This window comes from Muntiacus reevesi, chromosome 9 (assembly GCF_963930625.1).
Source record: "Muntiacus reevesi chromosome 9, mMunRee1.1, whole genome shotgun sequence".
Lineage (NCBI taxonomy): Eukaryota > Metazoa > Chordata > Mammalia > Artiodactyla > Cervidae > Muntiacus > Muntiacus reevesi.
The window spans coordinates 25,816,075-26,104,432 of record NC_089257.1 but is presented as its reverse complement, the minus strand read 5'-3'; the positions used below and the strand labels follow the sequence as shown (position 1 = coordinate 26,104,432).

Here is a 288,358-nt window from a genome sequence, read left to right as displayed (position 1 = left end):
AGAGACTGGGTCTGGTTCATTTTGAGTTTTTCCTCCATGTTTAGTCTATCTAATGCCTCCAGTAGAAATCTCTTAAATTTCTGATTGATTGAGAGTTAGAAGGCTTGTATTTCCCTCCATATCCTGGCGGATTCATATTTGTGCCTTTTTTCCCCTTCCACCTCACACACACACACTTAAGATTCCTGCTCTTTTCTCCCTCCTAGCCCCTCCCTCACTACATCCTCTCCCAATGAAATTTAGTTCTAGTCTTTTTCTCGCCCATGCAATGCCTTCCAAAGCAGCAGTCTACTGCGGCAGAGCAGCAGCAGCAGGCAGTAAGATGGGTTTGGGCCTGACCTCATGTTTTCAAGCTACTTGTTGTTGTTGTTTAGTTGCTAAGTCTTGTCTGACTCTTTTTGCAACCCCATGGACTGTAACCCACCAGGCTCCTCAGTTGTGGGGTTTCCCAGGCAAGAATAGTGGAGTGGATTGCCATTCTCCAGGGGATCTTCCTGACCCAGGGATCTAACCCACATCTCCTGCATTGGCAGATGGATTCTTTACCACTGAGCCACCAGGGAAGCCCCTATTCTCTTTTCTGTAGGAGCGTGGCTGGAGACTTGGCTGGAGCCTCACTCCTGTGCACTGTAGCCCAGAAGTTTTACCCTTTGGGTGTTTTGAAGAGAAACAGCTGTTACCATCTGCCAGCTGAAATGTTTTGCCTTTGAAATAGACTGTGAGGCATGTTCAGGCAGAGAGGGGCTTTTTGGAGAAGGTCTGGGAAAACAGGACTCAGAAGACCTGCCACTCATTTGGAGTTCTGTGCAACTGTGGGCAACTCATCAGAGATGTCTAGAGTCTCTAACAGTGAGAAGAATTGTACTCTCTCAGGATAATTGGATGATGGGAGTTGGGGGAGTTGTAGGTGAGGCCAGGTTATGAAAAGGGCATGGAACTTAGAAACAGAGACCCTGAGATTTAGAGTCATAAATCCTGAATTGAAGGCCCAATAGGAGGCACATCTCAGCCATTTAAGCCCCTGTTTTGTTATTGTTGTTGTTCAGTTGCTAAGTTGTGTTCAACACTTTGCAACCCCACGGACTGCAGCACGCCAGGTTTCCTTGTCCCTCACTATCTCCCGGAATTTGCTCAAACTCATGCCCGTTGAGATGGTGATGCCACCCAAACATCTCATCCTCTGTTGTCCCCTTTCTTCTCTTGCCCTCAGTCTTTCCCAGCATCAGGGTCTTTTCCAATGAATCAGTTCTTCCCTTCATGTGGCCAAAGTATTGGAGCTTGAACTTTAGCATCAGTCCTCCCAATGAACATTCAGGGTTGATTTCCTTCAGGATTGACCAGTTTGATCAAAAACCCCTGTTCAGTCTTTTGTGAAACAGACAGCCACCCTCCTACATTCACCAAGTCTTCTTGGTTGCAAGAGAAACCAGCTAGCACTAGCACAAACAGAACAAAGGGGATTTCTGAAAGGATATCAGGACACATCACATAAGTCATGGCTAAGAGTGCAGTCAGATGTCAAGAATGGACTAGGACAAGGAAAAACAAGGGTCAGAACTGAAGTTTTTCTGCCTTTCTCTCAGCTTTTGCCTGCTTCTCCTTTCTTTTGTTTCTCCATCCACATGGAGGTGCGTGGCTACCCCACAGCTTCCAAGTATGTGTTTGCAGGTTCAGCCCTACTCCAATCCCAAGTTTCTAGAAGACAGACTGACTGGCCACCTTGCATCAGGTGTCTGGCACCTGGTCCAGTCAGTCATGGACATGGCAGGTAGGGGTCACATAGTAAGATTATGGCTGCCATGGGAGGCTGCCTTTAAGGGTCTAGATATAACATTGAGAGAAAGAATTATAACTTGTCAGTTTGGGCCAGCAAACCAAAAAGTGTCTTATGAGGAGTATGATCACTGAATAAACCTTCAGGTACTATAAACAGAGAATGGTGTTTATTTCTAGGAAGGACATACAGCTATCTCATAATGATATTCTAATGAATGAAGGCATTTGTTGTTCAGTTGCTAAGTTGTTATCTGACTCATTGTGACCCCATGGACTGCAGCACACAGGCTTTTCTCTCCTCCACTATCTCCTGGAGTTTGCTCAAATTCATATCCATCGAGTCGGTGATGCTATCTAACCATCTCATCCTCTGCCACCCCTTCTCCTTTTGACTTCAATCTTTCCCAGCCTCAAGGTCTTTTCCAATGAGTCAGCTCTTTGATTCAGATGGCCAAAGTATTGGAGCTTCAGTTTCAGCAACAGCCCTTCCAATGAATATTCAGGACTGATTTCCTTTAGGATTGACTGGTATAATCTTGCAGTCCAAGGGATTCTCAAGAGACTGCTCCAGCACCACAATTCAAAAGCATCAATTCTTCAGCATTCAGTCTTCTTTATGATTCAACTCTCACATCCATACATGACCACTGGATAAACCACAACTTTGACTATATGGACCTTTGCTGGCAAAGTGATATCTCTAATTTTTAATATGCTGTCTAGCTTTATCATAGCTTTCCTTCCAAGGAACATGAAAGGGAATTTTAATTTCATGGCAGCAGTCACTGTCCACCGTGATTTTGAAGCCCAAGAAAGTGAAATCTGTCACTGTTTTCACTTTTTCCCATTCTATTTGCCATTAAGTGATGGGGCCAGTTGCCATGATCTTAGTTTTTTGAATGTTGAGTTTTAAGCCAGCTTTTTTACTCTCCTCTTTCACCCTCATCAAGCTCTTTAGTTCCCCTTCACTTCCTGCATAACTGAGGTTGTTGACATTTCTGCTGGCAATCTTGGTTCCAGCTTGTGCTTCATCCAGCCTGGCATTTTGCCTGATGTACTCTGCATATAAGCTAAATAGGCAGGGTGACAATGTACAGCCTTGATGTACTCTTTTCCCAGTTTTGAACCAGTCCCTTGTTCCATGTCTGGTTCTAAATGTTGCTTCTTGACCCACTTACTGGTTTCTCAGGAGAGAGATAAGATGGTCTGGTACCTTATCTCTTTAAGAATTTCCCACAGTTTGTTGTGATCCACACAGTCAAAGGCTTTAGTGCAATCAATGAAGCAGTGCATGGGTGCTCAGTTGATTCAGTTGTGCCCGACCCTTTGCAACCCCATGGACTCTAGCCCACCAGGCTCCCCTGTCCATGGGATTTTCCCAGCAAGAATACTACAGTGGGCTGCCATGCCTTCCTCCAGTATAACTTCCTGACCCAGGGATCGAACCCGAGACTCCTGTGTCTCCTCCATTATAGGCAGTAGATGGTTTTTCTGGAACTCCCTTGCTTTCTCCATGATCCAGTGGATGGTGGCAGTTTGATCTCTGGTTCCTCTGCCCCTTTGAAACCTAGTTTGTACATCTGGAAATCCTATGCAAATCTAGAATTTTCTAGTAAGTAAGCAAAACTTTAGTTTATGTACTTAAAGTTGTCTCATTCTTAAACAATAAGGTTCTACTGTATGCCACAAGGAAATATATTCATTCTCCTGTGATATATTATAATGCAAAGGAAAATGAAAAATGTGTATATGAATAACTGAGTCATTTTGCTATACAGCAGTAATTAACCACAATATTGTAAATCACCTATACTTCAATAAAGTTTAAAATTAATAAAATTGCCTCATTCTAAGAGCCTAATTTTTCAGTGAGCTGTGAGAATCAATACTCTCTGTATTTTACTTTAGTAAACTCCTCTCCAACTCAATGGACATGAGTTTGGGTAAACTCTGAGAGATGGTGATGGACAGGGAGGCTGGCGTGCTGCGGTTCATGGGATCGCAAAGAGTCGAACACGACTGAGCGACTGAACTGAACTGAACTGAAACTCCTCTCTACCTCCTCAACTCTCCCAGAAGTTTCTGAAGGAATCCTTCCTTCCTAAAAGAAACTGGCTGGAATAAAATTTAGTGAAAATTAATTAAGACTCCACTAGTTTAGTCTTGGTGTTTTTGCTATTAATAGATCAATAAGCAGAATGAGATAAAATTTTTCTATCTCTGTATCTCTTAATGACAAAAGAGACTTCTTTTAAGTAAGATGAAGATTTGACCTTGGATTAGCCACCTAACATTCCTGAACCTCGGCTTCCTTCTCTGTAAAATAGGAACGGACTATTCATAGGGTTGTCAGGATAACTAAATGGCCTACAGTTTAGGATATCCTAAGCACTGGTGGTTAGCTACGAGGTTTACGGTAATGAGGCTGTGGGGGCAGTGGCATTGATGACGTATGGGTATGGTAGTGATAGTGGTGATGTGGCGGTGGTCACATAATAGTGGGGGTGGTAGTGACAATGGTGGTGATTGGTGGTGGTGATTAACTATGATAGAATCAAAAATGTTTGAATTTTGCTCTGCACCTAATAGTCACATGGTCACATAGCAAATGGATGAAAAGAACAATTTTCAGACTACCCCAAGGATATCAGCCACCATTATATTCCGATTATGGGTATGACCAACATACATCATGCTTAAATGTCCATTAATGAAGACCCATCAAAGACTTTGCAGAGATGTTTAACTAATAATCCGCATGATGTGGAAAGAAGATGAATAGATAAGAATTTTAGTTACTCCATACTTAAAAGGAATATAATTATATTTCTTTTAAATAATTGTGCATACAATATACACTCTCACTTGTCTTCCTCCTAATTAGGCTACTACATGAGGTCACATACCATTCATTCAAATCTCACCTTTGACAATTCACATTTCTAAATTAGTTTCTATCCAGCTGAGGGATTTTGTCCAATGGCACACCATGTTAACTTCCAAAGCCTGTGTAAACCTCATTTTGCAACTGACATGGACCTACCTAGACTCCAGAGGCAGCCTGTCCCCTTCGTTTTCAAGATGCACTGGCTACTTCGGTTGCCATACTTTGAAAGCCTTAGTAATCCTAAAGGCTTACCTCCATAGTCACACTTGGTTAACTCAAGACCAATTAGTCATGCAACTTCATCTATTTATCTTGAAGACTGCATCCCAAATGACCAGTATACTTGGACTTCACTAGTAGTTATTGCACAAGAGCTTTTTCATTGCTGCTCATGGGAATGTGTGGAATTCACACTGGGAGGGTGATCTAAGAATGGATTTATTTTTTGAGTGAAAGCTGAACCAGAGTGACACTTTTTCTTTACTGTGCCAAACTGCTCCATCTCTGGGAGAAAAGAACTGGATGTTATCCCTTTAAAAGAGCCCAGTGGACTGCTATGTTCATAATCCTCAAATCCCATGATTCGGTTTCCATCTCGCAGCCTTACTCCACACAGGCCTGCTAAACATTTGGTTTAGACCTGACTTTTCTTTGCTCAAGAACACCACGATTTATTATTAGTCAGTAATAATAGCCAGCAGGCCCCAATATTTTAGGAAGAAACATAAACAAAGTCTAGTCTGCCAGAGGGAGCTATGCTCTGGCTGTCCTCGGTCCGCTCAAAGTGGTCACCCGGAGTGACACTGCTGCCTGCCTGTGTCTCAAAAGTGTCAGGTTGTTTAAAAGCTTCTACATATTGGATCATGCGATTCCTGAAGTCACCCTACAAAGTGTGTTGGGAGGAAAAAGAACGATAGTATTCTCGCGTTGATGTCGTGTTTACTTACTGAGCGCAGTACCAACACTAGAGACAGCAATTACCAGGCATCCGGAACTGAGTTAGTCCTGGGGCCCAAGGCAGACATGGTCCTCTCCCGAGATAGCTTAGAGGCTGGTGAGTCATAGTTTCCCACCATGAGGCAGGGATCCCAGGAAAGACTCCTGATGCCTTATGTCACCTACTACTCATAACTGTGATAACATTCTTATTATGGTCGATGGGATGAGAATTTGTGTTATTTGTGGACGGGATAACCAAAACTCCCAGAGGTTAAGAGACCCGAATAAAGTCACTGAGAGATAAGCGGGAGAGCCAGGCCTCAGACTGGGGTTTCCTCATCCAAGGCTGCTGATTGCATCCTGGATTCTTCCCAAATAGTGTAATCTCACGTCAACACAGGTCAATTCAAGCTCTCTTTTTCACTTTCCCACGTCTCATTGTTCGGCTTAGAAAAGTATCCCCTGCAATAGACATTGACCACCTAAAAACAGCGATTTTGAGGATTTAAGCTTTACAGAGGCTCAGAGAAGAGCAGGAAAGTCCTGGTGAGGCCAGCAGTGTGGGCAGACCAGGGGAGGGGTGTCGGGGGTGAAAAGGGGGGGAGGTTCGCTCTGAGAGGTGATCCAGGAATTCCCAAGGGGTGGCCCTGACTCACCAAGTCATCAGGTCAGTTTGAAATGAGTCATTTGTGACATGGGGGCAAACAACCTCAGCCCTGCACTGAATTATCGGGAAGCAGGCTGGCAAAGATCTCTCCTGGGAGGAGAATCCTAATTACGGTGCCTGAGAATTTGCATGCCCCTCTACAGTTTGCAAAACACTTTCATACCCGTTTCTTCCTTCGCTGACTGTTTACTGCACAAGTGCAGAGGGGACCAGGGTTCAAGATGAACCAGTCTAGTGGTTTTTAATATTTGCCTGAAGTAAAAATCTTTGTCAAGATGAAATCTCACTCAGCAGTCTAGTGTATCACATTGATGCCAGGGGGAGCTCTGCGGCTGGGATGGGGACTCTAGTGGGGGAGGCATGCTGCTGCTGCTGCTAAGCCGCTTCAGTCGTGTCCGACTCTGTGCGACCCCATAGACGGCAGCCCACCAGGCTCCGCTGTCCCTGGGATTCTCCAGGCAAGAACACTGGAGTGGGTTGCCATTTCCTTCTCCAATGCATGCATGCATGCTAAGTCGTGTCCGACTGTGAAACCCTTTGGACAGCAGCCCTCCAGGCTCCTCTGTCCACAGGATTCTCCGGGCAAGAATACTGGAGTGGGTTGCCATTTCCTTCTCCCGTGGGGGAGGCATAACCCATACTTAAGCCTCTGCTTTGACCCCTGTGTATGTTTCTGAGGAGTCTCCAAGGAAATACCTAGTCCCATGGAGCAGAAAGACAAACATTGTTGCCAGTGTTTCTAGTGACTACAAATACCCATTCCACTTTTCCCCTCTCCTCCAAAACAAAACAAAACAAAAAAACCTGAAAACCCTGGAGGTGATACAAGACAGCCAAGGTCATTCCTTGTCCAGTGTTCTTTTCATGAAACTCACCAGTGCTGGTTTCTCACGTGGTTAGAGCCTGAAGATTTGCCTGGAAGCCAGTTTGCCCCCAGTTGCTGAAGGAAAGTGTCCTCTTGGTCACAGATGGCTGGGCCAACTCAGCTACTACTGTAGCGTTTATCAGCGTACCTGTTGATCAAGTGGGGCTCTTTGTTTCAGACGGGTCACCCCTAGAGACGTGGAATGTCAGCCTCTGAGCAGCTGGAGAACAGTAAGTCCAGTGATCCTTCAGCCCCAAATACTCTCCCTGAACATGCAAGAGGAGCAGCCCCTAGTCAAGCAGGCTCTTCCCAGCTCAAAACTCACGCTGAACCACATAGCATTTGTTCTAAATATTTGTCTTCCTTGCAAGTTCATATGTTGAAATCTTAATTCCCAGCATGAGGGCATTAGGAGGTGGGGTTTTTGAGAGGTACTTTAGGCCATGTGAGTAGAGCTCCCGTGAGTGGGATTAGTGCCTTTATAAGCAGAGGCACACAAGAGAGCTTGTCCTCTCTCTCCCCCTCCATCCCCTTCTCGCCCTCTTGTGAGGATAGGACAGGACAGAGAAGATGACTCTCTGCAAACCAGAAGAGTGTTCTCACCAGAACCGGACCATACTGGCACCCTGATCGTGGACTTCTCAGCCTCCAGAACTGTGAGAAATAAATCGGTTGTTTAAGCCACCCAGTCTATAGTACTTTGTTATGGTAGGCTGAAGGAAAGCAGTGGGGATGGCTGCACAATTTGGTGATTGCATGAAATGCTACCTAATGGCTAAAATGTTAAAATTTCTATTAGGTGTATTTTAGTACAACAGCAACAGCAAAGTAAACTTTCATTGACTTCCTGTTTCTTAGGGACCAAGCTCAAACTTCCTAGTATAATTTACAAACTGGCCCCTGCTTACCCCCTAGCCTCATCTTACTGTCCTTCTTCAACCTTTTTATCTGATCAAATGTTTCAATTGCTCTCCAAAATAAAAAAGTGATTACTTTGCCTTAAAAATGCTGGCAAGGCTCTTTCAGGGTCTTGTCACAGTTTCTGGTAACCTCTATCATATTCTGTGTGTCTCACCAAGCAAGAATTCCATTCAAGTTTACTTTCAGTACTCCAAGTTAGCAATAAATGCTGCATTTGCTTTTCAAGTACTGCATCACAATGTTACAGATAGATATGGAATTATGATGCAAAGTATGATTTTTCAAGCTCAAAATGCTTCCACTGAGGAATATGACAATCCCCTCCCTTTTCTGAGATTTGCTAAGTAGAATAGATGGGGGAAAGTGGATTAACATTCACATTGATAGGAATATAAATGGGAGCAAGAAAGAAAGGATCGATGTGTGGGTGGGTGAGAGGAGGGATACAATGATGAATGGATATGTAGATGATGGATGGATGGATGAATAGATGATGTGTAAGAACATGTATGAACAGATATGTGGGTATGGACGGATAGAGGGGAGAATAGTATACAGGTGGATTTACAGAGAGATGTGAGAAGATTGAGAATAGATGGATGACAAGTTGTATGGGAGGGTGGTTGGAAGAAAATGTGGTTGGTGAATGGGTAGACAAAAGGATAGGTAGTTGGATAAATGACTGGACAGGAGGCTGGGTGCATGTGAGTGAATACTGGATGGACAGGAGGGTAGATATATGTGTGAGCCCTGGAGAGATGTAAGATAAAATGGGTAGATAGAGGAATCTGTGGGTGTTTGGGAGGATGAGTGAGAGTGAGTAAGCCAAGGAGGAATGGATGGATGGAGCCAGGTGCTAGCCTGGGACCGGAAAATGATGCACAGGTCAGTAGAGCCAAATACCAGCCCCATGGCTGGCTACCATTAGCTTTCCCCGAGGAGTCCTGGTAAGAATCAAAAGTCCACCCGAAGCGTGTTAATGAACTCCCTTCTCTTTCAAGGGAAGGTCGATGAGCTCTTCCTCCCTCCCCTGGAAGAATCGCAAGCTCCCGACCATGGGCAGGGAAAAACCACAGTTCCACTGTCCCAGCCCCTCTCCCAGAATATCCAGCTGCCTGTGAAACCCACAAAGAGTTCCCCAGCCTGAGTCAAAAGAGAAACTTTCTTGCGGAGGGGAGAGGCCAGAGGCTGAACCCAAAGGGGCGAGGTTTCAGGACTCAGTCATTCCCTCCTGCGTCCAGAGGCTGCGCTCCCAGCCGCCAGGCGAGGAAAGTCGGTGCGTCCTGGGTGCACGGGGACCCCTCGACTCTCCGGGGTGCGCGCACAGGCACCCCGCTTTATTATCTCGGGAGGGAACAGGGCGGGGGCGGAGGGGCCAGGGCTAAGGAGAGCTGGTACGTCTTTAAACTTCTGCCGGCTGCTTAGTCACAGCCCCCTCGCTTGGGTGTGTCCTCCCTCGCTCCCTCCCTCTTAGGTCACTCTCTCAACCCTCGAATAAAAACTGCACCCAACTTCCGAGGCGCCCTCATTGCCAGCCGGACCCCAGCCTCCGACAGGTTCGGGCGCCCTGCTTGCCCCGTGCTCCGCCGGCCCCCGCCCAGCGCCCGGCCCCTCCGGCTCCACTCCGCTCGCTCTGTCGGTCGCTCCGACGCCATGGACACGTTTTGGTGGCGCGCAGCGTGGGGACTCTGCCTCGTGCAGCTGAGCCTGGCGCAGATCGGTGAGTGCCCGCCCGGACGGGAGGGAGTGGTCCGGACCCAGCCGGCAGGCGGCCGCGCGGGCTCCGTTGGCCCTAGGGGGTCGGGGTCAAGCGGGCGGCGAGCGGCTGGGATTTGGCGAAGGACGACCGGGCGAGGATTTGCGCTAAGCTCTTGGAGAGCCTGTCGGTGGGAAGCACCGTTTTGTGGACCGGCAAAGAGAAAGAGCGCAGAAAAGTTTGCTGGGCAGCAGGCTGCTGGCGCGCGGTTTGGGGTGGGGTGGTTGGAGCCGCTGGAGCTCAAGGCAGAAAGGAACTGTGCTCCTGGGTGCGCGCAGCCTGTGTCTGGATTAACAGGCTCCTGTGCCCAAGGGCGCTTGAAGCCAGGCTGCGCAGGGCAGGGCCCGGGGCCGGGGTAGGGACTGGGAGTTGGCGAGGTGGCCATAGAGATGGGCACTGTTGCCATGTGTGAGATTTGGTGGCAGCGAGCTTCCCAGAAAGGGATCCTGAGTTCCTGTGGCTCCCCCATTTCACCTAGGGTCCAAAGCTCTTACAGTTGGCTCAAGTCACTAACAATCTTAACGCTTGTGGGAACTTGAACCTTCTCTGCGTCAAGGTTCTGGGTCGCCACGAGGTGCCAGCCTGGGGCAGGGAGTGTGAGTAGGGGAGGCAGTGACTCGGCCAGCTGCTCCATCCTGGCAGCCTCCCGCAGGCTGCCAATCAGTTAGGGGAAATCCAGACGGTCATGCGGCTCCCGATTGGTGCCTGGCAGCCTCGGAGCAGGACAGGGGAGCAGGCTCCTGGGTGGCATCAGGGATCCGGGAGCCGGTATCCCAGCTCCACAGGGTCTGTACCTCTCAAGGGCTGTCGAGGGGGTGGCTGCGTGTGAGGTATTCTGGCGGGGCTGAACTCCAAGCATTCCTTTTCTTTGTCTTTATATGTACAGATAATTACATGGCTGATTTGCTTATCGCTAGCAAAATTAATTTTTCTTTTAAGAAGTGCCAGCTGGGTCATTAAGACAGCTCAACCTATGGTTAATTCTACTCAGCAAGTGTTTATTAAACCCAGCTCTGGGGGTACCAGGAAAGTTAACAGACACAGTCCTACCGGGATACTTTAGACTGAGGATAAGTGAGGGTCTAGGATTTAGATTCCTGAATCTGAAAAATAGTAATTAATAACAATAATTAACAGTAATCAGAATGACAGCACCAGCCCCCATTTATTATACATTTGGGCTGGACCAGGCACTGTGCTAAATTCTTTACAAGTGTTATCTCGTTTTACCCGCAACGATGGCCCGCTGAAAAGTGTCCTGTCGTTAGCCCTGCTTTACAGGAGGGCAACAAACTGAAGCTCAGAGAGGTTAAGTGGCTTGCCTGTGTTCACACAGTCGGAAGACTGCTGGTCCTGTGAACCAGGCTTCTTTGCCTGTTGCTTAGTTAGCACTGGTTAAGCTGTATGTATGACATGGACAAACTCAGAAAGGTTTTACAGAAGGAGATGGTGGACCAGAGGCTTTAGAGGAGGCTTTCAAAGGGAACTGGAGCGCCAAGGAACTCTTGAAAGGCAGCAAGACTTGGGATGGGAGAGAGTAGGGGAAGATTTCCAGGAGAGCTGTGAGCCTGGCCTCAGGGAAGAACTTGAGCCAGGCTGGTGTCTCCCTGGCCTATAGGGAAGTCTATTTATATGTTACCTCCCCAGGGCATCTTCTGCTTTGCTTCTGAGGATTCTGACTGCTGATTCCTTCCATCCTGTAGCCCAAATTCTTCTAAAGGGCCCCATCCCCCGATATTTGGCACTGTCCTGACCCTTTAAGTTCCCCCCTTCCCTCCAGATGGGCAGCCTTGTCGTGCTCTGGGTTTCCGTGGTCCCTTTGGGCAGCGTCATTTGGAGGAAGCGCAAAAAATGCCGGTAGCAATAACTGCCTGGGCACAGGCTTTCATGTGCTTGTGAAGCTGTTTGGAAGGAACTGAGACTTGGAAAGGAGATGTGACTTAGCAGTGGGCTCGGGCTGGGCAGGCAGAGAGAGGAAGGACAAAGAGGAGGCGGGGAGACTCACCTGGTGCCCCACCAGCGAAGCGGTGGGCTCCAGAGGACAGTGTGGACATTCTGGCAAGTGGCAAGGCTTTGGGGAGGAAGAAAGGGTCTGATCTTCATACTGAAAAGCAAGAAGTAGAGACAGGGCCAAATGCAGTTACGCAGCATTGGACCCAAACTCTCTTAAGTTGGAGAACAGATACCTTGAACTAGCTTTCACCCATGGAAGGAAGAAAGTGGCCCTGGGTAAAAGGCAGTGAAGGGAGCCCTCTGTACCTGTCTGCCTCCTTTCCTCTGTGGGTGAGGGGGTCCTTGCTAAAGAATTGTGTCCCTGGTGTTTAGAAAGAGGGGTGCATCTGAGAACTCTGGGGCTTTGGGGGTGACTGGCACCCTTCTGATCCCTCTGAGCACTAGAGACCCCTCTTTCTGGGAGTTAGACTTTTGACTGTGTTTTCCCAGGGGAAGCAGCAACAAAGCAAACCTCCATTCCCACTGAGGTTGGTTAGCATCAATTAATTCAGTCGTTCCCCAAATACACAATGGACATCTTCCTTCCTGCAAAGGCATAGTGCCAAGTAGGTGTGTTTGAGTCTTGCTGCCAGTAGAAAAAGTTTCCCTTCTTTTTCCAAACTGGCCCACGCAATTTGGAGAGGCTGCTGGGCAGCGTGAAATTCTTAGTTTATGACAGATCCCTTTCCATTCATTCAAGAAATATTTCTTGACTCACTATTGTAGACTTCGAGATGGGGACTCCAAGGATCATTTAGAAAAACCCTTTTTTTTTCCCCCGAGGAGGAAACAGATCCCCAGAGAGAGAAAGGTGACTTCCCCTCTCTCAGGCTGAGTGTTAGCACAGGATGCTTTCCAAACCTCAGGTCTCTGAAATACGTTGATCCTCCAGGACTGAGCCCCACTTCCACTACTTACAGTGGGTGGAGAATGTGTGGTCTACAGAGGTAGCAACGTTTGTTTCACACCTTAAATTACTGTCTTAAATGCTCAATACAATTTTATATTTTCCTCCACAATATATCCAGTTTGGGTTTAATGTAAGAATAAAGATGATAAATTTCTCCTTATCAAGCAAAGTGGCTGCTTTGGGGTAGACGCTCTGTACTGTCCAGTGTCTCCTGGAGTGTTGCTGGATCCCTCTCACTTAGCAGCATCCTGGCTTTAAAAGCCTGACACTCGGTTCCTCTACGAAATAGGGTCCTAAATCTGCAGGAACTACCATTTACCAAGCACTGACCCTGGTGGCTCAGTGGTAAAGAATCTGCCTGCAAGGCAGGAGATGTAGGAAGATGTGGGTTCGATCCTTGGCTCAGAAAGATCCCCTGGAGGAGGAAATGACAACCCACTCCAGTATGCTTGCCTGGAAAACCCCATGGACAGAGGAGCCTGGACGGCTTCACAGTTCATGGGGTCACAAAGAGTCAGACACAACTGAACACACACGCACACAACTTCATAGGAGGCATTCAGCCATGGGCTTTGAACAGGTTATCCTATATAAGCTTCAAAACAGCCCTGTGTATGTTTAGCAATCTTTTCATTCCATTTTCTAGATAAAGAAGTTGAGAGGCTCAGGGAGATGGAATAACTTGCCTGAAGACACACAGCTACTATGAGTGATGGAGTTGGGGTCCTCTGATGTCTCACATCCTCTGTGTTAGAGTCCAGTGCCTGTGTTCCTTTGATTCATTATTTGCCTCTGGAGGACTCTGGAAATTATGTGAGGCCAGCAAACGTGAAGCCTGTGATGAGTGGCTTTCCTCTTCCCCAGCAGGCTGAGAGCTCTTAGCTGCCCTGCTCTGCCCTGGCCTGTCTCTTTTCCAGTCCTGGCCACAGCTGTCGAGAGATGCCAACCTAGCTATTTGTTACTAAAATAAGTCAATTCCCTTATCAGAGTCCAGCTGCCCTTCTAGACATGCTCTCATTTGCAGGCTTGGAAAAAAGGGAGAGGCTGTTCCTTGTCTAAGAGACAAGTCAGGGCAAGGCTTTCTGCCTGGAAATGGAAAAAAAAAGGCGGGGGGTCTTGCAGAGGCTCTGACCCTGCAAGCATTCTAGGTGCAATGACCCAGGAAGCCCCCTTGTTACATGCTCAGTGAAAACCCTCAGCGTTTAGCAGGTTGTGTGTGCCCCAGTGAGGGGGAGTGTTGAGGCCCCCGGTGATGGGCCAAAAAGGTTCTCTAGAAAAGGCAAGGATCTTGAATGGAAAGTCAGTGTGGGGTGCGAGGTGACACGTGGCCACTCAAGTGAGATTTCAGTTTGGCCTTGACTGTCAGACGGTTCCAGGTGGGGAGTCCCTGATGAAGAGGAGGTTGTGGGAGGGACCGAGCCTCCCCCTGGCCACCCATGCTGGCTGGGATGGGGCTGAGTTACAGGCTTACCCCTGTGTTTCCCCGCACCTATTTAGTTGACTCCACCCAGAGACTGAAAGGGAAGTGGGTCTTGTGAAAGAATGAACTGAAGCAGGTGGCAAATCCCGCCACCAAGTGGAGTTCTCAAAGGGGATCTTTTCTGCTTCAGAGAGCACGTCTGAGGAGTTGCAGAGCCAATGCTGATGACTCAATTTCCTCTGTGTCTTTGCTTCAGTGGGAAACACACCAGTGTTCTCTAGACTCGCCGGGGGAGGCTGATGCCTCCAACCTTAAATTGGACCGCCACTCTTAATCCCTTAGCACGTTGATATTTTTCTTAAAAAGTGTGCTCCCTCGAAGCTGCCCAGCAAGGATTTGGGAAGCCAGCCCAATCTGCCAGAGTAAAGAAGGGGTGTTTTCTTAAGTGTGTGGTTGTGGGCTCTGGCTTGGCATGGACACAGCGGTTGGGAACTCTGGATTTTCCAGGAGGGTCAGAATTTCAAACATGCATATATTCTACCAGTTGAAGTCCAGTGTATATTTTGACTTAATACAGATTTTTTTCTACAAATAAGTTGCATGACTTTGTGTGACTGGAAGTCAGAAACTGGCATGAATTTTTGCATAAGTGAAAATCACATCTCTACAGCTCATGAATCAGCCTAATTAAATTACTATCCAATTAAATTACTGTCTGGTTCAGAAAATTTATACTTTGGAGAGGAACATTTGTGCCCCTCTGCTCTCTCTTTCTTGATCATCCCAATATGTGAAGCCCCAAGAAAAATGACATACTGGGTTTTTGCTGGCTAGGTGTGGACATATACATGGTGGGTGTGCCCATAGGCATGTAAGTATCTGAACGCATGTGTCTACCCATAATGTGGTATTGCTGGTTGGTCGTTAAGCTTGTATAAAGTGTCTTCTGTGGGTCCCACACTGTACTGGGTTTCACAGGGGAATTAAATGTGAGAGATGCGGGACTCTGTCCGAGAACCTTAAGGTTCTCCATGTGGAACACCGTACCAAGGAGTGACAGCCTGGCCAACTCGGACCACAGGACTGACAGCCTTCCCGAGCTGAGGCACAGCCAGGAGGGCTGGGGGTCTCAGTGATGGGGAAGAGGAGGGGGCCGTGTGCACAAGAGAATATTTGAGCATCTCAAGAAGGGAAAATGAGCTCGGGCCGTGTGTATTTCTGTTTCCCTGCGGTTCATTTGGGCTTCCCTGGTGGCTCAGAGGTTAAAGCATCTGCCTCTAATGCGGGAGACCCGGGTTAGATCCCTGGATTGGGAAGATCCCCTGGAGAAGGAAATGGTAACCCACTCCAGTATTCTTGTCTGGAGAATCCCATGTATGAAGGAGCCTGGTAGGCTACAGTCCACGAGGTCGCAAAGAGTCAGACACAACTGAGCAGTTCATTTACCGACTCTTGAGCAAGTTCATTAACCAGACAACATATCAGCAAAAGCTCACGCACCTGCTGCCTATTTGGTGCACCAAGCAATTAGGTCTTGAGAGCTCATGGTCAACAGGGCACAGTCCTTGCTCTCGAGTAACTTGTGGTCGAGTGGAGGGTTTCCTGGATAACAGCTGACGGTGCATCTCTGGTTTATTCACACTCTAAATTCTGATAGTGCACGCCTGCCACCACCACCTCCCTTCCCCCCTCCCCCTGCTCCCTGGCCAGGTGTGACAGCCTACATTGCCTCCAGTCAGTTCAGTTCAGCTCAGTTCAGTTGCTCAGTCGTGTCCGACTCTTTGCGACCCCATGAATCGCAGCACGCCAGGCTTCCCTGTCCATCACAAACTCCCGAAGTTTACTCAAACTCATCCCCATCGAGTCGGTGATACAATCCAACCATCTCATCCTCTGTTGTCCCCTTCTCCTCCTGCCCTCAATCCCTCCCAGCATCAGGGTCTTTTCTAATGAGTCAACTCTTCGCATGAGGTGGCCAAAGTATTGGAGTTTAAGCTTCAGCATCAGTCCTTCCAATGAACACCCAGAACTGATCTCCTTTAGGATGGACTAGTTGGATCTCCTTGCAGTCCAAGGGACTCTCAAGCATCTTCTCCAATAGCACAGTTCAAAAGCATCAATTTTTTGGCGCTCAGCTTTCTTCACATCCATACATGACCACTGGAAAAACCATAGCCTTGACCAGACAGACCTTTGTTGGCAAAGTAATGTCTCTGGTTTTTAATATGCTATCTAAATTGGTCGTAACTTTCCTTCCAAGGAGTAAGCGTCTTTTAGTTTCATGGCTGCAATCACCATCCGCAGTGATTTTTGAGCCCCAAAAAATAAAGTCTGACACTGTTTCCACTGTCTCCCCATCTATTTCCCATGAGATGATGGGACCAGATGCCATGATCTTAGTTTTCTGAGTGTTAAGTTTTAAGCTAACTTTTTCACTCTCCTCTTTCACTTTCATCAAGAGGCTTTTTAGTTCCTCTTCACTCTCTGCCATAAGGGTGGTGTCATCTGCGTATCTGAGGTTATTGATATTTCTCCCAGCAATCTTGATTCCAGTTTGTGCTTCTTCCAGCCCAGCATTTCTCATGATGTACTCTGCATATAAGTTAAATAAGCAGGGTGACAATATACAGCCTTGATGTACTCCTTTTCCTATTTGGAACCAGTCTGTTGTTCCCTGTCCAGTTCTAACTGCCTCCAGACATGGCCAAATGGGGGTGGTGATAAAGTCACCCCCAGCTGAGAATCCCTGGTGTCACTCAATGGTGGCCAGCCTCGTCTCTGACAAGGAGATATCTGGTCCTCATAGGCCCCCAGTTAATTAGCCTAAAAAATGCACAGGGAAATTAAGATCAATAAGCATATTTATCTTCTGAGGCCAAGAGGTGCTCATGACTTTCACACTTCTCATTGGCAGAAAACCCCAGACCAGATAGATCTTTTCTTATCTCTCTTCTGCAGTGTTGTGGGGGGGTCCCCCTGACATCAGGGATGGAATCACATTCATTTTTGTAGTCTCAGAACCCAGTCCTGGCCCATATTTGTTATCTGTTACTGTTGAACTGAAATGAATATTTAGAATATAGAAATTACTACATCCAAGTATATGAAAACATGCTGCACAGTCTACCTAGGATGCAGAGGCCTTTATCTGTATATGATAACAGTGCTGAGGACTGCCTTCAGGACAAGGCTGAGATGAGTGCTTGGCTGGACAACTGCCCACCACAGGACTCGTTTTTGGTCTGCCCGAGTAGGGAGATCACCCATCGGTTTGTGGCTTTGGTGGCTGCTTGCCGTGACTGGGGACGTCTGTCTAAGGACAGGATGACTCACTTCTTGACCAAGAAGGGAGTGGGAGCTAGGCTGGATGATGACACCCAATCCCACATTGAAACCTCAAAATAAAACACTCCTGGGCAGTGGCCCGCTTGGAACTCTGGCTTATTTTGGAGATGCTAATCTGACGTTGGAGCTCTTGGGTGAGAGACCCACACTCTCCCTTCCAACCCCCCCCCCTCTGGAAATTTCTGGAAGGTGTTAGCAGCTGGCAGAGAAGTGGAAGTACTTCCCAGAAGATCCTTGCCTTTTCTGTGGGTCTCTTGCAGCTACTAAAGGTCTTTAGCAAAGCCTGACATCTGATATGGAGGCCAGCGGTGCTTTGTCTCCATGGAGCTTGCCACGTGTGAAGCTGACCACAAATGGGGCAGGTCCTGCCTACTCAGGGCTCATCCACCCCGTGAAACTTGGGGGCAGGATGAGGGGTGAGTGTCAGGGGGGTCCAGAACCTCACAAACCCAGATCTCCCTGAGTTTGGGGGTGCATTGGCTGCCTGGGTGTGTCCTCTTGAGGCAAGAGTCTCTCCTAAGAGCAAGTGTGGGCAGATATGTCCCAGGTGGGTGGGGAGGGGCTGAGTCACCAAGGAGGTAATTTGCAAAACCCAGGTCCCCAAAGTCTTTCCCGAGTCTTCAGCTTTTGAGAGTGAAAATTAATTGCAAAATTCTGGGGAGAGAGAGAATTCACAGAGACCAGTGATTTTCAGACTTTGCCATGGTGTCATGGTGAGTCTCCTGGAGCTGTGTGCCTGAAAGTTCATCCTTCTAACCCTCAACCTTTCTGGAGGGTTAGCGCTCTTGTACCTTTTGCGTTTATTTCTTTGCAGTCAGTTGTATATATTGGAGATACAGTCACTACTGTTAGTAATAATAGCAAACACAGAGTCCTGACCACATGCTGACATCATCCTGTTCCCTCTACTAACATGTTTAATCCATGCACTAACCTTAGGAAGGCATGCTCCTATTTCTCTTTTACATATGAGAAAACAGAGGCATAGAGAATTTGAGTAACTTGCCCAAGGCCACAGAGCTGGTAAGTAGTAGAGTTGGGTTTCAAGTCCAGGTTGTCGAGCTACAGGGTTCATGTCCTTCCTGACTGCATTGCTCTGCCTTCCTTAGTATATCAAGACATCAGGGTGCCCAGAAACCCAAACGATGATACCTGCTAGTATGCTTGCTGGTTGTCTTCATACCTGCTAGTACACTGCCGGGCAGGATCATAACATCCACAGAGCTGGATTTGCTCTCCCTTTTTGTGCATGATGTCAGAGGAGGGGGCTGGAGCTGCAAATATGAAGGGGAAAGATGTTGTCATGGAAACATCTTCCCATTCCTACTCTGTGTGGCTCATTCATTCCAATGATAGAAGTTCTGCTCACTTCCATACGGGATGCGGGGTGGGGGGAGTTAAGGAAGGAGTAGGATTCAAGGGGGTGGTGAATTTAGTCATTTATCCAGTATCACTTCAGTACTTGTCCCCTGGATGGTGGATGAAGGTTGCTGACTGGTGGCTCCATCATCCAGGACCCTGGCTCATGACAGGATAAAGTTGGGAAAGGAGCCAATCAAACAGCAGTAAAAATGTTTGCCCTAAGCTTAAGGGTCCTTAATGCCAGGACCTTCTCTCTACCAGCTAGAATTGAAGACGGAAGGATAGACTCTGAGAGTGAAGAGTGTCAGGCAGCAGGCTATGCTCACCCTGAGCACATGAAATTGGGCCAAAACTAGACATTTATTTCTGCCTGTCTTCCTGGCTCCAGTGCAAACCTGTTGCTTGGCTACTGTTTGGCCCAGGAGGTGACCTTTGCATGGGAGAGGGCAGGGAGCATTTCTTCTGGGTGCCCTCCCGGAAGGGAGGAAGCAAAGGCCCCTGGAGACTTCCGACTCAGCCTGCAGGTAGGCAGCTGGGCGTTTGTCCTGGGAGCAGCGACTCATCACAAAGCCCCATCTGTTTCAATTTCAGTACATCTTTCTGCACTTGAGTAGGTCTGCAGTGCCTTCTAGAAGAAACCACCCATCAGTAGTGGATGCAGGCAGTATCTTCTACTTGCTGTCTGAGAACCCACCAAGATATTAGAGTGGGGAGGATAAGGCCTCTTCACAGGTGTTCACCATTATGGAACCTGAGATGCCAGGGAGAAAGGAACAATTCCATGCACCTCAGACATGGTCTCTTGCCTCTGGCTTGGAAGATCATTTCTAGCCAGGCCCCTGGCTCCAAAAGTATCAAATGGTGTAAATACCTATGCCAGTTAGAAATGTTGCCCTTGTTGCATGTGTCCAGTTCATGAATCAGATTCCAACAGAGCTGAGCATCATCTTACAGTCTGTAGCAGACCAGCTGACATCAGCCCCTCAGCCACCAGTGAGTTTCAGGGCCACACTTTCCTACAAGGGGAGGACAAGGGTATAGGTACCCACAAGAAAGCTGGTCACATAGACATAAAGCAGAGTTTGGGGAGACAAGTAATACTGCCATAGAAATCTCCTGCCCAGAACTTCACCTTTGTAGTGGATTCTCTGTGATGGAACTAGTTATCTTCCCAAGGTCAGCCTTAGAGGTCAGATTCATCCCTCTAGACCAGCAGTCCCCAACCTTTTTGGCACCAGGAGCCAGTCTCATGGACGGCAAGTTTTCCATGGATAGGGCGGGGAGATGGTTTTAGTTTCACCCACTGCTCATCTCCTGCGCAGCCCAGTTCCTAACAGGCTGCAGACCGAAACTGGTCCATGGCCCAGGGGTTGGAGACCTTTGCTCTAGACTTCCTTAAGTGACTTTTGCTTTGCCCTTTTGTCTACTAGTTGTTTCTCCCTGATAATTCATGAAACCCCACAAGCGTATTTCTATCTAACAAATTCAAAGGATGCTGCTGAGCTGTCTTATGGTCTCTGTTCTCTTTCACAGGTGAGTCTATAAGCTCCTTAGTGAAAAGCTTATGTTTTATGTACATTATGTACAATTTTGTATCCTTGAGGTTCCCATCTGTCAGTTTCTCAATTATAGTAGATGTTCAATAAATGTTGGACTGAATGAATGAAAGTTCTAGATTTGGCTAGCAAAGCCATCTTTATCATTTACCTTTTGAGATTTTCATAGGTTCTGGCTAATGTTTTTTCATCTTTTTAAATCTTTCTGATCTATAGAAACCTGTTGTTTTTTTCCCTCATGCTTCCTATACTCACATCTCTTTGACATCACTCTACTCTGCATTCTTTCTAATTTGAGTGTGTCTTTCTTTGAGTTTGATGTATCAGGCAAGGCAGGAGATGTTTAGAGCTCACTGGGTTTTGTCCAGTAGACCAAGGATCTTAATTTTCTAGAGGTCTGTCTGCCTCTCAGCCCCAGCACTGCCAAATCTGACCTCATGTACACGGAACCTAAGCCTCAAAATCGTGTTCCGGTGACGCTCAGAGAAAAGAGGTGGGCTTTTTGGTCACTATGTTAAAAGGAAAAAAGGGAGGAGTTCTTTCTTTCAACGGTTTAAAGACCTTCTGTACCGAACCAGCTGTTCCATGTGGTGGGATGGGAATGAGAAGGTTGGCTTTGGAGGAGGGCTGTGTGGAAGGAAGAAGGGCTGTGAAACAAGTTGATTCTCCTCCTGGGCCCATTAGAGCAGCATGAGCCCCACTGCTTGCACACATTAAGTGTCTAGAACAGTGCTCAGCACCTAGTGTCTGGAGCTCGGGTCTAGCACTCAGAAGGTGCCTCAAGTATAGAGATGACTATAATTCTTTAGCGCCTCTCTGTAACTGATTCACACTGTGATGCAAAGCCAGTCATTTTACTCCAATTTGCCTCCAGTTTTCCGTGTGTCAGATGAGACAGCAGGATTTTAGTTGGTTTGTGCAGTCCTTTCCCAGCCTCACATTCTGTAAACCCACCATTCTGCAGGCCCATGAACACCTAAGCCTCATAAACGTTAATGCAAGGAATAACAAACTATGGTGCAGTCCCTCCCCCCTCTGACTGCCCCCCAACACACAAGAATGATGCCTGGTTTGTATTAAATATCAGAAGTGAATGATTAACCCACACCAGAAACAAGCCTATGGATCGAGTTATACTCTAAGTGCCAATTGGCCGGATGGACTCCTGGGCCAAGGTGCTCTGCTCCGAGGACTCCGCCAGATCCTTCTGACCACTTGCAGGTGAGCAGATGAAGTCTAAGCCAGAGAAGTTAGCAACAGGTGTCAGTCCCACAGCTAAAACTGCCCAAAGCCAGTCCTGGGATTAGCCACAGGATCCAGATGCAATAGGGCTTCCTTTGTGGCTCAGCTGGTAAAGAACCCACCTGCAATGCAGGAGACCTGGGTTCAGTCCCTGGGTTGGGAAGATTCCTTGGAGAAGGAAACGGTTAACTACTCTGGTGTTCTGGCCTGGAGAATTCCATGAACTGTATAGTCCATGGGGTCTCAAAGAATCGGACATGACTGAGCGACTTCCACTTCACTTCCAGATGCAATATTTTTTGAACAAACATTGCTTCAAGAGGCTAGAGAAGTCAACCCCTGAAGAACAGAAAAGATTGTGTCCTTCACTCTCAAAGCTCCATGAACATTGGATTTCTCAGCTTTCCTTAAGGGATCCCTGTAACATGTTGGTGCAAAATGAACCACAATATTCAGCCAAAACAGTGCTTAGAGGATGAGCTGTAGCATCCTAGGGAAAAGAACTAGGATGGCCACGGGAATCTGAAAACAAAACAAAGGAGTATATATATAACTAAGGTGGCACAAGTAGTCTTTTGAGATGGTGAATTGCTGCTTCTATGGAGAAACTTCCAGACTCCTACTAAGATATTTATTTCTTTTCTGTGGAACCAGAGAAACTTCCTGCTCAGTGAGGGCAGGAAGTGGGAAAGGAAGTTAGAAAGACTACAGTACTTAGGAGTTTGTCCAGGTAATAAGTTGGGTTTTCCTGGTGTCTCAGATGGTAAAGAATCTGCCTGCAATGCAGGAGACCTGGGTTCGATCCCTGGGTCGGGAAGATCCCCTAGAGAAGGAAATGGCAGCCTGCTCCAGTATTCTTGCATGGAGAATTCCATGGAGCCTGGCAAGCTTGTCTGTGGGGTCTCAAAGAGTCAGACATGACTGAGCAACTAAGCTGTCACTTCAAGGTGGTAAGTCAGAGACTAAATGCTCTTTTGGGATTCTGACCGTCTGTCGGTCACTGAAAACCCTTGTCAGATCACAGTGCATCCTGGGTGTGCCCTGTTTCATCTCCATCTAGAATCCACTGACCAGAAGTTGAAATACTTATGAATGGATTCAGTTCTGTTATTGGCATTGCTCGCGGTAATTGCTGCGTATGGTCCAGTCATCTGTATCTCCAGTCAATCCCCCAGACACTGCCTTCAAGGAGAAGTGAGAACCACATGTGGCCAGCGGAGGCTCAGCATTTTTCCATCTTAGTTACAGGATGACTGTGGGCAAGGTTCTTCCTTTATTAGTTGCCTCTGTTTCTCTGGGTGTAAAATGGGGATAAACCCACCGATTCAATAAATGCACTAAAACTATTATGTGATTGGCTTTGTGGAAAGAAGTGAGGGAAGTAGGTCTAGTGTCTGTCCTCAGAGAATTTACTGTTTGGTGAAAGAAGAACTAAACAAATGAAGAAAGTATATAAAAAAGCAGACATTTCTGTGTGTGGCAGTTGTGTAGGATGGTTTCATGAAAGCAGTAAAATTTGAGGATGAATTGAGCGTGAGGCTCAGAGGTTAAAGCATCTGCCTGCAATGTGAGAGACCTGGGTTCAATCCCTGGGTTGGGAAGATCCCTGGAGAAGGAAATGGCAACCCACTCCAGTATTCTTGCCTGGGAAATCCCATGGACAGAGGAGCCTGGGGGCCTACAGTCCACGGGGTTGCAAAGAGTCGGACACGACTGAGCGATTTCACTTCACTTCACTTCAAGAAGATGAACAGAGAAAGGAGAGCGACTTAGGGAAGCATAAAGAATGAATTGAAAATTTAAAGTTGGGCAAATAAGTATGACTTGATTGGGGTCAGTAAGAGGCTCTGTGAACTTTAAATAAGAGACACCATGTTGAAGAACAGTGAAGGATGAGGTTGGACAGACTTCAAATGATCAAGTGGCACCATATATGAGATTCCATTCCAGAGACTTAGAAGTTCTCATGACACCCTTTTTAGAGAGTGCTCGACAGAGTTCAGAAAAAGGTCAGTTCCAACCTTGGTTGAGATAAAAATTTGGCAACTTTTGGCAGTTTAAGAGAATCGCAAACAGGCTCTACGGCAGGGCAGCAATAGTAAACAGATTTCAGCTCTTCTGTTGTTTCCCATTGATTACTCGAGGCTGCTTGAGAGGCTGTGCTAAGAAGCCAGACCTTGGCTCAGCTGCAAAGATTGCATGCGTGCATGCTAAGTTGCTTCAGTCATGTCCGACTCTATTTGCAACTCTATGGACTGCAGTCCTCCAGGCTTCTCTTTCCATGGAATTTTCCAGGCAAGAATATTGGTGGTGGTGGTTCAGTCGCTAAGTCGTGCCTGACTCTTGCGACCCCACGGACTGTAGCCCGCCAGGCTCCTTCATCCATGGGATTTCCTCAGCAAGGATCCTGGAGTGGGTTGCCATTTCCTTCTCCAGGGGATTTTCCCGACCCAGGGATCGAACCTGGGTCTCCTGCATTGTAGGCAGACTCTTCACCTTCGCGGCACAGCGATCGAACCCATGTCTCTTATGTCTCCTGCATTGACAGGTGGGTTCTTTACCACTAGTGCCACTGGGGAAGCCCACAGAGAGTGCTGAGGTCAATTAAGGATGTCTGTTATGGGCACAGTATGGAGGATTTGACCTCCTGGATCACACAGACATCACCACAACAGAGCGGCAGGCTTTTCTAGTGTACCTTTCTGATAGTGTGTGTAACGCTGGGAGTTTAGCCCACTTAATCTCGTTAAATAGCCATACCATAGACTCAGTCTCCTTCCAGGGTGGTATAAATGCAGCCTCTTTCCCGGAGCAGTTTGATCCCCTGAGCCCTCTCTTCTGATTCATTCACATTCTGTTTTCCCATCAACTCTAGTGAAGTAAGGTGCTTGGAGCCAGGAATCTCCTCTGTTTGAACAAGGGCCAGACCTCATGGCCAAGGGTAGCTTCTCGCATCAACTTCTTCATCTGTAAACTGAGAAGACAAAAATGATTCCTCAGCCATGGGGATGATAGCTAACTCATGTTAGTTAAAGCCTTTGAAGATGAAAGGGTTGTATGTGCATGTTAATTACAACTTTTATCAGCCCTGGAGCCTCTGCATTCTCAGCTGCTACGGGGGGCTCTTCCTTGCCTCTTAGATACAAACAGTAGTAGCATTCCACAGGCTGGCCCCACTGGAGCATCCAAGTCAAGAAGGCTGGGTTCTGAACTCAGGCTGGTCAGCCCACTCTGAGCTGCTCCAGTTTCCCCCTGTTCATCCCCAAGGGAAAAAAGCAAGCTCACTGCCTGGGCAGGTAAGATAAGGTAGAACCAAAGGATAAACAAAGGCTCCATCAGGAGTCTACTGGAAATAGCCCCTGGGTGAGATTAGGACACTGCTCTAATTCCCAGTGTGTCAAAGCCTAATTGTGTGACCCTGGGCTGCTGGCTTTATCTGTCTAATGTTTCAGTATACTGTGTGAAATGGCATGGGGGTAATAATCCCTCTGCCTCCCCTAGACCTCTCCACCTTTACCTGCTGGTGGAAAAGTGTTTTGTGCTGGTAGGCAGAAACATGTGATGTTGAAACTACAAGGTTCTATTATTACCTGAAGTCACTTTCACCTTTATCTCTGTCTCCTGTTGCTGGTTGACCCCAGTCATTGAAATTGTAGTCTTCGGAATGCTCACCCGTCTCCTACATGCTGCCCTCCTCTCCAGGGTAGCGCTTATCTGGGGCCCTTGGTATGTGCTCAAGTTCTTGATCGTGCTGTTTCCGGAGGCGGGCAGACACAGCCAGCCTGCAGGGGATTGCGGTGCCCTGCCAAGTTCTGTCACAATACCCCTGTGCAGTGACTCAATAAAAGTGCTGGAGGCAAATGAGGGAGGGTTTTCAGATGCTTTGCTAGGGCTTAGAAGGTGCAAGGCTGAGCTGCATCCTATAGCAGCGCTGAATTATGGATCCAAAGAGGGAGAAGAGGAGAAAGGGCCCTGAGTGAGAAGTTTTCAGGATCTGGTGACACAAAGCCAATGATGATGGCATGGCAGGATGGGAAGGTGCTGGAAATTACAGAGTCCACCTCTTTCTTTTGGATGACTATGGGAAGGCCATCTTGAAGACTGCACATGACTTGCCCAAGGTCACACAACTGGTTAGAGTCAAAACTCTGGTTTCTGACGCTCCATCCAGTCCCCTTTCCATTTCATCCTTTGATGATAGGAAAGGGCACTAGACAGGAGGACACATAGCTGACCAGGGTCAGAGATTTGAAGGGACAGAGAGGAAGAGAAAATAGTCCTGGGTTTTAGGCTTTGTGTGGGCATTTGTGACACAGTGGGAAATAGTGCAGGTGTTTATACTCTGCTGGGGCCGTCACTGTTCTCGAATCTGGTTTCCTGTGTAGTTCCTTGTGCATGCATACTTGGAGTTTGTTTTGATCCTTTATGACTCAATGAACCTTTGGAAACCAAAAGGCCCAGCATCACCTGGCCTAGCTCTTACCTGTCCTCTCTGAGCAGTCAGTGGTTTTCAAACGGTGCATTTGTTTACTCAACATGCATTTACTGAATACCAATATATGCCAGGCACTAGGAATACAACCTTAAACAAGAGACACACAGTTGCTGCTGTGATGGGACTTATGCTTGAGCTGGGAATATGCCGTAAACAACTCATTACACCCTTGTTTAATTACACTTGTGGTCAGAGCTCAGAAGGAGAAGTACAGGAGCTTGTGAGAGCATGTAGCAGGGAGACTGCGCCTGATTTGGAGCATCAGAGAAGACTTCTCAATGAATAGCAGTGAGTGTGTTTGCAGGATTCCTGCAGCTCCATGTTGCGGGGGGGGGAGGGGGCAGAGTTGGGGCTACCTGTTGGACACCTCATTCCCACCAGCTTTCAAGTCCAGGGGACAGTTTGGTAAGTGGGGTCAGAGCTCCTCATCACAACTGTAGCCACAGCAGCTCCTGTTCTGGCTGCCTCACACAGGGTCCTCTGAATAAGAGGGCCAAAAAAGAAGGTTTTATTCCTCAAAATTCTGAAAGCAATAGGTTTGTCCAACCTGCCCTGCAATAGACAGTGCTGGAAAGAGAACCATGAGAACCTCCAAGTTGATTCAAACTTTTAGAAGCACATGTTGGGGAAATGAAGGAACCCAAACTCTGGGAAACAAAAAGTATCATTTTTCCATGGGAGAAAAATTCATAATTTATGTAGGTTATCTTGAGCATTAAGCCTTTGGTTAGGATCAAATTTGGTCCATTTTATTGGAAGTTTCTTGGTCTTGTTTTGAACACTTTGGTGGCAAGAGTTTGAGGCCAGGGTCTGATTGATGTATCCCTAGGGGGTGGTTTGTAGGATGACTTCCAGCAGCTATGCAGGTGCATTGACTGGGTCCAGGCAGGAGGAGCAGGCAAGAGCCCTAGGATTCAGATATCCAACTATTTGACTACAAAGGCCTCACTTTTTTTATCTCTTTGTTGGTGGTAAATACTTGAAGATGACCAGAGTGGACACTATCAGGAAGGTGAGATAGATGTGGTAAGGAAAAAACAAAAACAAAAAACCCCCCACGAAGCATCACTTAGAATGCTTTCAGGTAAAAGCACAGGCTGGGCTTCCCAGGTGACCCAGTGGTAAAGAATCCGCTTGACAATGCAGGAGACGCAGGTTTGATCCGTAGGTCAGGAAGATCCCCTGGAGTAGGAAATTGCAACCCATTCCAGTATTCTTGCCTGGAAAATTCCATGGACAGCGGAGTCTGGAGGGCTACAGTCCATGAGATCACAAAGAGTCAGATGTGTGCATACACACACATGCACAATGCTAATAGTATTTATCAATTAGCAGAGTATAGGCACCAGCCATCCAGATGGTCAGTTAGAAACAACTGTGTCTTCTAAACAAGAACAGATTCAGGTTATTCCCCTTCCCAGTGATGATGACGGCATCCTTTTCCTTTTGTTCAGTGTGCTTTCTTGGGTTGGAGAGATAAGGATGGAGTTACAGCTATCATGGTTGAACAAAAGCTACAGCCCATCTATGCATCAAACCATGATGTGTCAGTCCCATGGAAGTGCTATCTGTCATATTTCTTGGTATACCCACATCAGTGCATGTCAGCTGCTATCACTGCAAGTAACAGATTATCAACCCTCATAAATTGTTATCTAGCACAGCAAGAAGTATGGAAACAGGATGATTCCAGAAGCTCAATGATGTTATCAAAGACCCAGTTTTCTTCCAGCTTCCCACTCTGCCCCTCATAGTGTCTTCCTATAGGTTAGCCTCCTTCATAGTCCCAAATTGACTTTCACAGTTCCAGACGTCCTATGGAAAACAAAGCAAAAAGCAGTGTCTACCACCAGAAGAAGGAATACTTATTCATAAGTATCTCTTCTTAAAAAGTGGAAGGATGGCTTTTCCGGAAGTCCGTAATTGACTTCCCTTGGAGAAGGCAATGGCAACCCACTCCAGTACTCTTGCCTGGAAAATCCCATGGATGGAGGAGCCTGGTGGGCTACAGTCCATGGAGTCGCAAAGAGTCGGACATGACTGAGCGACTTCACTTTACTTCTCATTGAAAGAATGGGGTGTTATTCCCCATGAGACCCACACTAACCAGATCACTGGTAAGGAGAACTCTGACCACAGTGCTCGAGTTAGACCAGTCGTGATCCACCCAAATGAGTTAGGAGTTGGTGGCCTCGTCTTCCCTGAAGCACTTTCAATTAGAAGAATTCTATTGCATTGGTAGCAATGTCTCTTGTAATCAATAAGGCTCTAAGGGAGTCGACACAGCTGGTAGAGTTTGATCTACAATTCTATGTAGGCAAAAGAAAAAAGGCAAGTTCTTGTGTTTTCTAAGTCACACCCTCACGCTTCTCCCGGGAAGACACACCTCACTGACAAAGAGTTCACACGGGGGACACACTGCAGTTGGAGACTTGGATCGTCTGGGTTTATACTCAATCACGATAGCTATAACTTTATCTTTTTCTCTCTCCAATAAAAGCATATCAGGGAATAACCTTAAATCTGTTATAATTTACAAGAAATAGTCCATCTTTTGCGCACTTGAGCACTTCATTATTAGAAACTCATCATTCGAGCTCATCTCAGCGCTGCTGGAGCTGCACTTTGCTGAAGACCATGAGTCTGTAGTGATGCATTTAAAAAGAATTACTGCGACCTTGGAAGAGCATCTCTTCCTGTAAATTATGAGATGATGACCCCCAAGGGAGAAGGCAGTCTTCCCTTTTCAAAAACTACACTCCTGGAGTGTTTAAATGTGTGTGAAGTGTGTTCAGCTCCATTATCTAATCCAGCACTCACATCAACTTCCCACTTAGCATTATTACACTCCTGTAGAGGAAAGACATTTAATGACTTTCCCGGGATCACAGAATTGATGCAGATTCAGGATTTGAATCCTAGCTTCTCCACTCTCAGAGTTGATGTTCCTGCAACCACACTGTGTTGACTCCCCATGGATCAGACTTGCTTCAGGGAATCTAAATTAACTATTGAATTTTGTATGGATAATTGCTCTTTCATAAGAAGAAAAACTCCTTCCAGATATTAATAGTTCCTCTGAGTCCAAAGCTCAAAGGTCTAACATCTTAACATTTTGATTAGTCCAAAGATAGACAGGTGGGTTTTCTGGGCCAGTGTCCTGCCTCCATGCAGTATGCTCATGAATCTAACAGCTTGGAGGGAAACTCAGAATTTTTAAATTTGTTTTCCATTCCTTTTTATCACTTAAGTATCATGAAAGGATTTATAAGGACTGAATCCAGGGGAGAGAAACCCAGGGGATGTTTAATGTGGACCTCAAGAATGTGATGGTTTCTGACACAGGAAGGGGGCCTTGCTTCTCAAAATCTAATGATGGAAGAACGAGAGGAAATGGATTCTATCAAACTGAAATGATTTGCGCTTTATTCTGAGGGAGAATTTCCAGACTGCGAGGCCTGCTGAGCCTGGCCCGCTAGTTCCCTGTCTGTCCTTCAGTTCTCAGCTGAAACGACAGTGCCTCGGGGAGGCATCCCTTGGGGACAGCAGAGGCCTTGGGGAGGAAAGGCTTCCCTTTAAACTAAGCGTTCAGCACGTTGCACTTCTGTTACAGCATTTGTTGAGCTGTGTTGTTGCCTTGTTGAGTGTTTGTCTTCTTCCCTGGACCATCGTCTACGTTGGGGCAATGACCTTTCTGACCTTTTTCGGTGCCCTGGAATCAGTGCCTAGCACAGTGCCCATGGGGGCACTGGATAAAACCTTGTTGAATGAATAGACTTGGAATTGGTCTTCTCTTTTCTGAAGGCCTGTATCCACTTTACTATTTGGCTAGATTTGTGAGATTGTGGCTTACCCTGGTGGATTCAGTCTGTGATGACCAAATTCAGTTAAAAAAACAATTTTATGTATGTATGTATCCCTGTGTCTATTATGTATCTGTCTGTTCGTCCATCCATGTATCTATCATATATATCCATCATCTATATCTGTCTGTTGGTCTATGTACCTATCCATCCATGTATGTATCATCTGTCTATTTATTTATTGGAGTAAGAGACAAATTTGCTTAGAAAGCAAATGAGGGTCAGCAAACAGACCACATGTTTTCTCCTTCCTTTGTGACTGGGCACCACCCCAATTTCCATTCCTCTTGGCTATCATCACCTAGATATAGTCTCTTCCATGGTTTCCTGCAAAGGCTCCAAACAGAGGCTGAATATATGCAGTGTTCAGGATGGTTGTGAAAGACAAGGAGGAAACATGTTCTGCTGAGGGAGAGAAGAGATGGAGCAAGGTTTGGGGAGGCAAGCCTTGGATATTCTAGATTCTTCTTACTGGGGACAGAGGGTGGGGCTCCCCATGGCTCTCTTTTGAAACTTGTTTGGGGCAGCTCAGTTTCCTTACAGAAAAACATCATCAGATAATCTCCAGCCTTCCTTAAGAACTGTTTCTCAGGGTAGAGGAAAGGTACCCTATTATCTGTTTGAGCTTCCTGTTATTTGTATTGCCAGGAAGGCTAAAGTCAACAGCTACTTCTGTATTCTGTATTGTTTGCATTGTTAAAATCTTTGGGAAACTCATCCGGTTTCTTCTCCAGATGAGCTTCCCAGACCCTCTGGAAGACATTTAGAAACAGGCATCTCTTCAAATAGGTCATCAAGAAATAGTCTCTCAAAGTCAGGTTCTCTGTCTTCTTCTGAAGGCTACATTAGAGAATGTTTACTCATTATCCTTGTAGTTAGTAGGACTGACTGTCAGTTCAGCCTCTGGGCTAAGCACTGAGTTCAGAGATTCATGAGTGGGGTCTGATTCTGGTATCCCAGGCTCTCAGAAAGCACTGTGGGTCCTGGAGTTAAATCTGGGTTTGAGTCCTGCATGCGTGCCGAGTGGCTTTAGTCGTGTCCGACTCTTTGCAGCCCTATGGACTGTAGCCCACTAGACTCCTCTGTCTATGGGGTTCTCCAGGTGAGAATACTGGAGTGGGTTGCCATGCCCTCTTCCAAGGGATCTTCCCAACCCAGGGATCGAACCTGCATCTCCTGTGGCTCCTGCATTGCAGGCGGAATCTTGACTGCTGAGCCACCCAGAAGCCTGGATTTGAGTCCTGCCCCTCATCAATTATGTGGCAGTTGACAACACTCTGAACCTCAGTTTTCTTATCTTTAAGGCAGAGTAATAATACCTAGGCGCAGGGTTGTGTAAGTATTACCAGATCATGTGTGGAATAACTGACAGGGAGCAGTATTAGACCCTGGACCTCTCCTGTCCTCATTCAGCCCAAACTTTGTTCCAGCTGCACTTGAGAAATGCTTCCAGCTGCCTTTGGAAGATGCTCATTCCATTTCTGGGCAAAATATTAGCCAATAAGATTGCATTTAATTTGGTGGGGAGGGGACACCAAAGTGCTGACACCCACCTGCTTACTGGACCAACTGTTGCCAGGCATACACGGCAGCCGGGGATGTTCCGGGAAGCTTGGCTGCTGCAGAAGCTGGTGAAAATGAGTCGGCCGACGCGCTCCAGGCCTGTCTCTACTTGCTTGCTGACAGGCAGTCTCCAAGGCTGCTTGTCTCAGCAGGATCTGCCTCTTCCTGCCTTTGGTGCTGACAGTTGGCATGAGGCTGGAGGAGGAGATGGTATTTCCCTCCCTCTTGGGGAGAAGCACTCCTTTACAATGCTATTTCCTGGTCTCAGAGTGTAGAAAGACCCTCGGGGCAATTTAATGCAGTAGCTTCCATCTCATTCTGGAAATTTTGAAGTTCTTCAGGGTCACTGCTTCCCCCAGAAGCCCAGGCTTGGAATTTCCTGGTTGTGGAGGGACTGGGGCTGGGGGACCAGCTTTTGAATACATGAAGTGCCCACCTCTCAATCATATTGGGATGTTCATTCCTTCTGTCTCCCCCAAATACCTTTAATTACCTTTAACTGCTTAGTTCTGTTCGCCTCTAAAGAAGGGAAGATCCGGCCCCTCCTAGCCACACCTCAGATGTGACTAAAACTTCTGCATCTTTTAATAGGAGTGTTCGCTGTTGTGTCAGCTTCTCATTTTGCTTTTAGTTTCTTAAGAGTGTGGTTGCAGACTGCTGTTTGTGCTGAACCAAGACTATCAAAACACAGACAATTGTTCATAGTGTAAATACATTATAAATCAGAACCCAGGGGTCCCCTTGGTATATGGGAGAGCTGGGACTAGTCATCCAGGGTGTTTTTTTTTTTTTTTAATCTTCCTGTGGGAGAAGGAAAAAAATGAGCGTTTACTGAACACTTGTGATGAACCAAACTCAACGCCGATGCTTTCCCGGGAGTTTATTATCTAACTCCCATAAACCTCTCTTTGAGGTGTGCAGCAAATATCCGTTCAGTAAATGAATGACTGCATTTCCTCAGAGCCATTTTATAGGCTGAGAAACTGAGACTCATAAAGATGAAGTAACTTGCCCAAGAAGGCTCTGCTCTCATGTGGTGGGGCTGGAATTCAATCCACTCCCTCTAATACCACACCAGCATTCCCACTCAGTCTTATGGGGCCCATCCTATCCTCCCAATCTCCAGAACTGGAGGCCTTAAAGCTTCAAGGCGTCTCCTTTTCCTGAGAATCTGGGTTTTTCTGGCTCCTTGAAAATGAACGGTCTTGAAACGATGTAGTACTACTGAGAGTCATCCTTGGGAAAGCAGGTGGCGGGAACCTCCCTCTTTGCTCTCTGCCCTGGCAGGGGGACCTGTGAGACCGCCAGAGATCAGGGAGTCAATTGAGAGTGGGCGTCTCGACTTCCATTGGTGCAGGTGGGATCTGCTCGAACGCACCTCACTGGAGGATTGTCTCACAGCTAAAGAATGATCTGAGTTGGCCCGCGATGCTGAAATTTGCTACAGGGAGCACTGGGGCTGTTTGTAATAATTTAGGAGTAGTCTCTCTAAGGGAATCCGCGATCCTGCTGTGCTTCTCTTAATTGAAACCATTCTCTCCCTCCGACTTCGATGGGGCAGGTTCTAGTCTCTGTGGGCTGGAAGGCGTTTAGTTGGTGTAATCGGAGAGCAGGATGCTGGTAACACTCTTGTTTTGTCTATTATTTCTTTTTGTTGGCCGCTCCAGCCTGCTTGACGCAGCCATCACACCACTGCCGCCTTGATTCCAGAGGGAAATACCACAACCCTGCAGGCAAGAGCGAGCCACTCGGGTTTAGAGAACAAGTTTGAAAGAAACATAGACTTGTCCTGCTAAAGGCAGAGCCTTAGGTTGGCCAAGGGACCTAGAGACGACCAAAGCCGACTTCTTCCTGGGTCTGATAAAGAAACTGAAGCCTTACTGATGAGAACTGACGGCTTATTAGTAAGAAGTCAAACTCCAGATCCCAGGTCACTGGACTCTAATGCATTTCCACAAAACTAAAGAAACATCTATTGGGCACCATACTGTGAATCAGACATCACGGACATAAAGATGAACAAGGGTCCCAGTGGAACCCATTTTGATTCTATGGGTTAGTATCACTTGAGGCAGACTTCTTCCAAGAATAGTATTCTATAAATAGTGTCTGTCTATCCATCTATCCATTCATCTATCTGATGATTTCTTCCTTCCTTCCTTTCTGTCTTTCCCTCTTCCTTCTTTCTTTCCTTCCTATCTGTCAATTGTACATATTGTATAGAGTGGGGGCTTGTGTACCTGAATAATTAGGCTCCTGGCTCCTAACTGGGGGTCTTGAGTGGCTATTATCAGTGATACAGTGAATGGCTGGCCAGTTTATCAAGAATTGTCAGAGCAGAAGGCTCTTAGCCTTAAATACACTTTAATCTATAAGGTGATTATCTAATATTAATCAAATCCCAGTCACTTGACTAATCGTCAGGTACTTTGCTACCTGTTTCAAGTGCATGTCTTCATTTACACTTAAAAGCACCCCATGAGGGAGTTACCACCTTTTCTTTACTAAGGAAGAAATGAGGCTGAAAGGTTAAGAAATCATGGTGTGCCTAACATTCCACAGGACCCCAAACTGGGCTTTGGACCCAAGTCTCTAATGTGAAAGACTGTGAGCTTGGCTGCTGTAGCATCTTACAGTACCATGGGGGTGATTGCTCCATCACCTTAGTAGCTGTAAACTCCGAGAGGCTGAAGATGCAGGGAGATTCTTGTAAGTCTTCAGGGCTGGTCTGTGGACTTATCACAGTTGCAGTATGATGGGCTGCTCTGTCACGCTGATTTGGCTCCTTCAAGTTCAGGCAAAGACCCAGAATGGGTGTCTGCAGCCCACTTCCATCAAGTCTGTACCCAGCTTATGGCTCAAGTGGACACCGAAGCTGGCTCATTCAGTTGCCTTGGCCTTTGCCTGCCAAGTTTCCCGTGTTTATCCTAAGTCCGCATTCTAGGGACATCTTGTCATGGACCCTGGAAGGCAAAGATGAGTTCCAAACATGATTTAATCTCTCTGTTTGTGTATAGGTGTTTTCTTTCGTCAGGTATCTGATCTCACCAAGAGCCCTATAATAAATAAGGAAAATATACCCAACAGCTTCAGAAAAGAGTGAGCCTCAGACCACACAGACTGCCGGAAGAGGCAGCCTGTTTATCTTTTATTTTTGTGTAGTACTGTCACTACCCCATTGCCTTATTTATATTCTAAGCATTTCCCTGTGTGACTGTCTTGTTTCCCTACACTAAAGCATAAGCTCCTTCAGGGCAGGGACTTTGTGTATCCTCAGCTCCCAGGATCGTATCTTCCAGAAGGTGCTTTGAGTGTATGCCTTGCAGCATGCCCTAGGGAGACCAATAGTGACCTGAGAGGCACAGATTTCATAAGAAGAGTTCTTGTCATGCTCATCCTAGTGCTTCTAGAATGCCCCTCAAATGTCCGTGGTGAAAGGAGTTTAGGCCTTCACCTAGTGGGGTCTCTTTCCGTGTCCAATGACCATTTATTTGAAGGAAAATCCAGATCTAATTATTTTCTTTGACAGCTTGGCAGAAGGGTCATTTGTAACCTTCTCTATTTCCAAGCCTCCTGGCTTTTTTGTGAGCCATGTTCCTTAAGAGCGGGAAGTTATGTTTGGCCCACACTGGCTACACATGAAATGGTAAAGATTTTGGTCCAAACTCTGTGGCTTGAGTCGGATTTAAAAGCTTGTCAGGAATGAGCTCTCTGGAGCCTGGCATTTGCATCTGGCATCTGTGGTTACAGATGAGATTTCAGAGATTGAAAGCTCAGGAAGAGGTATGAATTACAAGCTCTTAGCTCACAGGGTAGTTGGAACCGTACTGATCCTAGAAATCTTCTGGCCCAGATTTTAAAAAATATCCCCATGATCCAGCGTCTCCCTTTGTAGGATTTCTGTTTTGAAACGTTTGTATTAATCTTTTTTTTTTTTTAATTGGAGTGTAATTTCTTTACAATGTTGTGTTAGTTTCTATTCTATAACTAAATGAATCAGTTACATGTATACATATATTCCGCCCCTCTTGGACCTCCCTCTATCCCCCCTGCCCCCGAGTCCCAACCATCTAGGTCATCACAGAGCACGGAGCTGATCTCCTTGTGTTATATGGCAGCTTCCCAATAGCTCTCTGTTTTACACATTGCAGTGTATATACGTCAATTCCAATCTCTCAATTCATCCTACCCTCCCCTTCTCCGCTGTGTCCACATGTCCGTTCTCTATGCCTGTGTCTCTACTCCTGCCCTGCAGATAAGTTCATCTGGACCATTTTTTTTAGATTCCATATTATGTATTAATATATGATATTTGTTTTTGTCTTTCTGACTTAACTTTGTTCTGTGTGACAGATTCTAGGTCCATCCACATCTCTATAAAGGACTCAATTTTGTTGTTTTTTATGGCTGAGTAATATTCCAAAAGCGTCTGGAGAATGAATAATGGTCAGGTTCTCGAACTGCAAAGGAGACTGATTCACATGGGTGGACACACACCGCTGTTCACTTTAGCATCTGAGAGAGAGAAACATAATCTATGAGAAGAGAGAATGACTGGGTCACAAAAACATGACCTGATGATTTCCAAGCCCTCCTAATTCAAAATCAGTGGAAATCTAGAATTCTCCTTGGTCACTTTAATACTTGTTATTAATACATGCTTTTGTAGCTGCATCAGTTCACTGCTGTTGTATTTGAAGAGGAACGGGGCAACCTAAAGGCCTGGTTCTTCTTCTATCTCAATCCACGTAAAGGTGCCAGGCTGCCTGACCCCTTAATAGTGCAAACTTGGACAAATTATTTTCTTCTTTTTGGATATCATAAGAGTCTGTATTCCAAGTACCAAAATTCGGAAATAAGAAAAACAGGTGAATTATCAACAATTAAATATTAAAATGCCAATTAATTAAATGTTTAATTTGACATAATTATCTCATAGAGGCAAGTTACATTTAATTATATAAATAAATGAATAGGAAAAGAACAAGTTTCTTAACCTCTCTAAACTGTAGTTTTCTTATCTGTAATAAGGTCTGATATAGGTAATAGTCCTTATATCATACACTTGTTGTGGGAATTAAATGAGATAATCAGTGTGACGCACTTAGCACACAGTGGGTGCTCCATTCGTGGTAATGTCACAGAGGAGCCCAGCCAGAGGTCTAGCAGTAGGACCTGTCCCAACCACACCCAACAGGGTCCTTGCATTTCCAGCCCCCAGTTTAAGAGTCTCTGTGCCCCAAGCAGAGGAGCGTGGCTTTCGTAAACATCTAAACTAACTCATGTCAGAGACCCGGTATAATTCCAGCATTTGACTTGTGACCATGCCAGTTTCATAGTCGAATGTTGAGTCAGTTGTGCACTGAACCTCACTTGTTTCATCTGCAAAATGGAGTTGATGATTTGACCTCTCAAAGCTGTTCTGGGGATCCCATGGTAGGACACTGTTACCACACCTAGATTAATGTCCGACACCAAAAAGCAGCTACATAGATTCCAGAATCTTTTCTTCATCCCTTGAAAGGATGCTGGAAGAGATAGGGTCAAGGAATTCAAATCCAAGTTGGAGATACCCCAGCCTGGGCAGTCTTGCTGGGCTCTGCGGGAACTGGTGCTGGCCTTCTGTTCCCCTCACCCTAGATGGCTCTACCTTGGAGGACAGCAGCTTCACCTCAGTTTCTGGATCTGTCAATCCTCTCGAGTCCATTGCTGATCAGCTCCCATCACTGCAGATTAGATTTGGAAAGGCAGACTTAGCTGTCTTCTCTCCACAGGGTGAAGCAGGACCAACCTTTAAGGAGAACTTTACATTGCAAGACATTTTTATTCTTGAGACTAATGAGAGCATTTTTTAAAAAATTACTAAGCTTGGATCATTTATAAAGCATTTTATACAATGCATTTCATTTGGGCTGCAGCCTTCAAGCTGCAGAGCCTTGTACTAATGACTTAGCGCTCTGACCCTCTGCTTTCACAGCTGTCATAGGGGGTGACTAACCCTCTTAGGATGCTTTGGAGCCCCTGGCACAAAGGATGCCTTGCCAAGCAGTGGTTATCATCACTATTATGGGCCCCTACTGCAGTGGTTTCCTGAGTGTTCCATGCAGCTTCTTAAAGCATTGTGGAGGGTATCAGGACCCTTGGTGGGGTGGGGTGGGGGCTGGGCAAGAATGAGCTGCTGTTGGATCTAGGGTCTTGGCCTCTTCGTCCTCCCATGGAAGCAGCTCTGCTTCCCTCCATTCTTAAATATTGTGGTTCTGCCTAAGACATTGGGAGGAGAAGGGAAGGTAAAGTATGAAAACCATCACCCTTCTGTCTGAGTGCTATCTTCCCCTTTGCTGGCTGACACCCAAGATGGAAAGGTCAGAACCACAGATAATGGGGAAAATCAGAATACCTCGAAAATCTGAGTTGAGGTCTGGGTTTTATTCAAATTCTGTAAGACTTAGGAGTCTCTGAATCTCTTGCTCCTTAGTTTCTTCATCTGTAAAATGGGGCCACAGTACCTACCTGATGGGCCTCACAGGGCTGCTTTTGGATGTGGAAATGCTTCATAATTAATTGAGCTGGAAAGACCCCACCAGAGTGATATTACTGACACCTGCTTGTGCTTTGATCCACCTGTTCTGCTGAGGTTGGAGCCTGTGTGTGTCTTAATCAATATTAGATTTTTGAAAAGTGTTCTGAGATCTTCATACCACTCCAGGTGTGCATCTGGCTCCTCCCTGCTTTATCCTACTAGCTCAAGCATTTCCTAACTCCTCCATTCATCCTGGGAGGCAGGAAGTTTAGGTGTGAACCCAGAGATGGAGAGTGATTTATTCAAGGCCACGCAGCTCACGATGAACAGGATTTAGACTAGAACCCCTTCGCCCTTCTCCCAGATGGGGGCCCTACAGGTCATCTGCGTGTCAGTGACTCACTAACCCTCCCGAGAAGCAGCTGTTCTCTGTGAGTGACAGTCTCAGCCCACCTCAGCTCTCATGAATGCTCTGTGCTGTGCTGTGTTTAGTTGCTCAGTCGTGTCTGACTCTTTGTAACCCCATGGACTGAACCCCGCCAGGCACATCTGTCCATGGCGTTCTCCAGGCAAGAATACTGGCACGGGTTGACACGCCCTCCTCCAGGAGGTCTTCCCGACCCAAGGGATTGAACCCAGGTCCCCCGTACTGCAGGCGATTCTTCACTGTGTGAGCCGTCAGAGAAGCCCAAGAATGCTGGAGTGGGGAGCCTAGCCCTTCTCCAGGGGATCCTCCCGACCCAGGAATCCAGCCGGGGTTTCCTGCATTGTAGGCGGATTCTTTACCAGCTGAGCTACCAGGGAAGCCCCTCGTGAAGTACTCCCCTCAAAATAAAACCAGCCAGTTCCTCAAAGATCGGGTTTCAGACCTGAGCCAGAGCTGTACCTGAACTAGATAGGTGATATAACTGTAACTAGCCACCCACCCCCCCCAAGTATATATAGTTATGAAACAAAGTAGGACCTCTCTTTTTTTTTTCTACTTGCAACAGGAAAAAAAAACCCCATGTGGGCTCCTGAGATACTTTTTCATTTGTTTTTAACCACATCCTGGGTTTGTGTTAGTCAGTCTGTTAAACAGATATGATCCAAAAAAGAAGAAAACAGAAGAAAACAAAGGTCTCAGGCCCAGAGCATTTTCTGGTCACCATAGCAACATGTAGGGGTTACACGCTGTGGTTTCTCTCCCTCAGCTGTCTTCCCGGAGACTCGCTCATCAAAAACCACTTAGCCTCACAGAACTGGGTACTGAGGTGACAGTTCTGGGACACACTTTCCTTGGCCAGAAAGACTGTTGGATCCAGGATCAGGAGTGGGGGCCTAAGCAGACCTTCCCACCCTCTCCTCTCCCCCAGTTCCCATCCTTCCACCAGGAGGCAGGGGTGGGGGCTCTTTCTTTAGACTCTGTACAAAACAAGCTAAGAGCTTCATGGGGTTGGTCCTTTGGAGGCCTAGACTGAAGGGTCAGGGTAGTGGCTGAGAGCCCTTGGACTCTCCTCTGGCAGAGCGGATGTGATAGGTCCTTGTGGGTTCAGTGTTGGCTGCCATGACAGGCTCCTTGGACAGGAGGCTGAGAGGCCAGGGGATAGAGTCGGGCGCCAAAAAATTGGGGTGCATTTCCCTTCTGAGTGCCAGGAGATGAATAGCTCAGTTGAAAGCCACCCAGAACACATTCTGGAGGAAATTCTCTGGGGATGATGGTGTATGAGTATTTTCTCTGCTCATTAAACCCTCACCCGCCTCCAGGGCAATTCCGGGAGAGACTGAGTCACTCAAGACTCATGGTCTGCCTGGGGCAGCCAAAGGCGATTCGGCCACTGAGCGTGATTTTGGCCTGGTTCAGAAGGGGGTGCTGAACAATAGACCCTTTCATCAGGCGCCCATCACATGGGCATCAGGGGATGGGGGTGAGAGATGTGGGGCAGCAGGAGCGCTGCCAGCCTTCTGGACTGGCAGACCTGGGTGGCAGCAGGGGCTGTAATTGCCAGGAAGACTCCTAGATGGAAACTTCTGGGCTTTGAAGGCATTAAACAATCGCAATGAAGAACAGGATGGTTTCTTCATGTCCCATTAACACTGTGGACTGTGGCCTTTATTGGAACGGCTTGCTCAGGCCTCTTATAAAAGCAAGTTCAGTAGTCAGAGCACTGGACAGGGGTCAGGAATCTAGCAATTATGGACCCTGGAGGTCCTGCTTCTCTCACAATGGCTGGGGGCATGCTTAGTCATTGTGGATTTTTGTTTCCTCTTGTGTCTCATGAGAATTTGGTTAGCTGCTCCCTGTTATCCTGCCTGGCTTTAAACACAGGTGATCCAATTAGCCATAGTGCTTTAAAAAAAATTTTGACTTTTTCTGTCCTTAATTCTGATCAGAATCAGTTCCATTAGATTTGTGAGTTGCATAACCTTTTCCAGACATGAGCTCAGCAAATCAGAAGATAGAAAAAGGATCCTGGCTAACTTGTGATGAACAGTATAAAGGTGAAAAATGTAGAGAACCTACAAATGCTTTTGGCTTGCATGTGTTTGACTCCAGGAGTTTGATGGACTGGATGGAGTGTCATGCCCCAGCTGGAATGGCCTGGTCTGTTGAAATTTGTAGGCTGGTCATCAGATATCTCAAAATGTCACAGGGACAGACTGTGGTCTGGTATCCCAGTCCTAGGCCAACCTGTCTTCATTCTGCCCTGCCTGATCTCTGCCAGAGTCCTCAGACTGTAAAGGGCAGACGAGGCCTGAAGCTGCAGCTGGGGTTGGAGTCTTTGCTCTTCAAGGGGATGACGGGAAGAGGACAGGTAGGATGAGAAAGAGGAAGCCAGCCTTCTGTTGGGGAAAGTCAGCAAACACAGGGACCTCCTTGGCATCTTTGCCTCGGGGAGAAGGGTGTAAGTTCCATTAGTGCAGATTTTCCCACTGACATCTTCCCAAACTCTTAGGAGAAGGGCCCTACCTTTTTAAGCCTTTGGTCCAGAATCAAGAGACCTGTGATCTTAAAATAATACTTGAGCTTGTTAATATTTAAGAAGCTCAAATTTCTCTCTGCAGAGCCCTCTTTTAATTCTCACCTCTCTGCACCTTACAAACCACGTGGAGAAGAAGAGGATTTCCTGTAGCTTAGCATCTGTCCCACGTATGAGGTGCCACTTAACACCGCAATGTGATCAGCCAGACTGCCCAATCGGAAATCTGGTCTGCTGGCCCCTGGCTCAGGTCACTCCTGTCTTCTCAAAGACTCAGTTACCTTCTGTGTCAAATGGGGATAATAAAAGTGCCTGCCACATAGCCACCACTACTGTGAGAATTAAATGAATTTTTAGGTGTAAAATATTAAAAACCTCATATGGGTTCAATTAGGTGCTGGATGAATGTTTGCAGTTATTATCATGGCCGTGGAAAATACACAAGTCACTCAGTTGCAGGAACTGGCCTTCTCCCGGTCTTCAAGAAGACCAACTTCCCCAGACACACAGCCTACTCTGGTGAGACCAAATCAGAAAAAAAATCTCATTCTGCCTTAATGCTGCCTCACCCTTTCTGAGATGACGGAAGGGGCCAGGCCCATCTAGGTGGCGCCTGTTGGAAAACACACTAATTGATTTGGGGCCATCTGGAGAAGCCTGGCTCGGAGACCTGCCTCTGGGCACAGCATGACTGCAGATGGCCTCCTGGGGTCTGCATGTGGGGTGACTGTGCGTGTTCTCTCTCGGGAGATCCGGCCTCAGAAGGGGCCCTATGATAGGATGCAAAAAGGCTGTGCTCATCTTGGAGAGGACGACTGTCAAGTCCAGACAGACAATACTGGTTACCGAGCTGAAAGTTGGTCTCTGCCACATTTGCTTTCAGGGAAAATGGCAAAAGTTTTCAGAAGCAAATGCTTCAAGACATTTGAAGTATCTACTGGGAAATACTCAAAAAGGCCAGCTACAGATTCTTTTAGACACGCCTTGTTTTGTTTGTACCTCACACAGTCTGTCTGTCCTGGGGGGAGTGGGGAGCATTTCCTTCCTTCATTCATTTGTTCCATGTGTGCCTCCCTCTGTGGTACTGCACAAGGTCCTGGGGAGAGACGCAGTCACTGCTCTCAGGAAGCCCGCAAAGAAGTTCCAAAATTCTAGAATCTTGGAATTTCTAATTAACGAAGAAACCTTAAAGGAAGATCCCCTGGAAGAGGGCATGGCAACCCTCTCCAGTATTCTTGCCTGGAGAATCCCATGGAAAGAGAAGCTTGGTGGGCTATAGTCCATGGAGTCGCAAAGAGTTGGACATGACTGAGTGACTAACACTTTCACTTTAAAGATAATTTCTTATAATTCAGTAGCTGTTTCTGTCATAGACATCTTTGAGAAGCTAATGGAAACCCAGGGATGCTGTCCCCAGCGAAACACCTACACACGTGTACACACTTGCATGCACATGCCTACAGATACATAGATATGTACATACACACAGAATCTTGCATATAAGTAATTTCACAGGTTTATAGACCCCTGAAGACCCGCTCATGAAAACTTTTGTCCCTCAGCCCTACTGGTCAGCTGTGTGACATCCCGTCCCCAGCGCTACTCACCTTCTAAGCTCTGGGGACCCTCAGACAATGGCGCGTTGGGTAAACATTACACAGTGTGGTACTCTCAGAAGAGGCTGTGATTTTCTTCCACTTGTGAAGCGACTGGAGTAAACCAAGAAGCTACTCATCTCAGGCCCTCGGCAAGATTTTGAAGTGTGCTAGGGTGATTTTACTAAAAAGATCTATTTTTCTTGACGTCTTAGTGAAAAATATAGGCAAGATTAATGGTGTTATGGGTCAGCTTTGGTTTGGTAAAACAGATTTACCTAGAACCCCATGGAATTGGCAGCATAGCACAGGAGATGGAACCCTGACTGCCCCACTTGGGTGACTTTGGACACACTATTTAATCTGTTTGTGCCTCAGTTTCTTTCTCTCTAAAATGGGCTTGGCGGTAGTGCCTATTCCATAGCATTTTTGTGAGAATTAATTTAGCTGAAGTAGATCACGCACCTAATGAGTATAAAACACCCATTGGCTCTAATTAAGTGCCAAACATCATATGGAGAGTTTGACATGCTTTGTCTCATTTCACAGTCCCACAAACCCTGATGACATTGTCATCCCATCAAGGAGAAGGCGGAGTGTCAGAGAGCTTAAGGAACTATCTATCTGTGTAACCCAGAGTTAGTAGCAATGTCAGGACTTGAAGCCAGGGTATATCTTGGGTATATCTCCTCTAAGTTGAACTACAAGGCTTCATTGTGAGTTGGTGCCAGAGAGTGGATTACACAGGTCTCTTGGTGAGCATGTTTTTTGTGGTCTTCCCGACAGGCCACTGGTAGAGTTCTTCCCACATGGGCAGTGAGATCCCTGAGTGCCAGGCCCATGACACCTCTGTCCTCCTGGCAACCCCATCATAACAAACACTCTCCCTCCAGAAAGACACCACCCGGAATCTGAAAGTGGCCTCCAACCATTACTTTTGCCCATCAGATCTCTCAGAGGGAGGAACATGGGATCACTCCTTTATTTCATGATTTATTGGAGACCAGAGGGCCCAGCGGAAAGCATTCTTGATTCATGTCCAGCTGGACAGTCTTGTTGGAGAGATTCATTTGGCCGTTTACTATTAGGCCCTTGAGTCACGGCAGCTCCTGGATCACAGAGATCTCTGTTTATCCAGAGCGATGCCCAGATGTCTGGGGAATCCTGCCTTTCTACAGGTGTTGGCAGCGTGGCCATTACCATGGACACGAGTGGCTGTCCTGTGATTGGTGGTTCATGGCTGCTCATGCCTCAGCCTTGCTCTAACGTAAACCTTGGGGATATTTTGGGCTCTAAATGGGGGAGGTTGGGAGTGCATAAAATGTTCTGTAAATTGGGTTTAGGAGTAGTGACCTGATGGTTAAGCCTGTGGTCTCTTGATGCCCACACTGGCTGGGTTTGAATCCTGGCTCCATCGTTACGAGTTCTGTGAACCTGGGCACGTTTCTTCCCCTCTCTGTGCCTCAGTTTCTGTATCTGGAAAGTGGGGACAATAATATCACCTACCATATGGCAGGGTTTTACGGATAAAATGAGTTAATACTTGTCAAATGCATAGAAGAGTGTCTGGCCTATACATCATAAGTGCACAATATGTGTTAACAGCTATTATTGCTGTTAGTATTACTAATACCCTTTGGGGGCAGTAATTTCCGCTTGTGTAAGTGTTAAGAAAGTGTTGGAAAATCTTCATACAGTATTAAGACTTAACGGATACACAACCCTGAAAGGCTTGGTCCTTTTTAAGGCACGAGGGACCCAGAGGGGAGGAACTGTGAATACTCTTGACCTGAATTGAAGGTGTTGGAACCGTCTTTGGAATTCCTAGATGGCTGAATGCCATCAGGGCTAGGATGGGACCATTTTTATGTGTGAGACTAAGATGAATATAAGCTGTGGAATCCTCACATTGCATAGAATTTCTTCATTCACCCAGCAGCCCCTTTTCTGAGATCTACTGCACGCCCCGTTTAATTTTTGCACTTCTAGGAAGGCTGAAGCTAGATTTTATCCGTGCTTTCCTGTCTTGGCTGACCACAAGCACACACGACACATTCACCAGTCTCACGCACACGGAGAGACACCTTCACACATGCATGTGTGTGTTATCTATCAAGGGATATTGGTTGCTCCTCGTGGAACTCAAGAGATTTTATTCACAAGTCTCAATCTGAATGGTTCCTTTCGCATTTGCATATTCTACATGCCAGGTGGCAAACCCAAATTCATGTTAATAACACAGAAACTGCCATTTAGCTCCAAGCCACTGTCCATGCCTCAGACTTTACATTAAACCTGGGAGTGACAGCAGCCACCGGCCGCGTGCTGACGGCCACGCACTGCCTCTCCCGGCATCCGCTGAGATCTCTCCTAACAGTCTCACCTCCAAGAAGCTGATTGGGAGGCTTTGTTTCTCTTTTGTAAGCTACACTGAGAGTGCCTCCGGAAGGACAGTCACTCAGCGCAACAGTTTCTCTTGGCAAAGATTGGTCAACCAAAGCCAAAGCTGAAAATGTCAGTAAAAACAAACAGTATTTCAAAAGCACCTTGTCCGTTTCCCTCCTCTGTGCTCCTCTAGCCTCATCAGCCAAGCGTTGTGTGAGTGGCTTCCGAAGGACACCATTAGACCAGAAAGGAAATCCCCCGAACACATTTGCTCCGTTTCACCTAGTTCTGACACTTCTTTAAAAGCAACTGTGTGCTGGTGAAACAAAGAAAAGAAAATCACTTGATACTGCCTTATGTCTTTTCAAAGCGCCATTTCTTCTTTTACTGTGTTCAGAATCGAGAAAGATTGTGGAGAGGTTTCACAGTTCTCTTATCATCTCGGTTTGCACTTTGTCAGACACTGTTTTCTCATGGTTGGAAGCTACTTCCTGCTCAGAAAGGAGAGAGCAGTTGTTGTCCTTACAGTTCCATTAACACTGACCCTATCTTTGTCATTAGGTCACAGTTGTTTAGGTGTATCCCTCCAGAGTGAAGACTTGCTCTAATGATATGAAAGGATTCCTGGGCACACGGGAATAAGTGGATCAGAGTGTGGGTTTTGGTGTTAAACAGACCTGAGATGGAATTCCAGCTCTGCCACTTAATTGCTGGGTGACTTCGGGAAGTCATTTCATTTTTCTCAGCTCCAGTTTCTTCACCTATGAATAATATGTATATAACTCACCTATAAGTCACCTCTCAGGGTTCTTGAAAGATGATGCCACACAGAACCCCAAAGAAGCTGGGTACCCAGGGACACGGCAGTCACAGACATTCCCACCCTGGCTATCAGCTCGGAAATATATTGCTAAAACAGAACAGCTGGGATTCAGGAAGGCAGCTACAGGCTCTGGACAGCAACCCTCGCTTCCTTGGGCAACTCACTTTTCTGAGCCTCAGTTTTCTCAATGATGTGCTCAGTCGCTCAGTCGTGTTTCTCTGTGGTCCCATGGACTGTAGCCAGCCAGGTTCCTCTGTCCATGGAATTCTCCAGGCAAGAATACTGGAGTGGGTTGCTGTTTCCTCCTAGTGATCAAACTCAGGTCTCTTATGTCTCCTGCGTTGGCAGGTAGGTTCTTTATCACTAGCGCCACCTGGACAGAATGTACAAGTGATGCTACTTTCCTGCCTCTTATCTCAGATTTAAGCATGAGGCAGTGACGCTTTGACATGCTACAGTGAAGGTGGAAGGCTCTGGCCAGTAGGGAAGATTATTTGGCTTTGCAATGAGGCTGCTCTAAAACAAACTTCTTACTCTTTCCAAATTATGGATGCAGAACAATCTAACCTTTCCTTTTCATCCCACAGATCTGAATATAACCTGCCGATATGCAGGCGTATTCCACGTGGAGAAGAATGGTCGCTACAGCATCTCCAAGACTGAGGCTGCCGACCTCTGCAAGGCCTTCAATAGCACGCTTCCCACCATGGCCCAGATGGAGGTGGCTCGGAGCATAGGGTTTGAGACCTGCAGGTAAGGGACTGGCACCTGCCTACGCCCCAAGCCCACTGCTGAAGGCTAGCTGCCTGGGTCCAGGGGGCGGGACTTAGACCCGGAAGCGTCCTCTCTGACAGCTGAGTGTCCGGTTGCCCGAAGAGTCGGCCCCACCCATGAATTTGGGCAAGTCAATCTGGAACCAGTACGACTACTCAAATTTAAGGCCAGCCAAAGACACCTTTGTGAATCACAGCAGGGTTTCCCAGGGGAGGCTTTAAAGGTCGTAGGTTGGAATCCACTTGCCTGAAGCTCCTGTCGACAGCGCGCTTTGAAGAAGCCAGCAGTATCATTGTCAGAACCACAAGAAATCGAAAAACCAAATAACAGTGTTTAAGATGAATACGTGCCTGGTGGAGCTTGACCCTGCAGACTTGGCTGAAGCAGGCTTTTCAAACTCTTTCTCTCTCGTTTGATTTTGTTTCTCTTCTGTGTTGCTCTGATTTGAGAGAAAAGGGCACGAGAATTATTAAGATGTATATTATTACAAGTGATTGCACAGCGGTGAGAGGGGCTGAGGGAGGCCTCCTGAGCGCCTCCTACCGGACCTCACAGCGCTCGGGGAGCCGTCCTCGGGTCCTTCTGTCCAGGATGTTCACAGCAGGCTCGCCCGTGTGTGCACACTCAGCTGCTTAGTCCTGTCTGACTCTTTGAGACCCCATGGACTGTAGGCTGCCAGGCTCCTCTGTCCATGGAATTTTCCAGGCAAGAACACTGGAGTGGGTAGCCATTTCCTACCCCAGGGGATTTTTCCCACATAGGGATTGAACCTGCATCTCTTGAATCTCCTGCGTTGGCAGGTGGACTCTTTACCGCTGAGCCACTTGGGCAGCCCTCACAGCAGGCATGGCCCTTATTTTCTGAATTTTTTTACAGCCCTGTGGTAAGTGGTGCACATTAAGAGCGAGCAGTGGTGACCACCGTGGTGAGGTGTTTGGGTTTGGTTTGTTTTCATGAGAAGAACCCTAGGGAATCTGGACAACTGCGGTCCGAAGTTTCCGCCCCGTCCTGCAGCCGCCCCTCTGCACTTTTGCAATGTGACATTAGGTAACATGGTTCTCTTTTCTCATTAACATGCTCACATACAAACACAGGCTGCTTTTAAAAAAGTCTAGCTGCAGAACTCTTTTTGGAAACCATTCAATGTAAGTTAAGTGCGTCTATCCCATGTCCTTGGGTAAGGCACCTGTAGTCTGGGTGGGAACTGAGACTTAGGAAGATGAAGCATCTTTTCAATTTTTCTAATACGGTGAACCCTAGCCACGCTTGGCTATTGACATCTAATTAAAATTAAATAAAATAAAAACTTTGGCTCTTGGTGGCACTAACTATGTTTCAAGTGCCTAATTAGCCACAAATGCCTGGCAGCTACTTTTATCAGACAACTGAGATTATAGAATGTTTCTATTTCACAGAAAGTTGTGTTGAGCAGCTTTGCTCTGAAGTGAAGATCAGATGTGTGCAGACATCTGCGTGTGTTCCAGCAGGGTCTGGGAGAATATAAAAAAAAGGAGCAGATAGCTCAGGTAGCTTCTGAACTTGAGGTGTAGGCTCAATGCAGAAAGTTAATTAGCAGGTCCACTTATTCTATACCTAAGGCTAATTATTTAAATATGGCCCTGACTAGGCCAGTGGCCTAAGAAAGTGGATTTTGTAAGCTGAATTTTGATTGTGAAATGCAGGCAAGGAAAACTTATGAAATACGGAAATGTTCTTATATGCTGAGAACAAGGGAAGTTCTTACTGTGCCCAGTGGCCAATTATCCAGCCCTTAGATGCTGGACAAAGGGCTTCCCAGGTGGTTCAGTGGTAAAGACTACACCTGCCAATGTAGGAGACTTGAGTTTGATCCCTGGGTTGGGAAGATCCTCTAGAGGAAGAAATGGCAACCCACTCCAGTGTTCTTGCCTGGAGAATCCTATGGACAGAGGAGCCTGCAGGCTGCAGTCCACGGGGTCGCAAAGAATCGAACATGACTCAGTGAGCACAGCACAGACCCCAGCTCATCTATGCGTATCTCTGTCTTAATCCTCAAGCTGCACCAGGGGTTGGTTGTGTGACTCCACTTTGCAGAGTAAGCAACCGAGGCTTAGTTCTGCAGCCTGTCCTGGGCCACATCACTTGCATGGGGAGGAGTCTAGACTCCAGGCCAGCTTCTGAGCCCAGGGCAAGACTTAATGACTCAGCCCTTCCGAAGAACCGAGAGCAAAAGAGAGATGAAAGTCTGCTGCTTGGATGGATTTGCCGAGTATTTCTTTTCTTCTTGGGAACAGCAACCTACTCATGTAGTATGTGTGCATGTGTGCTAAGTTGACTCATGTAGGATACAAACATAAAAATTTTAATATCCCTAACTTATGGGCAGGGTGACACGTAAAACCTACAGTCAACACAATGTAGTAAAAACTTAGGAATGATTTACAGAGGGTATTGTAAATTCTAGAATGTCAGTGTTATATGGGCTAGCAGAATGTGATGGGAGTAAAATGGGGAGTGGGTTCACCAGGAGTTTTATTATTTAAAAAAGGCAAAGAAAAACTATGCCAAAGAAATCTATCATTTCACCCATAGCTGGTTCTAAATGTTGCAAAATATATTTCCATAATTTCACTCAGGTAGCTGTGAATCAGATACCTGCCATAGGATAGATGGGAGAGTCTCAGAGGTGATGGGAAAACCTTAGCAGCTACTCTCTAAAGTCTGCCCCACCCTGATTAGTTGGGATCCTCAGATACATGGAAACGCATTAATATTTAATTGTGCCTCTCCCCCCACCAAGCTCAGGAGTCTTTGGAGAAACCAGTCTGGCCATGCAGATGAGGAATTAGTCATGTCAGCTTTTGCAATTTAGACATAATGAGTTCAAGGTGCTTAGAAATTTCAGACTCACAGCCATTTCTGTGGGTCTTGCAGGGCAATGCAGTACATACTATTGCCCCTGGCAAGAAAGATTGAAGGGATTTGGGCTGTGCATTTTAGCCAGCATTGCATTTTCAAAAACCTGTTGGATTTAGTGCTCTGCTTTTCCCTTGCCACCACCTTTTCCCTTGCAAATGGTATTTTCTCAGTCCACACCTCATTTTTTGAGGCATTTTAGATTTGAGAGAAATCGTGTGGTAAGTATTCAACCACCAGGATGCTAGTCAGAGGCTGGGTACTGTATGTTGTATCTGAAAAGGATACACATGCTTCTCCAGCACGCTCCCAGAAGCACCATGATGGGATGGAGGAGTTTAAGCACTTCTCTGACTGTTGCTTCTGGAAAATTCCTGAGCTAATGAAGCATTGCTATCTACTTAATCATTAGTGGTAAAAGTTGCTCAGTCATGTCTGACTCTTTGCAATTCTCCAGGCCAGAATACTGGAGTGGGTAGCCTTTCCCTCCTCAGGGGATCTTCCCAACCCAGGGATCGAACCCAGATCTCCCGCATTACAGGCGAATTCTTTACCAGCTGAGCCACCGGGGGAAGCCCAAGAATACTGGAGTGGATAGCCTATCCCTTCTCCAGTGGATCTTCCCAACCCAGGAATTGAACCACGGTCTCCTACATTGCAGGTGGATTCTTTACCAACTGAACTATGAGGGAAGCCCATTAATCATTAGTACTCATATTTTAATGACTGTCAATTTACTTCCACTAGCAGTGGAATCATGCCTGAGATGTTCATGGGACAAGAGGCATTGTATCTGGCATATATTAATTAATAAGGTGGCTCAGTTGGTAAAGAATCTGCCTGCAATGCAGGAGACCCAGGTTCAATCCCTGGGTTGGGAAAATCCCCTGGAGAAGAAAATGGCAACCCACTCCAGTATTCTTGCTTGGAGAATTCCATGGACAGAGGAGCCTGGTGGGCTACAGTCCATGGGGTTGCAAAGAATCAGACATGACTGAGCGACTTTCACATGTTTAGAGCAATGAAGTCCGGAATGAGGGAATCGCAGAAAAAGATGAGACCAGGAAAGAAGAGGCGGGTATGGGAAATAAGGCAGGTTTGCGATTTATGGACTGAGATGAATCTGACATTGCAATGTGACATTAGTTCCCATCTAATGGGAGCCGGTCGTTTTCTGTATTTTCTGGCAAATAGAATGGTAATGGCGGGCCAGAGTGGATCTCACATGGTAAAGGGATCATTTTATCCATGATTTTGTCTTCCCTCTGCTCATTCAAACTGATTGCTGATCACGGATTTCATTAGCAACGAATCGATGGTTTTAAAAAATGTTATAGAGCTCCAAGAAAATCACTTTGTCTCCATCAGCCTTTTTGGTCCCTTTCACTGTCCCTCGGCTGTTGTTTTTGGCTTTTGTGTAACTCGGTTGTTAAAAACTCTGACATGCCTAAGGGTGAGCTGAAGAAAGTATTGCACTGCGTGAAACGTGGTTGGATGGGATTTTATGAAGTCCCTAACTACACTGTTGCAGGTGGATGACCTCTGGTTTTCTTTTGCAGGTACGGGTTCATAGAAGGGCATGTGGTGATTCCACGGATCCACCCCAATTCCATCTGTGCTGCGAACAACACGGGGGTGTACATCCTCACCTCCAACACCTCCCAGTATGACACGTACTGCTTCAATGCCTCAGGTTGGTCCCAGGCGGGTCGCTTTAAGTCCTGGGTGACTTGTAGCCGGCCAGCCTTCGGCAGCAGGGCTGACCATCTCGGCTTCAGTGGGGATTCATGCAGCCTCCATTCACATAACAGATGCTTGCTGCGTATTTCATCAGTAGTAAGAGAGAGTCCTGTCTCCAGGGTGCTTCCCTGCTATGTTGGAGAGGCCCACAGTAAGCAAATACATATGAAATCACTTACGTGAAGTCAGAGAGTGACAAGTGTTGTAAAAAAGAAAGCAGAGCAAGTGACTACAGAATGCTAGGGGTGCTTTTTTTCTGAGAAGATAATCAGAGAACGTGGCCGTGAGGAGGTGGGTGTGTAGAGCCCTGATGGAAGCGAGGGAAGGAAGCCACGGCGTGGTGGACAGCAGCGCACAGCCGGGTCCATGGGAGCATCAGGGCATGTGCTGACAACGGCAAGGAGACATAAGAGATGCAGGCTCGATCCCTGGGTGGGGAAGATCCCCTGGAGGAGGGCACGGCAACCCACTCCAGTGTTCTTGCCTGGAGAATCCCGTGGACAGAGGAGCCTGGCAGGCTGCAGTCTATAGCGTCACAAAGAGTTGGACGCGACTAAAGCAACTTAGGAGGCACACACAGGCCAGATACCACTGAGACTTTTCTCCCTGCCTTTCTTTTTGCCCATACGGTTGGGCTTATCTTCAGAGAAGGGAGTGAACAGTACTGATGAACCTTCCTCTGCTCTGGGGAGGTTAGTTCCACTGAAAATGTTTGAGAAGTCCTGGGGAGTATTGCCTACCCAAGTGGCTGCAGTAAAGCAGTAAAGTTCAAAGTGATGGGTATCATTTTCTCGTATCCAAATTTACTCAATATGTTAGAGTGCTTTTTATCAATTTTCAATATGTTTTAAAAAAGAGTATTTAGTGGTCAATGACACACATTCAGTGTTGTGCTGGGGAGAGTAGAGTGACAAGGAATCAGAGGCCATCTTTCTTGTCTCCAGAGTTAATCTTGTCGAAGTCCTGAGATGAAAAATAAAGGAGCTAGGGAAGAATGTTTATCTAAGGAGAAATACATTCTAGATGTCCTAGATTAGAGTTGGATGATGATGGGGGTGTTAAGTGGGTGACAGATCTTGATAACCTTCTGCTCTGTGCCAGGGATCACATTGGAAAGATCCTTGAATCCATCTTAGCCTGAGACTGCTCAGCAAGTGGTCAGGGCCCAGTGATGTGATCCTCCTTGCAAACTGGCCTCAGGGACCAAAGCCAGCTCCATCTTAAAAGATACCTTGTATAAGCTTAAAATGTCAGCAGTATTTTTTGTAAAACATGGCCCGTGGTTGACCAATGAAAATACGGCAGACCCTGGAAAGACTTCATGCTGTTTATTGCCTCCTTTCTCAGTGGTCAGGCCCAGCACTGGTGACTTCTGTGTTAATACAGAAAACTGACCTGAATTAGTTCATTTTTGATGTTTGCTTCCAGTAAAATGCCTGTTTCTCTTTGGAAAGGAGAAATTTAGGGGAAGATTCTACATTCATTTGTTTATTCATTCACTCATTTATTCAACAAGTATGTACTGGGCACTGAGGAAGCTGTCTGTCCATCTGTCCCTGAGTGATTGGCTAGACTGAATTGAATAATTAACATTTCTCTTGGCTATTTTGGTGTAGTGGAGGCAAGGTTTATGAGACACTATGTATCAGGAGGCTCACCTCAGAGTCTTTCTAACAAATCCTTCAGTTCAGGGAAGCTCCACAGGCTTGATTCTCTCAGCAGTGTGATGCTCATTAAACAGAATGAAAGGCTGTCCAGTGAGGCCCTGTATCTGACATGGGAACATGAGTGTATTGCACATTTGGGTCAGCATCCGTCGTAGTATGCCTGCCAGATTTGATATTCTTTATGAAAGTTAGGGTGAATTGGAGCGTGAAGGGACTCCATTCCAACAAATACACTAATCATTTGCAAAACTGCCTTATTGGTTTTGACATCATGCTTCATCCTCTTGCAACTTTATTCCTGGAAATTTCCAGTGTACTACTGTTACCTGCAATTGTCTTTGAATTTGAGGGAGGTTATTCCATTCTTGACATTAAGAAGTCATAATTCAAGGCCTGCTTCTGGGTCTGTGCAACGTAACAGTTAAGTCAGAAACATCTCACGGGTCAGGTCAGTTTCTGGTGGTGTCCCCAGAATAGATCCTATAGATAGTTTGCAGGATCTCCCAGGTTGACTGTTTTTCCTGATTTTCAAATGAGGGAATCACTGGGAATTTTTTGAAAACAGTAGAAGTCTAAAGAAATACTATTATTGTCTCCCATGACCTGCAGATTCCTCAAAAACAGACAGAAATGTTTATCTTTTGCTCCTTGTTTATACTGTGATCCGTCATATGTGCTGAGTAAATGTTTAAAATGAATAAAAGAGCTGATAGGCCTGAAACTTCCTTTCATTAATTCTTAGGCATTGTCATTCAGGGCTGATAAGAGTGTTTCCTGACTTGTTTGTATTTGCAGACCATTTGTGGGGGGGTTAGTATCTTAGATATGTTTACTGGAAAAATGGACCGTAAGAAAATTATATTGGTTTTTTTTCCCATTCATTCAACAAATATTTGAGTAACTCTCTAACCCCATCGCACATAAATGTTCTGGTCAAGAGAGATAAAGTTACTGCTCGTCTTGTGGAGTTTCTGTATTTCTGTGGAGATGGCTAGGTGGCAGGGGGTTCGGGGACGGGAGATGTGCTGTGAATAACCAGCAAGTAGAATGAACAAGACAATTTCAGCTAGTGATGAGCCAGAAGAAGACGTGAGAGAGAACAGCTATGCAGTGGTGATGGGTGTTGGGGGCGGTGAGGGGCTAGCTTGGACTGGATTATGAGGAATGACCTTACCAAGGAGTTGACTTTCTCTTTGAAGAATCTCTCTTCTGAAATCTTTAATCAGCCCTTGCAAGAATGGTTATTTTTAAAACCTGCTATTCTCTGGTTGAGTGTATAAAGCTGCCAGGTGTTTCCATTATGATGGCAAAGGATAGTCAAGTAAAGGGCGTCATGCCCTTTGTATGTGGGAAAAGATGCTCCTAGGAACTGGGGAGCAAGCAAACCCTGCTTTGTTAGACTTGTGTATTTGTCCAAGTCATAAATATCCAGTGATTTATGGCAGGACATTTAAAATACTTGTGTTAATAGGCTTCCTTGTAATAGCAGTTTGCCTGCCTGCCTCCCTCTGTCCATCCATCCTTCCTTCCATCCATCCATTCACCCATCCATCCATTTATCCATCCATCCATCCATTTATTCATCCATCCATCTATCCATCTACCAACCATCCACCCATTTCTTTGTTCTGTCCTCTTTGCCAAGAAGCAATTCTAGAAGAAACTAACCTAAGAAGTCAGTTTTCCATTTCATCAGTTAAAGCGCGCGCACACACACACACACACACACACACACACACACACACACACACACACACACACACACACACACACACACACACACACACACACACACACACACACACACACACACACACACATACAAGTATAAAAACTGTAATACACAACTGAATCCAGCCTTCCTGTAACAGCAAAGCTAGCTTAAAGCTCTGTGAGTTTCTAGAGCTTAACCAAGGTCCAGTTACGGAATAGAGCATTTGGGCAGGAATGGAACCATTGGTTAAAGCATTCTACAGGCTTCCTAGAGTACTCAAGGGATGGCTGGCAGGGGGAAGCTTTCAGAGTTTGCTTTTCAAAGGGCATTAATTTGCTCTCATAACATCTGTGGGCGATCAGGCAGGCCCAACGTACAGTCAGAAATCGTTATTCCCGAAGAAGGGAGGAAGTAGAAGATAAATGGAAGGAAGAAGAAAAGGAAGTCCGAAGTGTCTGTGGTGATATAAGCCAAAGCAGAAGCCTCAGAAAATATTCTGGGCACCTGTACCAAAGGTGGACAACCTCAGAAGCTGTACAGTGAGAAGTATTTTATTCAGAGCAGGCACTTAGGGGATTAGTTAAATGCATTAACTAATACCTTAATAAAAAGACAAAAGATTGTTTTTTTTTAAAAACATTCCTACCAAGTAAGTTCTATGTGGATTGTTATAGTCTTTAGAGTCTGATGTTGCTCATGTTGATAAGTATTTGATTGCATTTGTCAGCCACGTGTTTCCACTGTTTCTGCAGATCATTGGGGTTACATGTGATTTCTGCATTATAGTTCATTCATTTCTTTAACATTTTTTGCAGTGCTTCCCATGTTAATTTTATAATAGCAAATTTTAAAAATAACTTCTAATGTATGCCTCAATAAAGACCGTGTCTATCTTACTACCATTGTTATCAACCAGCCTTCTATAATGCTTGGTATAGAACCTATACATTTGTTAATGAATGGATTTGTTGGCGTGGGGAGCTTCCAAAGATGTATGAGGTAAAATAAAAGTGAAAAATGTATCACCGAGGTCAGAGAAGTTCCTAGGTGACTTGGCCAAGTTTAAGAAAATGATCTGGGTTAAGTTATAGCAAAAATCATCCTAACAGAGAGAAATGGATATCAATTCTGCTTCTGTTTTTTAGAGTTCTCATGTCTTTTTTTTCTTTTCCACTTCATAGCTCCACCTGGAGAAGACTGTACATCAGTCACGGACCTGCCCAATGCCTTTGAAGGACCCATTACCATAAGTAAGTATCTCTTCTAACCTTGACTGAGTTTTCCCATTCTTGGGGAAAAGATCAGGTGCATTTCTTATGTTTCATATTTGAATGGAGTAGCACTCATTTCCCTAAGGCTAAAGATAGGGCTATAATTTACTGTCCCTTTATTGCTATATGATTTACCCCAGTCCATTCTTTGTTCCTCAGTCACCTGAGAACTGTTTTCACATTTTTTGGCATCTCTCTGGACACAGCACTGTCATTTACTTGATATTTTTCATTTATTTGACCCATTATTTTCTATTTAAAAAGCATTAATATAACTCCAAATGGAAAGCCAACACCTCTGGTCATAAGTAAAAGGTAACCTTAGAAATAAATATGAATGTAAGAAAAATTAAATAATGTTCTTAAATTCTAACTGTTGAAGACTTCGAGTCTGAGCCATGTTCCCTTTCTCAGAGGCAGGGATTAATAAGTGTTAGATGTAGGGACATTCTCTCCTTCCACATTTTCTGTTTGATTCAATTGGAGTATTTAAAAATGGTAATAAGGGTGCAAACTTCCTGATATGTGTTTCAACATTATTTACACTATGTTGACCTAAAATCTTCCTGATCTTCCCGAGAAGCTGACACTGCAGAAGACACAGTATTTCAGCCAGAACTTTCAAATAGGTCAACTTGTTAACCTTGATCCGATTGCCTCTGAGCCTCATGTTTTGAGAAGTATGACAGTGATGAGGAAGTTGGATTTCTACCTCCTAAAAGCCAGACCCCTCAATGTGCAAGGTGACAGGAGTGGTCGTGGTAGCAGGGGAACAAAAATCATTCCTGGACCACACAGTTCCAGCTCCCACAGACAGAAAATTGCCCCCGGCCTGTACCTGACAGATAGAAGAGGGGGCCGGCAACTGTGAAGTGCTCTGTCTGTGACAGGCCTGGTTTGAAATGCAAGTTCTTTACAATCTGGTTGATCTGAGCCTCAGTTTTCTCATTTGAGTAATGAATCAACATATAAGATTTGTCTTGAAACTTAAAAAAGATAATGTGATCCATGCCTGGCTAATAGTAGATGCTCAATAAATGCCTCATTTCCTTGGTCCCAACAGATCTCTCTCTCCACCTCCAGACCTGTTCAAGTGTGGTCCTATTTCTTTATCAGATCTCCGTCTGTAGGATTATTAGGGTGATTGAGACTTTGAATTTTTTTTAAATTTATAGTTGATTAATAGTTTCAGTTGGACAAGATAGACAGACAAACAGAAGGAATCTTTAGTCCTGCCCATGCCACATAGTAGAAAATCATTTCAGCTAAATGTACACTTGTGCAGTGAGTGACTCACACTTGAAAGCAACACATTTAGAAAAGAACTATGAATGAAGCCCTTCTTGCTCTTTCTCCTCATGTCATTCTAGTCATTTTCTTATTTAAATCAAAGATTTTAATCTTTATATTCACTCCTGTGTCCTCATTTCAAGTTGAATTTCACAGATGGCAGAGCCTCTGTCAATATTTCAGCATGCTGCTTTGTTAGCCAGGACTAGGGGTTCATTGAAACTGGAAACATTTTCAGCTTAGAAAGAAAATCTAATTCTTCATGGATTTGCATACTGCAGAAGTATGGTTCCCAGACCACTGCAATGAAGTGAACATTTTGATAAATTTGGGGGAGTTTCTGAGCACATATAGAAGTTATATTTACACTATACTATAGTCCAAGTATGCAATAGCATTGTTTTGGTTTTTTTTAAACAAACGCACATGCCTTAATTAATATTTTATTGCTAAAAAATGGTCACCATTATCTGACAACAAAGAGTTTCCACAAAACTTCCATGTGGAAAACACAGTATCTGTGAAGCTCGATAAACTGAAGTACTAATAAAGGATTTATGTCTTGTATTCCCTGATGAAACTGATTGCCTCCTTGTCTCCTATTTCAAATCCTTTCTCAAAATAGATGGAATTAATAGCAACAAATATTACATGTACTTGAGAAGGAAGGGTAGGGATCAGGCAGGAGAATTATTGTTTATTGAGCACCAGCTCTATTTTGAATACTAGGCTAAGTACTTTCCATACAATGTATGATATAGCGCTCATAACAGAAGGTAGTCTCATTCCCATTTTACAAATGATGAAACTGAAGCTCAGGGGGTTGCCTACATTGTCTAGAGCCACACAAAGCTGGGATTCAAACCTGGGGACATCCAAATACACCCTGTCCCCCGCCTTCCCACTTCTAGGGTGTGTGAGTGGGCAGGGAGTATTCACTGTCTTAGTGCATCAGTCACTCTGTCTTCCCCCCTAGAGATGTAGTTAGCTGCTGTTTTGCTTAATAAAAAAAAGAAAAATAGCTCTGAAGTCACTATCTTATAAGATAAGCCACCGTCTTTCCTATAGTCAGAATGTATCAGCTGTCAGGTTCTGAAAGTGGCTCCTCTGTCTTCCAGCGATTGTAAACCGTGATGGCACCCGTTACACCCAGAAAGGCGAATACAGAACTAACCCCGAGGACATCAACCCCAGCGCCGTTAGCCCCAGCAGCCCTCCAGATGATGAGATGAGCAGCGGCTCCCCCAGTGAGAGAAGCACTTCAGGGGACTACAGCATCTTCCACACGCACCTCCCGACCGCGTACCCGCCCCCAGACCAAGACAGCCCCTGGGTCTCCAGCAAGCCGGAGAACACGTCGGATACCAGTAAGGAGAATGAGTCACTGTGCTTCCCAGTGGCGGTTCGTTCACAGGGATGCCTCTGGTCTATCTGAGGGACGTGAACTTGTGTGGATGGCGTCTGTCTCTAGAAGGTGGTGACCTGATTTGGGGAAGTAGCCTCCTGCAGTTGTCACTGTGCTATATCATTGACTGCTACTGCTTACAAAAAAAAAAAAAAAATTGTTTTTTTTTTTTCCATCTCTGAGAAGTACCGTACTGGAATTTTTTCAGAAGAATGTCCCTTGTTCTCTTGTCCCAGAGAAATGGTGACAGTTGAGACCTGATAACACAAGCTAGTTTCATTTTGGCACATTCCCTTCTTGTTCTTACCCATTTATGGATAAAATTGTTTCCATGAAGTCGGGATCATAAAATATGCATACCATTTCATCTGCTACCTTTTTTTCAGGTTCATTTTGTATGTTTAGGCTTTAACTTGATTTATATTCATATTGTTAATTGGATTATAATTACTCATACTCTTCCCTCATGATTTACTAAACAATTTCTTTGTTTTTGGCCTAAGGGAGTGTATCTGAAGGAGTTATCTGATCAAATTAAATCTACTTATGAGTTTTATATCCCAGCCGGTTGGGGAAGGCTCTTCATACTTGCTTGGCTATGTGGGTAACTCACTGCGTTGGGAACTGCTGGAGTCCAGCTATGTAAGCTCTGCATTCAGTTTCTTTGGGGTTTGGCCCTGGCATTCCACTTTCATTAGAAAGTGTTTACATCTTCCTCTGGTCTTCTCTGCTTCCTTCTTTGCTTTTCCCCTACAGTTTGTTTTAAAACAGGTTTCCAGATTGGCTGCGTTCCTTCTGTGGATTATTCACACTCAAACAGGCCTTCTGCCTCTTGAGCAGTTTTCCTAGTATGGTGTGGATCTTCTTTCTCCTGGCTGTGCCTCTTGGGCGGTGGAACTCTGGTCTTCAGAGTGTGGCAGAAATGTCCTGGTTTGCCAGTGCTCAAGACGGGGCCCTTTTCTATTCTTCAGAAGCCAGGGCGGTTTGTCAGAGCACTGTGATTTAACGTAAGGTCACTTTCTTGATGGTGTTTTAAATTTCTGTTAGCAGCTTGCCGAGGGAGGGGCACAGATAAAGCTGGGATCCAGTCATTCTCCACAGATTCTTTGAAGCATTTCAAATGGCAGATATTTTCAAATTTCCCATGATTTCCTAGGTTTTTGGATCTCTGGAGACTGCGTTGCAGTATTGTCTGTAATCCTATGAACAATCCTTTTTTTAAAAATGTGTTTGTTTTAATTGGAGGATAATTACCTTACAATATTGTGATGTCTTTTGCCATACATCAACATGAATCGGCCGTAAGTATAACACATGTCCCCTCCATCCTGAATCCGCCACCTACGTCCATCCGCACCCTATCCCTCCAGGTTTGGACAACCCTTCTGGAGAGAAGCTTTCGCAAACCAAGCAGCTGGGGCTGCTAGTTACTTGCTCCTTCCCCAGTTCCCTGCCTTTTCTAAAGTAACCACTTAGAAGGTGTTCAGGGAATGCAGTTTTAGCAAAAGCAACAATTAGTGGTCTCAGCAGGAAGCAGATCAAGGCAGTCTTAAAGTACCATTTCCCTCCAAAGAAGAAAATCCAGACAACATGTATCTTGTGGGAACCAGATGAAACTAACATGTAAGCTGCTAACAGCCTATAGAAAATAGTATTTCATATGTGCTTCAGGAAAGGCAATGAGGACATTTTATAAACATTCATGGCGCATCCTTTAAGGACCATAGCTTTCCTGCCTTAGTCAGCAAGCATATTTTTGAAGACCTACTATGTATCAAGCTATTCTAATGCTTGGGACCCAGTGGTAAACACCTTTAGAAGGTAATATTGAGGAAAAGTAAGGATTAGTAACCTCGTCTTTCATTCAACCAGTATTTGAAGTCTTCTCTGAGCCAGACATTGCTCTTGTTACTGGGGACTCAAGAGGTGGACCTCCCTTCATTGAGCCTGTATCCTATACAGAAATCAAGGGAATGATTTGGTTAAGTATTGTTTACTTAACTAAAACATAATTTAGCATTTAGGTTGAGAAAAGAACTGTGCTTTTCTCTCTCCAGAACACTTAGCTAAGTTTCAGTAGTGTAGGAGGAGACTTATATGTCTAGCGGAGCAAGCCCAGAGCCAGTCTGAGAGTCACGAGAGTGTTGTAGGATCCAATATGGCAATGGCATATTGGCAATGGCATGAATCAGCTCACAACAAGAAAGGTGTCAGAGAAAACCAGCAGGTGGAAAGCTGAACATAGCCAGTTCAAGTGGCAGACTTGAGAACATTAGCACTGATAAGTTCCTGAACAGACCATATTTTCCAAGCCGAGTGAGGAGAATCCCAAAGCCTCAGAGCCATTGGACCGAGAGTTGGGACTTAGCAAGCGGGAGTGATAACAAAACCTCCCTAATGGATGCAGGAGGGCAGAGGTCAAGAGGAGGGCTGGCTGAGCACCGAGAAGTGCATCTTTGGCTTGTGTGGTTGATTGCATCCTTCAGGGTCCTTGGTGGGTGGCAATAGGGAGAGCCAGTGAGAACGACCATCTGGGAAGTGTTTGACTTCCAGCAAGCCTTTTATTATAAATGTTGTTTTTGGAAGCGCCTTCCTGGAGGTATGTCGTCAGCCTTTTTGCTATTGGTGATCTGGAATTGTTTGGAATCCAGAAACTTAAACTAATTCAAGAAGCAGACTCTTGCCTTGGAGCACTCTTATCTCCTTGTCTTCTGGGTATAATTACATATACATGTATATTTATTATATGTATAATAATATATAATATAATAATATATTTATTTTTGGTCTAGCATAGTCTGCTTGTGTGGGGAAGATTGAAAACTCTGCTGGCTAGGCGAGAGCTGTTTACAGTTTCTCCAACTCTCATACACCTCCTTTTCGGAAGACAGAAACAATGCCTATTTCTGTCCTGCTCTTGTATGTTTACTTCCTGTTGGTTTCTACCAGATGTACTAGAGGGAGAGGGTGGCCAGAGTTCTATATCTTTAATAAAGTTTCTGAGGTAAGAATGGGTTACCTGCAGGTTTTCCAGGAGGAAACCCAGGTTTAGCTGGGGCATCCGGCATGAAATTGGCTCCTATCTGTCTAGTCCCATTTATGCATATGTGTCCTTTGTTTCACAGAGCATATTGTGTAAGGAGTTGACATTGAATGTGTATAGAGTTACAGCTTTTAACCTAGAGTTCATGGGCTTCCAGTAGGCTCAATGATAAGCCGTAAGGTATTCAAGAGCCACCAGAAAAAATTATGCAAAACTTTGAAAACATGTATGTATAGTCTCCCTTTTTTAAGGAGAACAGCCGTAACTCATATTAGATTTTCAAAGAGGCATATGACTCAAAATGGTTTTTAAAAATCTCAGCTGGCTTAGAGGTTTATCCTGATGATTTTTGCCATTCTTCAGGGAAACAGTCTGGACTCAAGTCCAACTTGAGAATCAAGGGGGAGATTTCAAAATTGCAAAATGGCAATTATCCTTCCTCTAATTTGAATAGAATCCAGAATTTCTCTAACTTGGGAAGTTTTTGTTTCCTTTCTGAAAACACACTCTGTATGAGAATTAAAAGTGACAGAAAGTGATAGATGGATTCTTGAGAAGTCTTTATCTGATTTCAGCACTTGGAATATACACCTTTTGCAAAGTTCCTGCTCAAGTATAAAACTTGAGATTAATGAATGTGGGCGGAACTTGGAAATGCTAGATGTCATTACAAGCTTCCTCAGGTAAAATGACAGAAAGATCCAAAAGATACAAGCAAGCACCTCTAAAGATACTCCAAAAATAAATGAATGAAAGCAACTTTATGAAATGCTACATAGAAGACTTCTAGTTCATGGCTGGGTCACCTAATCAAGTAGGTATAAAATCTCTTTTCCATCATGGGTTATCAAGTTGCTACTTGATTTTTGTTCTGAGCCTGTATTCAGGGGGCTTAGTTTGAAGAATGAGTAACACTGTATGGATAAGCATACTGAATTTGCATTTCTGATGTTGTCCTAAGATTCTAAGAGATTTGGGGAGCCTGGAAAGATAAAATCAGGCCTCAATCTTCTCTAATCTTCATTCTATAATATATGCATACATTTTATATAGATAGGAGTTGGGAGTAAAGTTTTTCTGGAGAGACCCCCGAATAAATGATGTTTTCATAATTGATCCGGTTTCTTCAACTTTGTACTCACACCGCCATGCAGCAGCTCAGGAGCCATGTAATTGGATGTGGTCTTGGTTTGGTAATTCACAGCCTAAGACTCAGGATCAGACAACAGCAGTGACAGGTAAACTGTTATGGCTCTTGCTTCTCTGTTGTCTTGAATGCCAAGCCTTTCAGTATTAAGGGAAAGGACCCCATTATCATGTCAAAATTTCCTATTGATGCTGTGTCACCATCCTTAGGGAGAACAGAATCTGGCACCATTTCGCTTAATAGAGAGGCCAGTGAATCTGGGGACATGACTGGATTTTACTCAACATCTTGCTTGGTTTCCTTCTGGCAACATGCACCTAGAATCAGAATTATTTTTCCTTCAGATCTTTAATTAAGAGATTCATTCAGAACACGTCCTCTTAAAGTCTATTAGAAAACGCATACTCCTAGTTTCCACTGATCTAATTAACACAGCCAATAATAATAACAGAGGAAAATACTGATTTACAGATGGAAAGTGTAAGCCCTGGACAATTGTTTGGACATGTGCTACCTTAACTGTAAAGTGTAGGAAGTAACCTGTGCTTGATGTCAAAATCTAGGCATCTGACAAACTCCCTGGATGTTTGACTATTCATTCTAAGTAGCTATAAAGTGTTTTGACATAAGAGTTTTTGTGGGAAAGGATTCCAAGTCTGTAACAATGGGATATTGTTAGCATATCTTCATTTACTAACTTTCATTGATGGAGGATATGACCATATTTCAAAATAATTAGAACTTTTTTAATTCAGAAGAAGAGTTATAAAAAAAGATCTTTTATATTTGCTTAGCTTATAAGACAAAGTAGACTGTACTTTTTATTTTGACAAATATTCCTATAAGGAAAATAGTACTAATATTATATTATGATTGCATATAATAGTGATTAGATAATGTTGGAAGGGTGGGGGAGAGATTGACTGCAGAATTTTTTAAATGGTATTTTTAAAATGTTTATAAGGTTTATCTTCATCAGACAAATGTTGTGAAGGGAAAGGTCTTGTCAGTACTTCTCCTCGGGCCACTTCTGGGCTTTCTTGATAGCTAGAAAAAAGAAGTCTAATTCGCCTTACTTTTTTTATTTGGGGATTTAATGATGGTTTCAGCCTCTCTGCTTGAACTTTTCTCAGTTTTTGTATATACTATTTTCTGGCACTAGTGGTAAAGAGCATGCCTGCCATTGCTGGAGACTTATGTAAGAGATGTGGGTTCCACCTCTGGGTTGGGAAGATCCCCTGGGGAAGGAAATGGCAACCCAGTCCAATATTCTTGCCTGGGAAATCCCATGGAGAGAGGAGCTTGTTGTGTTACAGTCCACAGGGTCGCAAAGAGTTGGACACTACTGAAGTGACTTAGCACGTAGCACTGTTTTCTACTATTCTTCTGACACACATCTTGGCTACAGAAATGGCAGTCTTTGGAAGTTTCCAATCAAGACTCTGGCTTCTAGTCTTGTTAGTGAGATCATTGGGTCACTTCAGTTTGTCTTTCCTGATTGATTATTCTATTTTCAGAAACTGAGTCTCAAAATGTTCAGTTCTGCTTTGCAAAATCTGGTGTTGATGTACAAGCAACCACGGGCAACGCCGTTTGGGAATTTGGACTCTGACTGGAGAAAAGTGGAATAGCATCTCTTTCAGGCTTTCGCCTCTGCTGTCCTTCCGCCATGTGTCTGATATTGTCGGGGCCATGTCTCTGAGACTGTGGGCAGACGTATCACACCCTGAATTCTTAGAGGATGATATTGGTTGACCAAGATAGAGGGTAGAAGGTGAAGGACTGGAACTCTGAAGAGCTGGATTTCAGAATCATGGACTGTTACAGGTGGTTGTTGTTCGGTTGCCCAGTCGTGTCTGACTCTTTGCGAGCCCATGGACTGCAGCACACCAGGTCCCCCTGCCCCTCACCATCTCCCAGAGTTTGCCCCAGTTCATGTCCATCGCACTGATGCTGCCATCCAGCCATCTCATCCTCTGACGCCCTCCTCTCCTTCTGCCCCGAGTCTTTCCCAGCATCAGCGTCATATGTGGAAAGGATCAATGTCTTGTTCAGTCAACATTTCTAATCGTCTAATCTTATGCACAATTTCTCTGAAAAATGATCTTTCTGATGGTGGGGGATAGAATATTTTCTGTAAAGGCTCATTGGTGGATAGTTCCGGTTATCACCTTTTTATTTTTATTTATGTATTTATCTATTTAGCTGCACTGAGCCTTCCTTGTTTCACACAGGCTTTCTCTAGGTGCAGCAAGCGGGGGCTACTTTTGGTTGCAGAGTGAGGGCTTCTCATCAGTTTTCTGGTTGTAAGCTAAAATAATGTTGAGAATTGTAGTGTAGCTTTCATTTGCGTTCAGAGTTACAGTAATCAAATGCTAGAGAAGATCAAACGTAATAGCTGGATGAATAGCAAATTGTGAATACAACTGAGGTATTTTTAGAAATGATTGACTTGGGTTTAGAGTCCAAGGTATTACTGAAGGTGGCTTAACAAAACAAATAGGCTCGTGTGAAACTTTTATTGTATTCTTAACAGCCTAGCTTTCATGGCGTATGTTTAATAATAAATGCATCTGAAAGCATGGGGGGAGTTTATCGGCCTTTTTCTCTTTTACTTCTATGGTGAGGTTATGTCTATATTTATTCTTTTAACTTCCTTGAAAAGAGTATTCCATTGTAAAGATCATACCCCGTTGTCTTTAGATCTATACATTAGCTTGAGACCGGAATATAACAATTTGGAGTTTAGAAGTCAAATCTCTCACTTCTTTCTTATAATCTTGGGAATTTGATATACATTCTGTGCCTGTTTTTCTCCCTTTGTGAAATGGGTCACGTGACATTCAGCTCAGCTACTAACGCAAGTCACCACAACAGGTACGGATTCAAGTATCATCTCAGCAGGCTGGGAGCCAACTGAAGAAAATGAAGATGAAAGAGACAGACACCCCAGTTATTCTGGATCAGGAATTGATGATGATGAAGATTTTATCTCCAGCACCAGTAAGAATAATCAATTCCTATAAAACCATCTGTGCCAGGCTTATCGCTTAATCTGAGTGATGCCCAATAGTATCTTTCTTGGGAAGTAGTTAATATGAGAAATGAGCATAAGCCTGTGATCACAGATTAGTCAATTATGCCTTGATGAGATTATGAAGGAAGAAATTGATTTTTTTTAATGAAAGCCAAAATATCCTTGGAGAAGACATGGGGAAAATCTTTTATAAAATTCTTAATTCCTCATGTAGATTCTTCCTGTTTTGTGTATTTATGTGTTAAAGCTGAGCTATAACATAACAGTGCCAATTATTAAAGACAAATAGTGAAGCCATTGCTTCACAGTATCCAAGTTTGTGACAGTTATAAAACTTTTTTGAGAATAGAGATGGAAATTGAGCTGAAAGTTCCTTTAAAAAATCAAAAATTGGTCTAATACTCTGCCAGATAACTGAGTTTCCTATACTTACCTGTTCAAGATACTGCTGAATGAGATGAGATTCCTGAAACTGACTCCATCACAGCTCTGCCTTTTTTTTTTTTAAAGAGAAGATGTGCCTTTGGGGTGCTAAATGAGCTCTCTCAGGTCACCAAAGTCCAGTCTGTCCTATTTGAACCTGAGAGCTTCATCCCCAAAAGTATAGCATCCCAGGAGGAAGGGGTCCAAAAGCATAGCTTAGACCTGAAGGCATTTGAGTATATGACATCAGTACAACAAATACTTGAGGTGAACTATATGCTTTATGTCGAAGCTGTATTCCTTAGCTGGACACCCCTGCAGAGCTTAGAAGCTAACAAGGGAACTCTCTTTAGTAACTTCAGAAAGAAAACCAAATACCCTCAAAACCCTGGAGCTTTACCATTATACTGTCTGTTGGGTTCAGGATATAACCATATCTTCTAGGTTGGTCATCGAGAAAGATGTGGTCTTGATACTTGAGAAACTAAACCCTCTTGAATGGCAAGCCAAACAGATCAACCTGAAAATAAATTGTATGCTCAGGCTCCAGGGGGAAACGTCCCTTCATATTGTTTCATCTCTGTGGCATATTTTTCCATTTCAGCTCACTTTTCTTCTTGGCACCCATGCACTTATTTGAGCAGGACGCCCACTTCCTTCTATTGGTGTATGATAACTGCCAGTTTTTCATACTAAATGAGAATGTAGTTAATGAGTTTACCTGATTTTATTAACTTGTGAAATAGAATCCAATAGTATTATCATTCTGAAAAGAGTTTTGTATTATTTGGGTATCAAAATAAAGTTCAAAAGAGTTAGGATGGATTTGCAAATAACCTTTCCAAAAGACGTTGATTCTGCTTTTGTCATAATTCTTCGGTCATGTGCATCTCTTCTTCCAGCCCTGTCATGTTTGGGGGTGACAGTCTCAGGGCGGTGGTGGATGTCTGCTTCTTTTAATTTTAGGGGAGCTGCTGCAAAGGTGGTTGGTTACTTATGGTTTTTCCTACTGAATGTACGCATCTTGGTTTTCTTTTCATTGGCTATGAATGGCTTGCTCATGAAATGCTCTGTATTTGATGAGAATTTCTGAGGTGTTTGATAAATATTCAGAAATACATAGCTCATCACGTGGCTGTTCTGTGTAGATATTCTTCCTTTGAATCATCAGTAGGAAAGCTGTGGCTGCTCAGGGTGTTTCTTTCCCCATAATGCTACTAACGAAGTAAAGTGGTCATCGTGGCATAACCTTCAAGCGTCTACATGTAAGCACACCTGTCAGTGTTAGAGATTCCTTTCAAGTGCAGAGGGTTGTTACAGACAGCATGGATGCGCAAAGCATTGACATTTTTGGTTCTCCTCGGTGGCTGGTGTTTTCAAAGCTGTCCTTCCTCCTGCTGCAGCTTCTTTGGCTGCTTTCTCCAGAAGATCTCATGTTCTGACCTCCACGTGTTCTCTAACAGAATGAGAAGGACACTGAGATGCTTCACAGTATGGCTGAGTCAAGCTGAAGTCACTCTCTGCTGTCCCTTCATTTCTACTCAACCATCTATACAGCCTGGTATAGATAAAGAACTCTATAAACTACAGAAGGGAGAAATGTACAAAACAAATGGTGAAGGCTCAAGAAATAACGTTCTCCTAATTACTTGAATCATCATTGTCACAGTTTCAACCACACCATGGGTTTTTACCCACCCACAACAGAACCAGAATTGGATCCAAAGGAACCCAGACCATTCGAATCCAGAAGCATCACTTCAGACAGCCACAAGGATGACTGGTAATGGGTTATACATACTTAAAGATTTCTTTTTCCCCTCAAAGTCTTTGGTGCTGCAAATGTCAATCATCAGGACACAGTGGGAAAATTTAGTTAATATCTCATCACAAATTCTTCGTGAACTTTCACGAGGATACTCCATTCAACTTGAGTTGTTTGTCAATTATATCATCTGGGCATAAGATATTTTACGTTGCTTCATTATAAAATTGAACATGTTGAAATGGTTTGTGGTGTTGCCCTTGACAAAGTGGTCATAGTGGCATAACAGGTAATCATGAAGAAATTCTATGCACATTGGTTTTCTCTTGGGAGAGATTAGTGAAGTCGCGCAAAAGTATTAAGAGTTGATGCTCAGAGGTACTACTTAGGCATTGAACCATTAGATGACATGTACTTTAATGAAAAGAAAAAAGAAAAAACAGAACCGTCAAAAACCGGTTGATAAAAAGTCACAGTGTATATAACCATCATCATGACAGATGTGCACAGAAGTAGCACCAGTGCTTATGGAGAAAGCTGGACCCAGGAACCACACTCTTCTCTCAGTCACCAAGGGTATCATGATGAAGAGGAGACCCCGCATTCTACAAGCACAAGTAAGAAGGATGGCAGTCAGCAGTTCTGGTTTAGTTGAGTAGCGAAGTCACTCCAGAGGGTAGGGAAAAGACATTGGCTACGTCTTCTGTCTCCACACAGTAATTTCTTTTATTCCCAGAACATAAAAAGCTGCCAAATCTGCACATGGTTTCTTAGAAATTGGAATTAAAAACACTACCTTGTCAAGTTGCCCAAAAGGCCAAAATGTTAAAAAATATCTAAGATATGTTTTTTTGTGTTAAAGATTCCCAGAGGTTCCATTTGGGTAGTTTGCGTGTTTTTACAGAAATGTCTGAAGGAGAGTGTATTCTTTTGGTGCTTAGTCATGGCATATGGAAAGAAAATGTGACAAATGCAAGGATCTTTGGAACTCTGTTTTCTGTAAAGATCTTTGATAAACCCAGCTTCTTTTTCACATTCTGTTTCTCACCCCATTGTAGAAATACCTCCCTTGTACTCTTGGGAGGAAAGACACTTAGATGGACTATATTTGAATTCCTTGACTGTTCTTTTTCTGTTTTTAAGCTCAGGGTAATTTGGGGGAAGGCTTTGATGCTGTTATTTTTACTTATGTGCAAACATCTCAGGTTTCCTAAAGCAATTTCAAGTCTTTCTACGGGCCTATGAGGATAGGACAAAAAAAGAAGTAAGTGTGTTCTCTTCTTTTTTTGTCTCTCTCTCAGAGATGTCTATGATATTTGGTATAAAAGAAGCTTTAATTTAGGATAACAGCTCATAGCATTATAGAAATTATGGTTCAACCATGGTTCTTATAGCCTTGAGCACTCCAAAAGCAAAAAAATATAAGAAACAATCACTAAAAGCCAAAGGAGTTTGGGAATCCATGGTTTGAAAATGTCTTCAGACAACAAAATAAACTTTCACGCATCAGCTAGGACTGAATAGATCATTACATCCTGAGCATTGTGACCTTCCCAGGTAGCTCAGACAGTAAAGAATCTACCCACAATTCGGGAGACCTGGGTTCGATTCCTGAGTTGGAAAGATTCCCTGAAGAAGGAAATGGCAACCCACTCCAGTACTCCTATATTCTTGCCTGGAGAATCCCCATGGACAGAGGAGCCTGGCGGGCTACGGTCCATGGGGTCGGCAAGAGTTGGAAGCTACTAAACACAGCACAGAGCATTGTACTGAATACACCCAACAGGCCTGCATCTCATTACTGACCACAGTAGATTTTATATACGCATGAGGATTATGGGCTGAGTTAACAAAGAGTCTAATGAAATAAGAAACAGAAATAAAAGACATAAAACAGAAATAAGAAACAGAACTAAGAGACATGAAACAGAAATAAGAAACAGAAATTTCTTCAGAATGGGATTCTGTACCAGTCCCTTTGGGTCCTAATAGTTTATTTTAGAAAATTTTAAGACAGTTTGTACCTAAAAAGCAGAAAACTATATAAGAGGCTGGGAATTAATGAGCCTATTGTCAGAAAGTAGTGGGGGAGGGTCATAATTACTGGAGGGTAGCTGAAAAACAGGACATTAACAAAACCTAACAGAAAGTGGCAGCTGCTTCAGAGATTCTTTTATGGGTACTTGCGAAACATCAAGTGATTCTGGCTGTCGATTTCTAGGCTTTATCAAAAAAACATCTGCAGCTTCTAGAAGAGAGTCAATTTTTGTATTTGCAATGGAAATCCTATAGTCTGCTAACCCATATATTGAAGACAACAGAGGGTTACTGGCTATTTAAAGGATCATTGTGTTTATAAAGATAGTGGTAGAAAGAGTATAGAATAGTGTGTGCATTTTTTTCCTTTTCTTTTCTTTTTGACTTTAAGCAGTCTATATTTGGGTTAAATTTTCTTTTTTTGTTTTGTTTTGTTTTTTTTTTTTTTTTTGGTAATTACATCCAGTGTTGTTTCTAACTTCATTTTTTGTCAGGAGGTAGTGATTTAATCAGGGGAGGTAAAACTTAAGATTTTTATTTTTTTCCCCTCCCTCTGGATAACCAGTTAACTTCAGGAATGTTTTGGCCAATGCAAGGGTAAAATGAAGGCAGTAAGTTTTATTTTTTTAAATGTCTTTGGTGTTGTCAAGTCACACACGTTATTTTCTAAAATAATGAAATAAACTAGTTTTACAAGTTGCAAACTGTACTTCAGCTTGGCAAGTTTATACAGTCTCTTTTTCTTTTTTTTATTGAGGTATAGTTGATGTACAGTATTTAACTCTGATTTTCTTGATGAACAGAACTTCAGTGTTAGTCACAGTGGATGAAAATGTCAATGGCTTTCTGATTCTTCCCAAAGGCACCCTGATACAATTTTATTTCATTCATTTTGTCCTTTTTAAAACTAGACAATTACAACATTGAATGCTTGAAATTTTAAGCCTGCTATACACTCTTATAATGCCAAACACTGGTTAGAGAGGTTTTAGATAATGTCAAACATTGGCTAGAAGAGTTTTCTTCCACTGAATTAAATTTGTTAAAACATGATTTTGACAATTTTAGATGCTCCATAGATGTAACCTCGTAGTATGTCAGTGGAATAGCATCTCAACCATTCCCAACATCTTTCATGCTGGGCAAATGCACTGCTGGTACATTTCCAGTGTGTGAGATGTTGAGTCATGTGACCACTGTTTGAGAAGGCTTCCTACTAGGCTGATCTCATCATAGATTATTATATAATATACTCCTCCCCCTCAAATCACTGAAGACAAGAGGTTAATTTTTTGAATGAACAGTTCTTTCAGACAGGGTATGTGAGGCCATAAACCCTAGTAAAATAAGATTGGTACTAGGAGTTCATAGACTGTGATCTAGTTATAACTTTGTGCTGATCTGGCTATGTGATTTTGAGCAAGCCACAACTTCTTTGGGCCCCAGTTTTCTCACGTGATAGAATAAAGGATTTAGACTAAAGACTAAAGGCCCTCTGATTTCTAATATCCCTTTCAGAGTTACAGTGGTCTCTCTCTCTCTTACTGTCCCTTTCTGCCTCCTGTCCCACCTGTATGCGTGTTTAAGGTAGAGAGCTATGTGTCGGTAAGGAAGGTGTCACAGCTCACCACTGACATTCTTCTCGCAGCCCAGGCACCCACTCCTAGTGCAGCAGAAGAAACAGCTATCCAGAAAGAGCAGTGGTTTGAGGATGGAAGGCCTGGGGAATATCCCCAAACGCCAAAAGAAGACTCTCACTCAACAGCAGGGACAACTGGTAATGCACGGTTTCACAGGCAGACTTGGGTGTTAAATTCCAGGCATTGAGGACAGTGAACAAGAAGAATTGGAAAGGATTGTCACAAGATGTTACAGTCCCTTGATCAATGACCATGCAGTCAACACGGAGCCAACCCTGAAGTGCTCATAATAAATCCCCTGAACAGAAATGGATACAGGCACAGAAAGAGACCCATAGAATATGTCCTCGCATGTGTCGCTTTCGGATCTAATGTGGGCATCCCTTGGGGAGGCTGTAGAAGAGACTCTGATTGTGTAAAATACTACCTTTTCTTTTGTAAGGGAATCTTCTCCATGATGTGGGTCCAGGCTTTATAACACAGTTCTATAGAATACTGGACTTGTTAGAAGGCTTTTGGTTAGAAAAACCTCAGTAGTTGAAGAAATGGAACCAGACATTTTGACACAAACACCTGTCTGGTGTCATTTGGCCCTTTGTCATGTTTATTTGGAGATTTCTCCTTGAATATGCAATCGTTTCTTCTTAAATTAAAAAGAAAAAAAAAACTGCCTCTATACTTGAACTGTGTGGGGAGATTGGAGTCAAATCTTGTTATCTCTTGTCATTTCTAAGCGTTGCCTGATAGCTTCACTCTGCCAGCTCCTATGCATGTGTGACAGAAGCCTTGAAATGCATCCTATCTTGTAAAAGAATGTGAATTCCATATCCTTACTTGATAACCATGAGAAATATTCCTGTGTTTTCATTTGCAATATAGGATATAACGCATGATTTTCTTCCTGTGTGTGGCAGCTTCTGAATTCATAGCTGGCAGAGTGGTGGATTCAGTGACTGGCTGTATGGTGTGGTTGTTGCCAGCGGGCCACTATTGTCATCTTTTCTACCTCTGCGTCTTCACTGGCTCAGAATGAAGCCAAAGCACGTGCTGCATTCTTACGCCACTTGTGCCATAAATCTCATTGTTGGTGGTAATGCTTCTAACGGAGTCCATTCATGCTTTTGAGATGAATGGCATTGACTTTCCTGTCTCTCTGGGGGGTGGGGAAGCTGTTACCTGACTCCTTCTCTACATCACTACTGGCCTCACGTGCATTTCACCAGGATGTGGTTGTCTAGGAATGATCTCAAGTGTTCGGACTCCTGCACTTCCTCCTTCCAGGGATGGTGGCAACACGGTGTAGGTGAAGAACTGTTTCTCCTCCATCTTTACTTTATCTATAACTTCTCATCTACCCACTAGAGAAGGTATTAATTAATGCCTTTGCATCCTCTACTTCACATGCTGATTGCTAGGGGAAATGAGCATGAATGAAACTGTACCTGCTAAAACATTCTGCATTTACGCAACTTCCCGGCCCTCTAGACCCAGAAGACGGTTTCGTTGTCTTGAGTAGAGAATATAGTCTTTAAAAAAAAATCAGTGTATCCCTGGCCAGATGTCAACTAACACTTTGATAATTACTTAAACTGCATAGTCACAACAGCCTCAACGCATGTCAGCCATCCACATCAAAGAGTGACAACGCAGAGCCAAGAGGACAGTTCCTGGACTTACTTCTTCGACCCAGTCTCGCATCCAATGGGGCGAGGTCATCAAACAAAAGGAAGGATGGGTAATAATCTCTGAGCTCTTTTATATATTATGCCTTAGAAAGCCACCAAATGGCTATTTTCCTAGAAGTATCCCTTTGGCTTTAGACCAGTCTGCTTTCCTGAAAAACTTTCTTTCTTCCAAAATTAGTTTTCTTAGTAAGACTGATATGCATATACATCTGAATCTGAAGTCCTGGGCAAGAGTGGAGAATTTGGCAGGAGAGTAAAGAAGGATTAGTCCTAAAATGATGGGAATGGAAGCCATTTTCTCTGAAGAGGAGCAGTCTCAAGATTTCTTTTCCATTTACTTCCAAGTGCAGGGTTTTGAAAAGAATGAAGTGATAGATCCAGTGACTATTTCCAGTATAGTCCCACAATAAAACTTGTCTTTGGTAGAGAAATGTTAGAGGTCAAAAATTCCAAACAAGTAACTAAAAGACTCCAGAAAATTGTGTGAATCACTCTTGGAAATTTAGAAATAAAATACACTACTCAGTGACTTAGGATTTGCACCACCCTTAGCCCTCCATAAATGTTTGTGAATTTAAAGCATGGACAGCTTTTATACAGGATGGAATCATTGTTTTCTTGATTAGCATTCCTATTTACCTAATGGAGAAGGAAATGGCAACCCACTCCAGTACTCTTGCCTGGAAAATCCCTTGGGCAGAGGAACCTGGTGGGCTACAGTCCATGGGGGTCGTGGTGAGTCGGATGCGACTTAGTGAGTAAATAGCAATTTACCGATATGCAATTCAAAAACAGAATTAAACAAGAGAGAGTGAGTAAAGGCTAGCTGGAGCTCTGCAACAGTGGAAGATTATTGTATTTGATAAAATTTTAAATTTAAAAGAAATGTTTCCTTTAGCACAACCAGATGACAACTTTCCTGAGGGAATCTGTAAGAATTGATAGCAAGTGGTACCCCGGTTTTCCCAGTGTTTACGAAGGGGAAGAATCCATGTTCCGAACTAAATCCGTGAATAGAATTATGCAATTTTATTAATTTTTAAAAATTTAACAAGATGTCTTGATCACAGACATGTAACATTCCACAAAGGGAGATCAACCAACAGAACAAATATGGTGATATGAATTTTCAGTCATAGTTTCACATATCTTTTTTGGGTTCAAACTCCCAAGGGTATGCACTGCACAAGACTTACTGAGTGAGTTCTCAGAATGCCATATAGTGTCTATCAGTATTGAGTTAAGCAAAGTTAGCTCCAAAATGAATCCAATAGTTTCTGTGGTCTCATTTCTCCAGAACATCCTAACTATGTTGTACCCAGATATTAGTGATCACATATCCCTTAAAGTATAACTATATTAAATATCTGCTAATGTAATTGTACTCTATGTTCAGTGCATTATGGAGACACACCATCTGCAGGTAATTCATGGTCCATACTCTTAAGGTAGAGCTTCCGAGGTGGCACTAGTGGTTAACAACCTACTTGCCCATGCAAGAGATATAAGAGACGAGAGTTTAATCCCTGGGTCAGAAAGATCCTCTGGAGGAGGAAATGGCAACCCACTTTGTATTCTTGCCTGGAGAATCCCATGGACAGAAGAGTCTGGTGGGCTACAATCCATAGGGTCGCAAAGAATCAGATATGACTGAAGCAACTTAGCAGTCACATGCATACTCTTAAGGAACTTAAAAGTTAGCTGGGAAAACAGCTTCCAAATAGATCTAGTAGTATGAGAGAGTAAGTAATAGATGTCAAATGAACATTGCTAGCAATAAACACAAAACAAATTCTGAGGATCCCTTGGAGAACCTCAGAGAAAGGTAGGTTGGATCTGGTTTTTGAAAAATGGGAAAAAAAAAAATCTGGTTAGTCAGAGAAAGGAAGTAGGGGAATTTTTTTTTTTTTTTTAAGGAAAGAAACACATATGAGAAGAGATTTAAAGGAAGCAAAGCCAAGGAATGAATTTGGTAGAGTGAGTGGATCCATATATCACAAAGTAAGATGAGTGTGAATGGTGAGATTGGGGCTGTTATGTTGTGCGGCTGAAGTGCCGCTTGTAGACCCAAGCACACATTTTATGTACATGGCTGGAGGTGGCTGGAGGCTCTGATGGTACCCGTTGTGGAAAACCAAGCCAGTAAAAGAGCTTCAGAATCAATACTGTCTTCATATTGATGAACAGAAAGCATTTTCATCAGATTGATGATGTCAAGAACATTACAATTGGCTTCCACCATAGAATGGTGTCACAGCTCTTAAAGGATTCCACTTATGAAAGAAAAGATGAACAAGAGTGTCTAGAAACCCATCAGCAGGCTGGACTTTTTCTGGGAGAATATCCATTTGGGTTTTTGATTTGGATTAGCCAGACTCTCCTCTTTTTTAGCGATTACTACTCCTACTATTATTTTATTATTATTATTTTTTTTTTACTACTACTATTATTTTAAAACAATAGAGTCAGCCACATTTTGTTCTGTAAAGACCCTGACATGCAATGGAAAGTCTACAGTGTAGATGTGGGTCCCTAATATTCCAGTGTTCCCCTCTGGAGTCATTTGGAACAGCTTAAATCTCTCCAGAGACAGCAGTGTGGGTGGACTTTGACTCCAAGAATCAGCAATAGTGATGGTGTTTATGGCTTGTGTGGCCTCTATTTCACTCAGGACTTGTTATTTCAGTAGAATTGATTTGTGATAGTTATTAGAAACAGCTTCTATAAATATTTCAGTGAAATTTTTGTGTAGTTCAACATTATACACGTTACATTCCAAGGACATCTCCTACGTGTGTGTATGGGAAGAAGGATTCATTAATATCCAATGCTTCTTATTCTTTGCCCTAGAAATCCCCAAGGACTCCATCTAGATAGTATGGGATGATGATTTTATTTGTACTTTCAGTTCATGAAGCAAAAGAGGAGAAAATGAGGGAAGAGGACTGTAACAATATTTATTTTTTTTGCCAAGTCAAGAGGATGTGACAAAATGGTGCCTGAACCAGTGCACTTTGTCTTTTACACACATGTCAGATCACTGGCTTACCCCGTGTCTCAGCAGTAAACAATTCACCTGCCAATTCAGTAGACACAAGAGAGGCGGGTTTGATCCCTGGGTTGGGGAGTTCCCCTGGAGGAGGGCATAGCAACCCACTCCAGTATTCCTGCCTGGAGAATTCCATGGACTGAGGAGCCTGGTGGGCTACAGTCCATAGGGCTGCACAGGACTGAAGCAAATGAGCGTGCACACATGCATAGATCGTTTGTATAGAACAGGACAAGTCACACGTGGGTTATAGTTCTGTCTTTTTGCAAGGCTTAGGAGGCCCATCATGTACTCATCTAGCATCCTTCCAGACTCAGCAAAAAACAACAAAGATTGTAACTTTCATAGAACTCGGCCTTTAAATGAAAGCCAGTTACTTCTTGGGAGGCCCTTTTGGAGAAATGATCATTTATTTCACTTCTGGAAACATGGATCAGTATGTGCTTTCTTTCCTCTCAGGCAGGTTTGAATATAAGAATTATTTATCTCTAGACCAGAAATTACCTTCAGATAGCAGTTAGAAAATCAAGCAATAACCCTGATTTAATTCCTTCAGATACAGACACCAGCCCTAGTACAACGCTTCAGCCTTCTGCAGAGCCAAACACGAGTTCGGTGGGACACTTGGACAGGACAGGACCTCTCTCAATGACAACTCGTAAGGATAAAGACACTCAGCCTCTTGACCTGTATTCTTGCTTCAGCGCTTGCTCTCCTTGGCCCTGACGCAGGGCTTGGTGGTGGTGTAGGTCATCCAGTGCTGTGTGGTTCAGCTCAACTCAGAATATCAAATCTGTCCTCCTTGTCTTTATTTTCTGGGTGGTTCTTTAAATCTGATTATACCTTCATTTGTGGTGCTTTCCAAGGTCAATAACTTTATGTTAAAAAGGAAAAGGATGTGGGACTCCATTCCACTTGGTTTTCCTGCTCTGCGTAGTTATGTTAGTGAAATTGAAGACCACAGCTAGGGTAGTGGTAGCTCTCTGTTTTAACTGACCAGTTCCTTTTGAGTCCCATCTTTCAATCAAGGCAGAAGAGGGGTAGCATTTTTCAGTGGTTGTAAAAAGATGTTTTGGGGCTAGATAATCACAAAGAGTAGGGGAATCACATTAGCCCATAGAGGAGGATCAAGACAATTTTTTGACAATTCACATTGGTGGTAGGGCCTTGGGAACAAAAAATGAACATTTGCTCATATCTCTTCCTATCACTAAACATCTGGCAGAAACAATGCTAAACTTCTAGTTGCCTTAACATCCACCATAGGTGCAGGGCTAGCCCAGAGATCAACATAAAGTCATTCCTAATTTCTTGACAGAATAGTAAAGAAATCCAGAATTATGAGGGCCTCATTTCACTGCTTGCTAGACATACTGGTCAGAGTCTTTTCATGTGAGCCCTCTCGGGCAAAAGGAAAATCAGCAAGCACGTGTTCATTGTCAAGAATGTAAATAACCCAGCAGCCAGCCATCAAAGGAGATGCAGATAAGCCTAAAAGTGGTCCCTGCCAATGAAGGGTCTTATCGTCCTACTTTATGTCCCTGTTGACTTTTGTTCTGTTGTTGGGTTTGGGATTTGTTGACTGTCTTTCTCCTGGTTATATTTACTGGACATGGTTTAGTGGTACGCTTTATGGTGTGCTTGCTCCTGTAACTCAGAGGTCAGTCCCTTTCTTAGAAGAACACAAAATAAATTAACTCAAAACAATGAAAACCGTTTCAGACATGGGCAATGGTTCAACCAGAAATTGATATGTATCAGTGAGGGCCCTGTATTTGCCCAGACAAGCGTTTCCTGACCTTCCAGTGCATTGATGAGAATCCTCATCCACAAATGAGATCAAAAAGCTAATCATGGAGTACAATAGTGACTTAAGTGTTTCCTTGTGTAAATTTGATCTGAGTTACTTGAACAGGTAATTCTAGATGAACTTCTTCATCTTTTGTGGTTACAGGTATACTGCCTGCTCTGCTGGTGTTTATTTTCCCTACAGTCACACTTCTTTGACACACAGTAAAGTTGCTCTTGGTGGGTGATAGGAGCACGGGGACTCAAGCATTCCTTTCTCTTTGTTTCTGTTTTCTGGTTTTTCCTGAATGACAGGAAGCAATGCTATAATTGGGCCAGGATGATCCCGGGTGGACAGAGTGTTGGCTTAGATTTCATCTTGGCACTTCACCTTGTTTATTATACAGAAAAATAAAGCCAGCTAAGGGGCAAAGCAGAATTCTGTTGTGCATTTCTTTCAATCAGAGGAGAATGGCATGCAAACACCTTGGTATTCCTATGTACCTACCCACCTGACTGTATCAGATTCTCCCTGTCAGCAGATAACAGAGGATTTGTCTCATGGCCCCAAATTAATACTGGACTCATCCCTTATTGAAACAGAACAGAGTGATACTCACAGCCTCTCTCCATCACATGGCGGCTTAGAAGAAGACAAAGACCACTCAACGACCGCTACTCCAACATCTATCAGTAAGGACTGGAAAGCCCACGTGGCTTCAGCTATTGAAAAAAGATCAATCAGGCATGGGTGCTTTTGCAGTGTCTTTGGTGGAGGTGCATCAGTTGGCTGTTGTCATGCTGTTACTCCTGATCAGAAGGTGTGGCTGGTGACGGTTCTCTGTCTTTTCTGCTTTGTAGATCTCTTAGAAGCCATTGTATATTAAATGCAAACTTTATTTTCTTAATCTTCAAGTTTGGGTTTCTTAAATCCTAGAGTTAGTGAGTTTGTTTAAGAGTAGCAAATTGCTGGTGTGTGATTGGGTGGAAAAATCTGAATTATAGCACTCTCTATTTTCCTTGCAATAATAATATTATTTTTCCATTTATCCTCTGGACCACAAATCCATGGTGCCGGTGAGCAAGAAGCAGTGCAAGGAAAGGAAAGAATAATCAAAGCCTCACATCTTTGAAACTTTGCATTTGCTATTCCAACTGCACAGCCTAATTTTACCTTTCAATTCAGTAACACGTTTTTTCCTCTTCATCAGTGGTGGGTTCAATTGACTAAGAACTCAAGATTATGTAGTGCCCGAGTTTCAAAGTAACAATTCTAGAGGCGTAAACCGTATTTGAATAACCCAGGCAGATATTGCAATGAATGTCTCTTCTAGATATTAGGATCGCCACTCTCTTCCACTGAATGATGGAATTCCAGATGGTATTGACTGCAAAATATTGATTCTGTTCCATAGGGTGACAAACTGCACCATCTTTTGCTCCATGCTCACAAATAACAAGTGGAAAGTTTTTGCAGCAATTACACATGCTGAAGACAAGCATGTTTTGGGTGGTGGTCTTACAAATGTGGGTTTACTGTTGATTCCACCTCCACACAGATAGGAACGATGGCAGAAGAGGTGGAAATCTTCCTGAAGATGCAACTACTTCAGTGGAAGGTTACACTCATTTTCCAGACACAAATGAATATACAACCCTCACCCCGGTGCCCCCTACTAGGACTGGGTCCCCTGGAGTTACTGAAGTTACTATTGTTGGAGATTCCACCTCTAAGGCTGATCTTACTTTACCAGGTAATTCGGGCATTTGATATCTGGTTTGCTTTCTCTATAGGAAGAAACAACACATACTTTCATATAGTAAAGAACGTCTTCTCTGTGTAGACTGTAATTAGATTGATTCGTGTCATGGGAATGGCTTTCATCACAGGTCATCATTCTAATGCAGTAGATTTACTTTAGATGAATAATACTTTGATTTACCTGTGTAATTTCCATTTATTGTTGTGACTTGGTTGTTATGGTAGAATTTCTTTCTTTGTCTTACTCCTGATCTTGTGATATATTTAGTTGAACCATATGAAATCGACACTTTTGTAAGTAAAATTAGTCAAGTATCAGTTTCATTTGATTCAGCTAATATATGCTGCTTATGTAAGGTTTTACCCAACTTGTGAATAATTTCCCTATACTAATGTCTTTGCTCTGAAATTATTCTTTTATTGGTGATAGATTGGTGAATTTTATTTTTGGTGAAGGGCTTATGGATACCTCTTCTAATTATGGTGTACACTTAAACCTTTATGATTTAATCTACTTTATGACTAGCTACCCTTTCTCAGACAGGGAGGCCTGGCGTGCTGCGGTTCATGGGGTCGCAAAGAGTCGGACATGACTGAGCGACTGAACTGAACTGAACTGACTCTTTCTCGTGTGAGAGCAAAGAGTTGATTGAAGATGACTTATTCAATTAAGTTACACATGGACCTAGCCATCCTTCCCACTTCTACTTTTGTTTCTCTGTTTGCATTAAGAAACTAATACTGAAGAAAAGGGAACTGCAAAATACTTACCCTGGCTGAGAAACTAAAATTGAACTCTCTCTTCTTGGTGCCAGATATTTAAGTGTTCTTACTATTCAGCCATTAAGGAATATTAAAGATCCATTATTTTAAACATATATATATATGTAGTAGTACATGTCTTTTCCTACCCCATGCCCCCTCAGATGAAGAGTAAGTCTCATGAGAACTCAGTATATAAAACAGATGACAGGTGTGATGCTGTGACTGTTGTGGGACAGAATGCCATGTGCTTGGCCTCTATCCTAGAGCCCACATGCTTGGGCTGCCCATCTCAGGGCTTCAAGGGAACAGTTTTAAAAAATCCTGACCTCAACAGTTTTGGCACAACAAAGCCCCTTTACACCTGCTGGTTCTTTATTCGGCATGGTTCTGCCCTCAGTTATTAAAAATTCCAAGTAGCCGTGTCAGTATTCTTCTGGAGAAATGAATTTTAGAGCACTGCCTGGTTTCTTTTGGCAAAATAAGGCCCTTTATGCAACCGAGTGAATTTAAATGGCAGTTTTAATAGTCACAGTAGCCTCAGAGGATTACATAGCCTATTTGTTAGTAAATAAAATGCTTTCTACAAAATCGATAATTACATATCCTGATCCCTTCTGCATTCTGCAGTGGTACAGACAGATTTTCCATAGTTCTCCATGGATTAAATGATCTATCATCCTTGATTTTCTTCCAGAATACTCAGTTAAGGCTAATTTCTTCCCATATATTTTTTTCTCTGTCTTTTTGCTTAATGTTAAGAATGAAAACATCCTCAATTGTAGTGGTTGTGGTCTTGGGTGGTGATGGTGGTGATGGTGGTGGTGATGTTGAGTGCTTTGGTGTCAGCATTTCAGCAGATGCTGTTTTCAGCTTTTCTAACCATCAGCCAAGGAACAAAGTGATCTATCTCCTCCATACAGTTGTGTAAGCGATTACAGGTCGCCTATCTCCACTTTCTCTAAATAAGGACATTGTGAAGATCAGATTACTGTGTATTCCTTAGAGGAATCTTTCATAATGGGTGACTGTAGCCATTTTATGAACCTGTTTTGTTTTGCTTCAAGATTCCATTATAACTTTAGGAAGTGTGTGGGAAGGAGGGGGAGGAACCAGAGTTTCCATATGCTGAACCTGAGATTTGACCTGTGGATCCAGATTTTAGCAATTCATGAACTTGTTTCAATGTAAAGCCTTCTGGTGATGGATGTTTGAAAAGATGGCGTTATACTAACTCTTGGTGTTGAAAATACAGATTTAAGTTTTTGGAAAATATGATTTGAAATATATTCTAATAACCAGGTACACCTTAGCCACATATTAGTTAACTTCCCATTTCTTTTTCACTTATTTTCAGACTTAACTTTCTCTAAAGTGAATTGACTTTTCTCTTTGAATCCTTATTGATTCAACCCCAAGATACTTTATTGAACAAACAAAACATTTCTCAATTTCCTACCTCAGAGAAATCTCTTTTTTTTTTTTTTTGCATTTATTTGTATTAGTTGGAGGCTAATTACTTTACAATGTTGTAGTGGTTTTTGCCATACATTGACCCAGAAGGATCGGGTGGAGAGAAATCTCTTTAAATGTCCTATGCCCTAAGCCACAGAGTACATACATTCCCAATGATCACATCTATCATAATTCAAAGCCCATAATCGTTATGTCAAAGACACAGTATCAGATCCCAACCTCAGACTTGCCAAGACATCACAGTATTTTTGGTAGAGTTACAATTTGGGGATTTCTCCTGAAGCCACGCTTCTTATGGTCATTCTTACTGGTCTGTGCTGTCCCGGTTTTTAAAATTTTGCTTGAAGCTCTAACCCACTCATCAGTGGATGAAGCAATGAACAATAATTCATGTCATGGACCCATTCAGAACTCCTTTGTCATTATTTTTGGTTACCTTCAAAAGACTTTGCGAGGGACTGTATGAAAATGCACAGGTGAGGAAGCCCAGATAGTAATGTAAGTGAACACGTGGTTTTGAACCTCCCTCTGTTGCTCCTTGCAGGAGACTACGGCTCATCCCGCGACCCCAGTGGAAGGTCCTATACAACTCATGCATCTGAATCAGCTGGTGAGTTTGAGCTGCTTTCAGTCATTCACTGTTACCATCATGGAACCTGCTAATTATTAATGATGTATGAGTCATGTGTCCCCGAAAGTGGTTCTCACACATTGTTTGCATGCGTCACAATCGCGGGGAGAACTTATTAAACTACACTGCTGGGCCCCATCCTCAAACGTTTCTGCTTCAGTAGGAGTGGAATGAAGCCTGAGCACTTGTATTTCTAGTAATTTCTCTGGTGATGCTGATTCTGCTCAGACACAGACTCCACTTTGAGGATGACTGCTTTTGAGAAAATTCTTCCATCTGAAAAAATCAGGAAGAATTCAAGCAGTCGCTCAATTTAACACTGCATTTTACCAGAGTGATTAAGAACATAGATTTTAAAGAAAGAGTGGCCTGGGTTTGATTCCAGCTCCTTCGCATGCCAGCAAGGGACCTTGTTTAAAGGATCTGAGGTTTGATTTCCTAACCAAAAAAATTGGGACGATAATAAATTGTCACAGGGCATTGTTTTAAAGCGACATTCCCAGTGGCTCAGTGGGTAAAAAATCTGCCTGCAATGCAGGAGACACAGGATACTAAGGTTCAATCCCTGGGTCAGGAAGATCACCTGGAGGAGAAAATGGCAATCCACTCCAGTATTTTTGCCAAGAAAATCCCATGGCTACAGTCCAAGGGATCACAGAGTTAGAAGTGACTGAGCACGCACACACATGCACACGTTGTTTTAAAGACTAAATGATGTATACTTGTAAAGTCTTTAGCATAATTCCCCTGCCCACCACGCATGGCATAATAACTAGCCTTTACTGAGAATTTACTGTGTGCTGCTGGCGTCTTTCTGAATACTTTACACGTGTTAGGTTAGACTCTCTGAAACTGCCATTTCTGTAGATCAACAGTCAGTTATCGGTGATTCCCTATATTTCATCTTTTGTGTTCTCATTTAATTATGTCAGTAATTGTATTATCTCAGTATTACAAATGAGGAAACTAAGACCCAGAAAGGCTAAGCACCATGACTGAGTTGACTTGGTAGAGTTGAATGGTGGAACCAGGTTTCAAGCCCAGGGATCTTGTGTTGCCTCTCAGATGCATGATCTGGAGAGATTCCCTGTAATGACCGTCATTATTGCTTTTCATTATCGTTACATAATTACTGTAACGATCATGCCTCTAGAAATATCACTCCAGCCGGCAAAAGTCTTCCATAAGGCAGGTTGACTTGTGACCACTAATGCTGGGGCTCCTGAAAGGTTATGCCAGGGCTGTCTCACTGTGGTCTCCCTGAGTATTGCCAGCCCAGGTGACCCCATGCCAGCCAAGTAGCCCCATATGAACTATTGTCCTTCCCTTCCTTCCCAGCTGGGAGTTGGGTTGCCTCCAAGCTTGAAGGTTCACACACTTAAAGCAAATATGGAAATGGATATTTACATGGTGGCTTCAGTAATAACTTATCCTGTAAACAGAGCACAGGGATGTAGGGGCCCAGTAGAAATGCTTCTAAAATAAAGACAGAAGTCCCAGGCTCTCTGGCGGCCTTGGGTAGAACATTTAATCTTTTCCAGTTTCAATTTATTAGTGAAAAAGGAGATCAAGACACAGGCCTCTCTTACCTCCTAGAGCTCTTGTGAAGAGCATGCTGCATTAAAAATATGAAAGTGTTTTGAAAATTATATGGAACTGTTACAGTAAGGAGGTGCTCTTTAGTTTTTTATTTCATTTTGGAGTGGAGGTGCTCTTTAAAATCAAGTGATTTCAGCCACTCCAAGCATGGTCCCTGGACCAGTGGCAGGGATATCACCTAAGAGCTGGCTGGAAATGCAGACTCCCCAGACCACTGAATCAAGAACTGCATTTTATCCAGACCTACCCTGCCCTGACCCCACTATGCAGTTTGTATGTACTTTAAAGTTTGAGAAGCACTGTTTAGACTTTCTCCTCACAGTGCGAGCCACCTGTGCACGTATCTCAGATTGGATCTCACCTCCCAACTGCATTGTCAAGCATCCCTCTTTGCAGAACTTACTTCCCCAACCATCCCTACCCCGGCTGGATTCACAGAGCTCTAGGGTGCAAGACCAGGCCTGCTAGGTCTCATTCGTCTTCTCCAGCTCTTTCTTGAAGTGAGAATCAGGTGGGCGGGGGCTAGTCTCTTATGTTTGCTTCCTGAGCAGGTGTGTATTGTTCAAATGGAAGGTTTCGTCTGGTTGTGCACACACCCAGATCTTTCCTTGCTGGGAGCACTTTTTATGAAAATCAAAATAAAGAGATGATGACCCATTGATGGCCTCCCATTCAAATATCAAAGGCTTCTGTGAGTCAGAGACAGACCGACGAGAGTGGCTGTACCTCTTAGGTGGTTTTCCAGGCAAAGATCTCTAGTTTAGACAGCTAGTATCCCATGACCTGCTCAGGCTAACACCTGCCAATAATGACCAAGGCCTCTGGGAGGCAGCTAGAGGAAGCCCCTTGGATTCCTTCTGATTGATAGAAGACACTGTCAAAATGGCCTGCTGAAACAGCCAAATGTCCAGTAGAATTTGTTTTGCTCCGTTTTGAGTTTAACTAGAACATTGAATTGCATAAATAGGAGCCATTCTACTCAAAATAACCACAGCCATCAAAATTTCAGAGTTCTCCATGCACAGTCAGAAATTTGACTCTGAGAAAAGGCTATTTAAGTTCTGCCCATCTTCATGGGGTCACAAAGAGTCGTATACCATTGAGCAACTGATGGACAATGACAACATCTTCATTCATAGATTAGCCAAACAGACTTCCTGGGTTTTTTCTTCCCTGGGAACCCACTGCAGAATCCTGTGGGTATTCTGCAGTAGGGGAAAAGAGTTCATTTTAGGGGGAATTTTTCACATTTTGTTTTGAAACAGTGGAGGAAGCACAACACACACACACGCGCGCGCATGCACACGCACGCGCGCACACACACACACACCCCTTCAAAGCTTTCATTTGGGTGAGTCTTTTCACAAAATGCCTTCGAAGTTTCATTTAAAACATGATTCCTCCCTCATTGTTATGAACCTCCCGTTCTGACTTTTGAATTCTTTCTCTTGTGATTCTTCCTGCTTCTTTCCAGTTTGGATTCTTTGTCTCCTTATTTGGTTTTGTAGCAGCAGAGAATGTTGTCTTCTCAGAAGTGCGTGTTTTAGGAATATAGACATATTAGCAGGCACTCTCCTTAGGGTGATTTTTCACAAAGAGAAAGGGACATTGCCCACCCCACCCTACCTTGAATCCTTTTTGTTTCCTTAATGTTTATGACTATTGAAGATGTTGGACATAATTTTTAGACTTGCTCTGAACTATCCAAAGCATTTGAATCCCCTGGGGATCTTGTTAAAATGAAGATTCTGAGGTTTGGGATGAAACCTGAGGCTGTGTATTACCAGCCAGCTCCCACAGTGATGTTGCTGGTCTAGGGTAGCAAGGTCTTAAGTTAAAAATAGAGAATTGTAATGTTACCGAGTGCAAGATTGTACTGCTTGCTCTACAACAGGCCAGTAAATCAAGAGATGAGTTGTTGGAGCAAGGATTAGTGACTTTATTCCAAAAGCCAGCAGAAAAGATGATGGACTGGTGTCCCAAAGAACCATCCTGCTTGAGTTAGAATTCAGGCTTCTTTTATAATAACAGGGACAGAAGTGAAATTAAACTATTCCTGGTTTCCATCAGGCTTGTTAATTTCTTCCTTTTTACAGTCATTCACAGGTGGGGCTTGTCAGGATGCTTCCTATGAACTAGACCAAGATATTTTAACTTAATGCTCATTCCCCGGAAGGCAGGGTTCCCAGAGATTGGCCACTATGCATAATTTAAGCTTATAGATAGGATTTCTTTAATGATTAGCTGGTAATAGAAACAAAGGTTCTTCACTATTACAGTTAACTGCACACAATTACCATTCTTGTTCACGTCTTTAAACCTCTGTAAAATGATGATGAAGCAGATTCTATTATTACCCCCATCTTATGAGTGAGAAAACAGACCTGGCGAGGGATGACTTGTCCCAGCAGATATTACTGGTGAGAGACAGAGGTAAAACTTGAATCCAGGGCTATCCCGAACACGCATAGTACTACTGCTGAGAATTCTCATACTCTTGATGAAAAATGACATTTCTAAACCTTACCTTTCATCAAACTGAGCTTTTCTGGAGAGATGTGTCTTTCATACAACACATAATGGATGTCTGTGGCTTGGATCTATAGCTTTGCAGTGATGTAGCATGTAGAGTTTGGCCTTCTGTGTTGCTCTATGAGAAACTCCTGGTTACACGTTCCAGACTTTGTTGAGAGATGTTGTTTCTTCTCCTTAGGACACTCGAGTGGGAGTGAAGAACATGGGGCAAGCACAACCTCAGGTCCTGTGCGGAAACCTCAAATTCCAGGTGAGTTTTGAAGGAAAGAAAGGCTAAAAGCAAGCCTCTCTGAATGTCACAGAGGGAAGAAGAGACCAGTTGGGAAGCACATTCTCCTACACGTCTACCCTTGAACCTGATGGCTCCTCTTTGTGAGCTAAAGGGTGAATGGCAGTACCACAGCCTCTGGAGAAAGAATGAAACGTTTCCTTCTTCTTTGGTCCCATAGATTGGCTGAGCTCATGTTTGGACCTGTCCCTGGTCTGTCCCAAAGAAGTGCCTTGTTAGTTACTAAAGCTCCCTCCCCAAGTGAGTGATCTTCCTATCCCAGGGGATAGGAGCTTCAGGCCTTTCCCTCTATATTTCCGGGTTTGAGGGTGGATGTGTAACTTTCTCCTCACGTTGCAGACGATGGGGAAATACAAGAGTCATGTGTGTTGGGTGGAGTGAAATTTTTCTTCTGGTCTCCAAACTTCTTTTTCTCTAGGGACAATCTTTACTGATTTAGAGAGAAGAAAGTTTCAGAATTTGGTGAGAGGGCTGGACCACCTGGCTCCCTTGAGCATCAAGATTTAAGGCATTTGAGGCAAATTCTTTCTCTGACTTAGGCTCCAAACTGGACATTTGTAAAGTGGGATTACAGTGAAGGAAGGTTTCCCTAGGGAAGAGCGTGGTGTGGTCCGTGTCCCCTTGCCTCGGCTTACTGAGCAGAGAGTGTGGAGTTGGGGGAGTGGACTAAGGGGGTGGATGGGATGCAGTTGCTATAATCAGGCAGCAGGATTTTTCCCAGCTCTAGTGAGAGTGAGTGTGGAGCATCCCAGGGCTAGATCCATGGGGAAAGAACAGAAATGATACCTTCTTGTCAGCCTCCACATCTTCTGACTCAACCTCCCTCCCCAAACTCATCTAACCAGGGAAGGGTCAGGCTGAGGCAGTACCAAGCAGGATATCAGAGGAAAATGAGGATTCTCAAAGAAGAATAGCCAGTGAATGACTTCCCATCTTTCTTGTTCCTTCAGCTTCAGTTCATTGCATTGATATACAATCTACTTTGCTATTGAATTTATTCAGATTGTCAAGTTATATTTTAATCTTACTACAGCTTGGTTTTAAAAACATGTGTGAAACATTTTATTGGTTTACAAGTGATACACTAATTATTGGAGGCATTTTAAAAAATACTACTGAACAAAGGGATAAAAATATAATTCCTTTGTTATCTACCTCACCATCCAGAGTACCATGGTAACCATTTTCATGTGTATCCTTTCTGTTATTTTTCTGTCTGATTTCTATACAAACATTTGTATAGACACATTCTATACAAACATTTGTATAGACACATTTAGACACAATGTGTAATTTGACACATTGTTTAGTAAACTCATTCCCGACTGGCTGGTCACAGCTTTCCAATGTCATTACATACTCTTCCCCTGTATCTTAGTACACAATACAATGATGGACCCTAATTCATTTAACCAATCCCTTATTGTTGGATAGTAGATGGTTTCCAACTTCTACTATTATAAATAGCACAGTAAGAAACATCTTTATAGCCAAGTCTGAGGCCCTATATTCCTAAAAGTATAACAAATGGATCAAAGGCTGCACAGTTTGAAGGATTTTGACAAATTTTGCCAAATGACCCTGCTGACCTCTCCACAGGGATGTCATTTCTGCCACCCACTAGTATATGATCTCCATTTTTGTTCCTTAATAAAATGTAATGCAAATGCTCTCATATATAAAAGGAATGATACTTATAAGGAACATTCTTTTTATTTATTTAATGATATCACACCAAAGGCATCTACAGGTTTTACAGTTCATTCTATGCCTTTTGGAAATGTGTTTCTCCTGGGGGAACTTGGAAATCTTGACTGGTCATAAGGTATGATAAACAGGCCTGTTAGACAAAGACCTATAGCAAAATGGTTCTTCCACTATTAGCTGGCTATTGGCTAGACCTTTGGTTGGCCCCATGTGTAGAGCTGACTGTAGCTCTTGTTTGGACCAGGTCAATTTATAAAGTGCATTCCCCAAGCTCATGCGTGTCTTTGGCTTCCCACCAGAATGGCTGATCATCTTGGCATCTCTCCTGGCCTTGGCTTTGATTCTTGCGGTTTGCATCGCTGTCAACAGTAGGAGAAGGTAAGGCGATGCTCCTCAGGTCCTTAACTTTGAAAGGGCATCATTTAAACTTAGGCTGTAAAACTGCTAAGTATAAAATACAAGCTACAAGGGTATGGTGCACAACACAGGGAATGTAGCCAATATTTTGTATTAACTTTATATGGAGTGTAATCTGTAGAAATGTTGAATTACTATGTTGTATATGTGAGACTAATAGAATATTGTGAGTCAACTATACTTCAATTAAAAAAAAAGCCGTAGGCAATATGTCCTTGCTACTCAGAGTGTAGCCCCTGCAACCAGCAGCCTCTGCACACTGAAAGCTTGTCAGAAATGCTACATCTCAAGCCCTACCCCACCCTCCCCGTATCAGAGTCTGTGTTTTGATAAGACCCCAGGGACTCATGTGTACAGTACAGTTTAAGAACCTCTGCCCTGGATATTCTTTAGAGAAGGGAGACTGTGATTCTTTGGACATCTGCTTTTAAATGGGTCTTTTGTGGGTCTTAATTTTGGGGTATGTTTTGAAAGCTGTGCAATTACTCACCAGGAAGACATATAGTATACTCATTCATTGATTCATTGGACCTCCCTGGTGGCTGAGATGGTGAAGAGTCTGCCTGTAATGCCAGAGACCCTGGTTCAATCCCTGGGTCAGGAAGATCCCCTGGAGGAGGGCATGGCAACTCACTCCAATATTCTTGCTGGGAAAATCCCGTGGATAGAGGAGTATGGTGGGTTACAATCCACCTGCTCACAAAGAGTCAGACAGGACTCAGTGACTAACACTTTCACTTTGATTCACTGAACAAATATTTATCAAATGTCTTCTCAGTGCACAATAATACTGTATAGAGATTCAAGGACTGGCCCTTTAGTCTGTCTGAGGTCCTTAGAAACCTAGAACCCTTACCTAAAGCAGGCATTGGGTTTGTGATTTTATTTTATTTTTTTATAATGACACTATTTTCTGCTTTCTGAAAGCTGTCATCAAAAGGATTCAGGTTATGGCCTAGGAAGAGTTCCCTGAGACCGAGGTATAGGAGACAATGAAGAATTTTCCATGGAAAGTCTGAAAAAAGACAGTCACCTCTCTAGAACTGGCATGTGGGTTGTTTTCATATCGTCAGACATCTTTTCTCTCCCTCCCTCAACCAAGGCCTATTGTTTTGTAATGATATATCTGCATATACCTGATTCCGCTATGACCAGCCTCTAGAAATAATGCTACCTTTAATATGAAGCAGAGGAAAACAGTAATTCTAGCATCAGAGGAAATGAGCTTTCACAGGAGTACTCCAGAAATATAGCTCTAAGTTTCAAGATACTCTAAAGATGCACAATTTTTTTCCAAGAAAATGCAGAGGAACATCAAACTTTTTGTAAATGTCCCTGGAGGTTTCTTCTTATAAATCAAAATAATCTTATTTCCAAGTGGGGCCACACTTATTGTATCATTAGATCATCAAACAGGTCAGAAAATGCCCCTACATTTGGGAAAAGACCTGGGAAAAATTCTAGAATCTTTCTTGTTGTCTTTTGGAAAGCCAAGGAACAGCTAATTCCATTGCCATGTATGGCTCATGCAGTATCTTTCCTTTTTGGAGGAAATCAAATAACGTCATTTTACATTCATACAAGTTAATGAAAGTGCTTTTAAAATCAAATAGACGTGCTGCTATCTGTAAAACAAACAAAAAAATTTAGGCAATTTCATAAGGAACAAAAACCAGGAAAAGAAATCTGAAAGACCTCCTAAAAATCTCCCATGACTAAATGGAAAGACTTTTTTTAGTTGAATTTAAATAATATGACTTAGGGAGCCCTTACAAAGAGCCTTTATACTTTCCTTCGGCCTCTGTGTTTTTTTCGTAGATGACTTTTGCTCAATTAAATATGAATTTCCTATTGTTGGAAATCAGTCCTTTTATTCCAGGCCCTAAAATGTACCACTTCTGCTCACATATACAGCCCATAAGCTCTGTGCATGTCACCATAGAAACATTGGCCTCAGATGCTCTCAACGTGGGGGAGAACTCGGAGAAGCATCTCAGCTGTCCCCTGAGTAGTTTCACTTCCCATCATGTCAGCAGCATAAGCAGGCCCCCTTGTTTCCCCACCCCTTCCTCCCAATACCACTGGTCACCCTGGCAACTAGCAAACAGGGACACACAGGATCCCGTAGAGTGAGCGTCTCACCGGGAAAGTAGCTGCTCAGATGCTCTGAATAACCATGTCCTGATTGGATAATCGAAAACAGATTTGCCACAGGGCTAAAGACTGATTAACGGCTGCAGAGGCCCTGGGATGTACACTATGATTCTAAAGCCACCAGCCCATTTCTAATCCTCTCAAAAGGCAGAGGCCTTTCTACTTGGAGGTGGCATTCTAGAGGGATACAGAATCCTATTTTCATCAAAGAAAGTTTGTTTGAAGATAAGAGGCCTATTCCAGGTATTCACTTATTCAGCAAATGTCTTTTGAGAGGCAGCTGTGACTGTCAGCACTACAGAGGAGGAAGAGATGAAAACACAAAGGGTACCATGCCTTCTCTGCAAGAATCTTGAGGTTTTGGGGCAGTATTGGCCTGTTCACTTTGAGTCAGCTATTGTTTATTGCCAACATTCTCTGGGCCAGGCCTTGTTACGTGAATTACAATTAAAAGATAGAAGTGGAAAATCATTAACTACTGAAGTTGAGGTTGGAGAATTAAACATGGGCTTCCACGAAGTGATCTGTGAGTTCCATCATCTTAAAGATGCCGATTTAGGGGTCCTATAATTTCTCTCGCCTTCTCCATCCCTGTCATAGCCCACATTATTACCTTTCCTGCTGTTCTCTTTATAACTAGAGTCCTTGAATTGCACCTTTCTAGTGGAAATCAGAACTTTATTCACTCTCTGTAAGAGCCGACAGCTCTTTTAGGAGTCAGTTGGATTGGTAGATATTGGATGAGACTGAAGAGAAGAAGTTAGATGCCTTTCTCTTAAAGAATTTATCGTGTTTGTGTGAAGAGGAGAGAGAAAGCTGCACAGAAGAGCAATGATTAAGGAATGTTTCTGCATCGATTGTGCAGAAGAGGCCTTTGCCCGCTTGCACTGTCATGGGAATGATCATCCTGCCTCTCCACCCCAGAGGGCAGTCATGCACCCTCTGCCTGGGATGTCCCCTCCGTTAATCTCCATGACTTAGAAATGTCTTCCTTCTTTTAAGCTGCAGCCTAGTTCACTCTAATCTCAGCTCACCCAAACTCCTGCCCTCTACAACAGAGCTGTCTGGGAGAACTTTCTGTGCTGACAGAAGTGTTCCACGTTTGTGGTCATATGCAACCATTAACCAGTTGTGGCTACTGAGCACTCCTAATGTGGCTAGTTCAACTTAAGAAGTGTATTTTTGATTTTATTTCATTTTAATTAGTTTATATCCTATGGCTGGTGTCTACTGGATGGAATGGCAAAGCTCCAACACACTGGAAAATAGATCTCTAAATGTCTTTCAGGACTCAGATAGATGAGACATAAGACCAGTCTTGTTTTCTGGTCTTTTTTTTTTTTTTTTTGCTATTGATGTTGTTTTTAAGGAAGGGGAGGAGGCCAGAATGGTCCCTGTGGTAATGGATTAGAACTGATGACATCAGTATGAACTTAATATCAATACAGATGCTTACATATAGAATTATCTCTTTATTTTTATTTTTTGGCCACGGCATGTGGGACCTTGCTTCCCAGTTGGCTCAGTGGTAAAGAATCTGCCTGCCAAGCTGAAAACACAGGTTCGATTCCTGGGTTGGGAAGATCCCCTGGAGTTGGAAATGGCAACTGACTCCAGTATTATTGCTTGGGAAATCCCATGAACAGAGGGGCCTGGGGGGCTACAGTCCACAGGGTCGCAAAGAGTTGGACACGACTGAATGACTAAACAACAGCATGTAGGATCTTAGTTCCCTAACCAGGGATTGAACCTGCAACCCCTGCCTTGGAAGCTCAGAGTCCCAATCACTAGACTACCAGGGAAGCCCCAAGGCCAGCTGTTAAGTTACCTTACCGCTTAACTTTTAAGATAAACTCCTCCATGCCCTAAAGAATATGTTTCCTGACTTCTAAACCCCACACAGCCTGCCCACCCACTCCTGGCCAGGCTTCAGCCTGGCAGCTTCCTCATCGTGAGGTCACTTGCGTCCTCAGCTGATGCCTGTGGTTGAAGGGGAAAGGAGATACAGGCAAGATGTGGTTCAGTAAAGATCTCTGACCTTTAGAGTCAGAAAGTCTAAGTTGTAAATACTATGTAGTTCCTGTTATAACTAGCGGGGTAGCTTTGGGTGATACGCTTGACTTCTTGGACTCAGAAAAGAGATAGGCTGGATCACCTCTGAAGTCCCTTCAGCTCTAATGTTTCTTTTTAAATTCCTGTAGCTAATAAGAAATTAAAAAATTAGAGCTTGGTTTTTAAAAGTACTTATGAATTGCCCGGAGCGCCAAATATCGGGCTGTTATTTATGAGCATCATCCTGCCCTCCTGAAAAAACTCAGACAGAAAACAGAGACACATAAATCCAGAGGGAAATGGGGGCAGGACCAAACCCAAGCACAACATTCCTCCGCCATGCAGGTCTAATGTTACCCACTTTCAAAATCAGCTTCATTTAGGGTAATAATGTTAATCCCCACCTCGCCTCCTTGCACAAACATTTATTTTATGATTATAAATCACTTTCCTGCACTGTTTCATCCAACTTCTCAACTACCCGTTTGGTGGATGAATGGAAATTACTTTAATAAGATATTTTTTCTCCAAAGACCATCTGATGCAAACTATTGGGTTGACCAAAAAGGTCATTCAGGAAAAAACAAACTTTTTTGCCAACCCCGTATTATATATAAAATGGATAAACAACAAGATCCTACTCTATAGCATAGGCAACTGTATTTAATATCCTGTGATAAACCACAATGGAAAAGAACATGAAAAAGAATATATGTATGTGTGTATATCTGTTCAGTTCAGTTCAGTCACTCAGTCATGTCTGACTCTGCAATGCCATGGACTGTAGCACCCCAGGCCTCCCTGTCCATCACCAGCTCCCAGGGTTTACTCAAAATCATGTCCATTGAGTTGGTGATGCCATCCAAGCATCTCATCCTCTGTCGTCCCCTTCTCCTGCCTTCAGTCTTTCCCAGCATCAAGGTCTTTTCAGATGAGTCAGTTCTTTGCATCAGGTGGCCAAAGTATTGGTGTTTCAGCTTCAGCATCAGTCCTTCCAATGAATATTCAGGACTGATTTCCTTTAGGATGGACTGGTTGGATCTCCTTGCGGTCCGAGGGACTCTCAAGAGTCTTCTCCAACGCCACAGTTCAAAAGCATCAATTCTTCGGCCCTCAGCTTTGATTACAGTCCAACTCTCACATCCATACATGACCACTGGAAAAACCATAGCCTTGACTAGATGAACCTTTGTTGGCAAAGTAATGTCTCTGCTTTTTAATGTGCTGTCTAGGTTGGTCATCTTCCCTGGGTTGGGAAGATCCTCTGGAGAAGGAAATGGCAACCCACTCCAGTACTCTTGCCTGGAAAACCCCATGGACAGAGGAGCATGATAGCCTATAGTCCTTGGGGTCACAAAAAGTCAGGCACGACTGACTGAGCAACTTCACAAGGTTGGTCATAATTTTTCTTCCAAGGAGTAAGCATTTTTTAATTTCATGTCTGCAGTCACCATCTGCAGTAATTTTGAAGCCCAAAAAAATAAAGTCTGCCACTGTTCTGCATCTATTTGCCATGAAGCGATAGATCGGATGCCATGATCTTTGTTTTCTGAATGTTAAGCTTTAAGCCAACTTTTTCACTCTCCTTTTTCACTTTCATCAAGAGGCTCTTTAGTTCTTCTTCACTTTCTGCTGTAAGGGTGGTGTATGAGTATAACTGAGGGTTTTCCAGGTGGGGCTAGTGGTAAAGAATCCACCTGCCAATGCAGGTAGACGTAAGAGATGCAGGTTCAGTCTCTGGGTCGGGAAGATCTCCTGGAGGAGGGCGTGGCAACCCACTCCGGTATTCTTGCCTGGAAAATCCCATAGACCGAGGAGCTACAGTCCATGCGGTTGAAGAGTCAGATAGGACTGAAGTGACTTAGTACGTATGAACATGTATAATTGAATCACTTTGCTGGACAGCAGAAATTAACACAATGTTGTAAATCAACTGTACTACAGCAAAATTAAATTTAAACAAAAAACTGCAAAAGCAAAGACAAGTGAGATAACCCTTGGTAATTTGAAAAAAACACAAGCAGCACCCACCTTTGGCCTTTTACAACATCTTCATTATAAATATAACAAGGGGAGTGGAGGTAGCCAGAAGAAACAAACCAAACATTGTTCATGGCTTTGGTTATACTAACAAGTACAGCAAGCACTTCTTGAACATTCACTGTGTTTTGGATACCGTTCTAAGTGCTTATCCAAGGCCTCGATTTCCTTACTCTACGTTGTTCAGAAGAGCAACAGATAAAATGATGGTAAACCCATGTATCCAGTGCCAGCCTCTGTTTCAAGGGATTTCCACAGTCCTATGACACTGGTACTCTTAACAGCCTGGTGTTACAGGTAAGAAAACTGAGGCTCAGAGAAGTTAAGTGAGTTGCCCGAGGTCACACAGTGGTAAGGCCCTCAAACCAGGCCTTCCAAGCACCTGCTCTTGTCTCTGGATTGCATCCATATGCCCAGCCCTACGGACCAGCAGAGGTCAAGTGTCCTTCCTCCTCCCCTCATCAGGAGTCATGCCAGAGGATACAGGATCAATCTCCTATTCAGGAGGTATAATTTCTACTTCCCCAAACAACTGATTAAAGTTTATGGCCTTGGCAGTTCCAGAGGGAATGGCCCATGATCATGAATAATAGAAGCTTTGTCTCTACAACTGCAAATATCCAGTGGCAAAGTGAACAATTCCAACTTCGTACTTGTTCCAGATCTCCAGATGGTTAGCAGCATGAATAAAGCAAGGGCGGCAGACCCTGGACTTTGGTCATAAAAGCCTCCATTTGAATATTGACTCTGTCCCTCTTACTGGCTGTGTGATCTCAAGCTAGTTACTAAACCTCCCTGAGCCTCAGTTTCCATTGCTGTATAATGGGAATAACAACTGCTTTGTGAGATTATTGTAAAGATTACATGAAATTACATGTAAAGTGCCTGACATTCACGAAGTGTCCAATAAATGCACATTTCCCCTCACTCCCACTCCACTTGTAGTTGTGAGGATTTGCACCTTTGCTTTTGTTTAAGCAACATCTGACTTCTTGGTTTGCACTTTTGCTTCGTTTAAGCAGCATCTGACTTCTTGATGTGTGGCAGTGATCATGTTACAGGAAAGAGGAAGCGTTGCTTCAGGCTGGGGTGGGGGTAAGGCAATGTCCTGACCCAGCAACAGGATCAAGGTCATGTTCTTCTATAGAGGACCTGCATTTGAGTAATGTTATTGAGAAATCTTAAGTAGTGAACGACTTGCCTTATGTAGTTAAACTTCCCATATCTAAGGTTACATGGCAATTAACCAAGGATAAGGGAAAAATCAGTGTGGCCTTATATCTTCCCTGGTGACTCAGATAGTAAAGAATCTGACTGCAGTGCTGAGTTCGATCCCTGGGTTGGGAAGAGATCCCCTGGAGAAGGGAATGGCAACCCACTCCAGCATTCTTGCCTGGAGAATCCCATGGACAGAGGAGCCTGTTGGGTTAGAGTTCATGGAGTCGTACAGAGTCGGACACGATTGAGTAACTGACCCTAACACTATACTTCTAGAAAAGTGTTGCCTCATTCTTCTTGGTATTTGCAATAATAACCCTGACAACGCCAACATAGTGTTGACTAGGAGAGGAAGTAATGGGACTTTCTTGAATACACAAATCAGAATGATTTACAATCAGCCTGTTGATGGTTTATCTAAGCCTTCAGAAACAGCCAGAGTTTAACAGAGGCAAACATTTCCCTTACATGATATGCTGGAAGGAGAGTTAGAACTTGTGAGTCAGACACACCAGGGCTTGAATCCCAATTCTCTTAGTACTCGTTGAATAACCTGGGACAAGTGATGGAATTTTCCAAGTGCAAGATTTCTTTAGCTGTGATGGGGGATACAATGAGCCCTGACTTCCCATAGCTGTGACCACTGATTCTCAGACTCACTTCAGGTAGCCCGTGAGGGTTTGCTAAATCCGAGACCTTGGTCTCCGCCCCTCGAGTTTTCTGATTCAGGATGTCCGAGGTGGGCCTGAGAATTTGCATTTCTAACAAGTTTACAAGTGATGCTTTGGCTACTGGTTCAAGGACTTTGCTTTGAAAAGTGCCAATTGTTAAAAGTCAATAGGATGAAATATACTCAGATTATCATAAACCATAGTGATGGTGGCATTAACTGTGACAGTGATGACAGAATCATTGTACCCATTTCTCTTACAATTTTTTTTCAATTCTTAGATGTGGGCAGAAGAAAAAGCTGGTGATCAACAACGGGAATGGAACCATGGAGGAAAGAAAGCCCAGCGGACTCAATGGAGAAGCTAGCAAGTCTCAGGAGATGGTGCATTTGGTGAACAAGGGGTCGTCAGAGACCCCAGACCAGTTCATGACGGCAGACGAGACACGGAACCTGCAGAATGTGGATATGAAGATTGGGGTGTAACGCCTACTTCATGACCTTGGAAATAAACCACCATTGGAGACACAACCATTACAGGGAGCTGGGACACTTCACAGATGCAGTGTGCTACTGATTGTTTCATTGGGGATCTTTTTTTTTAGCATAAAATTTTCTATTCCTTTTTTGGGAGTTTTTTGTGTTTTATTTTTTAAAGTCAGATCCAGTTGATAAAAACAGCATTGCTTTCTGAAATAAGGGCCCAGTTAGTAATCGGCAAGAATTGAACTGTTCTAGTCCCCACCGAGAAGCGTCTCACCTCCCTGAGGTGTGTGATGGGCAGCTTCTAACAAAAGCCACACGTCCATCTTCCTGATCCTCAACCTTCCCCTTCACCCCACTTGCCAGGGAACGGCCACCTGCTAAGGACATCCTGCAGGGCTAAGAGGGATTGGCCCCTGGGAGGAAATTTGAGTGGGTCCATACTGCCCTTCCAGCAGCCCAATCCCTGGGCATTTCTTTCTAGTGGGGTTGGGGATGGGGGTGTACTGGTTACACATCCCCTTCTACAGACTCCTTGGAAAATTTTCAAATGCTTCTGGGAAATACCCAGTGAAGCTATTTATCTATAGTAAGCTATTTATCTGTGTTTTTGAAATATGAAAAAACCTTGGAGGTCCTTTGATCAATGTTTTTGTTTTTGTTTTTTGTTTTTTTTGGTTACCTACCTGGTCAGAGGCATAAAAGGGTTTATACTGGTTCATAATAAACACCTGTACTTCTTCCACCTTAACCCTTTGTGCTGTGATCTTTCAGTTTCCTAACCAGCAAAGTCTGGGTCCGAACAGCTCATCAGGAAGAGGCGAGGAGGTCCTCCTTGCAAGTCTTCATCTCAGAGCCACAAAGCCCTCACTCAGGCTCACTCACCCGAATCTCATAGAGGACCAGGGGAGACAGTATTGTTTTATTTCTGAGGTTCCAAAGGCATTCTAGCCTGTCCTACAACCAAAATTGTGAGAGGAGGAGCTTCAGCTGCTTTTATGTGTTGATGGCTGCCTCTTCTTTCCCCTGAAAGATGGTGAAAAGTCACGTTACATGTGCATGAGCGACCCTTTGTGATGTTCCATGTCCTAGACCCTGATGGTGTTGTCCAAAAACAATACGGAAGTGCCTTCCGACCTTCGGTCATAAAAGGAGAAACCAATAGACACGAGGGAGCACAGACAGTAGCCAACAGACAGGCATAAGTAGGGGAGGTGGATCCTGTCGGAGGATTTTTATGACTGTATTTGTCTATTTTTTCAAGCCAGTGGTCTCCACCCAAAGCAGTTACTACTCAGGGTTAACTTAAGTGGCTGGAGAATCCCTCTAAAGGTTATAGGGCTTCCCACCTTAGACTCATCACCAGATAAGCAGTTATATGGCCAAATAAGAGAATAATGGCTTGTCAAGTCTTTAGCAGTCTTTATATATAAGTTCAGGAGACTCCGTTGGTCCTAAAACTTCCAAAGGCTTCTTGCAATAGAAGAAATTGAATCTATAAAAATAAGGGGTTCTATAAACTGGGACCTCCTTCCTTAAGTCCCCATAAAAAGTAATTTGTTGCCTAAACTGATTACAACTGACAATGTTTCCCAGCCCAAATATGAAGAAGGAGGAGGAGAAGGAAGAGAAGAAAAAAAAAAAAAGAAGACAGTCCCATGTGAATCAGGGATGAGCTTACATCAAGAGTGGATTCTGAAGAATATATCAGTATTTAAAGGAGGGTTGCCGGCTTTTTGCTCATTCTGAAACTCAATCTTCCCCATCCACCCTCACAACCCCCTCCCATCCTGGTCTTTGAAAGTTTCCTTTCTCTTCGGTGGACATCCTCAGTCAGCTCCATAGGCAGCTGTCTGGTGTTCTTTTTATTTTCAAGCCACACTGTTGTTACTGCCGCTGCTGTCCAAGTACCCCCACTAGCCAGAGTTCTCCTGGGCTGCTGCAGACCCAGACAGGCTTATGCAGGCTCTTCAACTTAAATGCAACAAACCACGACAGGGTCAGATTCAAGAAAGCCAGGCCCAGCTCAACCTACCCTAGATTCTTTTTGGGGTCCTGGACAGTCATACAAGTCTCACAGCTAGGGAAGGTTTTCCACCCCTTCTATACATTCCCATCAAGTAGGCTGAAATTTCATTCAGTCACTCAGTCGTGTCCGACTCTTTGCAACCCCATGGACTGAAGCATGCCGGGTCTCCCTGTTCTTCACCCTCTCCCGGAGCTTGATGAGTCAGTGATGCTATCCAAGCATCTCATCCTCTGTTGTCCCCTTCTCTTCCTGCCCTCAATCTATCTCAGCATCAGGGTCTTTTCTAATGAGTCGGCTTTTTGCATCAGGTGGCCAAAGTGTTGGTGATTCAGCTTCAGCATCAGCCTTTCCAATGAATATTCAGGATTGATTTCCTTTAGGATGGACTGGTTTGATCTCCTTGCAGTCCAAGGGACTCTCATGAGTCTTCTCCAACACCACAGTTCAAAAGCATCAATTCCTCAGCACTCAAGACTTTTCTGATTCAGTTCTCACATCCATACATGACTACTAGAAAAACCATAGCTTTGACTAGATGGACCTTTGTTGGCAAATAACATCTCAGCTTAAAATATGCTGTTGATTTGTCATTGCCTTTCTTTTGAGAAGCAAGTGTCTTTTAATTTCATGGCTGCAGTCACCATCTGCAGTGATTGTTCCATCAAGTAGGCTGAAATAGGAGATGGTTTTCTATTCTCTTTTGGAATTACATATGATCTTCCCTTTCATTATTGTTGTCACCCCTCACTTGGATATAGCTCTGTGTTCTTACAAAAGGAAAAGGGGAGGTCTAAAACTTTCACCCTGGGATGCAATACCCCTGCAACACTGCCTGTGCTCAGGGAGAAGGATCTATCCCTGCCACTTGAAATAAGGACGTAACTCCATGCCATTCCTACCAGTAGCTTGCCAGGTGGCCTGGGCTGGCTGAGTATTATTTGTAAAAGAAAGGGGCCAGCATTTTATTATTTTGCAGAGCTTAGGAGAGCAAAGCTGATAGTTTTGCAAAGCTGAGGGCTTCAGGTGTAATTTTTCCTAAAAAACCACAAATCTTTTGTGTCTCCTGAGGGCTTCCTTTAAATTAGCATTAGGTGAAAAATAAAATGGGGCAAAAGATACCTTCATATCCATATTTTTCAGATTCTAGCCTGGCAGAGATTTCTCTAGCAGAACCTCTCAAGAAATTTTACATCAAGACCGTGACAACTAGAATCAATTCATAGCCTCCATTCACTCAATATACCAGTACACAGCAAAGGAGTAGGAGAAAGAAATCACTGATTTCTCTAGAAAGCAAAATGTACTTAAGAATAACATTCACCTTTATGTCATAGGAATGTCTTTTTATAAACCACTTGTGTTGAATTTTCCAAGAATAGCTCATTGTTCATGTATACATGATGGCCATGGTTGAATACTTTGATTTTTCACAGCACTCTCTCAACTCTGATTTTTGTATATTTTTTAATGGACCAATAATAATGAGGAAAGCGTGCTATGTATATTACTCAGCTGGAAGCACTTATTGGAACTTATTAAAAGGCTACTATTAAAAGAGTTAGTGGGTTAAAAGGGAAGTGGACTCAGGAACCTCTGATTTAAAGGGGTAGGAGGCCAAGGGGGGCAGAGCTGTGATTATTTGGTTGTTTGGGTAATTTAGATGCACAAAGCTAAAGATTTATGAGGTGCCTAGAGCTTCACACTCATTTTTTTCTAAAAAGAAACATTAAATTAATTTCTAACACTTAAAACTCTTCTTTTGGAGAAAGTATAATTTTCCATTAAAAGTGTGTGGTCCACACATTTCAAATTAAATGAGATGCTGTAAAGTGTTAATTCTTTAAAAGCCAAGAACTACCCTTGGCCTTCTAGTTAAAGAAAGGAGAGAGAACATACTCACCTTCCTTCCCTCATGCAAGGCTCTAAAAAGACAATGAAGAGATATTGCAAAAAGACATAAACCCATGGGGCCAAAGAGGATGGAGGAAGAGTTGATAACAGCAAAAATTTGAAGCTGGAAAGTGATGGTTCATTGATAACTGAGCAAATTTGGAAAAGCTGGATGCCAAGCCAGAGGGGGGAAAGTGCAAAGCAACGAGATTTGTGCAGCAGACGTTGCAAAGTCGTAAGATTTGGCAGCATTAGCTGTTTCTGGATGCGGTGAAGAAAGTGAAGTGAAGTCGTCCAGTTATGTCTGGCTCTTTGCGACCCCACAAACTGTAGCCTACAAGGCTCCTTTGTCCATGGAATTTTTCAGGCAAGAGTACTGGAGTGGGTTGCCGTTTCCTTCTCCAGAAGATCTTCCCAAGCCAGGGATCGAACCCGGGTCTCCCGCATTGCAGGCAGATTCTTTACCGTCTAAGCCACCAGGGAAGCCCTGGTGGAGAAGGGCTCCACCTTGGTGGAGAAGGCAGGTCTCAAATTAGGGAGATGGCTAAATGACTAAGTAGTTGAATGACTGTTCTTCCTCCATTCCAGCAAAAGACGGGAAGATTATTCGCTGAAATGGGCAAAAAAGAGTCTGACTGTGGAGCAACAAGACATACACGGTTGACATTAAAAGTATCATTCTGTAAAGTGAAGCTATATGTAAGGAATGTCAGCCTTTCTAGACATTTTTCCCCAAAGTGGCTCCCAGAATGCTGGTAGCCAAGCATATACAATATGCTCCAGACAAAACTCAGTCTTCCTGGGGAATCCGATAAACTTCAGAGCAAACCAAAAATAGCAACAGGATACCTTCTCAAGGCTATAGACCAGCAAAGCATCTACAATGAAGATCTCAAACTCTTCCAGGCACACGGGGCTCTTAGCTTGCTGTGGCTCCCTCTTACCCATGATACAACTCATGGAGAAGAAAACTTTAAAAATATATATCAGTAATAGTCTCAGTAAGAAAATAAGAGATAATTCTGTCTATGAAAGAAGAACACAATGCTATGGTATAAAAAGGAATATTTAGTGAACTTTTAAAGAAGTTTTTTAAAATTCAAATTGAAAGCACAAATTAAAAAAAACAAACTGAAAAACAAGTTTGGAAAATAAAATTGAAGAAATATCCCAGAAAACAGAGTGAGGACAAAGCAATGGAAACAAAGGAGAAAAGAAAAGTAGAGAAAATTCTAGGACGTCTAACTTACAAATAATAGGGATTACAAACAGAGAAAACGGAGAATATGAAGGAGGAATAATCTAAGAAGTAAATCAAGAAAATTCCTCAGAATTAAAGAATATGAATATCTAGACTAAAAGGACTGAGTGCTTAGCACAAAGGATGAAAACAGATACACGATAAGACATATCATTTTAAAAATTCATAATAGTCAAGGCAAAGAGATTATCTTGTAAGTTTCTGAGGAGGAGAGTGTATGTCATAAAGAGGATTGAGAGTCAGAATAGATTTAGACTTCTCAACAGCCACTTTGAAAGAGTGAGGACTATGAAACAAGTGCTGTAAAAATTCTAAGAGAAATGTGTTTGAGCTAGAATTCTAACGTAGCCAAACCACAAATTAACTGTAAGGGCAGAGTGAAAACATTTCATATCTGCATTATCTCCAAACCTAGTCATCCATTCCCAGGCTAATCCTGAAGGATATACTCCATTAAAGCAAGGGAGTTACTAAGAAAGAGGGAAACATGAGATTCAGGAAGCAAAGTAAAAGGAATTCCTAAAGACATAATAAAAGGGAGACCCTGAGCTGACAGTTGTATAGCATGTCTCAGGAACGATCAATCCAAACCAGAGTACTGATTAATAAAGGAAGTAATAAATGCCTTGGCTTTGTTGACCTCTAATTAAAAAGTTATTTTTCAGTTATGGCAGCTAACTACTGATGCATTTGAAAACCACTCCAAAGCACAGCAATTTAAAATAACAAACACTGGTTATTTCTCATGAGTCCTCTCATTGATCAGGTGCTTCTGGGATCTGGCCAGGGCTCAGCTGAGCATGACTGGACTGCTCATGGCTGTACTTAGCAAACAGGTCAGCTAGAAGTTAGCTCATCTACCATGGCTTCATCTCGGATGGGTGGGACCACTGGAGTCTCTTTCTGTGTGCCCCTCACACACGTCCAACTACCTAGTCCAGGTGTGACAGGGTTCCAGCTGAGGGCAGGTGCCCACAACACTTCTTGAGGCCAACAACTTCTCCTCTACCCTAACACTATTATGCTATTCACCAAAGCAAGGCACAAGACCAGCCCAGATTTGGAGGCTGGGAAGTAGATTCTACCTCTTCATGGGAATTGCTGCAGTCCTATCACAAAAAAAAGCATAGCTTCGAGGAGGCCAATGACAAGGGCCTTTAGTACAATCAACCTATGACAGATGTGTTGAAAGATTCTTGTGCTCGAGGGCACCTTTCCTGTTTATGCATAAGATATACACCTGCATTTTGACTGTGTTGGCAATAGAATTCTTTTAAAAAGCCATAAACAACTTCATAATTGCTATTCATTGGAAAAGGAAGGAGCCGGATCCTATGTAAATATAGTTTGGGAGATGCCTAGGAGAGTAGAAAGAACATGAGTGCTAGAATTAGATAAATCTGAGTTTTAATACTAACTCTACCACTGTACCTGGAGAAGGCAATGGCACCCCACTCCAGTACTCTTGCCTGGAAAATCCCATGGACGGAGGAGGAGCCTGGTAGGCTGCGGTCCATGGGGTCACTAAGAGTCGGACACGACTGAGCGACTTCACTTTCACTTTTCACTTTCATGCATTGGAGAAGGAAATGGCAACTCACTCCAGTGTTCCTGCCTGGAGAATCCCAGGGACGGGGGAGCCTGGTGGGCTGCCGTCTGTGGGGTCGCACAGAGTCGGACACGACTGAAGCGACTTAGCAGCAGCAGCTACCACTGCACAACCCTGCTCACAGAGCTTAAACGCTTTTAGTCTTAGCTTTCTCATCTGTAAAAAAAAAAAAAAAAAAAAAGACCACAAAACCTTCACAGGGTTGCTATGAGGGTTGAAGGAGATAATCGGTACGTGGCAGTGCGTGGCCTATATCAGGTTCCTTAAAAATATTAATTCTTATCTGAATATTAATTCATCTCCCACGGACACACTATAGGTACTTAATCTCTTTCTTCATCACTCCCTCCAGTTTTCCAAACTCTAACCAGTCTTTTTTTATTTAATTTTTAATTGGAGGATGATTACAATACATCAACATGAATCAGCCAGTTTTTAAATGTGAGTGACTATTAACTGAGGGTATCTGGACTCAGAATATTTCAGAATCCAAGGCTCTCCTTTAAAGCAAGACTGAAAAGCAAGCAGTCCAGGAAGCAGGGTAGCTTCTGTCCTTTGATGAAATCTCGGCTATTCAAGTTGTGGTTGCAAATTAACCAGAGCTGGATCCCCACCCATGGCTTTGATCCTGACCTCCAGGAAGTAGTCTCACCCACCCCCACCTGAACGGAGACCTTTCTTCCCCTCAGAGCACCTTTCTAGTTTGTCCACATGTCACTGAAGTAGGTCTTACTCTGCCATTTTCTCAAGTTGCCCGTGGGTCTCTCTTTCATGTGGAGAAGGCAATGGCACCTCACTCCAGTACTCTTGCCTGGAAAATCCCATGGAGGGAGGAGCCTGGTAGGCTGCAGCCCATGGGGTCTCAAAGAGTTGGACACGACTGAGCGACTTCACTTTCACTTTTCCTTTCATGCATTGGAGAAGGAAATGCAACCCACTCCAGTGTTCTTGCCTGGAGAATCCCAGGGACGGGGGAGCCTGGTGGGCTGCCATCTATGGGGTCGCACAGAGTCGGACACGACTGAAGCGACTTAGCAGCAGCAGCAGCTCTTTTTCATGAGACAAATGAGTCTCTTGAGGGCAGGATTTGGTTTTGTATCTCCAACACACAACAGAATGCCCAGCTTTACAACAGCCTCAAAAGTTATCATCCGCTGTTCACTTATGGATACCTGGGTTTGCACATCTGTTAGTCTTCCCTGGGTTTCCCCGGTGGTTCAGTGGTGAAGAAACCACCTGCAATGGGGTTTCCCAGGTGGTTCAGTGTTAAACAATCTGCCTGCAATGCAGGAGATGTGGGCTAGATGCCTGGGTTGGGAAGATCCCCTGGAGAAGGAAATGGCAACCCGCTCCAGTATTATTGCCTGGGAAATTCCATGGACAAAGGAGCCTACAGGAGCTTGGGAACTACAGTCCACGGGGTTGCAAAGAGTCAGACACGACTTCGAGACTGACTACACTCATGAGTCTTCCCCACTACCCATGAAAGGGAATTCTTACCCCATTTGAACAAGTGAGCCACTGGCAGGTACTGAGAAGTTAATGATGGCCCCAGCTACACAAGTAGGAAGTGATGGGGCCTGAAGTGGAGCCCAACTGCATCCAAAGTCTCCGACTTAACCTACTTTAATGCCTGTTGGCAGACTTTCGGTAAACTGAACTTGTCAAAGTTAAGAGATGGTCTCCAAGTATCACAAACCAGGTCAGCACGCCCTCTCTGCGCCTGCTGGGGCCAAAGGAGGGGTTTGGAAACCACAGGAAGGGTTTGGGGATGAGTAAGTGAAGATACATTTACCATTTTGGCCGTAGTGGTAATAGAATTAATTTAGGGAACCATAAACAACCTCACAGAAGCTGTCTTTATTGAAAAGTGAAGGAGTCAGTCACGTGTAAAGGTGATTTTTACCACGATGCCTGGGGGAAAGGGTCAGGGGAGCGGGCAGTCTGGCTGAGCCATCCTTCTTGCCCAGTTACTGGCACCTCAGCCTCCAGCCTCATCCTGTGCCTGTGTTGACATCTGCTCTTCATCACCAGTAGTTTGCCCATCACGGCTCCCCATCTCCCGCCTCCTCAATCCCGCCCCCTCAGGTTTCCAGACTGCTTGCTTCATCACATGATGACTACTGTTTTCCAGGAGTCTAGTCCAAACCACTTCCTTCTTCCTAAGTCCTTGAAGAGGAGTGGCAAAAATCTCAAGAAAAGCAGCTGAAGTTTAGTTAGAAAATGATGGTCTTTAAAATGGGGCAGGGAATTTCCTGGTGCTAACTTCCCAGGTGGCACTGGTGGTAAAGAACCCACCTGTTAACGCAAGTAGACGTAAGAGAGGTGGGTTCAATCCCTGGGCCGCGGAGATCCCCTGGAGGAGGGCATGCCAACTCACGCCAGTGTTCTTGCCTGGAGAACCCCATGGACAGAGAAGCCTGGCCGGCTACAGTCCATCGGGTCGCATAGAGTCAGACACGACTGAAGCGACTCAGCACGCACGTGGTTAGGATTCCACGGTTTCACTGCAGAGGATGTGGGTTCCATTCTCTGGTTGGGAAACTAAGATCCTGCCAGCTGTACAGTGCAGCCAAATAAAATAAAATAAAACGGAGTTCAAATCCACCCCCTGCCACTTACTCCCTTTATGACCTTCACAAGTCATTGAATGGCTCGTGCCTCATTGCCTCATCTGTCACTTGACAATAGTAATTACCACCAGAAAGACTGCTGGGGATTACATAAGATAATGCATGTAAAATGCATGGGATATTGTCTTTGAACACACATTTCCTGTCTCTTCCTTGACATCTTCCAAGTTTTTATTGTGTGAATCCACAGTAGGGACCCAGATAGAATGTGAACCAAGGTACAGGGGAAGTCGGAGGTATTCCAGAATTTTTCAGCCCCTCCCAAACCCTTCTAAGAATTGGGGTCCTAAGAACCTCCTACCCTGAGATGCTCAAATAACCATCGGAAAGGAGAAGAGGTTCCCCTCCTGTTTTCTAGAGAAGGGTGGAATTATCAAAGCATGTTATTGACAAAATCTTAACTACACAGAGGCCCTACCAGAGCCAAGCTTCAGGGTGGCTCCTACCTGGGGAGAGAGAGGAGACAGGTTGAAATTCCAGGGACGGAGCTTTACACCTTGGCAGGCCCACACCTTGGGAAGTCTTCCATGCAGGAGTGGGGAGACAGGTTTTCATCTCTAAAGGCTTAAGGGCAATTCCAACACAGGCAAGGTTACTGGAGTTCAGGAAGAACTGCGATTTTAATTTTCTACTCCCAAGTTTCTTTAAATCTCATTATGAAATGAAGAAAGAAATGTCAGGAAAAGCAGTCAGAAGGATAAAAATAGAATTAGAAGAAGACAAAGAAGAGCAAGACTTGAACAATTGTTCTGAAAGTAAAAAGTTAGTACCTATTTATTAAGGACCGTTGGCATTTAGCAGTCATAGAAATCAGAATAGGTGTGCGTGTATGTGTGTGTGTGCATGCTCAGTCATGTCCAAGTCTTTGTGACCCCATGGACTGTAGCCCGCCAGGTTCCTCTGTCCATGGGATTTCCCAGGCAAGAACACTGGAATGGGTTGCCATTTCCTGCTCCAGGGGATCTTCCTGACCCACTGATTGAACTCAAGTCTCCTGCCTTGGCAGGCAGATTCTTCACTGTCTGAGTTACTTGGAAAATCTAAGAATAGGTGTAATTGGCCCCACAAAGTCTCAAGAAGGACAGCATCTCTCCCCTCATTCTTGGTGAGATTTGCTGGCTGCACCTCCCAGGACAGATTGAATTAGCCACACTTGGCTGCTCTTATTTTGCGCCCCTGAAGCCACATTCAATGGGCTCTGGGGTCTGGCACCTTCGGAAAGTCTGGCCAGGTTGCAGAGTCATTGGTGATCGGGGGCTCTGTCTTAGGACAGCACCAGGCTGAGACTTCTCTCAGCAGGCAGACTTTCTGACCCCCGGTTTTACACCTCTTTCCTCCTTGGCAAAATTTAGAGATTCATGGAAAAGCTAAGAAAAATCCTGGGTGTTCATCTGGCAAACCAAGGATGAGATCAACGTGAATTCTCCCCCCTAGTTTCAGTCTTCTCAGAAACTGAGTATTTTCCCTGTTAAGTTCAACCTCCTTGACGGCCTTTTCTGACCTATTGATCATGCGCCCCCTAGTGGACACTTCCAAACATCCCTGTGATCCACGTGGAAATTGAGTCCAGCCACCTGGTCAGAGCAAATACCCTCTTCCAACAACACAAGAGAAGACTCTACACATGGACATCACCAGATGGTCAATACTGATATCGGATTGATTATATTCTTTGCAGCCAAAAAAGCCCTATACAGTCATCAATAACAAGACTGGGAGCTGACTGTGGCTCAAATCATGAATTCCTTATTGCCAAATTCAGACTTAAATTGAAGAAAGTAGGGAAAATCACTAGACCATTCAAGTATGACCTAAATCAAATCCCTTACAGTTATACAGTGGAAGTGAGAAATAGATTCAAGGGATTGGATCTGATAGGGTGCCTGAAGAAATATGGACAGAGGTTCCTGACATTGTACAGGAGGCAGTGATCAAGATCATCCTCAAGAAAAAGAAATGCAAAATGGCTAAATGGTTGTCTGATGAGGCCTTACAAATAGCTGAGAAAAGAAGAGAAGTGAAAGGCAAAGGAGTAAAGGAGAGATTTACCCACTTGAATGCGGAGTTCCAAAGAATATCAAGGAGAAATAAGAAAGCCTTTCTCAGCGATAAATGCAAAGAAATAGAGGAAAACAATAGAATGGGAAAGACTAGAGATGTATTCAAGAAAATTGGAGATACCAAGGGAATGTTTCATGCAAAAATGAGCACAATAAAGGACAGAAATGGTATTGACCTAACAGAAGCAGAAGATATTAAGAGGAGGTGGCAAGAATACACAGAAGAGCTATACAAAAAAGTACTCATGACCCAGATAACCACGATGGTGTGATCACTCACCTAGAGCCAGACATCCTGAAATGCGAAGTCAAGTGGACCTTAGGAAGAATCATTATGAACAAAGCTAGTGGAAGTGATGGAATTCCAGCTGAGCTATTCCAAATCCTAAAAGATGATGCTGTGAAAGTGCTGCACTCAATATGCCAGAAAATTTGGAAACCTCAGCAGTGGCCACAGGACTGGAAAAGGTCAGTTTCCATTCCAATCCCAAAGAAAGGCAATGCCAAAGAATGTTCAAACTACTGCACAATTGCACTCATTTCATACACTAGTAAAGTAATGCTCAAAATTCTCCAAGACAGGCTTCAACAGTATGTGAACCATGAACTTCCAGATGTTCAAGCTAGTTTTAGAAAAGGCAGAGGAACCAGAGATCAAATGGCCAACATCTGCTGAATCATTGAAAAAGCAAGAGAGTTCAAGAAAAACATCTACTTCTGTTTTATTGACTAGGCGAAAGCTTTTAACTGCGTGGATCACAATAAACTGGAAAATTCTTCAAGAGATGGGAATACCAGAAATCTGTATGCAGGTCAAGAAGCCACAGTTAAAACTGGACCTGGAACGACAGACTGGTTCCAAATAGGGAAAGGAGTACATCAAGGCTGTATATTGTCACCCTGCTTATTTAACTTATATGCAGATTACATCATATGAAATGCTGGGCTAGATGAAACACAAGCTGGAATCAAGATTGCGGAGAGAAATATCAGTAACCTCAGATACACAGATGACATTACCCTTATGGCAGAAAGTGAAGAAGAACTAAAGAACCTCTTGATGAAAGCACAAGAGGAGACTGAAAACGTTGGCTTAAAGCTCAACATTCAGAAAACTAAGATCAGGGCATCTGGTCCCATCACTTCACGGCAAATAGACACAGAAACAGTGGATTTTATTTTGGGGGGCTCCAAAATCACTGCAGATGGTGACTGCAGTCATGAAATTAAAAGACTCTTGCTCCTTGGAAGAAAGTTATGACCAACCTAAACAGTATACTATAAAGCAGAGACATTACTTTACCAACACAGGTCTGTCTAGTTAAAGCTATAATTTTTTCAGTAGTCATGTATGGCTGTGAGAGTTGGACTATAAAGAAAGCTGAGCGCTGAAGCATTAATGTTTTTGAATTGTGGTGTTGGAGAAGACTCTTGAGAGTCCCTTGGACTGCAAGGAGATCCAATCAGTCCATCCTAAAGGAGATCAGTCCTGGGTGTTCATTGGAAGGACTGATGTTGAAGCTGAAACTCCAGTACTTTGGCCACCTGATGTGAAGAACTGACTCATTTGAAAAGACCCTGATGCTGGGAAAGATTGAAGGTGGGAGGGGAAGGGGACAACAGAGAATGAGATGGTTGCATGGGATCACTGACTCAGTGGACGTGAGTTTGCGTGAGCTCCGGGAGTTGGTGATGGACAGGGATGCCTGGCGTGCTGTAGTCCATGGGGTCGCAAAGAGTCAGACAGAAGTGAGCGACTGAACTGAACTGAACTGAACCTGGTAAAGAACCCGCCTGCCAATGCAGGAGACCTAAGAGAGGTGGGTTCTCTCCCTGGGTTGGGAAGATCCCCTGGAAGAGGAAATGGCAACCCACTCCGGTATCTTTACCCAGAAAATACCGTGGACAGAGGAGCTTGGCAGGCTACAGTCCATGGTGTCGTAGACAGTTGAACACAACTGAAGTGACTTAGCACTAGCCCCTGATTTCCATCCTTGAATCCTCAAAGTAAAACCAGAAAGAAGAAGATGAAGGTGGGAGTCTATGTGGAGTGGAAATGAAACTGTGTCGCTTGGGTGATGGAACTAAGGGTCAGAGTACAGCTGACGGTTCACATTTTCTTTTAAAGCACTCCCTTGCATTTTGAAAAGGATTCAAAGATGCTTAAAGGAGAAGGAAATAGTAATCAATTGCCATTTAGTTGTAATACTGAATACCTCCTCCTATGTACTGGGCATGCCCTGTGAGCTGGGCTTCACATCTTTGTCTGTGGTATACAGACAACTGTAGCAGAGGACCTGCTGTGACAGAGGGCTCTGTAGGAGGGTATCTGTTTACAAAGGCTGGCACTGACTAGGTGTTTACTATCTGCCTGACTCACTATTTAAAACATGTGGTATGATGGAAGCAACCTAAGTACCCATCAACAGATGACAGGATAAAGAAGATGTGGTGTGTGTGTGTGCACGCGTGCACAAGCACATGTGTGAATATTACTCAACCATAAAAATGAATGAAATTTTACCATTTGCAACAACATGGAGGGTATTATGCTTAATGAAGTAAGTCAGGCAGAGAAAAATACTGTATACTTTCATTGGTATGTGGACTCTCAAAAATGAAAGAAATGATTGAATATAATAAAACAGAAACAGACTCACAGATACAGAAAACAAGCTAATGGTTATCAGTGGGAGGAAGTGTTGGAGGAGGGGCAAAATAGGGGAAGGATTAAGAATTACAAATTACTAGGTATAAAATAAATAAGATACAAATATATAATGTACAGCACAAGGAATATAATATTTTATAATAACTTTAAATGAGGCAAAGCCTATAAAAATATCAAATCACTTTGTTGTACACCTAAAACCAATTAACATTGTAAATCAACAATGTTTCAATTTGAAATTTTAATTGAGCTAAAAAAATTTGTGTGCTTATATATTAACTCAAGTTATTTAACCTCTCTGGGGCTAAACAGGTCTTAGAACATAGCTTACAGAGTTATCAGAACTAAACAAATTAACATCTTGAAGGTCTCAGAATAGTGCCTGGCACAGAGCACAAATGTGTGCTAAAATAAGAAAACTAAAATAAGACTCACACAATCGTGTGAGATCTAGTACTTTATTATTCTCTGTCTGCAGGTGGGGAAACGAAGGCATGGGAGAATCAGTTGCTCAATTTGTAAGTGGCAGAGCCAGGGTGCCAACATGAGCAGCCTGGAGCCAGCGCCTATTTCCCTTCAATTCAGTTCAGTTGCTCAGTTGTGTCTGACTCTTTGCGACCCCATGGACTACAGCACGCCAGGCCTCCCTGTCCATCACCAACTCCCGGAGCTCACGCAAACTCATGTCCATTGAGTTGGTGATCCCATGCAACCATATGATCCTCTGTTGTCCCCTTCTCCTCCCACCTTCAATCTTTCCCAGCATCAGGGTCTTTTCAAATGAGTCCTTCACATCAGGTGGCCAAAGTATCAGAGTTTCAGCTTCAACATCAGTCCTTCCAATGAACACCCAGGACTGATCTCCTTTAGGATGGACTGATTGGATCTCTTTGCAGTCCAAGGGACTCTCAAGAGTCTTCTCCAACACCACAGTTCAAAAGCATCAATGCTTCAGTGCTCAGCTTTCTTTATAGTCCAACTCTCATACCCATACATGACTACTGAAAAAACTATAGCTTTGATGACTAGACAGACCTGTGTTGGTAAAGTAACGTCTCTGCTTTTTAGTATACTGTTTAGGTTGGTCATAACTTTCTTCCAAGGAGCAAGCATCTTTTAATTTCATGACTGCAGTCACCATCTGCAGTGATTTTGGAGCCCAGAAAAATAAAGTCTGTCACTGTTTCCACTGTTTCTGTGTCTATTTGCCATGAAATGATGGGACCAGATGCCATGATCTTGGTTTTCTGAATGTTGAGTTTTAAGCCAACTTCTTCACTTTCCTCTTTCACTTTCATCAAGAGGCTCTTTAGTTCTTCCCTTTCTGCCATAAGCTTGTGCTGGTCCTTTAATGGACTGGAACTTGGTGGTCCGGAGTCGACGATAAGAAAGTAAGAGAGAGAAAGAGGCTGACATCCCCTGGTTTACACGGAAAGCCAACGAAGCCCTGTTCTTAGAGCTCGCGCTGCTGCACGTAGGCACCAGGCACCCCCTCGAGTGGGTGAAGGCACAGGGCGCCTTCTCGAGAGGGTCTCAGAAGCCTGGGCAAGAATGTGAGCTCAGCGGGCCTCCGCGCTCCAAGGAATTAGCCTGACAGAGAGAGAGAAGGAAAGAAAGACAGACACGGGGACCCAAGCTCTGATGGAGCAAAGGCGTTTTCATCAACATGGTGTGGGCATATATACAGTCTTACAAGAGAGTTATTCTCAGCAGAGATAAAGACTAACATTGCAAACTTACAAAACATAAGTCAATCCTTATCAAAGAGAGAGAGTCGTAAACAATCACTTTTTACCGAACGGTTCATAAGAAGGAAGAGGGTACTTATCACCATATTGAAAAGCTAACAAAGGACATGCCTGGAGTCCTCAGGGAAAGGCGTGCCTCTCTTCTTAATACCTGAATATTCAGGAATTAATAAGGGCCAGAAGGTTCCTGACAGATCCAAAACAGCACACAGGAAGCCTCTTGTTAAATGCTTCCTGACAAGGGTGGTGTCATCTGCATATCTGAGGTTATTGGTATTTCTCTCGGCAATCTTGATTCCAGCTTGTGCTTCCTCCAGCCCAGCGTTTCTCATGATGTACTCTGCATATAAGTTAAATAAGCAGGGTGACAATATACAGCCTTGACGTACTCCTTTTCCAATTTGGTACCAGTCTGTCGTGCCATGTCCAGTTCTAACTGTTGCTTCCTGACCTGCACACAGATGTTCTCCTCAGGAGGCAGGTCCGGTGGTCTGGAATTCCCGTCTTTTGAAGAATTTTCCACACTTTGTTGTGATCCACACAGTCAAAGGCTATGGCATAGTCAGTAAAGCCGAAGTAGATGTTTTTTCTGGAACTCTGTTACTTTTTTGATGATCCAACGGATGTTGGCAATTTCCTTTAACTCCCTATTTCCATTGACTCCTACATATACTGCCTGAACCATCTTTTTAAAAAACTTGATTTCATATTGGAGTATAGCTGGTGAGCAATGCTGTGACGGTTTCAGGTGGACAGTAAAGGGACTCGGTCATACATACACATGTGTCCGTTCTCCCTAAACTCCGCTCCCATCCAGGCTGCCACACGACATTGAGCGGAATTCCTTGTGTTACTCAGTAGGACCTTATTGGTTATCTATTTTAAATATAGCAGAGTGAACCTACCCATCTTTTTAGCAGGAATGATTCTCATTACAGCTCTTAAAGATGCTGGCATTTGCGTTGACCAGCTAGTAAATGAATTTCAGAATCATCTGGGACTCAAATAGTCTATGCTTATTAGTCGATTCTACATGCAGCACATATTACTTATCAGTTTTGTGTTTGAGGAAGAAGTCAATCCCATACCAAACTGTGGCTCCTGATTTTGGTTTGGAATTAATCTTTCAACTAAATGAATTTGCTAAAAGAATCTAGAGCTCTTCAAAGAAGGGACTGGCTTATTCGGTGTTTTGTCTTGTTTCTTAGAGTTAATATTAAAAACACAAAATTTGGAACACCCTCCGTGGTCCAGTGGTTAAGAACCCAGCTTCCAATACAGGAGATGAAGGTTTGGTCTCCAGTTGGGGAAAAAGATTCCATGTGCCATGGGGATGCAGTCCTCCAAAAAAGTTTTTTAAAAATGTAAAATTAATGGTCTACTCCATTATTATGGAAAGTTAAGAGACAACCAAGTATCTGTTTTCTGGAAAACTCTTTATTCCTAGAAGTCTTTCTTTTGCTGAAAATATTTTTGTCCCCCAAAGTATCCTCCAGTTTATTACACAAATGAATTAAATATCAAATAACATCAATGGGACTGGATGAACTGACATTTCCTCATGCTTTCAGAATTTAGGGAAACATGATTTGGATAAGATATTCCCTATTGTCCAATAAGAGTAAGGTGTCTGAAAAATGACCTCAGAGGCCAGATGGGTGTGAATGCTCTAGAAGCATATTTAGTCAAGCTATTAATTCTGCTAGGGGGAGTGCCAAAATGAATGGAAGAAAATATGTTATTTAGGTCAGAACAGGGGGTTTCTGAAAGAAATTAATCCTAGAGGTGATGAAATATGCTTAATTGGTGGTGCTACTGGTAAAGAACTCACCTGCCAGTGCAGGAAAGGCATGTTTGATCCCTGGGTTGGGAAGATGCTCTGGAGAAGGAAATGGCAACCCACTCCAGTATTCTTGCTTGGAAAATACCATGGACAGAGGAGCCTGGCGGGCTATGATCCACAGAGTCGCACAGAGTTGGACGTGACTGAAGTGACTTAGCCCAGCACAATCCAGGGGACGCCCAGCCACCACCCAGGGTGGCAAGACAGACGGGAACTAAGAGCAAATGAAGAGCACATCTCACATTGCCCTCTCCAGGAGGAAACACCACCCTGCCCCACAACACACATACACATTCCAGCTTGAAATTAAAGTTAAATCAGTCCACAGTGCCTGGGCATCCTCCCCCCACTGTATTGCTGCAAATGCAGAAGTTTTTTGAATCCAGTAGCTGGATTACAGCCTTCACAATAAGCTTCCTGTTCCCTGCGGTGTCCTCTGAACTTGGAGGAATGCCCGGCACACAGTAGGTACTAGTCATGTGTGTTGATCAAATGCACCAGGGAAGCATAGCAAGAGACACGTCCTATGTGGCAAAAAAGGAGGGACCTAATTCACTGGCTGCTATTGGGGGTTAATTCCAGGGTATTTGAATGGGGATATGGAGTCTGGTTATTTTCAATCCAAGTCATAATTTAGAATTAAGCTGTGAATATATTCCTCAGGCCAGCTTCTGAAGAGTTAGCAGAATGCCACCCAGATATCAAAGTGGACCTAACTAGCGAGAGCACTGGTGGTGTATAGAAGAGTTTCTTTTATACAGTGATGTATATAAACAAGGGATGTGGGCATGGGCGGGGGGCGACTAAGTCCTAGCCAGGCACTTCCAGTTGGGAAGGGACATGACACACACTACTGTTCCCATTTGAGAACAGATAGTCCTACTCAGACTTTCTGTTAAAGCCAGCAGATTGAATATAGTCATTTATGTGTTTTTCTTAATGCTTACACAAGGACTTTCCCTGGTAGCCCTGTGGTTAAGAATCCATCTGACGATGAAGTGACATGGGTTCGAGCCCCGGTCTGGGAAGATCCTATATGCTTTTGAGCAATTAAACCCTTGCACCACAGCTACTGAGCCCAGGTGCTATAACTACTGAAGCCCGTGCTCCCTAGAGCCTTTGCTCTGCAACAAGAGAAGCCACTGCAGTGAGAAGCCCTGGCAACTGGGGAGTAGCCCCCTCTTGCTGCAACTAGAAAAAGCCCCAGCAGAGCAACACAGACCAAGTTCTACAAAAAAAAAAAAGAAAAAAACTTACTAAAATGATGGCAAATGCATCAAAAGTTTAGACCAATCCACACAAAAGAAATGAAAGAAGACACTTAAGCAGAAAAAGAGATTTCAACAGATTTTGGAAGACTCAAAGTAAATGGTAAGGGATGCCTGATTCAGGCCGTGTAGGAAGCTCTAACCCAAGGTGCGTGCAGAGCAAGTGTCTCTGAGAAGAGGTCCAGCAGAACCCAGGAGAGCCCTGGGTCTTGAGGCATCACGTGGACAGAGTGTGGGTGAGAAATGCAAAAGTGTGACTTAAACTTGCACTAGGCAAGCTTGGCTAAGAGGACACACCTGTCTTGGGTTTTGAATCTTGAGCGAATGATACACAGACAAGAGAGACGCAAAGAGAGAATGATGGCTGTAGGAATGTGGTAGCCACAGCCAGTGGCAGAGCTGGTGATGGAGGTTATGGTGGCAGCATTCTTCCAGCCTCCAACTATCCAAGACAAGAATAGAAAAAGGGATATCCTTTCCTCCTAATGGACATTATGTGTGAGTGTGTTCAGTCATGTCTGACTCTGTGATCCCTTGGATTGTAACCCGCCAGGCTCCTTTGCCCATGGAGTTTTCTAGGTAAGAATACTGGAGCAGGTTGCCATTTCCTTCTCTAGGGATCTTCCTGACCCAGGGATTGAACCCATGTGTCTTGCGTCTCCTGCGTTGGCAGGCAGATTCTTTACCACTGTGCCACCTGGGAAGCCCAGTGGACATTATGCCTGATGGCACCTTTTTAAAACATATTTGGGCCTCAGTTTCTTCATCTGTTAAATGGGGTTATTGAAGGCACCTATGCCGTAGAGTTGTTGTGAGGATATAGATAAAGATATCCATTCCATAGATCAGTGCCTGCCACCTAATACCGGTTCAATACACGTTAAACAAGAAACTGTCCCTGTGCCCCACTAGGCAGCAAAAGCATTCCCCAAAGCAAGAATCCAGCTGGAGAAAGGACAGACTTTCCTTCTGACTTCCATCTATCAGAGGATAGTGAGATGCCCATTCCACTGGGTCAGAAATAAAGGTGTAACAGTATTATGGTTAATTAACAATATTTTTAATTAGTCAATTCATAATTTTTTTCCCAATAACATAGCTGGTTTTTAAAAAATCTCATTTCTAATTTGAAGTTGGTGCATATAAAATATAATTTTTTGTGATTGTGAAACTCTGGCCTCAATCTTCAAAAAACAACTTATTTTAATGCAGCCAAGACTGCCTTTATCTCTGCTGTCTCTCTCCATCGTGCCTTTGGAAGCCTTTTTTGGCTTCCACAGGGAACAACTGAGTTCCCTTTTCTTCAGGACAGTTAAACATACATCATCTTCAGATCGTTACCAAATCATAAATGATTTTGTTTCCAAATGAGGCTGCTGCAGAGAGGAAACATTTAAGCTGAAACCCAGAGCAGGAAATAAATTTGCCTAATATATCAGGCAGCCGTTAGCAGCACAAACAACTGCAAATTCTCCATGGCCCCAGATAACAAAACCGTATTGCCCACTGTATGCTGTATGCCCATTCCAGGTCCCAGACAGACTCTGCCATCAGAGCCACTGGGAGACCCTGACAAATGGCGCAGTGACTAAGTCAAATACTTTTATTACCTCCCCAGAGGGAAGAGGAGACTCTAGAAATGTGAAAACCTGTAGAGCTGGAAGAAGTTAGCACTTTTCAACCCCAAACAAAATAGAGAGATGCTTTGTGCCCTAAAGGTCAGCTCAGCCTCAGAAACAAAGTCAATTCAAGTACATGGTCGTCACATCTATTGTGAACCTCTGTAGGAACTAATGTGGCATCCAGCATAGTCTTTCTATGAACAAAAGGTAGAGAATGTTGCTACAGCAGAAATTATTTCTGAGTATCCTCTTCATGTGCATCAATAAAGTATAATGGAAAAAGAAGGACTTACTAGGAGGTGGAATTAAGGGTCATTGGTGGGGGTTGGGGGATGGACTGTCTTCCAGGGAGCCAGATCAAAACCTAATCAAGAAATTTATCTTATCTGTAGTATGGGGCGCCTCTAATGTCTTCCCACCAGGATTTCTGAAATGCTGTGGCTCTAGGTCTTCTGTTTGTCTCCTGTCCAGATGGGAATATTTAAAGTGGCTATGGGGCTTCCCTGCTTGTTTAGAAGGTAAAGAATCTGCCTGCAATGCAGAAGACCCAGATTTGATCCCTGGGTCAGGAAGATCCCCTGGAGAAGGGAATGGAGACCCACTTCAGTATTCTTGCCTGGAGAATTCCAAGGACAGAGGAGTCTGGTGGGCTACAGTCTAGGGAGTCACAGAGAGACAGACATTAGTTGTTAGAGCAACTAACACTTTGACTTTCATTTTTCAAGGTGACTAAATTAACCCTATTTCACTATGGGACTATGTTGGTAGGAGGGGTATGCAGGAGAGATTAGGAGCTGCAGAAAACTTGGGTTTTTGTTTATTTGTTTGTTTATTGGTTTCTAGGCCAACAGGAGTCACATCCAAACCATATGCAGAAAGCCCACGCATCACCCCAAGATCCTGGGCTTTGAGCTCGGTGCCATAATTGGGTGAGACTTTGATATGGTCTCCACAGGCCAAATGGTAAACACATTTTGCATTTGGAAAACAAATTGCAACTGATATTAGGTGACAAGAGAAATGGGCCATAATAATTTGTTAGTGCTGGTCAACAAATGTTTCTCCATCTCCCCCATCCTGAGAATGCAGTGAGACTGCATTGCCTTCTCCCTCGGGGCCGGGTGGGACCCTGTGTTCCTTCCGGCCAATAAGTTGGAAGCCAAGTGACATTTCAACTGTTCGTGTTGAGGACCTTCCTGGAATTCTTTCCTCTCTGTTATGAGATAGTAGCTGGTTGATCATCAAGGGGTCGTGAGTAACTGCAGTGAATAGAGGGACCCCTGCAGACCTCTGCAACCTCAGCAATGGTTGACCCAGTAACAAACTTATCATGCTGAGGCCACCAAGACCTGGGGCTGTTTGTCATTGCTGTGCAACTCATCCAGACTGCTACAATGAAAGGTGGCAGATATAAGACAAGCATAAATCACAACCTGTTCACTTGCAGTCATTGATAATTAAACAGGATTCTGCCCTGGTGAGCACAGATGGCAGCTGGGAATCCTCCTCACTCTCAGTTGATCAGAGTTGACACTCTGGATGACACTCACTGGCCTGTTGACTTAGCAAACATTTTAAGAAAGAGAAAATGTTCTAACAACCTGGGCCAGCTAAGGACAGGTGTACCTTAGGGCTACAGGTATCTTTTGAGATCTGCTCTTTACCAAACATGGGTTTCATGATTCCTTGAAGCAGTTAAGTAGATGATGCAGGAACTTATGGGATGATAAGCATGACCAATCCTCTTTGAATGAATGCCCTAAAGTCTCATGAATAATTGGACTTCCAAATGAGACATGGAGGACTGTTGCATTCAGCCCAGAGGTTTAAGTGCCATTAAAACAATCAATAATGTGGCAATGTACTCTGCTGGGTTATTTGGGGAAATGGAGCCAGTATCGTGGGAGATATTGAAACCAAAAAGACCTCCAGACCAGCTTTTTAATTTTTATTTACTTTTGGCTGTGCTGGGTCTTTGTTGCTGCATGGGCTTTTCTCTAGTTGTGGCAAGCAGGGGCTGCTCTCTAGTTGCAGTTCACAGGCTTCTCACTGCAGAGGCTTTTCTTGATGTAGAGCATGGGCTCTGGGGCTTGCAGGCCTCAATATTAATAGTTGAGGCTCCTGGGCTCTAGAGCACAGGCTTGGTAGTTGTGGTACATGGGCCGGGATTCCCTGGATCAGGGATTGAACCCGTCTCTCCTGCATTAGCAGGTGATTCTTCATCACTCAGCCACCAGGAAAGCCCCGAGCCAGCTTCTTCTTAGGTCTGTAAGTTTCTGAATCTCAGTTTACATCACCCGTGAAACAGGGAGGGTGATAGCCCCTGCCTCACAGAATTGTTGTGAGAAGACAAACACCCAAGGTGTACAAGGGCCTGCCACGTGTGGAAGGGCACTGTAGAAGATACCACAGGTGCTCTGCCCAGATGCCCTTCTCAGGTTCGTCCACCCATCTCATAACTGCTGTGTTGACAGCTAACAGCTGAGGACTGCCCCTTCTCTAGTGAACGGCTCTCTGCAGATGAGAGCTGTCTACGCCGCAGGTTCTGCCCGCACCTCCCCTACGTGGCCCACAGTCAGCGACTGACTGATACGGGTGCCAAAGACAAGTTTCCTTTCCTCAAGTGGGGACAACACAAAGTTAGCCTTTCCCTGAAGCTATCTTCTTGCTCAGTTCTTTCCCTTTCCTCCTCCACTACTCTCCCATTCTCATAGGGTTTCCCGAGAAGTATGTCCTCAGACACACCCTGTGAACTTGAATCCTGTCTCAGGTTCTGCTTCTAGGGATACCACCTATGATAATAGCTACTATTAACCATAACTATCAGGCTCCTCACTGATTCCTTGGTGGCTCAGAAGATAAAGAGTCTGCCTGCAATGCAGGAGACCCGGGTTTGATCCCTGGGCTGGGAAGATCCCCTGGAGAAGGAAATGGCAACCCACTCCAGAATTCTTGCCTGAAAAATCTCGTGGATAGAGGAGCCTGGCAGGCTATAGTCCATGGGGTCGCAAAGAGTCAGACACGACTGAACCACTTCACTTTCATCAGAGTGCGGCCATGCCCTGAAGCAGCTGCAGACTGAAGAGGGGCGCCATTTTGAGATGATTCTAACACCGCAACGGATGAGCTCCCCAAACCAAAAGGCTCCACAAAGTTTCTCCCAAGTTCTGTTCTTGACACTGTTGGGGGAGAACGTGAACCTCATTCTTGAAAGAAGACAAGGCAATGGGGAAAAGGATGATGGGAAGGGAAACTGCCAGGAACAGACTGGGCCAAGGGGCTCTGAGGGGCCTGCTGGGTTGGCCACATTCCACAGCAACAGCTTTTCTCACGACATTTGTCTCTCCTACTACACGCAACACTGCAAGCTTGGGGCTCCCTGAGGGACTTCTATGTGAAGAAAAGGATTGCTTCATTTCTGGGTGTCATGTTCCCCTTCTCGTTGGAAGAGCAAGCTCAGGCTTCCATCCCAGTCAGAGGCCACTTGGGTAGGGCTGAGATTCAACTCCTGTCCCTGAAGAAGTCCAGTACCCTCCCTCACTGTCAAGAATCAGAGCTTTGGTGAGCAGGAGAAGAAAGTGTAGAAGGGCACCAGGAACAAGAGACTGGAAGGCTCACGATGTTCATAAAGCTCCTCGAGGAGTAGAGATTACCCCAGGCCAGGTCAGGAGAGGTCATGGTCCAACAATTAAGCCCAGATTTTTGGAAGACCAGCTGATCTCTGTTTTATAGGCTAGTGTCCATGTGGTACGGCTGAAAACGAGGCCAAATTGGGAAAGAGAAAGCCAGACTTCCTCCAGTTTAGTCACTAACAGCTTGTGATAGTTCTAGGATGGTAACAGTGATGCCGATGATAACTATCATTGATTGAACCCTTAATATGTATGTGCCAAGTACTGTGTTAACTGCTTTATGTAGCATAGGCATGATTAGCCCCATTTCACAGACGAGGAAAGCAAAGCTACATGAACACTCCAATGGCCCACAGTTAGAAAAGTTACAGAATCAGGATTGAACCTTGGTTTGCCACTGTATTACCTCTAATTCATTTTAATTATGGTACTGATTTCCTCATCTGCAAAAGAAAGTGAAAGTGTTAGTCACTCAGTCATGTCTGACTCTTTGCGACCCCATGGACTGTATGATAGGTTCTTCTATCATAGAATCCTCCAGGCAAGAATACTGGAGTGAGCAGCCATTCCCTTCTCCAGGGGATCTTCCTGATGCAGGGATAGAACCCAGGTCTCCCTCATTGCAGACAGATTCTTTACCATCTGAGACACCAGGGAACCCCCCCATCTGCAAAAAGATGTGGCTAAACTTCAAATATTTGCCCAAGGTCCTTTCTAAACTTACAGTTTGAAATGAGCTCTGTCCTCCTCACTAAGAGGTGAGGAAAGTTTGGGATCAGGAGAGTAAGAAACTGGAAAAGAGAAGCTGGGTCCCAGTTGAACTTTTCACTCAGATGAAGGCAGTTTGGAAATTCCTTGGCCCTTCCTTCTGTGAGCAATACATTATCCAGGCCTGGAAAACATCTGAGAAGTGACAGAAGCCGTTGGAGAATTCCAGGAAAGTCAGCTCATGCAACAAAAGGAGTATACCCGTAGATGACAGCAGTTCTATATTTGTCTTTTTTCCTTCACTAGTGGCCTCTAGATTTTTCCAGACAGTATTTGGAAGGCTGAAATCTGATCACCCCAAATCACAGACAAAAATAGACGTTGGGATTTTGAAGGCTCATTCTGACCCAATCAAGAGCAACAGGGGAAATGCAATAATGTTTTACTTGTCTGCTTATGGAATTCAGAAGAATTTAAAGTCACTGCTTTTATTTTTTAAATTTTATCTACTTATTTATTTTGGCTGCACTGGCCTTCGCTGCTGTGCGCGGGCTTTCTCTGGTTGTGGCCTGAGTGCTTCTCACTGCAGTGGCCTCTCTTGCAGAGCACGGGCTCCAGGGTGCATGCGCTTCAGTAGTTGCGCTGCACAGGCTTAGTGACCCCCGGACATGTGCAATCTTCCCGGACCAGGGATTGAACCCGTGTCCCCTGCAGTTAACCACTGGACCACCAGGGAAGTCCTAAAATCACTGCTTTTAAATACTTGAGGGTAAGAACAGTATTTATATTGGATGGTTTTTGTTCTCTTTAGACTGTTTTTGAACAGGCTGTGGCGGTCAGCTAACACTCCTGAATTTCAGCCTCTGTGGCTCAGTTTTTCTTACCATGACATGGGAATTAAAGATGGCTTCTCACTGCCTCAGTAAGAAGGTGAATGAACGGAACTTAAAAAATTACCAGGAAGGAAAGTATTACTTGCTGGGGACTCCACAGTCTTTTACTCTGGCGGCGCCCACATCAACTGTGTGGGCATCTCCACCCATGCCTTCCTGTCTGGGCTGAGCAGGGGGAGCACCTCATGAGCGCTTCCTTGGAGGTGCCCAAACCTCCGTTACCTGTGGTTCTTTGAAGCACCGAGTCCTGGCTTCCTGTTTATGTCACTGTGCCTGGAAGGAGAGATGCCCAGAAGGCTCAGGGCCGTAGGTGGTAGCCGCAGAGCCCTTTATGGCTCTGCAATCTTCCACTGTGGGGGTACAGAGTGTGGCTAATTGTGCTATTGGTGGTTCTTGGGGTAGACAGAGATATTTCTTGTGACTTCCTGTAGCTTCTTCCTTCAAACCACTGTTTGCATCATAGCAAGCAACCTGCTGATGTCGGCCCGAGTTGCTGGGTGTAGCACATTATTGCTTAAAGAAGAGGTCAAGGGCTGAGCGGGCCCTCTCTGCCCACCGTCAGAGCTGTGCCCTCTGACCGTACGTACCATGCGAGCCTGAGGAAAGAAGTCTTCAGCTTTAAATTTAAATTCCCCTTTTAAAAATGCTTGTTTTGGACCTCACCGGCTGCCCAGAGGTTAAGACTCTGTGCTTCCACTTCAGGGGGCATAGGTTCAATCTCTGGTCAGGCAAGTTCCACATGCCACGGAGTGTGGCCACACACACACACACACGCACACACACACACACACACCATATAAAAGGGACTTCCCTGGTGGTCCCGTGGTCAAGACTCTGCCTTCCAGTGCAGGGAAGGTAGGTCCCATCCCTGGTTGAGGAATTAAGATTCCACATGTGGCCAAAAATTAAAAATTAAGATACTCTGGTTTTGTCTGCCTCAGTGTTCCTGCCAGTGAGATGGACTCCATCAAACAGCCAGCAGTGTATGAATCACCAAGGGTTCCGACGGTGGTTCACAGGTGAGCCCGCTGAAGGAGCCATGGACAGATAAATGGAAGATTCGAAGAGGAACTTTTCAGTCATGCGTGCACACATACACAGAGCTACACAGACACACAGAGACACACAAAAACACACATTGTTTTATTTATTATCTCTAGAAGCACATGTGTCAAGGCCTCCCTAGGTTGTATGCCCAGGAAACACACAAAAACATTCATAGCAGCATTATTTGACATCAGAAAACAACTGGAAATGAGGCAAATATACATTGGCAGGAAAGTGAGTAACCAAAATATGGCACATTTCACATATTATGTAATTATACAGAAGTGAAAATGCACCACAGCTACTTGTAACAGCATGAATAAACTGAGAAACATGTTAAGAAGAAAAGAGACGTATTGGAAAAGACTACATGCAATGCAATACCCTTTTTATAAAGCTCAGAAATAAGCGGAGCTTGTGGAGTCATGCATATGTGTGAGATAAAAAAAAAACAAACAAAACTATTTTTAAAAGTAGAGGATGATATTCCAGTAGCAGTTTCCCCTGGGGAGTAAAGCAGCTGACTGGAATAAGGAAGGAATACAAAGATCAAGCGAAATGATGGGTGATCCTTTAGTTCCTACACTGGCTTATCAAGTCATAGGATTCTATATCATGTGGCATTGTAACTTAGATATAGATTGCATACATCCTTTTGTATGCATGAGACATTATGCTAAAATAACCAGATTAAAAAACAAAATTATCTGTAGTCATGATGACTTACCCAGCTGATAGAATTCAAATTTCAGAGTTCAGAAGTTTAGGAAGTATCTACTTCAAACCCCTAATTTTACATATGTCAAAATGACTTCCAAATTGCTAAGGGACTTGACCACATTTGCACGATCCTTTAGTGACTGTGCGAAGATCAGAACTACTGCCTGCTGGTTCCTTAGCCTATCATCCTTCTTCCATTCTCAGCCCCCAAATAAATTCTTCTTATTTTTCCTCTTCTACTTCTTCTTCTTTCAATAAATGAAAGCAGCATAATAAGTGGCCTTACAACCACTGTGGGTGGATTAAACACCTCTGTTCCAGAAGAAAGGGCAAGAATTTAAATCATGGGGATTATACTCCCTGAACAAGCGAAGTCATGTTTCTTATGAAGGAGTGGTTGATAATGACCAAATTGTATCCATACTAAAGTGTTAAGCTTACCTTAACTCTAATCGGTGGCTCTGTGCTACTTTAAAACAAAATGGCAGCCCAGAAATTTACTGATGAGCATATTTTCTGTAAATAAGATTTTAATAATATTTGAATATGGATGTGGTTGTACACTTGACTCCAAGAGAATAAAGAAAAGTGTCTTTTCAAAGGAAGTGCCCATTTTCATCAACAATTTAAATAAATTGCTGGCATTGGTGAAAAGAATTGTGATGTATCACATTTAGGTACTTATATAAAAATCAAATATTTGCCTCCTTCAGTTCAGTTCAGTTCAGTTCAGTTCAGTCGCTCAGTCGTGTCCGACTCTGCGACCCCATGAATCACAGCACGCCAGGACTCCCTGTCCATCACCAACTCCTGGAGTCCACCCAAACCCATGTCCATCAAGTCGGTGATGCCATCCAACCATCTCATCCTCGGTTGTCCCCTTCTCCTGCCCTCAATCTTTCCCAGCATCAGGGTATTTTCAAATGAGTCAACTCTTCACATGAGGTGGCCAAAGTATTGGAGTTTGAGCTTCAGCATCAGTCCTTCCAATGAGCACCCAAGACTGATCTGCTTTAGGATGGACTGGTTGGGTCTCCTTGCAGTCCAAGGGACTCTCAAAAGTCTTCTCCAACACCACAGTTCAAAACCATCAATTTTTCGGTGCTCAGCTTTCTTCACAGTCCAACTCTCACATCCATACATGACCACTGGAAAAACCATAGCCTTGACTAGACGGCCCTTTGTTGGCAAAGTAATTTGCCTCCTTATCCTCCCCCAAGAGAATGAGCGACAATAATTCAACTAATCCAAACTATCCTATTAAATCTGAGGGTGCCCTGAAGTGTGAAAAGAAAGGCTGTCGTGTTCTCAATGGGGCTCCATTCCAGTATGCATACCTTTCACTGGATAAGAATCTCATTCTGCTGAATGTTACCCTACTCTTGAAGACCATGCATTTTATTTCTACAATGTAACATTAAATGCTGGTCACTAACTTCCATAGCATTGGTTTTTCCAATACTAGAGAAAAACTTACTGTGTTGGATTTACTGAAAGACTACATGTTTGCATACTAACCTTTATGAATAATTTAAGGTTTTTTTTTTTTTATGGCCTAATAGCCATTAGAGCTATTCATCAGCTCTTTCCAGTTTTATTCCTGGACACCAGGTCAGGTTGCACTTTCCTGTTTCCTTGAGGTTAGGTAGAGACATGTGACTTGTTCTGGCCATTGATAAATGAGCAGAAGTGAGGCATGCAGCATTTGGAAGGGCACTTTAGGAGTCACTGTAAGATCTGCCCTGTTCCTTTTTTCTTGCATTTGGTAAGGGCAGAAGCACAAGGAGGAAGTCTCTCTCAGACTCCCTTCGTGAGGATGGTGTGGACCCGAGTCCCCCAGACAAATGGTGATGGACATGTCATATGAATAAGAAATCAATTAAGTTCCTGAGATGTAGGAGATAACCCATACTGGCTGATTCACAAGCATAATTTTGATTATACACCATTTTTGTCCAACTCATAACCTTATAGCATAAGATGTGACTCTACTGTATATTTAGGCTTCCTAGAAAATATTCATTTAGACATTGTAGGCTTGAGTTCACAAGTTTCTCCAAAAGGAACACTGGAGACCCTTACTATGTAATGAACACTAGTTTAAAATTGGAATTGAAGGAGAGTCAACAGCCAAGAGAAATTGGAATCCACATTTATTAATGAGAGATATATACATAAAAGTTAAAAGACTTAGTGAAATATTGGATTTAAAGATTATTTCCAGTATATAAAGAATATCCAGTTATTTTACACATGTAATGTTACAGGAATCAGTCCACATTGTAAGAAAGCTACAGGTGAAAGCAAAATACTTCAAATACCCAAAATGTGCTTTGCCAACAAGGCATTTCCTAGTACCACATGTAAGAAACAACTCCAAAATTAGTCAAAATTTTTATCTTTTTTCATTCATTAAACCTGATGTGCTATAGATGCTCTATGTTACGTGACTTTAGATCAATCAGGATTGTGAATGTGAGGGAAACAACTACTCTTATCTTTCATTCTGGACACACACAAGAATCTTCAAAGGGAATTCTACCTAAAGGTTAGACTTCTTTCAGTAAGGTTTCCATCCTGAATATGACACAAGTTGAAGAAGCCACATTTTCAAGAAAAAAAATGTGCCTGTTCACACTTACATCCTTTCACTTCAATCACTGGAGTAGACACTGAAAATTAACATGCTCTGTGCCCTCAGAGGATCTCTTAGCTTCACATTTCTTGTGAAAAGAGAGGGGCACTCAGTGTTCCCAGCTGCACATGGTCATTTTTCTCTGTCCTTAAAGAAGGAAAAGGGGGTTACAGGAGCTATAGACCTCATAGCATTCAACTTAGTGATAATTAGACAGAATGTGTGTTTGGGGAGGCAAGTATATAATTGCATTAGTTAACCTTATCTTCAAACACTGGAAACACACACACAAAGCCTAGTAGCTAGAGGTCCTACTCCCTTCACATATGCGGGATCTGTGCTTCACTAGTTGTTTTTTTTTGCAGTCCCCCCAAGAGTATACTGACCATTCTTGTGCTTCTCATGCTCTATCTTTCTAGAGACAACTGTGCAATTTACCAGAAGTGTGCTTTTGTGGGATTTTACCTGCATGGCAGTTAGTGAATGTCTTTCCTATACCCCAACTCAAGAAGCCAAGGGGGACAAGGCTCTTCACAACTTTAAGTCATGAGCATGATGATCGGTATTTGGCAACCAAAGCAGCAGACCTTTACCTACAGACACAATGCTAACATGCTCATGCTCAGCAGACGAACCTTTTGCCTCTTTGAGCTCAATTCATCAAGCAAATATAAATGTCTTGGCTGTAGATAAATGTCCTTATTCTAAATCTACCTAGGCCTAGATAATCAGAAGTTCCACAAATGTATTCACTAGGTACTACATAGACATCAGATGACCTCTGACTAAGAATCATGACACACAGCCAACACCGCCTTGCCCTGAATCACATGTTTACAAAGATACTGGATACACACAGACTTTCAACCAATCATCAGTACAAAGGATTCACAGATAAGTTCTTCACTGATATACATTCCCAAGTCACTTTAAGAAAGAGGAGAAATGATTCACCACTAGCTATCTAAGAAGGAAAAGAAGGATTTTCAAAACACCAACCAACATGTCTACTGCACTTAGATAAACAGCCAAAAATAACATTTAAATTAAATTACAATACATCTATATACCATTTCACTGAAATTACACATAGATATCTACATTATAGCTACACAAAGTGCATAGGCACTTTTCTTCATGCGTGAACCAAGTGTTACTGTGTATACACAAGAACTTCATGCTTGACAGCTATCTGTACTTGAAAATCACAGATATAATTGTTGCCAGTTGAGGGCACATCTAATCTGATTGCTTAATGAGGAGTGGATTTAAATACACATCAGTACACTTTCTATGTAACTATTTCCTAAAACATAGCAAAAATACTAGCCCTACAATCATATTATCAGAAAGTGTGTTTGGCGGAAGGAAGACCCTTCCTTGTCTTTGCAGTGATTATTGATTTGCCTTTTGGGGAAATTTACATAGATTGTTACTCACCTGAGGACAGAATCTACCTGGGCTGCTTCTAAATAATTTCAGTGAGACTCTAAGCCCCATTGATAGAGTATTGCTTCATAGCTGGTACTAATATGTTGTGTTTTTTTTAACCTTAAAAATATGTGCTCAATTCACATAACAATGTGACATTTACTACCAATTTGCTTGGCAAGAATGAACTGCAACAAATCTGTACTGATTGGCTTCCTCACACTCACCCTCAATCTCTGCTATCCAAAGTTTTCCTAAGCCAATTTTCACATAAATTATTAGGAAGGCATGGGAGATTCTGAATAGAGATGATTCCACTATTATCACCTTATTTTTCATTTTCTTGCAGAAAAGCAAAATTAGAATGCTTAGGTGGAAAAACAAGACGTGGTGTCAAAAATAGAGTCAGCACCATTCCTTGAGTTAAAAAGCCTAATTGTTTAAATATTATACATATCCTTCCCAGCTAAAGGATTTAACTGACTCTTTGTTCTTAATGGTCATTTTGTTCATTGCATCGCAAAGGACTGGGTTTTTACATTTTTCAAATGTGACCATACGCTCAGGAAACAGGGACAGCTCTAAATTGCTGTAGAAATGTCTTGTGCTTGAATTAGTTGTAATTCTACATATGTGGTTATATAGAAAATACCGTAAGAAAATATCTGTCTGCAAAATTACAGATACTAAATAGATCCATTCAGTCTACGCTGAGTTCTTTATGGTTTATGAAGAATAGATACAAACCTATAACATCATTAAAGGCTAAATCAATATTAAACATATAATATCTGGGACTCTAAATACGTTTTCTCATGCTTTTTATAAATAACAGCAAAGAAGCCCAGGGATTTGTTTAAAAAAGAATGTAAGGTTGGATTGGAGGAACCTGTGAATTTTGGAGGGTACAATACTGACCAGAGGGCAATAAATTGTCCCTGGTAACATAGATTTTTACCAGGAAGCCAAAATATGTCTGCTGGCAGCAAGATCAAATTAGATTCACAGTTTGCCAGCTCTCTCCTCAAGCCATAGAAAACAAATAGAAAAACAATATACAAAAATCCTCACAAAAGTATTTTTTTATATACAAATCTCTAGAGTGACCAGATAACCTGATCTGTCCTGTGCAACATGGAAATGTAATGCTGAGATTTCCTGGGGGGAAGGAGGAAGGGAAGGAGTGAAGGTCATTTAAGGAAAGATCTGGCTGCGAAAGGATGAGTTCCAAGTAAGGAGAAGAACTCTCCTGGAGAAGTAAGAAACCAGAGTACCAGCTTTCTGATCATACATCTCAGAGAACTCGCTCCATGGGGGCGAAACCTCAGAGATAGGCTAAACTAACTTCCTGGGATAGTGTGTGCATTTCTCTCCTACCAAAGGCAACAGACTGTTTCTAGGCAGCTTACTTGGCTGCCATGAGAAGAAAGAGAACCCCAGAAGGAGTGAGGCTCCCACTGCATCATCCCCACCTCCGCGGGGAAAGATGACAATGGTCAATGTCATAAGTTACGTTCCGACACTCACCCAGGGATGAGGGGTGTCTCCGGAGAAACTGGAGACCTGTTGTTACCTGGGCTCTAGGTCAGGTGCTGACTCTGCAGTGTACAGTGATCTGTTCAGTAGCAGGTTTTATCCTCAGCCCCAAAGGGCCCTGTATAACAATCAGAAGGAGTTTCAAATATATCAAAATGGATACATGCTCCAGAGCTAAGAAGGTGAGGCAAGGCTGGACATAGGCAAGCTGATCAGTAATTACTTAGAGTGAATGAAATAAGAACTTGAGGGCTTCTCTTACTATTTCATATGTTCTTAAATGGGTCAGTTAAGAAATATCTTTTTATTGATGCTCTAGTGTTAGGTCTTCTGCATGAAAAATTTAAACAAACAAAAACTAACTCTATCCTTTTAGTACTAGCTGTACATCTCTCTGCCCTGCATCTACAGAGCTGAGGTCTTTTCTGCTAATGAGAGTGCTCATGGCACAGTAATACAAATCCTCTTCCGTATTTAGCAGAAGTTTGGACAAAGAACAAGGATGCAAGCAGCAGCCCATTGGAGTGATACTGGAATGTTCAAGAGATTGTTCAAAGGCCATGGCTGGTCACATGCCCCCTGCAGACAGACCATGCATTTTATTCACTTTAGAAACTCTGGGCATAGAAGAAGATCTAGGATCACCAATACAAGTCCACTCTTGTAAGATAGACCTTCTCCGCCTGTGATGTGATGACCACAGTGAAAACAAACCAAGAGGAAAATTTGCAAATGAACTCAATCAAACATCCCTGCAAACCTTTCCAGAGAAACGACTTGGCTCAATCTCACCCTGTATGTGGATGTGCGTGTCTGAGTACTAGTGGAAAGGAAGGTATTTACAGACAGCTGCTGCTATTGTGTAAGTCTTGCACCAAATTTCATAAGAGTGTTCAAGTTGATTTGCCAAAGGCTCCCAAATTCCCATACTGGGTTGGCAATTAGGACCATCTGGAGGAAACTGTGTGTTTTGGGTATTCAGCGTGGGCTCTGTTGCTACAGCAGGAATGATGCAAGACCTTGAAGGAGGCCAGAGATCCATCCTGGCCCTCATGGTAACTGGGGCAGCACTTTTCCCTGAGCTGAATGGCTACTTCTACTAGAACAGTGCCTTAAGTAAAGGACAGTTTTATAAAAGGACGTTGGTTTGTATTCCCAAACACCAAACTGTGGATGAACATGGCCATCTTCCAAGCTTGTCGTAAGACATTAAATGAAGAGAGAGGATTGAACTTAATTTCTCCCAAAGGGGAAGAGAAAAATCCAAATTGATTATTCATTATTGTGGGTTCCTCTGACTTACAATATAAATAAGTAATGTGTTATAGCAGTAAGTATCCCAGGAGGCGCTAATGGTAAAGAACCTGTCTGCCAATGAAGGAGACATAAAAGATGTGAGTTCAATCCCTGGGTTGGGAAGATCCCCTGGATGAGGGCATGGTAACCCACTCCAGTATTCTTGCCTGGAGAATCCCATGGACAGAGGAACCTGGTGGGCTATGGTCCATGGGTTGCAAAGAGTCGGACACAACTGAAGTGACTTAGCATACACATATAGTAGTAAGCCTCTTAAGAAAAAGAAGTTAAAGCAGAGATCATCATATGGTGGTTTCTTAGGGATGGATGGGCATTTTAAATTTTAATCTAGCCTGTCCTTTTTTTTTTTCAATGGTGCTCATGTGTAAAGTGACTATAAGTTGTATGAATAAAAGTGGGCAGACTCTCAGTTAAATGTTTCTCTTCCCAATTGCATTATTTCTCCTCATCTCCGTTATTTCTGCTATTTCCTAAATTAGCTGTGCTATGAAATTAGATACTACTCAATTAAGATTCCCTGTCATCTGTTCTAAAACCAACCTTTGTGCTAACTTGGATGGTCATTTACTAAACTGAGCAACAATGATCACTGGAATAAGAAGAGAGGAAAAGGAAGAGCGGAAGTTGAATTTTCTTTTCAGAAAAAATCAAAAGCAACAGATGTCTGAATAGCTTTGCACTCACTTCATCCCAGGAGACCAACCTGCCTATAGTGCAACCTGTCTGGGTTGGTGCTCAGTGGCCCTTCTTGGTTTTAGACAAAATTACCAGATACTGAGACCATTTATCTTCTTTGACAACTAGATTTATAAAGCTCTCACTTCAAAATTCCTTCAGGCCTTTTGCTTTTAACCTTAATCTTTTCAGGCTCCTAGATAATCATACTGTATTCAAAGAGCAAGTATTACATAATTGAAAAATACCATTTGGTCCCTTTCCTTGGCTTGGAATGAATATATTTGGAGAGAAGGCAATGGCAACCCACTCCAGTACCCTTGCCTGGGAAATCCCATGGACGGAGGAGCCTAGTAGGCTACAGTCCATGGGGTCTCGAAGAGTCAGACACGACTGAGCGACTTCGCTTTCACTTTTTACTTTCATGCACTGGAGAAGGAAATGGCAGCCCACTCCAGTGTTCTTGCCTGGAGAATCCCAGGGATGGGAGCCTGGTGGGCTGCCGTCTATGGGGTCGCACAGAGTCGGACACGACTGAAGCGACTCAGCAGCAGCAGCAGAGGTAGCAACAGCAGTAGCAGTAAGCAAAGTCCAACCAGCAACCCCTGCAACTGCACGGCCCCAAGCGCCAAAAAGCAGTGAAGTGGGGATGGCCACCTCCACTGGGTGTAAATGCTGAGCATTAGTCATCACATCAGGCAAGAGCTGCTGAGGCTTGTTTATCAAGAGTCTGAACAATGGAGAATTCTTCGAACATGTGGGTACCTATCTGAATTCACTGCTGAATTTCTAATGACTACTTGGTTCAGATCATGAAGATCTGCATGCTCTAGATGACTGCCTTAATTCTCTAACGCTCTTTGTATGGAATACATAGCACAAACAGAACCCTTGATTCAGACAAAAGTGAAATATGGTACCATACTTTTTGCTATTGGGAACAAACGGAAGTGTGGTATTTGCAAAAACATGGAGGATTGGGTTTCCCTCTGGAGATCCAGCAGGTGAATTGTTGTTACTTAGTCGTTAAGTTGTGTCTAACTCTCTTGCAACTCCAAGGACTGTAGTCTGCCAGGCTCCTTCTATCCATGGGATTTTCTACCTGACTCCAAAAGGGCTTCTTGACTAGATATACACTCGCAAATGACATATGTCTCTGCACATGAGTGGAAATGATCTGAGACTTTCTAATTAACCAGTTGTTGGGATTCCTGACCTTACTGACCAAGAGTACATCTCCCCATAAACTGAATTTCCCCTAAGCCTTTCTTAGCTTCCACCAGTTCAAATCCAAAAACCAGGCATTTTGGCAACCTTTCTTTTGACTTTCCTGAACATCCAAGCTGATAAGTAGTTAAAGAGAAGTAAATATTTATATTTTATGGAACATGGTACCTTCTGCAGGCTATAGGTTGTGTTTCCACTCCCAACAGTAAGAATAAAATCTGGCAGGTACTTGATTCAGAACTTACCATCTAAAGTTTTATATCGAAGATCTGAGTGATTTAGATGATTGCCTTGAATTTCTGGTGCTCTTTTTATGGGAGGTACATCCCCAAAGGTCTAAGATAAAGCTTTGCCTTGAGAGCCATGCCATTCTTTGCACGAATAGGACTTGATTCGTTGAATTGTAGTAGGTAATCAAATGATGATGCCACTTGGGTTTTTTTCAAAGGACATAATTGAGAAAGGAGAGAATAAAAGTCTACTTGGTTTTCTTCTGAAATGATTCTGATTCCTAAATATAGTAAATGAGTCCATAAAAAACGATATTGACAAAGCCCTGACTTAACAGAGCTTGCAGGATGCAGTGTGTATATCTAGCCTGCCATGTCTGTGTACAAGTGTAACATTTATGCATGATCAAACATGAACGCAGTGTCATAAGCATTCATATTTGTGTTGGACTCATTAAAATAAATCTCTGCATACGACTGACAAGTTATAATATCCTGTTTAGAAAATGGTTGCTAGAGGTATATTCTGGATGCACTTGTGCTGTTTATGGCGCACATGCTGGACAAGGAACCCCAGTGGGCGTGGCATGAGAAGGATGAGAGAGGCCTGAAAACCCAGAGGACACAGTCACACGTCAGTTCCCCCTACACCCTGGGTTTTCAAGCTACTCCTGCATTTGAGAAATTGCTTATTTTTAACTGATTTGTTGAACTTCCAAATAAACCCATTTCCTAAGGATATTCTCATGAGACTTACCGCATATGGTTTCAAACTAGAAAAACCCACTTTGTTAAGCTGAGCACCTAGTTTCTTCTGAATACACTGTCTCCTTATATATGTATAGGCTAACTCGATAACTAGAAAAAATCTGAATACAAGCGATTACGGAAGACTTTTCGGCAGAATCTTTGGAAGACCATCTTGAGACCACTCCTTTGAGCAGCCTGTCAGTATGTTCAAGTGCGAAGCTGGCCTTAAACAGCAATACCACAAGTTCCTAGATGGACGTCTACATCCTTCTCCTCACCGTAAAGAATGCCCTCAGAAGCACGACTTAAAGAGACTCCTTAACAGTTTCACAGTTAAATCCAGGAACCAGAACTACAACCCAGAACATCTACTATAAAGGATGCGTTTGCCACTATTACATTTCAGCAAGTCCTTGGCCATCCTCTTAACCGTCCATCTAATGAAAATGAAGGCCAATGCATTATTTTTTTAAAAAGCAAAGAGCTACTTAATACTGCTCAACAGTGATTGTTTTAAAAAACAAAACAAAACAAAAAAACTAGGGCTTAAGAGACAAAACTACTAGAATCTCATGTCTCCTGTGTGTTGCAAAGTTTCCCTATGTAGAAGAGTAAGGTCATATGGAGTAGGTAATGAAGGGCATGTGATGTCCATAAACACCTTCTCCGTGAAAACCTGGATTCTACAACTATTCATGAATATCTCAGCACACATCTGCTGGCCTCAGATGACCACCCTTCTCCCGCACTGGGTCAAGGTTCTACACATTCCTTAGCGTCAAGTGTGCTTTATTTCTCAGTGATGCATGTTCAAGTAATCCTTAGCAAACTCCCAAAGTCAGCTACCTTACAAAAATACTGTGGGTTATTCAATAGAAAATGAAAGTACAGATACTGAAAAATGTAGCTTGGAGATGCCTATAGCATGCAAGGCACTGATGAGTTACTCCAGTATTATATTATGTATCCCCTCAAACTTCCACAGCTTGGAAAAAGATTCCGTCTGTGAAGTTCCATAAAGCCATCCTTTTTTCCTACTCTATGGTTCAAGGCTGCCTTGACTTTGCTGCAGAAATGTCACCTTTATAGGATTTTGCACATATGTTTGTTTTCTGGTTCTTTCCACAGAGAAGACTGGAGAGGAAGATGGGTTCTGCTTTCAACTATGTCCTGTAATTGGTTTTAGGTGCTTTGATAAAATATAACAAAAAGCTTTCTACATATTAGATAACTAATCGTGTTTTGGTTTTGCTTTTATCATGAGATTAGTATTAAAAGAAGCACAGCCAACGTAACTGTTTTCCATCTGTGAGGACAGTAAAATGATTAAGTCTTTTAGTCTGATGAGAATATGACAGAAATAATTTGGGGATGAAGAATGTCTTTTTTTAAGGTAGAAACCCAAAATAAGAATTTTATGGACAAAACAAAGACAGTGAAACATAGATTAAATAATCTCACTTGATCTTACTATACCAGGTGATATAACCCAAACACAAACGAATTTGAATCTGGTTAAAGTGTGTGTTGACTGTGCTCTCTAAGTGTTGTCAATATAGACAGCAATTCTATGCAAGTTACATCCTAATCCATAACTGAATTTAGAGCAAGTTATGAAACATACTTTGAAATTCAACCATCATCCCCATAGACTAGGTGGGTGGAGCAGAGACTCAGTGGGTTCCATAACAGGCTGCTTTTAAGATATGGTTCCAAATGTGATTCTCTTTGAAACATTAGTCATTCAACTTAAGAGAAATTGTCAGAGTTCCCTAAGATGGGCGCTTTCTTTTCACCAACACAAGGGCAAACGCTCTAAGACACCGAAGGGGATTTTCTTATAAAGGCTCTAACAAAATCTCCTGTGTGCTACAAGGTGAGGCTGGAGAACACACCAAGTGTCTGCTCATTATTCCAAGTCCCCAGAAAGTGCCACACGCCTTTAGCTGTGTCTCCTGGAGAAAAGAGCACCCACGCTTCTGCATCTTGAGAGAAAAGGGAAGCTGGCAAGAACGCGTCTTCAACTCAAACTGATTCCTCCAGCAGCATCCATTCAAACAATAATACAAGTGAGAAAATGAGACATTTACCAAGCATTATTTGGCAACACAGCACCGTGCCTGTCACTGACTCACAACAGATCCTCTAAGCCTCAGCTAATAGATTAAGTAAACACAGAAATAGATGTATTTTTTTCTTTTTAAAGAAAGCTTGTTTATATCCTCTTTTACCATAAGATATGCTGGGGAGTTTATTCAAGAATTTGCTGAGAGTCATATCCTTATTTTTCATGTTTCCAAGGTTCTTCCTCAACACTGCAGTCGGCTGATTTTCCATTGGCTGCCAGAGTTACCTGAAAATAATTATCATCAACATCCAGCTTACAGGCCATGAACCAGAAAACCACCCCGGGGGTTATGTGGAGGAGCACCAGACCCAGGTTCTACTATGAAACTTAAACATTAATGTTAAACACTGTTCTTTCCAAATTGATTTTAAGCTGGTCTTAGTTTTCAACAATGATTTGTACACTTTAAAAATGCATGTTTGCCTTGGGGAGGTATCTGAAGCACTAGACTTTGCAAGCTGGGAAATAAATAACTTGTATGATGCTTTGAGGGTTGTGAGGGGGTCTAATTACCCATAGACTCACCACACAATAACGCAGTCCTTAAAACATAGTGCCCTGTGCTACTCCAGACAACCACAGAGAAACAAAAAAATCCAGAACCAGATCTAGTTCTACTCATGCACGTGAAAGATTCAGTTTCAATGAGCCCAGGTGTATTTTATACATGTCCAATTTTAAAATCAGAAGTCATGGTGGTCTGGCTCCACCATATAAGCTGTTTAGGCTTTAAATGTTGAAAGAAGAAAAGAAGGGAATTAAAAGCCGGGGATCAGTAAATCTAAATTATTTCAATGCAGACATTTATTAATCAACTGTAATCACCAGACTGTCCGGATTATGCTTCCTTGGCTCTAAGCAAACTGAACCCTTACACAAAATGGGAGGTTTCCCCCTCCACATCTAAACCGTTTTCCTAGCTTACCTTCCATCTGTCTGTCCTCAACGTCATGTGCAAACTTAAACCCACGACTGATATTCCACATAATGGAGAGACTGGATTTATGGAAGCATTAGGACATGGAGACATGACAAACGGCAGCAATGATTGAAAGAAATCTGACCTTCTTCTTACCCAAGTGGAAGGGAGACGCATGCATTATGAACACACACAACATGCTAGGAACAGAAAACCAAATGCCTTTCATGAACCAAGCAAATTAAAATAAAAACTACTCCTTCCACCAGTCCCCATGAAGCCTCCATTAAAAAAAAAAAAAGACCATGCAAGAAGCAAATGTAAGCATCACATGCAGTTATTCTGGCTAAAATAAATAAAAAAAAAACTGCATAATTTCAAACTACAGTTACAAGGCAAAAGTCTGAAAATAGAGAGACCAACATGATATAACAATGCTTAAAATGGTTAAAGTTTTGACCAGAGCAGCAGCAAATTTGTTTCCCCTTCAGTGAACTGTCAGGAAGGACTGCCAGGGACAAACTGTCTGCCTGGAGCAAGCTGCCTGTTCACCATGACCTCGGATGTGCCTATCTGGCTTTTAGCGCTGAACCAGATCAATAGCTGTGCAACATTATAAATCTCAGTGTGGTGCCTTTGGAAAACCAGACAGAAACAGGGTGGGGGGGGGGGTGTTTTCAAATATTAGGACTTCTGTCTCTAGAGTAGCTGGGACAGTAGATTTTTGGGGACATTCACTTTGTCTGATTGGATTAAAAGAAGTGGGGACTCCACCCCGTCATCCATTCCACCCGGCTCTTTTCCAACACCTGGGTAATAGAAAAACCAAAAGGATAGAGGACTGGTGGTAAGCATTGATGTCCCCAACTCAGTTTTTAAAACAGTGAAACGAAACAGATGAGAAAGAGTTTCAAAAGCAGGAGTAAATGTAACTCAGATATTCTGGGTAAAGCCTGCGAATTCATCTCTGTAGCTCTGGTTGCCTCCTTTGTGCATGGGTGTCAACCCAGCTGATTGGCCTAGAGCAAGAAGAGTCAATTGCCTGACCTCACGATCTTCACAGAGCTGAACTCCATCACTTGACTAAAAAATGAAAACAGCTGAATAATTATTAAACCAATATGGTCGTTTCATTATTTTCATGACCTGCTCGGTTTCATTACTTGATTATCTAAACACTAACTCACCAATGAGTTTGCAGGTGGTTGGTTCAGTGGTTAATTACCTAGAGAGACTAAGCCACTATCTCTATGCAACTGCCCAGTGGAAAAAAAAAAAAAGAAAAAAGAAGATTATCTGAATTAAAGCATAGGGTCAGGATGCGAAAAGGATAAAGTAAAGTAAAGTGAAGTGAAGTCGCTCAGTCATGTCCGACTATTTATGAACCCATGGACTGTAGCTTACCGGGCTCCTCCATCCATGGGATTTTCCAGGCAAGAGTACTGGAGTGGGTTGCCATTTCCTTCTCCAGAGAATCTTCCCGACCCAGGGATCGAACCCAGGTCTCCCACATTGTAGGCAGACGCTTTACCGTCTGAGCCACCAGGGAAGTTCTAGAAGGATACACTCGGTAAATATTTCTGCAGAGCCTGTTGCATGCCTGGCACTGCTTTAGGGCACAGCAGTGATAAACAGGAATCCAGTCTCTTTCCTCATGGGCTTATTTTCCAGTGATAGGGAGAGCTGACCAACATTTCCCTTTAAGGGTTGAATTGTTTACTAAAAAAATGAAATGAATTTGTCCTGATATGCCTGATGTCCTTTAAGGGAAAAAAAAAAAATCTGGGAAGTCTGAAATCTAAACCCATTCCCATGCCTACAAATCTTCCTCAAAACTTGTCCTGTACAATATTGTTAAGAAGCCTGCTGAGATGCTCCAAAAGGGTCACTCCAAAGGTAATTAACCACTAAAATCCTTCTAATACATAACTTCAAAATTAAAAAGTACATATGGTGATTTTATTTTGGTTCATACTACTGTATTTCCTTGTATGGCAGCCACTGGGATCAAGCTGTATCTTTGCTATGTAATTGTACATTCATTTTGCTGTCCTCCAGTGCCTAATTCAGGGCTTTGCCAGGTTATGGGCACTCAGTAAAACGTGATTAATAATCAAAATATAGGAAGTCATAGGAATAAGATGGGGGTGCTCAATTAAACCCCACAAGGCACACAATAAATACTTGTTAAATATAATACAGCATAAAGCTATTCCATGAAATACTGACTCTTGTTGACCAAAACTAACATTTTGATGGAGAATAATCCAGCATATTCATTTAGATGTGGAAAACACTGACTTTTCAGGAGAATGGAGTTTACCATTTAGGTCCATCTTAATTTCTAACAGTTTTAATTGCTTTCACAGAGTTAATTAATTTATGCAATTGCCTCTTGATGAGTGGAGTCCCTCCCTAATTTTCATTAGAAAATTAGGTTTACGCACAATGTAGTTGATACAGAGGGGATGAGCCACTGGACTATCTTATAGTTTGCTATCTTACAGTCCAGTAAAGAGAGTTGCTTCTATGTCATCCTTAGTTATCTGGCATATATTTGGAATAACCCAGAAACACAGGGAGAAATTAATTACTAAATGAGTTCAACAGGAGTCAAAAAGGTCTCAGAAATCTGTGTTGGGTTCAGATTGTCCTCAACTGCTGTCTAGACCCTCCAGAGTTGACTTTGCTCACCTGCTGGGGTTTCTCCAAGTTTGCTTCACTCTGGTCATGACACTCAGTCTTTGACAATGTCAAGTTAGTTACAATGAAGGCGAGACAGAGCCCATTGAGCTTTAAGACTTAGCATCCAACAGCTTGGAAAAGAGTCCAGAACATCCATGCTTCAGGAATAATGGTGCTGCCAGGCAATGTGTGACATGTAGTGTTTTTTAAAAGACATTTATGGATAATTGTCCTGAAGGAGACAATTGCTTCCTCATTCTTGGAGCAAAGTGACTTCCAGGTCAAAACTCATGCTCCCACAAAAATAATTAAGAGAATGATAGCTTTGCAAAGTTATGTGGGCATGTTTTTCTTTTTTTAACCAATACCTGATATACAGCAAGGAGGAACACTTGTGCTATGTAAATCAAGTGATTCTGGGCATTTCTCTTGATGTTTCACTTGAGGAACAGAATATCTGAAAGCCAGCAAAGCCCTAGAAACCACAAATTCTTGAGCATAATATTCAAAGAAAACTGATCAAATTTGCAGAGTGGGTGGACAGGGGAATCAGAATCAGAATTTATCTCACATAGACAAAACAAGCAACTGTCTGACTCTTTCACTGTTAGATTTGTTGATTTGCTGCCATGTTAGACACAGAGTTAGATGATCTGGGACTCATAGATGCTTGAGTTACATGATTCTTTAGAAAAATAAATGTGACAATAATACATGCAGGGCTTTTGTGCTTGCTTTAAGAAACTGAGCATGCACTATTATATACAGGTCTCGATATCCATGAATGGGAAAGGTACCTTGCACTCATCTACTATTACTGAGTTGTGTGCGGCATAGACACACTGGTTTGAGTTGCTCTCCCTATGGTTCTTCAAGTCATCATAAATGGACTGAGTCTTGGTCATTTCAATATCTTCATGCACTCGGTGCTGGGAGTCAATGGTGTCCAGCTCAGACTTGGAGAGGTGATAGACAATCCCAGCCCCAAAAGAGTCACCCACAACATTGACAGACGTTCTCATTCTGTCCCTGGAGACAAAGAACAGAACACATTTAGTGAGGAAGCAGTATGATGTGAGGGTTGAGAGGTCAAGGTCTGGACTAGAGAGCCCTGAGGTTGACTTCTACCTCTACCTTGCACTCTGCCTCAACCAAGAGACTTCAGTTTCATGAGCCTTGATTTCCTTGTTTGTCAACTGGAGATAATAATCATACTTCTCTCATAAGTTTGTATGAAAATTAAATGGAATGATGTACCTAAATTGCTTAGTAAAATGTCTAATGAAATGGCAAGCCCAATAAACAATAGCAGAAAAGAAAGGAGGCAGAAAGGAGGAAGAATTAGAGGGAAGTAATGTCCAGTAGTCATGTAGTCATGAGAGGTGGACCATAAAGAAGGCAAGAAAAGAAAGGAGGCAGAAAGGTGGAAGAATTAGAGGGAAGTAATGTCCAGTAGTCATGTAGTCATGAGAGGTGGACCATAAAGAAGGCAGAGTGCTGGAGAATTGATGTTCTTGAACTGTGGTGCTGGGGAAGACTCTTGAGAGTTCCTTGGATGCAAGGAGATCAAACCAGTCAATCCTAAAGATAATCAACCCTGAATACGCATTAGAAGGACTGATGCTGAAGCTCCAATACTTTGGTTACCTGATGCGAAGAGCTGACTCATTGGAAAAGACCCTGATGCTGGGAAAGATTGAGGGCAGGAGGAGAAGGGGATGACAGAGGATGAGATGGTTGGATGGCATCACCAACTCAATCGACATGAGTTTGAGTAGGCTCCAGAAGTTGGTGATGGACAGGGAAGCCTGGCGTGCTGCAGTCCATGGGGTCAAAAAGAGTCGGACATGACTAAGCGACTGAATCAAACTGAACTGAAATGTGTGCAGCACCAGTAATCAAGCTTGAATCCTCTTTCTTTCATTTTGCTTCACATTCTGCATACATGCTAAGTTGCTTCAGTCATGTCTGACTCTTTGCAACCCCATGGACTGTAGCCTGCCACACTCTGTCCATGGGATTATTCTGGCATGAATACTGGAGTAGGTTGTCATTCCCTTCTCTGAAGGATATTCCAGATCCAGGAATTGAATCCATGTCTCCTGCACTGCAGGTAGATTCTTTACCATCTGAGCCATTCATATATAATGGGAAATTCAATGGACATGGACTTGGGCAAACTCCGGGAGATGGTGAGGGACAGGGAGGCCTGGCATGCTGCAGGCCATGGGTTCACAAAGAGTTGGACATGACTTGGTGACTGAACAGCAACAACAATGTCCAGATCTCAGAATTAGTAACCAGACAGCAGCCATTTCTAGTTATGTCCAGCAAGTCCTCTTGATTTAAACTGTTCTTTGAAGATTCCAGATTACCTCTACTTATTTATTAATTCTTCATGAAAGAGTAACCACCTGTGAATTGCTTCATAATAAAAATTTTATCTTTTTTGTAAGGATAAAAACGCCCTGTGTCCCCCACCATGGACCCCAATCTCTGCCCAACATACACATACACAGACACAGCTGTTGGCTAAGACACCCAGTCACAACTTCCTCCCTGACTAATATGTGTAGTGACGATGTGCCCTGCAAAAAACCAAAATACTTTCTCTTGCTCTTTCTGTTAATCTAAAAAAAATAAAATCTTCCAGAGGGCCTCATGAACCAGGAAGGGCTGAGAAAAATCCTTCCTCAAATCTGTTTCTCAAGTTCTGACTTGGAAAAAATAGGATGGTTCATAACACTCCCTCTCAAAATGCCAGCATCAGGAAAACTAATTAAGTTCTTAAGAGTAAGTTGTAATCTCTCACCCATAAGTTAAAAACAGTGTGAAGAGTCCTTTTGACCAGATTTGTGAGATACTCAAAGTTGTAAAAAGAAGGATGCTAGAAAATCACAGAGGAAAGAAAAAGGAGTTTAAGTAAAAATGCTACCGAGACATCTTAGCCCAGCACTCTAGCATTCGATTCAAAATTTTTTTTAAAAAAGGAGGATACCAGAATTGGTTTAAGGCAAAGTGGAAACCTTAATTGGTTCTTGGAACAAAAGCCTAAAATAAATTCTACCTGCTCTGAACAAATCTATTTCTCATTTAAAGTGAAAGTCACTCAACCATGTCCGACTCTTTGCAACCCCATGGACTGTAGCCTGCCAGGTGCCTCTGTCCAAGGAATTCTCCAGGCCAGAATACTGGAGTGGGTAACTGTTCCCTTCTCCAGAGGCTCTTCCCATCCCAGGGATCAAACCCACATCTCCTGCATTGCAGGTGGATTCTTTACCATCTGAGCCACCAGGGAAGCCCAAGAATACTGGAGTGGGTAGCCTATCCCTTTTCCAGGGGATCCTCCCAATCCAGGAATTGAACCCTGGTCTCCTGCATTGCAGGCAGATTCTTTACCAGCTCTGTTACCAGGGAAGCCCGGGCATTATGAAGTTGCAGTAGAAGAAGTCTGGCTTGGTTCTCTTGCAAGGAGCTTGGGAGCCAGCTATCCTTCTGGTTTTGAGCAGGAAGATACTGTCCATGAAAAAAATACAGGTCACAGCCCACTTTAACTCTCAGGGACATCTCTCTATATGAGAAGTTTCTTGCCCTCCCTTCTGCTTTAGAGAATCTACCTCAGAGTGATAGCCTTAACATAAATGAAGACTGGTTCTTGAGGTCATCTGCATACATAGGCACTTGATGTGGAGATCACTAAGAAGCCCCAACATAAGGAGAGGAGAAGGAATATGTAGTAAGAAAAAGCCTGGGACTTCCCTGGTGACACAGTGGATAAGAATTAGCCTGCCAATGCAAGGGACATGGGTTAGATCCCTGACCTGGGAAGATCCCACATGCAGCTGAGAAACTAAGCCCATGAGCCACAGCTACTGAAGGCTGCACGCCTAGAGCCTGTGCTCTGCAACAAGAGAAGCCATGGGATGAGCAGCCCACGCAGTGAAGTGAATAGCAACCCCCACTCCCTGCAACCAGAGAAAGCCTGCATGCAGCAACGAAGACCCAAGCAACCAAAAAGAAAGCAAGATAAAGCCTGGACTCTGGAGGCAAGCTAACTTGGATTCAAACACCAGCTTTTCCCTTTACCTGTTGGAAAACCCTGATCATACTTCATGTTTGTGAGCCTTGGTTGTCTCATCTATAAAATGGAAATAACAACAACAACAAATGTTCCCTACATAAGGGTTGTTGTGATGATTAAATAAAATAACAAAATGCTTAGAATAGTTCCAGACATTTAATGAGAACTCACAAAATATTAATTATTGCATGATGTATACATTTATTTCTAATAGAATTATGGTGAGGATTAAATAAGGTAGTATCTATTAGGTATATTCCTATTAATAATGTGAGCTATCATCATCATTGGGCTTCCTTGGTGGCTCAGATGATAAAGAATCTGCCTGCAATGCAAGAGATCTGGGTTCGATCCCTGGGTCTGGAAGATCTCCTGGAGAAGGGAGTGGCAACCCACTCCAGTATTCTTGCCTGGAGAATTCCATAGACAGAGGAGACTGGAGGGCTACCGTCCAGGGGGTTACAAAGGGTCAGACACAACTGAGTGGCTAACATTTTCACTGTTACTATTAATCTTATTAAGTCAATTCATATATTCTTTTGGCAGCTCCTAGGCAGACCATCCAAACATGTCTGGTTAAGTTCCTATCTCCCCCTAAAACATCAACCCTATTTATAGGCCAGTTCCTAAGGTGGCACTCCCAGCTAACCAGCTGAGTTATTTGTTCCTCAGAGAGTTGTAGTCTACTTTTTGTTTTTCAACTCTACTTCCCATTCCTCTTGGCTATGCTCTGAACTGTGCACCTAACACTCCTGGTCAGTGGTTTCCAAAGAGAACTAAAGCCTTCAAGAAGAATGCTCTGAATACCTACTCATCTCATGGCCCAGAAGAATCTGTCTTATTGGCAAAAAGAGGGATCCAAGTAATGGTGGTGATGACGACAGTTGCTGTTTAGTTGCCAAGATGTGTGCAACTCGTTGCCAACCCATGTGACCAGGGCAGCCTGATGACGATGTTGAAATGTGATGATTCCTCACATTTATATGCACTGGAATATACTTTATAGATATTACCTTATTTAATCCTCACCATAACTCTATAAGAAGGACAATCATCCAAATTTAAGAGATGGAAACGCTGAGGTTGAAAGAGATTAAGTGGCTTTTCAAAGTCACACACCCTGGTAGAGTCACAGAACTGAATCTGGACACAGGCAATGTGACTCTAGAATCTACTGTCCGCCATATGATGCAAAGCACTCAGGAGCCAGACAGCCCTGATTTGAAAATGGCTGAGTTTGAAAATGGTTATGTGGAAACAAAATAAGAATGTGGACTCTAATACTTGCTGAGCTCTTTGTTATTGGGTTGGCCAAAAAGTTCATTTGGGTTTTTCCATACTATCTTATGGAAAGATCTGAATAAGTTTTTGACCAATCCAGTAGTTTATTGATTCATTCAACAAATACATAAGGAGCATTTTACTGTGTGCACTATGCCAAGTGTCCAAGCAGTAAAGAACAAGAGAAGACCCTTCCTATGCTCTCTTTTCTGTAAAAACTCACTCTCTTTACTTGTCTTTATCCTCCACTAGAATAAGATAAAAATTCTAATAGGAATAAGCACTGGATGTTCTTGGGTTTTGTAAGCAGGGCACTTTATTTACACTGGGGTCCCATCAATGGCTTGAATAGAAGTGTCTTGAGTCAGGTGCTAAGGGTGGATCTGAGATAATTAGCTGGAGAGAAGAGAGAACTAATACGTGTGAAATCTAAGAGGTAGGTGCTCTAAGGAGCATTCAGGCTGGCTAAATGAGTACAGTGGGAGTAGAAAGAAAGGACTGACCAAACCAGGTATGGCCGTATCAGTGAAGTGCAAGAGTTAGAACTTTATCCCAAGTGTGACGGGGAGCCATGGAAGGGAAGCATCTCACTTGTTTCACTATAAAGAATGGCAAGACTGAAAGAGCAAAATCCGCTTAGTAAAGTTGTGGTAGATACAGAGAAAGATGAACCTGAGAGAGAGTTAGATAGTATCACTGACTCAGTGGACATGAATCTGAGCAAACTCCAGGAGACAGTGAAGAACAGGGAAGCCTTGTGTGTTGCAGTCCATGGGGTCGCAAAGAGTTGGATATGACTTAGCGACTTAACAACAACAACCAGGAGAGAGAATTACAGGACTTGAGGACTGACTGATTATGGAAAAGGGAAAAAAAAAGAGTTGAGAATTCCTCTCAAGTTTCTGGTTTGGGCAACCAAAGGACAAGGCTACCATATGAAGTGGGCATAACTAGTTCAGCAGAAAAAGATTCTGATGTCAGCATAAATGTGCCGAGTGTGACCCAGCCAAGGGGAAATGTCCCGCAAATGACTGGGAATATGGACCAAAGGTCAGGAGAGATATCTGAGCTGCAGGTAGTGAATGAAGAGTCCTAAAGAGGCCATGGATGAGTGCCAAGGCAGGTTCAGTTCATCCTTGGAGAGAAAGTAGAGTGAAACAAGCAGATAATCTAGTCCGGAACTCTGAGGAAGACAAAATAGTTAAGGAATGGGCAAGGGAATAAGAGCCTGCAAAGGTGGCAGGAATTTAGAAGAGGGTGGGGGAAGCACAATGCCCATGACAGCCTGGAGGTCGGGTAAGATAAGGAAAAGGAGTGCCACTTGGTTTCAGCAATGAAGAGGCCATAATCAATCTGGCAAGGGTAGCTTCAACACACAGGCAGGGCCAGAAGCCAGCTCTCCATTGGAAGAAGCTTAAATAAGAGGTAAGGAAGAGGAGGACACTGTAGAACCAACTTATTCAAGATGACTAATTGAGAAGCTGAGGAGACAATGGCAGAGGCAGGCAGAAGAGAGAAATTTGGGTTTGCTTTTGAGGCCACCAGGGAAATATCTGATCAACTCTGGGGAAGTTCGACTCTAGCCAAGAGCAGGATGTGGGGATTTATGGCTCACATGTGGAAAATTTCTCCACAAAGTGCTTTCATTTTCTCTCCCAACAGCCCCAAATGTTCATGTAACCCCGCTGATCTCAGGAGATTTTTAGGCTGCTTTGTAAGAAGAATTTTAGAGTGCTTCCTGTTATTCCCTGGTGTGGATGTGGCATGTCCAGACTGTGAGAAGGGAAAGACGTGAGTTTTTAATTGAATAAATTCAGAAAATGATATAGTTATTCTTTGGGGTTACCGGGAATCAAAACCAAAATGGGGACTTGATGAAGCTCCTTCATGCTGAGGCACTGGGTTGGGTTTCTTGCAAGAAAAACAGCTGCCAAGGTGCTCTCTCTTTCTCCTTCTCTCAGTCTAAATCTTCTGGAAGGAAGATGGTGGGATTGTCTGAAAGTCTTATTCACAGAAGAACAGATCCAGGGTCACTCAAAATTCAACTGGTACCTTGTACTGGAGTGAACCACATGAAACTGCCATTTTAATGTCTAGAAAGGCCAACCACCCACTCCAGTATTCTTGGGCTTCCCTTGTGGCTCAGCTGGTAAAGAATCCGCCTGCAATGCAAGAGACCTGGGTTCGATCCCTGGGTTGGGAAGATCCCCTGGAGAAGGGAAAGGCTACCCATTCTAGTATTCTGGCCTGGAGAATTCCATGGACTGTAAAGTCCATGGGGTTGCAAAGAGTCAGACATGACTGAGCAACTTTCACTTTCACTTTCTTTCAGAAAGGCCAACTATTGGCAATTTCATATGAGCCAGCCTACTACTCATAGAAACAAACCATTGTGTCTGCCTCTCAGAATGCAGGGTGCAGAGTGTGGCAAAGGGGTTCCCTGAGGTCCCAGATCTTGAGAAGGCTGGCACTATTCTGGGCATCTGAGGGCTCAGACCACATGGGATTAGGGAAGGGAAGAAGGAACCACGGAAACACTGAATTTTGGATTCAAGACTGGATTGCAATCCTGGCTCCAGCAGAGAAGGTTGTTTAGTTTTCCTGCTCAGCTTTGTCATTTGTAAAATATGAAAAGTAATATCCACTTCCAAGAGTATTGAGAAGATAACAACCACTAACCCATAGAAGTGCTCAACCTCTGACAGATCCTGGGCCAAACTGCCTATAAAAGGCTTCACAGAGCATCTGACCGAAATTCAGTACTCAACCTTAACTGCATCACCACCATCATCATTGGTCCAAGCCCAGAGGGGAGAAAATCACTTCCTCTCTTATTCCTTCATCACGTCTTACACGTTCCTCCTCTGTACCTACCTCTGTTGGATTTTCTGACCACATCTGTCCCCATTACCAGACTATAAGCCCTTTCAGAGTAGACACCATGTTGTATTCATTTATGACACGGGCAGGAGGAGAGGAGGGTTGGAAAGGGGTAAGCGGGTATGTGAAGGAGGCAGGGTGGGGATGGATCATTGTTTAAGAAGTGGAAGCAGATTAACTCTAGAAAGAGAACTGCCTTCTGTTCATCAAACCTCTGGTTGGCTATTTCAGTGGTAAAAAGTTAGGACACCGTGTGTGATCCAGAAGAAAGAAGAGGGGGACATAGCCCAGATTCCCTTGCAGAGGAAAATGAGAGCAGTGTCTAGAGGAATGAGGAAAGACACAGAGGTGGAGAGTGAGGAGGACCAGCCAAGTAGGCAGAAACTGGAAATAAACAGGTGTAGGAAGAGATTCCCAGGGGTGGGGTACACCAAAGGATGTTTTAAAAAGAAATAGATGCCTATCATTAAGTTTTTACTTTCCATAAATTATTATTCTGATACAAGAGAAACAAGACTTGAGATTACAGGGGAAGAAAAAAAATTCCCTTCTTCCCTTCTAGACTCTTTGGCTGGTCTAATAATTAAATCTACATAAGCGGTTAATGGGAAAATGTAATTTTGTATATGCCTGAGCCTTAATAGGAGACTCAAAGGCAGTCAGGTAATTGAGGCTTACATGCCATCCTGAGGGAAGGAAGCGGACAAGCGTCTGGGGCTTGAAAGGAGAGGAAGACAACTCACAGGAAGAGCAAATATTTGGTAAACAAATGTTTGCTCGGCCATGCAGAGAAGACTCTCTAGTGAAAAAGTTCTCTCTGGTAAAGAGTTCTTCCTGGTATAGGCTTCCTTCTAAATCTTTTCAGTCAGTTAAGGAGGAGGTGAAAAGCTTATCCTTAGTCTGATGGGTCCTGACCACTTTCAGCTTAAAATAAGTCACATGCTAACCAGCATTTTGGGGAGTCTCACATTCTGCCCCTTTTCATGATGCAGCTGCAAGGAAAAGGAGATTTTTCTTTCCATTTTATAGCTCTTCTGAGCTTGGCCCCTCCTCTAATCTTTCCATGAGCATATATATATATATTTCTTTTGTGATGCATTAAAATGTGACCCACTTCCACCCCACTCCCTCAATTGGGAATTATACTGCGTTGAGTCAGGAACACTTTGGCAGGGGAGAGAAAGACTTACTCAAAAAGGGTAAGGCTGGCATGCTAAAGGATGACAAAGAATGAAAGATGAGGTAAGATGCTGGAAAGAGGAGAAGTCAGTGGAAGTAGGAAATTGAAGCAAAAGACTTAAACATAAACCCGTAGAATCTTCAGAGGTATGGTATGCATGGGAATTGGTTTTCTTTCCCACCAGACACAAGAGTAGGGGTTACCTCAGCTAAACATGTGTAAATATGCATGTGTGCATGTCTTAAATGAGATAATGAAAATGCAGATGGGCAAGCCTGGGACACCCAAGGAATAGCCAGATGGTCTGGGTTTAAATTCCAGGTCAGCCCTTTAAGACCTACCAAATTAGGATATATTTCTTTGCTCTAAGTCTCAGTTTTCTTAAGTGTAAAACAGGGATAGTATTATTAGTTGCCTCATAATTTGCTGCAACTTTTTAAATAAGTCCATGTGATTCATGTAGAACAACGTCTGACACTGAGTATTAGTTATTAGAGTCCAGTGTCCTCTTGATCTCCTTTCATCGAATGGATGCCCCCAATGTCAACTGGAACTCCCACAGTCAGGAACTCCTGCTCCCCCTTCTCTACCTCTGTGCCATTGCTTCTGGAGGTGAGGTCCCTGGATTGATCACCAGCATTCTCTGGGAACTTGTTAGACAAGCCACTTCTTGGGCCCCTCCCCAGATCTTCTGACTCTCCAGTAGGTTGAGCGCACACTCAAGTTTGAGAACCAAAGCTCTATTCCCTCTGGGAGGCTAATGGGGGCACTTCAGGGTGCCCCCTGCAGGGTGGAGGCCCCCTTAGGCGTCCTTATAAGGAAAGAATTCAACTATGTCCCCAGTGAGCAAATTCGTCCCCAGAAACAATCTCACCAGCAGCCCTATGTGATAAGCGGGCCATAGATCCACCTGGCTTTCCTTTTCCCACCTGTAGTCTGACTCAGTTATTTATCACCTTTCTCTGGTACTGGCTTCCTGGGTGGCACTGGTGGTAAAGAACCCACATGCAATGTAGGAGACATACTGAGACGTGGGTTCAATCCCTGGGTCGGTCCCTGGCTGGTCCAAGAGCATTGGTGTTTACAATTAATTGATCACCGCCAGGTACAGATTTCTCTGGAGGAGGAAATGGCAACCTACTCCAGTATTTTTGCCTGGAAAATCGCATGGACTGAGGAGCCTGGCAGGCTATAGTCCATGGGGTTGCAAAGAGTTGGACATGACTGAGTGACTAAGCAAGCAAGCCTGGTACTGATCCCCCAGTTTTCCTTCCATCCTGACGCCTTCAGAGAGAGGGGGGGATGTCAGCAAGGACTCACAAATATCTGCCAAGGACGCCTGATGCAAAGGGCTTCTTGGACTCTGGGGGAGGATCTGATTTTACCAGCCCCTCCCATCCAGTGTTCTAGGACTCAGACAATTTCAGGGCCCAGAATCTTGGTTTTCACCATGACATTTACAGAGCAGCTAAGCCTGCTCATTGAAAATCATCCAGGGCTTGGCAGGCAGTAATGTGGCTGGCTGACCTCCAGCAGTTGGCAAACAGCATGGCACATTAAATGTCACTGTGGGCTTTGTTTGGTTCTAAATTGAAAAATTGCTAGAGTTATGAAAGCTTACAAACCTCACAAACCTGGGCAGGAATTATGTCCTGCTTTTCTTTGTCTCCTGCACAGACTACATCACCAGGGAAAAACCAGAGCCCTCTGCATCCATCTCTCAACTCATCCCCCTGTCCCACTCACACACTGAAGGGCATCCAACAACCATGGAGCCCATGATCAAGAGTGTGTTTCCAGAACTCCTCTTGCTGGAGAGAAAGAATGTGGAACCGTTACTAATTCAAAGCAGATCTGACCTAGCTACAGACCCCTACACACTTTCCCAGGATCCTCTACCCTCCCTTTGTCTTTGCTTCTGAAAAGGAATGTTCATGCTCATTTGTATATAAACATCCATCATCAGCAGAATCTTAGTCTGGGTCTTAAAACTGGAAGGGCATTCAAGGGCATGGGGGTCTAGATTGCTCTTTCAGCTGGTAGGTTTACTGTTCCCATTGTCCACATAACAAAGTTGAATCCAGAAAGTAAGTAACTAGCCCCCAGTCCCACCATGAGTAGGTGCAGAGTTCAGACCTGGGGCTCCCACTTCTGCCGTCCTCCCCTTGATCACAGAGCCTCTTTCCCTCTGAGATCAGACCCCAGAACTAGAAGCGAGTTCTTCAATCACTCTACCCTTTCCAGTTGTAGCCTGCAATGACGTTTTCTCATATGTAATTTCATCAATAGAGTTAATCCAAACGAATCATCATGTTTTTGCTGTTGTTCAGCCAACTCCCTCCTGCTAGCATGTTTCACCTCTGGAATGAGGACACCTTGCTCTGGGCGCAGGTGTGAGCCTGTGAGCGCCCATTCGCTGACATTTAGGTCAGGAGGAGGCAGGGTCGTGCATGTTTCCTGAGCTGACTCTCCTCCAAGAGGCTTGGAAGAAGATGACTGCCGGTAAGACCAGCCCACAATGGCTGATCCAAGGAGGCCAGAGGACTTGGAGTCTAAGAGTGGCTGAGACCTTCATTGTACCCAGTTTGTCCCCACTTAACCTCCTTGTTTTGTTTTGTTTTAATCCTGGGAGAGGGAAAAAAAAAAGTCAGACAAAAAATTCTCTGGTTAGTATGTAGAACCAAGGGTGCCCCAAATCAGCTTGCTTTTCCCAGCCTCTCTGATTCTGAACCCCTTTGTGCCTCCTCCTGGGTACCAACTAGGAAACTGCGTCAGGTGGTGTGAAGGGTCCTGACCTGGCCACACAAGCTATCCTGTGCCTTTTGACACTCCGTTCCCTCATCTGTGAAACACACCACTGTGCCCTTTATGGATTCACTGTAAACTAATGTAAAGAGTATGGTGGTACCCACCAAATATCAGCTCCATTGCTGATAATACAAGTGCATTTTTCCACTTAAGTGAATTTGCATTATAATGGGGGGGCAGCATCTATACTAATCATTGCTAAAGAGATGAATCTCTAATGGTGGATTTCAGGCCTTGGCAACAAGTCCAAGAAGAGAGTAGGCGAAGTAGCTGGAGCAGGCGAAGGACCCTAACAACATAAGTTCAAAAGTCAAAGAGGTAGAGGAAGCTAAAGTCACAAGGGAAGCAGCTGGGACTTTAATAGCTTCTTCTGTCATTCTTCATGTGTGGAAAGGCCCCTGGTTATCACAAAGCGGCTCTGTGTGTCACTTTAGCATGCATTTATTGAGCTCCTGCTGTATGCTCTGCCCCAACAGTTGCCAACGTCTTTATTTCCACTTTGTCCTCCTCCTAACCAAAACTGACCCCACCCCTTAATCTCTCTTATCCTATTTCCTCCAAGTCCTTCCACCAAATCCCACCAACCAATCTCACCTGCCCCTATAACTGCCTTGTTTGAATGGACATCATGAGAAAGCCTGCCCCTTGGGGCCAGCACAGGGCACAGAGAACCACCAAACTATCGCTAAGGCCCCTGCTACCCCCATTGGAAGAGACAGGCAGAGACAGGTAAGATTCACCTCCCATGAAAGGCATTTCCAGGGCATTTCTCTGGTGACAGACGAACCAGTCAGGAAGATCCGTGCCCCTCCTGGGTTGAACAGATTCTGTCCACTTCTGATTTCTAACTAAACCTCAAGAACAGGCAAGTTTTCTAGAAAGACCAGGCTTCCTTCTAACCTTCCAAGATGTCCTTCTTCCCTTCGGCCACTTGCATGTTTCTCTCTTCAGAAGAGTGCTTGTAGAGAAGTGGAACCTCTTTGAGCATGGAGGAACTCAAGTCCATAAAATGTGGCTTCTGGCTCTTAAAATCTGTGTCAATAAATGTCAGAAAAATTGCTACTGGCAGGTAGGGTAATTTTACAAAATTAAGTGTGAGCACTTTGGATCTCTGCACTCGTCATTCCGAGCCTCTGACTCTGAAGCCAAGGGTTGGCCCCTGTCATGGAGTGCCAGGACTGGATTGGAAGTATCAGTGTACATCACATAGACCATCAGAGCCCCAGTAAGACCTTAGCAAGAATATGCCAGCCTCCTATTGCGGGCCATCTGGATAGACTGACTCACCTTTGGGAACAGAGAGTGAGTCTCACACTAGGACAATGTCCTTCCCTGGGAAAGCGTGCCTGGGCTACATGTACACTGCCAAGTTCAAGCATCTCTGCGCAGCCTCAAGGCTGTCTGTCTGCCTTACGTCACCTTTCACCACTCCCTACCTTACTCTTTGTGCTCCAACAGTACCAAACCACTCAGAGGTCTCCACTTTATTTGTTGCCTCTGTGCTTTTGTGTAGGTGTGCCTTGACCAGAATGTCCTATTCCCCACTCCATGTGTACCTGGGTAACTTCAACCTACCTGTTAGGATCCAGTTTAGGTATCACTACCTTTAGGAACTTGAATGTGACCATGATTATGAATGTGGTGGCCTCCAAACCCAAGCAGACCTAGGGTTGAATCTCTATTCATTCTCCCTAAACCTCAGTTTTCTTATTTTTAAAATGGAAGTGATAACACTAAATCTTCAGCATTGTTAAAGAAAGCTGTGAAGGACTCAGTGTAGCTGACACATAGTATTCAGTAGCCATTTCCCTTGTTTTCTGATTTCTCCACTCTGCCCCTCCATCCTAGTATGGGATGGGTGACTATCACTATTATTCTATGTGTGTGCAATTTAGAAATATACATTATTGAAGTATAATTTACATACAATAAAATGTATGCATTTTAAATGTGTATATGTTTTGATGAGTTTCCACTTGTGAACACCTGTGCATACCGGTGTCTATGGAACATTTCTGTCACTCCTAAAGCCTTCTCTGTGCCCTTCCCAGTTAATCCTCATGCCTCTATTTCTGGGCCCAGGCAACCATGATCTCCTTTTACTGCTAGAGATCATATTATCTTTCCTAGAGCATCACATAAATGGAATCATACAGTATATATTCCTTTGTGCTTTGTTCACTCAGCCTAATCCATTCACTCAGTTTTGAGATCCCCTGCATGCTTCCACAGTAATTGGTCCCTTATAGCTTTGCTTTTAACTTCGTATTTTAATTAATTTGCTTCCTCCACTAAACTCTGAAGCCCTCAAACATTCTTTTTCTTCTCTGGTTCCCAAAAAGGCACTCAGTAAATGTTAGGGAGAAGAAAGGAGGGAGGACATGAGAGAGTTGTCATGGGGACTGGCGAAGAAGATCTTGGCACAGCCTTGCCTCTTGTCCACCCTTGGGTGGCGGTATTCACATTCCCAGCAGAACCGCACCCACAGACACTTACAGCAGCCAGTCCACAGCCACCAGCAGGCTGATGTCCTCGGTCGGCAGGCCTACAGCCGTCAGAATGAGCAGCATGGTGACCAGCCCCGCGCTGGGAATACTGGCTGCACCGACGCTGGCCAGCGTGGCCGTGAGGCTGTGAGAGCAGAAAAGGTCAGGTCAAAGGATGAGAACGTAGCCTTGCCAAAACCATCACTGGCAGGCAATTTTAAGCTCTAATTTTCCCAGCAATCATAAAATCCCCTTTTCCTCCCAAGGAATAGAGAAATCTGGAGTACCAAGACCCAGGAAATAGGGTCTATTTGGATTTTGCTCAGCCTGTTGGAAGCTTACAAATTCATGGATCAGAGTCTTGCCCCCATCATGACATGCAATTCGCCAAATATATCACAGGGCTCAAATAAGGTCAGCATGGCTCTAAATGCAGGCAAGGAAATGGTAAAGAAGAAAAACAAATCACCCTTAATCCTGCCACAGGAACACCACTGCATTCATTTCTCCTTACGTCTTTACGTCTCTGTGAGAAACAGAGACTTCCAGACTAAGTGGCAAGAGTCTGAGGAGGTCATTGCCAACATTAACATGAGAACTCGGAATAGCAAATATCCAGACTCAGTTGAGTGGACATCGGGGAAACAAATTGACAGAATTCCAAATGACATTAAGCTTTAGATGCCTGGACATTTCACCATGGGCTGGAAAATACACTATTCAGAAGGAGGGTGCCCAGAAATGATAATAAAACAATGGGAGACCCTCCTCCTGAAACATCTCATTCCTTGCTTTGCAAGGAACGCCAAGGGCATACCCAGTGCCATTTTGAAGTTGTCTCTGGAAACGAGTTTAATCTAGGGTTCAAGCACCCCATCTAGACACCAGAGGGCCTCTGTGGTCCAGCAAAGGACAGTGACCTTTTTCTCCCTCTATTTTGGATGCTATTTATAAAAGCTGTCATTTCTGAATGGATAGTTTATGAAAATATGGATTCTGAACTTGCTTTTCTGACTGCTGAAAAGAAAAAAGGGGCTGCTTTCTCTGTGGTTATATAAAGTTGTTGTTGTTGTTGTTGTTGTTGTTGTTTTTTACAGTTTTTATAGAGTTTTTACAGTAGGTCTTCTGGTTTCAAACAAAGAATCAGACTCCCAAACTGGTTTGCCAGTTGGTATGTCCATGTATAGAATCCTGGTATTACAGTCAAAAGGAATCTGAATTTACCTAATCTTACACATGAGGAAAGAAAGTTCCCAGGAGGTTTTATGGTTTGCACTGGTTTTTCCATATTGCCATCCTCCCCCCACTTAGGCTTGTCACAAAACAGATACTCCTCCTAGGTGGGATTAGAACCCATCTTTGCTTTTACCCTGCCCCAGCAATATGGAGCTGATGTAAGGGTTTAAAGAGCTCCATTTTTTGAGGGCGGGGGGGGCATCCATTTAGGTCATAGGAGAGAGTAATTAGTAGTGGCTATCAGAGAAGGTTCTCTAGTTGAACGACCCAGCTTCAAACCCCAATTCTGCCACTTATTAAGCACCTGACTTTGGGCAACTTACTTAACCTCTGTGTGCCTTGATTCCCTTATCTGTAAAACAAGAGGTAACAATGGGCTCTCACTCATGGAGTATGCAGGAGCTCAGAAATTAAGCACTTAGAAGAGGCTGGCGCACTGCAAATTCCCCTTCCCCTAATACATGTGAATTTTTATTCTCATTGGGAAATCTGGGCAGGATGAGGCTGCTTTGTGATGAAAACTTCCCTAAAGTCCCGAGAGCTGGCAGGTGGGAATTCTCAGCCATTTCCCCAAGATGGACAGAACACACGAGGGAAGGGGAACTTCCCAAGTTCCAACGGTCTTGGCCGAGGCTGTTTTGTTTAAAACCTTATGAGTCACTCTTACACATCCCTGGGTACCGTGGCCACGTTGTTACCCCTTGGTTGTGTGAGACAAACTTCTATAAAGAAATCTTCCTGGAAGTTGGTTCCCTTTCTGTTCCTCCGTCTCAGTTATCCCCTGACCCGAACATAGACGGGTTATCTGTGTCCTGCAATAACCCCTGGGCCGAGATCTTCCCTCTCTTTATCCCTTCCCGTTTTCCACGTCCTTCCGCTCCTCTGGCTCACTCCTCTGGCTGGTTCTTGGATGTTGTACAAAATACCACACACACATTAATCACAGCAGGACCTCACGGTAACCCTGCAAGGTACATCTGGTTGTACCACCAACTGGACGGGTGGAGAAACTCAGGGTCACTCAGCTTGTCCACGGTCTGCTGGGATTTGAGCACTCGTCTGCTCGATTCCAATGTCATGCTGCCTCTGTATGTCTCTTGATCCCTTCCCACATTGAACTCTAAGACTTAACAAATTTGCTGAGAATTCCTGGCCACTGTTCTGCTACATGCAGGGAAATGAGAAGATGAGAAGCACAGCAATGAAGCTAGACTTGGCTATTTTTCTCTGACTAAATTGGAACTACATATACTATGTAGTAGCCAGGAAACTACTTAACTACATATACTACATATACATATACTACATATGGAGTATATGAACTACATATATTCCATGGGGGGGGGCAGTGTCTCCCAGAGACAGCCCTTGTGATGTCTACAAACATAGCGGATTTGGTTGAACTTGCCAGGGCCACCAGTATTGAATATATTTGGCCAACTTTATCCTTTGTCCAGTGAAAATTCTCAGTACTATCATTATTAAAATAAAGGATAAATTTAAATAATTCAAGCACAATCTCAATCACCTGGTCCCATCTGCAAATTCTCATCCAATGATGTGAGCTTGATGGGAAGCATGGTTGCTTCATCAATGGGAGAGTTCAGAGACATTAAAAAGCCCCATTTGTCTTTGAATTTTAAAGTGAGGGAGGTTGGTTTGTCTTTGAATTTAAAAGCAAGGGTGGTTGGCAGTCCTGTACACAGTCTGTTAGGATATGACTTAGAAGGTTAGATAATCTGACGTAAAGCATGTTTTCCACTAAGTAACATCATGTTACTCACTATATCACTGTCACATTTTTCTGTCATATGCTAGGATTACTGTATTTGATTAAGCATCAATAGTAGTAATAATACTAATAGCTAAGAATTTTTTGCCAGGTGACTACATATCAGCCACAGTGCTCTCAACCACCTCTAGAATATGTGATTATTGTCCCATTATTTGAAATTGAGGCTCCTTTACAGTACTGCTATAGACTGAGGTGCATCCTCCGAAATTCATTTGTTGAAGCCCTAATCTCCAATGTGATGGTACTTGGAGATGGAGCCTTGGTCATGAAGGCAGAGTTCTCACGGTGGGATTAGTGCCTTCATAAGAGGAGACATAAGAGAACTTGCTGTCTCTCTCCAGGTACCAAGGTAAGGCCACATGAGTGAACATCTAGAAGGCAGTCATTTGCAAGCCTGGAAGAGGACATTCTTCAGGAGCTGAACCCACTGGCACCTTAATCTTGAACTTCCCATCCTCCAGAACTGTAAGATATAAACATCTTCTGTTTGAGCCAAATAGTCAGTGGTATTTTGTTACGCAGCCTCAGCTGACTGAGACAAGTACATACCTCCTAGGATGGTTGTTAGGATTAGATAAGTTAATACATACAAGTAGGTGTGATCTTTAAGTCTGCAGAGAAGCAATATGTTTTTAATGACATATTGGAAAAGTATTCTTTCTGAATTTTTAAAAATTATAAATAATAGGTAAAATGGCTTTAGCAAAAACAAAAAAAAATTACTATTTATTTGTAATAAAATGTTATGTGCTGTATTGAGGAATCTCTTCCTCCAAGTACTTTATCGGTTATGCTGTCATTCCCTGGAATGCTGAAGGGAGCATATTTTAAGAAAAACTGGATCCAGAGTCAGTTGATACTGGTCCCAGTGACAGCCCTTCTGGCTCATTACTGACAGTATTACAGCTTCGGACAAACTACCAAGCTCACAAAGCCTGTGCTTCTTCATCTATTAAATAAACATAGAAGTAACTGCCTTGGAACATCACAGGATGGTTAAAAATCAACTAATATCACATTTCTGAAGCAATTTCACATAGGCAATATAAACAGAAGATATTAGTGTGAGCCTGCTTAATTCCTCTTCCAATCTTCCCTTTGAGCTTGCCAATAATTCCTCTTCTCTTTTATTTCTTTCACCATCCTTCTACCCGGATAACTGAAACTGAAGTGGCCTCTGTGAAATGGGATTAGTGTGGAGGGGACACGAGGGTAAAGGATTGCTTCAGGGCTTTATCCAGCCCGCTCCACTCACCTCACGGTCACAATCTGGCCTCCATCTAGGACGACGCCATTCATCTGGGCTATGAAGATGGCAGCCACTGCTTCATAAAGGGCTGTACCATCCATGTTAATGGTTGCCCCGACTGGCAGGACAAATCTAGTCACACGCTTATCAATCCCCAGATTTTCTTCCAAGCAGCGGAAGGTAACAGGCAAAGTTCCAGCACTAAGGGACAAGAAGAGAGACGAGAGGTATGTCCACTTTAGAGAAGCAGGACAAAGCACGATCTGAAATGCTACCGCAAAGCTTTCGTTCTTTGTCCCAATCAAACAATGTGACTTGAAAAAAGCAGCATCTGGAATGAAATTAAAACCCATCGATTTGCCATATAGGCCCGAGTATGAATATTTTACTGTACTCCAGTAAAAAAATTACACAGTATTGACTAGAGTTCTGTACTCCAGTAAAAAATGTTTTAAATCCAAATAAATTTTAATTCTAGCAATAGAGCAAAACAAAAAAACAAAACAAAAACAAACAAAAAAACCTTGATTTGGAGGCTCAAATTCAATCTTATTAAGGTGCTAATTAGGCAGCAAAATATTTTTGTTGGTTCTAGTTTTTGAGATCTACTCAGAGCTTCAAAGTCTCCTTTTCCTCTGGTCCCTGTTTGCATTTTGGATTAAATATTCAAAACCTGTGTGATTGCCCACATTAACTGGGCTGCAGAAAAAAGGTATCAGAAAAGGATCAGCTACCAATAGTAAGACAGAATGAGGAATTTTTGAGTGACCCATAATTTTATGCTAGAAACACTGTTTCCAACGAGATTAACTACATGGGTTGTACCCAGCCCCTGGGAATTGCCCTGAGCTGGCCTGCTAATTTTGAGAAAGCTGGACAAATATGGTAAACACCATTCAGTAAGAATCCAAGTTTCTAGCAATTCCCTGGGGATCCTCACAGACATTCCAACTCCCTGATAAAAGGTCATTGCCAACTCTAGAGTTTCTCCTATGACATAGGGCAGAAAAGCTCTGTAGCTAATCAAAGACCCAATGTGGAGTGACTTCACTCCCACTCCTCCCAGGCGTGGCATGCAAATTCACGACCATATGAATCAGTCTCAAAGGCCAGAACTCCTGACATGTTCGGTGTCTTCTAAAACAGGAGACCTACTAGAGTAAGGGTTGCTGAAAACCAGACTATTTATTTCCATGTGGATAGACGTGATGGGAGAGCAAATGGATTTGCTTCAAAGTTTAAAGAATATGGAAAGCAGCACAGAACATTCCAATTGCCATGGGAATATCTTGTGAGCCATTCTCTTTTTTCTTATTCAAACTTTAGCAAGCTGACTTGAGAGAAACCCCTAACGTGGACGGCACATTTTTCTTTCTTGCCTTTACAGCCTTAGTCATAGTTCCCTCCTACTTAGAATTAGGGCTCTAGCCAAGCTGGACAAAGACACCTGCAAAAGTCTCGGTTTCTCAGAGAGTGGAAGAGGACCGTCAGCTTCAGGCATGATAAATAAAATGCAGGTTCCAGGACCAACTCAGAACCAAGGACCCTGAAGCTCCAAACTTAGAGTCTCCTAAATCTGCACCTTCATTTCCCACAGACCCACAAGCCCCATTAACAACCTTAGAGAAGCCAGAGTCATCTTACTGAACCATTCTTTGTGATTTCAGGTCAGGGGTCTGTCTCATGCCTCCTCTTTGGTTTTAGGTGGGGAAGAGTTATGGATGTTTGGAGACCTCTCATTAAAAAAACCCTAGGAACCCAGGGAAAAGGTTGGGGTCTGGCCTCATTTACATGCAGGGGTGTTTTACCTGGCTTGCTGCCCCAGCTATTTTAAGAGAAGTTAGTTTCCTTGACTTCCCTGGTGGCTCAGATGGCAAAGAATCTGCCTGCAATGGAGGAGACCCAGGTTGGATCCCTAGGTGGGGAAGATCCTCCGGAAAGGGAATGGCAACCCATTCCAGTATTCTTGCCCGGAGAATTCCAAGGACAGAGAAGCCTGGTGGGCTACAGTCCATGGGGTCACAGAGTCGGATACAATGGAGCAGCTAATGCTTTCACTTCACTTAGTGTCCTTTATTCCTCTCCCACACCCCCAGCCCCTTCCTAAGACCCTCTGAGGCCACCAGGACTCCATGACTGGTCTGAAATGGCAGCACAGCTGCGGTGGGCAGCTAGATTCTCACTGGTATGAATCTAAGGACACTGCTGGGATGACTGGAATATATCCACTATCATTACTGCATTCATTTCCCCACACTGTCATCAAAGGGTCTTTAGACAATTCAACAGACTGAGGAACACAGTTGGTGAGGCATGAAAATATTCCTCTTGCCACTAGGGGATATGGTTTGTGTATTAAAAATTCATATGCACCCCATCAGTCCAAATTGGGTTTTGAGGATTTTAACTCTTTCTTGTATTGACAGGCTAACATTTTGACATTGTTTTTTTTTTTTTGGCTCCTGCCTCCATGGTCATATGACATTCTTCAAATGTTGCTGATTATAACTGTCTGGTACTCGAGATTTTTCTTTTTTTGATTATCCAGATTGGTTTTAACAGCAGGCACTAAAGTCAGAGGGATGCAAAGAGATGTGTCCCAGGCCACCCCCACCCCAAACTGGCTGCCCTGACACCAGCCCCTGCGCCTATTGAGAAAATGGGGCCAACCCTCCCCTCTATGTTCCATTCAGGCCAAGGTCCGAGGAGGCAGAAAGTGTATTTAACTGGCTGTCCCTGGGGCTTTTCCCTTGTAGTCATAGTGGAAAAGAAACCCTGCGTTAATTCTCAGTACAAGACTCCTGCCATAGTGACCTTAAAAAGAAAATAAAAGAAATTCTACATCCAGGCAAAGCCACATTTTAACCAAAGATTAAAACCATATTCTTTTTTCAAACGAAATACAAGGTAAGGGGGAGAAATGAGTCTAATGTTTGTTGTCTTGGTCAGATAACCCAAGAATTTATCTTTGACTTAAATATAATTTTGGGTTTTCTCTATGATTTTAAGATTTACCTTTGTTGTATAAAGGGATTAAGATAATTGTCTAGTCATTCAAAAGAAAATATAATATTTTGAGATAGTACAGATATCAAAACCATAATAGTATTGGAAGAAAATATAAAGTAATATTTTACAATCTTTTGGTGGAAAAGATATTCCTAAGCAAAGCCAAAATTTTAAATACTAAAGGAAAATATTGATGACTTTGTGCTCAGTCGCTTCAGTCATGTTCGACTCTTTGCAACACTATGGACTGTAGCCCGCCAGGCTCCTCTGTCCGTGGAACTTCCCAGGCAAGAATACTGGAGTGGGTTTCCATGCCCTCCTCCAGAGAATCTTCCTGACCCAGGGATCAAGCCTGTGCTTCCTGTACTGCAGGGAGATTCTTTTTATCACTGAGCCACCGGGGAAGCTCCACAAATTAAAACCTGTTAGTGATACAAAGCACGGTAAATTTTTAAGACAAATATCAAGTGAAGAGGGGCATTATTTGCAACATATGATACATGAGCTGATATTTTTACACAAGAAGAGAACTGAAAACCAATCAGGAAAGGATAAATACCCCAACAGGAAATTCAGCTCCCAAACAATTCGCAGGGCACGGGAGGGAAGGGAAGGATGGTCAAAAAGAACACAAAAAGGTGTTTTCCCACCCCAGGAATCAGAGTGACGCAAATTCAGTGAGATCACTTTTCACCAATAGGTTTGCAAAGTGTTAAAATGACTGCTTTTATGTCCCCAGTTAGTAGGGACATAAACTAACATACTTTTCCAAATTGTAATCTGGTGATATGCTTCAAAACCATCAATGTGCTTACCACCGGATTCAGAAACTCGAAATTTATCCTGAAGGGATCATCAGACATCCTTGCAGAGATGTATTTACAAGGATGTATGTTACAGCCCTATTCAATATACAGGGCTTAAATGTACATTTGGGATAGGGTTGTATTATAGTACATAGTATGTTGTTATGAAGTTTAAAAATAATAGTGATAGAAATATAGTAAGAGCTATATTAATAGATATAACATAACTCTTATGATATGTTGACCAGTGAAAATTTTGTTATTTTTGGTTTAGTCACTAAGTTGTGGTCCTACTCTTTTGCAACCCCATGGACTGTAGCCTGCCGGGCTCCTCTGTCCATGGGATTTCCCAGGCAAGAATACTGGAGTGGGTTGCCATTTCCTTCTCCAAGGGATCTTCTCGATTCACCTTAGCAATGTACAATATCTGCACATAATAAGAACTGGAAATGCACATAACTGTAAAGATTAACTAAAATGTTACTACGAGGTATCAGCAGTGATGCCTGTTTTTTCTCCAAACTTTTATTCACTGTCTGAACTTGTTCATAATGAGAAAACATCATGCTCATAACCAGAAAACAAAAATAAAACTAAACCTGATTGTTTTTATTTTTGGAAAAAGTTAACTTTTTCACTAAAAAGACAGGATCTTTATGGCTAGAACTCTTTAACCATAAGAAGTTCATAGGACCAAGAGGGAAAAAGGAAATCTTGGAGTGCTTTCTTTCATCTCGGGAAACCAAATGCAGAATCTAGATCTCCCAGATTGTACATATTTTCACTTTTTCTGAAACCTTACATTCTACTAGTCGAAACTTCTCATTCATTTGCAAGATGGAAATATAGTTTGGCTTCCTAGGTTATCACCACTACGGGCCTATTATGTAACTTAAGAAAAACATGGTGGTCTGCTCAGTAGTTTAGAAGCAGCAGTTTCCCTGTGTCACAGAGCAGCTGCCTCCCTGGCAGAGCATGGTCATGGGCTCTGTAACAAAGACCTGCCGACGTGTGACTCCAGAGATAACGCTGAGCTGTGGTTGCAGTTTGTCTGTCTCCCTACCACCTGCTTTATGGCCTCAGTCTTGGTTTCAGGAACCAAGGATACATGTGCAGAAATAAAAGCAAATATTGCAGGCTTAGAGAATAAAACTCTTTTAGTCTTGGAAATTCTACATTGCTTGGTGTTTCTTATATATTTGTTTTTGTTGATTTGTTGGTTTGTTTTTGCTAAATTCAGTCCAAAATGGTATCCAAGGAAGAAGAGATTTTGCTTTTTATGTCTGCATATCTCTGGAGTCCTCGCTGGCTTCTGAGGCACTGGAACTAGGTAACGAAGAAGGAACCACCTCTTAGTCAATGTCAAGTCAAATCAATACCAACCTGACTTTCCTCAAAATCAATGGGTCTGAATAGTCCACTACAGGTTCAGAGACTTGTCTGATTTCCGGTTTGCCTGAAAAATCTCATCTAACCTACCATTCACCCAGCAAAATCTTTTTCTCTTATTCTTGAAAAATTACTCAATAGAGTGATATGCTATAGTAGCATTTTTCAAATCACAGGTAAGAGGATTTTTTAAATACAATACCATCCTGTTACACCCTTTTGGAAAACATTTAAAGTTGAACTAACAGTATATGTGCTTCCCTGGTGGCTAAGATCATAAGAATCTGCCTGCAATGTGGGAGACCCAGGTTCGATCCCTCTGTTGGGAAGATCTCTTAAAGAAGGGAATGGCTACCTACTCCAATATTCTTGCCTGGAGAATACCATGGATAGAGGAGACTGGCAGGCTACAGTCCATGGGGTCACAAAGAATCAGACATGACTGAGCGACTAACACTTTTCCTTAATGCTATATCTGGCAATTTATGCCTAGAGATGAACAGTACGAATTCACCTGGGAAATGTTATTTGAGATCATAGTTCCAGGACAGCAGCATACCAGCAAAAAGTTCATCAGAAAAATCAAAAGTTCCTAAACGGAGCCAAGAATTTACAGAGTTCTACTCTTTCAAAAATATTTTAATAATATGTGAAAAGTGTTCTCATTGAGTATTGTGATGGGAAGGTTTTGAAAAGGGAGTGGCAAAGAAGTTAAAGGAGCGAGCAGAGAGAAACGGTGATGTCTGGTGTTCTCTACCTGGAAGCGGTACCCAGGGCAGTGATCCAAGCTTGAAAAATGCCAGCAAAAAAGGAGAAAGGGTTTTTCCTGGTCACTAGAAAGTAAATCAAGGGGAGGAAGATCCCCCCATGGATGATGAGGCCGACAATCACCGTGATCATGTACATCCCCAGTTGCCTAGCAACCACTTCTAAGTCCTTGATTGCGATGATCTTCCCACAGATTAGGCAGGCAATACCCAGGGGAGAGTACCTGAAAAACAGGAAAGAAAAAGCATGAAGGAGCTAGTGATGGGATTCAGAATTTAAAACCTGGGCCCTCCTAGGTACCACATCCTGAGGAAAACCCTGCACATTTCTGTACAAAGAGTGTTTACAAAAGAGGACCAGGAGGCTCAATACATACTATATTTTGCTTCTGACTAGCCACATTATCTGAAATCTTTCCTATGGTCCCAGTGGCTCCTGCTCTGATGAAAAACCCCAAGATAAACTTTGTTGCTCAGGTAATTTTTTTTCATTTATTTTTATTAATTGGAGGCTAATTACTTTACAATATTGTAGTGGTTTTTGCCATAAATTGACATGATTTACATATGTTCCCCATCCTGAACCCCCCTCCCACCTCCCTCCCCATCCCACTCAGGTAATTTTTTAGGGCTAGAGGAGACAAGTTTTACCGCCTCTTAAGTAAGCACCACGCTTAAAGTTAAGAGACACCCAGGTTACATCTTTAATAATCTTGTTTGACTTCTCTATTCCATATCTCCTTTCTTGAAAATTGAGAATAAATCTAGAACTTCCCAGAAAACTCATTCGAGTTTCATCAATTTATGAACACTGGGGTTTGTAAATTGTGCTTTGTTTTTGGCTTGGAAGGAATCTAGAAAATACAAAGAAAGAGAGAGAGAGCTGCCCAAACAAGAAAATCATATAAGCCAATGAGCATGTTTAGAGAAACGTGATTTTATCACTTCCAAGTGTTTCTTTCCCTACTTACTCCAACAAGAATGCTGGCTGCCACTCATCGTATTTCAAGCATTATGGGGGGAGATCCACATATTTAATTCTTACCACAACCCTAAAACCAAGGTCTCTTTATGGCTATTTGGCAAATGAGGAAATTGAGGTTTGGAAAAGTTAAATAACTGGCCCAAGATCATGAAACCAGGAAAGAGGAGGAGGAGAATAATCTCAGATCTGTGAAACTCTACCACTGGGGGTTTTCACCTCTACCCACCAAACCACTTCCTTGAAGGAGCAGTTGTAGCTTTTTGTACAGAAGCTAACAATTTGCCACCTACCAATCTATCCTAAAGTAAACTTATTTTCTATTTCTATATTATTATTATTATATTATTATATTATAGTATGCTTGGAAACAATCTACTGTTGTCCTCACTCTTCATTCAGCCAACCATGTTCTTTCTCTCTCACCTTGGGTATACTTTTCACATGTTTGGCAACAGCCCTTTTTCCACTGTTTAACCTGTTGGCGTTAGAGCATGAAATTGTTCAGCCTGTGACACTTCTGACTGAAATGAACACTGCTACCTTATTAATAATTATGAATATATTTGAAAGAAAGACTGTGGGGCAAATGAAGTCAGGCTCCCAGCTGAGGGAGGGGGGTCAGAAAAAAGACAAGGACAGTGAGCAGATTTGGTGGGTTTTTTCCTATCAGTTGTGTTTGGAGCAAGCAAACATTTCCTGGGTTAAAGCAAAGCCATGAGGAGTAGAGAAGAGTCATATGCACAATTACACGATGCACGGAGCCTCTTCAGCCATTTACCAGCTCTATGACCTTGGCTGGTGACTTACTTCCATTTTACAGATATGCAAGTCAAGGCTCAGAGAAGCTAACTACAACCTCATGGGATTGCTGTGAGAATTGTTTTTTTTTTTTTTTTAAGTCTTTACTTAATGTGTCACAATACTGCTTCTGTTTTATGCCTTGGCTTGTTGGCCGCAAGGCATGTGGGATCTTAGCTCTCCGACTGGGGATCAAACCTGCACCTCTGGCATTGGAAGGTGAAATCCTAATTACTGGTCCACCAGGGAAGTCTGTGATTACATTTTTGAACTTGCATATATGCACACACTATCAGAAGTCCTGCCCCCCGCCAATCCGTGTTAGGGCCACTAGTTCTCTGATTGCTGACACAGGTGTGCGTGCTTAGCCACTCAATCAAGTTCGACTCTTTTCGACCCTGTGAACTGTAGCACGCCAGGCTCCTCTGTCCATGGAATTTTTCAGGTGAGAACACTGCAGTGGGTTCCTATTTCCTCCTTCAGGGGATCTTCCCAACCCAGGGACTGAACCCACAGCTCCTGTGTCTCCTGCATTGCTAGCAGATTCTTTACCCACTGAGCTATGGGGGAATACTCCTGACACAGGAGTCCCTTGCATGTTCTGTTTCCACACATCTACTCCATGTCCCCTCATCACCATGCTGAATGAGTGAAGTCTGAGTTAAAGAGACTTTCTCAGGCTTCCTTGGTGGCTCAGCTGGTAAGGAATCAGCCTGCAATGTGGGAGACATGGGTTTGATCCCTGGGTTGGGAAGATCCTCTGGAGAAGAGAAAGGGCTACCCACTCCAGTATTCTGGCCTGGAGAATTCAAGGACAGAGGAGCCTGGCAGGCTACAGTCCGTGGGGTTACAAAGAGTCAGACACGACTGAGTGACTTTCACTTTCAAGGTATCTCACAGGCTACTGCCACCCAACTACAGATGATTTTATGAGTAAGCGCTCAAGATCACCACTTAAAGTGATGAAGCAAACAACCAAAGCCATAAACCAAAGTGCATGAAGAGGCTGAGAACTCTTGTGAGGTTTCTAAAGCCAAGTGATGCCCAGCAGTTTCTAAATCAGAAGGATATGACTACAGAGCTGGGGGGAGGGAAAGGCTCCCAAGCTGCCCTGAAACTGGCTGTATCCTCAGCTCTGGGCAGCATTTTCAAAGCCATTGATCCATCCAGGACTGGTCTGTGGCATCTTTTTCTTACTGTTGCATCACTCTTTCCTTCCTCCACCCACTTCACACCTCAGTTCTTGTTATCTTAAGATTTTCACCAAGGTCTGCTCTCTACTCCACAAACAGGCTCATCCACAGCACTAATATACGCTGATCTCAGTCCATGTAACCACAGACTCCTGCCTCCAAATCACCTGGCCTGCCCGAAACAACATGGATTCCCTGAACCCACCACATACCGACTGAGTTAGAATTTCCTACAGCTAGCCTTGGGGCATTTATACCTCAAACAAGTTCCCCAGGTCATTCTGACATATTTAGAAATCAGTGTTTTCAGCAATAAAATCTGATCTGCAATGGCTGAAATACAGATATTCCATGGTGAGTCTTTGAAACCATTTCCTTTATTTAGCTGCAATTTATTTAAGGCTTCCAGTTTTAACCCACTAAAATGATTAACCGGGGACTTTCAAGGACAGGACAGATGGTGGCCCAGATGCTTGGAGTGGATAGAGGTAAGTGAAGGAACTTTCTCAGTCTTGCCCTGAAGTCACTGTGGTTCTGTCCCACACGTTGCCAATAACAACACTGGTCTACCAGTTTGGGGCAGATTTCAAGAGAACTCAAGAGTTGGAAGAGCTTGTCAATAAAGATGAACATTCCAAAAATTACCCAAGGTGCTGTTTGTATTCAGGGTAAGGAAGAAACACAAATCTCCATTTTCCCATTTTAGTTTGGGAGAGTGTCTGGCTATCCAAAAAGTCACTTTTGCTGAGAGTTACCATATGGGGGTTAGAACTTTTTATCAGGATAGAGTGAGAGTCAGTTCCAGGCTCCATTATATCACTAGTGCCTAATGTTGTTGGCAGAGAAGACATGCTCAAAAGTATTTTGGAAGTGAAAGAATGAATGGATGGATGGGTGGTTGGGTGGATTGGAGGCAGATGGATGGTGGTGGTAGTGGGTTAACTGAGAGGGAGAATTGAAACAGTGAGGAGAGATTTCACTTCTTACTTTATGTTTCTATGGTGGTGAGATTATGAAAAGTTTTACTTTCTATATGTTTTGCAGATTTTGAAAAAAAAAAGTTTTAAAGCACTCTGCAAAAAATGAGGATATGAAAATCACAACAAAATTAAGAGTTTTTCTTTCTTTCTTTTAGGTGATTCAGAGGGCTTTGCAGGCTTCTTAAGGAATTCATGAGCACAGAGAAACAAAGGTTATGGATTGAATTGATAATAATGGTAATTACAATATAATAACAATATTGTGCCTGCAAGCGCGCTAAGTCACTTCAGTCATGTCTAACTCTTTGCGACCCCATGGACTGTAGCCCACCAGGCTCCTCTGTCCCTGGGATTCTCCAGGCAAGAATACTGGAGTGCGTTGCCATGCCCTCCTCCAGAGGATCTTCCTGATCCAGGAATTGGACCCACATCTCCTGTGCCTCCTGCAGACAGATTCTTACTGCTGGGCTACCAGTTAAGAGAAAGTCGCTCAGTCATGCCCGACTCTTTGTGACCCTATAGACTATACAGTGAACTGAACTGAGACTATACAGTCCATGGAATTCTTCAGGCCAGAACACTGGAGTGGGTAGCCTTTCCCTTCTCCAGGGGATATTCCCAACTCAGGGATCGAACCCAGGTCTCCTGCCTTGCAGGCAGATTCTGTACCAGCTGAGCCACAAGAGAAGACCCCTGAGCCACCAGGGAAGCCCTAATGACAATACAGGTTCATATAAAATGCTTGGACAGGTCCCAGCACACAGGAACTGCTCCACAACTATTTGCCACAATTTCACTCAATTCTCAAAGCAACCCTATGATGTGGATTCTATGATCAATCCATCTCACAGGTCAAGATGAGGAGTGTAGAGTGTATCTAACTTGTCTAACGTCACTCAGTTCATAAGAGGAGGACCCCAGGTTCAGATAGAAGTTGAATTTAATAACACTTCTCTAAATTTCCATTACTAAGGCCATGCAACACTGGGCAAGCTAACTAATCAATGTGCATGGTTTTCTCATCTAGAAAATGAGGCTCACCAAAGTATCTATTTTTGCTAGGTCTTCAGTTCAGTTCAGTCACTCAGTTGTGTCCGACTCTTTGTGACCCCACAGACTGCAGCATACTAGGCTTCCCTGTCCATCACCAACTCCCAGAGCCTACTCAAACTCATGTCCATCGTGTCTCTGATGCCATCCAATCATCTCATCCTCTATTGTCCCCTTCTCCTCCTGCCTTCAATCTTTCCCATCCTAAGGGTCTCTTCAAATGAGTTAGTTCTTTGCATCAGGTGGCCAAAGTATTGGAGTTTCAGCTTCAGCATCAGTCCTTCCAATGAATATTCAGGACTGATTTCCTTTAGGATGGACTGGTTGGATCTCCTTGCAGTCCAAGGGAGTCTCAAGAGTTTCTCCAACACTTTTGAACATAGTTCAAAAGCATCAATTCTTCTGTGCTCAGCTTTCTTTATAGTCCAAATCTCACATCCATACATGACTACTGGAAAAACCATAGCTTTGACTAGACAGACCTTTGTTGGTAAAGTAATGCCTCTGCTTTTTAATATGCTGTCTAGGATGGTCATAGCTTTTCTTCAAAGGAGCAAGCATCTTTTAATTTCATGGCTGCATTCACCATCTGTAGTGATTTTGGAGCCCCCAAAAATAAAGTCTCTCACTGTTCCCCATGTTTCCCCATCTATTTGCCATGAAGTGATGGGACCGATGCCATGATCTTAGTTTTCTGAATGTTGAGTTTTAAGTCAACTTTTTCACTCTCCTCTTTCACTTTTATCAAGTGGTTCTTCAGTTCTTCTTTGCTTTCTGCCATAAGGGAGGGTGTCATCTGTGTCTATGAGGTTACTGATATTTCTCCCAGCAATCTTGATTCCAGCTTGTGCTTCATCCAGCCTGGCATTTCTCATGATGTACTCTGCATATAAGTTAAATAAGCAGGGTGACAATATACAGCCTTGATATACTCCTTTCCCGATTTGGAACCAGTCTGTTGTTCCATGTCCAGTTCTAACTGCTGCTTCTTGACCAGCATACAGATTTCTCAAGAGGCAGGTCAAGTATTCCCATCTCTTTAAGAATTTTCCACAGCTTGTTGTGATCCACACAGTCAAAGGTTTTGGTATAGTCAATAAAGCAGAAGTAGATGTTTTTCTTGAACTCTCTCACTTTTTTGATGATCCAGTGGATGTTGGCAATTTGATCTCTGGTTCCTCTTCCGTTTCTAAATTCAGCTTAAATGTCTGGAGGTTCACGGTTCATGTACTGTTAAAGCCTGGCTTGGAGAATTTTGAGCATTACTCTGCTAGATGAGTGCAATTGTGCAGTAGTTTAAACATTTTTTGGCATTGTCGTTCTTTGGGATTGGAATGAAAACTGACCTTTCCCAGTCCTGTGGTCACTGCGGAGTTTTCCAGATTTGCTGGCATATTGAGTGAAGCACCTTCACTAGGTCTTACTGTGACAAATAAAAGAGTCAATGCAGGTAAAATACTTGAACAGTATTAGGCATGTAGCAGGAATTTGGAAAATCTTAGTTATGACCTAAAATAGTAATTATAACAATTATTACTTTCTCAATAATAGATACAAGAGAGTAATTGAAAAAATGCTGAACATATAGCAGAATTTAATAATTCTGTTATAATTTAACATCCTAATGGCTCAGATAGTGATGAAATTGCTTGCAATGCAGAAGACAACAGGTTCCATCCCTGGGTTGGAAGATGCCCTGGAGAAGAAAATGGCAATCCACTCCATTATTCTTGCCTGAGAAATCCCATGGACAGGCGCCTGGCAGGCTACAGTCCACAGGGTCACAAAGAGTTGGACACAACTGAGTGACTAACACATCACACGTTAGCATTGTTAGATTAATAGCAATCTCCTCAATGATGCTTTGTGCTATTATTACTACTCTTTTCTAACATTTTTAAACAACTTTTTATTTTACATCAGAGTATAGCCGATTAGCAATGTTGTGACAGTTTCAGATGGACAGCAAAGGGACTCAACCATACATATACATGTATCCATTCTCCTGTAAACTCCCCTCCCATCCAGGCTGCCACATAACATTGAGAAGCGTTCCTTGTGTATACAGTAGGACCTTGTTGGTTATTCATTTTAAATACAATAATGTGTACATGTCTGTCCCAAAGTCTCTAACCATCTCTTGCCCCCATTCTTCCCCCTGGGAACCATAAGTTCATTCTCTAAGGCTGTGAATCTGTTTCTGTTTTGTAAATAAGTTCAATCATATCATTTCTTTTTAGATTCCACATATAAGGGATGTCATATGATATTTCTCCGTTTCTGTCTGACTTATTTCACTGAAATGACAATCCCTAGATCCATCCATATTACTACATATGGCATTATTTCATTCTGCTTGATGGCTAATATTCCACTGTATATATGAACCATATCTTCTTTGCTCATTCACCTGTCAGTGGACATTTAGGTTGCTTCTATGTCTTGGCTACTGTAAACAGTGCTGCAATGAACATTGGGGTGCATGTATCCTATCAGATCATGTTTTTGGGGGGTATATGGCCAGGAGGGGGATTGTAGGGTCATATGGCAGCACTAGGTTGTTTTTTAACTAAGATTACTATTCTTACTATCACATAGAGAAAACTACAAAAGAACTCTGATGATTTAAGATTTGAGGGTGTCAGTTAAGATGTGGTTGGCTGTTTTATCCAGAACCTTCTTATACACATCATTATCAATTGCTGGGAAGGCAGCTGAAGAATGAAATAAATATATAGGATTGACATCTCATGTCATATTACACCCTCCAGACTGTTGGGTTAGATGTGGTAACCAAACAGCTGTCAGAAACCATTCCATAGGCCTTGCTCCTGACTCACAATTACTCTTCATTGCCTGGGATATGATGCTAAATCTTTAGGAGTTTTGGTTTCAGTGAAGAGGAAACATTTTGATCCACACCCACTCCATCCCTGGGGAGAAGGGAGGCTACACTTTATCGCATGACTCATTTGATTTCCTAGAAGATTCCTTCTGCTTCAAGGCCTCAGTGGAAATGACACTGGCATGGGTGAAGGAAGGAATTTTCATACATAACCCACATCATTGGCATCAGAGTAAAGAAAACGGAGCTGCATATTTACAGTGAGGGTGCTCACTCTGCTAGGAATTCTAGGAAGTAAAGGCAGATCTTTAATGTTTAAAACTAAGAGGCCTGTTCTGCTTTGCATATTCAGTTCAGTTCAGTCACTCAGTCATGTCCGACTCTTTGCAACCCCATGAATCACAGTACTCCAGGCCTCCCTGTTCATCACCAACTGCCGGAGTCTACCCAAACCCATGTCCATTGAGTCAATGATGCCTCCTCTGTCGTCCCCTTCTCCTCTTGCCTTCTATCTTTCCCAGCATCAGGGTCTTTTCTAATGAGTCGACTCTTTGCATCAGGTGGCCAAAGTATTGGAGTTTCAGCTTCAACATCAGTCCTTCCAATGAACACCCAGGACTGATCTCCTTTAGGATGGACTGGTTGGATCTCTTTGCAGTCCAAGCGACTCTCAAGAGTCTTCTCCAACACCACAGTTCAAAAGCATCAATTCTTTGGTGCTCAGCTTTCTTTATAGTCCAACTCTCACATACATAAATAACTACTGGAAAAACCATGGCTTTGACTAGATGGACCCAAAGCCTTTGACTGTGTGGATCACAAGAAACTGTGGAAAAATCTGAAGGAGATGGGAATACCAGACCACCTGACCTGCCTCCTGAGAAACCTGTATGCAGGTCAGGAAACAACAGTTAGAACTGGACATGGACCAACAGACTGGTTCCAAATAGGAAAAGGAGTATGTCAAGGTTGTATATTGTCACCCTGCTTATTTAACTTATATGTAGAGTACATCATGAGAAATGCTGGACTGGAGGAAGCTTTGCATATTACCATTTATTAAACTCTCAGCAAGCTCAGAATGGATTCAAAAGACTATTTTTTTTGGCCGTACAATGTGGGGTCTTAGTTCCCCAACCAGGGATTGAACTTATGCCCTCTGCATTGGAAGCACGGTGCCTTAACCACTGGACCACCAGAGAAGTCCTTAAAATATATTTTAAAATATTTTTACAGCATGACATTGTGTGTGACGTTAAATCTTCACACAAAAGAAATATTTAGAAATCTAGCCTTGCCTGGGAAGTTGAAGAATCAATACAATAATTGAAAAGAACACACTATTGTATGAGAATCTTTTCTGTGTTTCCAAAGTCAATAAAGCAACAATCAGAACAGACCAGAACTATTAAATATGGTTCATGAAATCATGAGGAACATCTTGATCTGAGACCCTGGGGCTTTCAGCTAGCCCACTTGTTCCTAAAGTTTTAGTAGGAATTTACTACTGACACATTGCTGTGCTTGGTGATAAAATACAAGTTGAGAACAGATTTTGTACCTTGTGAGGTGGGAAGTAAGGGCCAAGAAAAGGAAGAAGAGATGAAACAAGTGGAATTTCAGGGGAAGGAAAGTGGAGGAGGATTGGGGAGGCAGGTGTGGGGGACTGGAGCACGCAGAGTGAAGGAATCTGTAACCCAGAATTTCCGTGGCAAACAGAACACACATGCTGTTTGGTCTAAGAGTGGTTTTACTTTATTCCCAGGTAGGCATACAGGACCATCATAGGGATCTGAAATGCATACATGTAAAAATCATTCTATCTGGTAGATACTGAACACAAGAATTTTCCAGTAACTGGAAGTGACACAGATCCCTTGTGAAGGAGAAGCTTATGCTCTCCTGGGCTACCATAGACTTCAGAACCACTGACCATAAACACACATGAGATGAAGTGGAGACAATATCACATGATTCAAACAACAACAAAACCCCCACCCACATACACACCACAGACTTTGATGTCAGTATAACACCAGCTCTTCTTCTCTCTGGCCATATCATCTTAGGCAAGTTAATTCACCTCCATGAACCTTTTCCCATTGCCTTTTCTATCAAATGGGAACCATAACACCATCTTTGCAGGGTTGTAGGGATTACACTTGAGAGGTATGAAGCACTCTCATGACTCTTGGAAAAGGAAAGCCATAAAGATCATGGTGATCATGACAATGTTAAAAAAATCAAGATTTAGTGTCTCTGGACCACAGTTTTCTCTGCTGTAGAGCTAGAGTGTGGAACCAGATTTCCAAGAGCACTTAATCCTATGTGATGGCACTTTTTCTTGCGCAGCCTGAGAACTGCTTCTTTTATGTATTTATTTACTTATTTTCTGTATGAATCTTGAGAACCCAGATCTAAGAGGCATTTAACTTTGGACACCAGAATACTGGAGAAGTGATTCTTCCACACACCCTGGGTCATGCCACATCCCTGGGATCTTGGCCCTATCTTAGTGTAGTGTACCCTGATATTGCTCAGATTCACGATTACTGATTGATATTCCCAGCTTGTCTGGTTTTTGGTTTTTTGGTTTTGTGTGTATGTGTGTGTTCTTTTCCTCCAGGACAGAGATGGGTGAACTTTTTATGTAAGGGGTCAAACAGTAAACTTTTTAGGCTTTGCAGTCTACACAGTCTTGGTCATAACTACTCAACTCTGTCTTTTAGCACAAAAGCAACCCTAAACAATACATGAGCAAATAGGTAGGCTGGGTCCCAACAAAACTATGTATGGGCACTGAATATGAATTTTGCATAACCACGTGTTGTGAATATTACTATTCTGGATTTTTTTTTCCAGCAAAATAAAAACATAGAACCCATTCTTAACTCACAGGTCACACAAAACAAATGGCAGGTAAGATCTGGCCCACAGGCTATATAGTTTTCCTGCCCATTTTCTATGGAAAGTTTCAAAAAAGAAATTTCCATTCCTTTTTCAAAGTCTTTCCAGAGAAATCCTTCCTTGATTCATGCCTGCTCACTCTTTCCTGCTAGGAGGGTCCAGGGTCCTTTGGAGACCCCAAGACCACCTTACACCCCCACCACAATGATGTAAGAACAGATCCACTTACCACATGATCATGATCACTAACTTCATTACAATTTCATTCAAAATGTTGAAGAATTCCACCATCAACTTGGCCTGCTCGCCCATCTTCCCCATGGCAATGCCAAAAGCAATGAAAAACCCTATCAGACCTGTTGGGTGAATCACAGGACACAAAAGGACAAATGATAAAATACGTGTTTTCTTCTTGTTTGTAACTATCCCCTGTGTATGCAGCCATATTCTCACTACCAGCAACCCTATGAATTAAGCATTAAAAGACAGAAGTATTACTTCCCACACTGAAAATACCTTTCCCCTGTATAACTATGGCTTTCCTGAAAATTTTCCACATGAGCAAGTTGAACTGTAAGCAGGTTAGTTCCTTGGAGAAAATGAATTCATTTTCATTCCAAACTGAAGTACTCTCTTCTCTCTTTCTCCCCCTCACTTATGAAGTCATGTGTAAGCAGGTTCCATTAGTACACAGATTAATGAAGGAAGGCTTGTTGGGACTTGGGGATTATCATGCAAATTTTGGAGCCAATATTAGAAGAGTAGAGATCAATTAGCCAATTTAGTCTCTGCCAGGGTTATGTCTATATTAGTTTGGTGTTATCCCAAATTAATGCATGGTTGGTATATGTTTCACTCTAGGGAAATCCTAAACATGAAATTATTTTTCTATTGCTAATTTGAGAAGGAGGAAGAAATCTTGAAAAATCAAAGGGAAAGCAATGAGAAATCCAAAACAGCTGGGAAACCCCAGATGACCAGTTTGTTTGGATTTAACCTGTTATTTATTAATTCATCATCATTTTTTCCATGGTCCAAACGGTTAGAATACTTTCTTTTTTATTGTGTGTGTGTGTTTTTTTTTCAGGATCATAAAACTAGAATACACTCTTTGTTACTTCCTAGCCCCTTGGCCCTCTTCTCCTTTTACTTGATGTCACTTGACTTCCATCTAAGTGCAGCCGCACCCCAGCTCCCAGGGTCGATCTAATCCCAGGCCAGGAGGGTCTGAGGAACCCCGTCCCCACCTCTTGATGTCAGCATCAAATTGCACTAAGTCCTGGACCAAGACCAACAGCCAACCTTGGATCTTATTTCTGTGTTGCCTTTGCCTCATTCTCTGAGTATCTGTCCTGGAAACCTGTCTGATATGTTAGTTCCTCCAAGGCAAGACCCAGCTTTTCTCTCCCCAGAAAATTCTCTCTGCCATCACTCCCTCCACCCCTCTTCCTCAGCATCTCACCCTGGAGTCTCACTCAGACTCTCCCAGTGTCTGGGGTGCACTCCATGGCTAACAGATGTCCCCATATGACTGTGGTGGGGGGGGGGCGGTGTCTCTGGATTTCTGATAACCAGTCATCATGTGCCCAGCTACCAATCTGTGATTGCCAGTCTTGGTGCTCCAATGCTAATGACTTTCATGGACTATAAGTCAATGTCATTGTCCCCTTGGCAACGGGCCCTTGCTTGCCCATCTGACTTCTTTTCTGCCCTGCAGTATGGGCCATCCTCTCTTCCCTCTCTCCCCTTCCTCTTCCTTACACCTACTCTGTCCCATGTTGGCAGACTTTATTTCCGGCACCTCCCTATTATATCCAGTTTCCTATAGTGTCTACTTATGCCCACAGTCCTGAGCCATATCAAGGTAAATTATAGCATTATGATTTGATTCTTTTAGGGGAAAATTCTTTCTGTCCAAACTTCTGAATTTGCCTTTTCCATAGTTACCAAAACGATTCACTTCTCATACCAAGTACATATCAACCCAGATTGTTCAACTATCCTTTGCTGGACCCTCTCTTCTTCAGCAAAAAGAATCTAGCACTTGCACTGAAATTCTTAATCCATTATATTTCATATTTTCCCTTTTTAGCTCTTAGCCAGAAAGATTAACTAGTGACTTACAAGTCAGTTTTGGCCATAAACACAAAGGCTTAATGAGAATTAGCATGACCTAGAATTAGAGTGACCTAGTTCTGCAGTAATAGAGGAAATCAAATTTAGGCTCATCTCAAGCCCACAGAGAGGAGTTTTCTAGGTGTGTGGTGAGTGATAATCTGTGAATATCATGGCTGAGAATAGTTAGTGTCACGTGGTTAATTCCATCTGGAAATTTTAAGAGAAAATGCCCAAGGTCTCAAGGTCCCAAAGAACTAGGATAAAATAGCATTCCTGGCAGAGTCAACAGAAAGTGTCCATCTCCATGAGTATAAGAGAGGGAGATGTTGAAAGAAGCAATCTCTCACAGGAGTTGACTTAAGTGGTTGGGATTGAATTGAAGTGAAGCCCAGAGTAGTCTGGAGGTTTGGGGAGTAGAGAAATGAGTCTTTAAAGAAGTGGGAGGCTGGAAGCGGAGTTTTCATCTTCACTATTGCAATGCTTGATCCTCGGGACTTTCCAAAGCCAAAAAACAAACCAAAACCAAAAAAAAATAAAACCAGCCACCATTTCTGCCTTGGAAGACCATGGAAAGAACCTTATTTCAGCCATGATTTGTAAATGGGAAGTTTCTCAACAGTTTAACTTCCCTTAGCTTTCCAGGGCCTCAATCTGCACTTAGAAACCCAGGGCCAGCCTGTCATTTCCCTCTGTAAACACTGCCTCATTGAACTCACTCTCTGGAACAACTGGTGTTTCATTTGAACAAAGCCCTCTTAGACTTGGTCACTGGGGTTGAGCAAGTCCTGAATGGTGGTGAAACTCCCCAATACAACCAAAGGTCATGTGACTTCCCAGAATCCACCAAGACGCTGGAAATGACCACAGAAAGTATTCTGAATGATTCACTCCAGAGCCCTGACCCCATTACTCATGGCCACAGTACAAAACGGTGGGGCCACATTGACCGTGGGTTGTGGGGGGACAAGGGGAGTTGGGAATGCCTGAAAGGGCACAGATATCTGGACAGTGGCAAAGAAGAGCCACTCAAGGTTGGATGCAGAGGGTGTTTGCAAACCCTCCTCCTCAGAGGAACTCTCCCACTTTCTCCTTCCTCCTCTCACCTCCCACTGATTGTCAACAATAGTTATTGATCTTCTGTTGCCTGGCAACCTGGTCTGCTTATCTCTTCCCTCACTCTCACTTCCTGTCAGGTCAAAGAAAAAGACACTTTTTAGTGGTGGGGCAATCTTGCTGAGTCAACCATTCTGGATGAGTAAGGAGTATGGTTACCAAATTTAGAAAAAAAAAAAAGGACTCCCAGATATAATCTGAATTTCAGACAAAGAATGCATTTTTTAAATACAAGTATATCTGGTGCAATATTTGGGACATAACCCTTTAACATCATCTGTTGTTTATCTGAAAGTGAAAAGTGAAAGTGAAGTCGCTTAGTCATGTTCGAATCTTTGCAACCCCCTGGACTGTAGCCCACCAGGCTTCTCCATCTATGGAACTTTCCAGGCAAGAATACTGGAGTGGGTTGCCTTTTCTTTCTCCAGGAAATCTTCCCGACCCAGGGATGGAACCCAGGTCTCCCGCATTGCAGGCAGACACTTTACTATCTGAGCCACCAGGGAAGCCCTGAAATTCACATGAAATGGGCACCCTGTATTTTATCTGACACCCCCACCAAAGGGACAAGGGTATTTGATCTCCTAGATGACAAAGTGAGCTCAATCTTTTCTAAAGAGCTCTCATTCAAATCCTTAGAAAGCTCACTCTGCATGGATCAGCATATTTCTTCCACACAGATTTCCCATTTCTTGTACCTTATGACCAAATGCCCCTCTGTCTTGGCTTGGGGACACCACTCTAGCAGTGGACTGGGTTATGGTGGGGAGAACGGACCCAGGGGGTGGGTGGGGAGTAAACTGAGCAAACTAGAGTCATCCCCATGATAGGAGTATCTTCTGTGGGCTTTTTCTACTGAGCAGCTCACCTTTAATGACGAGAGTAGCTCACGTGAAAAGCACATGGCACGTACTGCTGTGCCCATGTGCACAATCTCACTGAACCCTCACAATGATCTACAAGAGAAATGCCAACTCCATGCCCACTTTACAGATGAATCTTGAGACATAGAGGAATCTGTCCACAGTTAGATAATCAGTGGATGGTCCATAAGGGATGCAAACAGGATCCAAACTGGTCTAACTGCAGAGTCCAAGAACCCCTGTGCATGTCAATGTATGGCAAAAACCATACAATATTGTAAAGTAATATTGTAAAGTAATTAGCCTCCAACTAATAAAAATAAATGAGAAAAAAATAAGAACCCCTGTGATGGCATGCTCAGAAGGTCCCACACTTGGGGAAAGGGCTCCCTGGAATCCCAGAAAGTTAAAACAAAAGCTTCTCCTTTTGAGAAGCTCCTTTAAGTACCAATGCCAACACTTTCCATTTCTAAAAGCACTGCCTTTGTTTACAAACTGTGAGGACTGGGGCGGGACAGTTCCTATGCCTACACAGTCTTGGGACTCGCACAAGGGTGGCTAGAAAAGAAAGAAATGAAAGACTTGGAAGTGTAACCTCATGAAATGGAGAGTCAGAGCGAGTGACTGGCCAACACCAGGCAGAAAGTCGGGGGACGTGCCCCGTGAGGGTCAGTCCCTTCTCCTTCTCGGACTCAAGTCCCCACACCCCCACGTGGTATTGCTCCAGCCTTCTCCCTTGCCCTTCATCTCAACTCTCAGTCCCAGTTACCCTCAAATCGCTCCCCAGAGAAAGCCTCTTGCTCCACCTACAGGACAGCAGGGCGACTGGCTTTCTGAGAAGGACGCCGGGAGGCCCGGTGCTGCACTGCGGGAAAGGACGGCCACGTGGCCCCGGCAGAGGTGTCTCCCGCAAGGAAATGAAGACAAGGGCACTCACCTAAGACATTCATGCCATCCTTGAACTCCAGGCCCTTCTTGATAACCACCTGGGTCTCCTCCGGAGCCTCGGTCACAGTCTCGTTCAACAGCGAGAGGACAGCGTCGGTGGCATTGCTGTCCTCGTCTGATGGGGGGGCCACCAGGACTTTCTTCGTCACTGTTTGAATCTAATGGGGTGGGGGAAAAAACATAAAGAAAAGACGCTGTTAAAATTACCAAAGTCCTAGCCAATTATGCGTTTTAAAATTCCTAATAGGTCAAAAATAATTAAGAAATGTCATAAACGAGATTATAAAATTGGGGAATATTTTATATGTCTGTGTTTGACAGAGTGATGCTTTAACGCACAAATACAGGTGAGAAATGGCTGTCCTCATCCCATGGTAGGGACAGGATTTATAACATTCTCTTGTAACTACTATGAGCAGTATGGTCAGTAACAGGACACAAGCTTTGAGTGGAGGGACGCCTGTCTGCTTTTTTCATTCCCAGGGAGACAATATCAAATATGAGACCCAGTTGGATGACCTGCTGGCCCCTGTGATGGGTCCTGGATATGGCCAGGAACAGGAGGCTGAGGGTCTTGGTGGGGGTCAGATCAGCACCCCATAACCCACACGATTTGCTTCTCTCTGCCTGATTTCCGTCACATGGAGTCTTCACAGACCCACTGTCATGCGGGCTCCTCCCAGAGCCTGGCTCTGCTGGGGATTTCCATCTGGCTGCCAGATGTGCCAGCCACCAGCAGCCACCACAGCAGGGAGGTGTGAGGTGGGAAGACAGCCTCTCCTTCCGGGCAGTAATGCCAAGACTTGCTCCCTGTTCCCCAAGCATCTCTGGGCCAACAGTCCCCTAAGAAGCTCTCGGGCTGTTCCTCGACATCTGGGGGGCAGCCATTCTATTTTCAAAGGTGCCAGGCACTCTGCATGCTGTGAAAATGCAACGTCTGAGCCCAGAGAATCACTCCCTCCCTGGGCATGAAAATAGAAGGCGAGCAGAATCCTAGAATGTCAGTGCCAGCACGTAGTAGGCGACAGATGGCTGAAGCCTGAATAGATACAGAAGCAGAGGCATGGAGAAGTCAAGTGACTCGTCAGATGTCATAGAGTTATTGGGAGTTCAACTTCGATGCACTGACCACCCCCGAGTTCTTTTACCACCTGTGCTGCCTGCTAAACTATACGGACACAATCCTCCAGCAGCTGAGCCCAAGGGTAAGCAAGGCTGAACAGATCGGCTCTCCTAACCGGGAGAGGGAAGCACAGCATACACTCCCTGGGGCGAGGCAGTGCTCTGTGCTCCAGCCTGGTCACATGCCCTAGTGCTGGGAGAGGGGCAGGCCGGCTGAATGGGAGCAGGCTCACAGCCCCCTGGACCTGGGCAACGATGGCCCAAAGAGAGAATGCAGGGGGGATCTGAAGGGAAGCCTCCATGGACAACAGAGTCATGTGCCTGGGGACAAAGTGGGGACCACAGCCAAATACAGGCCTATTCTAAGAAGGCTAAAAAAGCTAAAGCTCCAAAGAGTAATGGCCATGTGTGCGCTCAGTCATATCCGACTCTCTGTGGCCCCATGGACCAGCAGGCTCCTCTGTCCACGGGATTCTCCAGGCAAGATTACTGGAGTGGGTTGCCATTTCCTTCTCCAGGGGATCTTCCTGATCCAGGGATCGAACCCGTGTCTCTTGAGTCTCCTGCATTGGCAGGCAGATTCTTTACCACTAGCGCCACCACAGCCATCGGCCTGAATGAATGGTGGCCTCCAAGATCAGGTGGCCAAGTGTTCCATGATCATGTGACATCTGTCTACCTCTTATGTCAACAGGAGCCCCTCAAGACTCACAAGGCTGAGTAACTAACCCTAGGACCGAGAGCTAGTAGTTACTAAGGCAGGATTCAAAGTGAGCTCTACTGACTCCAAAATGCTGCTCCCCAAGAGCACAGGTGAGTGGCTTGAGCTGGAGGCCAGGCGCTAGGGATGCTGCCATCCAGATGGGGTTCTCTGCCTTTCTTTCTGGCAATGCCATGTCACTGTCTAAGTGTTCCCTGTCTTCCAACCTTCTTCAAGACCCTCCTAAGCCCGTGGGATTGCACCTACGTTAAGCTCCCTTTCCTCTGGGCTGCCCAGAGACTGGCTTACGAAATCTGCACCCTCCCTCAGCCTAAGGTAAAATATTCCACAGGATTTTTTTTTTCCCGGTAGTCCTAACCCAAAGGGACCATGTGCTTGGATTTCGCTGGAAGACTAAGGGCTCACTCCTCATGTGAATTTTGCCAGTGGAGGTGTGGGTCCAGGGCCAGGCAGGGCAGGTGCTGCCCCCCTCTATCCTGGTGCTGCCCCCCACCCCCAGTGCCCTTTGCCCGGGGCAGCAACCTGCAGAGATTGCCCATCGATTGGACAGCTCAGGGGGCGTGAGCATGGCTGACAGCACAGAACTCTCCTCTAGCTGACATCCGCAGCTCCGGGGGCCTGCCTGCCTCACTTTGAATCCTGCCTTAGTAACTTCTCAGTCCTGCCTCACCCACTCAGACAACAGGGACTCCTTCTTGCATGGAGCGTGGTCGTGATCGGGCACGTGAGGGAAGCCCAAATCTGTCCCTCTCCCCTCCCTCCGATACTACTCCCACCCCGGGTCTCCTACCAGCTCAGTCTCCCGCTGCTCCAGCTCCAGAGAGCTCTTTCCAAAACGTTAAGAATAGACTTGGCACCTGGTTGTGTCCATTGCCCTAAAGCCAGCAAGCTCGTCTTTCTAAACAGGCTGGCTGAGGGGCGGGGGCATTAGAGAGAGGGTTCCTGGAAGCACCCCTTCCCTAGCCTGTTTCATTCTTTTTTTTTTTTTTTCAATCTATGACTGCTTGCAGGACAAAGAATGTTTTTATTTTCTTAAATGTACTCATTTATGACTGCACTGGGTCTTCATTGCTTTCTCTAGTTGCAGCGAGTGGGGGCTCCTCTTCTTTGTGGCACGAGGGCTTCTGTGGCAGTGGCTTCTCTTGTTGCGAAGCACAGGCTCTCGGTTATGCAGGCTTCAGCAGTTGCAGCACGCGGACTCAGCAGTCACGGCGCACGGGCTCAGCCACCCCATGGCACGTTGTTGGAATCTTCCCGGAGCAGGGACCACACCCATGTCCCCTGCTCTGGCAGGCGGACTCCCAGGGAAGTCCAGGGAAGTCCCCGAGTCGGTTTCTCGTCACTCCCCACTCAACTTCTCCTGCCTGGGATGTCTCCTTTAATATAGCTCCTTGCTACAAGTGCATCCAAAGTGGCGTTGGAAAGCAGAGACCATATTCCAGATTTATCCAGAGTGCACTGGCTCAGCAGTGGGTGGCAATGGCACCTCGAGGGCCGCTGGAGATGCAGACTTCTCTTCTCTGTAACCTGTTTCCTAACTTTATTCTTCTGTGATTCACTGGAAATGGTTGAAGGAGGTTCCTTGGTTCTAGTTTCCTTCCAACCAGAGCTAATGGGAACAGAGGTGTATTCTAACCTAAACTAACTTTGGGTCTAGACAACAGGCTGGTTGTCTGTTGAGGGGAGTCTGGGCAGCTGACTCAGAGAATTTACTTGAGAGAGGCTAGGATTTGGGACCTGGGACCCAGGACCCTTTGCTACCATGCTTGCATCAGGGCAAATGTCTCCTCAAGCAACAGTAAAAAGAAGCTATTAGGGACTAAAGACAACTGCATGCATGCACAGCTGAGGCAAATTATGAACAACATAATACAAAAAGGCCCAAAACCCAACTGCCACTTCTGAGGTTTCTGGAACAAAAGCAGGGTACCAGGCATGACCCCTGCACTCAGCGCCACCAAGGGAGTGGGCAGACCACCCAAGGCACCCTACTGGCCTAACCCCTGGACTATCTTACCCTCACCCAATTTAAGGGACCAGCTTGTCCAGCACTCCTGCACTCCCCCAACCCCCCACCCCACCCCCACACACACACATTCAGGGACAGAGCAAAAGAGGCTGTTACTTGTTTTCACTCCCTCCAGCTGCAGCCTGAGGTCGAATAAAGCCTTGCCTGAAATTGTCATCTGACCTCTTATCAATTTCTAGAGTCTAAGAACTCTGGCCAGTAATATACCCAGCAGAATCAACAGGTTTTAAAATTTGTGTGTTAAAAAAAGCAGATATGTGTGTATGCAGTTGGTAGGAGTATATATTGCTACAAATTTTGTAGGACCATTTTTTTTTTAGGACCATTTTTTATAACATCAGCAAATTCAAATTATCAACTCTTTGGCAGGGCATGTTTTGCTTCTAGAATTTATCCTTTAGAAATACTACACAACAACAGAAAAAGAGAGATGACACCAAAACACTGTAAAACAAGAAAGTAGAATATAGCACCGTATGTATGATGCAATACTCCCAGATAGATATTTTTTTTAATTTTATATACATATACACAACATATATGTGACATATATATATATATATATATATATATATATATATACATGGGAGGAAACATGAGTAGCCTAGGGAAGGGACATGGGGACTTGAATTTTTACTTTATGTGCATCTAAAAATTTCTTTAATTTTCTACAATCCTCATGTATTACTTTGACAAATACCCTCAAGTATTAATTTGATGAATACCCAATTACTGGGCCCATTCGGGAGATTCTGATTTTGTTGAACATAAATAAGCATTTTGAAATGGACCACATGTGGTTTTGCTACATTGCTAAGATCAAGAACCACTGGGTACTCTAGAAGGTTGTGGGCAAGGGTGATAAAAATGTGCCTGTGGATGATAAAGAGACAAGAACCAAAAAGAAGAAAAAGAGACAAACAGCAAAAAGGAGAAGACAGATTCCAGAGCTAAATGCTATTAAAAACACTGCAAAAGAAATGGAAGTTTAAAAACAAAAGACTAAGCGACTCCTATCCAAATATTCTGCCCCAGAGGACCCCCCACAACACTTAGGCAGAGATATAAATATGAAAAAAATTACTGCCCACAGCTGATTTGCTGAAATAGCCTCAAAGTTATCACCTTCAATACATTGGAGTTTGGAGACGTAAGACTATCAGAACTCTGGGTTACCTGCTGAAAACAGGCTTGAACAAGGTTTTCAGGGAAGAGATTCCGAATAAGGTCCAAAAAGGCATCTAAGCTGGACACTTCATCGTTCTTCTTCCCAGGCCCCAGTTGCTTCTTGAGTTTGGGGTTCCCTGGGTGGATGGCCAGGACAAGGATGACCCCTAACACCGCGGCAATGATGGTCGTGGACATGTAGTACACCATAGCTCTTGTGCCTAAGCGGCCGCTGGCTTTAGCATCCAGGCCTGACAACCCTGGATAGAAAAAGAAATCCAGAAGGATTAGCTCCATTATCTTCCTATTACTTGCCCCTGTCTGCATACCCATAGTTTCCCCAAGTGCTCAGTGGTAAAGAATTCATCTGCAGTGCAGGGGACCTGAGTTTGATCCCAAGGTTGGGAAGATTCCCTGGCAGAGAAAATGGCAACCCACTCCAGTATTCTTGCCTGGAGAATCCTGGCAAGATTCATCAGAGGAGCCTGATGGCCTATAGTCCATGGGGTCGCAAACAGTTGGACAGGACTGAAGCTACTTGGCACGCATACCTATACCAACCCTTGGCTTTGCATTACTCAAATGTATTAATGGTTAATTAAACCTCCTTCAACTGAATATTTGGTCATTGCCACAGTTTACGATTCAATTTTCCAAGGATATTTTTGAGACTCTAGAGGGTGGTGCTAGCGGTAAAAAATCTGCCTGCCAATGCAGGAGACACAAGAGACACAATTCTATTCAAACCCACTCCAGTATTCTTGCCTGGAAAATCCCATGGACAGAGGAGCATGGTGGGCTGCAGTCCTCGGGGTCACAAGAGTCAGACATGACTGTGCGACCTGATCACATGCACACAGGGAACTGGGAAGAGTTGGAGAACATCTGGTCCAGGGTTTATAAACTGATTGGTGACAATATTTTTTTTCAGCCTGTGATAGTGAAAGTTGAATGCTCTATTCAATTTTTGATTCTGAGATTATGTCCTTCCCACTTCTTAGGTATTAAGAAATCCTTTCCTTATGAAGTGGTGATGCTGGTACATGTTAGGTTTTCTTGTCTGTTTGTTTGAAGGTCCTCACTTAGGGAAACAAAAGGTTGGTAGCCCTATGTATTCAAAATCTCTTTTGAATACATTACGGGTCACAAAATCCAAAGTCCGGGAAAGTGGAAATGGTTCTAGCACAGCCCTATCACTCCTGATGGAGACCACGTTTTCTGACCTTGTGCAGGGATGTGAGAATACATGCACAAAACACCCAGCATGGGTGGAAGCTTCATCTGTATCTCAGAAGCTTCTGTGATGGTTAGCAGAAATTCCAAGCAAGTCACAAAAACTCCAGCCTTCACTGGGTTTTTTTCCAGTAGTTTCTTCAGTTTTTCTACTTCCTGGTTTCAGTTCCTGCTTTTACTAGACTGAGACATGCAACTTTTACTGGGGATCAGTCTTTTTTGCCACGGGGGAGGAAGCTATGATTGACATTAACTTTTCTGAATGGAGCTGACCCATATATGACCTATTTGTCCTTACAATCTGAAGTCTAACTCTGACTAATGGAAATGAGACTTCCTTACTGGGTTGGCTAATGTACAATCTATTAAACAGGCATGGAAAACAAATTTCTCTGGTTTCAAAAGGAGCATTTAAAGTAAAACACAGCTTTACTCAATCTGAGGCTGAATGCTAAGACCTTCCTGACACTGAGTGTCAGCTCTTTCCCTTACTGGATTCATTGGTCAACCAGCTATGAAACTGTAACAGCTGAATCCCTTGGAGTTACCGGAGCTTCACTACATTCATAAGGTAGATGGTCTAGAACAGATTTCTCAAGGTCGCCCAGCCTGTTGGTCCCCCAGGTACAAACCAAAACCCAGTTCTTCATCCCTAACCCAGAGTTTAGTCTCTAAAATGCAGCAATTTCAAAAACATTTGAGTAATATTTGGTAAGGAGGAAACTACCTGTATAAGCCCAGGCAGGGGGAAAAAAAAAGATCCTTTCAAATGAAACAACTCTTTGAGCCAAAAAACAAGTAGACATGAACTATACATTAAGGGTATCTTTCTTCTGAAACACTCCAAGAGTTTCTTATCTAGTATTTCATTTATCTTTAATAACCACGTCCCTCTACACCCAATTAAATATTAAAGAAAAAAACTTCTTTTTCTATGCGTTATCTTTATTTGTCAGTTTCTGAACAAGTACAGTATAGAAAATGAGAAAAGTGTACATTAAAAATTAAAATCTCTAGAGATGGTCACTTTTAACATATGGCTATTTCCTTTTTATCTTTTGTTGCACAGACAGATGGACAACTCTTTACTCTTTTTTTTAGGGTTGCTTATTTCAGTTTTGGAGATAGGAAAACCAAGACTCTGAAGTGAAATGACACAGATGATGATCTGATTCATTGATTCAACCAAATTGAGATTTTATGGTCAGTCCAAAAGCAGGAGCAGGAGTATGACCCACTTCGACCCAGTGCCAGAGAAGTGGTCTTACCTGTGATTAAACTGGAGATGATGAGAGGGAGAATGAGCATTTTCAGCATCCTCATGAGTATATCCCCTGGAAAGGCTATTAACATAACCACATCTGGGTGGATAGGAGAGGCCAAGCGAAGAAGTCCTCCACACACTGCCCCCAGGATGACACCTATAAGGAAGGAGAAAAAATAAGAATCTATTTTTTGCCCTCATCAAATGAACAGCTCTAGGGATATCATTCAATAACATTGACTTTTCTCGCACCTCTCTATTATCAGATGATGACTAACACATAACAAAAATACCATTAGAAAAGTGAAGCTAATTTTGTTGACTTGTGAGAAAATATTTTCTATCTCCAACTCTTCTAAAAGGCTGCACTGGAAGAGTCAAGAAGAGCCTTCTGAAGGCTTTGTGTGAAATATAACCTGGCAACTTGATCCCAGTTTCTTTAGGATATCATCCACTTGCAGAGTCAGGGATTGTCAGTAGAAATAGCCCACAATGTCAGATATGCTTCTTTTCCAAGTCTAGTCTGGCAACATGTCATGGTGTCTAATATATTTCTTATTTTTTTAACTGAATATCAGACAAAAGGAACATTTAAGTGATCAAACTGGGGTTAGTTTTCTTTTTTCTACTATTTTCTTTGACTTCCAGTCATTTCCCCATGGCTCATCCTCAAGGAGCTTTGTCTCTGACTTCTATGTCCTGATACATAATCTTAAGACATGCTGATCTTAGATGGGAGATCAAGGAGGGTGTCTAAAAATATGAGATTTGGGAGGAAACTTTGGGCAGAGTTGTTACCAGGAGCCTTTCGCTTTGCATACTCAAGGATTCCACCACAAAACCTTGGATCGCTCCAAACTGGTGGCTAACATAAGCCACCCTTGTGGAAACCACAAATGGGGTCATAAGCATGACGAGAGTCGGGGAGGGAGGCAGGGGGGTCCTAGGTATGTGGCTATCGGGTTAACTCCCGAGATGCAAAGAGAGTAAGTAACACGGCCAGAAATCAGATATTGTTTTCTTCCACAAGTGAAGAGCACACTTTTTCAAAACTTAAGGTGAATGAAATTTCATCCCTTCTGTGGAGAGTAACCCTTGGAAAACCCTATCATGCCTGTGGTTTTCTTCTATTAAGTGAACTGAGTTGGGTCAAATGTCCACTCCTGACTGTCGTCCACTGACATCCAAGATGACTGGCTCAAAGGAGAAGGCGTGAAGTGATGTGGTTTCAGTACAAGAAACTGCAATTTCCCTTATTTTCAATAAATCCTGGTTGAAAACCCAAGGCCAAGTCTATATCAATGGTCACACAAAAGGACAACCAGCGCCTGGCTGAGACCTGAGCAAGGCTTTTGAGCTGGATTTGGAGCAGGTCAAAGCTTCAGGACAAGCTTCTTCCACACGGACCTTGTTAGCTACTGTGCTAACTGAATCTAAGTTAATGAGGGGCATGGAGAAGGTGAATCCTTGGACTCCTGTTATTGAGGTTTTGGCAACTATTGTCTTTATCAGGACGCAGGTACTTCTCTAAATGTGGTATACTGACCATCTGCTTTGGAATCACCTAGAAGGTTTAAGGGGCTTCCCCAGTGGCTTAGTGGTAAAGAATCCACCTGCCACACAGAAGATATAGGAGATGTAGGTTGGATCCATGGGTGGGGAAGATCCCCTGGAGGAGGGCATGGCAACCCACTCTGGTTTTCTTGCCTGGAAAATCCCATGGACAGAGGAGCCCGGCGGGCTACAGTCCATAGGGTCACAAAGGGTTGGACACGAGTGAAGGGACTGAGCGCGTGCGTGCACGCGCACACACACACACACACACACACATACACACACACACACACATGCACAGATGCTTTAAGATGCAGATTCCAAGGTCTCATGCAAATGGCCCACACCACAGTCTCTGGGAGTAGGACCCGGGAAACTGCATGCTCATATACCCACAGAAACTGGTCGTGCTCACTGGAATCTGAGATCCACTAGGACCCCAAGGAGGAAAACATGGTTGGGGAGGGTGAAAGGGAAAAGAGTCTCACTGAGGTGGCTGTGTCAGGGCAAAGGTGGGGTTAGGCAGCACGTGTGGCTTGCTTTCTGGGTGAGAGTGCCCGCTGCCAGAACCAGCTTCCACACAAAGCCAGGAGAGACCCAGGGTGGAAGGGTGGGTGGGGCCACCTGTCTCCTACCGAACACGGTCAGGGTGAGCAGGAGATTCTTCCCCAGCTTGTCACATAAGCGCAGCCCCAGATGCCGCGGCTTCGGCTCCTCCGCGCTCAGGTGGCTGTCATGCATCCGTACTTCCACCTGCTTGGGCATGTTGTTGGCACTGAAACAGAAGTGAAGGCAGTGGTTAGAGTCTGCCGGGTACCGCCCCTCTGCAGTTTGAGGGGTTCAGGATTTAGGAGGCAAAACAGCCTCCTCGGGCACAGCTGGGATTCTGGAATCACTGGCAGGGAATTAAAAGTCAAAGAAACTCAGGGTGCCCTGAATGATTGTTCACCTGTAAGCAGGACACCAGGACACGACAAATGCCAATAAGCTAAGTGTTTTTATCCCTATTATCTTGAATCATCGCAGGAAAGGCAGTGGAAGGTTCTTCCAAGAGTCCCATAGTAACTCTCCAAGGCAAGAGTCCCTGTCCCATTTTACAGAAAGTAATTTGCCCAGATATGTTTGGCTTCAAAATCTGAGCCCTTTCATTCTTGTATCAAGAGCAAAAAGATGACTTTTTAATAATCTAAGATCAGAAAAGTAACAGCCTGAGTCACTGCTAAATTAAATGCCTCTGAGCTCCAGTCTTCCCCATCCTGGACACAGAAAACTCAGACATGCTAGTAGTCCAAGTTCTACCTCTCTTTTGGAAAAGATGATTTTTCTAGTTAAAAAAAAAATGATTCCATTGTGGTTTTTAAAAGGTCACTTGCATTATCGGGACTCCTCTGAGCCGCCCAAAAGTCATGCTCCTCAGGGTCAAAGGGGCATCTCTCTAAGCAGCCTGTGGTTGCCTCCAAATGCAGATGCACTCCAGTTCTCTTCCAGAAAAACCCCACGTGAACCCAAGTTCTGCTAAGTCAGCCATCAGAGCCCCTGCCAGGACAATGAGTAGATGTCTCTTTTTTTCCATCTGTGTCACTTCCTGGGCCAGTAACATCTCAAGTTTAAGCTTGGGGACCAACACAGGGAGGCTGATTTTTTTACTTTGACATCTTAGGACATTTCCGTCATTTACAACTACCATTATGTGACAAACAAAAAAAAGGTCTTTAACACCTTGAAAGACAAGTCACAGTCTCTGAATAAACAACTATTTCCAGGTGGCGTTAGTGGTAAAGAACCTGCCTGCCAATGCAGGTAGACCCTAAGAGATACCGGTTTGATCCCTGGGTTGGGAAGATCCCCTGGAGGAGGGCATGGCAAACCCACTCCAGTATTCTTGCCTAGAGAATCCCATGGGCATAGGAGCCTGGTGGCCTGTGGTCCACAGGGTTGCAAAGAGCTGGACGGGATTGAATCACCTTAGCACACATGCTTTTCTTCAAGATAGACAGGTGTCAGCCTTACCCTGATATTCCCACCACAGACTGGAGAGACATTCCTTTGGAGTCAACACCAACCTGCAGACCAGTAGTTTGAAATCACTGGTTATACTGGAAATGGTGTGGATTTTGGAGTCAGAGAACCTGGGTTCAAATCATGACTTTATCACTTGCTAGCTGTGTGGTTTATAGAAAGAAGGGCTTGGGATTTCCCTGGTGGTCCAGTGATTAATAATCTGCCTCCCAGTGCAGGGTGGATGGGTTTGATCCCTGGTCGGGGAACTAAGATCCCACATGCCGTGAGTCAACCAAGCCCACATACAGAAACTGCTGAGCCCAGGGTCTCAACTAGAGAGGCTGTGTGCTGCGAACTACAGAACCCAGGCACTCTAGAGCCTGCAGACCACAACTGGAGAGAAGCCTGTGTGGCTGCAAGGAAGAGTCCTTGTGCCATAACTAACACCCGACATATCCATAAATAAATAAATATTTTCTAAAAAAAAGAAAAAGGAAAGAAAAGCTCGAGGCCTACCTTGTGGAAGTTAAACATGATGATGTATGTTAGGCAGCCATCACACATGGTTCCTTTCTCCAGGGAATTTTCATGACATGTGTGACATTTAACTCAGGGGACCCATCCAGTTGCACCACCATTCAAGACACCATTAGGGACATATAGCCACATGGTTTCCATAGTGTAGTGGTTATCACGTTTGCCTAACACGTGAAAAGTACCCGGTTCAAAACTGGGCAGAAACAATCTTTGGAGAAAGAAATGGCAACCCACTCCAGTACTCTTGCCTGGAAAATCCCATGGAGGGAGGAGCCTGGTAGGCTACAGTCCATGGGGTTGGAAAGAGTTGGACACGACTGAGCAACTTCTCTTTCTTTCTTTCAAGACACCACGCTTAGCTTCTGGACTCTCAAAGTCAAGACCAGGGACCCAATACAATGACTTACTTTTTCTCAACAAGCTGCTTAATGTACTTGCTTCTAAAATATTTTAAAATTAGGAATAATGTAGCAAGGTCTGGTAGAACACTCAGATGAAAACATTAGTCAAAATAAAAACATCTTAGTCTTCCTACAGTGGCCTAATTTTCTACTCATCTAGTTAGTTTGGGGGCACCCCGCAACTATCCGGCATGTGTGTATGTTAATGATCATTCAGTCAGTCTAAAGAAAACAGGGCAGGAAGTTCACTGCAAGCAGACAAGGGCTGTCTGACCGGCAAGCAGTAAAGACCATTTCCTCCCATCACGAAATAAAACAGACGGAAAAGTTCTTTTTTACAGCACAGCAGGGAAAATGATCAAAACGATCTTTTTAACATGGATGGACCATATTTCCATATTTGCATTAGGATCTTTTCATATTTTTAAACACTTCTCCAGCCAATAATCTGAAGCTGTAAACCAGGAAATTGCCAATAAAGAATGGCGGCCATACGTGTTCTAAAATGGTGAATGCATTCGTTAGCCAGCCCTTGGCGAAATACTCTATGAGCGCCTCAAGAGCATAATCCCCTGCCTTCTGTTTCATTTGAAGCCCTCCTGCCACTGAAATTAGAATCGTGGTTGGTATTTCAGTGAGACTATCAAGTATTTAAACCAGACATTCTGGCAAGATCCATACGATGTAATGAAAGTGTCAGGCATCAAGACAGCCACGTCCAAGTAAAAACACACAAATATTAGGTTAACGTCCACACCCCATCAAGCAGTGTGGTTGGATGCCTGTTGGCCACCCTTCTGAGTCGCACAAAATCTCTGTTTGTTTTGCGATTTGTCTTTTAAGCCATGGCAAAACATCCCTGAAGCCCAGAATCAAAACAGCCACATCAAAGTGGCAGCATCAAAATGTCATGAACCCACAAGTATTTATTGAGAGGATGCCTGTGACTTGCCCTCTTGGAATTAGATACGTGCTCCAGGCTCAGAGGAGCTTCTAACATCTGCGTGTAGAAAATCATTGTTAAAGTGCATCAGGGTCTTGTTCTGCCTCTGGGGATGCAGTGAGTCCCCTAAGAACTTTTTGTAAAAATCCTTGACAAGTCTAAGTGATCCCTACATCCCCCAGAACACAAAGAGAGCTTGAAATGGAGAATATTATAGAACACAACATTAATCAATATGGCACAGCACAATACAGAACTGGTTCTAAGCCTTATATATCCTCAGAGGAACAGATGTATTGCTTTGTTTTTGTTATGTATTTACCATTTCTAATCATCTTTAGGGTTGGATAGCATCACCGATTCAATGGACAAGAACTTGGGCAAACCCAGGGAGACAGTAAGGGACAGGAAGGCCTGGCATACTCCAGTCCATGGGGTAGCAGAGTAGGACACGACTTAGCCGCTGAATAACAACAATCATCTTTATTCCTTCCTATAGTTGTAAGGTTTTTTTTTCCTTCTAGTTTTACTGAGATATAAATGACACACAGCATTGTATAAGTTTAAGGTAAGCAGCATAATGATTTGATTTACATATAATGTGAAGTGAGTATCACAGTAAGTTTAGAAAACATCCATCATCTCATATATGTACAAAATTAAAGAAATAGAAAAATTTTTCCTTGTGATGACAACCTTGGGATTTACTCTCAACAACTTTCATATATAACATACAGCAGTGTTGTTATACTTATCATGGTGTACATTACATCCCTGGAACAGATACAGTTTTCCATATGAGTTTACACACATCCACAGCTATGTGGATGCTGGTTACTGAATGTACCTAGTAACAGCAGTGGTAAAAAGGATACCTGGTATTTACTGAGGACTGTGAGTGTCAGACATGACAGTCAGGAATGAGTGAGGTATAATGCTTGCCCTTAAGGAGCTCGTGTGTGGAACACAGAGCAGGAGGTCTGGTACTGGTCTCCTGACATACGGGCCATGATGAGATCCTGTACGGGATGCTATGGGGTCTGGTAAGAACAGTGCCTAATCTAGCTTTGGGGAAGAAGAAGAGAGTTCAAGAAAGGTCCCCAGGAGGGACTGATACCAGAGCTGGATCTTAAAGGGTGGATTTAATTTAAACGTCTACATCCTCCACCACTCTTCGAACCCTGAAAGCAGGACTGTGTTCTTTAACACCTGGCCCCAAGCACTTGATAAATGTTTGTTCAAAGAAACTATGAACCGGAAAGCAGCTATACACAGGACACTGTGCTTCCTCCTGGGAACTAGGTCCTCCTACAGTAGCTGGCAGCATACGACCTAGCAACCCTCTCACCATTCTGCATTTATTCCACAAGTTCCTATCGGGCATATATTATAGGCCCCATGCTGTTACAGGTGCTAAAATAACACAATAGACAAAAGAGACAAAGCCCTTGCTCTTGGAGGATGTACATTTTAGTGGGGAACAAATAAATGAATAAATATATTTCAAGTGGAGATATGCTAGGAAGGGGGTGACACGCAGAAAGAAGACAGAGCTATTTTGCATCAGCTGGTCAGGAAAGGAGAGCTTCTCTGATAAAGGGCATTTGACCAGAAACCTGGAGGAATGAGCGGTTTCCTAAATTAAGAATGCAATTTGTCCAGAGTTTAGCAAAATAAATGAAATACACACAATTTAGGAAGATATTTGTCCAAACGAGCACCTGAAGCTCCCACCAGATGCCAATTCTGGTGTCCACATGTTGATTTTTCGCACAGGCACAGACTCAAACAAAAGTCAAGGCAGTAATGCTACATCCCATTATCATTGTGAATATGGTGGATTTCAATGACCGGCCCAGCTTCAAGAGAAATAAATTCCAGAGAAATGTGAATTGGACCCAGGAGGAAGGTCTGAGGTCACAGCAGCCTGCAGATTTGCTACCCTGGCAATGAACAGGGAGGGCAAGTCCTGATCTGGGTAAGTCTGTTGGATAAACACAGTAAGTTAATCCAAGTGTGCACACTTATCCTTATAGTAACACTCCATTCCTACAACTTGTGGCTATGTAGAGGGAACCAAGCAATAAGGACTCTGAAAGCCCAAGTGTGATGGCTTGGTTCTACCAAATCCATCAAGCCTGATGCTCTCTCCAAACTGTTCATCACCTTTATTTCTACTTGAGTACCTTCTGGATGGAAGATTTAGCAATGCAATTCTTTAACAGACTACTGGAATGTTCCATAAGCCAGTTCCACCAGATCTCTCTCGATTGCCCAACAAAGTAAGGCCATGTGATGGGAGAGCTCCTTGGATAATCCAGACTTGAACAATGAGCCTATAACTTCCTTCTGCCTTAGCTCCTCCACTGAACTATTTAAACAGCTGTTAATTTTGCAGTCAGTTGCTGGCCTGTTCTCATGCAAATCCACGTGAGTTCTGTTTCAAAGGCAAGCTCAGCTTAATGTACAGAACATCCTCTGTGAATTCAAAGGGAGCATGTAATGGGGCTGGTACTAAGTTTTAAACAGTTCTCAGAACCTGTTTTTCATTTGCGTTTGTTTTTCCTCACTCTGCCAAGAGCCTCTAAGGATAGGCTCATTAGATGTGGTGTTGGATACAGATTTCCTGCCTGCACGTTTCTGTGTCAACTTAACTAGCACTGAATTCTCTTTTTCCTCCTACGCTGGTTCAATGAGGTGACAACAGAATGTTCCCCAGGGAACCTAAAAGCAACTGGTGTGTTTTCATCTGGAGGATGTGAGATCTGCCGTGAACATCACCCCTCCCACCCTCTGCTGCCCAAAGCAAAAACCTCAAAAGCACAGAAAACATAGTGTCCAGAAACTGCCCTAATGGGAGACACTAGATTAGACCCTCAAGAACAGACACAGTGTTTGTTGAGGGGGCTTTCCCCCAAGGTAGCCAAGGTCTTTGGAGAAGAATGCCGGAAATAGCAGTGCTGTCAGCTCTGAACACCACAAAACAGTGGTTACAGTTGTGATTGTCCCACATCTGGGAATTCCCTGACTCCCTAAAGAACACCACCCCGTAGGGAAAGGTACTGGAACTCTAAAACAGTTGGGACTTTCCAACAACCACTCCCTTCACCCATTCTAGATCCTGTAAGACTGGGTTTAACCATGTCAAGGATGCTCACTAACTAAGAAGTCAGAAACTCTCTGACAGATGCTGTGTCTTCATTGATCCTGAGAATAAATGAAACCTAGAGGTTCACAGCCTCCAAATCTCCTTCAGTCCCTGTTCACTGCGTCCATTTCCTAGATCACATACTAGCTGGAAAAGCCCTGCCAGTGAACACCAGACTTCACAAATGATACATCTTAGGCTTCTTCTTGACTATCAGAGGGTCTGGCTAAGGAGCACAGCTTACAATTATCCCAAATCATGATGGGATGGGACCTAGTAGACAACAAGAGATGGGAAGTCAGGAGGTCTGGGTTCTAACTCCAGGGTGCTACTAACTGGCTGTGTCAGAAATAGTATCAGATGGATGTAAATTTACTTGACCATAATCAGCAGACAGAGAGTAATGCACTATGAAATGATAAAAATACACTCTTAAAATGAAATACCAGTGGGGTTTAGGTATCAATTTTGGCAGATTTTTATATTTTAGGTCCCAGGCTCTTAATTTATAAAGTAAGAGGGTTGTATTAGAAATTCTTTATCGTTCTAAAATTCTGTCATTCTCTAATTCTCTTGGGGTGCAAGGTGGTAATTAATAGCCTTCGGTTCCAGAGAGACAGCCTCCATTCTGTTCTATTCAGGACTGATGAGCTTAGACCTTATGGGTGACTTACAGATAAGAGACAAACCAGTGATAACCACAACCATTGCTTAACGTCTTTACCTCCATTTTCTCCTTTCCTGTCTCTGCTACATTAGCACGGTTTTCTAGAGCTACTAGCATTGAGTTTGGGGTCAAATTCAGTGTATAATTCAGACACAGGAATCATCTTAATACCCTCTCATGTCTGACCAACTCTTAGTCTAGACTTCTGAAAGAGGCAGATCAATGTCATGGGAATATAGTCCAACAGATGAACTGGCATTTGACCAGCCAATTGCCAAATTCACCATTGAATCACTGAAAGGTCACATATCTCATACACAGTCAAATCCTGTGGATTTGGATAGGAGGCACTCGCAAAAAATTCAAGATAAGAAAAATGGATTTTTTTTTTTTTTTTTTTTAAATCACTTTCCAAGCTAAGAGGCCCAAACTGGGTAATGACATAAGTGGCAAATAGAGTCAGTTGGGACTTCAGGTGATCTCACACAGGAAGTAATAGGAGATATATACACAATGGAATATTACCTAGCCAGAAAAAGGAGCTAATTTGAGTCAGTTATAGTGACGTGGATGAATCTAGAGACTGTTATACAGAATGAAGTAAGTCAGAAAGAGAAAAACAAATATTGTATATTATGCATATATATAGAATCTTGAAAACTGGTGTAGATGAACCTATTTGCAAGGCAGGAATAGAGACGCAGACACAGAGAATGGACTTGAGGACACAGTGAGGGGAAGGGGAGAGTGGGATGAACTGAGAGAACAGCAGAGGCAACCCACTCCAGTATTCTTGCCTGGAGAATCCCCATGGACAGAGAAGCCTGGTGGGCTACAGTCCATGGGGTTGCAAAGAGCCGGGCATGACTGACCGACTAAGCACACACACACATAAATTTATACACACACACACACACACACACACACACACACATACATACACACTACCATATGTAAAACAAATAACTAATGGGAAGCAGTTGTATAGAACAGGGAATTCAACTTGGTGCTCTGTGATAACCTAGAGGGCTAGGATGGGTAGGGGGTGGGGTGGCAGAGAGGCTCCAGAGGGAGGAGGGGATGTATGTATACCTACAGCTGATTCACTTTGGTATACAGCCTAAACCAACCCAATACTGCAAAGCACTTATGCTCCAATAAAAAATAAATTAAAAAATTTTTTTAATTAAAAAAAAAGAAGTACTAGGAGAAAAAACCATGAAGGAATAAATAAAATGACACTCATTCTGCTGAGAACCAAAAGTCAAAAACACTAGCTCTGATTAGCAGCTGACAGAAGGGACCTTGGCAGAATGCAAATACATAATTACATTGGTCACCAGATTCCTGGTTAAAATCTACCTTTTCCAGTTATGGCTGGGACAAGGCATTCATTTCATCTCTAGAACAATAACATTCAACTCACTGGGTCATTATAGAACCTTCAGTAAGATTTTTTGTTGTTATTCAGTCGCTCAGTCGTGTCCAACTCTCTGCCACTCCGTGAACAGCAGCACTCCAGGACTCCCTGTCCATCACCAACTCCCGGAGTCCACCCAAACCCATGTCCATCAAGTCGATGATGCCATCCAACCATTTCATCCTCTGTTGTCCCCTTCTTCTTCTGCCTTAAACTCTTTTCCAGCATCAGGGTCTTTTCCAATGAGCCAGCTCTTCACATTAGGCAGCCAAAGTATTGGAGCTTCAGGTTTAGCATTAGTCCTTCCAGAGAGTATTCAGGGTTGATTTCCTTTAGGATTGACTGGTTTGATCTCCTTGCTGTCCAAGGGACTCTCAAGAATCTTCTCCAACACCACAGTTTGAAAGCATCAGTTCTTTGGTGCTCAGCCTTCTTTATGATCCAACTCTCACATCTGTACAGTTCAGTTCAGTTCAGTTTAGTCGCTCAGTCGTGTTCAACTCTTTGCGACCCCATGAATAGCAGCATACCAGGCCTCCCTGTCCATCACTAACTCCTGGAGTCCACCCAAACCCATGTCCATCAAGTCAATCATGCCATCCAACCATCTCATCTTCTGTCGTCCCCTTCTCCTCCTGCCCTCAATCTTTCCCAGCACCAGGGTCTTTTCCAATGAGTCAGTTCTTCGCATCACGTGGCCAAAGTATTGGAGTTTCAGCTTCAACATCAGTCCTTCCAATGAAACATGACTGCTGAAAAAACCATAGCTTTGACTATATAGACCTTTGTCGGCGAAGTGATGTCTCTGCTTTTTAATACACTGTCCAGGTTTGTCATAGCTTTTCTTGCAAGAAGCAAACGTCTTTTAATTTCATGGCAGCAGTCACCGTCCACTGTGATTTTGGAGCCGAAGAAAATAGATGGTACTTACGAAAGCACCAACAGTATTTAACGCAAAATCAACATTCTATTTCAGCTTCCTTTCCTTGTCTTAAATGCCTAAAATGGTACAAAATGACCACTCAGATAGCTTAGCTACCAGTGAGTTTTAGTATGTCGCTATAGCAACAAATGGTATTTGTGCTTTTTTACAAAAAGAAAGTACCAGAAGGAGGCCCAAGTGGGTGGGAGCCTAGGAAGTTCCCAGGGCTGTAAGCTCCACACTGTGAACTGGCCTGGACCACCTCTGGAAGAGCATCAGGAGAGCACCCTTAAGTATAAAACCTCTGGACTTTTGTGAGGTCCTCCCCAGGGTAGAGACTTGAGTCAGCCTTGACCCAATGGAATCACCCATTTCCAGAAAGATTCATCACCCAAAACAGAAATAAGACACCAAGGAACAGTGAATCTCCAGGCCCAAGTGACAGACTGGGGTGGAGGTGTTTGATCTTCTCAAACTGGGAACTCCTTCTAAAAATAAAGATTGAGCCATGGCCTAGGAACACGCTGGCCAGCCCAATCCCCAGAGGCGTGTTGATTCTGAAGTAAATGCCACTCCCTCTGGCTCTGGTTCACTGAACAATATGAAAATAAATTTGAAAACTTCATATTAGTCCAATAAAAAGAGGCAATTCATGGGGCATGGGCTCCAGGTTTGAGCCACAGGGAACCTGGCCCCAGTTAGTTTGCCTTGAGGCAAACTGTCTCTTCTGCTAAAGTGTCCTCTTCCCCACACCCTCTGACCCAGCCTTTGTAGACTAATCTTTATTTCCTCTTCAAAATTCAATTCAGTTATGACTTCCCTCGGGAAGTCTTTGTTGACTCCCGGATTTGCTTTTTAGATGTTCTTCCTGCAGCTTATCTCTCTCAAGGTATTTATTATAATTTACTTGTCTTTTCCCCCACTAGAATAGAATTCTTTAAGGCAAGATCTTGACTTACTTGATTCTGTCTTCCCCATACTCAGTGTGGTTCCTGGCATATAGTAGACACTCAATCAATATATGTTTAGAAATGAATGAATGGATGGGTGACTAGACAAAAAAACATGTTCTAATCACAGGTTCTGTGTGATACTCCATTCTAGATGGTAGTGTTCTAAAAGACTAAGAAATCTGTGAGGAGGAGAGAAAAGAGAACAAAAGTACAAATACATTAGAAAAACCAGTGGGAGGTAGGAAGGGCAGGTCAGCACCACTCAAGGGCTGGCCCTTCCTTGCTGGTGGTTTTGATCCAGTTGCCTTGCCCAAGCGTGGTGGCCTCACTGTTTCCAGCATTCTCTAGTAATGTGGAGTCATGAACCTCAGCTAATGAGGCCTTCATGGAAAACTGATGAGGACACAGGAAGATACATTAGGACTATGGACTTAAAAACTATTTAGAAGCTCAAAGTTGAGAGTTATGTTTTATTTGGTGGGAATTTTTAGAACTTAAGGCTGGGAGACAGCACCTCAAGTAACCCTGAGAGCACTGCTGAGAAGACGAGGGGAGGAGCCAGCTTGTACAGAAGTTTTGCAACAAAGGGCAGGTAGTCTGAACATCGAAAGATTACTACTAGTTAAAAGAAGCCAGATATCCCAAATTAAGAAATTTAGCATTTTTCAAATTGATGCTTTTGAACTATGGTGCTGGAGAAGACTCTTGAGAGTCCCTTGGACAGCACGGAGATCAAACCAGCCAATCCTAAAGGAAATCATTGGAATATTCATTGGAAGAACTGACTGTCCTTTGGAAGGACTGATACTGAGGCTGAAACTCCAATACTTTGGCCACCTGATGCAAAGAGTTGACTCATTAGAAAAGACCCTGATGCTGGGAAAGATTGAGGGCAGGAGGAGAAGGGGGTGGAAGAGGATAAGATGGTTAGATTGCATCACTGACTCAATGAACATGAATTTAAGCAAACTCTGGGAGTTACTGGAGGACAGAGGAACCTGGTGTGCTGCGGTCCACGGGATCACAAAGAGTCCAACACAACTTAGCAACGAAACAACAAGAGTTTTTCTATATTTGGGAAGAAGTGAGAGTCTGGGCTCAGTAAAATCATTCCTTTGACATGTACCTCAGCTATCTGGGACTGGTTTCTGGCATTTTTCACATCCTGAGTTTTTCCAGGGCTTACAGTAGGGAGTGGCTGCAGTCTGATGACTGCTAGGTAGCAGGCATTCTTTCTTTCCTGCATTTCCTCAGGGTTCACTGCCTTACCATTAGTGGTGGCTGCAGTTGCTAGTGACTGTGACATCCTTGTTTACTGATATGGCAGGAAATATTCCATTTCTCAGGACTCCAATGCCAAGATCAACATCCCTAAATCTGGATTCTTGAAAATGTGATCCTTCAACCAAAGAGCCTGGACATTTATTCCTTTCCCAATGGGACTTTGACTTCAAGGCACTCCCTTTATTAACAGAGCTCTGGATTTGGCCTGGAGGCCTGGGAAGTTCCTCCTTTGGCCCCAGAAGCTTCCCACACTGGGCCTTCCCAATCAGTCCCCCAGACACGGGAGTGGCTGACATGTTGACTAAGTAGCTTAATGAGCTGTACAGCACTCAGGCACTAGTAGAAACTGGGTGAGGCAGCCAGTAGCTAAGACTTTCTGGGCGTTGTGGTCACACCTCACCATTGCTTTTTTCAATGCAGTCTTCTGTGAACAGAGTGCTCTGGCTGTGTGCCTTTTCTCTCCAGGCAGCCAATCTTGAAACGTGGTGTCAGGAATGAGCAAGAAGGCAAGTCACCATCATGACCATGTAAAAGATCAGGTCTCCAAGGGCAGGGAATCGAAAGGTCACACTGTGCTTTTGTAGGGTGATGCTTTAGGATTTCTTTAATGTTTCTCCATCGCTCTTTAGAATTACCCACTCCTGGCTCCCAGAGGCCTTGAAAGTCCTCCTCAAGAAGGACCTGTCCCTTTATTTCCCTGCAGGAGACCAGATGAAACACAGAAATCCAAGGAAAGGTATTCACTGACACCTCAGTGTGAAGGATCTTCTCAGATCTCTCCCAAAGAACAGGGCTGGCTGGGGAAAAATCCCTAGACACAAGTCCTGACCAGAACCACATTTAGAAGCCAAATAAAAGGAGAGGAGGCCAGAACACTGGATGTGAATTTTGGCCCAGTCAGTTCTGAAGTCACTGTGTTCAAAATTCTGTGGCCTCAGCAAGGGTTTCTTAAGGCTACCAATTTTCTTTTTCTACTTTCCTTTTTGATTTGGAGCTAGTTTCATGTATGTGTTCAATTTACAAAAATTAATTAAGCTGGTGATTTAAAGTCTATGTGCTTTTTTGTGTGCCCCTTAGACTTGAAGAAACACTTTAAGAAGATCTGGAGAAGGAAATGGCAACCATCTCCAGTATTCTTGCTGGAGAATCCCAAGGACAGAGGAGCCTGGTGGGCTACAGTTCATGGGGCCGCAAAGAGTTAGACAACTGAGTGACTAAACAGCAGCAACAGCAGCAAAGGTCTTCTTCAGATGAGACAAAATTGGTGGGGTTTCTGGGTAGCCCAGGTTAACCTGAGAGTGGTCTCATGGGCCCCAAGAAAGAAATTCCCGGTCTTTATCTGCCTCTGCATGTCCATAACTGCAAAGTACTCTCACGCAGATTTTCTTCCAAGGGAATGTTCCTTGTAGGCTCTTCTTTTTTCATTCTTCTTTTGAATTATAAATAATAACTAACATTTTATCCACTGAACTTATAAACACACAAGTTAATAATAACTTAATAAGGCCTTCCCTGGTAGTCCAGCAGTTAAGAATCTGCCTGCCAAGGCCGGGGACATGGGTTCGATCCCTGGTCCAGGAGGATCCCACATTCTGCAGAGCAACTAAACTCAAGCAGCCACAACTATTGAGCCGCACTCTAGAGCCCGAGAGCCACAACCACAGGGTGGCCCTCGGCTCACCACAGCTAAGGAAAGCCCAGCAGCAGCAATGAAGACCCGTGCAGCCAAAATAAAGAAATTAAAAATAGTAACAACCTAACATTTGCATAGTTTACAAAATATTTGCACATCTATTAACTTATTTCTTTATGACGTCCTCTACTGGGAAGGAGTTATTCCATCTCAGACATGGAGATTCTGAAGCTCGCACAAGTTCAGAAGCAGTTGAGCTGGGGCTTGAACCAGGTGGTTTTGCAGCAGAATGAAATCCTGTGTTGTACTCTGCATTTAAGCCTAGGGTCCTTTGGCTGCATCCTCTCTAGGAATGTCTGCAGAGTGATGGACACAAAAATATTTCCCTCTCTGCCTAGGCACTAGCAGCTTATGGGACATGCAATTCTAGCTCCCAGAGAAGGAAAGCAGAGAGAGGAATTTGACCCTAGTGGAGGGAAAAGGCAATGTGAACTCAGGGAACCCATCATTTTCTCACCTGTCTCAGACCATCAATGCTCCTGAGTGCTATTTTTTTTTAAAAAAACATAGATCTCTAAGCCCCATCCCTGACTATCCCAGTTCAGCACATCAGGTGAGTCTTAGACCTCTGGACTTTTTAGAAAGCATCCAGGTGGCTTTGCTGTTATCAATCCACGGGCTGATGCCCAGTCAAAATCTAAACCAGTGCGGCGAAGGGGAGCTTATGGTTTCACACATCTCACCGTCTTGCCACTGGACAGCTTTGAATATTACAAAGCTCCTCCTTTATGATGAAACTAAATTTTCCCTGTGGCTTCTACTCACTGGTTATTTTTCTACCCCATGGAATCAGTTAATAATAATAACAGTTAGCACCAGGCAACATACTATACATTTTACATGCATTATCTCACTGACCACTTCAAACATTTTCATGACATAGATATTATTATTATTCATTTTCATAGATGAAAAACTGAAGATCAGAGAAGGGAAGTCATTTGTTCAAAGCTGGGCAGCTGGTGAGTGACTGAGCTGGAATAGGAACCCAGCTCTACATGTGTAAAGTGCATGTTCTTATTCATGACATGCTTGTAATACATGAAGTTTAATTCCTTCTCTACCTACCAGCTTTCCCATATTTTTCTCTCCCTCAAGTTCCTGACCACCTTGGTTGCAGCACTTCAGAACACTTGCATCCACTTACAATGTACCTCCTAGGCCAGACACAACCCTCCAGGTGGGGTCTGGCCACATCCCTGCCTTCTGAGCCCATCAAGTATAGGCTTTCTAAAGTCTACCAGAGCTGAGGCTTTGGTCCTGCATTTGAAGAATGAAGGCCAGTGGCTAACCTTACACTTGAGAAAGAACAGATCAGGAGTACTGATAATAAACAGGAACTATTGATTGACTTTTATTGTGTACCAGCATAACAGTACGGATACAGAATCATGCCCACTCTCCCAAAACGTCCATGCCCTAATCCCCATGACCCGTGAGAATGTCAGTTACATGGCAAAGGGGAATTAAGGTTACTCATTAACTGACCTTGAGATGGAGTTTATTCTGGATTATCGAAGTGAGACGCATATCATCACAAGTGCTCTTATAAGTAGAAGGAGGCAGGAGAGAGAGAGAAAACTAGAGAAATGACGTGAGAAAGACTTGGTCTAACATCGTTGGCCGTGAGTCAAGGAATGCGTGGACAGCTTCTGGAAGCTGGTAAAGGCAAAAAAACAAGCTCTTCTTTACAGCCTTCAGAAAGAAACACAGTCTTGCTGACAGATTGATTTTAGCCTGTGTGTGTATGCTAAGTTGCTTCAGTCATATCCAATTCTTTGTGACCCTATGGACCATAGCCCACCAGGCTCCTCTGTCCATGGGATTCTCCAGGCAAGAATACTGGAGTGGGCTGCCATGCCCTCCTCCAGGGGATCTTCCCGACTCAGGAATCGAACACATATTTCTTACACCTTCTGCATTGACAGGCAGGTTCTTTACCACTAGCACCACCTGGAAAGCCTTTAAAACACTTAATTTGTAGTAATTTGTTATAGCAACAATAGAAAAGTAATACAGTCCCAGACTGTAGGCTAAGTGTCTTATTTGACATTTATAGTAAGCTTAAGAGGCAAGGTGGCAGACACTGAGAGTTTCTGATCAATATCCATGCCTCTCCTTCTAGAGTTCTGTTCAGAGAGGCAGTTGGCTCAAATACTTGCTTCTCAGCCTTCCTTCCTGTGATGTAGGCAGAACTCTTCAACATCACCCTTCCTCCTTTCTTCCACTAGTGAGGGAAGCTCTAGATAAACACAGGTTAAAGCACCATCTTTCCTTAACCACTAGCCTGTTTCAAACACTGGTCATCATCCTATCTTTAAATGGCACCGATCTCCTGTGAAAATTAATAAAAGGAAATGCAATACAGTGGGGTGAGGGGACCAGAAGAGAGACTTCTCATGCACAAACCAACAGGAAGAGACATACCTGGCATCTCCAGCAGGGAGAGACACTACCCTGATCAGGAGGAAGAAAGATTTCTGCTTTCCTGGCAAAAGTTAAGCCAATGAGAGACTGTCACAACTCAGCCAATGAGAAGCCACTGGAGTTGAACTCGAAGTTTCCTCCGATGGACTTTAGGTTTATAGCAGTCGCTCCCAACTTCCCCTTCTCCTCTACAACAGTCTTGTCTTTTCTTTTTTTTTTTTAACCAGATCTATACGTTTCATTACAGTTGCACGTCCCAAATTTCAGTTCTCCACTGCTCCTAAGTAAACCTGTTTTGCTAGTAAAAAAAATAACTGACTGCTTCATTGTTTTAGGTTAACACACCAAAGGAAGCATTTCAGGGCCTCCTAGATGACTTGTGTTTTTTCTTACTTTGGTTCCTTCTAATGAGCTGCTAAATATATGGCTATTAATCTGTCAACTTCAAGGAGTTGCAAATGACTGCAAGGAGATCAAACCAGTTAATCCTAAAGGAAATCAGTCCTGAATATTCATTGGAAGGACTGAAGCTAAAGCTGAAATTCCAATACTTTGGCCACCTGATGTGAAGAACCGACTCATTGCAAAAGACCCTGATGCTGGGAAAGATTGAAGGTGGGAGGAGAAGGGGACAACAGAGGATGAGATAGTTGGATGGCATCACTGACTCAATGGACATGAGTTTGAGCAAGCTCCGGGAGTTGGTGATGAACAGGGAAGCCTGGTGTGCTGCGGTCCATGGGGTCACAAAGAGTCAGACACAACTGAGTGACTGAACTGAACTGAATCTGTCAACTAGATATTCAGTCCCTGTTAATTCCACCAGATTGACTGCCCAATCTTCTCTTAACTAGTCTTGTATGTTTATTTTACAAGTGATAAACAGAGCCATTCAATCAGCAGGAAAATTCCTTCTTAAGAGAAGAATGTGCATTTCTCAAACTGGTAACTTATTGAGACAGATTGGTTCACAGTGGTCTACGTAAATTCGGCAAAGACCACAAGTGGAATACATCCTTTTTTATGATCCATTCTTCCCCCACCCCAACTTTTAATAGCTAGATGTAGTTCATGGTGTTCTAGGACTATATTACTTCTTATATTAAACCTAAAATCTTAACATTTTGTTGACAAACAACTCTTTGACATTGTTTCTTTGAATAATCCTTTCCTGAGTCCCAATCTACTTTTCATGCCTGTAAGAGCCTGCACTTCATACTTTATCACATTCAAATTGCCTCCTTAATGTCTGAATGTCTTCCCCATTAGGCTTTAAACTCTGTGATGGAAGGGCCCATATCTACTCCTGGACCCAATATTTATTAGGTGCTTATTCAGATTTCACTGGAGCTTCCCTGGTAGCTTAGCTGGTTAAGAATCTGCCTGCAATGCAGGGGACCTGTATCTGATCCCTGAATTGGGAAGATCCCCTGGAGGAGGGCATGGTAGCCCACTCCAGTGCTGACTGGAGAATCCTCATGGACAGAGGAGCCTGGTGAGCTACAGTCCATGGGGTCAAAAGAGTCGGACACGACTGAATGACTAAGCACACAAGATTTCACTGAGACTAATGATTTGCAGGTACCAGGGGGACCCAGGTCTTTAGGATCTAAGAGGTGATTTTGTCACCAAGCGGCAGGAGCTTCCTCAGATCAGGCACAAAATAAGAGGCTCTTCCTGTGGATATGGATTTGGAGAGAAGCACAAACAAAGCACGAGGAGAGAATATAGAAAACTCCTCAGCCTTGAAGTCGGCCGGAAGCTGGAACTAACATCTGCTGACCTGCCGAAAGCAACCAGGGCCTCTAATTACTGAAAGCAGTCATACCTTAACTTTTTATGCACTCTTGAATCATTCCAGTCACAGCTCTTCCAATATCCCTGGAAGGGGTCTGGTATGTTGGCCACTGGACCATCAACACCATTTCATTCCACAACAACTGAAGTGAAAGTTCTTCATCCCAGGTGCTTGGGAAGAAAGGTTCAGTCTTGCTCAAACTGTTAAAATCTTTCATTTATTTCTGAGTGTGCTTTATTTCCACATCAAGGACTTATCTGGTTGGCTCTTAAATCACGACATCAAAACAAGGATCATGTCTTATCTTTCCTTGAATCCACTATACGATGGCATGCACAACGCCAGGCACATAATAGGTGTTGAGTGAAAACCAGTAGATCAAATTAAGTGCTAGGATAAAATATGATAATAGGGGTTGGATAAGATCTACAGTGCTCCTTGAAATCAGTTCGCTGGACTCCAGGGCATGCTAGGGCTTCGAGCTAATACAGAAGTGGCCGGCTTCCTTGCCATGGGCAACTTCGCCTCCTTCCTCCACCCAGCCCATGTGCCCTAGGGTCACATTCTGCTGACACTTGGCCCATTGTCCCTCACTTGAGAACAGATCTAACTTCACAGTGCAATACAGAGTATGGGGAAACGAGGTTTTACATCACACAGCACCTAGCAACATACAATAAAAGTTCATTGTAAGCATCTTTGTCCTTCCTCCTCATACTCTTCCATATTCCTCACTCTCAGTTACCACAGTCCATTGAGCAAAACACAAGCTTGATGGATTGCCCAATAGCTGCCCGGCTGTTGTTCTTCAAGCGTGTTCCTTTTAGTGGGTCTCTTCCCCATCCCTACACAGTACAACAAGTACTTCCAAAGAGGTCTTTCTCAGCCACTAAGAAAATATTCTTATGTATTTACACCAAAAATAATGGGAGAGAATTCACAGAACCCATTCACTCCTTTAGGCAAATATTCCTTTTATTTTTGGCAAAGTTCAGTCAGAAGTAATTTTAGCAATGTTAAAGGTAACAAGTTGAGAATTAATCCTAAAAATCTCTTTTAATTTGCAGTGGTAAATGCCAGCAAATTGTTAACCATTTACTTTTTTGTTAACTAAACATCAATGCTCTTTGTTTGGATCTAAAGTACCAAAGGTGTTTGACCACTTTCCTGCCTCTGTAAGTAAAGTCTGAGGAATATGACAAAGCTTAAATGAAATAGGCTAGATTTTCCACTTGGAGAGTATTGCAAGAAATACCATATACCATTTTTTAAGGTGTTAGTCCACACAACTATCTTTACCCTAGCTTCATTTTTTCCCCACCAATTCTTCCTTTTAGTCTATGGAAGGGCTTATAACACAAGAGGAACATACAGTTGTTGTCACTACTTTTTAAAATTTCAATTATTAAACAATGTTTAAAAGCTAATAGATTTCATGTCAAAATTCAGATTTCTCTCATCTATTAGAGTACTAGAAAAATCTAGATATCCTCCAACTTAACTCCTGAGTGGTAACTAGAACTGAGAAGTGATTGTCCTTTAGACAGACACAAATTTTCTACTCTGCCACAGTTCCCACCAGTCCCTATTGCTCCCTGATGCCAAGGCCAAGTGTCAGATACAACAAAAACTTACATTGCTGTTTTTCCTGAAAGAAATGTTAACAGGAGCATAAAAAACCACCTCCTGACTTCATTTATACACCTGCCTGGCTCCTGTTAAGTTAGCAATCCCTGTCCTCTGCAGTTCTGTATAGATGAGGACTTTTCCTGTGTGCATAAATGAAATCCCCAAGCAAGGACTGAGTATTTATTGGCCAGGAGTGTGGTTCAGAGTCAATCACGTTGTCACTAAAGATGTCACACAATTTACAACTTTGAACACAGTTTCCCAGGGGACAAGAGTGAAAAGCAAGTGACCTGTGTCCTCACCTTCCCTGAGAGCAGGTAGAGACAATGGAAGGAAGAACAACTAAAAAGTCAGGCCAGCCGGCTATGGAGGGTGGAGTAGGTTTTACAATGTCTTTCCAGCAGGTCTCCTTGTTATCATGGCCCCAGGATTAGAACCCTCTAGAGCAATGACTCAGGATGTGCTAAAATGCTTGGAATGACCTCAGCCTTTTTTTTCCTTTTTTTTTTTAAAACAAGTCTACAGTGAGGGGCGGGGTGTGCAGGTTTGGTAATCTGGACTCCAGTCTGTACAGTCCGTTACTTGCAGCATCTTTTAAGACAGACGTTTTGTACAATGTGAGAAGTGATTGTTAAGTTATTTTACAGATGAGTAAACAAGATTAAGCAATTTGCCTGCTGTCAAATAGCTAGGAAAGGACAGAGCTGGAAATCACAGCCTGATCTGTGTTTACTCAAAACATCTTCCTTTTTTTACCGTAAAAATGGCAGCTGCAAAAACCTGGAACTTTCAAGTGAGAATGTCATTCTTAGATATTCTTTTACTTACTGAATCATAGACCTGACTTCCAATTGTTCTAAGTAGAGTGTGGTGTGATGTGATGTGGTGTGATGTGATGTGATGTGATATGTGTGTGTGTGTGTGTGTGTGTGTGTGTGTAAGAAAAAGATTACTATTTTGCGCTTTCTTTTACTTTGCCATTCGGAAGTAAACTTTTCATTCTCCAGTCTTAACCAACACACCCAACTTCAACCTCATAGCTCACAATTCTTCTGAAATAAATATAAAATTTAGTTATTGAAAGCTACATTCCCCAGTATGTTGAGCATATAGGTGGCTTCAGGCCAAATTCTTTCAGGCTTCAGTCATGGCAACAAGGGTTGCAAAATCAAGGCAGCATGATGAAGTCACTGGGAAGTAATTAGCAAGGTCCCAGAGCTCCCATGGCGGTAGTCCCTCCTCCCACCTGTTCTCAGACCATGCTGATGATCCAGACCTAAAGCAGGCCACTTGCCTTAACTCTATGACTGAAGAAAAGTGTTCAGAAATGAGATTTTTAACTTGAGATTTTCCTCTGAATGATGTAAGGATTCATTTGTCAGAGAAAGGAACATGGTCTGTCATGAGTGAGCACTAGCCTCCTAGCAAAAGTTCAAAGCAAATCTGATCTAGTCACAGAGTCCTCCCTTAGAAGATGATGATGAAAATAGGTTTCTTGGCATTCCCCACCTAATTTCCTTTGAAGGTAACCAGATAGGTCAATTCCTCAATTGCGTCCTACCGAATAGTTCCTTTTACCCATTGGTGTTGGTTATCGCTAACTGTGCAAGTTATACTACTGTAATTTAGACAGCACACCAACTCTGGGGCAAGTGACTTTCTTTGCTTGATCTTCATGAGTCATTAAGGGAAGACTGCTAATATTCCCATTTTATAGGCAAGAAAACTAACATGCCTAAATTCACCCACAAAGCAGCAGAACCACAGAGCGAAACCTACATCTGTCTAACTCTAAAGCTCGAGTTTTTAAAGACTGCATTTGAGAAACTGGGCAACACATGCAAATATCTTTTGCTCTGCTTTTTGTGACTAACTAGAGTTTAGAGCAGGAGTCAGCAAATCATAGCCCACCAAATGGATCACAAAGCATAAAATATTTACCATCTGATCTTTACAGAAAAAGTTTGCTGACCCTTGCCTTAGAGGAATGATAAACCAAATCCCAAATGTTCCGTTGTGTTTACTGAGGTCCCTGTAGCACTTGAGATCAGAGGAGTCTATGGCTTATTTTTGATTCATGAAAAATTTCTTTTTGTTGATTTATGTAAATTAACTGATTTATAAGCCTGAGTAATAACGATTGGAAATAAATTTGTGGAAAAAAAGAGAAGCTACAGAGCTTTGGTTCTACAATATCCATCTCTTGGATCACTGTGGGGCTGTTTATCGGTTAACCAAACCCCACAGAGGGCTTTGCTAATCATGAAGACTCTGCCCAAAGGGTATGACCCTCTTTTGTTGTCATTCAGTCACTGAACCATGTTCGAGTCTTTGTGACCCCATGGGCTGCAATACACTAGGCTTCCCTGTCCTTCACTATATCCCGGAGTTTTCTCAGATTCATGTCTATTGAGTTGGTGATGCTATCTAACCATCTTGTCCTCTGCTGCCCCCTTTTTCTATTGCCTTCAGTTTTTCCCAACATCAAAGTCTTTCCAATGAGCCAGCTCTTCACATCAGGTGGCCAAAGTATTGAGCTTCAGCATCAGTCCTTCCAATGAATATTCAAGGGTTGGTTTCCTTTAGGATAGACGGGTTTGATCTCCTTGCAGTCCAAGGGACTCTCAAGAGTCTTCTCCAGCACCACAAGATGACCCTCTTAGTGCACATGGGTCTCTGTACATGCTGATGGGGGATTCGAGGGGAAGCCTTTCATCAGCATATAGCCAAATTGGAAACTAGCTGTTAGGATGGCTACCAGCATCCTAAGCCAATAGAAACAGTGACAAAGAGGGAAATAAGTAAGGCAATGAGTAACTATTCATTTTATTCACTGTTTTCAAAAGCAGCAAGAGGTGTTCAGTAATCGTGTAAAACAGACATCCGAGTCATCCCAACAGCAGGCAGTTCTCCTGGGTTATGAAAACATACTGGTCCAGAAGAAGGTCTTTCAATTGGCTCAAGAATGTGCCAAGAGCTGTACTGATACGAAGTCACTACACTACTCAGTTTGGATTCAAAATCAATGAATGCTTATGATTCTATTTTAAAATGTACTAGGTGTAAACCACGTGTCTATAGGGTGGAGTCCTTCAGGACTGAAGGAGAGGAGCCAGAGGTAACAGCTGCAAATTCCAAAAATGCCACCAGTTTGCTATATGAACTTGTACATGAGTTGCCCCTGGTCTGAGCCTAAGATTCATGAATAAAAGGAGACATTTGCATTGGATATTCTGTGGTGCCTTCCAGTTCTTTGAGTAGGTGGAGTGGAAGCCCCACTAACAGGGTAGAAACAGTCCTGGAACACAGGGCTGACACATTACTCACAATATATTACGTCTCATTATCCAATTAGTGTTCTTACAATTATTGTCAATGTTATCATTGTTATTATCTTTACTTACAGCCTAAATGATAATAATAGCCAGCATATGTTAATTAGTTTGTATGTGCAGATGTCATTTGGAATATATGGGAGAAGATCCTGTGCATTCTTTTAGATCAGGGATCACCAAACTCTAGCCATTGACCAAACCCAGCCCACTGCCTGTTCTTGTAAATAAAGTTTTATCAGAACATAGCTAGGTCCATCATTTACCTATGGTTGCTTTTGCACTACAAGGGCAGAGTTGAGGAGTTGTAGCAGAAACCCTATGATGTTTGTTATCTGGCCCTTTACAGAAAAAAATTGCTGATCCCTCTTTTAGCCCCTACTCTGCAAACCTGTTGCTCTTGCCTACCTAGTATCCACATATTACTTTCTTGGTTCTGCCGTTTTAACTTCCCTTAGGACACCTCCTTTGGTGACCCTGTGGTTTGGGTGGAGCTGACCCATTGCCCACCTCAGGCCTGACAAATCAAGATACTCCATCCTCAGGACAACAGAGATTCAGAGGCGGGAATGTAAGTTTCAGTCCTAAGACTGAAATTGGAAATTGTGAGAAGGAAAAGCTTTTTTTTTTTTTTTGCAGAGGTTTCTGAGCTGCTAGGATGTAAGTCCAGAGCTAACAAGACCCTACATGGAAATGAACTATCTGTGTTTGAAGACAAAGAAAGATGGAAAAAGAACAAGTCCTAATGATAGGATTTTAGCTTCTGGATCCAACACTGCCTGAAGCTACCCCTGGACTTTTCAGCTAATAAGCCAATACATTCACGTGTTAAAGTCAGATTAAGTCAGGCATGTATCACTTGCAACAAAACAAAACAATCCTTTGAAAGAGACAATTATTTTGCCCGTGGAGACTTACCTGCCCAAAGTTACATAGCTATGGAGTAGCAGATGGCAGAGGCTAGGACCCAGGTCTACATGGGGCTCTATGAGATGAGGGAACCAGATGTAGAGTTCTTCAGAAGATCAGATTAGGACAGGAACACAACCAACAGGTTATTTTCCTTTCTCTGAAAAAGAAATCTTCCTAACTGTATCTCTGCTCTCTAGAGAGTAGTTCTTTGGGGATTATCCTGTTTTCCACTTGTGACAAGGCCCAGTAGAGTACTGGTTTCTCAGGTGGTAATTCAGACGCAATTGTAATAAAAAGTGGTGTCTTAGCCATTTCTCAAGCCCTTTATTTTTGCCATACTTAAGGGGAGGGGGGAAATTTGCTGGGGAGAAAATTGACCTCCTTCTGTTAGAGCATATGGTTATCTAGCAATTAACATAGGTAAACAGGTAACCTCCACGCAGGGAGAAAGGATTATAAATTAGGATCCTTCTCTAGCAAAGAATGAGTCAAAGAGGTCTTTGCTTTTGCTGAAGCAGGGATTCCATGAAATCTCACCCAACTGGATCCATCCACCCACAGGACATTGAAGGAGAGCAGAACATGCCAACTCCAAAATAAACCTCTTCGGCTTGAGGACTGTCTTGAGTTGAAGTCAATCGAGATCCAGCAGACTCAGTAAAGCTTTTTGGGTGTGATCAGTCTCTCAGTCATGTCTGACTCTTTGCAACCCTATGGACTAGAGCCCACCAGTCTCCTCTGTCCATGGAATTTTCCAGGCAAAAATACTGCAGTGGGCTGCCATTTCCCATTCCAGGGTATCTTCCCACCCAGGGGCTGAACCCACGTCTCTTGCACACTCTGCATTGGCAGGCAGATTCTTTACCACTGTGCCACCTGGGAAGACCTGTTTACCTTCCTCTTAACTGTCTAAAAGAATTTAGAAAGGAGGTCTGTATTTCTGGAAGAAAACTATTACCAGATGTAACTTTTTCATCTCAGAGACTTGCCAGCATGGCAGAGCAAACATTTATCTACTAAATGTCTGCCTTTTTATCTTCCTATGAATTGCCTTTCTCCTCTTGAAGCCCTAAACCCCTATCCCTTTTCTTAGCTTGGGATGATATATAAGTCTCGATTGCCTGGCTGCCTTTTATTACTTTCTTAATGTAAGGATTACAACTAAGAGAGAATTACCAAAAATATACTTGCTGAGAAGCCCCTCTACTTTCATCTCTCAGTGACCAAAGTTAAACAACCAGAACCCCATTTCCTCAGGCTTCCTGGTTAAGCTTTTTCTTTGAGGCTTGGTGAGATTGGTCATTGCAAACATTCACCCTGGTGAGATCTCCTCTCCACTCTCCCTGAGCAGAGGGAGAAGAAGCAAGGAGACCCAGTTTGTGACGGGCAAGCATGTTACGTGGGACCTGCTGCTTTGGGGTCTGCATAGCACTGAGGTAAAGAGGAAGGGGATGGGCATGAGGGAGCCAAAGTGCCAGCTTCCAGTTCCTCTGGGCACAGCCAGGCCCAGGGAGGGTATCCATGGCACAGAGATCAAAGAGCTGGCCTCAGCCTGGCCCCCAAGGCACTGAAAGCGCTCAGAACGGTCTGAGCTTCCTATCAGCTTTAAGTCAGGAGGCAAAGTTTGGCTTCAAGAAAACAGGACATGAAACAGTGGTCTAGCATGATTCTGATTTACTCATCCCTATCACACACACACACACTCACACGCACTCACACACTCACACACACACAGAGGCTCATTCCCTACACAGAACCTGGGTCTGACTGTATAGCCCAGAGCTGGTATCTCCAGCCACGAGTCTCAGCTATTCGCTTTTGTCCCTGAAAGCCTGGGTCTGTTTAGAAGGAAAGAGGATTGCAGAGAAGATTAAATTAGATATAATAACTTCCGCTAAGCATCTGACTCAGAATAGCAGTACTGTCCTTTCTTCTCCCTTCCTGTCAGCTATTTCTGAAATAACACAATGCTTTTGAAAGAATTCAATTGACTGAAGGAGACAACATAAACCCCTGTCAAAAGGAACTTTGAGACAAGAGTCTTGGAAAACATGCAGACACTCTGCAGTGAGACTCGGATCTCTGGACTCTTACATAACAAGTTGCGTAAGGGGCATCTTATTTCCCTGGTGTGCCCTCTGGGATTATGGTGTGCAGGCTAAGGGCACAAGGAAATTATGCAAGCGTAATCCTGGAAAACCAGCAAACAAAACAGGGACCCATTCAAGAAGCAAGCCAGCAGTATGTTCCAGTGGCTCTCTCAGAAGCCAGAAACTGCCAAATGTCTTAAAACACAGGTAGGTGGAGCACGCGTGGTTGCGGGTAGGGGAGAGAATTGTCTAAATATTGTTTAAATAGTACATCGGGGCACCAAACCATCTGAACAGAGGCTGGGACTGCGACAAAGCAGGGTCTCAAGGGTCTCCCGCACCCCTCGCCTGCATATTAACCTCTTCATCGCTGCCTCCCAGGCAGGTCCATGGCATGGGGTGAGGGCATAGGAACTAAAGGTCAGGCACTTTACCAACAAGTGTGAAAGTATTTCAGTGTTTACTTGTTTTTTATTGTTTCATCTCCCTGTTTATTAACTAGTCACAGGCCACATCAGTGACAGAGGTGGCCTCAGTCCTCTAAAATTAGCTTTAAAAGTATGATTATAAGCCAACTATGTACCCCAAAATATTTCTTTCCATGGGATTCTGTGTCTTCAGAGTTACTGAGAACATATAACCAGAAGCTGTGATTCCATACTGATTTCCAGATTAGAAAATGCTTTATCCCTCCAAGTCACTTTCATATCACTATCAACACACATACGGTAAAAGTTGGTTGTTTTTGCAAAAGATTTCAATATTTTAACTACCAACTGTGTGTTAGTCCTGGAAGAGAGGCATTTCTGGGATAGTCTTATTAATGAAAATGTTTGAAAATAAAGTTAAAAACCCAGCAATGCTGGGAGCATCACAAGCGACAGACAGATTCTCAAAATACCTTGGAAATCAGAGCAAAGCAAAAGAAAAGAGCAATTTTTGCACATTAAATTGACAAAATAGTTTAAAGTTATAACATCTAGGATTCGCAAAGATGTAGGAAATTAAACATGGACGTCTAGATTGGTAAGGTGGGGTGGAAGGAGGGTTAATGTTGTAGTTTCTATCAAAATTAAAAGTATGCAATGCTCTTTAATCCCCTGGAAATTTTTTCCCTTAATATCTGCCCTAGAGAAGCATGTATGCCTATGCACAAAGATGTATAGTCTTTGCAGAATTTTTATAATAGTAAAATCTGAGGAATAACCTAAACTCCATCAATATGGAATGGCTGAATAAATTCTGATACACTTTGATGCAATGAAAGACTGCAACTGTTTTAAAGAATGATGTATCACTATTTGGAAAAATATACAGGATATAAGTATATAAAAATTGTATACTCACATGTACACTTACAATGCATGGAGAAAAATTCTGGAAAAAGATGTAAAAAATGCTCTCGGGGGTTAATTCTGGGAATGGAAGAGGGTTTCAGAGATGAGTGTGTGCATACATGTCTTTGGTAGGCTTTTTTTTTTTTTTAGGTTCTGACTTTTGAAACAATGCTATACACGTGTCCATGCTCTATAGTAAAAATTTATTTTGAAGAATGGTGAATAAGCCATCTAAAATGCCTGGAAGAGGACAGAATATTTTTTTTAATACAGGAAAGTATTACCTTTTTAAAACACAAATCTTAGAAGCTGTCCTATAGAGAGGAGTTGTCAGGGAGGTCATAAGCCTGTGTGCTGAATTTACTTCCAAGCTCACCCCATACAGATACTGACAAAAGACAACCTTCTGTCCAAAATGATTCTGAGGTTTATGCCCCCAAAACAAAACAATCTGTCCAGAAGAGACCAGAAGGAATATATTTCCTGGAAAAGTGAGTACCTTTTAATTTCTTCTTTAAAATTAGAAGAAAATGGGGCTTCTCTGATGGTCCAGCAGTTAAGAATCCACCTGCCAATCTCCGGGGACACGGATGCAGTCCCTGGTCTAGGAGGATTCCACTTGCTGTGGGGCACGTAAGCCCATGCGCCGCAGCTTCTGAAGCCCACGTGCCTAGAGCCCAGGCTCCACAAGAGAAACCACTGCAAGGAGAAGCCCACGCACAGATATGAAGAGCCTGGCTCGCTGCAACTAGGGAAAGCCCTCACGCAGCAACAGAGGCCTAGCACAGCCAAAAGTAAGTAAATAAATATTTTAATTTTTTTTATTTTTAAAAAATAAAATTAGAGGAAAATGCAGAATCTCCTTTCCTAGTCTTAGTTCCACTTCCCCTTGGTCAGTAACAGAGGCCGTTGCATCCCATTCACATAGGAGTTCATGTATGAGAAAATACTAGCCCCAAACTGGTCCTGGTCAGTTCAGGTCAACCCCTGGGACATCTCCCCCAGAAAATGTTAATAATGATTCTAGGATGGGGCTGCAGCTTGCAAATGGGACTTTCATCATTGCCCTGCTCTGACAGATTGTAAGGGCTCAGGTAAGTCACAAAAACCATGCCGATGTGTCTACAATGTCATTTCAAAGAGGGGAAACCCATTTTCCGAGGCGGGAAACCCATTATCTGCGCCCCAGAATATAACAATTAATAATAATATCTGCGCACCAAGATCTGATTGCTTCATTTTGAGACACATAAACACACACAGACACGTCCATTGCAGCACCCATGTGTATTTCATACCAGATGAGATGCTTGAGACACAAGGTACGTGGCTGAGAAGCAGCCCCACTAATAACTCAGACCCCAGTGTTCACAGCGGCACTGTCTGCAGTGGCCAGCACAGGAAGGCAGCCTGGGTGTCGATGGATGGATGGATGGACAGCTGGATGGATGGATGGAGAAGATGCGGTGTGTGTGTGCCGAGTGCTGGAGGCGGGGGTGGGACAGACACCTAGGGACGGATTGTGTGGTATTGCTTGTGTGTGGAGTTTAGAAAAGTGATGCAGGTGAATTTATTTGTGGGACAGAGATAGACTCATGGACATGGAAGGCAGACTTGTGGTTGTTCGGGGAGCAGGAGAGGGACAAATTAGGAGTTTGGGATTGGGACCTACGCACTACTGTGGATAGAATGGATGGCCAAAGGGGACCTACAGTATAGTACAGGGAACTATACTCAATGTCTTATAACAATGGAAGAGACTCAATGTAATAATGTAATATTATTGTAATAACTCAGTGTAATAATGGAGGAGACTCAATGTCTCCTATAATGGAGACAAATGCTAAAAAAAAGGATATATGTTTTTTAAATATGTGTGTGTACCTGAACCTCTTTTCCCTGCATCTGAAACTGAAACCAGCACACAACTGTAGATCAACTATATTTCAATAAAAAATTTTTTAAAAAAGAACTCAGGCTTCCATCTTCTGTCATTTAAAAAAAATACATTTTACATCTGAGACCCAAATATAATCAAAGATATTAATTTGCTCATTCACTCATCCATTCAGATGGTACTGAGCATCTGCTCGTCCATTACTGAGCATCTCCTCTGGTCTTGGCAATATTCTACATACCACAGAAAGAGCAGTGAACAGCACAGAGGCTTACACAGAGAGAGATCATAAACAAATAATGTCATCCGGTGTACATACCACAAAGAACTGTGGAAAAACAATGGAGTGATGCAATGCGACAGAGAGGGACGGAGGACTATTTTATGTAAGTGGGTCAGGAGGGCGCATTTGATCAGTGACTTGAAGAAAGTCAGGGTGGCCATGTGGAAACCCTGGGAAATGCATTCTGAGAATAAAAACAGTAAGTGCCAAGGCCCGGAGGCAGGAGTGAGGTAGTAAATTCGGAAAACAGCAAGGAGGATTTCCTTACCGTCACACAGACAGGCAAATCCCGTTTGATGTGATTGAAGGCGTTTCCCCCTGAAAATGCACACACAGAAACATTCTCCTTGCAACCCAAGACCCCTGAAGCCTTTACTCACAGACCCTGGTGAACAATCTCTGTTCCTTCTCCAACCACTGAAGATTGTTGCTCTGGACATGGCTCCAAAAGCCTGAGTCGTGGCCACCATCCCTCACGTGGTAAAAGAGGCAAAGAAGAGACCACATCCCTTCTTCAGGCAGCCTGCAGGTTGTGAATTTCCAAAGGAATGCGAGCCCCTTCCCTCAGCTTGTGGGTGCGTGCTCGGTAGTGTCTGACTTTTTGTGACCCCATGGACTGTAGGCCCCCCAGGCTCCCATCCATGGAAATCTCCAGGCGAGAAATACTGGAGTGGGTAGCCATTTGCTTCTCCAGGGGGTCTTCCCAACCCAGGGATCGAAACCCGAGTCTCCTGCATTGGCGGGCAGATTCTTTACCACTGAGCCACTACTCGGGGGATTAAGACATTAGGATGGGGCAGTGATGAGCGGGATCAGCTGTGGGCCTGACAACCGCCCTCTCTCTATATGGCAAGGGCTTCTGGGTCCTGGGCACTCTGATTGGATCCCATTCCCCTGCCCTCTAAGCTGGAAGTGACCCAGAGGCACTTTTTGTCTCTAGAAGGTAGTAAGAGAATTGAACCACTCAATGAGGCTTAGCAACTCTATTTCAGAGAGACGGCAGGTAACTGACAAATATCCCTGGTTTGTCTTTAAGTTGAGTTTTGAATGTCCCAGAGTAAAAAATGAATGACAGTAATTTTAAAAATAATAAATAGGCAGATTCAAGTAGCGTGAGGAATCCAAGCAACCCACTCCACGATGCCTGCTTCTCTGTTTCCCCTGCCAGTTTCTCTCAGGTTCCCACAGGACTCTCAGCGTTAAGACCATCACACCTCATAATTCTTGCTAAATAGCAGGGTTCCAGTTATAGCTTCACCATAAAACACTTCATAAAACGTGTGGACTTGGCTCCTGCTTTTGCAAATGCAGTCTGGCCCTCCCTCCTTCCTCCGCTCAGCACTGCATATACCTTCCCACTTTCAGAGATCTCTGCCCAGTCCTGAGGAATCCCTGCTACTGCACTGCTCAGCAAATCCTCTCTGCAAGGGAACCCTTGGGTGAGTTCATTTCTGTTCTCCAAGCAAGTTATGAGAACAAACGACTCTGGGGAGCAAACCATGACAGCATCCAGGAAGGCTGGAGCCTCACACTGTGAAACTCTTAGGACAAGGAGGGACCAAAGAGAACAGGCAGGATGGCGGGATTGAAACTTACCTCCCCAACAGGCAGAGCACCGAGAAATCTACACATGGGGCAAGGAGCAGGAGCTAGCAGAGATGACTGTGACCCCCTTACCCACCAGACTCTTTCCTTGTCTCTTAAAAAATAGTTTTATTGTCTGTTTTTTCAGATCACATAAATAATATGCACTTTGTTTACAGAAAGTTACTTTAAAAATCCCCAGTAAATCCCACTGTCAGGAAAGTCTAAGTAATAGCCAATGTGTAGACCAAGCATTGTATTCAGTGCTTTATTTTCATTTAAACCCACTTACTTATTTAAACCTCATAACCACTCTATAAGGGTGACATTTTAAGACCCATTGTGCAGATGAGAAAACTGAGGCACAGAGAAATTAACAATTTATTGACCAAAGACGTAACATTTGTTACCCAAATGTTATTGATTGGAGATGTAACAATATTCACTTACATAACAAACCATCAGCCACAAGATTCTGAAAAATCCCCTGGTCAATAATGTGTTAAGTTTACTCACCAAAGTTTCTTAGTTATTAAGCAGAAAATCTGGTATGCAAACCCAGACCATGTCCTTAACGCTTTGAACCACAACTGCTTTCCATTCGAGGCGTCCATCCCTACCCCGGCTCGCAATGCTCTGGGGTCCAGCCTCTATGTTCCAAGTTCCTTCTTCTCCAGTCCTCCACCCTTTCTGAGCTGCCCTAAGGACTACATATTCATCAAACTTGAGAGAGGCCACCTTTCAGTCCACTCCAGGATATATGGAGCATCTGGTACATACACAGGACGGTGAGGACACAGTGGCCATGAGGGGTTTGGTCTAACGGCAGTGGTGTGACATATGAACAAGAATAACTAGCAGCAGAAGCGTGGCCAGACTCCAGGCTCCTTGAGGGCAGGTTTGCATCTTCTCCACTGCAGATCCTTAGGAGGCAGTTAGTAGCTATTTGCCAAATGACTGAAAGAGTAAGATAGTAAGAATCTCGGCCCCTGGTTCTCTTTGGAAATCATAAAGAAGTTGGGGATGACTTCCCAGGTGAAGTGACAGTTCAGCTGAGACTCAGATGCTGGCTAGGATGTGACATGGCAGAGAAGAGAGGCATGGGGGCAGGATGCCCCAAAGCTCACTCCACGTGCGTGGACCCAGATGCTCCCAGCAGAGGCTCTGGAGGCAAGGGGTGGGGGCTGGGGATGGAGTACGGAAGATAAAGTAGGCTCCGGTTATCCTGGCGCTCCAGTGCCAGAGGAAGAAGGGGAGACTGTGGGAAAAAACACGTACCTGAAGATAAAGATTTGGGAGTTGACCACTTCAATTAACTCTCCAAGTGGGAGAACAGGCAAAAACAAAGACGTTATAAAGGATGAGAGCTGACTCTCACAACTACTTCTGTGGAGAAAGAGAGGAAGAAGAATCCTTTAAAACACGGGCAGAAAGGAGCCTTGAGAGAGCAGGGGAAGCATGAAGATGTGATCTTAGGGGGTTTCCCCCAAAGCAGTGTTACTTTTGAGCACTTCCACTAAACAGACAGGCACAGTAACTCAACACAATGAGTCCTCTCCCTCTATCTCAGTGGCCTTTTAGACTGCCTTAAAGATTAGAATGCTTTCGAACTCTGGTGTTGGAGAAGACTCTTGAGAGTCCCTTGGACAGCAAGGAGATCCAACCAGTCGATCTTAAAGGAAATAAGCCCTGAATAGTCACTGGAAGGACTGATGCTGAAGCTGAAGCTCCAATACTTTGGCCACCTGATGAGAAGAGCCGACTCACTGAAAATAAGCCTGGGAAAGATGCTGGGAAAGACTGAGCGCAGGAGGGGCCAGTAAAGGACGAGATGGTTGGGTGGCATCACCGCCTCAATGGACGTGAGTCTGAGCAAACCCCGGGAGATGGTGAAGGACAGGGAAGCCTGGTGTGCTGCAGTCCATGGGGTCACAAAGAGTTGGACACAACTTCGTTACTGAACAACAAAGAGAAGAATGGATCACAAGCCAGTTGACTCTCGCCCAATACCCAATTCAATAACGGTGGCTGCCTAGAACAATGTATTGAGAAGGACTCTGAAGCTGAATCCAGATTCAAAGTGAGTGAGTTATGCTTGATTAGCAATGTCTGTCATGCACACAACACTGAGGAGTGCCCATTTTTGCCATTTTTCTCTGAGTAATTTGCGTATACCTTCTGTCCTAGATGTTAACTCATTTAGAGTAAAGACAGTCATATTTATCTTCGTGCCAGGGAGGAACTAGGGCATCAGAGAATGGTGTACTTGGCATATGTTTATTAAATAAATTATCACACTCACTTATTCCTAAGAATAATGCCAACAAAGAAGCTGGGTGCAGTGAGCTTTAGGACATGCAGAAGTGGCAGAAGGCGCCTCTCCCTCTGAAGCCAGCTTTCCATTCTGACTCTGCCAAGGACCATACTCCCTGTGATGGTCTGGGCTTCACTTGGGTTGAGCTGAGGTCACTCTCATTCAGAGAAAGTGCCCAACCCACCAGCAGCATCCAGACGTTTCCCCGTGGGAGAGGCTGAATTCACATAGCTGGAGGATTCTGGGGTTGATGGGCACAACCTCGCTAGGAACAGGGTTGTGAACCCAGGCCCACACTAAAGCACTCCCCAGGCATCTGCTTCTGCAGAGAAGAGATGAGGGAAGTCAGAAGCAGAGACATGCCTGCCTTGGCTTTCCCTACGGTTGGTGAAAGAACTTACAGTCATGAGTCAGGCCAATGGACACATTTCTGGGGTGTCTTCCCTCAAGTGTCTATTGATGAGCAAACCCGATATTCCTCTTGGCGGTCCCTCAGCTCTCAGAAGAGTGCCTTGTACGTAGTGGGGTCTCCGTAATAAGATAGACATTTAGAGACTTCCTGAGTAGATGGGGAGAAAAGATAGAGAGAAGAGAGGAAGCACATGGTTAACTGCCAAAGGAACAGATGCACACACGCATCAGTGTAACCGGAGTGACAAAGGGATGGATGAAAGAGTTTGGGACAGAGTCTCAGAGGAGGAGGATATGGGCTGAGCCTGGAAGGCCATAGGTAGACACTGCAGAGGGACAGAGAAGTGGAGACCTGCATTAGACAGAGGAAGCAGAGGGCAAATGCCCGGGGCAGGCTGGGAAAGGCAAGGTTCAGGAACAGGCAGAACAATGTGGGAGGTGAATCTGGGAGCAACAGGGAGCAGAATGGGAAGTTAGGATGTGAATGGGGGCCCCTAGAGAGTGAGGAATGAGGCCAGAATTACGGTGCGCACTATACAGATGGAAATAAAGATAAAAACCAAGGCCACATTAAAAGGGAGAATCAGAGACTTCCATGGTGGTCCAGTGGTTAAGAATCCATCTGCCAGTGCAGAGGACGTGGGTTCGATCCCTGGTCCAGAAAGATTTCACATGTGGTGGGATAACTAAGCCTGTGCGCCATATCTACTGAAGGCCACACTCTAAAGCCTGAGTTCTGCAACAAGAGAAGCCACCGCAATGAAAAGCCTGCACACCACATCACAACTAGAGAAAGCCCGCACGCAGCAACGAAGACCCAGCACAGTCAAAAAAAAAAAAAAAAAAAAAGAATAAATACACAAAATAAAAATAAAATTAAAAAAAAAAGAAGAATCAGGAAGGAATCAAAGCACAAAGGGAATCAAAGGCCAACATTCCTGAGAACAAGAAATTAAATGATGGATGAAGTGGCAGTTTTCTATAAGTCCTTAGAAACAAGGATTATTTACATAGCCTGCTAACCACCAAACCTTGTCCAGCTAACGTCCAGGGCCTGTAAATCAATAATTCAGATGGTTTTCTGTTTTGAAACCTATGAAGCTGTCTTCTTCATCTCTGGTCGTTTCCTCCCTTCCTTTTGTGGGGAAACGAAAATTTAGGGAACATCCTTCCCCTCCAGATTTTCAGTCTCCTTCACTCCGAGCAGTCACCCAGGGACCCGAGAAAGTCCTGGTCTCCCTTGCAGTGAAGTTACGTGTCTAGCTACGTGAACGTGTCTAGCTAGTTACGTGTCTAGTTACGTGAACAGCACTTGATGTTCATGGGACATCTGCATTTAAAGGAAGCTGACTTAAATGCTTAGATTTTCCATACATTCGTCCACAAGTTCAGAGGGGCTTCAATTTAGCTCCTGAAATGGCCATTCTAGCCTGTTTTGTACTTATCTTTGCCAACAGGGTCAGAGGTCTTTAGTTGTGAAAACGGTCTCCAGAGGTAAAGAGTTGTTTAGTCACGACACTGTATCTGACTTTTTGCGACCCCATGGACTGCAGCATGCCCAGGCTTCTCTGTCATTCACTACCTCCCAGAGTTTGTTCAAACTCACGTCCATTGAGTCAATAAGGCTATTTAACCATCTCATCCTCTGCCACCCCTTCTACTCCTGCCTTCAATCTTTGTCAGCATCTGGGTCTTTTCTAGTGAGTCAGCTCTTCACGTCAGGTGGCCAAAGTATTGGAGCTTCAGCATCAGTCCTTTCAATGAATATTCAGGGATGATTTCCTTTAGGATGGACTGGCTTGATCTATTTGCTGTCAAAGGGTTTAGGCACAAATCCCACCTCCACCACTTACCAGCTAAGAAACTTGGAATGAGTCTCTTAATAATGTCTCTGAGCCTCTTTTTCTCTTCTTTATGGAATTTAGTCCCTGAATGGGATGACCCATGCAAAGGGCTGAGTTCAGTGTCCGGCACATGGTATACACTCAATGGTTATCTGCCAGGATGTGCCAGCAAATACTGGAAACTCACTACTGATGTTTAGGACTGACAATCGGAGGACAAGACAAACATTTCCCAAACCCTAGAGGCTGAGTGAGCCATTAATTTTTATCAACCCTTCTTATTTACAGATGGAGAAACCAAGAGACTCTCTTATTCCTGGTTTTATTTTGATGAATGTGGGGAGTGGAAGATGATATCAACAATTTTTTAGTATCTATAGCAAGTCCAGTATGGTGCTAGGCATGTTGTAGACTTTGTCTCTTTTAATCCTCAACATCAACCCACAAGGTGCAGATGTTTAAGTTGGATCAAGTGAGAAGGTAAAGAGAGACTGAGTGTGTGAAACTTACCCAAAGTCCTAAAGCTACTGCAGAAGTAGGATTCAAACCCAGGTCTCTCCAACCATTTCAGATGCTTTCTTGCTCCTGACTGAAGCCAGACCTGAACCCCCACTACCTGGGGATCCTTCCACAAAAGCACTGGGAGATAAGATTTCATCCCAGTGTGTCAATTCCTGGTCCTAACAACCGTGGCTGCAGCCACAAAACTGATGATGATGATGTATTAAATACTCTGAGCTGCTCCATCAAGCCTGATTAGAAAGACACCGGGCTGGGGTTGGAGACTCTCCCTGGTCTAGACCCAGACTCTGGGGTGGCTGACCTCCTAGCAGGCATTGGAAGCATCTCCACTAATGGCCTCAAAAGCATAATGGAAGGAGCCCTAATTCCATTCTTTGGACCACTCTATATTTTGACTGCACCTCCCTTCTGGGAGAACATACTAAATCCTATCCACATTTTTATATTCTTTTAGACATTTTCTTAAAGGGTGAACCCATCTACCCACTATCCTCATAGGATGGAGTCAGCTGACCCAGTCTTCATTTGGGGAATTAATCATGATAGCATACTAATGATCACTACTGTGTACCCACACTGTCAGGTACTATCCCCAGTAATCTAAAGAAGCAGACACAATCATTAGTTCCATTCTATAGATGGGAATACTGAGGTTTAGAGGGTGAGATGGGTTAATCAAAGTCAGGCAACTGATTGGTGGCAGAGACAGAATACAACCCCGAAGTGCTTTCCTTAGGAGCCCACGCTCCACTCCCTCTGCCACGCCTTCTCCAGGGCAGCTGGGCAGCCTCACATTCCTTCCCCACCTCCCTGAATGACCAGCATGTCTCTGCTCCCACAGATGGCACATCAGTTCCTCTTGGGACTGTGGAGTCTGAAGAACACTCCAGACCAGAGCCTCTTCCTACCAACATGGACACTCAGCCCAGTCAAGAGGAGGTTAACAAGCCAAAATCCATCTGGTTCTCAAGTAATATATTTAATGACCTCATGAGATCTAGTATCCAGGTTCAATCTCTGGGTCAGGAGATCCCCTGGAGAAGGGAATAGCAACCTACTCCAGTATTCTTGCCTGGAGAATTCCATGGACAGAGGAGCCTGGTGGACTACAGCCCATGGGGTCACAAAGAGTTGGACATGACTGGGCGGCTAACACTTTAATTGAATCTGAGATACAGTATCATTGTGAGTACTTTGGGTGTACTTTCAAAATGAAAAGACAGAAAACGGCATATGATCACAATTTTAGGAAAACTGTACATTGCACCAAGATGCAAAGAAAAAAAAAGGCACAAAAGGTTTCCAGTGGCTGTAATGGTAAGATGATGGATGGATTTTAATTTCTTATTGATTTTTTACATTCAAACTTTCTACAACAAACATGAATTAACCTTTAGAGTGAGAAACAAAAGTTAAAAAAATAAATTGATTGATCAAAAAAATAGGTCTTCATTATTTAAAGACAAAGAATAGTTAATCTATAAGTAGACTCATTGCACATGTTCCCTCAGCTAGCTGCTTATACATCATTCCTGGTTACGAATTTACACCTCCATGTAGCACTACTCAATTTCCAAGCCTGCCTCTGACGCAAAGAGAGGAATGTCAGGGTTGTGAGGGAATTACCTTAACCCATCCCTGGCCCCTTTCCAGTTGGAACCACAGCCTTCTGCAGAGGAAAGGTTTAATGACTGAAAGCCCTGTGACGCAGTTGGCCTATTTTTGGCTGGCAGGCGGGGCAGGTTAGCTCTTTATCCACTCTTGCCTTGGCCGATCCTCAGAGGTCACAGAGATGAGGCATTTCTATCCTGTCCTGGTGCCAAGGTTGTCCTTCTAGAAGCCATTCCAATGGCTGAGGAAACAGCCAGGTTCCTGCTTGCTTCTCCAAAGGACTGGCACAATTTTTCCTCTTTCTCTTCCTAATAGCATCATCTCCATCTAGATTTACAAAATAACTCAGAGTGAGCTATACCAAACCTGAGACAGAGAGAGAGAGAGGAGAGAGGGAAGGAGGGAGAACAAGAGCTGCTCTTCAGTTCAGTTCAGTTCAATCACTCAGTCGTGTCCGACTCTTTGCGACCCCATGAATCGCAGCACACCAGGCCTCCCTGTCCATCACAAACTCCCAGAGTTTACTCAAACTCAAGCCCATCGAGTCGGTGATGCCATCCAGCCATCTCATCCTCTATCGTCCTCTTCTCCTCCTGCCACCAAGCCCTCCCAGCATCAGGGTCTTTTCCAATGAGTCTTCCCTTCGCGTGAGGTGGCCAAAGTATTGGAGTTTCAGCCTCAGCATCAGTCCTTCCAATGAACACCCAGGACTGATCTCCTTTAGGATGGACTGGTTGGATTTCCTTGCAGTCCCAGGGACTGTCAAGAGTCTTCTCCAACACCACAGTTCAAAAGCATCAATTTTTCGGCGCTCAGCTTTCTTTATAGTTCAACTCTCACATCCATACATGACCACTGGAAAAATCATAGCCTTAACCAGACGGACTTTTGTTGGCAAAGTAATGTCTCTGCTTTTTAATATGCTATCCAGGTTGATCATAACTTTCCTTCCAAGGAGCAAGCGTCTTTTAATTTCATGGCTGCAGTCACTATCTGCAGTGATTTTGGAGCCCAAAAGAATAAAGTCTGACACTGTTTCCACTGTCTCCCCGTCTATTTCCCATGATGTGATGGGACCAGATGCCATGATCTTAGTTTTCTGAATGTTAAGCTTTAAGCCAACTTTTTCACTCTCCTCTTTCACTTTCATCAAGAGGCTTTTTAGTTCCTCTTCACTTTCTGCCATAAGGGTGGTGTCATCTGCATATCTGAGTTGCTCTTACTTTGTAATAAACATAATGGACACGTTTCACTCTGAGGATTAGGCGGTGAGTGAGTGGGCTAATGCAATGGTAAACAGCGCGGCAGAAGTAAATGAGAATTCAGGCAGTGAGAGAGGATGGATCTAAGGAGGAAAAGTGAAGAGCTTGATCAGGGAGTGAGAAGCCCTATCAACACAATCGGCAGGCAGGAGCCTGCAGTCAAGAGATGGCCAGTGATTATCCCAGCTGGTGGGGGTGGCCAAAGGATCCACAATAATAATAGCAATGATAAGAATAGCAACAATAACAACATTGATAGTAATGGTAGATAATATGTCCAAAGCATTTACTCCAGGTGTCCTGCCAAGCATTTTATACCCACAACGATCCCGGGAGGTCACAGAGGTAGGTGCTACTCTTATCCCCATTTGACAGGTGAAGAAACTGAGGCCCCCAAAATGCAGTTATCTGCCCAAAGTGACAGAGTAAGTGGGTTTTGAGAATCTCAGCCTAACTTCAGAAACTTTGTTCTTAACCACAATACTCTTTCCCAAGAACAGAAATGCCAAAGGCTCTGTGTCACTGCTTCGGGAGCTTCTCTTTGGCCCTAACACAGCGGCTCTTAAGCAGGGGCAATTCTGAAACATCTGTAGACATTTTTGGTTGTTACAACCAGGGCCAAGGGATTCTCTTCCTGGATAGAAGCCAGGCATGATGCTAAACATCTCCCAAAACAGGGTTAACTGGCTCCAAATGCCAACATTGCCAAGGTCTAGGAACCCTGTCCTAAGGAATGTCAGAAAAGAACCCAGAATGGACACTGGGCATTTCCTCACACCTCTCAGCCCCAAACCCAACACACTCCCCACCCACACCCCACAACACATCGAAGGTTGTGCATTAGATGCCAAGGTACTTGTCTACCCCACCTGTACACAAACACATACCAGAAAACAGACTCAGCCCCACCAGAAATATGACACAGCTTCCGGGAGCAGTAATTTTACTCAGAATTTGCTGAATTGTCTTCATTCTAAGGTACACCTTATCCCCATATTTTAATATTTCTGAAAATGGAATGTGCCTTTTAATTAATGTAGTTCCATCCCCACCCATGTGGTGTTTTGAAATCAATGAAAACTCATAAATGATCGCATATTAGAATCACTTAAATGGTAATTTAAAATAATATAACATATAGAAATAAACACAGAGATATGATAGAAGGTGGTGTAAAATGCGCTTGAATGCCAAAGACAAAACACAAGCCTTCAGAGGATTTCTGCCTTGAAGCAGGTTCTCTAACCCAGTGGGAAGTCACAGTCCTTCCTCTCATTGGAAGAAAAGTTCAAAGCACAGACTTTATTCTTAAGATGAAAAACAACTAGTACCCAGAGGGTCTGTGATGATACCAACCGTGGTGGGCTGCCCTCCTCCTCCTCCTTTTGGCCCTCAATGCACTCCTGTTCATTTCCACTCTCTTCATCTCCACGGCCCCTTTTCTGTTCTCTCCCGTAACTGGCACCACTTCCTGTGGTTAGCACCTGGGGGCGTCCAGAGGCTCCCTGGGAGGGCAGCACCCATGGGTCCTGCCTGCTGACCATCTTGTCTGGCTGCATGGGTGCTGCAGGTCAGCGGGGACTGGTCAACACGTGACTGGAGTGAGCGAGGGCAGTGACAGACTGACTCAGCACCTTGGCTGACTATCTCACTGGACATGGTAAGGTAACTGCTCGGTTCGCTCAGACAGGGAGTGGCAGGGGATGATCATGGCACTGCCCACTACAGAGCTGTTTTTTCTCTTTAGATGTTAAGTAAGATAATCACGTGAAAGTAATCATGTGAAACGCACGGCCGTTGTTTTGGTTTTCTGAGTGAATTGTAAGACATCCAGTCATGGTGATTCTAAAGCCTCCAGAGGAGAGGGTGTGGAGAAAAGGGAACCCTCTTACACTGTTGGTGGGAATGCAAACTAGTACAGCCACTATGGAAAACAGTGTGGAGATTTCTTAAAAAACTGGAAATAGAACTGCCATATGACCCAGCAATACCACTTCTGGGCATACACACCGAGGAAACCAGATCTGAAAGAGACACGTGCACCCCAATGTTCATCGCAGCACTGTTTATAATAGCCAGGACATGGAAGCAGCCTAGATGCCCATCCGCAGATGAATGGATAAGGAAGCTGTGGTACATATACACCATGGAATATTACTCAGCCGTTAAAAGGAATTCATTTGAATCAGTTCTAATGAGATGGACGAAACTGGAGCCCATTATACAGAGTGAAGTAAGCCAGAAAGATAAAGAACATTACAGCATACTAACACATATATACGGAATTTAGAAAGATGGTAACGATAACCCTATATGCAAAACAGAAAAAGAAACACAGAAGTACAGAACAGACTTTTGAACTCCGTGGGAGAAGGTGAGGGTGGGATGTTTCAAAAGAACAGCATGTATATTATCTATGGTGAATCAGATCACTAGCCCAGGTGGGATGCATGAGACGAGTGCTCAGGCCTGGTGCACTGGGAGGACCCAGGGGAGTCGGGTGGAGAGGGAGGTGGGAGGGGGGATCGGGATGGGGAATACGTGTAACTCAATGGCTGATTCGTGTCAATGTATGACAAAACCCACTGAAATGTTGTGAAATAATTGGCCTCCAACTAATAAAATAAAATTAAAAAAAAAATAATAATAAAATAAAAAAAAAAAAAAGTCAAAAAAAAAAAAAAAAAAAAAAAAAAATAAAGCCTCCAGAGCCTTGTACTCAGTTTATACTTTGGATGTTCTTGAATTCAACTTGATGGTTCAGCGCCATCAAGTAGACTAAAATGAGGGAGCCTGTAACTTTTTTTCCAAACTCATACTCACAAACCTATAATCAACCCATACAATATTACTAATTGATTTTTAACAAGGATATTAGGGGCTTGTGTTGCTTTGTCTTGTAAATGGACAGGGATAAGATCTTCCACTCCCCTGGTGTCCCTGGAGAGTACAAAGGTTCATTTGGAGAGAACCCACTCATGTTTACGTGCTTCTCTAGCCAAATGTTATGGCTGTGTGTTTGCTAAGATTAAGACTCCAGGCAGTGACTACGGCTCACCCGGAGTTCTGGGCAGAATGCCTTTGGTTCGGATTTGAGTAGAGAGGGGTGCATTCCAAGACAGCTACTTTGGGTCAAGAACACACGGCATTTTTTCTTTTCTAGGCAAGGAAATCCAAGGACGCTTCTGCAGCACTTGAAAGGAAATTGGTTCTGAAGGTCTAGAATATCACTTTTCTCTTATTGCTTAGGCTTGCTTGAAACATTTAGGGCAAGTAGGTGAATGGCATTGAGCGTGGTAAAATTCCTGAGAATTTGGTGAGAAGATAAAGAAAAATGAAGGAAAATCAAGATGGAAGCGAGTCTTTTCTTTCAGAACTTTTCCCAAACATTAAGTCCTTATGTTAATTTTATTACTTAGTAGAAGCTAACCTTTTAATAATACATTATATGTTTTAAAGTACTGTTTAGGTAATACTTAACAAGCTCATTTCACATTTTTGGCAAGCATTATTATGTACCTCTGGTGACAAAAAGGTAAGAGTTTCAAAAAGTAAATTCAAACATGTTTCGCTTAATTTTAGGTCCCTATTAAGGCAGCAAATATAAATTGTTGTTGTGTAGTCACTCAGTCGTGTCTGACTCTTTTGAGATCCCACGGACTGCAGTCTGCCAGGTTCCTCTGTCCATCGGATTTCCCAGGCAAGAATCCTGGAGTAGGTCACCATTCCCTTTTCCAGGGGATTTTCCTGACTCCAGAGATCGAGCCCGGGTCTCCTGCATTGGCAGGCGGGTTCTTTACCACTGAGTCACCAGAGAAACCCAACAAATATAATGACTTAAATTGGACAGGAGTGGGCTTTCTGCAAACAAGTACATTTGGACATCACAGGTGGCAGTATCAATTGGATTAAGTAATACTGTAAAGAGGTAACAAGTATTATAAGTCTGTTTATATTCATGGGCCTGGTAACCCCATCTTGGGAACAATGTCCAAGAAAAATAAATTCAATTCAGACAAAGATGATTATTTGTAGCACTCTTTAGATAATAAGAAAATTAGAAACAACTCAGTTCATTCTCTCTGAAAGGTTAAGCAAACAATGCCACAGAAGTAGTGAAGTATGACAGAGCCATTAAAAGATGCAATTTCTTATCCGTGTTTCCATTTGTCAACCTAATGCCTGTCCATGCAGCTGGACATAGAGCAGGCCCCTCACAGCCCACACAAGACATGATGGACTTAAGAATAATCACTAGGAGTAGAAGGGACTTTAGAACAGGAATTTACAGTATGATTTGAGTTCCTTTTCTTAAAGAAAAAAATAATGGAGGGGGATAATCTAAAAAACAGATATAAGACTGAAGATATAAAACATGGTCCCAAATATTACCCTACATTATGACTAGAAAAAGATACATTTGAATAGCGATTATCTCTGGTTGAAGGAAAAAGATACATTTGAATAGCGATTATCTCTGGTTGAAGGAATTGCAGGTGATTCTGCTCCCTTATTTATACTTAAAAAATTTTTAACCATTGGTTATAATAAGCATATAGAACTTTTATAATCATAAGATTAATATCCTTTATAAAAAATGAAACTATGAGCAAATGAACTTTAAGAAATTAGTTTAAAGTAGTGAGGAGAAATAAGCCAAAATATGAACAGAATAAATCATTTAAATTAATGTAAAAAATGAAAATCATTAGGTTTTTCACAACTTGGTGGTGTCAAAAACATACAGAGAGTCCTTGCTCAAAATCCAACCTTTCCACACTGATCTCTTCTTTTTGATTTCCCGAATTAGGGCTATCAGCAGTTACTTCTTCATTAGACTTTTTAAAACATCGTTTTGGGCTTCTGAAAACACAAATCAATGTATAAAAGGACAGAGTGTTTGAGAACCATCCCAATTCTAGGAAACCCTAAAAGTGAGCCCCAAACTGATAACAAACACTCAACAGACTTAACAAATGAACCACAGCCATTTCTTCCCGATTATGGAGGGAATTGAAAAGGAGTGATTTGAAGAGGAAAAATGACAGGAGGAGTTGGTGGTCTTTGTAACACCTACACTTTGTGTTGCAAGAGAGATAAGAAATGCTACCAGGGTCCCAGAGTACAACATTGAACCAAATACCTTATGCATTTAGCAATATCAGAAAGTGTCTTTCCAACATGAAAACCAAGCCCGCTGGCTTTTCCATCACACCAAGTTCAGGTCACAGAGCAACACCATTTAAACACTTTAAATCTTTGGACTGAAGAGCTTTTGCAGCAGGGTTAACTGACAACACAGTCTTAATGAAATCGTACCGGGTACTTGCTTGCACAGGGAAATACAGTTATCACACACCAAGTAAACAGCTGAGCTGAGATGCTTGGAAGGAAAGTTATGACCAACTTAGACAGCATATTAAAAAGCAGAGACATTACTTTGCCAACAAAGGTCCCTCAAGTCAAGACTATGGTTTTTCCAGTGGTCATGTATGGATGTGAGAGTTGGACTGTGAAGAAAGCTGAGTGCTAAAGAATTGATGCTTTTGAACTACGGTGTTGGAGAAGACTCTTGAGAGTCACTTGGACTGCAAGGAGATCCAACCAGTCCACCCTAAAGGAGATCAGTCCTGGGTGTTCACTGGAAGGACTGATGCTGAAGCTGAAACTCCAATACTTTGGCCACCTCATGCGAAGAGTTGACTCATTGGAAAAGACCCTGATGCTGGGAGGGATTGGGGGCAGGAGGAGAAGGGGACGACAGAGGATGAGATGGCTGGATGGCATCACTGACTCGATGGACATGAGTTTGAGTAAACTCTGGGAGTTTGTGATGGACAGGGAGGCCTGGCGTGCTGCGATTCATGGGGTCACAAAGAGTCAGACATGACTGAGCAACTGAACTGAACTGAACTGAACTGAGATGCACAGGCTTTTATATGGACCAATTCCTTCAGCAATGATTGCTGAAAATGCTAACATTCAAACCTCTAGAAAGAGTCTGGGATTGAATGCGGGTGACATCCTCATTAAGGACTACGTCTCACATCTGGGTGCTTAAGTTCTTCAAGATGCAATCACAGACAACGATTTCAGTACAAGGCACATTTTTTCCAAGTCATCACTAAACACCTTATTAATATGCTATTTAAGCAGTAATCCATGGACAGAGGAGCCTGGTGGGCTACAGTCCACAGAGTTGCAAAGAGTCAGAAATGACTTACTGACTAAACAACAACAACTAAAGGAGAAAACATCTATATGAAAGCATATGAATATCATTCATTCATTCATTCAACACATACTCATCGGGAAGGGAACCATGCCCCTGGTTCATCGTTAGGCATCAGGGTAGAGGGACCACAGATTTTCTTCACCAGTATCAAACATTTCAGAACCAGCTATTTTCTGATGAACAGACTATATTTCCCAATTTTTACTCCTTCTTTCTTGACACCTCTACTTTCCCAGGAAAGACTTGGTTCACAGAAGGAAGCACACATTACCTCAACCCCTGGGAAAAGCAAGTGTCTTTGCCAGATACCAAAACAGGCTCCAGTGAGTGTGCTATAATAACCCATTGTTCCACTTTTCATATCTCTTTTTCCTCCAGGAATATAAAGTGATTCTTCGCTTCTCATCGCCCCGCACAGCCCAGCCCCACCCCATCCCAAGACTTCTGACCTGACCGTCCTCTCGTCTCCAGGAACGTGGTGGCCCCGTAGCACGGGCATGAGCTCTGTCTTTCATCTTGGTGCTGTTGTACCTTGAAGGAAGATCTGTCAGGTGCTTTAAAGTTTACCTAGCCAGTGTTCTGACGTTACAGAAGTAACAAACTGTCCTATTGAGTGTATCATTTGGCTGAAAAGCGCCAAGGTCAGTAAGTGTTTGTTTGAACATTGTGTAATTACTGGAGTTAGAGAACTGGATAGGATCATCTTAGACCTCTGATGTCCCTGTCCTTTCCATAAGCAAGAACTACACCTTTTTCCTATCAGGGTTTTGTGACTTTTGACCCAGTGAGCCCAGCAGCTAGCTGGCGAGCCACAGTCACTGTTACCACACCATTCTTCCTTGGCCCTTACTCTCATTCCTCCATTACTAGCCTTACACCCGCTGTGATCATTAACTACGCATTCCCTGGCAGCCTCGCTCCCTGACATTTAACCTGGATTCATCAGGTTACAGAAGCACAATAGCCATTGCCTTTATGAGCCCTTGGGCTTCCCCAGGGGCTTTACTATGGCTCAGACAGTAAAGAATCTGCCTGCAATGCAGGAGACCTGGGTTCAATCTCTGGGTCAGGAAGATCCCCTGGAGAAAAGAATGGCAACCCACTCCAGTATTCTTGCCTGGAGAATTCCTTAGACAGAGGAGCCTGGCAGGTTATAGTCCATGGGTTCGCAAAGAGTCGGACACAGCTGAGTAATTAACACTTTCAATTCATGAGCCCTTAAGTTCCTTTGAATAATTTCACTATTGAGAGTTGCCATTAGAATCCATGGCAAGGAATTTCCTGGTGGCCCAGTGGTAAAGAATCCGCCTTGCAATGCAGGGGACCTGATCCCAGGTCCGGGAAGATTCTACTTGTCACAGGGCGACTAAGTCCATGCACCACAACTAAGATTCAACACAGTCAATAAAAAAAGAAAGAAAAAAATTTTTTTAAAGAATTCGTGGCAAGTCCACAGCCAGCTGGATTTTCGATCCCAGATCCCCTCGGCAGCCTGATTACATGGAAGCTCTTATGGTTGAAGCATCACCATCCTCTTTTGCTACCACTTGTTACTGTAAGATCTTGACATTAGCTAAGCTTCACTGAAGACTCACCATATGTCAAAGCACATTCTATGTGCTTTACATGAGCTTGGCTTGTTTAAATTTCTCAAAGACCCTGTCAAGTAGGCACTGCTATTATTTTCATTTATAGACCAAGAGAAGGCACAAAGAAGCTGAGTAACTTGCCTGAGTTCACACAGCAGCTCCACAGCAGAGTTGGGATCCACACCCTCCAAGTTTGAACTTCTGAGCCTGAGCCCGGACCCACTACATGACCCTGCCTCTCCCTGGAGGGGCTGACTGTCTCTTAGAGAAGGGGTAGTCTGAAGCATGCATATTCAAGAAAGAATAGAAAGTGGAGGAGGCAGCAATGGCTGTGGGTGAGGCATGGAGAGTAAAAACATTTTGGGGAGTGTTGTGCAGAGAAAACAACCAGCTAATCACCTAGTCGGGCACAGTCTGAGCCGCATTCACATCTGGCCCAGAAAGTTCTAGGGTTGCCACCCACCCACGGACGTCTGAATAGGAGGCAGACAGCAGATGCTTCGTGGCAGCTAGGAAAGGGGGCCAGCTGGAGCCTGGGCCACAGCTAACGAGAGCAAAGCTGCTGCAGACGCCTCTTTATCTAGGCTGCCATGGTTTTTGTCCTTTGGAAAACATGGGCTGACCAAAGGGTTTCAAACATCATTTGGAATACAGAACCCGAGGGCACCTTACGATCCCTCCAAGGGAAGGATTGTGGAATTCTAGGATGCCAATCCCTCTCCCCCACCCGAGGGATACCTCCAACGGATCCAGCTCCATCTCGAAATGATAAGCAAAAGAACTACCACTGAGTACTTTCTACGAGCCAGGTTCTTTAGACTGACTTCTTCCAGCCTCCTTCTGCATGGAATTATTATTCCCTCCACCTTACCGATGGGCTTCCCAGGTGGCGCCAGCAGTAAGGAATCTGCCTGTCAGTACAGGAGATATAAGAGACACAAGTTCAATCCCTGGGTCAAGAAGATACCCTGGAGAAGGAAATGGCAACCCACTCCAGTATTCTTGCCTGGAAAATTCCATGGACAGAGGAGCCTGGCTGGCTACAGTCCATGGGGTTGCAAAGAGTCAGACAGGACTGAGAACACACACGTTCCACCTTACTGACGGGGCATAAAGAGGGGAAGTAATTTACCCCAGAACACGTGGCTGGCAAGGACTGGAATCTCAACCTGAGCCCAAGATGGGAGAAACTCAGGTGTAGTCTAGGCACGTGACGGGTGGTATTGGGAAGGAAGGAGCACCCACACCTTTCATTCACTGACTCTTTCTTGTTGGAGCGCCTCCAATGGGCTCAGGACACAGAGCTACGTATGGCAGACCAGGTCCAGGCCCTGACTGAGCTGCATTTTCTGTTCCTACAAGGAGAGGCCATCAAATCTGAGGGCTTAGCCAGAAACAAGGGTACAGCAGAAGAAGGGTGCTCCCCCAGACACTGGGACCCTGCGGTGGTTCCCATTGCGGGCACATGGAGTGGGGCTGGGTTTAAAAGCAGTCCTTGGAACACATTCTCCTCCTGTAATACCCAGAACACCATGTGTGTCCCGGTCACAGAGGGAGAAGAGACACATCTCCTCCTGTTCTGGACCTGGAATCCAGGAGGCTGACAAACACACTTTCAGCTTTTCTTTTAATAGCCTGGTGGTGCGGTGGGGTTGGGGGCTGGGGGCAGAGTTAAATAGCTGAAAGTTTCCCCTTGTTTCCTCTCACAGACATTTCTGGAAGGGGTCAGCGTTGGGTGATTCATCATCTACCCCAATAGACTAGCAGTGAAAGGCCAGCTCAGATGCTGTGGTTAAAAATAAGTCTCGGCTCACTCATCTTCTTATTAATATTCTATAACTGCATTAAGGACCTTCAGTCAACAGTGAGAAAAGTTCATTTATTCAAAAGTTGCTACACTGCCTCTAAAACTTTGGTGAAAATAACTTTATAACCAAGCCCTTGATTTCTTTTCAAAAAGTTAAGGAGAAATGCTAAGTACTAAACCATCCAGCAAAGAGACTGGTTGTTCAGACGTCGGCTGGCATTTTGAGTATCATTCACCCACCGTACCAATTACTCTGTGCTTCGTCCTCTTCCATGTAAAATGGAGAGAGCAATCACAATACCTATCGTGCTCAAAGGTTAATACAGACAGGCCCTTGTGGTGGTGCCTGGGGCAGAATACACTCTCAATAAAAGTTAGCTATTATCATGGAAAGTCAGCCTATTTCATAATATTTATGGTAATAATTAACTGTCATTTATTCTTCTCATACTACATGCCAGATACAGGGTTAAGAATTTAGAGACACAGCATGATTTAGTCCTCAAGACAGTCCCATAGGTAGGTGTTATACCCATTTTACAGATGAGAAAATGAGGAGGGAGTCGGAGAAGGTCACAGCTGGTGAATGAACAGAGGAGGGCTGGAACCCAGGTCCAGATGCACTCAGAATGCCTTGTTATCACAAGGTAAAGCTGATTCAACTACAGTCCTGCAATCTGGCCTGAGCGTGAGAAGGCTCTGAAGTCAGCACTTCCAGCATCAATTATTATAGCATCCCCAAGTCTCCACCATCACCAAAGATTATATTTAACTTCTACACATGGTATCACTTATCTGGAAAACTCCTCTTCATCCTTCAAAACCTTACTCAGCTGTCTCTGGCTCTATACAGCCTTCCTTGCCCATCCTCCCTCTTCAAAGAATGCATTCTCTCCATTCCTGAACTGGTTCTCCTGCCTTTACATACTTCAAAGTGCCGCAACACAGTGACTCATCCTTAGAGTTTATATTTGTCTCCTCCACTAGGCTACGAACCCCTCCGCCCAGGCACCTATAATTTAATTCTCTGGGAATTAATAATTTATTCCAGTTCTCTGGGAATTAGCAACGCATGCATGATCTACATCAGTGGTTCTCTGTGGGGGGCAATTATGGTCCCCCAGGGGACACTTGGCAATCCGGAGACATTTTTGGCTGACCCAACTGGAGGTGGGAAGGTGTTACTGTCATCTCATGGGTGGAGGCCAGGGATGATGCTAAACATCCTACGGTACATAGGATAGCCCCTCCACAGCAAAGAATGACCCAGCCCCAAATGCCAACGCTGTCAAGGTCAACACAGCCTAGTCTTCCAAAAAGTGGAAGTGTTAGCCGCTCAGTCCTGTCCGACTCTTTGCGACCCCATGGTCTGTAGCCCGCCAGGCTTCTCTGGCCATGGGATACTCCAGGCAACACAACTGAAGTGGGTTGCCATTCCCCTTTTCAGAGGACCATCCTGACCCAGGGATCAAGCCCGGTGTCCTGCATTGCAGGCAGATTCTGTACCATCTGAGCCACTAGAAGCCCCTAGTCTACCCAGCAGTTCTCAATTAAGCATCACTCACGCTCTTGACTCAAGAGTTTACTGCGCCCCGTACATCAGGGCTCAGGGGCTGCTGCACACTGCACCTCAGACCTCAGAGAACAGCTGGACCTCTGTGGGGGGACCGCTTATCTCCATCCCTGATGCCTCTCCACTTCGGTCAGTGGAACGAGAGATGTCTCAGCCGTTTTCCAAGCCTCACCGCTAGCACTCGTCTGGCACTCCATTGTGTTCCAGCTAACTCCCAACTGCCAATATCTGCATCTCTTTGCCTGAGGGCTTTGGACCCATATGTGCCAGAAACGCTGGGAAATTAAATGCCCTCTGCAAGGAGCAGCCCTCAACTAATGACTGGCAGGTTTGAATGTGTAAATACATCAGGTCCTTCATTCCTGGAGAGGAAATCAGGACACATGACTCCAGGGCTAACAGGGCACGTAATTCGCCCTGTCTCCACGATTTCCCCGTGGGTTAAACTAGCATTGCCCACAGAGGTGGTGAGCTTGATAACCCACCCTCTCTTGGCTGCCCTTCCACTTCAGCCCTCCCTCCTGGTGTTTCCTGCCCCTCCCAAATAAACTACTCGTGTTGGAATCCTCATTCTGGATTCTGCTCTGGAGTCTGCCCAAACCAAAACAGAATAGAAGCAACACATTTCTCTTCCTAGCAGAAGCCTCAAGAACTACCAGGTGATTCCGTCACTGCTTTTTCCCTCTCCTGCGAGAAAAGCATGACCCAGGTGAGGGCTGTGTCTTCAGCCTGGGTCCCTTATGGAGGAAACACGGTGGTTAACAGCAGTTGACCTGCAACCAACATGTAACAGACACAAGAAACAAACTTCCGTGCTTGTAAGCCACAGAGATTTGGGAGTTGTTGTTTCTGAAGCAAAACCTGGTGAAAGCCGAGTCATACAGGGTTTATCACTCCTAGAGGGACCTTCCTAACTGATGCTATTCTAGAAAACCTGGGCTACTTACCTCTCAAATGATGCTCATCTAAGGGCAAAATCATACAGCAGAGCTTTACCAGATCCTTGAGGTTGGAGACGATTGTTTTTTCCCCTCGTGAAGGTTCCTGTAACTCGGGGTACCTCATGCAGTGCTGAGAAGTGGTGAGCACCTAGAGATGGGGACTTATCCCTGAGCCATCTGGGTTTTACTAGGAACCAGTTCAAGCCTGGTGACTATTTTGGGAAAAGAGATGAAGACGACGCACTTGGCTAGAAACAGATGAAAACACCAGTCCATATTAAAGCTGCTCTCCACCTGAGTGACTTTGGGGAAAACCCTCCCCCCATCTAGAGCCTCCCAGTTGTAACTCGGGGTCTGACTCTAAGATCTGAATCCATCACCAGACTCAGCCACCGGGGTTCTCTGAAGACCAAAACCAACCTCATTCTCTCCATCCCCTGCTTGATCCATCAACCTTCAGAACAAGCTAAACTCATACCCAAAATTTCAAGGGAAAGACTGTCTCCTGCAGTTTACCAAGGACTCATTTCTTTTTTCTCCAGTTCCCAGATCAGAAGACAACATGGCATCCTCCCTTCCCTCTGTCTTTAACATTCACTGAGTAGGAAGCCCGTGCTATGCATCAGGCTGAAACCTACTCACGATCTATCACAAGATTTCTCATGCCTGAGTCACTCACAAGCATGAGCCTTGGCTAGTTTTGCCTTATCTGAATACCACCTCTTCTAAAATTGACTTGATAATGTTTAGTGCTGACAGACTCTTTGTACTTAAATCCGTATCTTCAGAGGGATTTTTACATGCCTACTATCAATGAAAACCCAGTAACCCTTGTCATAAAGAGAAGGTAGGCATGAAAACAAACGTGACAACAAATATCTTTATTGAATGCGAGCTGGATGTTTGCAGAAGCCTCGGCCTCCTGCTCTCTTTGTTTAGAAGGGAAACTGAAAGGCTTTAGGACAGTGATAAAGGCCTAGCAGCACCTGACCAAGGTTTTAACATTGTCATCATCAGAAAGATTGGAAGAGATTCAGAAAAGAAGTGTTTCTCACCATGTGATGAAACGTTCCTTAATTTGTCATTAGTGCACAGTCATCTAAATCATCTTTCATTTCACTGGGACATCTGTTTCATGCTTTGAATAAAGCTGTCTCATTGCCCTGGATTCTTACTGTGTGTGGTTTTACTATTAATAGCACAGGTTTGAGTCCAGCTCTACCACTTCCTAAACCTCTCTGGGTTTCTTTCTTCATCTGCAAAGTGAGGATAATCATAGTCCCACCTTCGTAATGTCAAGACTTTCAAATAATGCTTGACTCACAGTCAGGCTTAATTAATTATGGCTGTCATTACCATTTATTCTTGTTAACCTTGTGTGATAGGTATTTTTTATATTTATTTAGCTGCACCAGGTCTTAACTGTGGCATGTGAGATCTTAGTTCCCTGACGAGGGATTGAACCAGGGTCCCTTGCAGAGTCTTAGCCGCTGGACCTCCAGAGAAGTCCCAATATATGCTAGGTATTTTGACACCCATTCTACAGACAAAAAAAGGAAGGACTGGTTGCATAATCTGTCAAGGTCACACATCCTTGCTTTTTCCACTCTTATAAATAGCTGCCTTAACATGCAGCCAGGATTATTACCTATTTTAAGTTGGATATTTTTGTTCCCATCCTATTTTGTTTTTTTCTAACTCTACAGGCCTGCCTGGTTGCCTCTGACAAAAACACAGAAGGCGTTGATGCCCAGACATAAGCAGTAAGTTGGAGAAGATTCAGGCCAGAGTGAGAAGTGCCTACCTCATCTTTGGCCCCCAAAGTGTGCCAACCTGCCCTGGGGCTTGCCATTTTGTGGAGGGCAGCACATGAGGGAAAGATCTAATCTAAAACCACTCAGAGATGCATCATTACATGCGAAGCCCTGCCACTCATCATGGCAGAGGTCACTGCAGACAAGGCTGACATTTGCTGTGCCTTTTTAATATTCCATTTATATACATATCTCACCTGATTTTAATCCTACTCTACTTCAGATTCACCACTTGCAGAGAACACTTTATGATACATACATACATGTTTGGTGCTCAGTCATGTCCTACTCTTTGCAACCCCAGGGACTGCAGCCCACCAGGCTCCTCTGTCCATGGGATTTCCCAGGCAAGAATACTGGAGTGGGTTGCCATTTTCTACTCTAGGGGATGTTCCCAACCCAGGGATCGAACCCAGGTCTCTTGCATCTTCTGCATTAACAGGTGGATTCTTTACCACTAGCACCACTTGGATAGAAAAGCACAAGTCTGGAAGAGAGACAGCATACACACCTGTCACTTGCCTTCCCTCCCTACACCCCTTACTGGTCTTAAAGCACCAGCATCAAGTCCTGCTCTGGGGCTGACAGTGTGGGTGCAGCATAAATAACACATCCTAAAGTAGATTTTTCTCCCCCACTGCCTTCCCAGAGACTGGGGCTCTACAGATTAATGTAATCCTGAGGGGATGGGACTTTTGTCACAGAACTCAAGGCAGTGGTGGTGGGGGTGGAGGGAGTCAGATACTCTTTAGCATAAAAGTTCTATTTCAGAACTGCCATATGACCCAGCAAACCCACTCCTGGGCATACACACCGAGGAAACCAGATCTGAAAGAGACACGTGCACCCCAATGTTCATCACAGCACTGTTTATAATAGCCAGGACATGGAAGCAACCTAGATGCCCATCAGCAGATGAATGGATAAGAAAGCTGTGGTACATATACACCATGGAATATTACTCAGCCATTAAAAAGAATTCATTTGAATCAGTTCTAATAAGATGGATGAAACTGGAGCCCATTATACAGAGTGAAGTAAGCCAGAAAGATAAAGACCAATACAGTATACTAACGCATATATATGGGATTTAGAAAGATGGTAATGATAACCCTACATGCAAAACAGAAAAAGAGACACAGATGTACACAACAGACTTTTGGACTCTGTGGGAGAAGGCGAGGGTGGGATGTTTCGAGAGAACAGCATCAAAACATGTATATTATCTATAATGAAACAGATCACCAGCCCAGGTGGGATGCATGAGATAAGTGCTCGGGCCTGGTGCACTGGGAAGACCCAGAGGGATCGGGTAGAGAGGGAGGTGGGAGGGGGGATCAGGATGGGGAATACATGTGAATCCATGGCTGATTCATGTCAATGTATGACAAAACCCACTACAATGTTGTAAAGTGATTAGCCTCCAACTAATAAAAATAAATGAAAAAGAAAAAAAAAAGTTCTATTTCAGCATCGCCCACAAGGTCTGATTGCGCTGTAGGTGTCCTCAGTCTTGTAAGGGATACATACATACATGTTTGGTGCTCAGTCATGTGTCCCTTACAAAACTCCAGATTCCTAATTAGAAGCCTTGCATGTCCCTGACCTGCCCAAACTGAAGCAACACATGTACACAGAGAATGAAAGGAAACCCAGGCTGGGGGCTGGGAATAAAGACACAAGGCTTTGGGGGAGAAAGGAGCTCCGTGGTCTGTGAGACAGTGGGGCAGGGAACCTGGGGTGCTCTCAACCCCCCATAGGGTCAGACTCAGAGCGTACCCCAAAGTCTCCAGCTGAGGTTGGGAGCCCCAGGACAGGCGGAAGAGTCCAGAAAAGCCCCTCTGCATCCCCACAGCCTGCTGGACTCTGAGTTGAATTTTGATCCCTTGATTCTGAAGCAAAGGAGGACTGGCTGGACATTCCCAGGAAGTCCCCTGAGGGTCTCGGCCAGCTCGCAGCTTTAGGACACTTAGTTCTGTGGCTAAGGACACTGAGGTTGCCGTAGGCACTCCTGGGAAGCAGGAGAAAGTAAGTTGTGGATGGAAACTTGTGGTCTTTCATTTATGAACACGGCTTTATGGATCCCTGTCACAGCACTGTCCCTAACACCAGATCCCTCAAACCCCGCCAGAGCATGATATGGGCCATATCTAAGGGCCTGAAAGGAGCCTGGCATTTCCATCTCAGCATCTGATACATTTATTCTGAATTTTCATGAACTGCCTTCTATGCTACCAATTGCAGGCTCAACAGGGCTAGGCCCCACCATCTGAGAACGGACCGTCATACTTGTCAGCAGGATGTGTATGTGGTGAGATAGGGGGCTGGGGTAGAATGATACTGGTAGTTACTCAAATACGTAACTAATGCTAACAAAAATCAGAATATGATAAGTATCTATAGCTAGAAATGGAAGGAACAGCCCACATAGGAGTGATGAGCTCATCGGGTTATGGAAATCAAGAATCATTAGGGGACATGTTGGGGGGGAAGCAATCACAGACCAAGGCACTGACCCTTCCTATCCACCTTTGGTGGCACTCCACCTACAGTCCAGGCTGGGCTAAGCCCCCTAAAGAAAGGAGCCAAGACTCTGCTGAAGTAACTGCGGGAGTCACTTCAGCTTTCAAGGGAATAAGGATGATGTTGGTATGGGGGTAGCTATGTCCCACCAGCCACAAGAGAAGCAGCCTGGAGTCTCTAAACTCAGCAGCCCAAGAGATGGGATTTACAGGTTGGAAGAGAAACCCAAACAACAGAGAGGGTGTCACAGGAGCAGACAGGGAAGAGAAGGGCTGAGCAGGGGCGGGGAGGAGGAAGGCCACGCAGGCAGAGGTAGCATCTCTTTCCATTCCATCTGAGCAGCTGTCTCCCTGGAGGCAGGGGGCAGAAGGGAAAAACTATAGGCGAAAAGAGGCCTCCATAGTGAGTTTCCATTCCCTGCTTCCCTGGAGGCTCAGCGGTAGAAGAGTCTTGCTCAGGCGATGGAATGAGTTGATTCACCTGTATTGGCTCTGGTCCTTTAAGTCCGATGGCCAGCCTGAGTGAGAACAGCCTGGCCTCATGCATCCTGAGCAGGTCCCCTCCACCAGTCCAGCCTGGACACTTCCAGGACATGTCCCGTTCCCTTGCCTCCTATCATTTCATTCATCTCCTATCTATGGCCTCCCCTTAGCACCTGGATGTGGCCCCAACTCCACCATAACCCACACTCACTCCCTTCCTGCAGGCTTGGAGAAGTGTCTACCGTGGTCCAGCTGGGCCCTCAGGACCCCATCCCTTGGCCACAGTGGATTTTTCTTGCCCTCGCATACAACCTTGGTGGCCAATGACTACTGAGTTAAGAAACTGACTGCTTCCTGAGAGGCTGATTTTGAACCTGTGGCCTCATTTTCTTTGGTACCAGAAGATGAGGGATGCCTCAAAACCTGTGCCAAAGGAGACCATGACCTCATTTAACATCTTTAGGAGGCGGCAACATCTGCACTGATGCTCAGGACATCGCTTTTTGTAGCTTGAATTCTTTATCGAACAGTCAGAAATGCCACTGGCTGAATTACTGTGCTCGATCTCTGTTTATCAACGGGTGTTCCAGCGACCATCACCCAGGAGACAGAACCGCAGAGCCTCAGGCCCTGTCCGCCCCGCGAAACAGAATCTAACAGAATCTCCAGGTGATCCCTAAACACTCTGAGGTTTGAGGAAAAGAGCTTTCTGGGACCGGGGAACAAAACGCTGCCTGGCTCCTGCTCCCTGCCCCTCCCACAGCTGTCCTTCTATAGGCTTAGCGGTGATGACTCCGCCTGCCAATGCAGGAGACGTGGGTTCGATCCCTGGGTCGGGAAGATCCCCTGGAGAAAGAAATGGCAACCCACTCCAGCATTCTTGACCAGACTACAGTTCACGGAGTCGCAAAGAGTCGGCCACGACTTAGCGACCAAACAACAAGAACAACTCCTTGAACACCTTCTTGCAGACCTCAAGGCCCACAGACAGGTGCTGCTGTTTCCACCAAGGGCAGCGTTCCTTCACCACTTGGGCAAATCCAGCAGGGACACCGGTCATGAGGATCTGTCTCAGACTGTCCCACACGACAGGCCGCCGGGGCTGAGCCTGGGGACAGGAAGCAGCTGGTCCAGAGAAGGCATGAGGCCAGCCATGGGTGAGGGGAAGGAGGCAGAAGCTGGGCCAGAGAAGCAGAACCAAAGGTCGGAGGCGCAAGGTGAAACTAAATGAAGAGGAGTAAAGACGCTGGAAAGTGAGTCGATCAGAAACAGACAGAGGAATGCAGGCTGGACTGTATCGAGCTGAAGCGCTGTGGGCGAGCCCATCTGCTGGGCTGGGGGCCTGTGGGACTAATCCAGCATGGGCGGGGGGGACGCTGGGCTGGCACTGGGCGAGGTGGCCGTTGCTCATGGTGCAGGGCGCCAGGTCAGTGACTACTAAACCCCAGGACCTGCAACCCAGAATCATATAAACCACGAGCCAGGGGAAACAGAAGTCAGATCATGGGATTAATAATAGTTAAAACTGACTGAACATTAACTCCAAGCCAGGCACATTGATAAATGCTCTATGTAAATTATTTAACCCCATGAGAATTATTTACAGAACACCCCACCCCAAGACTCCATGTGGCAAAGAGCATGGCATGAATAGAAATGTGAGCTCCGAGACCAGATGGGGTTTGAATCTAGACTCCTCCATGTCTTAGCTCTGTGATCTGGGGCAAGCTAGTTCAATTCTGTGTTTCTCAGTTTCCTCGTCTGTAAAATGGGAGCATGTTAGTGGTTCTGTCACACAGTTGTAATAACAGAGGTAACAAATAAAATGGTGCATCACAGAGAACAAAGTCAATTTCATTACAATAATTGTTACTATCATTTGCCCTTCTCAGAGACAAAGAAACTGAAGCACAGAGATCTAAGTAACGTTGAAGTGATGGGCCGGGGAAGTAAACCCAGCCAGTGTTCCTATGGAAGTGGTGTGTGTAACCATTATGCCTTGCTGCCTCACATCAAGTCAGAGGAACAAGGTGAAGAGGCCAAGGTGAGAGGCCCAGGAGAAGGCAGAACAGAGACAGGACTCCTGGAGAGAGCTCTGAGCAGATCCCAGGGCTGTTGGCAGGGGCTGAGGGTGGGAGATGAGACAAGGGCCCTCTAAGAGCTGAGCACAGCCAGGACGTACTGGAGACCGAACTTCTACATGGTTCTGGCAGCCGAGATTCGATCCTCCTGTTGAAACGAGTTTTCTAGACAGGACATGAGGCCTATGTCCAAACACCCCAGGGCTTTACTGCCAAGTCATCACTCTGGCAAGAACCACACCTGACTTTGCAGACCTGAGAAGTGACCACAGGAAATCATTAGTCCTGATCTTCCTTGGGCAGGGTTGTGGGACAGCAATGGTAACAGCTAAGACATACTGAGTGATGACTGCATGCAACGCATGGTTTGGAGCACCTAGTGCTGTAACTGACTCTTCATCACAACCCAAAGAAGTCCCAATACTATCCCCATCTTGTGGATGACACAGAGAGGTCAAGTAACATTCGTGAGGTCACACAGCAGGTAAGTCAGAGCCAGGCACAAAGCCCAGGCTCTCTGGCTCCACAGTCCATACTCTTAATCTCTAGGATCTATAATACCTAATCAGGCTATTCTCAGAAGCAACTAGATAATTTTTTTCTTTTTTTGCAACTAGATAATTTATCAGACCTTGAAACACTTATCTGTGAATGGTTTCTCAGCCTGAGTAGTCAAGTATACATAGAACAGTCAACTAAAAATCTGGAAATGGGGAAATTATTAGGCAATTCCAACTTGAGAGGCGTTCTACAAAATAACTGATCAGACCTCTTCAGAAGTGGCAAGGTCACAAAAGACAGGAAAAACTGAGGAACTGTCACTGGCGGGAGGAGACAGGACAGCTAAATGCAATATGGGACCCTGGATTGCATCCCGGAACAGAGAGGACCTTCCTGGAAAAACTGGGGAAATCCAAGCAAGTTCTAACAGTATTGGAGCAAGGTTGACTTCTTAGTTTTAATCAATGGCCTGTGGTTATGTAAAATGTTACCATTACAGGAAGCAGAGTGAGGGGTGTACGGGAACTCTCTGTATTATTTTTACAGTTCTTCTTTAAGTCTAAAATTATCTAAAATTTTTACAGAATTTGGTGTTGAAAAAAACAAATATACAAATGACAAAAGGATCAAAACCAGTGACATTCTCAGTTTATAAATGAATGTGTTTATCTTTGTCATTGTAATCGGACTACATTTCCTCCTATACATGTAAATAAGTACTCATTTTGACTTGACATTAAATCTGTTTAAAATTGTGAACAACAACAAAAGCTGGTAATGATTAAGTTTAGAAACCTGGATCTTCTTTAGAAAAACACATTACTTCAGTTTTAAATGTATAGAAATATTGAATCACTAAGGTATAGTGTTGTAGGTCAACTATACTTCAAAAAAACACCCCAAATTCATAGACAAAAGAGATCACAAATGAGGATTCGGGGCAGGAGAATTGGATGAAGGCTGTCAAAAGGCACACATTTCCAGTTAGAAAATAAATAAGTACTAGGGAGGCAACGTACAAATGATGAATATGATTGACACTGTTGTATGTTATATATGGACGTTTAGTAAGAGAACACATCCTAAGAGTTTTCATCATAAGGAAACATTTTTTCTATTTATTTTATTTTATATTCATGTGAGATGATGGATGTTCACAACATTTACTGTGATCATCATTTCATGATGTATCTCACTCAAATAATTATGGCATACACATTAAACTTACACAGGTCTGCACGTTAGTTATATCTCAACAGAACTGGAAGAGAAGGAAGAACAGATCACTTACACGTGCTTTGAGGTGTCTCTCTCTCTCATCTTTCCCTCTCTGATTCACATGCTCAGCATCACTACTCAACAGATCTACTCAGTACCCACAGGTTGAGGCCACTGCCCAAGAAAGGCTTGGATCCCCTGGAGGTGAAGTACCACTTCATAGGCACGAGTGAGCTTCCCGAAGTGCAGCAGGTTTGACACATACTAGGAGGAAAGGGCAAGCCAGGGAGACCCACATCTTTATGAAGGTCCAGACGGCTGGCAGCCAGAGACGTAAAGGCCAAACAGAGGCACAGCTCCCTATAACTAGGTACAGGGCCCGGAGATAAACATTCTGCCTGCAACAGCTCGTTTAATCCTCTCCACAGCCCTAGGAGGAAGGAACTATGATTATAATTCCCAAATCACTGATCGGGGAATTGAAGATCAGAGAGGTTAAACAATTTCTAAAGGTCACACAGCAAGTCAGCAGTAGAGTTGGGATACAGCATGAAAAACATGTTATCATGAGACTATAGGTTTCCCTTTCTTTGTTGACTTTTTTATTTCAGCCAAAATTGGATTGGCTCTCTCTAACAAATCATCCTCTGGCTTGTCCTCAACTCAGACAGTAAGATGCAAAGTGAACCAGACAAATATCACAGAACACACACTATGCATCAGATGCTCTATATCCGTCATTCCATTTGATCATCACCAGAGGAGTGATTATCACCTCCGTGTTCAAAGGAGGTAAGGGGCTCAGAAAGGTTACCAGACAGCTGAGTGGGCACACCAGAATTTTTCAAACTTGAATCTTCCTGATAGCCATGGCCCATCATGCTCTCTTCATTCATTCCATTTCCAAGGAAGACTCACAAGGTGAAAAAAAAATCAAGTAGGTAAGAAGAAAAAACCCTCAAGTCCCTGCAAAGTAACCCTAAAAGATAGGCCTACATAGGCAAATTCATGCAGATTCTGCCATTGCCCTTGATTTTCCCTGTCACAGTGATCAAATCCAGATTATTTAGACCCTAAAAAACTAGAGTGACTTGTTTATTTTGCTTGTTTTCTTTTCTTTGGGGCCTACATCTCTTATTTTAGACATCTCCATGACTTAAACCATCTAGATAATTGCAAACACCCCTCTCCTGCATTCCAGTGTGTGTGTGTGTGTGTTTAAGAAACTCAGATTCACAATCCATTTCACAAAATAGGCATCCCTAAATGAAAACACGTGCACATGGCAAGTGGGACCAGCCCGGCACTTGGGAGTTCCTTTAGTGGTTTCAGACAGAATAAAGCTACACCAAACCAGATTACTGCCCCTCAATGCAAGCCCAATGCATTGGTTTCAAACTTGGAAACAGAATCAGCAATACCACTTTCCCCTTCCTCAAAAGTGAATTCTCAGTAGAGGATTTCACATTCTGAACAGAAAAGCAATATGGAATTTTGGAAAGGACAGAATCCCCAGACCCTAAAACAAAGGCACAGTGGAAGCAGCCTGATGCCTTTGCACTATAATACTTTGGGGACTGATTATTCTGAAACGTTGTTTGGGTGATGACATACAGGCCACTCAAGGGACCCTGCCTCCTGGGAACTCGGCAATCTTAGAGCAGCTCGCAGCTCCGTACAAAGGCAGAGGAAAAGCCAGAAATAAATATTAATGACTGATCTTAAGCAATTTAAAATTGTCACAAACCTGAACTGATTTGTCAAAATCTTCATTTCTGAAAACACTCACCGTTCCTATTTTGCATCAGCAATTTGTGCCTTTATGAGCAACTCTAAAAGTCCACAGCTCTTCTTTCTCATGAAATTTACTTAACTATTTAGCATACAATGAGAACCTTTCCAAAGTGCTGGAAGCAAGAAGGGCAGAGGGAACAAAATGAGTCTTTACCAGGAACTGAAACTCTGGACTGGATTGATAAATAGTGTGCTTTGAACTTACAGCTCACAGACCAACGAAAATGTGAAAGATAAGTGTGTCCCAACAAACACATAACATGTGGCTCTCTTCAATTAAATTCTATTGAAAGTCAAATCTGCATGGATGCCATTAAAAGCTGGCAATCTTGGAAAGCGTGTGTAGGCATCCAGGCTAATGGTAGCTCTGAAAGAAGAAGACAGAAGGGTAAGCTGAAACCCCATTGTTTGTGGATTAAGTGCATTAAAATTTGTGACACAGACCAGTGACTGGCATAAAGGAAGTGCTGCAGCAACGTTAGTTAGCTGTCGTTCCTGCTGCTATTGTTATACTAACATTCTTATTAGGCTGCCCAGATGCACAAAACTATTAGAAAACCTTCATCACATTCAGGCAATTCCATTTAGATAAACAATGCAGATTTTTTAAAGAAGGCATACATGACATCCTGAATGAGCAAACTCCCACCCACAAAGAGCAAGAAGCCCCTGCCTCTGACACTTTCCTAGGGAGAGACCACCTAGCAACTGCAGAGCTGAGGAGTCTTTACTTGAGTCTTGAGAAGATGCCAAGGATTTCTGATGAGAACCAGTTCAGAAAGAGACATTTGATCGCATTTTCCAATGAGAAGCATATGTCCAAGGTACATACGCTTCCTTCATTCACGTAAGGATGGAAACAATGCTAAGTACATTCTGTCCCAAGAACTTACTTACTCATGCTTAGCCTACAAGGCTGAACTTTTTAATTTAAATCCCAGCATTCCGCCATAAATCAGCCAACTGAAAGGGTGTTCTGAGAACAACTTCTGGGCAATCTATTAATCGCGTGGCAATTCCCAAGAGCTAAAACAAATGCTCGATGTAGTCTGGACATCCAAAGAGTTGGAAAAAAGCTGTGTTTTTTTTTTTTTTTTTTTTTTTCGCCTTTGCATGAGCATCACTCATGACATCTATTCTTCCATGTAAGCACAAACAGCAAAAGCCCTTACTCTCACGCTTCTACTGGGTTCAGGTTCATTATCTTCAAGAGACATCTGATTCTTCCAGGAAATCTATAAAAGGTCTGATCAGTAATGACTCACATATTTTCATAATCCATCTGATTTTATCATTTAATCCCTTGGCCAAGGTCCAAAAACAACCCAGGGCTCATTGATCTGATCAAACACCACCAAGCAGTTTCCCAAACATGTGATGCCAATATTCTTAGCGCCTCAGCCCCACGGAATGGGACACCTCCTTGAAACAGGAAAACCTCAATACCCTGGATGAGTCAACTCTACCTAAGAATTTCACAGAAAGGGGACTGGGTTTTACACTCCTTTGAAAAAATCATCCAGGTAGCGACCCAGATGGTTTGTGAGGACTAACCTTCTCTGAATAGGGTCCTCGAGTGTCTTCATGGACACATATGGGAGAGTTATTCTAGGTGATCTCAGGTTAAAGAGTTTTATTTTAAATCCCAGCTAATCTTTGCAGCTCCCTGGACTGATTTCTTGACACATCTTAGTTCAGGTCTACAAGCAAACTGCAAAATGACAGCGTGAATTAGTTGGAGGTTTGTTTCTCTTTCCCTTTCTTCCAGTCAATTCTGTTCTGTCAATAAGCCCTTTTTCCTCCTCTGTGTTTAGTAGCGGTGTAGGTGAGCCAAAGCGGAAAATAAAGAATGAAGAATGGAGCTGAGGGACCCAGAGGCTGTCTTTCCAAGGACAGCGTGCTAAGGCATTTAGGGAGCTGGGCTGCGGTCGCGCCTGCGCACGCCGCAGCCTTGCTGTTTGTTTTGAGAGCCTCTGGGTATTTTTAGAATCTGTAGGGAGAAGTTAAGAGGCACAGGGTGGCTGTTACGCCACTAATGACACCCTGAGCTTAAAGCAGCGGGATGCACACAGCGACTGCTGAAGCTTCAGGCGTCAGAGGACCACACCTGACTTATCAATCACACATATGGGGAAGTGAAGGTGGAAGAGGGAGAAAAAATTCTCATAAATTTAGTAAATTAAGTATTGCAGAGCTCAGGTATAAACCACATAACCATGAGAGTTTTAGGAGTTTTTAGTAGCTATATGTATTTCTTTTCCTTCCTTCCTTTTCCCCCCTTCTTTTCTTTTTCTTTTTTCCTTTCTTTTTGCTCTTCCACCCCTTTCCATCTACTCCTAGAAGTGAACCAAGTGGTCCAATAAGATGACCTTTCCTACACTGGTCAGACCAGGAATGGGTGGGACTGAGAGTCCAGCTAATGAGGCTGTTCCCTGGGCCTTTTCCTTGAAGCACCAGGAAAGAAGCACTTTTTATTACTAAGAGCATTGACGGTGAGGATGCTGTAAGCTTTGAGCTCCCAGGAGCCTCAAACCACTACCTGAAACGAGACAGCCCAGGAAAGCCCAACCAAGAGATGGGAGGGAATGGGATGACCCTGATGGTGTCTGTGCCCATGGCCCTGGTCCATCACTGACTCCCTAGACACCCTCGTGCCCTTAACCAATAAAGCTCCCCTTTTTCTCCCTTTGAGTTGGGGTTCTACCAAGAGTACCCCAAAGAAGCATAAGGCAGAGTGATCTCCAAATGTAGATTTCTAAAAATGCCAGAGGAATGTTAAAGTACAAGCCGTAAGCCTATCCACTCACGCCCATCCTGCTACCTAAGGCCTCTTAACTGCCCTCATTTGCCCTCAGAAAGCAGATGGGGAATTCCAAGCTGATCCTACTTTGTAGTTTTGGAAAATAAAGAGTAACATTCATTTCCCACAGATGTCACATGGCAAGCTTTCATTTGCTGTCATTCCCAGAAGAGCAAACTTCCCTGATGATTTTCATGCCCCACAACAGAGTGTGAGTACTGACCTCTGATCACACAGTCCCCTCCACTGAGTGACACTGATGATGATGAACTTGCCATAGTCCACTGCCCTGTACAAAGCAGTCAGTCAACAGCAGTTAGACGTTTCCTTACAGTTCAGTTCAGTTCAGTTGCTCAGTCCTGTCCGACTCTTTGCAACCCCACGGACCGCAGCATGCCAGGCCTCCCTGTCCATCACCAACTCCCGGAGCTCACTCAAACTCATGTCCATTGAGTCGGTGATGCCTTCCAACCATCTCATCCTCTGTCATCCCCTTCTCCTCCCATCTTCGATCTTACCCAGCATCAGGGTCTTTTCAAATGAGTCAGTTCTTCGCATCAGGTGGCCAAAGTATTAGAGTTTCAGCTTCAGCATCAGTCCTTCCAATGAATATTCAGGACTGATTTCCTTTAGGATGGACTGGTTGGATCTCCTTGCAGTCCAAGGGACTCTCAAGAGTCTTCAACACCACAGTTCAAAAGCATCAATTCTTCAGCGCTCAGCTTTCTTTATAGTCCAACTCTCACAACCATACATGACTACTCGAATGTTTACTTTATATATATATATATATATATATATATATATATACACACATATATATAATGTTTACTTACATGATCTGGTTAAATCCTCACAACTCTTTGAAGCAGATAACTATCACATACCCATTTTACAGGTGAAGATACCGAGGTTAAGATGGAATAATTTGTGCAATATCACATAGCAAGTAAGACGTGGAGTCAGGCTGCCAATTCAACCCCATGTACCTCCAAAGCCTGTGGTCAACCACTATGTATTGAACCACCCATTGCTTGATGGACCTTTACTTGCTGTTTATTCACGCTGTGTGTTCCGTCCTGGTCTGTCAGCCTCTCTGCATTTTCACTCCTACAGAACTCCTGTTAAACTGATGTCTTCCTGACCCTTGTGTGTTTGATTCACCAGCATTCCACTGTGATTCTTCAAGAGGGAGGAAGAGGGGCAACCAGACCAGTTACATCATGATTTAGCTAATCTTTGGCAGAATCACGAATCCAGTCCTCAAGATGAAAATTCTCTGTATTTCCAAGAGGACAAATCCTAAGTTTAAAATTGTTTACCTAAAAAGTAAAAGATGATTTAGATCATGCTTCAAGCATTTATAGTATTACTATTTCTCAGCTCTCCAGGAATAAAAAGAACTTAAGTGCTTCTTTGGAAACTGACTCCCAAGTCTGGTTCTGCTTTCCTCACCCAAACACAACAAAAGTTAAAATTCAACAGATAACCAGATAATCTAAGGAAATTGTTAAACATATGGAAAAAAATGTATATACAAAGATGTGCATGATCACATGGTTTACGACAGTGACGTGTAAGAATTAATGTCCAACAATAAGTGATTAAGTCAATAGTACAGTATAAGTATGATTTGAAAACTTGCAAAGTGACTGAGTCATTAAAGTTATGTTGATGAAGAATATAGTGGGGAAAAAACAAGCCTGTAACAGTGCTCAATGAAAGATGCAGACTTTAAAATGTTGATTAAAAAAAAATAACACACACAGGTTAAAAGGACATAAACTAAAATGTGGGTGATTTTTTTTTTTTTTTTTTTTTGGCTGGTTGCTTTCTTGCTTTGTGATTTTTTTTGGTTGAAATTTGTTTTGTTTTGAGCAACATTATTTTTATCATGATGCTATTTGACAAGTGTTTGTTAATAATGGTTATTAATAAGAAGGCTACAAAGATTAGGCAGATGAAGATGTTACTGAGGTTATCAGAGGAAAGGAAAGTATTAGCAGAATGTGCCAGGGTGGGTGGGAGTCCAGACTCAAGTCAACTGCCTGGGTTTGGATTCTGGTTCTGTTACTCACTCGCTTTGTAACTGAGCAAGTTGCCCATTCTCTCTGCATGTCCATTTTCCCACCTAGAAAACAGGGTTGAGAATAGTAATAGTAACCCCAGGGAGTCGTTCTGAAGGTCACATGAGCTCACACACGTGAAGCATTTAAAACAATGCCTGGCATAGGGCATGTTCTGGATAAGCTGTTGCTTATTACGGTGAAAACCACTCAAGGGCAAGCACCCTATCTTATCCACATTTATATTTCTAGCAAGTATCACAGGGCTCCATGCACGGTGGGTGTATGATCAATGTCTGTTGAATGGTGCCCAGATGGATTCCTGGGAGAAATGCTAGGGCTTTCAGGAGCAGCCACCATGATACCACCCCAAACATGATGCGCTTTGTGTAAATCTCTCTCCAGATCCTGTCCCAGTCGCTCTAGTGGTAAGTCTGGAGCAATGACAGTTAACAGAATAAAGAAGACAGCTGAAAAATACCACAGCCACAACCCAATAAAGTTTAGCAATGGCCTGCCATCTTCCTCCACTGTTCTGGCCTGGACTCTGTTGGTTACTTGAAAGAGAAATGCAGTCACACACAACAAAAGAGGACGGTGTGATATTGTGAGGCATGGGTATCTCATGGAATCCAAGAACAAGAAACAAAGTAATAACAGAAGTTGTCCTGCCAAATGCAATTTGGACCAGGGACTGGATGATTGGTTAGTGAGAGCTGAGAATGACTGTGAAATATCATAATTCTAGAAACATTTTAACTGAAAGTATATAACGACAAGCATTTGCCAAACTCTGGATGACCTCAGATCCCACATGGAATAAGGAAGATGAGTGTTCTCATCCATATGGCTTGATCCGAGTATGTCTTAATCCTGAACTCATCCTTAAAATCCCATGAGTTTTAGAAATACAATGTACAGATAAATGAAGATGACCTCTTCTCACTCAAACAAGGAAGGCGAGCCCAGAGGCCATCTGCTCAGCATATGGCCATAATTCAAAACAACAAGCAAGAATCCTGAATCCTAAACGAATCTCAGACTGTTCCAGCTTTCAGCCCAGTGGATCAGACAACATCCAACATCAACTGAGGCTTACTCAGTTGCTGAGTTACCTATTCATACTTGCGCTGAGGCATATCCATCAGTGTCCCAACCTCCAAACCTTCAGAAGATTCACCAACTTCAGGAATGAAAAATACCATCACAGAAGTTTGGCCATTGACCTGTTTGTGCTGTTAGACAATTACACAAATAACTGAGAACTTCAATCATAGAATTTGGAGGATGCAAAAGGATTTTAGAAATCCAATCAGCAACCTTATATTTTACATATGAAAGAAAGAATAAAGGTTAGAGAGGTCAAGGTGATTGCCAAAGCCCAGAAGCCTACAGTCAGAGTCTCGGGGCAGAGTTTTTCTACTGTACTGTGTACCAAATAGGTAACCACCTGCCTACATATGGCCCAACTCATAGAGAGGCACTTGGTTAAACTTCCCAGAAGTTTGTTGCTTATACAAGGATACACTAAAGACATATGATAACACAAATTTACCCACATGCTGAATGATGGTAAGATCATAGTCACATATACATCATATGTGACTGGGCCTCAGAGTGAAATAGAAATATTCAAAAACAAAAGTTCTCCCCCTCGCCCCTAAGTGTAACTTAGAAAGACCAGTAAATCTATCAGGTCAAACCATCTCTGCCCTCCTCTTTATGAATTAGAAAAACGGACGTTTTCGATACTCAGAAGAGGAATAATGATGTTGAAAGTATATGACATGAGAAGCACATCACAGATTGCTTCTCATTTCATCCTCTTCAGAACCTTACAAGAAAAATAGTATCTCCCCTTTTTCAGATGAGCAAACTGAATCTCTGAGAGGTTAGGTAATTTCTCCAAGCTAGTTTGATTCTAAAGCCTCCAAATTTTGCAGTACTGTGTCTCCCATTCTTCCCAAGCAGAAGATCCTGCAGAGGGGCATGGTTGCCAGAGAAATGGTCTTTTTGGAATTCCTTAAACATACACTGTTTGAGATCTGTAAGTTATCTCAGAACACCAGTTCTACAAGGAACCAGGCAAGCCCGTCTGCTCTCCTGATCTTCCCCCAAGATGGGTTCCTTCAAAGATACAGGGCTTAGTTTCATTTCTCTCTGCCTGATTCTCCTTAGCATCTTCTAACCAAACTCATATAATTTTTTTTGATCCTACAGAAATTTGACTCATCAGAGTTAGAAATTAGGGGCTTCCCTGGTACCTTAGCGGTAAAGAGTCCATCTGACAATGCAGGAGACATGGGTTTGGTCCCTGGTCCAGGAAGACCCCACATGCCTGAGAGCAACTAAGTCCAAGCGCCCACAGCTACTGAGCCAGGGCTCTAGAGCCCAGGAGCGGTAACTACTGAGTCCATACGCCACAGTTACTGACGCCCGTGTTCACTAGAGCTCATGTTCCACAAGAGAAAGCAGGGCAATGAGAGGCCCACACACCGCAACTAGAGAGTAGGGCCCTCTCGCCACAACTAGAGAAAAACCCTAGGGGCAACAAAGACCCAGCACAGCCAATAAATAAATAAATAAAATTATTTGTAAAAGAATTCAGGCAGAGGAGACACAACACAGCAAGCAAAATCACCCTTTAGGAAATACTGTCTCTGAGCCTCACCATGCTCCTTGCCATGTTTGTTTCCATATCACCAGGTTTCTCTCTTCAATGGGATACCTAAATTCTTAGGCCCATCTTGCCTTCTCATCTCTCACTCTTCTACTGCATCAGGAAAGGAAAATTCCATGGACAGAGGAACCTGGCGGGCTACAGCCCATGGGGTCACAAAGAGTTGGACACGACTGAACGTGCACACACACACACAAAGGAACATGTCTTTTAAAAATGAATATATTTTCTATATACTTTCAGACACTGACAACCTCAGATACCATTGCAATGAAATTCAAGGATGTGAGGATAAAGCAAAACTGAAAGCTGAAGAAAAGCCATCAAAATATTATTACTTGGATGGTAGTTCAAGCATTTTCTTTGAAAGAAAAACAAAGGAAACCAATTCTTATTTTTGAAAATGATAATAAAATCACCTTTAAGATGTTTTACTTTGAATATCCTAACAGATTTCAGGAGATTCAACAATGTTAGGGAAATAATGATGTGTGGCATGGGAATCAACCATTCTAAGCACAACAATTAGCACACGGAAAACTTACTGTGTGCCAGGAACTTTGTTCTACATTTTCTATGCATTTATCCTCACAACCGCCCCTAAAAGATCTGGTGAAACCTATATTACCTATGTGGAAACTGAGGCTCAGAAAATTTAAGTAAGTTGCCTTAATATTACTTGGTCTGAGAAGGTTATCTATGACTAATACGTGGCATTTCTTACTTTAAAATAAAAATGAGGACAGCCATTTATTTCTCAATAAGTTGCAAACCTACACTTTCTGAGTTTCTCATCTTCCAGCAGCCTCCTCCATCCTCTCCTGGAACTGGTATAACAACTTGTTCCTGATCGACCAATCACTATAGATGGACATCTTAATTTTTAGGAAGGATTATCTGAGCAGGAACAGGTCAGCTCTTTCCGGGAATGAGAGAAAGTGCTCATTTACGCATCCTGCTTCTGAAAAAGTGACTCAGAGAGACACTCATTCTTTTAAGCAACCTGAAATTCTGGGAAAACAGACTCTTTAGTCACTGAAGAGGATCACGTGCAAATGGTTAGCTCATTTGAGTCTTTCCCTGTGGATGAAGTGAGAAAGCAAGCCCATACCCCACTTTCCAGCACTGCAAGCGTCTCTCGCTATTAGAGCCGTGTAACCTTCCCCTTAGAACAACTCTCTGGACAGAGCTCTTTAATAATTCACTCTGGATAACTGACTGGAGAGGGTTTGGTTGTCATGGCAACAGCTGAAAGCCCTTATTTGTTGTTTCCTTTTAAAACCATTTCTTCTCAAATGTTGAATTCCTGACGGAAACTATATATGTGTGAGAGTGAAATGTGAACAGGTGGAGAAAAGATACCGTAAAATGCAGTCTGTAAGTCAGTAAATATCAGGACATTAAAAGAAATGCCACAAAAACATTTCTTGGCTCTATACTGCACCCTCCTGGAAGGGACAGGAAGTGAAAAAATATAACATTTCTATACCCGGCTCTATTATGAAAATATACTCATATGGAAAATTCATAGGGAAAAGAATTTTTCCACACGAAGTTTTTTTTAATCTTAACATATATTTCCCCAACTAATCTTTACCATAAACTTATGAGGCCAAAATTATTATCCCTATTTTATAGGTGAAGAAGCTGAGTCTTCGAGACCATGGCTAAGCCTCACAGCCTAGAAGTCATGTAGGCAGGATCTGTGCCCAAGTCAACCTGAATCCAAAGTCTGCATTGTGGTGGGAAAGGAAGAAAATTGAACCCAACTGAGAGTGGGATAATCTCAGAAGATACTTCAGGAAAATGGACCTTAAATAATTTTTACTATACACATAATTTAAAATATCTTTCATCACATTGCTAAAGAGAAGAAGGGAAAACTAGTTTTATCAGGTTCCTATCTTCAACTTTTATGGAATTAGGAGGCAGACACAACAACATGCTCTTCTCCACAACCTTCTGAAAAATATTAGACATATTATTATAGAAAGATAAAAGCTGAGCTGTTTGAGGGCAGAGCATGAACTTACTTCACTTTTGGGTCGTGGGGGGGTTGCTCAGAAAAATGTGTGGAAGAATCAGTGAAAGAATCAATAAGAGAAGGAAACACTTTTAAGCAACATGCCTTTAACTTGTGTTTCATAAATCCCAAAGCTCGAAGCCTCAGGGCCTCGTGACACTTAAGTCACTGGGTGAGTTGGCCCAGGCTCCCGTCCACGTGCGCAGGTGGAGCCCCAACATGTGACGCAGGAGCCGCCCCCAAGCTGGGCACACAGCGAGTCTCACTGTCACCCCAAAACCCGGCTCATGTTTGGGATCTTGATTATGCATTCCACCACACCGGGTTTCAGTTTACTATCTGTAAAAGGAGGATTCTTTGAAATTCAGGACAGCGATAGTAAAGTTTAAAGTTGAGAATTTTGATCTGTGCTTTTGAAATGGTTGGCACGACACTTGGTAACTAGTTTGACTGGTTCCACACCAGTCATGTGGTCAACACATGGATCTTGGAACACTGCCTGCATGGCCTAAGTGAAGAAGAAGCTAAACATCTCAGCCTAGGTTGTTTTTTTTTTTTTAAAAAAAAGCTTGACTACAGTGTGTAAAATACTGAACATCAAGCATGTTTGACAACAGCCCACAGGAAGAAATACATCTGATGTTTCTCATCATGACTCAGCACACACTTACACATATCACACACACACACACACACACACACACACACACACACATGCACATAGACACATGGGCAAGTACACACAAGACTGCAGGAAATAACCTGTATCCTTTCAGTATGGAATGTACTCTGACGGATTCTATCCTCCTCTACTTCATTTTCTTAATTTGACTTTTTTCTAACAAATGGATTTCTTGACCCACTAAATGGTTACAATGGAAGTTTGAGAAGTACTGTCCATAACTTCGCTGTTCAATGTAGTGATGGAGCACTTGAAACGTGACTAGTATGAAATGAGAGGGGCCGTGAGTTTAAAATACACAGCAGATGCTTAAAAATACTACCAAACATTAAAGTAAAATACTTCATTGATGATCTTTCCTACTGATTGCATGTGGAAGCAAGAATAGTTTGGATAATTTGAAGCAAATGAAATATTTTAATAAAATGAATGTCACCTGTTTCTCTTTACTTTCTGTGGCTATGAGAACACTTAGTATTACAGAGGAGGCTCATATTAAGGTTCTAGCGGGCAGCGCTGACACAGAGCAGGGTCAGCAGCAACTGTCCATGTCAAATCCACCCCGCCATCTGTTTTTGTAGATAAACCCTTATTGGAACACATCCTCTCTGCTCCATTCACATATTGTATTGGTGAAGAGTTGCCACACAGACTGTGTATGACCTCAGTTCAGTTCAGTTGCTCAGTCGTGTCCGGCTCCTTGCAAGCCCATGGACTGCAGCACGCCAGGCTTCCCTGTCCATCACCAACTCTCAGAGCTTGCTCAAGCTCATGTCCATCGAGTCTAAAACATTTATCACCTGATCCTTTGCAGAAAAAGTTTGCTGACCTCTAAAAGAGCATCAGATGCTTATTATCTGCCAGCCAAGGTGCATATATATATATGTGTGTGTATATACATATATATTTGACTTGATTTTAATGACAATCCTGCAAGAAGACTTTCATTACCACACTTTACAAAAGAGGTTCCAAGCAATTAAGTAACTGGACCCAGATCACTCAACTGGGCAGCAAAAAACAGCGCTGGGATTTGAACCCATGCTAGTCTGATGAGGGTGAAAGAGGAGTGAAAAAGCAGCTTAAAACTCAACATTCAAAAAACTAAGCTCATGGCATCTGGTCCCATCACTTCATAACAAATAGAAGGGGAAAAGTAGAGGCGGTGACAGATTTTCTTTTCTTCAGCTCCTAGATCACTATGGGCCATGACTGCAGCCATGAAATTGGAAGACATTTGTTTCTCGGAAGAAAAGCTATGACAAAGCTAGACAGCATATTAAAAAAGCAGAGACATCACTTTGCTGCCAAAGGTCTGTATAGTCAAAACTATGATTTTTCCAGTAGTCATGTGTGTATGTGAGAGCTGGACCATAAAAAAGGCTGAGCACTGAAAAATTGATGCTTTCAAAATGGAGTGCTGGAGAAGACTCTTGAGGGTCCGTGGGACTGCAAGGAAATCAAACCAGTCAATTCTAAAGGAAATCAACTCTGAATATTCACTGGGAGGACTGATATTAAAGCTCTAATACTTTGGCCACCTGATGTAAAGAGCCGACTCATTGGAAAAGACCCTGATGCTGGGAAAGATTGAAGGGAAAAGGAGAAGCGGGAGGCAGAGGATGAGATGGTTGGATGGCATCACTGACTCAATGGACATGAGTTTGAGTAAACTCTGGGAGATAGTGGAGGACAGGGAAGCCTGGGGTGCTGCGATCCAAGGGGTCTCAAAGAGTCGGACACGATTCAGCAAATACAGGGCAACAACAGCCTGACAACAAGTCCTGGGCTACCATTTCTACCTTGTAGACACTTTCCTCTCCCTCAGACAAACCCTCAAACAAATCCTAACTAGATATAGCACTAAACACATTTGTGGCTGGAGAACAGGCCCATCAGACTGTCAACCAGTCCAGAGGAAAATGGGGACAGGTTTGGAGAAGAAGGCCTCTCCTCAGGGAATTTAAGGGTTGTAACTATTCCTTTAGTTCTAGGGAGAGTGAGTAGCTTTCGACCCACAATGCAAATAAATACTGCTCAGATGCTGCTCTGTGAATAACCAAAATGCCATCATTTTAAGCCTTTCTTCAATTAGGGCTTTTCATTAAGGTGCCTCTAACCCTAATACTTCAGGGCTTCCCACCTCAGATTTGATGGCCCCAGATAGCTAAATAGAGTCATTTTGGGGAAAAAAAATAGTGTGGGAAAGACTGGAAAAGTTCACTGAGGCTATTATTATAAAGTGAAAAAAAAAATAGATTGCAGAGTGATATCCTATTTTGGTGAATATATAAAAATTACTTACAAATGTCCTATTGTGTGTGTGTGTGTGTGTGTGTGTGTGTGTGTTGAAGACTATTCTTGCAAGGTGTGTGGAATACATACTTGTTACAATGAAAACATAATTGCTGGCAAGTTTCTGACGTTTCCTAGTTGCAGAAGCTACACACATTTTCTGTGTGTGCGATTTTAGGTCGCTGCCATCCTTCCACTGATTTCCACATAGGAAAAGACAGAGAAAATGAAATCATGTACGTACAAAGGACTGCGATCTTCAGGGCTCAGTCAGGAAACCCAGGGAGCGCCTCATTTAGAAAACGTGGGGCCACAGCGCCTCCCTGTGTTCAGGGCGGGGGATGTCACCAGCAGCGGGCAGAGGAAGCCTGCCTCTTGCTCTGGGGCAGCGGTCCTGCTGGGCAATTGCATAGAGACTATTGCATATAGCGGGCAATAGAAATGCCCGGGTCAAACAATATTTATGCTTGTTGAGTAAGACAAGTGAGAGAGTTCGAGCTCCAAGGCCCGGATTTTACCTGTCAAAATAAAGGCTTCCAGGGTTTCCAGACTCTTCTCGGTGGCAGCGGAAGGGCTTGGGAAAGCCACCTGGAAGCGATGCCCTGAGTCCAGCACAGCATCCGTCCAGGCCTGGCATCCTCAGATCTCTCTTTCTGGCAGATTTTCGGCAGCGACGAGGTGCACATGTGTGCTTGGAGGATGGATGTGCATAAATGTAGAATGAGTACACTCTGAATAAAGATTGTATACATTTTAAGGGCCCTGTTTCAGGTGTTCCAGAGAGACTTAAGCACTACCGTGCTTACCTGGGAATATGTTTTCTATTTTGCATTTATGTATTTATCATGTATGTTTGGCTGTGCTGGGTATTTGTTGCTGTACACACTTTTCTCTAGCTGCAGTGAGCGGGGACCACTCTTCGTGGTAGTGTGCAGGCCTCTCACTGCAGAGGCTTCTCTTGCTGCAGGGCATGGGCTTGAGGGCACGCGGGCTCAGCAGTTTGCCACACAAGGGCTCAGTAGTTGCGGCTCCCGGGCTCTGGAGCACAGGCTCAGTAGCTGTGGTTCACGGGCTTGGTTGCTCCAAGGCTTATGGGAGCTTCCCGACCCAGGGATCAAACTCGTGTCTCCTGCACTGGCAGGCGGATTCTTCACCACTGAGCCAGAAGGGAAGCCCTGACAATATGTTTCATAACAGCCACTTTTCCCCAAGCACTTGCTTGTTTCACAACCAGTCAAATGGCAGATGACTTTCATTACAGCCCTGCAAGGTAGATGCTATTCTCTCTACTTTATAGTAGGGACAGAAGAGGACCCTGAAGCTCTGAGAAGCCAAGTTGCTCATTTGGAAAATAACCAGTATGACACTGGAGCACCTCTCTTTCCTTGTAGGTGCCAGGGGTCCTGCATTAAGGTTCTGGCCAGACTGTGAGGACAGCAGGTAGCAGGAGACCTAACCGCATTCTCTCCAGGCACCAGGGGGCTGGACCCCACCAGATGGTGGTATCTGACTCAGAGAAAAGTGAAGTCGCTCAGTTGTGTCCAACTCTTTGCAACCCTAGGGACTGTAGCCTGCCAGGCTCCTCTGTCCATGTGAGTTTCCAGGCAAGATACTGAAGTGGGTTGTCATTTCCTTCTCCAGGGGATCTTCCCAATTCAGGGATCGAACCCAGGTCTCCCACATTGCAGGCAGACTCTTTACTATCTGAGCCACCAGGGAATCCCTACAGAGGGTCATCCTTAACACCTAAGCAGAGGGTCAGCCACTCTACATGCATCTGTTAGATCAATGAACAGCACCTATTTTACTGCAGCTTGAGCCAGAGGTCCAGGTGATATTCCAGAAGCTCCCCTAGCTCCTAAAGCTCCCATGCTGAAAGCAGAGGCCAGCCCAGCCCCTGATATTATCTCCATCCTGCAGTTAACACAGGAGTCCCTTCCCTGGTCACTTTTAAGCCAGACGGCTGCAGGTGACCCACAGCATCTGCATTCTTTCTTCCAATTCTTTTTGCTATCTTAATGTCCTGAGCAGAGACGGCAAAAGTGATTCCCAAACTGGTATTCACTGCTAAGCCTTTCTCAAATTAATATTTGATCATTGGGAAGAGGCATTCAGACAAGATGTAAAGGATGTTTCACAAATTTGAACAAAGTCATCGATCACTTTTCCTCCAAGTTTTGAGCATTCTCTGTAGTAAACTGTTCAGTTCAGTCACTCAGTTGTGTCTGACTCTTTACAACCCCATGGACTGCAGCATGCCAGGCCTCCCTGTCCATCACCAACTCCTGGAATCCACCTGAATCCATGTCCATTGAGTCAGTGATGCCATCCAACCATCTCATCCTCTGTCATCCCCTTCTCCTCCTGCCCTCAATCTTTTCCAGCATCAGGGTCTTTTCCAATGAGTCAGCTCTTCACATCAGGTGGCCAAAGTATTGGAGTTTCAGCTGTAGTATCAGTCCTTCCAATGAATATTCAAGACTGATTTCTAGTAATCTGTGGCCTCCTCCATATATGAAATATAACCAAATGAAAATTATTATAGGTGTCAATAGAACATCTCAAAATGGCATGTGGATATCAAAAAGACATTTTAAAGGATTCTTTGCCTAAAAATGTTCAAGTTTTTAAATATAGGAGAAACTACAGACTCCCTTTATCATCCTGTGCATTTCTTTCACAATTTTCCTCTTCCGTCTCCGAGGTTTTAATCTCGTGTGAATGACTAGAGGAATTTTCAGACATTTGAGCCCCTTTTATAACCATGACCCAGCATCCTCCAGTTCACGTGTGAAGGAAGAAGATGCCTTTGTTTAATGGAGCCCTTCCATCCTCAGCAATTTGCAAGTTTACTGCCCTTCTGTCACCAACTCCTGCCCCAGCTCCTGAACAAATCCCAACCTTAACCCCAGGAGTCTTGAAAGGTAAACTCCCCTGCCTTGCACAAGACCCCCAGCTGTGATCCTTTCCCCCACTTCCCTCCTGCAGGCAGTGGAGGCGTCCTGCTCTGCTCATGATGTCACAGCGAAGGCTGAGATCCACAATCTGTGCCCAAACGTGCCCTCAGCCAGGTGTGGAGGGTCAGAGACACAGCTCCTGGGTCTCCAAAGCCTCGGCTCACTGCTCGGGCACCAGATACCTGCCCGCCTGTCCCTCGTACATTGGATGTGCAAATCTGGCCACCTGAACCTGCTGGAGGGAAAGAATGCTTTTCAACTACATAAATGTGCAAATAGCTCATTTAATTCTCCTGATTAAATATAAAAATTCGCTTAACATTAGTCAAAGAAGCATGAACTTTCTGGCCTAGAAAATGACCGAGTGACTCAGCAGAAAAAGGCAGGACAGGCCAGACTGGCGGATCCCTTCCTTTCTACCCTGGAGAGCTCACCCCATGGCCACACCTTCAATCACTGCTCACTGGCTGGAGGGCCACCATCCCACCAGACAAGAACAGGATGGAATTCCAGGAAAATTCGAACCTGTAGATTCTGATCTAGTTAGTGGAAATGATCAGAGCCAAATGGCCCCGGGGTTTGGAGAGATACAGCTCTGGGTCCCATTTCTGCTGCAGTTAAACTGCTGGTCATGACGTGGCAGCTGGAGAATAACAATTTTTAAAAATAGTATTTTTTAAAAATAATATTTTTAAATATTTAAATAAATTTAAATTTTAAATAACATTTTAAGATATATTTTAAAAATAATATTAAAACATTTTTAATATCTTTTAAAAAATCTTTTAAAGTTTTTTAAAAATGTTATGTTTTTTTAAAATCATTAAAAGGTTATCTTTTTTTAAAAATCATTATCCCTTCTGGATATTCTCATATCTTCAATAAAGTCTACACATTCACAACCCCCTCGTATGTGAGAGGCTCTGGGGGAATTAAAGGATGGGGGAGCTAAGGGAAGTTCGGCTTTGCCATCTCACCTTCCCCCAAGACTGCAGACAGAGCAGCATCATCCAAGGGACAGTAATGGCCCCAGGGTGACAGTAATGGCCCCAGAATAGCCAGCAGAGGCCCAAGGGGGAGGGAAAAACAGAGGTGACGTGAGCAACACGCCTTCTAAAGCTCACACGCTAGCAGGGAAGAAGAAAAGCTTAGAATATGCCTGGGACAGTCTGCAACTTTCATTTCCTTCTTCCTCCCCCCACTCTTTCAAACTCACAGTACTCAGGGTATTGTGAGATTTAATGGACCTATTTCTGGTCCAGAAGCCAGTAGCAGAGCAAGGACTAAAACCCAGGTCTCTCTGCTCAGTTGGACTGTGGACCTCTGGCTAATGAGGGGGCTGAGCCAAATGTTCTGGAACATTCTGAGTCCATGGTGACAACAACAAGAAACACCTTATTATCCTTATCGTGACATAGAAGCCGCTTCAGCATTCCTTGCCAAGGCAATTTCACATGCCCTGACTGTTCACTCTTTTGAAGAGAGTGGAACAAAAATAAGATCCGAGTTTGGCTAAGAAAACACAGCCCAAACTTGAAGTGCTACCCTGGGTGAGTCGGCCAGAGGATATTAAGTTCCAGCAACTCCACACTGAGTTAAGTAAAGCCTGCTGAAATAGATATTTGGGGTCCACTGTTTGTAGGTTAATAAAAGGCAATGCCCCTTCCTCTCCCTCAGGAAGATGATGTGAGTACCTAATCTTAAGAGATCTAAATAAAGGCAGAGACTTACCCTAAGCAGCAGCAGCTTAGCCTCCTACTCAGCTCCATGGGGCTGTGAAACACGTGAGATGAGAAGAAAGGCCATTCAGAGCCTCCTGGATAGGAAGGAAGGACACTGTCCCTGCGGAGCCTGCCCACGGCTGGGCCACCAGCTGAGGGACTCCATTTGTGAGTTTGTTGGGCGATCAGCCTGCAAGTTACTTGCAAAATAGAAATTTTCAGCTCATCTCTTCTTACCAGCCTGGAAAGAGCAATCCCATCCACGCAGACCTTGAGCATGGCCATACTACTCCGCCCGCTCCCTGACCTGCCGTCCTCCCCATGTGGAGCCCCTTCATCCTTAAGGAAGTCGAGAGCTGTCCAACAGACTCGGCTCCCCACAGACATCTCCTGGGTCACACAAGGAAGGAAAGCAAGAACTCTGGATGACTTGGTCCCCACACCTTAACTTTGACCTGCCCAGATAATAGAGACAAATGGGATGATTCTCCCTGTTTGGCGGTTAGGTAGATGTCACCTTCTTAGACTTGGGGCACAAAATCCAGATGACCACGGCTGGAGGCAGGGAGGTGGCCCAGGTTGGGGACAGGTTGGGTCTCAAGACAAGAAGGTTAAGAACGGGAGAAGCAGAACTGGCACTCAACGCCTGCATGTAGATGATGCCCTGCAGTTGGAAGCAGCTTGTTCATGATTCCTAGGCAGTGTAGAAAGGATGCTTAGTTCTTTCCATCTGCAGCAAAAAGACAGCTTCAGGCTGGCGGCTGTCACCAGTAAGACCAAAGCATTAGAGGGTTGGAAACTTCAGCCCCTCCTCCCACCAGGACCCTGGGGGAGGAGAAAAGAGCTGGAGGTTGAGTTAATAACCAATGGCCGGTGATGTCATCAATCATGCCAACACCATGAAACTCCCATAGAAGTCTCTAACGGAAGCTTCTAGAGCTACCAGGTTGTAAACATATCAACGTGTGCCCAGAGAGGAGACCAGACCCTCTTTTCCAAACCTTGCCTATCATCTCTTCCATTGGATGTTCTTAAGTTGTAACCTTTATAATAAACTTGGAAACATAGGGGGCTTCCCTGGTAGCACAGCTGGTAAAAAATCTGCCTGCAACGCAGGAGACCTCAGTTCAAGTCCTGGGTCGGGAAGATCCCCTGGAGAAGGGAAATACTCCAGTATTAAAGGACTGTATAGTCCATGGGGTCGCAAAGAGCTGGACACAACTGACTTTCACTTTCACTTTCTGGAAACACAAGTAAAGTGTTTCCCTGAGTTCTGTGGATCATTCTAGCACATTAGCAAACCTGAGGAGGGGCTTATGGGAACCCCCTGAATATCCAACCTGTCAATCAAAATACAACCTGGGCTTTCGACCGGAATCTACAGTGGGGCAGCCTCGTGGGATTGAGCTCTTAATTTATGGAATCTGATGCTAAATCCCAGGAAGATGGTGTAAGAACTGAATTGAATGGTAGGTCACCCAGCTGGTATCAGAGAGTGTGGTGGAAAAGGCACCATACGTTTTGAGTCAGGTGTGTTATGAGTAAAAATAGTTCAAGGGTTAAAAGCACAAAAAGAGAAAAACCTTCAAACAAACCATCACTAGTGCAAATACCACAAGATCAAAGAAGTCTAGGACCAACTTTCTAATCTTATCACCTATGGTCCTCAAGAAAGAATTAGCAAACACACACCCTGCATATGAGTTTGGCAATCTAACTTACAACGTAGGGAGATTGACAGTTAACCCCACCTAGGCTCAGCAGGCTTAGAGCAGCACAGTAAAGGCTATTCCAAGAGATAGAAAAACAATCATCATTACAGGGGTGGCCTCCGTGTCCCAGGCTCACTTTCTGCCTTAATCCTTTCCCAGCCCTATCAGGTGGGTGATACTGTCCCTATTTAACAGATAAATAAACTGAGTCTCAGAGAGGCTAGTTAACTTCCCTGGAGTTTTACTGTTAGGAAGCCATGCAACAGAAAATCCTTCCAACCACTACAACACGGGTACCAGAAGCTGTTTCATGCCAAGTATCTCATGATACAGCCTAGGGCACTACAAGAGATCAGATATTCTCAAGGTTATCATCCTCTTCACGGTCACTGTCACCATGAACCGCAGTATTCCATACAGGCCTGTTTCTGCTGGCTTCCCTGTGGGACTGGCCATGTGATTTGCAGGGCTTAGTGCAAAAATTAAAACCCCAGGACTCTGTTATTAAGAATTTCAAGAACGTGACTACAGAGCATTAAACCAAGGACAGGTCCCTTCTGAGTCCCGTGTAACTGCCCATCCCACGCCCAGGAAGTCAGCTCTGCTTCCCTATGTTTCTATGTTGTATAACCAATAAACTCAAATAATCTAAGATCCTCTTGAAGGAGGACTCAGAAATTTTCGCAGTAAAGCTCACCCCCAGTGATCTTGACCAGATGCTAAACTCAGAGCTGCGCAGAAGCCTGATTTTCCTGCTGCTTGAAAACTCGGGAGACCTCCATCTTGCTCACTGGCCTGGGCAGCTTAGCTCAAAGGTGGAGAGCAACGTCCTCTTTCGACCAGCATATGGGCACGTGGCTAAGGCCCTCCTCCTTCCTCTATGGTCTCCTCCTAAGGGAGCGAGCCCAGGACCCAAAACACACACACCGGTGTGTGTTTGTTTCACACCGGTTTGAATTCAATTTCCTGCTTCCAATTGGGTTGGAACACGAGCTGGACTTCTGGGGTGGCTGGTTAGTCATTTGGAAGAGAGGAATATCTGCTTTCACGCTTCCTCTCTTGCCATGTTTATTCTGGGGCCTTTCCAGTTCTTTTGAAATGTACTTCTCAATCCCTTGTCTTTTCCCTCTCTCATTAAAAACCTTCTCTTCCTCCCCATGATTGCCCCTTCACTTTTAAAAAGTCTGCCAAGAACCCAGACCAAACCAGATTGGACCTACCCAGGCTCTGGAGCCAGCAAATCTTGCTCGAGTCTCAGGGAGAAGCCAGGAGGACCAGGACGACGACCCAGGACCAGGCTGTCAATGGTGACTGCGGTCAGCTTGTTCTCAACCTCAGTCCTGCTGTCCCAGGTATGGCCTTGTGCTCCAGAGCTCTGGTCCCCAGGTATTTTAACAACTCCAGGTCCCTTGGAATATAAACAGTCAAAGCGGTAGGGCTTCCCTTCTCAAATAGCGTGGCAACAGCTGGTGCTGGCCTGGGAAGGGAAGAAGTGCCTTCTGGCTCTTGATTCAGGGCGGCAGGAGAACCACCCCTGCTTGCCCTGCAGCTGGCCGGCAGGAGGCCCCACAGCGCACCCTTCTGGGAAAACCGGGTAGATTTTTCTGCTTGCTGAACCATTGCTTACACGAAGGGATTGTGTGCGGAGATCTGCAGCTTACTCTCCTGGAAACCCACGGAGAGTCTAAAGACGGACAACGAGAGCAAAGAAAGTAAAAACATGATCCCTGGGTGCTCTGGCTAACAACGACTTGTATGTCAGGGGAGACTAGAAAACACAGCGTCTCTACTTTGATTCTACTTTCAACTCCAAAACAGCTCAGGCTCTGAATCTAGGAAGAATCTATCATTTGCCATTAAGGATGGTGAGGGTGGTTCCCGCTGAAGACTTTCTCATAAGGCTCAGGAAGCGGTTCCGTAAACGGGCCCTTCATCCCATCACAGGATTCTCCCTGAGGATGGAGAAAACAGCATGCCGAGCGAGCAGAGTTTTTATTTTCTTATCCTACCAGGACACAAAAAACAGTCCTCAACATGTCTGTCCCGGCCCTAGAAAACTCCAGCAAAGAACTTCACTTTAAGAAATATAGGAATATGGCGCATTTTTCTTTACATTACTGTTAGGGGAAGCATGCTGATTGAAGCCGCCCACCCTGGCCAGGCACCATAGTAACCATTTGCAAGAGTTGTTTTAGGACAGGAGGTCCCGGTAAGGATCACGGAACTAATAAGCCTCCACCAACCAGAAGAGTAGTTCGGGGAAAAGGTCAAAAGGAGACCCCACATGTCAGACCACCTCCCGGAATCCTCCTCTCTGACATCCATCTTGGCTGAACTAGGGTGCACCGCCAGGAAGGACTCTGAGTCAGAATGACTGGCTAAGGACAACCGGGAAACTAATCCCATCACCATAAAACCCGAGACTGCCAGCCACTGACAGAGCTGCTCTCCCGGGTTCCCTTACCCTCCTGCCCTCCACCCAGGTGCCCTTTCCCAATAAAATCTCTTGCTTCGTCAGCACATGTGTCTCCTCGGACAATTCATTTCTGAGTGTCAGACACAAGCCCAGTTTCGGGCCCTGGAAGGGGTCCCCCTTCCTGCAACATTATCAGAAAACATATACCAACACAAGATGTATTTATTTTTAGACCCAGGGTTTTTTCTTTTCCAACCACAATAGGAAATCAAAGAAGAAAACTCTATTGGGAATGATTAAATATATTCAGAATCTCTTTAAAAGCATCAATATTAACAATGAAGTTGTCAGCTACTGGGACCTTTTTCTAGACCAGTTTCACAAGCAATTGTACTGTTGAGCCTTGGATTTATTCACTGATGTAATTTACACATCATTTTTAACTTAAATCCTTCTTTGAATATCAAATGGATGCTAAGTTCTCCTTGTTTTCCTTCAGAAGGAAAGAAGAAAAGGAAGAGAAAGACATCACTCAGAGACAGCCAGAAGTCTTGGAAAAGACAGGGGGAAGAGGGAGGAGTGGACTCAAAAACTCTTATCTGATTTCATTTTATTCCATTTTAAAATAACAGCAGCCACAGGAGTTTGCAATCTTTCCCAGACAACAGCATGGGAACATAACTGACTATGACAAATACATTTCTGGCTTCACAAGATGAGCTGCTGCCCAGTTATTCTTGTAACCTACTTGAACCTTGTCAACCTTTGCAGTGAAAAGGCTGGTTACTGACTGCTGGGCAGAGAAGTTCAACGGATCGCCAGGACCTAAAAAGGAGGACTTGTCCTAACAAGCAAAAGAGCAGGCTTGTTGTTTTTATTTTTTCCAACTTTGGTGCTGTTCCTCCCTTAAAACCATCCTCTCTATGCCCTTGCATGTCTCCTTCCAAATCAGACAATTCAGTTACACCAACAGGCACTGTGATAATGATAAGTTGGGGCACAAAGAAATGAATTAATCCTCATCCTCAGAGAGATCTCAGGATTGTGATGGCTCAGACAGACAAGAAAACAGTTAGCACACTCCTGTGATAGCGAAGCGCTGTAGTAAATGTGCTGGGGACAAAGTTCCTGGGAAAGGCCCAGCCCAAATGTCACCTCTCTAGAGAAGGCTTCCCTGCATCCCCAGGCTGAGGTGGGTGAGTATTCAATTAATGAATGTGTACAGAGTGCACAGCGTTAGGATCCTGGGAGATGTCATGATGAACCAGCCATTAGAGTGCTTACATTCTGGTGACGGAGGCAGACAGACATAAGAAGGTAAATAAAATTGTCACTGGTGCCCTGAGGAAGGGAGAAAAGGAGGAATGATGTAAGACTAAGAAAGAGAGACCTATTTTCAGTGGCGGGATGAGAGAAGAGCTAGAAACACTTAGCTGCTAAGAGCTGGAAGAGCTGCTAAGAGCTGGAAACACTGCTCCAGCTAAGAACTAAAGGATGTTTCTGCATAAGAGGGTGACGGCCAACTGGAGAATAGTGGTAGGTGAAGGGTAGGAAGTGGTCCAGGCAAAGGGAATGGGTCCTAAGGTGGGCAAGACTGGAGGGCATTTGAGGAAATGAAAGGAGGTTGGGAAACTTCCACTCGAGAGATGACTTGCCTGGGCTAGCATGAAGCATGTCCACGGAGAAAAAAGGCCAGACTTAGGTACGTTTTGGAGGCAGAACTGAGAAAGCTTGTAGGTGGGGACTTATGGAAGAGAAAAATACAGGGTCAATACTCACTTTTCTAGCTTTGACTCTCTAGAGAAACTTGGGAAGGAGTAGGGGGTGAGTCTGCAGGGAAAATAACCAACAGCTCCACTGTACCGTGGTCATTTTCAGATGCCTGTGCATTGCCCAAATGGAGATGTCCATTAGGGTGAAGGATATAGGAAACTGGAGCTTGGAGGAAAGGTCTGAGATAGAAACACACACTTGGGAGTTATCAGTATATATGTGGTATGCAAGTGCCCAAGAAGGGCTCCAAAGAGAATGCAGAGCCAAGAGAATGGGGATGGAGAATGAGTCCGAGGAAGTTTTAGGAGCTACACAAGAGCACAAATGAAGGATTATGAAGCAAAATAGAAGAGATCCAGCTAGGGAGACTTAGAAAGGCTATGGACAGTGAAACAAAAATGTAAACAACAACCACGACTAAAATACATCCAACTCCAGCCAGCTGCCCGCTCTGTCACTCAAAGGGTCACCGGGTTGACTGCATGGGTCTAGCAGTCCAGGCATGTGAGCTTTCCCTCACCCTCTGCTCTGAGCTCTCCTTCCCTGCATCGTGGGATGAAGCAGGAAGAGTGCGGGAAGCTCTGACCAAGTACTCAGAGCTTGTCCTCTCCTGCAGGAACCTCCAGAGCAAGTGATGAATTACCCCCTGGTTCTACTCCTTTCTTTCATCAGTTTCTTCCACAAAGGGTACTCAAGATCTCAGCATCACTTAGACAACCTTTTGAGCATGCCTACCTCACACCTATACTGAAACTAAAGCAAGTAAACCAAACCGTAACCCTGCTCTCGCATCCTTCCCTTGATGACCACTCTTGAAAAAAAATTACATTTTGTTTTCTCTCCAGCCATTCCCAACTCACACCAACATGGCAACAGTGGCCGTTATTTTGCTGACTCTAGCTCTGCTCAGCAACAGCCTTGAAAACTATCCCTTTTCAGGACTTACAGTATTTGATGTCACTGTAGCATGAAGCAGTGTCAGCCACTCCAAGACCCTTAATTCTCTCCTGATTCTCCTCCTTATTTCTCAACATCGTAAGTACCCTGAAGCACTTCTGTCCCCTGAGACACAGGAGAGCTTCCTGGGATTCTTCCTTCAGCCGACTACACGTGCTTGGTGACTGAGTCCTGCTAAATATCCTTGGGATCTGGTAATGCATATGCATCTCTATAACCTAATATAGGTCAGTATTTTCCACCCAGATGTCATCTTCTAACCAATCTCAGTGGTCCTGCCTCATTCTCTTCTTCCAACTCATATTTCACTCAAAATTTTTATAATAATTATAATAACAAAGACTTGGAGATGACCTAAATATCTATCAATCAAGGACTGCTTAAATCAATTATTGTATAAACATACAGTGGACAGCAAGCTATTATCAGATGTATAGATTATATATAGAAGATATATATATATGTGTGTATATATGTATATCTCACATGCATATATACTTAGAAGTATGAAGTGAAAAGCAAGTTGAAGTAAGCTGGAGAGGATAATGCAATTTGCCTATTAAGAACTGGATGTTCACACTGTCTCATGTTACATGTCTGTCTCAAAAGACCCCAAAAGTGAGTATTTTTAGAGAACAGGATTGAGCTGAGAGACAATCTTTTATTTCTTTATGCTACTCTGTAATATTAGAAGTTTGGGGGTTTTTTGGTTTGTTTTTTAATAAGGCCACATTTTTCATTATGGGAAAAAGAGCCACTGCCCGAGAGGACAAAAAGTTTTCCTTTTAATTGTTTAAGATAATCTATTTGACAGTGGATAATAAATTTTTCATACCCCTTTATTCAACTGATATATTCCATGTGCCAAATGTAGTTTCTAAATGTAGACTGAAAACAATCAGTGTTGCCTTGCCCATTTGCTGGAAACATACACAATATCTATCTGCCATTGTAAATAAGAGATGTGTACCTCTTAAAAACAGATAAGGAAAGGAAGGCTTCAATGTTGTTTGCTTTACCTTCTGTTACTCTATCATTGAGCCACTTGAACTGAGTTGTCATGCTAATAAAAAAGCAAACACATTGATAACCAATGTCCTGGTCTCGAAGCAGACCAGGTCTCACCTGCTGTGAGAAAACAAGTGGAAATACCCACAGAGGTATAATTTGCAAAGCTTTGGATTACACACAAAAGTGCTCTTTCGTCTCTGAACACATCTGAATATTTACCAAAGAATAGAGCAGAGAAAAGTCAACATACAAGCACTTTGGGCCGGAGGTTGACATAATGCATGACTTCTTGAATCAACAGAACAAGGCAGTGGATATTCCAGAAAGGGATGACCCAGTTCACTGCCTCCCCTTTCCCAAGGCAAGGACTCCATGAGAAACAATACTAGCAGGAGTATAGAACCAGCTGCTGTGAATGCTGGAAATATCAGTAACAGCTAGACTCTGGTTTCTGGGATATCTATCTGTTGATCTCTCTGGCCCCTTCCATTCACTAAAGCTGGTTTCCATTTCCTGGGCATCCATTTGAGATACCCAGCCTGCTGTTGGACCAGATACCTTTGGAAGGTCTGAGTGATGAGAAGGGTTAGGTCATCTGTCTTTGGGGGCTGTGTGGGTCACAGCTAGAACCGAGGCAGTGACGCCTGCTAATTCTCCCCAGCCTTGCCAACCAGAATCCACCTGCCTCCCTGTCGCCCAACGGCACCTTCCTTTTAAGGGACAGTATTTTATTACAGATGACAGTTTTGTGGAGCCTGGATATTCAGATGGAAAGCAACGGAACCTCTCTCAAACATTTGAATTTGGAGCTAACAGTGGATGCTGTGGTGAGTTCCCCTGAATGCCCCCACGTTCAGGACTGAGGCGTTTGTCCCCCCAGCTGCCGGCACTGTTGATAAGTGACGATGCTTACCAACTCTATCTCTGTCTAAGGCCTTGCCGTGTCTTCACCCAGGGCCAGGCCCACTGCCAGAGCACAACCCAATCCAGGGGCCGGGTTGATATAGTGGTAGAGGTTTCTTTTCTCTCCATTCAGGGCCTTTCTGCACCAGAACTTCCTGAAGAATGGGACAGGCACTTTGTTGGACTGTTTCCACTTCTCCCTCTGCTCATCCTTGCTCCCTTCTCTCCTCCACAAGGATTTACTCTGAGAGGTTCCCTCGATAAATTTCCTGCCCACAAGTCTCCATCCCAAAGTATTTCCCAGGAGAGAACCGCAACAGGTCCTCAACCCCAATGTATTAATGTCTTGAAAAGACTCCAAATTTCAATCTTCTCAGACTAAGAAAGAAATGCCTACAAATGATTAGCTCTTCATTAAAATGTTAGCAATTAATCATGATGGAAAAATCAATGATCCCTTCAGTGCTTCTATGCTATGATGGTTTTACTAATGTCTACTGACGGATGACTTTGAATCCCAGGAAAACACTAGGGGAACAGATTCAGTCTGTAATTCCATTACACTCTATTCTCTGCTTAGACATTAGTCCAATATTTACTTCTGACACTTTCTAGACCCTATGTTGCATTTTAGTGTAAAAAGTAACAGCTGAACCATCACCCAGAAATCATCAGTTCCTTTAGCATGTCTAAGTTGATATTCATCCATTTCACTTCTAGACATATTAACCCAATTTTGCTTTGTTCACATGAACTTTGGTCCACTTCTCTAACAAAGCTGGTTATCAGATCATAACCGTCTTTTTACATGAAGACTGAGATTAAAAACAAGAGCTTCCCAGATGACTCGGTGATAAAGAATTCGCCTGCCAGTGCAGGAGATGTGGGAAGCAAGGGTTTGATCCCTGGGTCAGGAAGATCCCCTGGCAGAAGAAATGGCAATCCATTCCAGTATTCTTGCCTGGAAAATTCCAGGGGCAGAGGAACCGAGCGGGCTACAATCCATGGGGTCGCAAACAGTCAAACATGACCGAGCGACTCAGCACAAGAGGTAAAAACAAAACTGCAATTTGTCTACAAACAAAAATACAATTGTGCCTGATACCTAATTGAGAAGAATGCTTTCCTTCTTTTATCTGTTTTCTTTTAACTTATTTCCCTTCGTGCACTGCAACCACGTCTTCTATTTGAAAATCTTTAGATTAACATCTATAAGCTAAGGTCTAACCATCATTCTCAGTTGCCTCACCTTATCCCCACTTTGTTTCAATGGCAGTATTTTCTTTTGAATGTCACGCCTCCATTCAAAGATAAGTTCATTTCTCTTTGTCACCACTGCTGTCCTTCTTGTGCACTGCCTCTTAAATTCTTGATTATCTCTTCTTGCAAGGACACTTGGCTATCTTGCTTCCTTTGGTCAAAATGATTGGAGCAAATCCAAACAAACGAAAAAAGGACCATAGCCATGTGGCTGTGCCCTGTACTGTTTCAAAGCTTGTGACATTTTAAAGAAATGTGAATTAACTGCAAAATGTGGATACTATGGAACACAGTAGAAGTAGATGACAAAAAAACAGGTACCCAATTACAGAGTAAAAGCAAAATATCTCTGTTTCCCCATCTGCAAAATGAGCATAATATCTCATAAGAGTTTTTCAAAGACTTAATGAAATCATATATGTATAGTCATATAGACTTGGAATTCCAATTCAAACAAATGGTTCTATTTGTATTTGTTCATGGTGATATCTGTAAACAGGGCTTCCCAAGTGGTGCTACTGGTAAGCCAATGCAGAAGATACAAGAGACAAGAGTTCAGTTCCTGTGTTGGGAATATCCCTTGGAGGAGGAAGGGCAACCTACTCCAGTATTCTTGCCTGGAAAATTCCATGGGCAGAAGAGCCTGGTGGGCTTCATTCCAAGGGGTCGCAAAACAGTTGGACACGACTGAGCACATACACACATATGCGAATCATCTCACAAATACCAAAATATACATTTGGTGGAGACATTTTTTAATCAAAAGAGAATGGGATACAGTGGGAATTGAGATTCCCTAAGGTCCAAAGGGAGTCAGTCAGTCTGGACAAAGTACTGACATTTACTGCCACCTACTGGACAGTCAGCAAACTGTGCCACTCTTAAAAATGCACAGAAATACTTTCTCTGAGGGTCTTCCCAGGTGGCTCAGCGGTGGTAAAAGAAACCTCCTGCCAATGCAGCGAGACACGGGTTCAATCCCTGGATCGGGAAGATCCCCTGGAGGAGTGCATGGCAACCCACTCTAGTATTGTTGCCTGGAGAATCCCATGGACAGAAGAGCGCGGCAGGCTACACCCCATAGGGCCGCAAAGAGTGGGACACGACCTATTGACTGAACACACACACTCTCTGGATGATTCTTTCTCAATTTAAAAGGCATCCCCAGTCTGCATATGTTGCAAAAAGAAAAAAAAAAAGAAAAAGAAACAAACCAACAAACCAAGGACATCAGCCACACTCCTAAAGAGATAAGAAAAGTAGCTGTTTTAGGAAGTGGGTAAGTGAAGTCACAGCCCTAACCAGCCACTCTTGAAAATCACATAAGAAAGAATAAATTCCAGGGCCTGCTCGATGCTCCACTACATTTGCCACCAAGAAGTGTATTCTCAAGACTCGATATTCCAAAGGATTGAACCCATGTGGCCGTGCACGGGGCTGTCTCAAAGCGCTGCATCTGATGAGACCATGCTATTGGTGTCCAGACAACCAATAATGACAAAGGAACTCTTCATTAAGAACAAAGTTAAAGGAAATAAGAAGAAGAGAGTGTTTTGAGGGGTTAACAAGAAAAAGTAGCCACAACTGCTAGACAGCGTCATACCCTGAGAAGAGGGAATCCAAGCTCTCGTTCTATCAGTGGCTGCCTTAGAGAGATAAGGGGTCAAGGGAGGAGGGATCGGGATGGGGAACACATGTAAATCCATGGCTGATTCATGCCAATGTATGGCAAAAACCACTACAATATTGTAAAGTAATTAGCCTCCAACTAATAAAAATAAATGAGGGGAATAAAAGAGAGAGAGAGATAAGAGGTCAAGCAAGTAACACAAGCAAGGGATCTCAGAAAAGACTGTGTCCAACCTGGAGAGCACATGCCCTGTCTCAGGGGACAGCCACTCTTCATCCCCAGCTGACTCTTCCCACCCTGCACCCCTGTGGGACCAAGCAGTGCATCCTAGTGGTTAGAGTCGCGGATTCCAGAGCCAGGCTGTCCGGGTTTAAAACCTGGCTTTGCCACTCACTAGCTGTAAAACCAACAGCAAGTTGCTTAATCTTTCTATGCCTCAGTTTTCACACCTGTAAAATGGGGATAAGAATAGTCCTTTTGAATCACATTGTTGTGGGGATTAAATCAATTAATACATGCAAAGTGCTTAAACAATTGTAGGGCTATTAAGCATTTCAATAAATGTTACCAAGACAAAAGGGCTGGGCCTTTATGATCAGATTTCCCAACATTTGGGAAAAACCGGAATCAACATCTTTTTTTTTTTTTTAGGTGAAACATTGTTAAGTCTAAGCAAACTATTCAAAGCTTTTCAGAATCTTGTGTGACCCAAAACATAGATGTCTGTGGGCCACCTACGGTCCGTGGGCATCCGACACACCAAATCTGCCGCTGTGGGAAGAGCGGAGCTTGGGGGCAGACAGGCCTCCACCCCACTTCCACCTTGACCACCATCTCCGGGATCCTTCAAGCACAGGGGCTGGGATGCTGGGTGGCAGGGGCCCGTGATGGGAAGTTCCAGGCCAGATTACAAAGACGGAGGGACAGAAGGCACTCCTGACGAAATGTAACAGAGGAAAGGAAGCCTCTAATATGCAGGGTGTGTAAGTGGGGGGGCGGGGGTTGTCCCTCTCCTTGCCCCCAGAGAATTCATCCAAGGTCTTTAACACAGACCACCACCTATTCTACTGGGACCCAGATGGACAAAGCCAGCTGCCCAAATACAGTTCATCCCATTTTTAAAGGACAGTCCTTGCTCAATGAGTCCATAATCCGAGGCAGCCGCTGAGACTGCCAACAACACCAGACGGCCCTTCGGCAGACAGCCGTGAGAAATTAAATAGATCCACAAATGAAAGATAAGTAAATAAATATCAATGTCATTGGAAAACAGCCATTTAAATTAAAAAAAAAAAAAAAAAAAAAAAAACCACGCACTAAGAAAATGAGGTATCCTTTTTCAAAGTTTAAGGATCTACCCCTGCCTTTATTCCCCTTTCATATTGCTGGCCTATTGTCTTTTCTGCCATCATCAATGCCAAGCAGACAGATTTATAACGAGATGCTGGTCCTTTTCTATTCTACTGACAAATCTGCAACCCATCTGCCTCCAATCAATGATGGAGCGCGTGGAGATGGAGCAATGAGATATTTTTAAACACTCCTTTAATTAATTCACTCCAAGGACTTGGCCGCTTGGTGCGGTGAGGGGTGAGGGGCAGACAGAGGGAAGAGAGAGCAAACTCACGATCTGGTAAATAAAGAGATTTGCCGTAATCTGGATCCTAAAACCCTTGCTATGAAACATTCTGCTGGCCCCCAACAAGCTGTTAAGGGTATAGGAGAGAAGAGAGCAGGCAGGGCGGTGTGTGGCATTTGTTTGCTTTTTCAAACTTCCAGGACAAGTTCTGAAAATGCAAACAAAACTAAAATTTCATCTTGAGAATGAATCTTTCGCCTACTATTACTAGATTTGAAATGACCAGTGTCTGGTTTGATTAAAATAAGCATAGTAAGTGACTGAAATGAGGAGATGCAGTTGGTTCCAAGAGGAAGCAAGTCCCAAGGGGGTAAAAATCAGCATGAAAAACAATTTAGTTTGCCTTTAAAAGAGGGAAAAACCAGACATCTGGGCATTGTGTGATACAGTGGTGGAGGAGGGTAGGGAGGCAAGATTTTCACTGAAATCAACCTTTGTTGAGCTTCAAACTGTCAGTTTTGCAATCCTGGATCTGTATGATTTATGGCACACTGACCCAGAAATCTCACACCTTGCTGTTAAATATTGCCTGTTTCTGCAGCCCAAGCACTGCCATCTCTTAAAGACTTTTCCTTACCTGACAATTCCCTTAAATCCAAAGCCAGGGGAGACAGCCCCTAATTATGTTGCATTAGAGAAGAAAAGTGGCCATCGATACTGACGGGCAGAACTGTTTCTGGTTTTTAACATCTTGGCTTTTTCCATGTCACAGGCTTCATTTGGTTTTAGAAATTGTTTCATGAGAATTAAGCTTTCAATCACTCACAAGAGGCGATCTTAGTAAACGTGAAATGGCTTTCTCATTTGAGTTTCACGCATCTTTATTTTACCCAGGGAAGCTGATTTTTATATTCTTGAAATGAGAAATTAAAACTGCATGAGGCAGGCAACATGCAACCCCCTCTGGACCCTAAGCCCAAGCCTTCCGTTCCCTTTTCAATAAGTCTATTCTGTGGACTCTTCCTCCCGCTGACCTCAACTTCACTCCCAAGGGGAGGCGGGAGGAGGCAATTGTTACCTTTTGCTTTTGTTTGCTTGAAATAATAAATCCAGTGGTCCCTCTTGCAGGGTTTTTCTGCTGTCAGCAGCTTTCTGTTTTGCTGGTTTTCAAAGTCAAATTGAAACCCAAGCCCTTGCACTTGGCTTTTGCCCTGACCCCTTGGCTCCTGGGAGCTGATCAGAAGACAGATCGCCTTGGGTCCCTGACATACTTGGTGACCTAGCCGTCTCCCACCCCTAGAACATATTTCTGAAATGCCTGCCACTACGCATCTGAGTCCTCCAACATAATTCAGTCTATATTGGACACTAGCTAGTCTAATACTAATAATCTCTTTCCAATTTGGATCAGGGACCAAAACCATAATTCTTAGCCATGTCTGAGGACTCAGAAAGACAGAATCCTCAACTATCAAATTAGACGCTGCCTTGCAGGAAAATGCCCCTCAGGGTCTAGGAACTACCAAAGAGTCCACATAGAGTCTTCTAGAAGCTGGATGCTAATAATCCCAATTCCAAACAATCAGAAACCTCACATAACCAGATCGCATTTGAGTATGCTTTGCAAAGGCAATGATCAAGTGCACAGGCTGATAATAAGAATATTCCAAAAGGCAATTTGCACAGTGTATGCCAAAGTTTCGAAAGAAAGCTGGTAATATCCTGTGCCAGACATGCCTAGCACACTCTTCCATGATAACTGTTATTTCCAGATGGTAACTCCAAAGTTGGGTCAAGTCCTGGAATCTTCCCGGAAAGATGACGATACATTCTATATCATTTTATCCTTAAAGTTCATCCTCATTGGACTGCCTACTTCACAGTTACTGGAAGAATCAAATGTGATGATGACACAAATGAGCTTTGAAAGTGAAGTGCTAAACAAACATAAGATGTCACTATGGCTTCTAATAATTCTTTCAAAACTGGTAATCTGCCTATGTTGTTGACTGTAACTACATCACCAAATAAATGGTGACCAGAATAATCAGTTTGCCATACAGTTCCATTCCCCACACATTCGGGATCAATCGAACTGAAAATACATATATTGAAAGCATAAGACTGTTGCTATTTTTTGTTTCCTTCTCAGCAATGTATGCTTCAAGGAAACAGCTTGACACGGGCTAACAAAGGCAACCAGTCTGTGGATTCTCCATGAACTTCCCTTTACAAGGTACATTAACTAAAGGTATCAGAAGAGGCAAGAGAATCTCACTAAACCACATGAACAATCTACTAATCAAAGTCTTATGCCTTTGGAGCCCCCACACACCCAGAGTGCCCACCACGTGAGGTCTACCCTACAAGTGCTAAATCAATGCACCTGGTGAAAAGATGGAAGAACGGAAGAGAAGAAAAAAGGAAAGACCAGGGCTTCTGAGAGTGTCACCTGCTCATCAGTACTGCTCTGAAATGATAATGAGTCAGAGTTCTTTCTCTATTTGTTTCCCAGTCTTTCAAATTTTCTCAGTTCCTCCCTAAATACAAATGCCTTTGACCAATCTTTTCTTAATAATGGCATGGTGCATAATACCTTACTAACAGAATGTGAATCCCTTCTGCTCTGTACCTAAATCAAATATAGAGTCAAATCATTTGGCAGCTCTCATTTAGGACAAAGGTGAGATAGACACCACTTAATTGGGGGATTCTTGTTGTCTTAACCTCTCCCTTTGCTATCTGGCCATCGAAATAAGGATGCAGGACTTGAAACACTGCCGTCATCAATCTCTTTCGCAGATGTTGTCCAACCTAACCCTTTACAAACAGGGGCAAATCTAGAAGGGACCTGAAAGCAGTCAACAGTGCCTTTGTGTCTTTTCTAATATGAATGACTAATTAAACAGGCAAAAAGACACTGAGGATGAGGCATATTAATATTGAATTCTGGAGATCTGTGTGAGAACAATGTACTGCCCTCCTTGTACACAAACCTCTTTCTGGAGCATCGGTTTGGAGAAGAAACAGTCAAAAAGGTCCACACAGCTGAACTGTTAGGACAAAAAGAGAGGAGAAATCTCACGCTACCACAAGATACCAGCTGCCCCCACCCACCCCCTTTGGAAGGACTCCAGGGGCCAGAAGGACTCCCGGGCCAGGAAAAAGATGGGTTCCTTCTCCTGAACACAGAGCAGACAGCTTAAGAAATATCTGTCCTTCCTTGGAGACTGAAGTTTAGAGATCAAACTTTGATGCTGCTGTATATGCCTACTTAGAGATCCATTTCCCAAAACAAGCCTGCAGAGCTGGTAAAAATTGTTAGAAGCCCTGGAAAGCTCCAGCACCAGGGATGCTTCACCTGTGCTCAGAGGAGCCCCTGGTACTTGCTTGCCACTTAATAAGGATCCAGGGATGCCTTGCAAGAGACTAGTGCACTTTTGTGAATGAATCAAAGGGCCGAGCTCCCCAACCAGTCCTATCATTCCTACTCAAACTCTACCAAGCCAAGAGACTTCCCTGGGAAATACTGATCCAGGGACCTAGTTTTGAACCCTTCCTTGGGCTTCTCTTGTGGCTCAGCTGGTAAAGAATCCACCTGCAATGTGGGAGACCTGGATTCGATCCTTGGGTTGGGAAGATCCCCTGGAGAAGGGAAAGGCTACCCACTCCAGTATTCTGGCCTGGAGAATTCCATGGACTGTATAGTCCATGGGGTCACAAAGAGTCGGACACGGCTGAGCAACTCTCACTTTCTTTGACATAGGTGTACTCAAGGGTTTCTTGCAGCTAAATCTCCTTCCTGCTAAAGACCCTGCCCTTACTATCACCGGGACCATTCTCCATCCAACTGCTGCCCCAGGAGGTAGGAGACAACTCCAAGACAGAGGGCAGAATCAGGGGAAATCAACGCTACCCCCGCTGGAATTTGGGGTCTCCTGTCCCTCCTGCCCTTGCCCGAAGTCACTTATTTTCCCGCCTCTTCTCGGGAAGCACCCAAATCTTTTCCACGCTTCCTTCAAACTGGCTAGGGAGATTCCGCCATCCAGGGACAACGAGAGCTCAGAGCAGGCCGGGTATCTGCTCTGCGACTCTGCAAATCTGACATTCAAGGCTGCGCGCGCTGGGCTTCGCCCCGCCCCGGCCCGGGTCCCAGTTCATTCATTCCCGGCCGGTCCCCACCTTCCAGCCGGTGCCGGGCTCTAGGCGCTGCTTCCCTCGGCAGCATCTGCCGCTCTTACTGTGCCCAATCCCTTATTGTTTGCAGATCTCAAAAGTAACCTCAAGAGGATTCTTCGTCACTCTTTTGCACGCCTCCACCGAAACCTTTTTTAATTAAAATGAAACAAACCTCTGTCTCTCGCTTCTTCAAAGGGTTAAGCAGCAAGCTTCGGGAAAGAAAATCAATATCCTCTCCACCATCCCACCCCCAGCCCAGCCATCGCTCCGTCACGGTCTCCGAGGCCCGGCGCCGGCGTCTCTCTGTTCTCATCCGGGATAGGGAACCACCACTCCGCGCGCGCGCCCCCCTTCCCCTTGCCCGCCGGTAGCGAGCAAAGCCCCCCTCACCCTTCCGTGGATGCCATGGCCTGGGGTAACACCCCCTCCTCTTCGGCACAATCCGGCAGCGGCGGGCGAGGAGTGAGCGGGTGCGGGATTGAGCGCACGAGTGCAGCGGCACGCGGTATTTAAGGGGGGAGCCTCTCCCCGCCCTTCCACCCCCCTCCTGGGTAAGCCCTTTAGCGCCTCAACGGGCGCAGGAGGCTCCAGCCGGCTCTAAGCCGCGTCCTCGCTCTCCACCGCGCGCGTCCCGCGCTCCCTCCGCCGGCCTCGGTGTCGCTCGGCTGGGTGCTCTGGATGGAGGGCGGGGGAGTGGGGGTGCTTGGAGGGTGGCTTCCCCGGGAGAGCGCCACCCCCGGGCTGCAGGAGGGGGCGCTGGACGGCGCGCAGCCGCGGCCACCTGTGTTTGCTGCGGGGCTCGCCGCGTGGCGGAGCGCGGGCTCGGAGGACGGTGGCAGGGGGGAGGGCGGCGAGTGTGTGCCGTGGGTGTGCAAGGGAGTGGGTGCGTGCGTGCGCGCGTGT

General features: G+C 43.9%; 2 protein-coding genes across 15 annotated transcripts; one reads left to right on the top strand and one right to left on the bottom strand.

The window, feature by feature from the left end:
• The first annotated feature begins 9,247 nt into the window (after nucleotides 1-9,247).
• On the top strand, nucleotides 9,248-98,758 carry CD44 (CD44 molecule (IN blood group)). Of its 11 annotated transcripts, XM_065944207.1 has the most exons (18): nucleotides 9,248-9,331; nucleotides 9,530-9,775; nucleotides 46,430-46,595; nucleotides 51,071-51,204; nucleotides 55,814-55,882; nucleotides 58,312-58,560; nucleotides 65,666-65,791; nucleotides 67,918-68,031; nucleotides 68,514-68,630; nucleotides 71,699-71,827; nucleotides 73,288-73,425; nucleotides 76,981-77,082; nucleotides 78,816-78,905; nucleotides 79,772-79,966; nucleotides 82,757-82,822; nucleotides 87,156-87,227; nucleotides 89,273-89,351; nucleotides 97,806-98,758. In XM_065944207.1, exons 2-18 carry the CDS (start codon nucleotides 9,709-9,711, stop codon nucleotides 98,008-98,010), a joined length of 2,118 nt encoding a protein of 705 aa, XP_065800279.1. In that variant the 5' UTR covers nucleotides 9,248-9,331; nucleotides 9,530-9,708; the 3' UTR covers nucleotides 98,011-98,758. The 11 variants fall into 11 exon arrangements, with proteins under 11 accessions (XP_065800279.1, XP_065800278.1, XP_065800280.1 ...); XM_065944206.1 differs by lacking the exons at nucleotides 9,248-9,331; nucleotides 78,816-78,905 and having other exon boundaries at nucleotides 9,541-9,775; XM_065944208.1 differs by lacking the exons at nucleotides 9,248-9,331; nucleotides 67,918-68,031; nucleotides 68,514-68,630 and having other exon boundaries at nucleotides 9,542-9,775.
• A 26,258-nt stretch (nucleotides 98,759-125,016) lies between these two features.
• SLC1A2 (solute carrier family 1 member 2) lies at nucleotides 125,017-237,054 on the bottom strand. Of its 4 annotated transcripts, XM_065943980.1 has the most exons (13): nucleotides 236,938-237,054; nucleotides 191,667-191,806; nucleotides 189,482-189,634; nucleotides 186,990-187,240; nucleotides 181,931-182,099; nucleotides 177,129-177,255; nucleotides 166,132-166,365; nucleotides 160,177-160,371; nucleotides 155,901-156,035; nucleotides 141,972-142,203; nucleotides 138,496-138,689; nucleotides 136,154-137,795; nucleotides 125,017-136,118 (listed from the first exon to the last, which is right to left on the bottom strand). In XM_065943980.1, the coding sequence occupies exons 1-11, from the start codon at nucleotides 236,985-236,987 to the stop codon at nucleotides 138,642-138,644; spliced, it is 1,734 nt and encodes a 577-aa protein (XP_065800052.1). In that variant the 5' UTR covers nucleotides 236,988-237,054; the 3' UTR covers nucleotides 125,017-136,118; nucleotides 136,154-137,795; nucleotides 138,496-138,641. The 4 variants fall into 4 exon arrangements, with proteins under 4 accessions (XP_065800052.1, XP_065800051.1, XP_065800050.1 ...); XM_065943979.1 differs by having other exon boundaries at nucleotides 136,154-138,689; XM_065943978.1 differs by lacking the exon at nucleotides 138,496-138,689.
• Nucleotides 237,055-288,358: the final 51,304 nt, after the last annotated feature.

What these genes read in the sequence shown, in the direction of transcription:
- CD44 (XM_065944207.1), top strand. Translation starts at nt 9,709, where the DNA reads ATGGACACGTTTTGGTGGCGCGCAGCGTGGGGACTCTGCCTCGTGCAG. An exon ending in GCTGAGCCTGGCGCAGATCG is followed by an intron (nt 9,776 to 46,429) that starts GTGAGTGCCCGC and finishes TTCATCCCACAG; the next exon opens with ATCTGAATATAACCTGCCGA. An exon ending in GCTGTCAACAGTAGGAGAAG is followed by an intron (nt 89,352 to 97,805) that starts GTAAGGCGATGC and finishes TTCAATTCTTAG; the next exon opens with ATGTGGGCAGAAGAAAAAGC.
- SLC1A2 (XM_065943978.1), bottom strand. Translation starts at nt 236,987, where the DNA reads ATGCCCGTGCTACGGGGCCACCACGTTCCTGGAGACGAGAGGACGGTC. An exon ending in TTAGTGATCATGATCATGTG is followed by an intron (nt 166,366 to 177,128) that starts GTAAGTGGATCT and finishes CCTGTTTTTCAG; the next exon opens with GTACTCTCCCCTGGGTATTG. An exon ending in GCCCTGGGTACCGCTTCCAG is followed by an intron (nt 160,372 to 166,131) that starts GTAGAGAACACC and finishes CTTGTCCCTTAG; the next exon opens with TGCTGGAACTTTGCCTGTTA.